General features: G+C 41.2%; 5 protein-coding genes across 16 annotated transcripts; 2 read left to right on the top strand and 3 right to left on the bottom strand.

Moving 5' to 3' along the window:
* Positions 1 to 3,312: 3,312 nt before the first annotated feature.
* Pomk (protein O-mannose kinase) lies at positions 3,313 to 15,504 on the bottom strand. Of its 2 annotated transcripts, none has more exons than XM_013110844.3 (6): positions 15,415 to 15,504; positions 12,998 to 13,068; positions 10,835 to 10,912; positions 8,841 to 9,111; positions 7,839 to 8,119; positions 3,313 to 5,179 (listed from the first exon to the last, which is right to left on the bottom strand). In XM_013110844.3, exons 5-6 carry the CDS (start codon positions 8,109 to 8,111, stop codon positions 4,409 to 4,411), a joined length of 1,044 nt encoding a protein of 347 aa, XP_012966298.1. In that variant the 5' UTR covers positions 8,112 to 8,119; positions 8,841 to 9,111; positions 10,835 to 10,912; positions 12,998 to 13,068; positions 15,415 to 15,504; the 3' UTR covers positions 3,313 to 4,408. The 2 variants fall into 2 exon arrangements, with proteins under 2 accessions (XP_012966298.1, XP_005066633.1); XM_005066576.4 differs by having other exon boundaries at positions 8,841 to 9,100.
* A 2,004-nt stretch (positions 15,505 to 17,508) lies between these two features.
* Fnta (farnesyltransferase, CAAX box, alpha) lies at positions 17,509 to 35,602 on the bottom strand. Its single transcript, XM_040731803.1, has 9 exons — positions 35,363 to 35,602; positions 33,267 to 33,352; positions 29,767 to 29,881; positions 27,767 to 27,871; positions 26,150 to 26,276; positions 23,477 to 23,625; positions 19,709 to 19,771; positions 18,329 to 18,500; positions 17,509 to 18,128 (listed from the first exon to the last, which is right to left on the bottom strand). The coding sequence occupies exons 1-9, from the start codon at positions 35,563 to 35,565 to the stop codon at positions 18,012 to 18,014; spliced, it is 1,137 nt and encodes a 378-aa protein (XP_040587737.1). The 5' UTR covers positions 35,566 to 35,602; the 3' UTR covers positions 17,509 to 18,011.
* A 21,242-nt stretch (positions 35,603 to 56,844) lies between these two features.
* On the bottom strand, positions 56,845 to 140,924 carry Hook3 (hook microtubule tethering protein 3). Of its 5 annotated transcripts, none has more exons than XM_013110839.3 (23): positions 140,656 to 140,924; positions 130,436 to 130,521; positions 118,072 to 118,144; positions 114,506 to 114,556; positions 108,533 to 108,665; positions 102,882 to 102,949; positions 99,453 to 99,515; positions 98,163 to 98,246; positions 96,751 to 96,914; positions 93,105 to 93,245; positions 91,840 to 92,041; positions 88,656 to 88,766; positions 87,971 to 88,058; positions 85,121 to 85,190; positions 83,205 to 83,345; positions 78,950 to 79,037; positions 76,458 to 76,463; positions 74,447 to 74,481; positions 69,621 to 69,703; positions 67,238 to 67,338; positions 63,140 to 63,244; positions 62,913 to 62,984; positions 56,845 to 59,693 (listed from the first exon to the last, which is right to left on the bottom strand). In XM_013110839.3, the coding sequence occupies exons 1-23, from the start codon at positions 140,710 to 140,712 to the stop codon at positions 59,553 to 59,555; spliced, it is 2,163 nt and encodes a 720-aa protein (XP_012966293.1). In that variant the 5' UTR covers positions 140,713 to 140,924; the 3' UTR covers positions 56,845 to 59,552. The 5 variants fall into 5 exon arrangements, with proteins under 5 accessions (XP_012966293.1, XP_040587731.1, XP_005066634.1 ...); XM_040731797.1 differs by lacking the exon at positions 140,656 to 140,924 and adding an exon at positions 140,140 to 140,337; XM_005066577.4 differs by lacking the exon at positions 76,458 to 76,463.
* Positions 140,925 to 141,089: 165 nt separating this feature from the next.
* Positions 141,090 to 166,761, top strand: Rnf170 (ring finger protein 170). 7 transcript variants are annotated; one of them, XM_040731825.1, is made up of 9 exons: positions 141,090 to 141,302; positions 142,098 to 142,223; positions 142,307 to 142,739; positions 146,765 to 146,905; positions 149,021 to 149,096; positions 149,858 to 149,966; positions 155,942 to 156,015; positions 163,922 to 164,032; positions 165,803 to 166,761. In XM_040731825.1, exons 4-9 carry the CDS (start codon positions 146,772 to 146,774, stop codon positions 166,070 to 166,072), a joined length of 774 nt encoding a protein of 257 aa, XP_040587759.1. In that variant the 5' UTR covers positions 141,090 to 141,302; positions 142,098 to 142,223; positions 142,307 to 142,739; positions 146,765 to 146,771; the 3' UTR covers positions 166,073 to 166,761. The 7 variants fall into 7 exon arrangements, with proteins under 7 accessions (XP_040587759.1, XP_005066635.1, XP_012966334.1 ...); XM_013110880.3 differs by lacking the exon at positions 142,307 to 142,739 and having other exon boundaries at positions 141,091 to 141,302; positions 142,103 to 142,223; XM_013110878.3 differs by lacking the exon at positions 142,307 to 142,739 and having other exon boundaries at positions 141,091 to 141,302.
* A 10,525-nt stretch (positions 166,762 to 177,286) lies between these two features.
* Thap1 (THAP domain containing 1) lies at positions 177,287 to 183,578 on the top strand. Its single transcript, XM_005066579.4, has 3 exons — positions 177,287 to 177,696; positions 179,859 to 180,054; positions 181,834 to 183,578. The coding sequence occupies exons 1-3, from the start codon at positions 177,626 to 177,628 to the stop codon at positions 182,200 to 182,202; spliced, it is 636 nt and encodes a 211-aa protein (XP_005066636.1). The 5' UTR covers positions 177,287 to 177,625; the 3' UTR covers positions 182,203 to 183,578.
* The last annotated feature ends 100,514 nt before the right edge of the window (positions 183,579 to 284,092 follow it).

Here is a 284,092-nt window from a genome sequence, read left to right as displayed (position 1 = left end):
AGGGCCAAGAGCTCCAGGACTGCAGATAGGGTTAAGGGTGCTGCTACCAGAGGCTGTAACAGGAGGATGACACTACTGCTTCTGGCTGCCCCCCTGCTCTCCTTGATATGCCAACCACTGAGGAGAATTAAAGGTGAGGTGATAACTTCTGCAGAGCTCCCCTTGTGTACACTCCAGCTCTGCCCAGATAGAGCAGAACCCTCAACCTCAGGTGTCAAAGGGAGGGATGAGTTACACAGAGTTCAGTTGGCGGTTCCCCAGTTAGGGACTGTAGGAAGCCTTCACATGGCAGCTTAGAACTGCTGAACTCCAGTCCAGGGATCAGATTCCCTTTTCTGACCTTCCTGGTCATTATCTACATGCACACTCCTGGTCACTGTGTGCATTGTACACTTCTGGTCAGTGCATGCATGTACACACTTAAATGTAGTTAAGCACTCATAGATCCAAAAAATTAAAATATTGAAAAGAAAAAAAACACCAAAATCTCTAAAGAATCTTGGCAAATCCATGGAATTAGTGATTACTATCTTAGTAGGAATGGCTAGACGTCTTCAATAAAATTTATGTGGAAAAATAGTATCAGAGAGAAATAAAAACTTACCTTAGACAACTTGCAATTATGATAAAGTATATGCACACAATGTAGGGAAAGGGGTCAGCCAAAGAAACACACTTTGGCCCTGCAACCAGAACCAAAGAAATGTACCCTGACCCTGAAACCAGTGCTCATTCAGATTTTTATTATACCAATCACAGCGACACAGCTTCACGGTGTACACATACTCTGCAGCAGAAAACAGACATACTTACTGGTTTTTACATAGAGATTCAATGAAATGACTAGGATCTAGCCTCCACCCTGAGTCTCTGGAGCCTTAACTGGGCACATGAAAAACATAGGGTAAGGTTGGATTGTTTTATAAAACATTGGAATGCTCTCCTTCAGAGTCTCTCTCCACAGTCCTTAGACCTCCTATGCTTCGCATAATATTGCTATTAAAGTTTATTATTTAATGTTTCAAACATAATGATGCATACAACAAGTTAAGTGGCAATGAAAAAAGATGTGGGTCTTTGGACAAACAGTGAATAGGAGGAAACTGACAGATGTCATAAGACTGACCATGAAAATGTGTATCTCCTGAGAGAAAAATTACCAGATGTAGTTGGGGTTCCCAAATCTTAACAAGACCAGATGGGATACAGACCTGCAGGTTCCATAGGTCCGAGCAGTTTATTCACATGTTTACTAAAGCGATCACTGATTGGACACCCAAGAGAGCCCTGAGCATCACATTCATCAAGACATTGAAGATGGTCTCAAGGGTCTGAAGGTTGTCTCTGACATCAACCCAGAAAAGACAGGAACTGACATAATGTGCTTTTGGAGTTCTGCAGCAAAGTGACTCAAAGGGCTGCCATATAACCTACACACACTTCTGAATCACTGTGGCAGACCACACAGCTCCATGGGGCTCCACGGACCTCTTAAGAGCATTAGTCATGGGGGCTGGAGGGATGGCTCAGCGGTTAAAAGCACTGGCTACTCTTACAGAGGACATGAGTTTCAATCCCAGGACCTACATGGCAGCTCGCAACACCCTCCTCTTGCCTCCATAGGTACCGTATACAAGTGGTACACAGACATACATGCAGGCAAAATATTCATATGCATAAAATAAATAAAAAACAAAAAGAACATAACTCATGATGCTACAAGAATGCTTACCACTCGTGCGGAAGATCCAGGTTCAGTTCCCAGTACCCGCATCAGGTGGCTCACAACCATTTGTAACTCCAGTTTTGGGGAATCCTACAAATGTCACCTACACAGTCATGTGTGTTTAGTTATTTATTTTTAAGATTTTTGGCTTCTCCCTTCTATACCTGAAACAATTATAAAAATAGATTTTTTGTGGGGATTTTAAAAAATCATGCCAAGACTTTTGGAGTATTTAAAGCCCATCCACAGAAGTATACACAGGCACACAGCAGAACACACACCTCACCAGTTAGAGCAACACTGTCAGTCACATTTCACTTCTCTCCAGAAGTTTCTTTTTCGAATTTGTGGGAAGCAACAGCTCCCTCGCTAGGGTGCAGAGAGGACTGTAAGTGAGCACGGTGCCTCTGATGAAGGACAAAGTGTTAGGGTTTTGTGTTTCACAGCCTCATTTGTATTCAGGGTCCTCTCTGGACTTTGCAGTTCTGGATCATTCCGTCGTGAATGCCCCTGAGGTTGACTACAATTGCCCTCGGGGAGGGAAAGGGCAAGAAACACTCAGGTTTGTGGTCTAAGTTTTTCCCTCTGAATACAGCTGAGCGGTGAGAGCCGCTGGAGTTGTGTGAACATCTCCCACTGTGTGATCTCGATACGGTCCATCACTTCCTGTCCTTCAGTCCTGCCTGCTACTGCCCATCCTTCACACACACCCATCTTCCTGTTGCTATGGTATTAGACCTGGATGATCCAGATACAATTGTGTAACATGTCATCTTCTCTGAGCAGCTTCTTCCATGCAGTATGTTTTCAAGAATTACTCACTGCAGCATGCAGAAGAATGTTATTCTTTAATGCTGAATGATATTCCACTATATGGACGTGTGTGTGTGTGTGTGTGTGTGTGTGTGTGTGTGTGTGTATACACTTTATTAATGACATCATTTGAGTCATTTTTCCCCCTTTGGCTTATTATCAATAATTGCACCATCAACGCTCATGGATAATGTAAACATGCTGTCATTATTTCAACCCTTCTGTGTGCATACTTGGAAGAACTGCTGGGTCATGTGATAATTCTATTTAAACTTTCGGAGAAACTAACTGCCTGAATGTTTTCCCAACATGCTTCTGCATTGTTAGGCTCCCACTAGCAGCACAGGATTCCAATTACTCTACCTCCTGGCCAGTGGGTTAAATGGAGTCTTTATAAGACAACAAACCCAAAGTAAATGGAATACTCGATACGCTTCACAGTGATAGTTCAGATACCCTGGGCAAGCTCACTCCCCAGTCAGCCACAGGTTACAGAAGACAACACAGTACTGATGCTGCCTGCTTCTGTCTGTGGAGGAACTCATCTCTAACGGTGGTCCCTGGAGGAGGGAAACATCGGCGGCGGCAGCATGGGAACCAGCCACAAATGAAAACTCTTCAACTTCACTCTAGACTTGAGAGGCCAGATTCTGAGGTAGGCCCCCGTCTGTGACTCTGTCCCCAGCTCACGTTCAGGGAAAGACAGGCACCTCCTAAGTGACCATGAACACACACCAAATCTCTCATGTCACCCAAGATAAGGATGCTAGCACCACAGGAGAGATCTTTTTTTATTGGGGGGTGGTGGTATGGATGGACAGGGTTGTGGTACATAGCCCAGGATAGCCCTGAACTCCTAGTGCCTCCAGTCTGCCTCCCAAGTGCTAGAATTACAGGTGTGCACCATCATTCCTGGCTCCACAGTTTTTTTTTTAAGTGTTCAGGTGTGCGCAAACCCAGGGGAGGCTCAGCACTTTCTGGTAAAGAGGGACATGGGATATGAAATGCTCACATAGAAACACCGGGTCAGCACCATCCACGCAGGTAAAGTCTTCTCCTCTTGCTGCTCCCAACATTCCTAGCCATTCACAATCTCAAGAGCATGCTGCCACGGCACACCTGCCTCAGTGAGGTCACAGCATGGAAGCTTCACAGACAGTCATCTCCAACACGGACAATGACCTCACTGACAAGGGCAGCACTTTGGACAGCCAAGATGTGTGCACTCGTCACGGGTCAAATCCAGGGCTCTGCACAGAACCAAGCAAGTGCCTGACCACTGAGTTTTGTAGCCCCAGCTTCCAACAGGGCTTCTTAAATTAGGGGAAAATGTTCTCTGAAGAACTAGTGTGTTTATTCACAGGTGGTCATTTAAAGATTTCCATTTCCATGGGGGTGTGATGCACACCTTTAATCCCAGCACTCAGGAGGCAGAGACAGGCGGATCTCTGAGTTCAAGGCCAGCTATTTCCAGGACAGGCTCCGAAGTTACAGAGAAACTCTGTCTCAAAAAAAAAAAAAAACAATTAAAAAAAAATTATACATCCTACCAGTCTATGAACAGTTACCGGAGTAGGCAATGTGTCCTCATGATTACCGTTTTATTCCTTCCTTTAAGCACTGTACATATCCACAAACAGTCTGCGTCTTCACTAGCAAGCCCATCAAAGCAAGGTTTTCCCTCTTGGAAACTTCTATCCAGGTTGCCAGGAGAGCAGAGCACACTCAAACAAACGTGCAGGCAGATGCTGAGGAGAGCCCGCGTGGCTGAACAGCCAAAGTCAACAAAGCACAAGGTTCATGAAAGCACTTCCATCGCCAAGAGTAGAACAGCGGGGATGCCGTTCAGCATCACGCAGAGGCCTGTCTTCACAGCATCTCTTTTGTCTGAGACATCACAGTGTCTCTGAGTGAATGGAAAACCCTCCGGTAAGTGTCTAGAACATGCTGAGCCGTGGGTCTTTCTGTGGGGATCTGGCTCTTACACGCCTTATGGATATCAAACAAATGGAATCGAACCATGTCACTCCCTTCCACGTGCCCCAAAAGGAAACTGGAGACATCCGGAATCTTCCAGATGTCAATCTTCTCATCATAGGAGGGCATGAGGTCATCTTGGAAGGGCCTGTCTCCACCATAAGGCCACAGCTGCTCAGGGGCCACAAAATCCCCTTGGAGCTCCCTGTGGCCACACTTCACAAGTACCCCAGAGTCGTGGTCCACCAGGGGCAGGGCGTCCAGGTCGTTTGCCACAATGCTGAAGTTACTTGTCAGCAGATACTGGGACAACGTTTTGGGCAGGTCATTGGAGTCGCACATGACCCTCGTGCCCAGCGGGCTGTGGTGGAGGTAGTTAATGACGCTCACATACTCGGCGGCCAGCTGCAGCCTACGCTGCCAAGTGTTCACACCCTGGTACTTTGAAAGGTTTAGTGTTGCTTCCAGGTTGCTCAAGGAACCTAAGGGGTGATATTCGGTGAGAATGGTGCCATCTTCCTCGCAGTAGCCAACCAGCGTGACCACGTGCTCGCTCTGGAGGGACCTGAGCATCTGCAGCCCGTGGAGGAAGTCATCCTTCATCTCCAGCCTGGTGAGCCGGGAGAGAGCGACTTTGTGTTCATTCCACTCAGACAGAAAGACCTGAAACAGGGCCACAGAGAATGTCAGACCGGGCTCCCACCGAGGCAAGCCGAGAAACAAACACCTCCTAGGAGGCAGGCGTGGAGATGAACCAGATACCGTCCAGTCCCTGCCATCCCAGACCTGTGAGGATGAACACACACACCCAGCAAGGTTAGCAGCTACCTGAGACGGGGAAGGGGAAGAGCAGGCTCAAGGAGGACTCCACAGGCTCTTCTAAAGTCTACACAGAGACTCGGAGCCGTCAGTACCGCAGTGTGGAAGAGCACAGCCGGCTCTCGGCTGACAGGAGAGGTAGGAGGACTCAATGACGATTCCCAGGTATATGGCTCAAGAAACTGGGTAGAAAGTGATGCAATCTACTAAGAGGGCAAAGAGCAGGCCCCATGGAGGAGATTACCAAGCACTGCACACCAGGCCAGCTATAGTGACACATACATATCTGGAGACCATACAGTTAAGACTCTTCTTCAAAAGGAAAGACAAACAAACAAGAGTTCCACAGAGGACATACTGACGTGTTCAGAGAACTCCAAGTAGACGTGTCAAGTAAGCAGTTGATTGTACAGCTCTAGGACGTGAGGAGAGACGGGACTAGAGAGAATCACCTGGGAGTTTATTAAATATATATAAAAGCAATAGAATTAGACAAGGTCTAGAAACTAGGTTACATCTAGAGGCGTTTTCTCAGCCTCAGCACTGCTACATTCAGTCCAGACAGCGGTCCACTGGGGGACAGGCCTGTCCTGTATGGCACAGGACGTCTGGCAGTGTCCGCAGCCTCCACCCCATCGAGTGCCAGAGACAGCTCCCCCTCCATTATCAACAACCACAAGCGTCTGGACGCACCACTGTCTATTTCCAAACTGCAGTCATCACCCAGTGGGACGAGGAAAGAGAAGGCAGTGAAGGGTTAAGCTCGAGTGAGGGCCGAGGAAGACATGCTATCCTAGAAAGCCAGACTAAGGGCAAGAAGCACCATGTCCGCGGTTGATGAAGGGACTAAGAGGAAAGCAATATTCAACTTGCAGTAAGCTGGACATTGGAAAAACAAAAGGTGGTTTCCTGGTGTCTGGAGGTCGCACTGGGAGAGGATGAAGACGCGGGAGGTGTGGGTTGTGAATGAGCTTTCTCATCAGAGAAGCAGAGTGGCAGCTACAGAGGACCTGGCAATCGAGAAACCGGAGTTTCTTTCTGTAAAGCGCGCTTGTTTTTATAGGACGGGAATGAAGGATGGATGGGAAAGGCTGGTGATCCTGGGAGGGGATCGTTCTGTAAGCAAAGTCGTGGGAGTTAGGGTGATGCGCGTGGGGAGGTACACGGACCTCACAAGGAAGAGGACGCTGTGTGCCGAGCCTTCTGTCTTCTTAACTCAGAATAAGACCATTAGCTCAGACCACGGGTGAGTATTTGAAGAAATGTTTGTCTCAGAGCAGGAATGGCACACTAAGGCCTGCAGTGCCGGTGCTGGGCTGAAAGCATAGAGCGCTCTTTAACTCTGTAACTGTCTCTCATTTCTTTTGTAACTATGTAACTTTGCAATTGAAAACAGTGTGCTCTACAACTAGGAACACTTTTCTTTCTTACTTTTACTTTTTTTCCTGATACTAATTGGAGTTCCTATCTACATGTAATGGCTACAAGGTTAACTAAGCTTCCAAAAATGTGTGTGTGTGTGTGTGTGTGTGTGTATTTTGTTGTTGTTGTTGTTGTTTTTGAGACAAGGCCTCATATAGCACAGGCTGGCTTTGAAGTCCTTGAAGCAAGCACTCTTCTAACTAAGCTACATCCCCAGCCTGTCTCCTGAAAGTGTTCCCATCTCCTATCTCCTATCCTATAGTACTCTTGCGGACACCTGTCTCCCTTCCTCCAGATGGTTTCACTATAGCACAGTTCCAGATCTGAGACTCCTGGGCTCAAGGACAGAAACACAGGTGTTAGCATTCAGGCATCTGTGCTGGCCTGTCCTTGGGGTTCTAACAGGATATGCCCTCAGCTGCAGCCACTAAGAGCATCACCTATGCACATTCACTATGTTCCCTTTTAAAAGGGCCCTGCCCACCTCCCATCCTTCTCTCTCCCTCTCTATCTGTTCCTGCCCCCCTTTCTTCCTCTCTCCTCTCTCCTGCTGATCCTGTCTCCAGAGGCTAGTCTCCCCGCTTCCCTTTCCCCTTCTTACAGCCCCTTTCCTTAATAACAACCCCCCCAAAACAAACAAACAAAAACCCCTTTGCTTGAACCCTGTCACATGGCGTCTTTCTCTCTAACACTGCTTTTCTTAAATTACAACAGGGGTTTTGTGGCTCTTTTTTCTTTTGTTTGATTTTAAGCCAGTATTCCACAATGTTGCCCAGATTGGCCTCAAAGTCCCTACCCCAAGCAATCTTCTTCTTTTGTTTGGTTTTTCAAGACAGGGTTTCTGTGTATAGTCCTGGCTGCCCTGGAACTCAATCTGTAGACCAGGCTGCACTCAAACTCAGAGATTCACCTTCCTCTGCCTCCCAAGTGCTGGAATTAGAGACATGCGTCACCACCACCCAGCCTCAAGCAATCTTCTTGCCTTAGACTCCCAGCTACAGCAAGCACCATGGCAGCTGGTGCCAAACAAATTGCTCTCCCCCGAGATGGCAGTGAGGACAGCAGAGACACGGACACTCACTCTCTTCACGGCTCCTTCCCCAATGCGCCTCAGCTGCCTCACTTCTGTCCTCAGCTCCTCACAGGACAGCCAGCGTGAGCAGTTTCTCATCCGCCCCATTCTGAAGTAGCCATGAGGGCAGCGCCTAGCATCCTCGGTCGATCGAGGAGAAATGAAAACCTGGTCCACGCAGAGGTAAAGAAGCAGATTCATAAGGGCCACGGCGAGCAGCAGCCCAACGCCCCGGGGGACTTCTCTGTGGCTGGGACCTTTCCTGTTTCCATGTTGTCCCATGTCAGTGCCTAGAACAGAACACGAGACAGGGAGAAGCACCATTGTCTGTCAGTTTCCATGAGGTGCCACTAGTGGGCTGAGGGCGGTCACCCCCACTCAGTCAGCATCAGTGTCACTTGAAGGCTTCCACAAACTGCAGTGTGAGCTGCTCTGACAAACATTCCTCATTACAAGCTCAAATGTCTGAGACTTTTCGCCCACAGGAGCTTACCCTAAGTGTAAATGTGTATACGTGGATCGGGATAGAAGATGGACAAAGAGGCTTAGTTGGTGTAGTAAACAGACAGGGGTCTCCTGGAGCTGAGAAGCTAGGGTGCTCCTTGGAAGGGACCCAAGAGCCCCAGAACAAGCTGGTGACTCAGCTCAGGGAGCTTCCAGCATGGTCAAGACCCCAGGCTTGAACCCCAAACACAGCAGCAACAAAACATTTAGGCTTTCTTTCTTTGTGGTTAGGAAGACTGAACGCAGGGCCTCGGTTAAGCTAGCTGAGCACCCTAGCCTCGAGTGATGGCCCAATGAAGAGGCGAAGGTAACTCTTCAGTGGGTGCACAGGAGGCTTGGTGCAGATATTAGCTAGGAGGCCCTGGAGATAATCTGGAGTAAGAGTTGACAAACTTGTGAGTGAGAATAATGGTGGCATGATGTTCCAGAGAGATGACTTAGGAGACACTGGCAGTAGGGACCCAAACAATCCAGGGCCACGGCGGAAGGACCCAGAAGGGGACAGACCTGGGATGGACTCTGGAGCAAAGGATGCTTGCCCCTCAAAGTGCAGGACAGAGATGTTCCAAGGTGACCGTTAGACTGGAAACCATGGTGACCGAATCAGCACTGACAATGCTCCCTGCAGGGGTCTCTTCCTTCTCCCAGCCTTCTCCCAGCCGGGTGTCCATCCACAAGCGTGGGTCCCTCAGTGTCGTGCTTGTTCCCACATGGAAGCTCACAACCTCTGTAACTCCATCCCAGGAGATCTGATGGCGTCTTCTGGCCTGTGGAGGTACTGCATTCACGCAGTGCACAGACATACATGCAGGCAAAATCCCCACAGGAGCAAAATAAAATAGAACTGTAGCCGGGCGTTGGTGGCGCATGCCTTTAATCCCAGCACTCGGGAGGCCAAGACGGTGGATCTTTGTGAGTTCAAGGCCAGCCTGGTCTACAGAGGCAGTTCCAGGACAGCCTCCAAAGCCACAGAGAAACCTTATCTCGAAAACCCAAACAAACAAACAAAAACAACAAACTAACTGTAAAAACATCTCCCAAAGTCAGCTTCAAGTCTTGTCCTCCAAATCTATTCCTTTTACACAGTTCCTGTCAGTGAATAAGGAACCTCCCCTTCCTGTTTCTAAGCCAATGAGGACAAGGGTGAAGTGTTGTCCACAGCAACACGGCTGTTAGCACTGACAGTTCAGTTTATTCCTGCTGTCACCAGGACGTGCTCAGGAAACTTTGGTTTCATTCAGAGGCCACGTAGAGGCCATCTTGCCCGTTCACCCCATTGTCTGGGGTCTCCCCAGCTGGCTCCAGCAGGACGCAGATTCAGGTCACTTGTCCCTCTCTCCACAGGGACTTGAAGCCCTCGGATCAGCTTCAGAGGCTCAACAAAAGCTATGGCAACTGTTCCTGCCCAGGCCATTGTCCCTTCCCTTTCACGCTGCGTCTTAAAGAACTCTATGTCAACAATTGTTGTGGACAACGTGTGGGCGCGGGCGAGCACTGTTTTTTTTTTTTTTTTTTTTTTTGGTTTTTCGAGACAGGGTTTCTCTGTGGCTTTGGAGGCTGTCCTGGAACTAGCTCTTGTAGACCAGGCTGGCCTCGAACTCACAGAGATCCGCCTGCCTCTGCCTCCCGAGTGCTGGGATTAAAGGCGTGCGCCACCAACGCCCGGCCGGCGGGCGAGCACTGTTACAGTGTGCGTGTGGAGTTGATTCTTCTCTAAGTGGGCTCTGGGGATGCAACAGGCTTGCGTGACAAGCACCCACTGAGCCATCTCTCCAGCAAACCTAGCATAACCTTTAGAGGGACCAGGTGTCTCAACTTAGACTTTAGGTCAGAGGGTTGCAACTGTTTTGGGTTTTTTTCCCTCTAGGACTCAATGTGAGAATCAAGTGATAACCTCATCACTGACGTGAGGTACAGAGTGTGATACGATACCAAGCATTGTCTCTGTCTCTGTCACTCAACTCTGTTGCCAGAGTCTGTAAGAGCAGCCGCCCCTGCAGAGTACAAAAAGAAACCCCGTGCTTTCTTACAAACTATCTCTTACCCAACATCTACAAGGATAAAAGTGGCCGGGAATATAGCTCACTGATAAAAGGCTTGCTTAGTTCAGGGTTATTTAAAACAAACAAACAAAAAAAACAGGCAGTGGATTGTAGTTGGCCAAACCTGGTATCATGATAATATTCCTTCTAGGGTGTTGCAGGCCAAGGTAACCTCACCTCATGTGGTGTCTCTGGAAGCCCTCTAAATGCTCACAATCCTTAAATCTATACTGCAGCCTGGATCTTTCTCCCAATATTCAGTGGGCTCAATGTCTGACTTCGGTGACTCCCTTCTTCCCCAGCATATCCCTTCTCTGGGGCTCCTACTCCACCACGGGGACACAACCTACTCCTCATTCATATCACAAACCCGGGTCACACACGTCCTCCCTCCCCGGACCAGTCCTACACACTACCATTTCCTGACTCTGCCCCGGTACAGGCCACCAGCCCTCTTACCTGAGCTTCTACAGCCGATTCCTGCATGGTCTCTCTTTGTTCCAATCCATCCTCCACACGGTAGACAGGATCTCCCTTCTTTAGCGAAATGTTCCGAAGGAAAAAATAAATAAAACTATGACCACCCATTTATTTTTGTCAATTTACACTTGTCCTGGATCTATTTCAATTTAAAAAAAAAAAAAGAGGGTTTCTCTGTGGCTTTGGGAGCTGTCCTGGAACTAGCTCTTGTAGACCAGGATGGGCTCGAACTCACATCGATCCGCCTGCCTCTGCCTCCTGAGTGGCGGGATTAAAGGCGTGCGCCACCACTGCCTGACAAATGTTTTTTTAATGGGGTTGTGGTACCCTGGGGATCCAACCCAGCGTCTTGCACCACGCCTGACCCTCCACTAAGCTATACTGCACCCGCAGCCTGACCTTTGTGAAAGAAACGAAATGTTACACGTAGGGTTGAAGCACCTTCGACGCCCTCCCCATCCCCAGCTGTCACCAGCCTCACGATTGTTCTCTGGCATTCTCCAGCTGTAGACCTGGGAACTTGGGAAGAAAAAGCCATTTCCCAGGTGCTCATTTCAGACCTGCTGATCAGAAACAAAACAAGCTTTTACAGTTCTCCAGATGATCTGGACGAATGCTAAACCTGACGCCCTCTGGTGGACACAGTTAAGCTGTGTCCTAATGGTCACAAACCCGGGCCCACAAGTAACTTCTAGGGATTGTGCTAATTCTGGTATACTGTAGATCAGCTCTTCAACTAACAGTTTTTAAGTACAGCATTGATGCTGTTGTTTTAATTTCTTAAATTGTATTTCTTCACTTGAGTACGAGTGAGGACACCTGCCAAGGCACGCATGTGGAGGTCAGAGAATGACTTATAGGGGTCAGTTCTCTCCTTCCACTATGTGGATCATGAGGGTTGAACTCAGGTTGCTGGGTTTGGCAGCAAGCACCCATGGCAACGAAGCCATCTCGCCAGCCCACCACATTGTGCTTGAGATTTATCTACTCAGTTGACTGGAGCATATGAATGAATAACTCCCCGGCCCAGACAGTCTCACTGTGCAGACAGACAAACTATCCCATCCGCTTGCCTAAGTCTCTCCTGTACTCATTACAGACATTCACAGCCACCCTGGTGTGAAACAGATTTTGCACATATTTCCTTGTGTGTATGTGGAAGAATCCCTCTTTGATAAAATCCACAGATAAAATCCTGCCCAGAATACAAACATTCAATATCTCTCTGTGCCCTGAGGAACAAGTCTAGACTCTTAGACGAGTCCTGAGTGGCCAGGGATGTGGGCAGTGGTGGAGCGTCCTGCGTCTGACTCCTACACCAAGGGGAGCGTGAACCCTGGGAAACGGCCACAGTCCGCTGCTCCAGACTCCCCCAGCGTCCTACACCCCAGCCCCCAAACACTCATTGGTGCTCAAGGAAACCCTTTAGGAGATGTGTAGACTGTGCTCCAAGATGTTTACTGTGGGAACACCAGACCTTGAGCAGAGACCCACTTCCCCTTCGGCCTGGGAGTAGGCAGCTGTAAGACAATGTTTACTAAAAACATGTTTACTAAAAACAATACAATGCCCAGGGCAATAAGTTCCTGGAAAAGGCCTGCCCACGGAAACCGCCCTGACCTCAACCTTGTCCAAAGACTAACCGCCTCTTCTGACACGCCCAGATCAGTTTTTGGTGTCAGAGCAGAACCAGCCAGGGTAGAGGAGAGAGCAGAAGCTTTTCTGGAGGGAGCCTTTCTTAGGAAGTTTTCTTGAACCTTTTTGGGGCCTGCTTAAAGTTTTCTTTACATCGTTGAACAAGTCTCTGTGTTGTCAATCCCCGACACCCTCCGCACGTTCTCGGACAGAGGCCGAGCAGCAGATGCGACAGTTTGTCACCTGTTCTGTTTGGTTCCCTACCATCTGCCGTGCCCGGCACAGAACAGGGACCTAAGGGCACTGACTGGCCAGTCACACGGCACTTCTGTGTCCTCATGGTCTCTGGCATGCACCCTGCTGTCCTCCCTGGGTCTCCCCATGCCCATGAATCTGTTCTCAGTTCTAGAGCCTCGAATCCACCCATTTCTTCTCTCATCCAGTCTCACCATAGCAACACCATAGCCACATCTTCTAAGGGCCGAATCTCTTTCACCCCCATCTCACCTGTCTACTGGGTGGATGCAAGCTTCACGGAGTCTTCAGCTTACACAGTTCCAGGAAGGGAAGGGAGCTCCCTAAGAAAAGAGCACACACAGACCGGGCAGAGGGCTCAGTGGGTAAAGTGTGCAGACCCAAGCTGAAATAAACCCCCAGAGCCCGAGAGAGGTCAGATGCACCTGCAACCAATCCCCCTGAGCTATGGCGAGTGGTAGAAACAGAATTCGAGGAAGCTGCTGGGCCAGCTGCCTGACCCACGGTGGCACACCACAGAGTGATCCCGTCTAAACAAGGAAGAAGGCCCAAACCGGCACCCATGTTGTACCCTGACCTCCTAATGTAGGTCGCGACACACGTGGGAAACACACACACACACACACACACACACACAGGCACACACACATTCCATGCATGCTTTGGAATGCGAAGTTGTCAGCCCCTTTCCAGAGTTTTGCGTGGGATTGTGGGAGTGCAGAAGAGGCTTCACCATAAATCCACGCCCACTACTCACTCTTCAGCCACTTCCCAGTCACTTTCACTCTCTTGGTGGGTAAGGTCCCAAAGGCTCAGTCGTTAAAGACTTGGCCTCCAGTCGTTGGGGCTACCGGACAGTGGCAGAACCGTAAAAACGTAGAGGCCACTATAAGGAAGCTTCGGTCAGTAACAGCACAACCTAGAAAGGACCGCGTCTCTCTGCCTCCAGGATGCCATGAAGTGAATCACCTCCTCTGCCACTGTCTCCTATGGTGTCCCCGTCCACCGCCGCCCTCTCCTGCCACGTGCAGATTGACCACAGGCCATAGCAAAAGCCACCAAGCAAAGACCCATTATGGAATGAACTCCCAAGACTGAGCCCAAGTAGACCCTTCCCTTTTAAAAGCTGATGATAGTGGGGCTGGAGAGAGAGCTCAGGGGTTAGGAGCACTGGCTGCTCTTCCAGAGGACCCAGTTTCAACTCCCAGCACCCACATGGCAGCTTAAAACTGTTTCTAACTGCAGTTCCAGGAGACCTGGCCCTCACACAGACATACATGCAGGCAAAAATAAATAGACAAATAAATCATTTTAAAAAGCTGATCATAGCCGGGTGATGGTGGCGCACGCCTTTAATCCCAGCACTCGGGAGGCAGAGGCAGGTGAATCCCTGTGAGTTCGAGACCAGCCTGGTCTACCGAGCGAGTTCCAGGACAGGCTCCAAAACAACACAGAGAAACCCTGACTCGAAAAAACCAAAAAAAAAAAAAAAAAAAAAAAAAAACAACAGCAGGCACAAATTCCGGAATCTGGAATTTGTATTTTCTTTTTATTCATTTTTAAAAATAATTTACTATTTTTTTAATTTTATGTGCATTGGTAAAAGACCTACATGTATGTCTGTTGTGTTCCCTGGAACTGGAGTTACAGACATTTGTGGGCCATGTGAGTGCTGGAAACTGAACCCAGGTCCTCTGGAAGGGTAGTCACTGCTCTAAAACACTGAGCCATGTCTCCAGCCTCTAGAATGCGTATTTTCAAGTCTCTGTTGACCCTTATTACTTGGCAAGCCATTAATGCATTGTTTCTTATGGACTGTATCTTAAGCCTTGTTGCTAAATCCTCACATTCTGACTCTCCTCAGCAAAAAGCAATCACCCCGAAACCCAACTGTCCACACAGTATCATACAACATCAAATGGAAAACAATCCCAGAGAAGGGAGCCGGCTCAAAGGTGAAGGCGCCCGCCCAAGAGCTACACCGTGTATGTGCAAGGGCTGCCTCAAATCCAGTTCTTCCAGTATCTTGCAAAGCTCAGGAGCTAGGCGGACTTGAACCCAGTGGTCACTGGAGGGGGCGGGCACCGAGACTGGCTGCCTGGAGCTTTAAGGAATACGCTCTGGCACTGTTTAAACACCGCGGCTGTTTGATAATGGTGAAAAAGGGCCAACTGCTGTATGCTCACTGCTTAGACAAAGAAAATCAAGCAACGAAATGAGCTGCCAATATGCAGAATGTTTTACACCAGTACAACTCAGACTAAATCTCACTTTCCGATAATTATTTTAAATATTCTGGATGTTATTTAGTTTGCACAGGCAAAGGGTGGGGGCGTCAGAATTCCTAAACGTCTAAATGTTGCTTTTTAACAAAGGAGGGGAGGGAGAGGGTGAGAAAGGAGAGCACCGCGGACAGTCTCAGCTCACACAGTTCAGTGGCGGCTCCCGGAGGGGGTGCACGGAGAGACCCGGAGGGGGAAATGCACGTTGATCACCCGGAGGGGTGCACAGTAAGCATCTGGAGGGGCCGCGGCCACCACCTGCTCCAAGGCAAGGCCCAGCTGAGCCTCGTGAGAGCCGCGTCATCCCACCCTAGGGCTGGGTCGGAGGTCCAAGCTGGAAAAGGCCCCGTAACTCGCGGCCCGTCTACACCACTCCCGGGAACCTACCTGGCGACCACCAAACCCGGCTTGCAGCCCACGACGCCTGCGCGGCCGGAAGCGGGCCGAGGCGAGCGCGAGACTGCCCCTGGTGGCTGCTTCCCGCCGCGCAATGGACGCCCGCGACCGCGCAGGCGCTCTCACCTAGCATCTGGTTCTAGCTTCTCCTCTCCCAGCTGGTGAATGTCAGGATGCAGCAAACAGGTTGAACGTGGGGCTGGAAACCTCAAGGGTTGTTTCGTGATCTACACTCTCTGTAAAGCCGTGGTCCTCAGAACAGCAGCATAGGCAAATGAAATGAAATTCTCAGCACCACCGCAGATCGAGCTCCCAGTGGTACTGATGCCTCTGGATTTGAAAACTGCATGTAAAGGTGACTTTGGGGCTTCGACCTGAGTCACAAAGCTGAACTTCACAGATTTCAGGTTCACACCTCAAGATGGACATTTAAGTAACGTGAAGGTTGGGCGATCTCAACAGGTCACACAAGTATCTGTACCTGATGTGAAACGAGGGGGGTGGGGTTGTGAAATGGTAATCAGAGGTGACACTACATAATTTGTTGTTTGTTTAAAATATACGTACCATCTACTTCTAAACTGATCTACTACTTTCCAGGTTTGGAATCAAGACAGTGCAGCATGTGGATTTAAAAACAACATTTTGCCTCTCAGACTGTGTGTGTGTGTGTGTGTGTGTGTGTGTGTGTGTGTGTGTGTGTAGGACTCAGGCCAGGGATAATGGATACAGCCTTGGATCCCGTTCATTTTGCCTCTCAGACTGTGTGCGTGTGTGTGTGTGTGTGTGTGTGTGTGTGTGTGTGTGTGTGTGTAGGACTCAGGCCAGGGATGATGGATACAGCCTTGGATCCGGTCTTCTGTCCCTGGTACCATCCCTCCCCTGCCTGCTGCTACATCTTCCTTGAAATGAAGGCTTGTATCCCACTGTTAGAGCAAACCTAAGTAACAAACCCCTCCCCCTTAAGCTTCTTGTGTCAGTGCTTTTTATCACGGTGATAGGAAAGTGACTAATGGCTAAGGGTGGAGAAACAATCCCGTGCTTTAGATATGTGTTTAGTGTTGTAGTGCTGCTGTCTAGGATGTTTTGTTGTTTTCACTATGACGCTGCTGAAAAGTGCAGAGAAGTTATTTTAGATGAATTTCAAACATAAAACTAGAGATTTGGAGATCTACAGGTGACACACACTGATAGAAGATGTAAGAAAAAAGTTAGTGTTAGTGACACTGTGATGTAGTTTCTGTATTTGAAGTTCCCTCCCACATTTACGTGGAGAAAATGCTTCCCAGTAATCCATTAGCTGAAAGCCCCTGACGGACTGCTGCTGGGCTACAAACCCGGGCTGAGCCACTCTATGGATTTCCAGCAGGAGCAGTCAGTCAGCGGCAGAGACGGAAATCGAGGAAGCTCATTTCCACCTATAGTGCAGCTTCTTCCCACTCAAGAGTTAACCGAGTCTTTGATTTGCTGCCACATAGCAGGCGTGCTTTCGTAGATGCTGGCATAGACCTGGAGACGGCAGCCAGGACCATGGTTCCTCCTACAGCAGTTTCCCAGTCCAGTTCAGGCAGCACAACTGTTGTTACTATATAGGATGGGTTTGGGATATGCTTCTAGAAGATGAGGCAACAACTCTGTGAGCTATCTTTTTTTTTTTTAATTTTATTTTCCAGTTTAAATTTAGATAAGAAACAAGGTTGCTTCACAAGTCAGTTCCAGGTCCCTCTCCCATTCCCTCCCTTCCTCCCGTGCCCTCCCCCCCCCCTGTGAGCTATCTTTGTTGAATAAATCCACTGTGTAAATTATCTTGAGTAGATTTTGTTGCTTATAGTAAAAATGGACCAAGTTCCATTTTAACAAGCTCACATTCCCTCACCACAATCACAAGTTTTAGAGCAATATTTTCTTGCTCAGTTTTTTTTTTTTTTTGGTTGTTGTTGTTTTAAAGATCACACTCTGAACTGAAACTCTCTATGTAGTCCAGGCTAGCCTCAAACTTGCAGCCTCCCAAGCACTAGGTTCCTTGTTTTTTCTAAGCTGTGACACGATGTCCCTCGTACAGAGTTAAAAACCAAACAACTGCGGTACTGTTTATAGATACATGTGATTTTATTATAAAACTTTTCTTTTGGCATTAGTTGGTTACGGTGATAGCAAGATACCGTGAGTGTGGCAGAGCAGCTCTCTTCAACAGTTGCAGTCCTGTTTAATGCACCAAGATTGAAGTCACTGCAAATCAATAGCACAGTGACCTTCAGTCACTACCAGCACAAAGCCTTGCACGTACACCTTTCCAGAGGAGTAGACTCTACGGGACGGGATTAAATGTTGGTAAGACTACAAAAGCAGCGGTTCCGTTATGGCAAGTTCTTCACCCTCCCTCCAATGACCTCGCTTTAGAAGAATCATTTCTTAGAGCTAGTCTGAACAGCATCAGCACACAGGAGTATCATACTTAGTTCTTGTTAAAAACAGCACCTGGGCAACAACTTTAGCGCACAGGCAAGGCATGGTCGCTCAATTTCACACTCCTGCGTTAGAGGCCCGTAGGGAGAAGGCGGCGTCCACTTGTCCAGACGCTCTCTCTGCTATACACTCGTTGGTATGTCACTTTCTCTGCTGTGTTTACTCTGAAGGGATCTTCCAATATATCTCCAATATTCCTTTCTTATAGTGTCCTTTTCTTTAGCTAGGATCTCACATAACTGAAAAGGAAAAATAAAAATGTATTTGAGTAAATGTTGAGTTCAACTTCAAGGGCACAAGGCAATGTAGCATAGGTCACACGCAAATGAGATATCTTACAACAGTTACATTACCGACGCAGTACTGCCCTGAACCAGAAACAGTCTGAGACACTATGTGAAAAGCGGCATCAACAGCAGTGGCGATGGGCACTACTCACCTCTAATGCTTTATTAAGAATGTCCTCCTTGTTGTCACATTGGTTTTCTAGCATATCTTCATAGATATCCACAAGAAAGGCAATTAGGTAGGGGGAACTGTGACTTGGTTGTAAATCGAGCAGTTGATTTAATAGGTTAGGGTATTTGGAAAGACCACGATCCTGCAAAATCCTAAAACAAAACAAAACTCCATTCTTAAAGAGCACACACAAACAGAAGGAGAAAGAAAGTCCCGAGACAAAAGCAAGGGAAGATCTGTTAGGAACAAATGAGGCTGGGGAAAAAAAAAGAATTTTAAATTATGTGGGCCTTATCGACGGTGACTTAAAGTGGAGTGACATTAATTGAAAATAAGCTGTCCTGAGAATGTAGCTCAGTTGGCAGGGTGCTTGCCTAGCATACACAAAGCCCTGAGCTCAGTCCCAGGCACCACATAAAGAGGAATGGTGATGCAAGCCTACAGTCTCCACATTGGAAAGTGGGGTAGAGAATAAGAAGTTCAAGGTCACCTTCAGCTTCATGGCCTGAAAACAGTCTGGTAGAAATGAGATCACTTTAAAAAGCTTTAAACTGCTTGACACACAATTAAAAGAATTCTTTTATTTACTTATTTTTGTTTTATTGGTGTTTTGCCTGTATGTAGGTCCGTGTGAGGGTGTTGGGTCCTGGAGTTACAGACAATTGTGAGCTGCCATGTTGGTGCTGGGAATGGAATCCAGGTCCCCTGGAAGAGCAGTCAGTGCTCTTAACCATGGAGCCATCTCTCCAGCCCCAAGAGCCTTTCTTAAAGCTAGAAAGAAAGAAAGAGCAGGAGAGATGTCCCTGCTGCTTTTTGAGATGGTTCTTCAAACCTTCCACTATTTAGGGGATCATAGGTCCTGGTGTACCTCCAAGTGTGACGGGGCATGTCAAGGGCCAGGCCTAGGAAACCTTTTTATTTTAAGAGTAAGACTTGTCACTGGACGTTGGCAGTAGAAAGGCTGGCCACCCATCTGAGTAACTTGTCAAGTTTACTCTGCCCTGCTGCACTGAGCCCACAGGAGTACACAGAGTACAAACTCTGGAGCCTTCAGCACTTAGAAGGCAAATCACTAGAGGAGCTGTAAATACAATTAAAATGCACCGGCATTTCCTGTGTACTCTTCTAAAAACCACTGCTGTGTCCCTAGAGGTGAGAAGGGGGAAGACAGAGGGCACAAGTGTGCCTGCGGACTGCCATGGCCATGCTCTGCCTCTACTATTAGACATACCAACACAGGGAATCGCTGAGCATTCTTTTAGAACCTGGTTGTGGAGCACATTCCATGATGCTGCTAGCAACAGCCTAGTGGTTCTTTTATGGAAAAAAAAACAAACAAACAGTAAAAATAGCCTCTTACCCTTTCAAGTAGTTCCATGCACTCTCATTATGTGGTACTAATTTGATCATTTCCAGAGTATACCTGTACAGAAAAAAAAGTATTATTTAAAAAGAACAGATAAAGAAGTAGCTACAGTTTTAACACAGGGATGGAACCTAACATGTGTGTTCCCATTTTCCTCCTGTCAGGCATTCGTTTGCATCCTGCCAATGGATACTGGTACCACCGGAGCTCCAACTAGATAAGAGAACTCAAGTATGCATTTGTCAACCTGTCTCGACACTGCCCCTCCCATAAAAAAGGAATGCAGCTGGAGAGACAGCTCAGCCGTTGAGAGTGACTGCTCTTGTGGATCTCTGTGAGTTCGAGACCAAGCCTGGTCTACCCCAGCACCCACATGGCAGACAGATCACAACCACCTGTAACTCCAGTCCTAGGGATCCAAGACTGCCCTTTGTCTGTTCCAAGCACTGTATGTATGTGATACGCAGGCATACTTGCAGACAAAACATGAGTATACATAGAATAAAAGGGTTTTATTTTCTTAATTTTAATTCTGGGAGAGCTGGAGAGATGGCCTGGTAGTTCAGAGTGCTTCCAACACTTCCTAAGAACCCAAGTTTGGTCTCCAGCATCCATATTGGGCAGCTCACAAACATCTGTTAACCCAGTCCCAGGGGATCTAAAGTCTTTGGTCTCTGCAGACACCTGCATATGGTGGCATATACACACACAAATAAAAACCTAAGTCTTAAAAGATTTTACTTTGGATTGGATCCTCAGTACCACTAAGTACATTTTTGAAAAAAAAATATTGAAGATTTTCTTCCTGAAGTAAATATTAGCTAAGAAGGTGACTTGTCTTTTATTGGCACAGCCACCTGGGGAGGTGAATCAAAGGTCAAATTATACCTAAGAAATTTGACATCTTAGGAGCTAAAAGAAATGGCATGGAGCTGGGTGAGGTGGTGCACACTGTTAGTCCCAGCACTGGGGAGGCAGAGGCAGGCAGATCTCTGAGTTCAAGGCCAGCCTGGTCTACAAAGTGAGTTCCAAACAGCCTGGGCTACACAGTGAGACTTGTTATGGATTATAAAACTATGTAAAGAAGTGTTACATTTATTTATGCTGCATTTGTTTCACCTTGTCTGCCTAAAGCACTTGATTGGTCTAATAAAAAGTTGACTGGCCAATAGCTATGCAGAGAGGGACAGGCAGGGCTGGGAGGGAGGGGCAGAGAGAATAAATAGGAGGAGAAATCTAGGCTTCAGAGAACAGGAGAAGAGAACGAGGGAGAAAGACAGAGATACACACAGGGTAAGAAGCCAGGCAGCTGCCAGACAGGAACAACAAGCAGTGGAAGTAAGATATACAGAAGGAAAAAAAGGTAAGAAGCCTGGGGGCAAAATACAGATGAAAAGAAACAGGTTAAGTAATAAGAGCTAACAAGAAACAAGCATAAGATAAGGCCGAGCATTCAAAACTAATAGCAAGTCTCCGTGTCAAGATTGGGAGTTGATCGGTGGCCCCAAAGGAAAAGTCTAGTGCAGAGACTCTATTTCAAAAAAGGAAAAAAAAAGGAAAAAGAGAAAGAAAAAGAAACGCAATAGAAATTTCAGATAAAAAATGGTCACAAGTATGTCTAAGGCATGATTAATAGTAAATTACAACACAATGCAACTATTCAAAAATCTCAGCAAGACTGGCCCCAAGTAATTCAGGTAAAGTATAATTAGCCTACAACAGTAGACTATGCTTGCACAGAAATATGGCTGTTATATAGAAACAAAAAAGAAACCAGGGTGGTGGCATGGGCCTATAATTCTAGCACTCAGAGGTGGAGGCAGAGTCCTAGAAGTTCAAAAATCATATCAGCCCATGTATTGAGTTCTAAGCCAGTCTGTGATAGATGAATCTTTGTCTCATGAACTAAAAACAAACACAAACAAACACCTGCATACATATAAAAAAACAATACCTATAGAAAAATATTGTGCATAAATGTTTGCAAATAGATTTACAGAGCTTGAAGGGATATATATATAATTGTAGCTCATTCTTTTTACAATTTTAATTATTTTTTGAGTAAGGGTTTCAGTTAGCCCAGGTTGGCCTGGAACTAGTTAGACAGAAAAGGCTGACCTTCAACTTCTGCCTGCATCCCCTAAGTCCGCAGTATACAGATGCGTACCACCCCACCACACTTGGTTTTGTGCAGTGCTAGAGATCAAATCCTTCGCTCTGTGATGCTAGGCAGGCAAGGGCTTTACCAACTAACCTATATCCCCTTTAAACTTACCTAACTCTCAGTATAATTTTCTCCAATAAATATGCTATACCACTTTTATAATAAAAGGGGGAAAAGAGTAAACAAACTATAATCAGATCTACTCATCTACCTATATTCTTCAGTTATAATTCTAATTAACACATTATAAATTCTTGATAAATACATCTATTACTAACACTTTAAAAACAATTTTTTTGCATCTTTACGGAATTTGTCTCAATTAGGAAAACTCGATTCTTGCTTATTTCTCTGTCACAGCAGAAGGGCGAGGAGACAGGAGTGTACTTTCCATATGCTTTATATTCAGTATTTTAGTTCTTTTAAAAACTAACCTAATGAACAGACAGGCATTTTCTCTTCATAAGTCCACTATTTATTTGGGTTAAGAACAGACTCGAGTGTGGCACTGCTTGCCTGGAATCCCAGCACTCAGGAAACTGAGAGTTCAAGACTTGGCTACAAAGCAAGACCCCACTTTAACTAAAAAGGGGCTGGGGAGCTGGCTCAGAGGTTAGGAGCACCTGCTACTCTTGCAGAGGACCAGCGCACACAGAGTGGCTCACAACCTTCTGTACTCCAGTTCCAGGGGATCTGATCCCTTTTCTGACCTCCATGGGCACCGGACACACACACCACACAGAGACATATATCCAGGCAAAATACTCATACACATACAACTAAATAAGTAAATATAAAAAAAAACAAATTTAAAGCCAAAACCAAAACAAAAGCCACCTACGCATGCTGAAAGTGTGAAACAGACATGAAACAAAATGAACAAATAAGGTTATAAGGAGAGGGACTATTAATGTTTATCGACATAAAACTCTTTCCAATTTAAAATCTTCTACTTCTTACAGCTTTATATACAGCATCTCTCAGTATGTGCTTCCATGCAAGTGTGATTTTGTCACAAAAGATTCATTTGGAAATGTCTGGAGTCATCCTTGCTTATAACTAGGAGTGTCACTCAACACCTATAGTCAGCCAATGGGCAGTGCTACTTCACACTTGTCCAGCCAAAAGCCTTACACGATATTAACATGGCATTTGGAAACGACTATCTAAAATCCACAGAATTTAGTGAAAACAGATCCAGAACAAAACTTTCTAGCACTAAGAAAATGGTTTTCTTCATAATCTCTAGAAATAACAAGTCAAGAAATTAAGGGACTGCAACACAGAAATGTATTACACGCAAGTTCATGTATAATGTGCAATATCTGGACCTGGGAAAGTCTTGACTTTGCAGTACCGGAGTGGCTGAGACATGACAGGCATGTGCTCTTTTGTTTGTTTTGTTTTTCGAGACAGGGTTTCTCTGTATTGTTTTGGAGGCTGTCCTGGAACTTGCTCTGTAGACCAGGCTGGCCTCGAACTCACAGAGATCCGCCTGCCTCTGCCTCCCGAGTGCTGGGACTAAAGGGTGCGCCACCACCGCCCGGCTGGCCTGCGCATTTTTAATAATGAAGATCTGAGTAAAGCACGATACTAACTGGACTTCTCTCTCCAGCACGGCACGATCACTGTAGCCAGTGGTATTAGAAATGACGAAGTGTCTTTGGTTCCAGACAGAGTTATTTCTTACATCCTCTTTGAGAAGCTGGTCTACGTACTGTAGCTCATTATCCCATAGTCGAAATTCCTAAGTTAAAAAAAAAGTCCAATTAGAAATGTTATACTATTTATAACATCAAAAACAAACAAACAAGCAAAATGTCAGCAAAGCTAAGAAAGCAGGACTGAAGACGGGGGTTATCATATCTGAAGAGCAGTCTATGCTCCCCCCATTCAGGGAGTGGAGGCAGAAGGATCAGAAATCCCAGCTCATTCTCAGCTATGTAAATGCAAGAGCAGCCAGTGCTCTTAACCCCTGAGCCTTCTCTTCAGCTTGGTCTCACAAGATTCTAAGGATGTGACTGTCTCACTTTCAACCTGGGCTATATAAGACACTGCCTCAAAAACAAAACAAAAAAACTGAGCATAGATCCCACAAAGACACAAACTAAACAATCAGAGGTCATCAAAGAAAATTTAGATGGGAAAACAAACAAAAAGCAACAATAACCACTCTTACTAGTAAAAGACTAACTTTATGAGCACGTAAATTAATGTATATATATATATATATATAAAATAAAGAGCAGTATTACAAAATGTGTATGTAGGCAGGAGTGGGAGCACATACTAGTTATCCCAGCATTCAAGAGACCGAGGCAGGAGGATCAGGAGTTCAGGGAAACCTTGGGCTACAATTGAAACCTTGTCTCAAAAACAAAACAAAATATGAGAGAGTAAAGTTTTAAAAGCAAATACATGATAAAATTACATTAAAATACACGTAGAGAAATACACACAATTGTATTGTATTAAAGTTTTACTTTATGGTTTAGGCATTTCAAAACAGGTAATGCATTTTTATCTCTTACTCTACACTAGCAAGAGTAAGAATTTCAGTAAGCTGGCTTCTGATTTTAAAAGTCCCATTGAAAATAAGAAACTAGGAGAGCATTTTGGTGAAAAACTCTGTGCTGATGAATAGAGGTGAGTGCTGTTCATGTGGGCCATAACAGTAGGCACTCCCAAATACTGCCGACTATGCCCAAGCCGCACTGCTTGAGAAACACTGCTACATCATTTATTTGTGATTATTTTTCCTTCATTTTTAATCTTACGTGTATGGATGTTTTGCCTGCATGCGTGTCTGTGTACCCCATGCATGGATGCCAGAAGACGGCATCAGATCCCCTGGGACTGGAGTTACAGACAGTTGTGAGCTGCTGTGTGGGAGCTGGGAACCAAATTTAGTCTTTGCAAGAGCAGCCAGTGCTCTTAACCCCTGAGCCTTCTCTTCAGCTTGTTCTCTCACAAGATTCCAAGGATGTGACTGTCTCACTTTCAAACTGAAGATAACAATCTTCTTTCTTTTTCCCATTTTTTGTTTGAGACAGGGTCTTATGCAGCCCAGGCTGGCCTTGAGCTCCTGATCCTCCTGCTCCTGTTTCCCATGTGCTGTGCCGGGCATGTGTCACCACACCCGAGAGGACACAGCATCTCTTCCCATTTTATTCTGCATGAAAACAACATTTTCTTCAGCTTTCAGAATTCACTTGTCTCCTATTATAGTTGAAAATAATCTTGCCTCCTAAAAATTGGGTTGGAAACATAAAACCATACATTTTGAATGTAGAAATAGAAAAAACATAAAACCATACATATGGAATGCTAAAATAGAAGAAACTTTAGTTATAGGAACTTAAAAGCTACAATATAAACTAAATGTCTCTTGGACTCCTGTCATTTGGGACCTCTGACAATTCAGTAAAATCATACTACACGAGGTAGTTTTCAGTGATACTGGTAATACTGTATGTATTAAGTTGTTGTGGTAGGTAGGCAGACATGGGTGTCTGTTTGTGTGTGACACAGTTTTATGTAACCACAATTTTCTCTTCACTCTGTCTGGCTTACAATTTGCTATGCAGACCAGGGTAGCCTCAAACAAAGAGATCCGCCTGCCTCTTCCTCCCTGAGTGCTGGGATTACAAGTATGAAATTACTATACCCACCTTACAAAACCAGATCACATCTTTCAATAAAGATGAAACTACTAGGACTCGGGGTGTAGCTCAGCTGGTAGACTGCGCAGCATGCACACAGCGCTGGGCTCAGTCCCTAGCAGCACATAAAACTGATGTAGTGGTCATTCCTGGAATCCCAGACTTGAAGCAAAGGCAGGAAGGCCGAAAGTCAAGATCACCTTGAGCTACACAGCAAGTTCAAGGCCAGCTTGATCAACATGACACTCTGTTTACCTACAAATGACTTTTAAAAGATGCAAATACTGAATAGTTGTATCCCCCCAAGTAAATATGAAGAAATTTAAAATAAATTTTTAAAAACCGTGATGGCATGGAACACACATCTTTAATCTCAACACTCAGGAGACGGAGGCAGGTGGACCTCTGAGTTTGAGGCTAGCCTGGTCTAGTGAGTTCCAGACAGCCAGAGCTACATAATGAGACCAGTCTCACATCCATAGAGAGTATAAAGGTGACTGACATGAAGGATGGCAGGGTCCAAGCATCTTATCAGGTGTCTAATTATATGTGCATTTACCCACGTGTGTTCTGTTCCTTTGCACACTTAAACGCTAAGAAAGGTAATACCTGAATGACCCACTGTCGATGCTGCCAGGCATGGTAATTCTTTGCATCCTGATTAAGAATGTCGGCAATGAACTCAAGCTCTTGAGAGGGATCTTTAAGCCATTCCACTAATACTCTCCTATGGTGCCTGTCCAAAGAAAAAAGGGGAAAGCGTGGGTCAACTCAGAACTGACACATCGGCTACAGGTGCTGCACCAGGTGATGCAAGAGGGCATTAAAGACGTACACATTCTCAAAACTGCTCGCAAGACAAGCCCAGCACACTGGGAGTTGAGAGGGACAGACAGTGACAGACGTATACAAGGATGACTTCTCTCAAACCAGACTTGCAAGTACACTAATCTTTTCACAGCCTAGGACTTTCGTTCAGGAATTCTGAAGCATTGCATATAGATGAATGAGAGATGTAATACTAGTCCACCCAGTCTAAAGATTCTCTACTTAAAACTAGTCAGATATCACTATGTTCAAAATGTTACCATACAAGTGACTTTTCATTCTACTAGTTTTTAGCAGAATTTACTTACTTCTGACCTAGAAAATATATAACTAGGACAAGCTACACTTTGTCACAAGGCCAATTTCTGTGTTAGAAAAAGACTTGTATTTTATACTGGGTTCCATTTTCAGTCTTCCTTACTCTAAAAAGTTTAAACACACCTAAGATTCTAAAATGCACCATGAGGCTTAGTAGTTAGCTCAATGCTAGAGCATTTGCCTAGTATGTGTGACACTCTGGTACCATCCCCACATGACTAGGAAAAACCAGAATCACTGTGGTAACACATACCTGTCAATAGTCTAGAAAGGCCTCTGATTTACACGCTATGTACATATACATATGCATGTGTGTGAAATGTACTGAATACTGATCTTTAAAAAAATCCGCATGGCTTTTTTTTCACAACCCCCCCCACACACACACACAGCACGCAGTTAAGAGTGGCAATGGTGTCTGCTTCTCAGGTACAGTCTCTTTGATGAGTATTACCCAAACTCTAGTCCTTTCTTTCTGTTGTCAGTGCCCTGCTCCCTGGTGAAAGTTAGGTCACTGTGAATGTGCCCTTGCAGGGGATGTCTGGACACGAGTTCCCTTTTCCCTTTCTGCTTTGTTCTCTGCTCTCCCCACCATAAAAATTCCTACCTTACAAACCATGCTGCCTCATGGAATGAACTGCTACAAAAGCATCCTATGGAAATTCCTATCATCTTGTTGTTCACAATGCTCCTAAAATAAACTGGTTCTGTTATTCACTCTCAACTGTAGACTACTGTTAGTTTCTCTGTATCCTCAAGACTAATAAGCATCTCTAGTTAAATGAATACAGTATCAAATATAAAAAAGTTATTTTATACTGACTAGACAACGATTTTCAGATTTCTCCCACTCTAGCAGTGCTGGCTGCTCCTGAGGCCAACTTACAACGCTGCCAGGACAGGCTTGCAAGCTACACAGAAAACCCTATCTTGAAAATACAAAACAAAAACCCGAAAACACTTTATAATCCTACGAGGCAGGTAATAGTTTGAACGTAAAGTACAAACTTGATAAAGAAATCTCAGCTCCCAGTGTCAAATCTATTCAAAGTGACAACATTCTTCCTGTTTTCCTCTTACCAAACTTGATAGTTTTTGGGCTGTTCCTCAATTATTGCAGTGATGTAATTCATTTCCTCTTGCAGATCCTTTTGAAGCGACCTTAAGAGAACCCTCCGAAAATGCCTATAGCAAAACACAAGCATTCAGACTCTGTTACTCCAAACAAGCTGCCTAGCAAAAAGTATCGAATAAAGCTACAAGACAATAATACAATACATAGACAATAGTCTGGTACTTATTTTACACAGTCAATAATTTAGCAAGCTAAGAGCTTACAATTGTCCAAACTCATACATCTAGAACTGAAAGAATCAAGCATTTCATGTATAAACAGAGAAGCACACAACAAATGAAAAGTTTTGAGCTTTAACGAATGGGAAGAAAAGTAACTAAAATGTTATTTTCAGGTAATACTATGGTCCTGGCATTCCATACTTTTTTTTTTTTTTTTGGTTTTACGAGACAGGGTTTCTCTGTATTGTTTTGGAGGCTGTCCTGGAATTCACTCTGTAGACCAGGCTGGTCTCGAACTCACAGAGATCCGCCTGCCCCTGCCTCCCAAGTGCTGGGATTAAAGGCGTGCAACACCACTGCCCGGCCCGGCATTCTATAATTCTAAGGAATAGTTTGTATACATGCATTATATAATAATTAATTATATTACAAACATTTTCAAGATATTGCAGTTATAGGACTACCACAAAAATGCTACTTACAAATAAAGTAAGTCTTTCTACAGGGCATGCTGGCACATGCTTTTAATCCCAGCACCTGGAAAGCACAGGCAGGTAGAGTCCCAAGTTTCAGCCAGCCTGGTATACAGATAAAGTTCCAGGACAGCCAGGCTACACAGACAAACCCTGTTTTCAAGACCCCAAAACCAAAACCAACCAAACAAACAAACAAATAAAAAAGTGCTCTGAACCATCTTTCCAGCCCCATGTCAAACATTTTTATCCACACAATCTTTTCTAAGTGTTCTTCTACTCAAGGATATACTCTATAAAATAAGAAACTAATTCAAGAAAAACAGTTGGGTGTGGTGGTTAATCCTAATACTGGGGACAGGGTGCATGTGTGCACAGACAGGCAGATTGCTGTGTTTATGACCTGCTTGGTCTACATTATGACACCTTCAGATCTTTTAGTCTTTTGTTTTTCATTAAAAAGCAAAAAATAGTAAAAGACAAGATTTATACAGCCCGAATAGATACCAGAGTATAACATATTCAATAGTAAAGAAATATTTACATGTCACGGAGTCTAGGAGAAGAATTACTTATTGGCACATAGGAAACTAAACCAAATAAAAACAGAAATCTCAGTTGGATATGCACCTCAATAGGTAGGATGTTTGTCTGGCATGCATGGAACTGGGCATGGGGGCACATAGCTGGAATCTCAGCACCCAAGAGGTGGATACAGTAGCATCAAAGTCATCCTCAGTGACCTGCTGAGTTCAAGGTCAACCTGGGCTATTATAGACCTTGTCTTGAACAACAAGAACAGGGCTGGTGTCACCAAGCCTGAAGACCTGAGTTCAATCCCCAAAACCACACGGCAGGAAGAAGTGACTCCCAAAGGGTGCTGTGATGTGTGTGTGCGTTGTACATACATGGACACAAATAAATACAAGTTAAACACGTTAAAACAAAACACCACTTCAGCAACCCACTGAAGGACTATACTACAAAACATGGATAGCATGAAGCATAACTCATCTGTTATAGAAAGAAGTGCAGTGAACTCTGCAGCTTTCACAGAAAGAATTATGTTGACAATGCAAAAAGAACCAAACAGTAACACAGTGTTTTCTGGTACAGAGAAGTTAATTGAAGAAAATGGAACTCTGGTGGCACAAAAGAATGGGTCAGAGATTGTTATTTTTCATTCAACAGACTTTAAGACAAATATGTGAATTGTTTTGATGGAAATTAAAATTCAGTTAAAAAAAGGCGTCACTTGGACTCAAATACGAGCCCTGCTAGCAGTGGCTATTAATGGATTCTATTACTTACCACACTGTATAGTTGGCTGCATTTAACTCAATAGCATCCTGGGTGAGCTTAAAGGCTCGTTCGCTTCTCTCATCACGCTGCAGAACAGCTCGGAAGTAATCATAAACATCTCTAACTGGAGGCAGAACACACACATACATAAGGGCCACTTCTGTTTAACACTGGCACCACAGCTCAAAACCCCGTTACACCCACATGTATTTATTAGTTGCAGGAACTAAAATAGTTGGGTGGTTGGGCCATTTTATTATTATTATATTAATTTTTTTGAGATAGTATCTCATATATACCACACTGGATTCAAACTTGTTATATAACTGTGGCTCACTTTGAACTCCTAATCTTCCTGCTTCCCAACAGCTAGGGTTACAGTCATGTGCCATGTCAGCAGAGGCAAATGACCCTGAGTGCCACTCAGACAATACTCAATGTCACAGACCCAATGCATGAGCTATACAAGTCTAATCATGCTCACCACATGTATTATAGGTTAATGCCAAACTAAATCTCCCGAAGTACCTTATGTAAAATTCATGTTATAACAGATCTAATTTTCTTAATGGTTACATAGCTCTTACATTTTATTTTTAATCTACTTCTGAGATATACAGGTGGTTTCCTTGATCTTGCTTTAAAAATGGCTGCATATTTTAACAACTGATATTCCTGGTGCTGACTATGAGCCAAACACTGTACTAGCGTGTATGCAAAAACTTCACTCACTCTCTAAAATAGTTGCTTTCACTGTCCTCACTTACATTTTCCATGGGTGCTGACTACAAAGAGGTTAAGTATGTACTCTTGAATAGAAGTCCAGTAAGAACATGCCAGAATTTCAGCCAGGTGGTCAGACTCCAAAGCCCATGCGCTTTAACCCTTGGCACACAGCTTTTTAAAAACAGAGTTATTTTTATTTTTATTTAGTGCGATTGTGTGTACTCAGGTACCCATGGAGGCCAGAAGAGGGTGCCAGAGCCCCTAGAGCTGGAGTGAGGTGGTTATGAGCTGCCTCATGTGGTCCTTCCTTCGTCTACACTCCGTCTCTGTGGCACCTCCCTTATACCATGTGACAGCACGTATTAGACATGGCTCAGCAGGTAAGGGCACTTGCTGCTCCCACAGAGGACCTGGGCTTGGTTCCCAGCATCCACATAGCAGCTCACAACCCTCTATAACTCCAGTTCCAGAGTTTCTATGCCATCTTCTGGCCTCCTTGGACAATGCATGCCTGTGGTACACAAGCACACATACAAATAAAAACAGTCATCTATATAAAAGTAAATCTTAAAAAAAAATCTTTAGCATCCAGTTATAAGGCCTGAGTACTTTCTAATTTTTACAGCTGCGTTGCACTGTTCTCCAAAAATGCTAGCCATTTGAAAACTATGTGCCATTATCAGGCAGTGGTGCACATGTCTTTAATCCCAGCACTTGGGAGGCAGAGGCAGGAGGATCTCTGTGAGTTTGAGACCAGCCTGGTCTACAGAGTGAGTTCCAGGACAGCCTCCAAAGCTATGGAGAAACCCTGTCTCAAAAACTAAAAACCAACCAACCAACAAAAAAACCTATGTGCCATTATCATGGATGGAGCTTAAGGCAATTTCAACTTTAGACATCACTTTATTTATAGGTCTAAGTAAGTTCTTATTTCATTTATATCTTTTATCCTTAATAATAATACATTTATTTAATAATGGTCAATTGACTTTCATTTTCTGTGGCTTTTCAGTTTTTTTTTTTGTTTTTTTGAAGCCAGTAAACAGGCTGGCCTTGAACTCACAGAGATCCGCCTGCCTCTGCCTTCCAAGCACTGGGATTAAAGGCGCGCACCACCAACACCCATCTTTAGTTCATTTTTTTTAACGTTTTCTCCTTATTCTTGTCTAATAGTTCCAAATTTTGATTATCAGTCCTGCTTTTTATCTTTTCTCACAATGTTGTTTGCTTTTCAATTTATAGTTCTGCAACTGTGTAAGTTTTAAACTTTGGTATATTTATCTTTCAATTTTGATAGGTTTAATTTATTGTGTTGGTTGCTTTTTTGTCAACTTGACACAGCTAGGGATATCTAGGAAGCAGGAAACTTCAACTGAGGAAATACCTCCACCCAGTTCTTAGGATGCAGAGGCAGGTGGATCTGTGTGAGTTCAAGGCCAGATCTTCACAGCTGAGTTCTAGGCCAGCCAGGGCTAAAGTGAGACTCTGTCTCCTCCTGCCCCCAAGAAACGTTACAAATCTGAAAAAGTTGTGGTTTACATGTTTTTTAATACTAGTGAGGTAAACATTTCTGTGTAAATATTTCTATTTCTTCTAAAAATAAAATATATGGAGATATTTCAGAAAACATTCTCATATAGTTGTACTCTGAAATTTTCCTTAAGAGTATTTTTATATCTAATCTCACTAATGCCTTCATTACAATAAACTAAGTATTATTTTCTTTGCTTATCCTGTTTACAGATGGCTGACAATGTCTCTTGACCAGAGGCAATCTGCTTGTTGTTTTGCTAGGGATCAAATCCAGGGGTCTTGCACATACCAGAGCTACATTGTTACCCAAAGAGTACTCTCTTAGACTTGTGTATAGCTTCTTTTTATTTCAGACCACTAATTCATCTTTAATTCATTTTCATGCTCATTAAGATAGAAGATAGTGATATGATTATGTTTTTGACTAACTGCAGAGCCAACAGAATGAAGCCATTGATAAAAGCATGGAACATGGCTTCCCATCACATAGCAAGGCCTGCCTCATAGACACTGTGACTCGCCTTCAGTGCTTACCCCTTTCCTCTATACCAGTATGACATGCTGTTTGGTGCTACATTTTCATACTTGACATATGGCAATCTCCATACCATTGTTTTTCCTTTTCAAACCTATCTTACCATAATTTAGTAATCCAAATGAACAAATAAATGTTTTTTGCAAAAAGGAATGACCTTAGAAAACAAAGAATAAACTGAGGGAAAAATATATATACATATGTGAACATAAAAACATGTAAAATTCCAAAAACAGCATTTCATTTCATCTATGGACTCTTTCCTAGAAGAACAATCAACATTTGTATGATCTCCTATTTACAAAAAAGTTCACTTTCATGGTAAGAAAGGGCTACTTTGTCAAAGAAAATATCAGTGCACACATTTCAACTGAGGCTAACAGTACAGAGCTAAAATACATTTTAAATGCTGGTACTTGAGCAACTAAAGCTTATCCTAAATAAAACAGTAACTCATTTGTTATACTATAAATGTAAATTAAGAGCAAACCATATAAGAGCTGTTATGTATTATAATGTAACGTTCATTACTTAGGATATCTACATTCCTTGAACAAAATATTAAGACAAATAACAAAGAAAATAACATTAACTCACCAAAAGTAACTCAGATTCTCATTAAAGAAAAATCTCCAACTTTTCTTGCTGTATGGTTGCTAAGTTTCACCTTGTTAGAAGTTAAACTTACAGAATTTCCTAGTAAACATGAACTTACACTTTTCACTGTAGATGATCTGCACCACTGGATTAGGGCCATCATTCTGTGGTACTGGGTCTATATCAGCCCATTCTGCCCTGTCCCTGAAAGCAGACACATTCCCCATCGTTACACTCAAACACTTTAGAAGAAGAGCACTTCTAGTGCTGTTGATTTAAATGGCGACGGTCACGCATTCACACGTAACTTAGAGATTTTCATGTAATTATTGGATTCTTTCAGGCCAACCTCTGCCACTTTGTTTCACATATCAAACTTTTAAAAGTAAAACGGGAGCCGGGCATTGGTGGCACACACCTTTAATCCCAGCACTCTAGAGGCACAGGCAAGCGGATCTCTGTGAGTTTGAGGCCAGCCTGGTATACAAGAGCTAGTTCCAGGACACACTCCAAAGCCACAGAGAAACCCTGTCTCAAAACAAACAAACAAAAGTAAAATGAAATCATCTTTGAATTAAGAAAAATAAGGGTCAGGAGAAATGGCTCAGCAGTTAAAAGCACTGGTTGTTTTGCAGAGTGGGCCAGAGTTCAGTTTGAAGCACCCACATGAAGACTTGAAATTGTAACTCTAGTTCCAGGAAATATATGCCCTTTTTTGACCTCCAAGGGCTCTTGAAGGCACATGAGCACAGGCATATGCCCAGGAACACAGACATACACAAAAAGTACATATTTTTTAAAAAGTTAATAAATCAACAATTTCAAATGTATGGTGTGGTAAAACGTGGTCTTCCAGAAAGCATGCAAGTTTTAACTCAAAAACCAGTCTCACTCATTCATTTAGTAATGATCAGGAGTTAGTATTTTTAAAAACCTGAATTTTACTAGCAAGTAACATTTTAAACTCAAAGGGCTGGGGATATATCTCAAGAGGTGAAACGCATGTACAAAGTCCTAGGGGTGATGTCCCAAGACTCCTCTCTCCCCCTCTCTCTCCATCTCTCTCCCTCTCTCTCTCCCTCCCTCCCTCTCTCTCTCTCTCTCATTTATTGTATACCAGAGGGTGACTCCAGTGGTCCTTGGCAGAGTGAGGGTCTGAGGTGTGGTGAGAGGCTTGCCTAACAGGCATGAGGTGTGAGAAGGCTATGGACTCTGACAACTGCCTAAACTGCAATACTAGCTTTATAACCTTCTGTGTGACATTAAAAACTAATCTCCCCGATGTCCGTTTCTTCGTATATAAAATGAAGGCACTATCACCGGTCAAGTTTAGAAGGCTATTTTGAGGATGAGTAACAGATAAACGAGTACTTAAAATATGTCTAGCATACTGTAAGCATTTAAACAACCCAGGGAGCAGCCTCAAAACAACAGTATGAAGGAAACGTCAGACACTTCGAATTTCCAGGAACTGCCCGGTGTGACCATCCTTTACCTCTATTCTCTTCTTTATACTAAACAGCTACTGACGGCAGAGATTTGTGGCATACAGTTAACCTTGAAGTTGCATTCCTTATGTAAGAATACAGGAGAAAGAATGATCTCCTATCTAAGACCTATAACCTGCAGAGGGCATGGAAAACACCGCCATCCGGTCCTTCGGAAACCAGACCCAGCTGTCTAAAGTCACAAATCACAGAAAAGTTCTGAAAGTTATGGAACCCCACAACCAAACTGCAGAAGCCTCTGCATAACGCCTTTCCCTACTCATTCATGAAAGCACGGCAAACGAGCCATCTAAAGGGTCTAGGTAGGACTGCAGGAGGCAGCAAGTTCTTTCTGACAAGGAGCGGGGAACGCGGGCAGGGAAAGAACGGAAGGGATGAGCACAGGCGGTGGCAAAGACGAGGCAGAGGCGAGAAAGTTCTCTCCGGTCGCTGCAGCCACGGCATGCGAGCGCTGGTAGCGCGTCTCCAGAGCCGGCGTGGTCCTTTCAACTCGAATCACCCCGCAGCCAGCATTCAAACGCGCTCCCTTCTGAGGCCGGGCGGCTACGGCCTCAGGACAGCGCTGCGGGATCGCGGAAGTGTCACCGCAGCCTGCCCGCACCCGGGGCGCTGAGCCCACCCGGAGGGCGCCCCCGTCCGCCCGGCTGCGGCGTCGCGCGCACCTCAGCCCCGGCCTCCGGCGCCGCGGCCCGCGGGAGGGCGTTACCTGTACAAGACATAGGTGGGCGAGTCCAGGCTCAGAAACCCGTCGTCCATAGGGGACGCCGCCGCCTCCCCGGCCTCCGCCGCCATCTCTTCTTCCTGCGGCTGCTGCGCTGGCGGCGGAGGAGGCGGGGGCGGCGGCGGCTGCTCTGCCTGTCCGGCCTCGCCTCCCGGCGCAGATTCCCCGACCCCCTCTGTGGCCGCCATCTCGCCTCCGTCCGCAGCCGAGGTGGTGGTGGAGGCCCCGCCCCCTCCGCGGCCCGCCCCGCTCCCGGCGTGGCCTACTTCCGGTTCCTAGGGACCTACCATAGAGGCGTGGTGTAGAGGGCCCGGCCTGGAGGCCAGTCCTGGCCAGTCTATCTACTGTACTCGCTGCCCCGGCTCTAGGGTCCCTTCCCACACTGTAGGTCTTCGTAGAGGCTTTCACATGCCTCTTAAGAATTAGCTGTTATTTCCTTCTTCCGGTAACTTTTCTTTATTGATTTGCTTTTGTTTCCTTTTCAACACTCGGGATGGAACCTAAGAGTTACACATGCTAGGCATGTGTTATTGGACGGATTGGGATGGGGAGTCTGACTGTCACATAGCTCAGATGGAAAGGTATCCTGGAGCTCAGGAGCCACAGAATACTGAGTGTCACACAGCTCAGACGGAAAGGTATCCTGGAGCTCGGGAGCCAAGGACTACCACAGGTTGCAGTAAGCTTAGCTACAACTCCGCCCTGCCAGGGGATGGTTTCCCCAGTAGAAGTGTTACAGCGCTGCTCGCTCTGCCCTACCCAGGGTGGCCTCTGCTCTGGCGCAAAAGAAGGTCTTCACCCAAAGCTCACCGAATTGGGAGGGAAGAATCCAGGAGAGTGGCTGCACAGCCCGGTAGCACCAACAGCCACAAGCTGAACAAGCACAGGGTTTATATAGGGCTTTCAGGGTGGGGATTGGTCAGATTTTAATGCTGATCTCAGATTGGCTAGAGCTCCTGCTTGAGGATTGGTTGCACAGGATTTGGCTCTGGTTGCAGGACCAGGGTGTGTTTCTTTGACTGGTCCCATTTCCCCACATGTGCTCTACTACCCAGCTACTTTTCCAGCCCCCAGCAGCTCCCTTCCTTTGGACTGTCTGAGGAGTGTTAGGAACTACTCAAAGCACACAACCAGCACCCCCCCCTCAGGGTTCCGCTTTAACCCTGAAAGGGCCTTTATATTCTTTCACACATTACACCTTTTTTTTTTCTATGTAGGAGTTTATAAAACCCACAGTTTTATGAATCCAGGGGTTTTGCCTTTAGAAATTAAGTTTGCATTCTGAGCAAGTAATACTCAACTACGTTAGTATGTTACAGGAAAGGGAAGCACCTTTGTAAATGTCAGAGAATAGCTGCATTCAATTAATAAATATGCACTACCAATTAGGCATCATATTCACTTGCAGCAGTGCAAAAATCAAAGTTCCGGGTCACAGTATGTTCTAGGGAGGATTCTTCAATCAGGATTGATGGAGGCAAAGTGGAAATAAAAGAAGGAGACTGATGTCTTTAGAAGCAGATTGTCCTTTAATTAGAAAAATGGAGGGTGACAGTGGATCCTTGGAGGTCTTTATAGAGCAGAAAATGGAGCTTTGGGGATTGAAGATCCCATCTCCAATCTGCAGGTCTGTTCCCCTGCGGTCTCACAGTGGTAGATCCCAACAGAGGTTGGTATGGGACTCTAGCAGAGGTTTTCTGGATCTCAACAGCCTCAGGTGTTAAAAGTCAAATCAACTTCCCTGTCCTGGGTTTCTCAGCCCACCTGAAGTATCATAAGGCCTTCACTCTATACACTGAGGATAGATTTTAAAAGGGGGATGTAGGTTACTCTCTCATTGGCTGCTTCCTATGTGTCCCCAGAATCTAAGAGGTCATTAATTCGTTTGATTTTATGTAGCAGTAGAGTTTTCATTTCATCTACTGTGGTGAATCAATTGCAGTCATGCGCTCCTAGAGGAACCCTTGAAAACAATTCATTGGAAGGATCCAAGATTAGGGGACCCCGTAGGGAACCTAGCCAGGATAGCCATTGTCCTAAAGTGGACCCAATGATGGCAGTGACCTGATCCAGGAGGAATTTCTGTACAACGTTTAAGAAACAGGGTAAAAACGTGTGAGTTTGATACAAAAGGAGTGATGGGGGGAGCCCAAGTGGGAGAGAACCAAAAATCCCATCCACAGGAGGAGGTTTATCATTGAACTTTTTTTATCTGGTCTCCATCCTGACTGTTCGCCATCTTGAATCAGTTTGGCTTTTTCGGTGATTTGTTAGTGTGGAAGCATCATTGTTCCCAGAGGAGAGCACACATCCCACCCTTAGCAGTAGTCAGGAGACTAGGCCTCTTTAATTTTGGAGCACTGTTGCAGCCAAAGAATAGGGTTGTCCTGAAGGACTTTAAGCTGATCTGAAATCATTTAAGGTTTTCTGAGAGCTAGTGAGACAGGCTAGCTGATGCAAAAATGCCCTCAGTCTAGCTGGTTCGGCTCTGAGTCCCAACACTCCTCCTCCTCTTCTTGAGTTCTCCTTTTGTCTGCCAGTCCCACCGGACCTCTACCTGTTCAGCTATTGGTCAGTCAGTAGGGCTACACTATGGTGGCACACGCCTTTTTAATCCCAGCGCTTGAGAGGCAGAGGCAGGTGGATCCCTGTGAGTTCTAGGCCAGCCTGGTCTACACAGCAAGCTCCAGGATAGTCAGGGCTACACAGAGAACTCCTGTCTCGAAACAACAACAGAAAACCCTGAAGCAAAAAGGACACGGTGGGATTATCCAGGATAAAACAGAGAAAAGACTGAAAAGGGATGAGCAGAGCATCTGTGATCTGATTAGAGCTAGTCTTATAAGAGGAGAGAAACAGGTATGGAAGAAAAAAAAAGGAAGCAACAATGGCTTCGTTGTTCTAAAATGGAAGAAAACTTTGAATCTCAATGAACTCAAAGGTGTTAAATGGGAATCTGTCGCTACAAACCAGTGACAAAGAGGAACTCTGTGTCAATGAGACTAGAATGAGACACATGGCACAGGACAGGCACAGAGGTGTCAGCGGGTTTGCTCTCCAGGCTGCAGTAGACAGCCTCAAAGAGGGCTCCTAAGAGTCCTGCCTTTTAGTCTTCAGACCCTCACACGCACTGTGTGACAGGAACGTGGGTTGGACCATGTGACTGGTTAGATCCAGCATGAGGGCATGGGACCTCACATCTGAGACTACAACTCTGTGTTTCATCACGTCTTCCGTCGTGTTTTCCCCTCCTGCCCTGGCTGATTATATCTCCTACAGCCTCATTATGAGGGAAATAAACTCATTTTGTGGGTTGCACGGTGGAAAGGCTACGCAGCAAGGACTTGATGTATCCAGTAATTCTAAAGGCCCGAAGCCATGTGAGTAGGTCTGGAAATAGATCTCCAGGCCAGCTCTGAAAGGCAGCCATGAGAAATGCCCCAGCCAGAGAACTGTGAGCTAAGAAACATGTTTGTGTTATGTGTGGCCGAGCTTGGCAGTAACATTATGCAACAATAGATAGCCAATATTTTCATCTTGTACTCCTTCATACACTGAAAGCTAGACAGTGCCACAGACATGGAAGAATAAATAAAGCACACAATACTAAGATATTCTAAAACGGGAATTCTCCATGAAAGATGTATAGATTCAGTCAGTCCCAACCGGAATCCCACACTTGCTCTCAGCAAGTGTGAGGATCAGAGTGCTCATCCCTGATACTGTCCATTTATAGGAGGCACAGTGGCCTGCCTATGGTTCCTGTGCTTGGAAGATGGAGATGGGCAATCCCCAGAGCAAGCTGGAGAGTCAGACCAACCAAACCCATTGACTCTGGGCTCCACTGAGAGGCCTACCTCACAGAGAGATAGAATATGTTTAGGTGGTCTCTCCCGCTGGCCCCATTCCTTCCATTCCAGATCCAACTCCTGAGAAAGCCCACCAAGGGGTGGCCCCTCCTCTCATCCCCAGATGATCAAGACCTGGCACACAGATCTGCCACGAGATTTCTCTCCTGCCTTTTCAAGAGTCATGAGGGTGTTGCTTTATTATATCTGGATTTATTAATTCAGTTTGTTTTGGCTTATTGCATCAGCAGAGGGTACCCAATAAGTGGTATCCAATATTTATCATAAAGGAAGATTCCCAAAGTCAACATTGGTCCTTTTATACACTTGTTCATATGCATGTACATATGAACATTAACACACATCACACACACATACTCATGAGAGAAGAAACGGCATGTGCTGTTTCTACTATTCATATGACAAAAGAATGAGTTATAAAAAAAGAACTTTCTTTTTTATTTTCTGTGCTAATGATCAAATACAGGACTTAGAAATGCTAGTATCTACCACTGCCATTCTATTACTAATTTACACACCCAACTTTGTCAAGATAACCAAACAAAAAAGTGGAAAATTGACACTATACAATTATTTTTTTCTTTTTAGAAACACTCTTATTTACATATCCGTCCCTTCATTCTCTCGCCCTCCCATCCTCCCTTGCCCGACCCTCCTACCCACCCACCACCCACTCCCCAGGGATAGTGAGACCCTCCACTGGGAATCATCAAAGACCATCACATCATTTGGAGGAGGATCCAGACCCTCCATTCTTATCTGGGCTACAATAGTATCCCTCCATTGGGAATGGGTTCCCCAAGTCCATTTGTGACCTAGGAATAAACCCTGGCTCCACTGTTAGAAGTTCCATGGACTGCTTTGACCTCCTAGCTGCACCCAAATTCAGAAGGCTTGGTTTGGTCCAATGCTGCTTCCCCTACTTTATGACTAGGGTCTGTGTGCTCTCATTAGGTCAGGTGAACTGTTTCTGCAGGTATCTCCAGTTCTGTCTTGGTTCATTTGGCCATCTCTCCTTCCTCTCTGCAACTGGATTCTGGGAGTATGGATCAGTGTTCAGCTTTGGGTCTATCAGCTACTGGGTCAAGACTCTAGGAATGGTAACCAAGATAGCCTCACTATGGGGGAAGGGCATCAAAGACAACCTCTCCACCACTGCCTAGATTCTTAGTTGGGGTCATCCCTGGATCCCCTACCATTTCCTCTGAGGCAGACCTCTCTCCAAACCTATAGTGGTTCCCTTTATGAAGGCATCTCCTTTCTTGCCCTCCTCTATTCCTCCTGTCTCAGTTCTCCTGTTCTCCTCCCCCTTCTCCCCTTTTCTTTTTTCCATCTCCCTCCTCTCCCCCCTTCTCCCAATTTGCTCGGAGGGTTCTTGTCCCTCTTCCCTTCTTCGGGGGACCATGAGTTTTTCTCTTGGGGTCCTCCTTTTTTTCTAGCTCTTCTGGTGGTATGGATTGTAGACTGGTAATCCTTTATGCCTAAAAAAGCATAGATGAGTGAGTACATACCATGTTTGTCTTTTTGTGACTGAGTTACCTCACTCAGGATGGTTTCTTCTAGTTCCATCTATTTGACTCAAATTTCAAGATTCCATTGTTTTTTTCTGCTGAGTAGTACTCCATTGTGTAAATGTACCACATTTTCTCTATCCACTATTCAGTTGAGGGGCATCTAGGTTGCTTCCAAGTTCTGGCTATTAAAATTCTTTTTTTTTTTTTTTTTTTGGTTTTTCGAGACAGGGTTTCTCTGTACTGTTTTGGAGGTTGTCCTGGAACTAGCTCTGTAGACCAGGCTGGTCTCGAAGTCACAGAGATCCACCTGCCTCTGCCTCCCGAGTGCTGGGATTAAAGGCGTGCGCCACCAACGCCCGGCTAAAATTCTTAACATTAAAAATAATTCATTATTTACTCCTTATTTTATGTGCATGTGATTGAGTCATGTGTACCACTTGTGTGCAGGAGCCCTCCAAGGCCAGAAAAGAGCACCCACCCTTGAGGAAACTTGTAAGAAATTCCCCTAGTTCTTTGGATTCTCCCTCAAGACCCTCCATAGTTTGGGATCTAGGATTGAGTTCCCATCATGGTTTCCACTATAAATAGAAGTTCTGTTCATCTGAAATGTAATTCAGTATGTGTCTATATCAAAGGAGCTCACCTCTCACCCATACCCTTGTCTAACAGTACCCAGGAGTCATGTAGGATTCCAAGGGAGAGTTGTGTTGTTTTTATGTCTGTTATACTTAGCCCCATTGCTGCCTCAGCTGCCGCCTAGCTGAAGCTGCAGCCTGGAGAGCCTTCACATCCCACAGCTGCCACCTCAGCTGCCTCTGTGTAGGGAGAGTTGTTTTAACTAAGTATCTTATTTTACTAATAAAGACTCAGAAGCAGATGCTGGGGTGAAAACTTGCTAGCTCAGAGAGGCAGAGAAAGCAGTCAGTTGACCTTCCTCCTTCACAGACATCCCAGAAAAAGAGCTCTTTCACTGTCCCAAACCAAAAAGGATGCCCTAACTCAAATCCCTTCCTACTTATTCCTGTGTGTCTCTCCATCTATCTTCCTGACTCCCTGTTACTCTCTATGGATACTTTCTGTCAACTAGTTGCTTGCTCTGCCTCTTGATCTATGATTAATTTTATTTAATCCTGTATACAATAAGCAGAAAGTTCTTAGATTAAGGGTATGTGTAAAGGGAAACCTTTTCCTTGCTAGCCACTTTGGTTTATCACCTGCCGGTCGCCTGGGCTCTGCCACGTTGTAGTCCCCAAATAACACACAAGACACTGTATTAATTATGAAGCTGTTGGCCTTGTTTGTTTCTTACTGGCTAGGTCTTACTTAAGTAATTACCCCATAACTGTTAATCTAAGTATTTCTCTTACCGGAGAATAGTTCCAGGCTTCCTACCCCATGGCGTTACATGTCGACTCTCTTGTGTTTCTCCTTCCCAGAATCCTCCTGGACTCCTAGTCCCACCTATCTAGATTCCTATTGGCTCAACAGTGCTTTATTGACAAAGGACTTCCCCAACAGGTATGTACTAGGGCTGGGCCACACCACAGATTTTTCCAATAATGAAATCTTTGGGTTCATAGTGTAATCAAATATCCTGCAATAGAGTTGCACTTAAGTATATCAGCTGTGATGATTTCAAAATGACTAAGGCAATGCTGTTCTTTTCTGATGGATATATGTAGTGATTTTGAAATCACTAAGGTAACAGTATTTTGTTTTGACTCGATTTTGTGTTATCAGGCATCTACCCTCCTCCCTCCAATGGTCATGTCTGCCTTGGCAACACGTTTGAGATTTCTATGGCCTTACTATGTTGTGCCCAAGTTGCCAAGATCCCCAGAGAGCACCAGGAAGACAGACCCACCAACCTGCAAAAGCAAGGTTTTAATGATTGTTCATCCAACTGTGACAGGGACCCAGTCTAATAAATGGATGAAGCAGCCTCCAGAGGGAGTGAAGGTCCATGTCTACTACTAGGTTTTGTAGACAAAAGCTACACGATTGCATCAGAAGGTACGGGTTGGTTTCTGATTTGTTGACATTTGGAAACATTTAGGAGAATTTCTCAAAGTCCTATTTTGGCATGAAATACCTGTGTACCAATTATTTTTGTTAGTCAGTGCTGAGGGAACATTCTGTGGTTTCTATGGCATTGTCTTGTTACTTGCAGGTGGCCTGTTCATAGATACCAATAGTTTTCAGAACTATATCCTGGAGACTACAGGGGAGGTTTTGGTCTCCCCTAGAGTCTCTTTTGTGGCCAAACAGTACCCAGGAACCAAGTATCTAGGGGAAATCTTGAGTTTCTTTGTGTTCAGTTTTGGCCCTAGGCTCTGGAAGGCCAGAGGACCTGGAGTTTCCTTGTGTCAGAGGCCCACGTGTCTTTTCTGTAGCCTGTCATGGCTGCTAAAGAGTGAGGGTCTGGTTCCTTCATTTCTAAATTATTAGAAGTGAAGCCTTTGAGTTTAGTTTACCCCTTTCAACTATGGTCCAAATATATTAACCAAAATAATTAGTAAACTAAAACAACTAGGAAAGATATGTCAAAAACACTGATGTTATATCTAAAATACTATGCTCTGTGAGGAATAATTGTTTCAAGGTTACTCTGACTCTCATCTAACATTGATGTAAATTATGGTCTTTATGGTTTTGCCTTTAGAAAACTCTGTATCCCTGAGACTATGCATCAAGAGACTTTGCAGAGGCACATCCTGCTCTTGTCTGACCATCAACAAAAAAGGATGTAAAACTTCAAATTGGCTTAATCAGCACAGTTGTCAGTGACTATCTTGCACAGATCATTATTGTGTGGATGAGACTGGCCCCCACAGGATCATATGTTTGAATGTTTGGTCCCCACTTAGTGAGAGGGGCTGTTTGAGAAGGAATTAGGAGGATCTGGCCTTGTTGGAGTAGGTGTGGCCTTGTTGGTGTTGTGTCACTGGGGATGGACTTTGAGGTTTCAAAAAAACCCACACCAGGTCCAGTGTGGTGGTTTAAATGAAAATGGCCCCCATAGGGTGGTACTATTAGGAGGAAGTGTGTCATTGTGAGTGGGCTTTGAAGTTTCAAGTGTTCAAGCCAGGCCCAGTGTCTCTCTCTTCCTGCTGCCTGCTGATCTAGATGTAGAACTCTCAGCTATCTGTCCAGCACCTTGTCTGTCTGCTGTGCGGCCATGTTTCCCGCCATGACAATAATGGCCTGTGCCTCTGAGTGTAAGCTAGCCCCAATTACCTGCTTTCCTTTACAGGACTTGTCATGGGCATGGTGTCCCTTCATAGCAATAGGACATTAACTAAGCCAGCTAGTCTTGAGCGTTGTCTGTCTGCCAGCAATGTGAGGATCAGATGAGAGCTTTCAACTACCAGTCTAGCACCATGCCTGCCAGCCACTGTGCTTCCTGCCGTGATGGTCATGGACTCACTCTCTGAAACTGTAAGCAAGCTCCAGTTCAATGCTAACCTTTATAAGTTGCCTTGGTCATGGTGTTTCATCACATCACTGTAAGTAAGACAACATGTTTACCATTTTGGTGGCTCTCCAGGTACATTTCAAAGAGTTGCTAAGGACGATTTTCTCATCTTTGAATAAGCGAGATTAGAGGGTGGCTCCAAAGGTGACTTTAAAGGGGCTATAATATGTTAAAATCAGGAAAAAACTTAATTTGCAAAAGGCAGTTAAGACATGTCTTTATGCAGTAAATGGGGTTTCAGGTTAGATGTTGTGGAAATCACAGGTTTAAAAGGAGAAAAACCATGTACATTTAGGTCTGAAAAATGCCTTGCTACTACTTCAACATTCTTTTTTTTTCTGCAGTGACTTTGATGTAATCCCAATGAAGTGGGAAAACCAATTAATTGTAAACTTGTATCACACTCACCAAGTCTACTCAAAGTGGGGACTACTACATATCTTCTAATTGTTCTTGAAGAGAGGCATGTTGCTTCTTTCCATATCTCTGTGCTCACATGGATTGTATTCAGAGTGACATAGGATATACCTTCCATATATCTTCTAGAGCTTTGACAATGTTCTCTAATATTATGGTCTTCCCAACTGTAGCCTATAGCATGAGGTTCCTGTAGGTCTCTTGATGTGGGAAGTCCTGTGATTATGTCAATAAAGCACTGTTGGGCCAATAGGAATCTAGATAGGTGGGACTAGGAGTCCAGGAGGACTCTGGGAAGGAGAAACACAGAGAGTCAAGATGTAACGCCATGGGGTAGGAAGCCCGGAAACCTCTCCAGTAAGAGAAATACATAGATTAACAATTATGGGGTAATTACTTAAGTCAGAGCTAGCCAGTAAGAAACAAGCAAGGCCAACAGCTTCATAATTAATATAGCCTCCTGTGTGTTTATTTGGGACTGATGCGGCACTAGAACCAGGCTGGCGGGGGAAGGCTCCTCTCTAGGAAAAAACTTCTTTTTTACGGTCTCTGGTATCACATCTTTGTAGAGACTCTTCTGGGAAGGTTCCATCAAAGCCCACTCTTCCCGAGTGAAAATGATATGCACATCATCACAGGTCACTGCATTCTGGACCTGAGCAGTCTTGCCCATGCTACATCCTGATCCTCCAGAAAAATCTGCCCTGCTCCTCTTTCAACATTTTCATAGGCACTCTTCCCATTTTAATATTCTTATTGGGAATCTTTCTATATAAAATGTTCTCTTTTTGTTGGCAACCTTTACCACAAATATTGTTTGTGTTGGGATTCTTTATTATGTATATGGGTATTTTGCCTGCATATGTCTGTGGATAACACATATACCCTGGAACTTGAGTTACAGGGTTGTGAGCTGCCAAGTGGATGCTGGGAATCAAACTTAGGCTCTCTGCAAGAGCAGCTAGTGCTCTTAACTATGGAGTCATCTCTTCAGCCCACACTGGAACTCTTGATACACACATGTCAAGATTTAAACAAGACTCTTTTTCCTTCCTATATCCCCATAATTTTTTCTGTCTTTCAATTCTGCTTCAGTGTTAACTCTAAGAAGGAAGAAGCCATATTTAGTTTTTACTTTTAAAAACTCTGACCAGGGGCTGGATATATACCTCTGTGGTTAAAATTACATATTTGCCTTTCCAGAGGACCTCAGTTTGGTTCCTAGTGCCTATAGGGGCAGGGTAGCTCATAATCCCTTCTAACTCCATGCCTTCTGGACTCTGCAGATGTGGGCACATGGGCACACACACACACACACACACACACACACACACACACACAATTTAAAAAATGTCACAAATAATGAACCAAGGATAAAGAGTAAAGGACTCAAGAGTGAGACACTGAGACAGGGCATCCTTCAGGTGAGTGGTTTATTAAGGGGTATTGAACTCCAGACAGTATGATATTAATTCAAAGTAAGAGAGAGGTTCACACACACAGTAACAGCTTAAGTCACAAACTATCACAGTGGGAAAACTGAATGGATATTGAATTACAGTAAACAACTGACAGAATTATATAGTTACTCAGACATTAATAGGCTTGACGTTTATTGAGGATGGATTCCTCCCCTGCCCAATCAGGTTCCCTCCAGTGCCCCATACCATATAAATTACGAGGGGGAAAATACAGTTCCACCCCCCTCAGAACTGGGAGTGTCATGTGATACAGATGCCTATCCTTAATTTAAGATGTTATATGTATGGAAGAGAGGATGCCTGCCTGCCCAAGGCCTATTAGAATAGAAGGCTGTTTTCCTGGTAAGGTATCCCTGCTTTTCCAGATTTTAGCATTTAATCTGATCTGTTACGTGACTTTCTTTCACGTGAGCTCATGTGTAGGGCCAAGGACGACTTTGGTTGCTGTTCCTCACGAGCATTCATTTTGGTTTTTTGAACGGGTCTCTGGTTGGCTTGGAACCCAGTGATTAGAGTGAAGTGGGCTATCTCTACCACCCATCATTAGTATTATACTGGCATTATAAGTATGTCACCACACTGGGATTTTTATTTTATTTTATTTTTTGGTTTTTTCGAGACAGGGTTTCTCTGTGGCTTTGGAGGCTGTCCTGGCACTCGCTCTGTAGACCAGGCTGGCCTCGAACTCACAGAGATCCGCCTGCCTCTGCCTCCCAAGTGCTGGGATTAAAGGCGTGCGCCACCAACGCCCGGCCCACACTGGGATTTTTAAATTCAAAACTTCATGCTTATGTGGCAAGAATTTTACTAACTGATGTATTGCCCCAGAACTGTTGTATTATTTTCAACCTAATAAGTAAATATCTGAGTCCTGTCTCTGGTCCTGGGTTGAGAATCAATGATCTAAACTGCCTAAATGATTAGACATATGCCTTCCCTTAAGAGTTAATGTTCATGAGAAGCTGTTACAGGCTCCAGAAACTACTATACACTTAAATATGTAGGTTGGTACAATTGTCTATATTCTATCGCCTTTGGCCATTGCTCCTATCCCTCTGTAGTAAGATCTGTCTTCTACACTGTGCTCTGTGTGTCTCATCTGCATTAAAGAAGATTTATTTTAATTATCTGTGTACTCGTGTAGGTATGTGCATGTGAGTGCAGGTGCAGGTGCCTGCAGAGGCAACAGGCATGGGATTTCCAGGCAGCTGGGGTTATAATCGGTTATTACCTGCTTGACATGGGTGGTGGGAACTGAACTCAGGTCCTCTGCAAAAGCATTCCATGCTCTTTGCCGCTGGGCCACTGCTCCAGCTTCCTCAGCTGTATTCTTTTGACAGACAGCAAAAGTTAAATTGTATTAGGGAACCTGTGTTCCCTCTTGCCAGTTCTTAGTTTTGTTGATAAAAGAATTAAGACTCAGAAGGTTGAGGAGTATTGTGTAAGTTTGAGAGAAAATCAACAGGGCAGGCAAGTTGTGAATCTTGGCAGCTACTGGGTGGGAGTGGAGCGGCAGGCGATGGTTAAGAGGAAGGAAGTCATGCCCTCTGGGCTGGGTCCAGAAGGCAGCAGGCTCAGCAGTGGACAGCTGCAAGCAGACACGGGGAGGGTGAAAGGAGTCTTCAGAGACAGGGAGTGGATAGTGTCAGGGCAAATGTACTGGGAAGAGGGAAACTTCTGAGTTTGCACAGAACAGAGGACAGGCCTAGCAGTGAAGATCTGCAAGAAACTGTTCTGAGGACAGTGCTCTGGGGTGAAATATATTGGTGTTTTGCCACAGGTGTTGGGTCTCCTGGATCTGGAGTTACATAGTTGTGAGCTGCCATGTGGGTGCTGGGAATTGAACCTGGGTCCTCTGGAAAACCAGTCAGTGCTCTTAACCATTGAGCCATATCAGCCCCCTGGGGTGAAATTAAAGTATACTATTTCATTAAGGATATGCTAGTTTTTCCATTGCTTTAATATGTTTTCAAGTGTATCAGCTTACCTAGGCTGAGTGGTCTCTTGGTCAAATGATTGTTGGGCCCACTAGGATTAACTTTTTGCTTATTTTTTGAGCAGGAACTCACTATATAGCTCTTGTTGTCCTGGAACTTACTCTGTAGACCAGCTGGCCTTAAACTCACAGAGATTTGCCTGCCTCTGCCTCCAGAGTTCTGGAATTAAAGGCATGCACCACCACACTAGGCTTGGATTAACCCTTAGGGAGAGGAAATTTATCTCAACTTTAGGGGCAAGTCAGAATGCCCTGCATCTATCCAGGGCAGGGGCAGAACTCAGAGCTCATTCTTTTGAGTAGGAGGAAACAGTTTTCCCTTAAGTCCTGATACCTCCTCCATACCCCCTTATTTTAAAATCTTAACAAAGGTGTTAATTGTAATGCTTCCCTTTTCTTCAGTGTTGCCTGGAAACAGGAGGTGGGCTAAGACTAATTTTGAGGGAGGCCCATCCTCAATGCTTTCCAAGACTACTAATGTCTGCCTAATCTACCTAACAACACCAAATATAAAATCAAGTGTAAAAATCATACAACTGTTAACTGTCACAGAAAAGAGCAGGAAAAACAAGATCTAAGCTGGATTTTTATACAAGTCTTTATTTACAACTTGTTTAACAACTGTACACTTTTTGCAGCCTTGAAAACATTTTTTGTACTTGAATGGGAAAATATAGTTTGACCAAATCTTAACTTTTTCATATACATATATTATATGCATATATAAACACTCATATATAACAAGTTGGCAGTCATAAAATCAAAATAAACCAAAAGGAAATGTAAGATTAAAAATCAAACAAACAAAAAAACCCTACCTTCTGATGGTTTCTTAGAACTTTGTTGTGATGTTAGTTAAAAATTTTAACTGAAGGAAACATCTCTAACAAGTCATTTACCTCAGCAAAACAGTGGGAAAATTTGCCAGTTTTAAGACAACATAACTGGCAAACCTGGTAAACAGGAAGAAAAATGCTTGAACACCATTATGTATAATGTTGTTAAAAATGAGTTGAAGTGAGAAATGTAGTGCCTACAGTTGACATCATTTCTGGGTTACGATGACAAAGAATAAAACTACCATAAAATTCAATAGTCATCCAGAGTGGGAATATAACTAATAATGTTCTTTAGAAGGCTAGAATGCAAGGTGGATATTAGCCTACTGTGTCAAATATGAAACTGGAAACAACACAAAGGGCAGTGAGTAATACTTAAGACTTGAGAACAAGGCTTTCTACATGGGACTACAGTCAGTACAACTCCAACTTCAATATACTTGGATGTTTTCCAGCTTATCTGAAAAAGTAAAAGACAACCAAAAAAAAAAAAAAAACTACAACAACAACAACAAAAAATCCACAAAAGACCTTAGGGGAAAAAATGTCTTCCTATCATTATATTTTTGGTACTTTGAATTTCTTAATCTAAATAAGGCAAATTATTAAGCATGTTTGAATTTTGCTACCCATTACATAATAAAAGATGGGTGTCATAAACAGTAGGCAGTTCTCAAAATGAGAGAACTGCAACAAATCTGGGGATTATTTTTCAGAGTACAAAGCATTATGAATTACAGAATCTATAAATGCCAAAATTAGGGATGACAATATCTCAGTGTGTTTGAATTGTAACTAAAGCTGTTAAAAACAAAGTAAAGTGTTATGAAAATTAAGTGCCAGGTTACTGGTTAGCATCTGTGTACAGTCATTTCCTACATCTGTACTAAAATGTTACTTACTTAGGGCAAACTGAAAATTATCCTTAACCAATGAGTATCTGTAGAATACAGATTCAGTTAGGCTCCCAAGAAAACAATAAAGCAAATGCACACATATCATTTGCTCATCTGTTCCTGAGTCACAGCAATAATTTCATAACTTGTTTGGAAACTGACAATACTGTTCTGATTCTGCTGCCTGATTGTGGAAGTTTAAAAAAGGAGAGCACTGTGACCTCTTAGCAGGAAAAGGTGTCAGCAAGTGTTAGTCTGCCTCCAAAGAATTACAACTGATGTCAGGAGTGGTGGCACACACTGGTCCCAGACCAGCCAAGGCTAAATAAAAAGTGAGACCCTATCTCAAGAAAGAAAGAAAAAAAGTGAGATTACTGAAGTAATCTACTATGCAAGGCCTTAGGTTGGATCTCCAATACTAACTCCAGAAAAATGAAAAACAAATAAAAACACACCAACACAAACACATACATTTAAAAGAAGGCCCTTAGTTTGATTTGAAAAATTCAGATATATCAACACAATCCTTTAAGTTACATTAGGTACTTTAGTATAGTGAAGGAAAACCAGCACGTATTTCAAACTAGATCTCCATCACCTAGTCACATTCTGTAAAAGCAAATGTTTGGCTCATACAGAAAAAACTGATTGTTTACTAATTTTATTTGAGAATAAGTTAAACATTATCAGTTTCTGCTTGATGACAACTAATATAACCAATTTAAAAAAAGTATAAAAGGAGAAATGTGTGAAGATATTAAGAAATGATTCATAAAATGACTTAATTATATCAGCTGATAAAGCATTGACAATTTGTGCTGGAAAGAATATATTAAAAAACTCACAATATGAGGTTTCGATTTTTTTCGAGGCCCAAAAGGATGGTACAAAATTTTTCTAAGAAAGAAACCCTTTTCAATTGTTAAACCCTTTAGCAACAACTCCTTAGTAGGTTGACCAACTGCCTGTTTTCTTCCCTGTGCTGTCCATTGCACACACATGACTACTGAACAACTGAAACATTACTAGAGTACTAAAGTTGACACAGAATCTCACTGTGTACCCATGAATAGTCCTAACCTTGTGGAAATCCTCTTAGCCCAGCCTTTCAAGTGCTAGAATTACAACTATAAGCTACTTGTGAATTAAAATAGTCACACATGGCAGGTGGTATTGCCTTGGTCTATAATCTACTCTTGTGTACATTAGGAAGCTAGTAGATGTTAGGACACTTAGAAACTTAATTCACTAAACGCTTACATAGAATATATTTAAAACACTACATTGTTTTGTTTTTTGAGACAGACTGTTTTTGAATTTTCTGTTGCTTCATCTGACATCAAACTTGTGATCCTGCTGCCTTAGCCTGGTGTTGGGATTATGGGTGTGTGCCACCATCCTGACTTTCTAAGTTTTTACTCTGGAAAGGAAAAAGAAAAGGTACCTATTTCCTTAAAACTGAATATAGATGTCTCTTTTTCAGAGTTACTTTCTTCTAGGTGATAAACTTAAGCACACTTAATCAAAACTACTACAGCAACGTTGTGTGTGTGTGTGAGAGAGAGGGGGAGAGAGAGAGAGAGAGAGAGAGAGAGAGAGAGAGAGAGAGAGAGAGAGAGAGAGAGAGAGAGAGAGAGAGAGAGAGAGAGAGAGAGAGAGAAAGTCCTTCTCTTTTGGGTATTTGCAATGGTGGGAAAAATTAGAAACTGTCTACAGGTTTTAAGAGACAACCCCTCAAAAGGTGAGGAAATCTCACTAAACAGAAAGTTGTTGTTGTTTTAAGAATGAGAACATGAGAACACAGTTTCAAATATGTTTGCTGGGCATGGAGTTCAGTGGTAGAGCACTGGCCCTGGAATACATTGGGCCCAGCACTAAAACCAAAAGCCAGCTTCACAGCGTTCTTATCAAATAGTGTGACCACCAGTTGCCTAACCCAGGTATAGGTGAATTTCCAGATTTTGATTCATGACACTGAGGTGTCAACAGGAAATGCCAAAGTAAAGCAGAAGAGGAAAGGAAGAATTATTTACCATTAGTAAAGTGTTAGAGATTATGTAGTAAAGTATAAACAACCTAGACTGATGAGGATGAGAGCTAACAGTAAGATGCTGATCTCTAATAAAATGGACTATAGAAAGGACACAGTAATCATTGTCTACAGGCATCAAGAACAGACGTGGTTCTTTCCCTGCTCTGACAACACAGCTGCTAAACTCATCACGGTCAGGTGCGTTTGATCAGACAGCCCCGTCAGTGTGCTCGCTGTACTCAGCATCGGTTAGGATTTGCTTCTTACTCACTCCTTGTTCTTCTCACAGTACTTAATTCTTTTAAGCTCCAAGTTGATATAATTCAGGTTTTAACAGCCCTACGACTGAGAAGTTTTGAGATAATAGGCACCTACAATTTTATATTTTACATAAACACCTGCCTGTGAGTCCGTGGTAAACACATCAGATTCATAAAGGCTTACTTTGAATAAATTTTTAAAAATTCATTTTGTCTTCATTTACATTTTGTGGCACTACAATGTAAAATTAAGGGGACATAAAATTAAGAAAATGGTTTGTAAACTATATAAAGTATGATATGGATGCCTATTGGGAAGGTGGTGAAAATTTTAGCTATCATAGATTTTTTTTCTCATCTCATCAAAGTGTCTTTAACATCCTAAATTCACTGTGTCAGACTTAATAATAACTTAATAGTTATCAAAATCCCTCCCACTAACATATAGATTATGAACTTAGTTAATACTCACCAAAGACAATTAGAAATTAGTTTTGGTCTACTCTTTTATCAGATAAATGAGTAATAATGATAGAATATTTTGTTGACTATAACTTAAGTGACATCTAATAAGATACTGTTTGAGTATGTATCTTTCCCTAAATATTTGTTAATTAGGCTACTTCTTATCCCAATATTCACCCTACTCTTTATAATGGATTTGTCTTAATAGCCATCTGTTACTTTCTTTAATTTCTATTTTTACATACACACTACAGACTTAACCTTACAGTACATTACTAAAACTGTAAGAAAACAGAATACTGAAAAGAGACATGTAAAGCAAACCTTGGTATATCTAGTTTTAAATATGCATGTATATATATAAATATATACACAGAGAAATATATACATATATCAGATTTATATACACATATATAAATCATATGTATTTAAGGATCCCCACAATTTCCAAACTTCATATATAAGCTTCTCATTTCTCAAACCAATGTCTCTGTTTTATTACTTTAGTGTAATTGGAAGAATCCACATATATTCATGTTTTAAAATATTAGAGAATTTATGGTTCCTTACTCATGATAAATCAGACTGATGAAAAGCTGTCTTTCTCTCTCTCTCTCTCTTTTTTTGTTTTTTTTTTTTTGAGACAGGGTTTCTCTGTGTAGTTCTGGCTGTCCTGGAACTCACTATGTAGACCAAGCTGGCCTCAAATTCAGAGAGCCTCCTGCCTCTGCCTCCCAAGTGCTGGGATTAAAGGCATGTGCCACTACACCTGACTTGAAAAGCTGTTTTAAAATAATCAGTACACACTTTCCATGACATGATTAATGACTTAAAAGCAAGAAATGCCATTACATTTGGGTTGTCTTTCGTTTTATAAACATGACACTAAACATACGACTGATAAACTGGGCGTTGGTGGCACATGCCTTTAATCCCAGCACTCGGGAAGCAGAGGCAGGTGGATCTCTGTGAGTTCGAGTCCAGCCTGGTCTACAGAGTGAGTTCCAGGACAGCCTCCAAAACAATATAGAAAAACCCTGTCTCCTGTCTCGAAAAACCAAACCAAACAAACAAACAAACAAAAAACCCAAAACAACAACAAAAAAACCCATAGGACTGATAATTCTAAGGGACAGAAAGGGTAAGTTAGCAGTGTTATCAACAATCGAGTTACTTATTAACAAATTACTTTGTTTTGTATGCTTCTGAGAGCTGTATAGTATTAAAAAGCTTAGAACATTATCATGCTAAAGTTGGACAATATTCACTGAAAAGCATACACTAATCACTTACATACTCATTACAAAAAGTTGTGTGAGATGCATTGAGACTAGCCTTCCTCTTACAAAAAAAAAGGAAAGAAATACATAGAATACTCAAATAAGTTCTGAAACCTCTTTCTAGATAAGCACAGTAAAATTAGATTGACAACCCTCCCCCCCCCAAAAGTCAGACATGATGGTGCACACCTTTCATCTCAGCATTCAGGAGGCTGATCTGTGAGTTCAAGGCCAGCCTGGTCTACAATAGTGAGTCCCAGGACAGCCAGGGCTATGGGGTTGGATCACTTTTAATTCTGACAGCACTATAGTTAAGAAAGTTACCTTTATTGGCTAGAAAAACCCCTTTAAATTATGAAAAGGAAAACAGAGCATGATAAAATAATTTTTATAGATTCAGATATCCCATTTATTTACGCATTTATGTATTTATTCATTCATTGAGGGACTGAATGTAGGATCTCAAGTGTGATAGGTAACAGGCCTGTATTCCCATTCTATTTTGTTAGGCACACTCTTTGTTTTGTGAAACAAGGTCTCATTGTGTATTCCAGGCTAGCTTCCAACTTGCTTTTTTTTCCCCTAGCCTCAGGTTCCCAAGTTCTGGTATGACCCTAGATAGCACACAGGTTTCACTGCTAAGTACAAAGTTGAGTCAGATTGATGGTTATCTAAATGGAAAACATCTCTTCATAATATGAGGATTAAAAGTCCAAACAATTGGGGCTGGAGAGATGACTAAGAATGTTGGCTGTTCTTTCAGAGGACCCAAGTTCCACACAGGGCAGCTCACAACCACCTATAACTCCAGTCCCAGAGGATCTGATGTTCTCTTCTAGCCTCCATGGGCACTTACTTGCACATATCCTGCCCAAATCCCCTTCCCCCAATTAAAAAAGATTAAATTTAAAAACAAAGGTTCAACTATTTATTCTTCCATGGTTTAATGGACAGAAAACTAGTGTGATTCCACCTTAGCAAAAAAGATGCTACATATGTCTCTCTCACTGTGGGGTCAAATTATGTTCTTAACTCAAGTTGATGGAAATTAGTTAGGTTTCTATGAGATATGGACTGTGGATGTTCAGGTACCACACTTCCCAAATGGACGTAATTATAACATTTGTGTACTACGATGAGATCTGAACAAATGAAGATTAAATGTGTAGAGTAAAAAAGATACTTTAACATTTATGTTTTTGATTAAAGATAACTCATACTGAAAGTTTTTAAAGCTTAAAATATGGTTATTATTAGAATAGATCAATGCTTATATGAGAGCAAGAGATTCTATAAAAGAACTACATACATTTTTTTCTCTTTCTTTTTTGAAGATAGAACCTCGTGTAGCCCAAACTGGCCTTATACTCTCTACAGGTATAAACACCCAGCTTCTATGATGCTAGAGATTGAATCCAGTACTTAAAACATATTAAGTAAGTACTATACCAACTAAACTATCTTAGCCCTCAAAAACCAGTTCCCCTTTAATTAATAAGACTAAAAGAACTGCTGTTGAAAAGGTGGGCAAAATTGCTCACTGCACACACCTTTCTTTTCATTAAGACCTAACTTGTATTGGACTTAATCCCTCACTTTCATATGTTTGTATAGCATGAGTCTGTAACTAATGAAATTAGATTGGTAGTTCTCACTGATAACATTTTTTAGCTTGACTTGCTAGGCAGTGGTGGTGCACTCCTGTAATGCCAGCACTCAGGAGGCAGAGGTTGGTGGATCTCTAAGTTTGAAGGCCAACCTGGTCTACAGAGTGAGTTCCAGGACAGCCAGAACTACACAGAGAAACCCTGTCTCAAAAAACAAAACAAAACAACAACATTTATCTTGATTTGTACAACTGGGCTCTAATTATATTAACCAAACAAATTCAAGAAAATTGGACAATAATATCCATATTATAATTTAATCATTACATTAAGTTAATTTTACATGGATAACAGAAATCAATCCTGATTAAGTTTGAATATGGATTATTTAGGGACTTATTTTTATTATTGTTAGGTAATTAAACAAAAGAAAACTATAACCCAATTTAAATTTTTCTTTTATAGCTAGGTGGTGGTGGCACACACCTTTAATCCCAACAATCAGGAGGCAGAGGCAGGTGAGTCTCTGTGAGTTCGAGGCCAGCCTGGTCTACAGAGTGGGTTCCAGGACAACTAAGGCTACATAGAGAAACCCTGTCTTGAAAAGCCAAAAAAATTTTTTTTCATAGATTTGCTTTATGTGTATGAGGTTTTGCCTGCATGCATGTGTGCCTGTGGAGGTCAGAAGATGGTGTAAGATTCTGGAGGTAGAGATGGCTGGTTATGAGATTCCGTGCCAGTTTTGGGAACTGAACTAGTGTTCTCTGTATGCTGAGCCAATCTTCAGCGCAAGCTTTAAAAAATTATTTTAAGGTATGTGCAAGTGTATTAGTTATTTTCATTTCGGATGCAATAAAATTATTATATTTATTTACTGGATTGTGTTCCTATTCTAATCTTAAATGTATAATGTGGAACATAAATGGTCATTGTTTTTAGTAGTTTGCTTTGCCTTTTTTTTTGTAAACCCTAGTTAGACTGCATAGAAAATAAGCTGGTCAGATGCTGGTGACAGCATCTCTCAACTGACACAATGACACTGTCCCACTGTCCTCATTCTCTTGCTAATGCCAGACGAGCCACAGCCACACTGAAGAAGCCTAGGAGGCTTCAGGAAAGTATCATAAAAGAGTGTGAAGACACAGCCCAGCATCACTGATCTCTTAACTTCCAGGGAGACCACACATCATCATCAGAGTATGAAACATTCCTGATCACTACCAGAGAAACTGTAATCCCCGAAATCCTTACTAAACCACACAATGGAAAAGCTGCCACTGCTACATTTAGGTTCATTCCTGGCTTTATGATGCCTAAAGTATATGTTCTGATGCTGTTTCTTGTGAAAGCATGCTTTATTTTATCTTGAAATATCATGAGCTATTTCCTCCATTTACTGAATGAATCCACCAAACATTAAAGATACAGCAAACAACAGTGACGGTTATAAACCCTGAAATTCAAACACAGCAGATGCTGAAGAAATCAGAGGCTAACCTTCCTTCTGAAAGTTTGAAGCATTTCCACAACATCTAGACAGTGTTTGGCTAGGTGGGTGTGCACACACACAGGGCAGATAAGTAGAAAATGAAAATCAAAACATTGACATGTTTACCTCATAGGCAAAATCTAGTTGAAGAGTAGCTTCCAGAGTGCTTTGTTTTTACAATCATTTTATTCTACAACTATAACTTCTCAATAGTCAATATTTTATTACGAGCAGAGATCATAGACTAATTTGTTTTAAAAAAAATGCTTGAACCTTAAATATTCTGTGAACTAAAGGTGAAGTTAGAACTACTGTAGGCTATTTTTTAATCTTTTAAAACATACTTATTTGTGTGTGTGCTTACAGCTGTGTTGAGACTGGAGGTCAGAGGACAGTCTTTGGGAGTAGCTTGTTCCCTCATCATCTGGGCCCCAGGAATCTCATGAGCTGAGGTTGTCAGGCTTGGCAGCAAGTACTCTTCCAGATGGGTCATTTTACTGGCCCCAATTTTAATCTTTTATTTTCAAACTTGATATCATGTAGGCATGGTGGTATATACCATAATCTCAACCTCTTGGAAGGCAGAGGCAGGAGGATGGTTTTGAGTCAAAGGATCTGAGACAACTCTGGGTAACATAGCTAGATTGTCTTGAAATAAAAACAAAAGCAGAACTGAAAGATCAGGTCTGTTTGCCCTGAAACCCCACAGTGCATTGTTCTCACACAGGTCTCCATTATTTCTAACTCTTGCTGCTTTATGGTCTTCCTAGGCCGATGCCTCATACTGTGCTTAGACATTTTGCAAGAATAGCTTGTAAAGAAATGCTGCACAATGCGTGGTATCATCTCTCTATGTTCTAATACCTTTCTTCAAGAATGGCTTCTCAGGAAAAAAAACATTCTAAAAGCTGAGTATGGTAGTTCATGCCTATAATTCAAGAGGATCATGTGTTCAAGGCAGTTTGAGTTACATAAAGATTGACAAAAACAAAACAAAACATACAGAATAGATTTCTAGGTCAACTTTCTTATAAAAGAGGAGGGATTTAAAATGAAGCGTTTGTATATAGTTTCTGAAAATTCTTAATCACATCAAACTTGAATTAAAGTTATTTGTTTTTTATACAGAACTAAATAATAAAAGCATTCCCCAATAGCAAGTATATAAAATAACATCTTCCACTTAGATGACTTACCTAAAAACAAAATAACCTTCTGACCTAATTTCAGATTTCATTTTTCTTATGAAAAATGTGGTTTGGAACAAGAAAAAGGCTGGAGGAAACCTTAAATATAACTTGGGGTCAAACACATAAATCAATATGGAAAAAGACAAAAGGTATGTCATTTTCAAATAAATGATAGTTCAAAATTATATATATAATACCTTATACAGACAAAGTGCTTTACAGTGATTGCTTAACAGGCATTCATCTATGTAAATAAATGTGGCATACAATGTAAGCAATTTCAACAATCAAATATCCAAGAAAAATCTCTCCAGTTACCAATTCTTGGACTTGTAGGTAAGTTAAGAAACACTGTAAATAGATCTGTCATAATATTACACACAGAAAGGATGTGCTGATCTTAACAAATCGTATTAAGACATTAGCTATAAATATTAATTGGGAAAAGGAAAGGCTCACAGAATATATAAAACATATGAGGCATAAATTCAAGAACTGCCCCAAAGATAAGGCTACCTATATGAAAAATAAATCTTTTACATGTGGAGAGCAATTAAAAGTGCGTGGCTAGAGTCTGATTCTTTTAACTAAGATATTCCAAAGGAAGAAAAAAAAATCCTGCCAAGTTTTATCTTCTGTAATGTCTACCCAAACATCTCCACCAATTTCACTTCTGCCATCAAACATGGCAGCAGGAAACAGTGACATTCCACATACTTATGCTTTGAAAATGAACTCCAAATCCTAGACTAAGCTTAATTTCTAGTAAAATAACATGAAAACTCCTTTCTTCCCTCCGAGCCATCCTGCTAGGTGCCAAATGATCTGACTAGTGCCTCTGCCTACATACCTGTCTTTGTGATGAAAGTGCACTAGATACCACTTTGTATAGTACAGTAAATATTTAAGTTATCTGAAGTGCATTTGAAAAACAATTGAAAACACAGATTAATACACCATAAAAAGATTAATTCCCTTTAAACAAAGACATTCTTATAAAGTATGGTAACACAGTAGGCACGATAAAGAATATAAATTGTGTATCAATTATTGGCAGAAAATCCGATTCTTTACAAAGCCCACACAAATGGGGAAGAAGACATTTTCATACAAAGAAAAGTATTACACTATTATACAACACTTTTAATTGTACATTTACAAATTTTTGGCACATTAAAAGAAACTGAAAAGACTATAAAGTAAAGGACAAAGAAACTGAAAGATACAAGAGAGGGAAAAATCCTCACGTGAGAAACACTAAGTATTAACACAGGAGAGAAATAAAATAAGCTGGCTGAATTTCCTGAAATGTTGTTATATGTAACAGAAGTATGTTTTTTAGAAATCCCTAATGGTGAGACCTCTCTACCTTGCTGTGGCTGGTTGGACATGGCCTGGATAGGGTCTTCTTGTGCTGGTTGCTTGCCTTTGCCTTGCTAGAAATGACTGCCCTGAACCTGTGCTAGCTAGTCTATCTTCAGCCGCCTTTTTATGCAGAGTCATTCCCTGTAACATTAAAAGAGAAACAGAAGTAGTCAGTGAAAACATGGGATATTCTTACAAAATAAATGTGACCATGCAGAATTTACTACATTGAATAGCAAAGTACAATTTATTAGGAAGATTAATTCTACTCATTATGGCTAAAATTTTATGAAATCCTTTTCATTCCAATAATTAAGTACAGATCTTCCTTTGGAAAAATTAAGGATTAATCTTATGAATTTACAAGAATCAAAATAAGAGATAATGGAGAACAATTTTTAGAATATGTCACCCATACTTTCCTTTCAAATCAAACAATGATTTTTCCAAGAAAAGTGCAAATGATTAGTAGCAGTCAATTCACACAAATTGTGGAAATCACAGAACTAATCAGAAAGGAAAAACTCAGATGCACTTGTTTCTTACGACAGAAAGCCATTCTACGTATAATACATACCACAACGTTGTTTTTCTTTACTTCAAGGCAGACTTGTATCCTCAAACAAACTAATAAAAAAGTTTCTGACAACCCACAACAGAGGACACAACTAAGAAGGGGGTTTCCCCTTATTACCTCTGAAGAGGGACAAAAGTCACCAGGCTACACCTAGACAGGGAGGAAACCTGTAGGGTACTTTCAGAATTTGGAAAGATAGTTAGTGACAGATTACACAAGGAGACTGGGATGGGCCAGTTTTAGTATTCTTTTAATAAGACAATGACCTAACCTAGCAAGAGGAACTGAGATTGCTGGTTAATCATACCAGGAACAGGGCAATCTGATGTGGAGAGGTGGAGGCTGACAAAGAAGAAATAAGGAACAGAAGGTAGGAGACTGGAAAGTCAATCTTCCTATTACCAATAAGCATCTAGAAAAACACTGGCTACAGCTTTGCATTCTGAATATAACCTTTGTCTTTCATAGGCACCTAAGAACACAACCCATTTTCCTCAAAAAGAAATGCTAGAATATGTTTCTTTTCTGTGTGTTTGTTTGTTTAGACAGGATTTCTCTGTGTAACAGCCCTGGATGTCCTAAAACTCCAGGCTAGCCTCAAACTCACAGAGATCCACCTGCCTTTCTCCTGAGTGCTGGGATAAAAGGCCTGTGCCATTACCACCCAGCTGTTTTATTTTCTTTAAGGCAGAGTCTTATTATGTAGCCCTGCTAGCCTAGGACTAGGCCATCCCAGCAGACCTTGAACTGGGATTACTTACTTTCTTGTGTTACTATGCCTGATCTCAGGGGTATGTCCTCAGGGTGTGGGTGGTTGTGAGTGTGTGTCTGTACAGTTATTAACAATTATTATGTGTGTTTATACATGATATATACAGATGGGAAGCCTGTACCACAGTTTATGTGGAGGTCAGAGGCTAACTTCATGAAGTTGGTTCTCCTTCCATTTCACATAGGTTCTAAGGATTTAACTAGGGTGCCAGGTTTGAGCAGCAAGCACAATTACCTGCTAAGTCATCTTGCCAATCCCTAGAGCATTTTTAACTCAATTATAACTTAAGATACATCTGAAGGTTTGAATAAAACTAGCAAATAACCAGAAAAAGTTTAATATATATAATGAAATTACATTTTATTTAAACAACTCTAACTTTTCAAGCAGTTGACTGTGCTGTGTTCTAAGGCTCTACCACTGAGCTACACTTTTCACTTACTTTTAAGATGTCAGTGGCCAGCACAAAACTATTTGTTGACTCCCTTTTAAGTTGTCTGAGATGCTAAACTTTCTGGATAGAAGCATGATGCTCCTATTGGTTACCTTTTGAGTGTAGAACTTGCATATGTCTATTTGGAATGATCCCTTCACTCTGAAAAGTCAAAAATTATCACTGTCTTTTAGTTCCATGTCACAGAATAAACAAATCTGGTTCCGTAAGAAGCAATATGTGAAATTCTAACAGGGACCAAAGTACAGGGCTGTGAGACTGGGAACATTGAGCTTCCAGGAAGACAGAACAGTGGGGGTAGGGTTAATGCCCAGAGAAATCCCTCAGTGGAATTTGTTTTCTCTACTTTTAATTTGTTAATAATATTCTCATTCTAGAGTCCATGAGCTCCTACAAATTCGGGTCAATTGTCTCTGTGGATTTCCCCATCATGATCTTGACATCCCCTTGCTCATTTAATCCCTTTTCCTTCTCTTCAACTGGACTCCCGTAGCTGGTGCTTGGATGTGGGTCTGTGCATCTGTTTTTTATGATGACAGTTAGGGTAGTCACCAATCTGATTACAGAGGAAGGCCATTTTAGGCACCCTCTTTATTATTGCTAGGGGTGTTAGTTAGGGTCATGCTTGTGGATTCCTGGCAATTTCCTTAGTATCAGGTTTCTCCCTAGTCTTGTAATAGTTCCCTCTCTTGAGGAGTGGATGGGGGTGGGTTGTGGGAGGGGGTGGATTAGAGGAGGGGAGGGAGAACTGTGGTTAATATGTAACATGAATAAAAATTTTTCATTCAAAATCACTTTCCTTTTAAAAAAATCACAGTAAGAACTTATACTTGAGCCAATACACTGGTGTGCTGTAGGCACAAACATCAGGAAACACATATTTTTAGTAAAGATCAAATCACATTTTAAGGTTGGAGAACTAACCTTTAAGAGATAGTACCAGCTGTAACACTAAAACAAGAACAATAGTGTTATGCCAACAGGAGAGCTATAAGACAAGAGGGAAACGGAAAGAACAGCCCAATTGCCTATATCAACAACTAACGCCTGGGCTGGTGAGAGAACTCTTTGAGTAAAGCAAGGCTAGTGACCTGTGCTCAACCCCTGGAATCCACACAGCTTCCCATCATGCATACACAATATTCTATTTCCAAACCTTCATTGGTCAAAGCCTGAAACCCAACATTTCCAAATCTCATCTCATGAGACAAACTACCTGCAAAGAAAAACCCATCTTGCAAAGGTACCAAAACAGCCCACAAAGCAAGAGCTACTCGTGTTTAGGTATTAACAAATCTGTTTACCCTACAACAAATGACTCCAAGGAATAAGACTAAACTGTGGTTTTCCTATCTTCTGAGGGTGAATGTTTCACAATGCTTTAGCTTTGTATATGGTGCTTTTCAGTTTTAAGATCAACACAGAGGCATGGTTAGTATATGTTAGGACAGAAATTACTTCAGATTCTTTTGGTAGAATTACTTCTACAGTAAAGGCAAAATAATGACATATAACTTTGTATTATATCTTGGATATTCTGGAAGACTTTTTTCTTACCATATTGTACCAGGCACTAACAATGTATTTCTCCTCCATGTCTCTTTGACTCTTCGTTTTCTCATATTCTTTCTGAAGCAAAACCACATGTAAAGATTCAGTGAATTCAATGTAAGGAAAATATTTACAATTAACTGTCTAACCCAAGGTTATAATTTTGTAACATAACAAAGTTTTCTGAAAAAGCTAAAAACCTCAGTATTTTATTGCACAGTGTACTAACTGACCTCTAATGAGTGGAACAGTCGATCTCGTTCCTGCAGTTGGTTTTTAAGAGCTTGTATTTCTGGTGCAGCTCCTTGATTCTGTTTAGGGTCTAATGTACGAATAACCTGCAAAAATCAAAGAAAAATTTAGCATGCATATAAGTTCACACACATAATAACAAAATTCCAAAAAGCTAAAACCTCAATCCCTCAAACTTAAAGACTCTAGCATCTAAGAAAGCAGTCTTATAAATGAAAATCAGGTTGAGAATACAACCCAGTGGTATAGTACATACCTGACATGTATATGGCCCTAGGTTCAGTCCCCAGTACTGCAGGAAAGGGTCAGGAAATCCAATGGCTGCAGCACATACAGCTATAGCTATTGCTATCTCAGCATGCATGAAGTTGTGTTTGATTCCTAGCGACACCTACCCCAATCAAACAAACCAGAAAGCGGAAGTAACACTCAAAAGCTATTAAAGACATTTACAAAAGGTAAATGTATGAAGTAAAATCGCCTAACTTTTCAATGATATAGACAGAAGAATCAATTCTGGATTAGTGAGCATTGCTAAAGAGATGCTAGTCACAGCTCTTTTCTGTTTTATTTCCGTTAGCCCTGGACATGTAACCAGAAAGGCACACAGGGTGAATCCTAATAGGCTGTCTCTTCTTCTGTCAGTAGCATGGGTGAGACATGCGCATGGGACGCATTTCTACGTGACTTATTGGAGTTCTGGGAAAGAGGTTATTTTGCTCTCCAATAGTTTTACTATCAGAATGTTCAAACACATAGATCTCCAAACAGTTCAAATCCATTTATTATTTTTAACATAGCAGTTGCTACTTTGTCATATCTAATATTCCTAACACTCTTATGTGTTAGAAATAATTCACACTCCCAGTGACACACAACCTTTAAGTATTTTAGTGTGCACATCCCTAAGTTTTTAATTTCATAATCACAATGCTACCACCACCTGTAAGAAATTAATAATTCTAGCTGGGTGGGAATGGTGCACGCCTTTAGTCCCAGCACTCGGAAGGCAGAGGCAGGCAGATCTCTCTGAGTTTGAGGCCAGCCTGGTCTACAGAATGAGTTCCAGGACAGCCAGAGCTGTTACAGAAAAATCCTGCCCTGCTTAAAAAAAAAAAAACCAAACCAAAACAAAAAAGTAACAGTTATGTAAAATGGCAGAATTTAGTCTATGTCTATGTCTCCCACCTTTACAGTCAGGAGGGATTGGGGACTTAACCTGGTGCCTTGTGCATGTGAGGAAAGTACTCTACCTATGAGGCATATATTCCTAGATCTTGTTATACCTTTTTATTTTGAGACAAGGGTCTCAGTAAATTGTTCAGGTTGGCTTTGAACTTTCATCCCTTCTGCTTTGGCTTTATGAAGTAGCTGGGATTACTTGGCCAAAGTCAATCAGTCAGCCTGTCTGTCTCTCTCTCTCATTTTGTTTTTTGAGACAGGGTTTCTCTGTAGCTTTGGAGTCTGTCCTGGAACTCACTCTGTAGACCAGGCTGGCCTTGAACTCACAGAGATCCTCCTGCCTCTGTATGTGTGTGTGTGTGTATGCATATACCTATATAAGTACATATACATATATATATGTAAGTACATATAAATATATATATGTATATGTATATGTATATATTGAACTCAGAGACCAATTGGCCTAACTGTACTGTCCACATGGGTTAGGTGGAAGAGGAACAGAAAAGCTTTCCTAGAGGGTGTCCAAGTATGAGTGTGTATAAATGACTGATCAGTGTGTGCAAAGACTAGCAACTGTGGCTCCCTCCTTCCAGATATTTACAACCTGAGACTGCTCACCTACAGAGATCTTCTACTAAGACTAGCTAGCCCCTTCTGGGCTGACATAAAAGTGATGAAGTTCTCGGTTGCAGTAGTTACACATTCCCACCTAATCTCAACTTCACTATGTGTGTCTGTGGTTCTCTTGCTAAACCAGGGTTCCAGGACCCAAGCAGCACATGATGCGATGGTGCAATCAGGGTTCACTCTTGGGGGGGGGGGGGTCTTTGATCACTCTCCACCTTATTTTTTGAGACAGTGTCTCTTACTGAACCTGGAATTTACCATGTTGGCTAGACTGACTGGCTAGTAAGCCTGAGATTGTCCTGTTTCTCACCTCGCATAGCTGGGTTATAGAGGTGTGCAACCATGGCCAGTTTTTTGTGATTGCTGGGGATATGAAATAAGATAGATCCTCATGCTTGTACATCAAGCACTTTATCCACCCAGCTATCTGCTCAGCTCTCATAACACTGACTTTTATTCCTAATTCTGCATTACCCAACAGTTTCCTAAAGGTGTAATATATTTACTTTTTAAAAAAAGTTTATTTTATGTATATAGGTGTTTTGTTTATATGTATTTAGATACATCAGGAAAGGGAATTGGACACAATGAGACTATGGATCCGATGGGACTCCAGTTATAGATAGTTGCTGCTGTGCCATCTTTCCAGCCCCCTCCAGTCCTAATGTGAGAGGGCAGGTCCTTCTGCATGCTGTGAATATATGCTTCTCTTACTGATTGATGAGTAAATGCTGCCTGGCCAGTAGCCAGGCAGGGCTATCAGACTAGGAGAATGCTAGGAAGAGGAAGGCAGAGAGGAGCCACCAGAGGGACACCATTAGCTGCTGAGGGAACAAGAGGATCAGGCATCACAGGTAAGCCAAGACAAAGTGGAGATGACACAGTTCAATAGAAATTGGTTAATAATTAAGAGAGAGCTAGCCAATAAGAAGCCTGAGGCATCAGCCAAACAGTTTATAAGTAATATAAGCCTCAGTGTGTTTATTTGGGACTGAAGGGCGGCAGGACCAGGCAGGGAGAAACTCCATCATCATCAATGCATTATTTAACTTGTTCAAACAGCCTCATGTTATTTCCCATGAAGCGTGAGGAAAGATCTAGAGGACATTTTGATTCAGGTTAATATTGATAACAGTGATATTCCATCAGGAGGCATCAAATCTTGGCTGTAACACTACACATTGCCAATATCTTTTTTTATTATAGTTATTTTTTTAAAGATTTACTTATTTTGGCCAGGCGTGATGGAGCATGCTTTTAATTGCAGCACCTGGAAGACTCAGGCAGGCCCATCTCTGTGAGTTCTGAGGCCAGCCTGGTCTCCACAATGAGTTCCAGGAGAGTCAGACCTATTACAGAGAAATGCTGTCTTGAAAACCAAAACCAAAGACAAAAGATTTATTTATTTTGAGTGGCCTGATTCCCAGCAGACTGTGTACCATGTGACTATGTATCATATGACCATGGAGATGAGAAGATGCCTGGGAACTGGAGTTACAGACAATTGAGAGTCACCATGTGGGCTCTTTGCAATAACATGTGCTCTGAGCCACTCAGCCATCTCTCTAGCCCCTTAACTTTTTGTAAAAATAAAGATTTATTCAGTTATATGAGTATGCGGGTTTCTCCAGCACATATACATGTGTATCACCTGCATGCCATTAGAGTTAGAACTGCCTTTAGAGCTCCTGAAACTGGAGTTACTGATGGCTGTAATCTGCTATGTGGGCGCCGAGAACTGAACCTGGGTCCCCTGCACAAGTACTAAATGTGTTCAATTGCTGAGACATCTCTCTAACCACTTAAAAACTTTTAAAATCATTCTGTAATTTAGTAGGTTTTATCATGACATTTTCATACATTTATGTCAGTCATCATACTCTGTTCTTGGCCAAATGAGATTGCTAAATGCGTGTTGCCAGGTCTGACGAGTGCCACCCTGGGGACCCTAGTGGGTCCTTACTTGTTCCTGTCTGCACATACAGATACCTCATTACACCTTTTCTTCTTCGTGTGTTGTTAACTCTAATTACTGCCTACAGTGGTGGTTGTCACTTATTTCTTACATAAGGTATATTTTCTTCTTGCTAATCAATTTCTGGAGTGACCTATTTTGATTATTACTTGCTTGAGATCTCTCTCTGCTTAGAAGATTTTTTTTTGCTAATTCTCTGTGTGAGAACATAATTTTATGAGGACATTCGACTATCAGGCTAGAGAACATCTCTGGAAGTGCAATGAGATGGTTCCAAGCTCACACTCACACTTTTGGCCTTCTCTAAGTACTTCTTATAGCGCTCTTCCATTTGCTTCATGTCTTCTTCTTTCTTCCGTAAAGCTTCTTGCAATTCTTCAATCCTTAAGGCTGCAAAAAAATGTCATAAAAAATTAGGTTTTTGGGGGTAGGGGGTGAGGGGAGAGAGGGGGGGCAGAAGGGAGAACTGTGGTTGGAATGTAGAAGATTTTAATAATATTATATTTAAATTATGAAATAATAAATGGTAGTCCTGAGATATTGCTTGGTCTATTTTCTCTTTAAAAATAATTTGTGTTTTTATTCTCTCTGTCTCTCTCTCTGTCTCTCTCTGTCTCTGTCTCTCTCTCTGTCTCTCTCTCTCTCTCCCCCCCCTTGGTTTTTTGAGACAGGGTTTCTCTGTGGCTTTGGAGGCTGTCCTGGAACTCGCTCTGTAGACCAGGCTGGTCTTGAACTCACAGAGATCCACCTGCCTCTGCCTCCTGAGTACTGGGAGTAAAGGCGTGCGCTGCCACCGCTGCTGCTGCTGCTACCACTGCTACCACCACCACCTGGCAAGCTTCTCTTAATAAGCAAACAAAGATGCTGCTATTAAACCACATAAAATAAAGAGCATATATCGATGGGTGAAACAAACATACTCATACCATGTGCTCTTTTAAAGTCTAAATTCTGATATATGCCATAATATTGAGACTTAATGTTAAGGGAAAAGAAATGCTTAGTGAAATAAACTAGACAGGAAAGTGCAAATATGATTCTACTTGTATGAGTTTCCTAGCACAGGGAAGCTCAGAGACAGAGGGTAAAGTAGATTAGCAGAGGGGGGGATTAGCAGTTGAGAGGCATGAGAAGATTTTACAGGTGAGCAGTGGTGAGGTTGCACAACAATGTATTTAATTCTATTGTACTTAAAATGGTTACCCACTGCTGTATTTTGCTATGACTTAAAATCTTACTTCCATAAAAACAAAGTTAAGATAACAGCATGTTCAAATAGATACAGAGGTATTCGTCTAGAACTAACTTATGAGCAATTATATTGAAAGTATCTAGCGTGACATAATGTCTATTACAATCCACAGTTAAAGATTTCATAAATAAAATCAGTACTTTAAGGAAAAAGGCAAACGCTTTAAAAATTATTATTTCAAAATATGTGTGTGTATCTGTGTGTCTCTGTGTATGTGCACTTGAGTGCAGGTCCCATAGGGCCTGAGGCATGGTGATTTCCTAAAGCTAGAATTATAGGCAGTTCTGAACCAAACTTTGGTCCCCTGCAGGAGCAGCAAAAGCTTTTAGTTGTAGAGCCATCTCTCCAACACCTGACAAATTCTTAAAAAAAAAAAACAAAAAACCGAAATACAAAAACATTTTTTTTTGTTTTTTTCAGACAGTGTTTCTCTGTATCTTTTTTGAAGGTTGTCCTCGAACTTGCTCTGTAGACCAGGCTGGCCTTGAACACTCAGAGATCCGCCTGCCTCTGGCTCCCGAGTGCTGGGATTAAAGGTGTGTGCCACCACCTCCTGGCAACAAGTTATTTTTATGTATTTTTAGTTAGGCACATGTGTATGTGCCTGTGTAAGTATATGTTAAATGTGTGTAAGTGCCCAGGGAGGCCAGAAGAGGGTGTTGGATCCCTGAAGGTTGAGTTATAGGGATTGTGAATAAGAATGTAGGTTCTGGGAATCAAACTTATCTTCGAGACAAGCAGCAAGTGCTCTTAACCACTAAGTCATCTTCTCCAGCCCCTTAAAGGAAATTCTTTGTTTTTTTTTTTAGCTTTTTTAAATTACTTTAATTTTAAATAACTTGCTTCACATGTCAATCCCAGTTCCCTCTCCCTCCCCATCTCCTGCCCCCCCCACACTATCCTCCCCAGCCTCCCACATAGGGGATATTCAAAGTCTGTCATTTCACTCAGGGCAGGGTCCAGGCACTCCCCTAAGAGTCCAGGCTGAGAGAGCATCCCTGGGAGGCCAGCATGGGACTGATCCAGACCACCTGAGTGTGAGAGTCAGTGAGGAGGCCTGGGCAACCTATGGGGCCTTGGGCAGTAGATCAGTGTTTACCCTTGGAATTAAGGGAAATTCTTAATTGCTAGAATAGCTAAAAGACCTATTTAAAAAAGAAACAAGTTAGCTGGGCAGTGGTGGTGCATGCCTTTAATCCCAGCAGTCGGGAGGCAGAGGCAGGCAGATTTCTGTGAGTTCAAGACCAGCTGGTCTACAGAGAGGGTTCCAGGACAGCCAAGGCTGTTTCATAGAGAAACCCTGTCTTGAAAGACTGACCAACTAACCAACCAACCAACTAACCAGCCAAAATAACAAGTTACAAAAATTAATTATCTATAGAACAGTGTACAGCTAATGATGCTATTAGGAAAAACTCACAGCTGTTGTTAAATCTTGGCTCAAGATCTTCAATAATGGCTCTCTTTTTCTGTAATTCATTGTTGGCTTCATGCAGCTTCTCTCTGCAACAAAATATATGACTCTATCATCACTTCTGCTTTTCTTTCCTGTGCTGGATATCCAATTTAGTGCCTCATACATGCTACACGAGTTCTCCACCTCTGAGTACAAGCTCAGCCCTTGTTTCTGTATCCTTTTTTTTATTTTGAACTAAAAATTCATTATATTTGGAATGCACTTGCACTGTACACAAGAACTATGAAACAAAGGTAAACGGATTAAAGTTTTAAAAAGGCAAAAAACATTTGTATTGGTTTGAAACAAGAATTTCTTTTACATAAAAACATATATGAGGATCTTCATGTTTTAAAGAATAAGCTTCAATCTTTGAAAAGCTTTTTCGATGCAAAATCTTGTCACCAAAGGCAAATTGATAAAAATAAAGACTAACAGAAAGAGCATTACAGAACATACAGACACATAAAACCATATGAACAGACCTCAGAAGATAATGCAGAACAAAGGAAGTCAGGAGTTTATGATTTTGTTTATGACAAATACAGCATTGAAACTAACAAAAGGTGATGAAGATTGCACTGAGGCTAATACAGAAATGTACTCAACCAATTGGGAGGAAGAAGGATGAATTCTATTAAATGTTGACTTAGATTATCTACATATGGAGGTAAATATTCAAATCTATATTTAGGAACTTAGGATATACATTACTATATGAAAGTTCCAAAATAAAAAAAGAATAAATAGAATCAAGTTTTTCTCTTGTGAAAATTTTATAATAATGTGATGTATAATTCTTCCTTTATTCAGTGTGGCATTATGTAATATGTGTAAGACAAATGGCCAAAGCATGCCAATAATAACTGAGAATTTTGTTATCTACTGATTTTTTTCAAAGCATTATGTTGTAATAAATTCCTCCTTGCCGTTTTTTGGACACAGGATCTTACTGTGTAATTCTGGTTGACCTGGATATCATTCTGTAGACTAAGCTGGACTTGAACTCAGAGACCCACCTACCTCTGCCTCTGGGAATAAAGGTGTGTACTACCAGTCCTAGATATTTTTCTTTTTCAGTAAATTATTTTTGAAGGTCTATCATGTATATAGTAAACAAAATAGCTAGGCATAGTGACATGTCAAAGGTTAAAAAACAAAAATCATTCCAAAACTGTGGCTCCAAATGACACTGTAACGATAAGCGACACACACTTACTGAAAGTAAAACTAAGTATTTATTGTAGAAATTACTCACAAGATACCAAACAAGTAACCCAGATGAGCCAAGTAGTTTTCCGCTGCCGAACCGGAAGCCGAACTCCGGGAAAAGAGACTGAGACTTCCTGTGTGCTGTCTTTTATACCTTCCCCCGTAACGCCCCCTAGCCATGCCCAAAAGTGGGCCTGGCTAGTGTCGTAGTTCACCGCCTATGTACGTATACGTCTTTACGTCTGGCCGTATACGTCTTTAGTCATGCCTAAAGTGGGTGTGGTTAGCGGTGTGGTAAACCGCCCTTTTATTACCTCATCTGTATGCACCTCTAGTAAGTCACATGGTTAATGGCAGCATACAGACGTCCTCCTACAATTCCCCTTTTAGTCTAAAAAAGGACAACTAACTTGTGTCCATGAACAAAATGTATCAAACATCTATCTAAACCTAAACTTATCTGAAAGAAATACCCAAATCTGAACACCTCCTTCCAATCCCAACTGCTTTTTCTTTGAGAAAAGCCTTCCCGCCCGCCTGGTTCTAGATCGGCATCAGTCCCAAATAAACACACAGGAGGCTATATTAATTATGAAGCTGTTGGCCTTGCTTGTTTCTTACTGGCTAGCTCTGACTTAAGTAATTACCCCATAATTGTTAATCTAAGTATGTGTCTTAACGGAGAATAGTTCCGGGCTCCTACCCCATGGCGTTACATCTCGAACTCTCCTGTGTTTCTCCTTCCCAGAATCCTCCTGGACTCCTAGCCCCACCTATCTAGATTCCTATTGGCCAGCAGTAATTTATTGACATATACACAGGACTTCCCCAACACAAAACCTTAGAAACCACACATCTTTCCAGGGGTAATCAATGTTCAAATTTTAAGTGTTCTCCTGATTCATATGATGGTTGCTGCCTTTGTCTTATTCCTAAGCAATACATTACTATGTCTAGCATTTTACTTACTACATTAATCATTAAATACAGGTCTCCTAAAGGTTTCTCATTATACATGGCCGGTATTATCTCTGGAAATTTCAGGTATACACAGTAAAATTAATATATTACAGAGTATATATTTGTACTTTTTTCAATGTGAAGAGGTTACTGAGAAATACTATCAGCAGTCAATGAGAATTACTATTGCTTAACAACTTAAGCAAGAATTGTCGTTACTGTTTTAATTTTTAAACCTAATTGATATGTTTAAAAATGGTCTCTAGTGTAGTTTTAAATCTGTATGTGAGGCTGAGTAAGAGGTCTTGTGGTGAGTTGGGCTGTCTTCCAAAAGGAAAGTTTTAACCTCTAGTACTATGATTGTGACAATATTTAGAAACTGGATCTTTGTAGATACGGTTAACAGGAGATTGTACTGGACCAGGGTACATGCTGAGCCCATTACTGTTGTCCTCAAACGGAGGCCCACATTCCTCCTTATTTGCGGTTTTGCTTCTCATGGCTTCAGTTGCTTATGCTCAATTGGAGTCAACCATTACATGAAAACCGCAGACAGAATTAAGTTTTAAGTCATACAATGTACCAAGTTATGTGATAAAACTTCTATGTGGTCCTGTTGGGTCCTGCCTGACATGTGAATTACCCTCTGTCCTGCATATCCATACTGTGTAGGTTATCAACCACTTGTCACTTAGTAATCAGTTAGTTATTAGAACAACTGCTTCAGGATAGTGTTATAATTATTCTATTTTATTATTAAACTATTACCAGAGAAACCTATCTATAGAAAAAACCCATAAAATGTAGAGTTCAGAACTATTAGTGATTTCAGGCTTTTACTAAGCAACTTGGAAGAAATCCCTTGAAGATGACGGAAGCACTATACAGAAATAATGTCAAGTGGAAACAAGCTACCAAAGGAACACCAAGGATTGCTAACAGCTGGAACAGGCTGCTACTCATCCTCTAGGAAACCAATTTGTGAAGAACTGGATCTCAAATTTGTTGGCTCTAAACTATGAGAGAATAAGTTTTCTCTTCTCTTACCCCCTTTATTTTGTGCTAAATTTCTTATAACAGACACAAGAAACAGACACTAAAAAAATCCTATCTAATGAAGATTTTTAGCATGTAAACAACTAAACACTCAACAATGGTTAAAGACTAGCGTATTATTTATAAATCTAAAATATTCAGGTTTTGTCAGAGAGGAAAATACAAAAGTACAGATTTGGTACTATGGTCTCATTCTGGGTAACCTTACAAGGTCGGAAAGTAGCAGTGTTCTAGAACATTAAGAATCCATCTTTGGGGCTGGAGAGATGACTTAGAGGTTAAGAGCACTGACTGCTCTTCCAGAGGTCCTGAGTTCAATTCCCAGCAACAACATGGTGGCTCACAACCATCTACGATTCAATCTGGTGCCCTCTTCTGGCAGAACACTGTATGGCAGAACACTGTATGTGTAATAAATAAATAAATAAATTTAAAAAATCTGTCTTAACAGACTTTCTAGAAATCTCAGTGGCTGGGATTCTATTACATCCAACATATTGGAAAAATCCAATAACACATGTCAAACTTTCAGAAACTTGAGTATCTTTTGGAAGAAAGTCAAATTTTTGTCTCTATGCTGAGAATGCTTATTTTAACGTGACATTTCAGCAGCTACTAATTCATAGCTACTCCACATTTAAAGCCTGCAAGTGAGAAAAATCACTAAATATCCCAACACAGTTAACTTCAGCTAAAGATGAAGATTTCTTCAGGGGAAATCAAAGTTAATGTTTAAGGTTTTTATTTCATCTTTTAAGTTAAAAAGTCTTACTAAGAGATGACTGTAATTCAAAGGCTTATTTGAAAATATGCTATGGACAAGCACTCTGCTTTAAAACATTTACTTGTTGATATAGCTATAACATATACACCTAAGGCTCAGGGAACATGGAGAAATGAGGGTGCAAAGATTGTAAGAGCCAGAGGACCAGGACATCTGCTTCAAGATAGTGTTGTCTTAAAAACAAACAAATAAACAATAACAACAAAAAAGACATGATGTATTGGGGTAGGGAGAAGGTGTTAGGGGAAAGAGTAGGGCTGTGAATATGATTAAAATACATCGTATATAATTCTCAAAAGAACTAATAAAACTGTATTTTTAAAAAGTTTACTTATAGAAGAATGGGTGCCTGGCAAACTGCAGCCTGTCAGGGGCAGGCAGTGGAGTTGAGTGGCTGCAACAGAGCCAGGAGACTCACACAGCCTAAAATAATTACTATCTGGCTTCTTGCAGAAATAAGCTGTGGTTTTTGATCCAGCATCTCACACCCCTTTCTAAAAAGGAGTCTCACGCTGTTGCCCAAATTGGTCTGAGTCGAAGAATAATTCTCCTGCCTCAGTCAGTCTCTGGGTTGCAGGTGTGAGTCACCATGCCCGACTCACAATCACTGAATTGATGTGTGGGATTTGGGTAGGAATGGTCCTAAAGACAGAACTAACAAGTGGCACTTTGTTGTACCTTCAAGGACCACTTATGCCACTGCCTGCACCCTATGTACCCACAACACAAAGTGCTTTTGTTTTGTAATGTGAAGAGCCTCAATAAGTTGTCTACTTACAGATGTTCTTCAAGCTTCTTTTTTAGAAGAACTGACTGAAAATGGAAAATAAAAAATTAGCTCATTCAACATTTTAACTAACAGATTAATTTGTAAAAACGAAAGAATATATAGTAAATAACTTGTAGTATTAATTTGTAAAAACAAAAGAATATATAGTAAATAACTTGTAGTAAGCTCTCAGTAATTTATTTGGTCAAAGAACTCAAAACCTCAGTTTATTCCTCTTCAATAAAAGAGGAGAGCAGCCCAGAAGTGAGAGCAGTAAGAAACACAAAGAAACTAGATAAATTCTCAATTTATACACAGGGAAGTGAATTTCAAAACTCCTTATATAGAGAACCAAATATTCTTAAAGTTAGTATCCAATCAGTACCCTAATAACAACAGGTTTTTCTTACACTGTTTTCTTTGCATTATGATAAAGTCCCAGGTTCATTGCCATATTTAGCTGATGACAAGTAATATATTTGATGGCATGGGAAATATAAAGGGTAAGATGTTAAGAATGAAGTTTGACTGGGTAATTTTTTTAAAGGTTTTAACATTCTGAAAAGTAGGAAGTTGAAACTTATGTAAAATAAGTAAGAAAGACACTTAAAAAGCACCACCAAGTTTCAGTTTAACACTTATATGGGTAAAAACTAATAATGGATTTTGAATTATGTGATAAATGACACTCAAAAGCAATTAATGTAGGGTTATAAAACAAATTGCTTGATAGATTAACAATAACAATGAGGAGATCTTCACTTTTTAGCCTCAATGTTTAATCATCACTCATGTCCTCCTACTTTGTGCCATTTAGAAATGGCCTGGAACACACCATGTATGGAGCCCAGTCTGCCCTTGAACTCATGACCCTCCTCTTAACTGCAGGAAGTCTGGGATCTCATGTGTGTATCATCAGGCTTGAGTTTATTCAAACAATTGTAATACAGCCTTGGAGTATTTCAAATTCACATCTTTCTCAGTATGGTAATTGTAATTAGACCAACATCCTCTACCACTATTTTCCCCAAACCTAAAGAAAGATAGTATCCTTACTTTCAATAAGTTATCTTATTAAATTATTATTTATATCTGATAACAGAAGTTAAAGATACGTGATTCCCACCCCCCCCGGAATTGTACATTTCTCTTTCTTCTATGGCCTCCTCATCCTGTCTCGTTCTCTGAAGTTTTATGTACTGTGGCTAGCTCAAATTATTCATATGACTGTATATAACAATGCATTTCTGCTTCCATGCTAAAAACAAATGGCATAAAAATAATAAATGTGTAAACTATCAATGCTCTGACTTAAGGTTATAAGAAAAGACTGTTTCGACAACAGAAAAGACAGCAATTAAGTGTTCTTATAAGATATACAATACCTTTAATAAGACATCTTATTTAAAATCTTAACGTTTTGATTAGATCTTAACCAAGTATTTTGAATTCTTACATACTATATAGTAAAGTAACTAAATGCAAGGCAAATGTACCAGACACTGCACTGAAGCCTGTTATACACACTGTGTGGCCCTCACAATAGTAATATTACCCCTACTGCACAACTGAGGAAGCTGAAGCCCACACATTTGGTGCCTTAAGAAACACACTAAAAATTAAAGTCCAGTACACAGAGACCCCAACCTCTGAACAGCCTCCCTTTCCATACGTTCTGTGTTGCAGTGCCTCTCCAAATAGAAGACTATAACTATCAAAATGTGTGGCTGGAGAATACTAGTTTATAAAAGGAAGCTTGTATTAAAGTCAGTTATAATCAATGAGTTAATTATAAGGGACAGCGAAGAAGTGAGACAAAGGGAGAGGACATCTCCATTAGGATTTGGATATACTTTAAGAATTTTAACTGTAAAGAGCATATACTTATAAAGCAAGTATTAGCATATTCAGTTTTCATGTGAGTTCTACTTTAAAATTTCAGTATCACTGACTATAGTATCAGATAAAGTATACAATTTTAAAACTAAGTATATGGAAATGAATAGGAAGCCATACTTACAATAGCCTTGAGCAGAAACCATGCCAAGAGACAGAGAGGACATATTAGTATGAAGCAAACACAGCAGCCAAGAGAAGGAACGATTTAGTAATTCATGAACAGAAGTAAAAGATATGCATTTTTTCAGAATTTGTACATTTTTTCTTTCTTCTATGGCCTCCTCATCCTGTCTTGTTCTCTGAAGTTTTATATACTGTGGCTAGCTCAAATTATCCATATGACTGGATATAACAATGCATTTCTGCTTCCATGCTAAAAACAAATGACATAAAAATAATAATAAAAATGTGCAAACCATCATGCTCTGACTTAAGGTTATAAGAAAAGACTGTTTTGACAACAGAAAAGACAGCAATTAAGTGTTCTTCTGTAGAGGGGATGAATCCAATTTAGAGGTTGCTCTATGCATCACATTCCTCAGATACAAATTATAGATTATTGAGGAGAAAAATAAAGGAAAAACACCAAAAATATGATGGGGTAAAAGAACTATATACCCTAAACCAATTATTTCTCTAGGGAATCTGGAGTCTTTCAAACAGAAAATTCCCACCTGAATCTTGTCTGTAGAGAAGAGCACGGAAAAAGGAAATTTTGCTTAGATTAGAGCTAGACATCTTACTCCCACTTAGGCAGCTAAAAGGTGCCCAGTTTATGCAAGTATTTGATACTGCTGGCTTTTTTTGTTTGTTTGTTTTTTGAGACGGGGTTTCTCTGTGACTTTGGAGGCTGTCCTGGAACTATCTCTTATAGACCAGGCTGGTCCCAAACTCACAGAGATCTGCCTGCTTCTGCCTCCTGAGTGCTGGGATTAAAGGCGTGTGCCATTAACTAAATAGGCTGTCCAGGTCACTTAAGAAAAACGACTCCTTAATGTTTTAATTAAGCAAGAGAACCACACACAATGGTCCTTACTGCATTACTACATTTAGTTAGTCGGACCACTCACCACGCTTAGCTGTTGTGTATCACCCCTCTTTTTCCCTTTCTACCAAAACAATCCACAAAAGTCACCAAAGTTTTCAAGACCCAAATGAACTTTATATTTATTTTGGCTAAAGGGATCTAGAGTTGTCAATGAATTAAGAAATACTACATCCTATGGCTCATCTCTAAGACACTGTTAAATAGACTATTATCTCAGTGTGCTAACTTCATCTCTTTGAGATTTACCATTTAACATGTTTCATTTGATTGTCTTTAAATCATGGCATTGGTCTAAGGGTAAGGCTCAGTGGTAGAACACTTAATTTGAAACCCAGAGCCACAAAAATTTTAAAAAGTAAAAAAGAAAAAGAACAAAAGAAAGACTTGGCATTTTAACTACCTCCATCTTAATAAAGGTGGATGGTTGTTAAAAATGACAGTAGTTATGAACTGAGCTGGGAAGCTAAAAGAATTACCAACTCATTAAGAAATAAAATAAATCATGAATTAGAAGATCACACTGGCAACCTAAACAAGATATATGTGGAGAGAAATTTACAAAATTAAGCTTGAGGCCTCAAGTGCTTTTATATTTAATATTCCCAAGCTTTAAAAATAATTTACTTAACTCTCTGTCTTTTCCACCTTTCCTATGTTAATAAGGCGGGAGGAGATTTTTCCAACTGACTGCATCAATGAAAGCAATCCAGAAAGTTTACCCCAAATGTCTGAGATTATAGAAAACTGCAGTGGTGACAGACAACAAAAGATTGATTTATTAACATTTAATTTCCCTATTCTTTACACTGTTCTTAAGCATTTTTGTGCTTTAGTTTTATTGTGTATGCTTTATTCAATATAAAGGAGTTGCCAATTATAACTTGTTTACTGTTGCTAGAGATGTCCACTAGGACATGATGTAAATCATTATCCTAAGGTCAGCATAGGCACCATCTTCCAGCAAAAATGTGCTAATAGCAGAGGAGAGCTGTGACAGAGATATGCAGAATGCTAAAAGAATATACAAAAGTCAGTGTGGATTCAGAAACTCAGAGATGATAGGATACTAGAGATGGCACTATTTTCTTAAATACCAACTTTATATTAAAGTTTTCTCCTTGGGAATGTTTTTACATGTTTTGTTTTAGCCTAAGGGGGAAACCTTTTACTCACTATGACTTGAATACATTTAAGATGTAGAGCTTCTGTAATATCTTGCTTGATAAACATAAGTAAACTCAGCACAGTCAATTAAAACAGGGCTTTTAAATAAGGATTGCCAGTGAAAAGGAAAACAGTACTTCTTCTCTATGACCAATATAATGCTAAACTACTAGATATTCTCAAATAAAAAAATAGAAGATGTGCCTGAGTGATGGTTGACATTTATCACCAGGTCTAATAAATCCAGTCCTCTGACCTATACAGGTGAGCTGTGGAGTACATATGCACACGAGCATGAGTCTCCACAACTCACACATACATTTGTTTTAGAAAGTATCAAAAGTATAGGTTTTCTTAATTATGAACCTTTCAGAGCATGATTGATATATATCAAAACTTACATCTTCCGCTTTTGAGCCTTGATCCTGCAAAGATTTCTGAAGTTCTTCTACTTGTGACTGTACTTCTAGAAGCCTTTGATTCACCAGCCTGCAAAGTAAACACACATTAACTCTCCACATCTACCTCTCCCCCTTGGGCTGTCATACTGATTTCACCAAAAGCATTAGTGGCAAACTCAGAACTCAGGTTGTAGTAGGATTGCATAATTGCAATAGCACATTCACAGTTTCATAAGTAAAGATTATTTTGCATATTATTTTTTATATTTAAATTTTCACTTTTGGACTGGACATGTAGCTTAGTTGGTAGAATGCATGCCTAGATGCATGAAGCACTAGGCTCCATCCCCAGTACTGCATAAACCAGGCATAGTGGCATATGCCTGCTATCCCAACACTTGGGGGTGGAGGCAGGAAAGTCAGAAGCTTAAGATCATCCTTAGCCACACAGCTTGAGATCAGCATGGTATACATTATGAGCCTGTGTCAAAACAAAACAATACAACACAACCTCACTTTTGCTTTCCCCCTCTCCTTAGCTGCTTTTTAAAAATGTACAATGCTACTGTAAACTTTGAGAGCTAAAAGACCTGGGGTTTAATTTTTAAATATGCTAACTGAAAACTATGAAATATTATTTGGCTTCAGCTCCCTCATTATTAAGATGGAGCTAATATTACTGTTGTAAGGGTTACAAAAGGTAATTTTAATAGACTGACTGGCAGATTAACATACTTATTATTTGCTATATAACACCTCAGAGTATTTTTGTAGATGACAAGATACTATACAAAGAAAGTTCTAAAGATTCTATTAAAAAAAACTTTTAAAACTGATTTAAAAAATCAGTTAGCTAACAGGATACAAAATCAATATACAAAAAAAAAGTAGCTTTTTTTCTTTTCTAGACAGGGGCTCACTATGCAGCCCTTGCTGGCATGGAACTCTTCATGTATATCAAGCTGGTTTAAACTGAGAGATCTGCCAGCCTCTGCCTCCCAAGGAATGGGATTAAAACAGTAAACCATAGAGCCCTGCCAGTAGTAGCTACACTATACACCAATAGTGAACTTTTTCTCAGAAAGAACCCAGATAAATAATTACAACAACAACTGCCACAAAAATCCCACAAACCAAAAACCAAACAACAACAACAATAAACTCAAACCAAAACATTTCTAGGAATAAACCTTACCAAAAATGTGGCAGACCTCTAGTGTGAAAATTACTAGAAGTGAAGAGGATTGACAGAGGGCAGAAAGAGCTTCCATTTGATGGACTGGGGGAATTAAGGTTGCTAAAGTTTCCAAACTATCCATAGCAACTGCAGATTCAATGCAATTCCCATCAAAATTCCAATGACATTATCCATACCAAAAAAAAAAAAAAAAAAAGACTAATGCTGGTCATCATTAGGACCATCAGAGTCCTAACAACAAAAATATAGCATTGAGGTAAAACCAGACCTAGCCAACAATGTGTAAGAGGTTTCAGAAATGCATTTTCAGTCAATCAATTCTTCACAAAACTTCAAAATACCTAGGAACAAAGGCAACTTTTTAAACTAATGGTTCCAGAAAAATAAGTGTCTGCATGTGGCAGAATGAAACTAGATTTATACCTCTCACTTTGTGTGTGCACACATCATTCAAAAAGACCTTAAGATTTAAAACTTTGAAGCTATTATAGGAAAACACGATAAGATCATTAGCACAGGCAATAATTTCCTCAACAGCAGTTCAACAATTCAGGAAGCAAAAATAAAGAACTGACAAGTTCAAGTGTATGAAATAAAAAAATAGTGAATAGAGAGCATACAAAATGAGAGAGATACTGTCAGCTATCATATAGCAAGAATTAATGTGCAGTGATTATAAAGAAATAAAAAAAACTTAACCAAAATCAAGTAACCAAATTGTTTAAAAACAGAAAGTCCCCAAATAAAATGTTGGCAAACAGTTTATTTTAAAAGTTAATTATTTATTAATTTTATTTTTATGGGTGTTCTGCCTGAATGTATGTCTGTGTATCAAATGTATACAGTGCCTGCAGAAGTCCAAAGAGGGTATGAGATTGTAGACCATTGTGAGCCACCATGTGGGTTCTGAAATCAAACCCAGATCCTCTGGAAGGACAGTCAGTGCTCTTAAGCACTCAGTCATCTTTCCAGCCCAAATACTGGCAGATATATATAAAAAAACAAACAAACAAAAAAAAACCCCTAAGGGATGTAAACTAGCAAAACAGCTATGCAAATCAGTAAACTAAAAATAAAAAAGTTTTTTATTTGATCCTTCTATGCCATTCCTGTGTACACACACAAGAGTCAAAGTCAGTATACAACTGAGTACTATGTTTATCATAGCACTATTCACAAAGCTAAGTAATGCTAACAGCATAGGTGTCCACCAATAGATGAATGGATAAAGAAAATGTTGAGTAAATACACATTTTAGTCAACCATGAAAAAAAGTGAAATTTTGTCATTTGTTGGATGGAATTGGTGAACATCATGCTAAATTTTTAAAAAAAAAAGGTATTCATAGAAATATTTGGAAACTAAGGAAGCCCCCCCGCAACACCCCCCCCAAAAAAAACCAAACAGAAAGTAGAATAGAGACTTCTGTTAAGTACTGGGGAAGTCCAAGGGACACGCATGTGTGTGGCAGTGATGGAGTGGGGTGGGTAGTAGAGAATCTGAAAACAGGCATGGTAAAAGCATGACATATCTAAGTATGAAAATGCTACAGTGAAACCCACAAATGTGTGCTTAACATGTGTTAATAATTCTAAGAATAAACAGAAAACTAACTCATTTGTAAGAAAGAAAAAGGGAAACACCTCTTGACTGCTCTTTCAGAGGACATGGATTAAAGTCCTAGCACCTACATGGCAGCTTGAAACTGTAACCCCAGTTCCCGGGGACCTGACAGCCTTACAGAGAGAGATACATTCCAGCAAAGAAACCAATGCACATAAAATAAAAATAAGTTATTAAAAAATAAAATGAAGAGAAAACACTGTTACATTTGTCAGTTAAGAAACATTTCTCAAGCCAGGCACTGTGGCATGTACCTTTAATCCCACCATTCAGGAGACAGAGGCAGGAAGATCTCTGAGTTCGTGGCCAGCCTGGTCTACAGTGTAAGTTCCAGGACAGCCAGAGCTACACAGAGAAACCCTGTCTTGAAAAATAGACAAACAAAAAGCAACAATAATATGCAAATTTTATAATAATTGGCTCTGAATAATTCTAACATTAAGATATGGAAAACTTAAAAGCAGAAATGCATTTTTTTGGTTAAAATATTCAAAATAACTGGACTGCCCTTGAGAGGAAAAATTTCCTTTTAAGGTCATGACGAATAATAAACAAGGGAAGAAATACTTTACCATTTCAAATCCACACAAGCAGATCCTTTCAAATATTAGCTTGTGAAAGTTCATCAACTATGAACTGCAATTGCTGTGAAAAAGTGCGAATGCACCAGATATTTAAATGACTTATTTACTTTTATTTTATATGCATTGGTGTTTGACCTTCATGTATGTCTGTCCTCCTACAGACAGTTGTGAGCTGCCATGTGGGTGCTGAGAACTGAACCCAGTCCTCTGTAAGAGCCGCCAGTGTTCTTCGCCACTGAGCCATCTCTCCAACCGCACATCAGCTGTTTTTTAATCCTTTACATGTTTTCTTTTGCGACAGTACTAGTACAGGCAGGAGATCTCTTTGAGTTCCAGGCCAGCCAGAACTATATAATTGGACACTGTGCCAAACAAACAGATTAAGTAATCTTAAAAAAAGAAATACAATAGCTGCACAAAGACAACATCAATAGACATGCCGAAGAGGATGGGGAAAAGCCCACAGCGCCTCAACCTTACACAAAAACTATAGGCAACTAAGTAAAGCTGGGAATGGGGAGGTGGCCATTCAGGGAAGAGCATGCCAATTGGTTGTACAGTGACAAATGTTCACTGGAAACATACACACAAGTAACATACATACTGAGCAGGTTATATTTAGGAATATGTATATGTAAACATACACATGTATGCAATCAGTAATATTTAGTGAAAGAAGAGGCCATGAATGTGAAGGAGAGTGGGGAAGAGAGGAAGAAAAATGTTGTAATTATAATAAAAAAAAGTAGCATATAATCATTTTTAAACAAATCCCAAGTCTTTCTTTAGAAATACCAAGATCAAAGCAGAGGGAGAAGCTGTGGCTGGCCACTCCACCTGTTTACACTACCTGTTCTCTGTCTCCAGCTCATTCTTGCGTAGGTTTGCATCATCTAGAAGGCTCTGCAATAAGGCAATTTTCTCATTGTCTGAACCCTCTTGATTGATTTTTAACATCTTATTCTCATGCTGGAGACGAATAAGTTTCTCCCTGAATGAGAAAAATAAAAGTTGATTATCTAGTTAAGACACTACATGAATCATGGTCCCGCTATATAAAGTTGGAGTATCAATACACAGGATACAAATGAAAAACAATGCGTCTGTAACTAGTTCAATGCCTTTATAAGTGTAAAAGGTATCACCCTTAGGAACTAAACTCCTTCTAGAATGTACAGTCTGAAGAAAGTTTCTGTGTTTCATGACAAAGGATGAAGAAAATTCCAAATCTTATTTCCCTTCATATTCAAATGATGAACATGATTCTGTAACTGTATAGTGAAAAGTGACTGTTGCTCAAACACAACCTTCTAATTATGTGTATATATACATATGGACAAATATTTGTTTTTCAAAAGGGGTCAAACAGTACATTTTGTATTGCTACCTGCAAGCTACACTTAGAATTAATTCCACAATCTTTTAATATTATAGATCAAAAATTTGAATGTACAGTACTAGAAGACATAAATCAATCATTACTTATTTAGATGATACATTTCAAGCTTTTAATATTTTAACAATGAGTGGCTTTATAAAATAACTTTATGTATGTTGTTGGCTATTTCCTTAAGATCATTTATCAGAAACACAAATTTTCAGTTAAAAGATGGGCACATTTCTACACAGAAGACGTATTTTTCAATTTGTTCTAAAGATATTTTCTCCCCACTTTTTACCTTGTTTGAGGCTTCTAGTTCCTCTAAAACCCTAATATGAGTGAAAAATATCAAATATTAACTCACTGTCTCTGATTTAGGTTATAAAGTTTTCATAACTGTTTATAACTTCATTTTCTTATTAGTTCTTTTGGATATAGAGCAGATTTAAGTTGTATCTAATCACATGCAGAAAAACCACAGGTGTGGGTTATTCTTGCTCTCTTTCAGCTTAAAAAGCCTTCCCCGTAGGCTTCCTTAACTGCTTTTGAGGTAAAGGTTATAGCCATTTATAAATACTTAAAAAGAGTAAGTATGAATTCATTTGTTCCTAGATGGCGAAAAGTAAAAGTACAGAAGGATGTGGGGAGATGGCTGACAGCCCAAGTTTGATTCCAGGATTCCAAAATGGAAAGAGAGAACCAACTCCCAAGTTGTTCATTAACCTCTACATATGAGCTGTGGCTGGAGTGAACACACACACACACACACACACACACACACACACACACACACACACACACACACAGATGAGATGGGACACGATGGACAACGTAAAGACAATGACAAATAGCTCAAAAGGTAAACGAAATGTAATGATTAATCATTACCTTCTGTAACATGGTTCCCCTCCTCTCATTTGTCACTCATATACATAGTGTAAGAAGGAAATGAAATCTCTACCATGCTGTCTAGATAAACAGGTGAGGAATACTGAGGGAAGAGCAGTTACAGACAAGAAGAGTTCCTCTATTTGCAGCACTGTTCCTTTATCAGACCACTCTAAATGGTTATAGATAAATCTTAGTAATTAACTATTTATTGGGTTGATACAACCTTTGTCTTGGGTAATTTCATGGTGTCCGTTGAGCCTCCAAAGTGGGATGTATGAGTTTGCTTTTGTAGTGTGAAAAACTGTCTCACTCAAGTGAAAATAATTAGTTCTCTGGACAATTTAAAAAGCTTCTAAATGCTGAAAACATGGAAATGTAATACCAAGTTCAGAATGAAATGTTCATCAAAAAGAGGAGCTAGTTCTCTTTTACAGGGAGAGTAAGTTCTCTATAAGGACATTATGTGGAGTGACTGTCACTATCACCCTCCTTACCTTATTTCGGGTGTAATAATCTCTGCTGCGAGGCTATCTGAAGACTCCTGGCTTCCCAGAGGCATTAACCCTACAAGTACACAGACAAGTATACAAAGTTAAGGAAGGCCAACTACCTCCTTTACTTTCTGCAGGAAAGCACTGCCTTGAGTATGAATTGTAACAGCTAAAGAATTCACTGGTTCTTTTTATTTTATTTTGGTGGTTGTTGTTTGCTTTGTGGTATTGGTACTTGAACCCGGCTGTGTGGATGCTAGGTAAAAATCACCAATTTTCTCAAGTAAAAGTTATAGTAGCCTTACAAAATTAATTTATCATTCAAACAATTGCAAGGGTCTGACTACATACTATTAATTACATTTCAATGTTGTCTAACCATTACCACTATCTGTTTTCAACTATTAAATACCTAGTCAAATTCCATAACCATCAGACTATTCCACTCTTCCTGCCCCTAACTTCCTGGTAACCTCAGCTCTATTTTTCAACTCTGTGTCAATGAGTTATCTGTCTAGACATGTAAGCAGAATCATGCATTGGTCTTTCTTACTTAGTTAACACAATAATTTGATGATTTGTCCACATTACAGCACTCTGCAGAACTTTCTTCCTTTTACTGCTAAATAATACTCCATTTTGTGAATTTATTGAATCTAATCTGTAGATGGATGTGCATTATCTCTACTTTGTGGTGACTGAATAATGCTATGTACACATAATGTGTGTACATAGTAATGTTATGCAGCTATCTTGTTGTAACCACTTGCAGTTCTTTTAGTGATGAATCAAATTCTTCAGATAGCCTGATTGTGTGTATATCATGTATTCACGTACATGTGTGTGATTATATGCAGAAGACAGAAACTAACTTGGATTGTTTTCCTCAAACATCCTGCACCTTGGATATGGTATGTTTGTGTACCATGTATGTTCCTAGCACCAAAGTGACTATAAGAAGGCACTGGATCCTCTGGAACTGGAGTTACAGATGGTTATGAGCAGCCTTGTGGTTGATGGAAACTGAACCCAAGTCCTCTGGACTAGCAGCCAGTGCTCTTACCCACTGAGTCATCTTTCCAGCCCACGACTTTATATTTTGAGACAAGATTTCTCACTGAGTGGCAAGACAACTCAGGTACTCATACTTCCACAGCAAGCACTTTTACCACCGAGTCATCTCCCTAGCCCCTGGATATTAATTCATTTCATGTATTTGCAAATACTTTCTTCCATTTTGTAGATTAACTCTACTTCTACTCTAGTGTTTCTGGTACATTAACATTTTCAATATTGATAAGGCCCTCTTCATTCATCTTTTATTTTGTTGCCTGTGCCTTTGGTACTAATTGCAGGGGATCACTGTCAAATTCAATGTCATCAAAAAGTAAAATTTAAGATTAGCTCTTATATTTAGGTCTTCGGGTCAGTTTCATTCTACTGCATTTGGGTGCAAAATATGCAATCTGTTCCCACCTCCCACACCTCCCCCTTTTCCTAATTGCTGTAGCTAGAAATTTTAACACTATCCTGAAGGAAAGTGGTGATAGCAAGTACCTTTGTTTTCTTCCTGGTCTTGGAGGGAAAACTTTTAGTCTTTCACCACTGAGGTTTTTCCAAATGTTTCTTTATCATGTTGAGGAAATCTTCTATTTCTGGCATACTGAGTTTTCAAAATTATGAGTAGGTGTTGGAATTTGTCAAATGCTTTATTCTGTACAACGGAAATGATGCTATTTTCCCTTCATTTTGTTCATGTGGCTGACACTGAGCTCTGTGTCTATCCCTGAAGAAGTCCCATAGTAGAGTTCTTAACAGGAAAGGTGGACAACTACCCCTCTCTTGGTCAATACACTATAGCAAGTCTTAGCTAGAGCAGTAAGATTCACAAGGAAATAAAAGGGATACACATAGGAAGGGAACAAGTCTAAGTGACTGAAAAGTCACTGTTTGGTTAACTGTAAGACTTGTATCAGCCATTATCAGTCACCTAATGTGATTAAAGAATGGAAAAGGGCAAATCTTGAGCTAAGCATTAATCCCTTCATGTGAGAAAGAAGCCATATCTGTGTCATTTTTTCCCCTTAAAGTTTTTCTTCTAAGAATTCCTAAATCTTTTTTAAAGATTTATTTTTCTATTATGTATATGGCTGTTTTGCTTTCACATAAGTGCACCTTGTGCTTGCAGTGCAGAAGCCAGAAGAGGATGGTGGATTCCCTTGGACAGGAGTTGCATGAACTGCCATATGGGTGCTGGGAACTGAACCCAGGTCCTCTGCAACAGTAGCCAGTGCTTAACCAAGGAGTCTCTCCAGTCCCAGATATAAGTTTGTTTGTTTCTTTTTGGTTTGACTTTTTGAGACAGGGTTTCTCTGTGTAGCTTTGACTCTTGTCCTGGAATTAACTTTGTAGACCAAGCTGGCTTCAAACTCACAGAGATCCTCCTGCCTCTGCCTCCCGAGTGCTGGGATTAAAGGTTTGCTCCACTACAGCCCAGCTATAAGTTTCTTAATGATTTAAAATCCATTCCACCTTTTGCAGAAATCGTCAATGTGGAAAGTTTGATATACTTTTAAAGAATTCATGAGAGATTTTTCAGAATAAAAGTGTCCAGGTTAACAGATTTTTGACTTATAAAACTCAAGAGATTACAACATTGCTTTAAAGTTGCTAAGTAAACCCAATTCCCCAACCATAGCCTGTTAAAATCTTGGTTAACAGTTCAAAAATTGCATTCAACTTATTTTGTATGACCTATTTTTCACTTCCATCTGTTGGTGCAATCATCTTAAAGTGAAGCCAACACCTTTGCTGGTATCTGAGCTAGACTCCTGGGGTTACAGAGACTTTTACCTTGAGTGGTGAGCTGCCCCTCCTGAGCCTGGACACAACGAAGCTCTTCAATGGTTTCCTTCAGAGAATCCCTTTCTGTTCTTAACCTCTACAATAACAGAAAAACAAAGGTCAGTTCCACAGATTTACAAAGCAGTAGTCGAGGCCTTATCCAGGAAGAAGATAAACAATAAACTTAGCTTATTTTCAGTTTTGATCTTTTATGAAACAGAAACAGATGAAGATGATTGTCTTTTTTACTTTCTAGTTTTACAATACCAAGTATTTGTTATTATATGGCAATTCATGCTTAAGCATGAGACACAAAGCCATTTAGTCCATCCTTAACTATTTTCTTAACATTGTTTACACTAAACAAAGATTCAGGATGAAGACTGAAAAAACTGTGAAAAGCAAAAATATGCTAAACAACAATGCAGCAATATCCTCCATACTAGTCACACAGAAAACAGCAGGGCTACACATATAAGAAGTAAAAAGGGACTAATGACAACAAATATATGTATATTAAAGAAATGAGAACTGAAGTAAAACTAGTCCTATCTTTTATTTATGAGAAAAAAGTGAAAAAAAGTGACTGAAAAATAGATCAGTTAAAAAAAATGAATTAATGTAGTCAAAACGAATTAAATTCCAATCTTACTGTTAACACATCTAGAAAACAAAATGCTCAATACATACTCACATCTTTTTCTTTCTGAAGACCATCAACTTTTTCTTTTAGCCGCTTATATTCAAAATCTAACTTATCTGCTTTCTTTGATTCATCAGATAATCTATTTTGCAGTTCTACAACCTGAAGCAAAATACAAAAATGATACAGAAATCTCAGTTTTTATAATTTGAAAACATTAGAACTGATCGTGAAGGTGGTGGAATATAACTCAATGGTAGAACACATGCTTATTAGCATGTACAAAGCCCTAAATTCAGTCCCCAGCATGCCCCCCAAACTAAACAAAACTGAAAACACCATTTTCTTCTACGGGTTTATGAAAACTCTATTCCCATCACACTTAACTAAATGTTATACAACCCATCAGTCTAGTAGAAGGGAAATAACTAGGAATTAAAATCTGTAGAGGTAACATGAACTCCTAACCTGGAGTCATCTAGAACAGTGATATCAATTATTAGAGAATCTATAGGGGCTTTCATTTCTAGCAAAAATATAGAGGGAAAGAAGCAGGAAGGAAAGATAGGAAGAAATGCTAGTGAGGGTAAAATTCAATTATATAGCTAATCGTATAAGAGGCTAAAACCCCAGGGAGAACTTCATGCAAAATCTGTGGGTAATGAGAGGTGCCAACTGCCAATAACAGGAGCCTAAAGCTTTGTGCTTAACAGGAATCAAGTGCTTATTAAATAGTCCTGGCTGTAAAGAGCAAGAAGGAAAACCAATCCGCCTGGGAATGGAGGTGCACACTTTTTTGTTGTTGTTTTTTTTTTTTTTTTCCGAGGCAGGGTTTCTCTGTGGCTTTGGAGGCTATCCTGGAGCCCTAGCTCTTGTAGACCAAGCTGGTCTGGAACTCACAGAGAGCCCCCTGCCTCTGCCTCCTGAGTGATGGGATCAAAGGCGTGCAGTGGAGGTGCACATTTTTAATCCCAGCACTCAAGAGGCAGCATTAGGCAGATCTCTGTGAGTTCCAGACACCAGGGCTACATAGTGAAACTCTGTCTCAGGAGAAAGGAAGGGAGAGAGGTAGGGAAGAAGGAAGAAAGATCTGTGCTCTGGGTTTAAAAAGAAATGCCTTGGAAATGTGCAAACATGGCCAGATGATATATAGATGTGTGCTTTAATTTTCACTACTTGTTTAGTCTGGGGAATGCAAACACAGGCAACAGAAATGGTTCTGCTTGCTAATGCTGGAAAACATGGTTTGAGGAAATATATATATTGACTGGAAAAAAAAGTCCTCCAATTCAGGACCACCACAATTCCCAAATGAACTAATGAATAAACAAGACTGAAATTATGCAGACAATGAGAAAAAGCTGCACTTAATTAGGCGATATTACTAGTAATTATAGTCTCATAAATTCATCAAGAATTTCAGATTGACACTGTCAAATATAACACATACTAGATTAAAAAAAAAAAAGCAGGGCATGCTGATCCCAAAATTCATTAGGCACTGTCAGAATGACTGCAAGTTCAAGTACAGGCTATGTTGCATGGCAAGGCTAGTCAAGGTACACAGTAAGACCTTGTCTCAAAAATACCGAAGGTGAAAAAAAAAAAAATACCGAAGGTGAGGGATACAGTTCAGTAGGAGAATGCTTGCCCAGCATACACATGGTTCTGAGGTTCTTCCTTAGCACAGGAGAGGCAGGGGAAGAAGTACACATTTTATGAACATGAGACCATGACCAGAGCACACAGAGAACTTGCAGAAAGAAAAATGTCGGCCGGGTGGTGGTGGTGCACGCCTTTAATCCCAGCACTCGGGAGGCAGAGGCAGGCGGATCTCTGTGAGTTCGAGGCCGGGCTGGACCGATAGCCTCCGAAATACAGAGAAACCCTGTCTCGTAAAAACCAAAAAAAAAAAAAAAAAAAAAAAAAGAAAGAAAGAAAAATGTCATAAAAAAAAGAGCATTACGAAATTGATCATGAGCCTGACAGTGGTGGCACACTCATTTAATCCTAGCATTCGGGAGGAAAAGGCAGGTGGACCTCTGTGAGTTTGAGGCCAGTCTGGTCTACAGAGTGAGTCCCAGGACAGCCAAGGGCTGTTACACAGAGAAACCTGTCTTGAAAAACAAAAACAATAACAACAACAAAAACAAACAACAAAATAATCTGATCATAAATAGTTACAGAGAATGGGTATTCTATGGAGTATTTTTTATGATATTTCCAAGTATAAATTTTTTCTTAATTCTAAATTAGATATGCTAATAATGTTCAGTGATTTTTTTCCTTCAAATAATATTCTCCACTTCTTTCTACTTTTCCCTCTAAATATATTACTGATCATTTCATATTGCATATCTTTTAAGAATACGTTTTTGGCTATACTTATTTTGAGTAACTTCAATCCATGGTAAGTTCAATATTTCAGAAAGTTCCTTAAGTGTGCCATATAATTGAAACTTCTATAAGAGATTACTGAGAAGAGAATATATCCACCAAAGAGACTTGTAAGTCACTCATGATGTACAGGATTAAGACATTTGCTGAAGAGCCTGATGATCTGAGTTCACTACCCAGAGCCCACATGGTGAAAAGAGAGAGCAGATTCTTGCAGGCTGTCCTAGAACCTCCACATCATATTGAGGCATACCTATATCCCAGACAACCAAATAAATAAAATGTAATAAAAATAAGTATAGAAACAGCTAAGAGTCATGTGGACGTTAAATAAGAATGAACTCTACAGGCTCATATATTTGAATGCTTAATCACCAAGGAATGGAAATTTGGAAAGGATTAGAAGGATTCAGAGGTGGTCTTATAGGAGAAAGTGTGTCACTGGGGGTGGGTTTTGGGGTTTCAGAAGCTCAAGCCAGGCCCAATGGCTCACTATCTCTTCATGCTGCCTGCAGATCAGAATGTAGAACTCTCAGCTACTTCTCCAGCACCATGTCTGCATGTATGCCACCATGCTTCCCGCCATGATGATAATAATTGACTAAACCTCTGAAACAGCAAGCAAGACCCCAATTAAATGCTTTCTTTTACAAGAGTTGCCTTGGTAATGATGTTTCTTCACAGTGACTAAGACAAATCACAAAAACAAAAGTTGGTAGAGTATTAACTTGATTTTGGCCAAAAAGCTTAGAAGTTATTGACAGTTTAAAAAAGCTGTGTATTGTGGTATGGCCCTTGCAGAGCAGCACCAAGAAGAATTCTGCTTGTGTTCTCTTACCTGTCTCTTGTATGTCTCAAGCTGACCTCGGGCTGCATTAGCCTTTCTTAATTCTTCCTCTAGACTGACAGTGTTCTGCATGTACATAGTATTTTTTTCTTCTAAGAGTTTAACCTGTCGTCTCAAATCCCCAAGGTCTTCCAGCTTCTTTTTATAAGATTCAACTTGACCTTCTAGTTTAGATACTTTATCAGAAGAGTGTCTAAAATGAGATGGGAAATTAGTCATAAACAATCCACATATGTAAGCTGTTTCAGACAATGTTAAAATAGGAGACAGATCAGGACTTAGCATGCATTCAATTATAAAACCTAAAGTGAATCTAGGTTTTGTTACATTAAGAAAAAAAACATAACCTAAATTACAGAAGAACATGTCATTAATAATGTCTAAAACATTAAGGAGGGTCAAAAGGAGGGTAACCAGCAAAATCACACTTAGCAGAAAAGTAAAATAAATTGTGAAATGTCCAAATGATTTGGCAACTACTATGTTATCAGTGAATCCCAGTTAAGATTTCAGTAGAGAAATGGAGACAGAGACTGACAAATTTTAGAGGGTTGAGAAAAGCATACGTAGTGTAGGATTCAAGAGAAATGAATACTTGGTACAACACGGTCCCTCTGTAGACAAGAATGCTTGAGAACGTCAGAGTGAAGGCCTTAGTACAGGAGAACACAGAAGAAAACAATGCAAGGGGCCATCGAAAGTTAACAGTGTACGGTTGCTTCCTCTCGGTAGGGATGGGGTGTGGTGGGTAGCAGACAGATGAGAAGAGTTATAAAAACATTTAACAGCCATTAGAGAAAGGGGAGACAGGACTATGTACTAGTAGTGAGTAGCAGGCCAGGGGTATCCTTAAAAACAAAAGGGGGATCCCAAAGAGGATGAGACTGCGAAAGAAACAGAATGGTGAGCAGTGAGGCACCTACACAGAGAATACTTGACAGGAAGGAGAAAATAGCCAGCAAAGAAATGAAGCCAGTATTTAGGACAAAGACCAAGGGCACAGAGGGCGCAGAATTAAATAAGAGCAGTAAGAAAAAAGAAAAAAGCCAGTGCTGGATAAGTGTGAAGGGATGGCCATGGGTATTTAACATTTAACTGACAAGTATTTGCCTTATTAATTTAAGTGCTTATAAAGCCACTTAGTTACTCACTGAAGCTTTAAACACTGTGCTCAGAGATGCCAGAGTCTGTGACATCTCAGATGGAGCTGTTCTGAGTAGCAGTGAGTCTGATACTCCAGAAGGGAAGCCGTTTACCTGAGAACGTCTATTTCATCCTTTAAAGACTGGGCTTCATCTGCCAAAGTGGTTAGTTCATCATTCTGCTGCCGAAGCTCAGAGATTTCCTTTTCTAACTCCTCACAGCGTATTCGATAATCATCTTTCGCTGCTTCTAGTCTGTAACCAAAACAAAATAGAAGCACTATTCAGTGTGTCGTAATTCTACTTAAAAGAATAAAAAAAAAAAAAAAAAAAAAGACAAAGCATGTGAATGCACTCTTCTTGGCATGTCCCTCACCTCTGGAGCCACAAACTACCCTGTCACATCTGTCATGAAGACAGGTGTGATTGTGTAAAGTACTCACATCAGGGGACAAGAGGAGAGGTTCCCAAATTTTTAACTGAGAATATATATCAAGTAAAGAAAAGCCATACTTAGGTCATTATAAACTAATGTTAACATTTTTGGTGCCTATCACCCAGTCTTACTTCTGTCCAGACTATTTTCCCCAAACATGATTTAATACTATCCCCATATAATTAAACAGATTTGTTTTGTTGGCATATAACCTTCCTTTGATTGCAAGGTCCTTCCTGTCTCCTGTCCAAAGTATTTCATGAAGTTGACTACTTACTTTTAATTTGTAAATTTTATATAGTTCAACTGAATCTCAAACGTTGTAGTTAATTGCTTTTAGTGAACATTTTGGTATTTCTTTCTTTTAATCTTACATTTTCTTCCTTAAAGATTTATTTACTTATTTATTCATTTACTCATCCATCCATCCATCCATTTATTTATTTATTTATTTATTTATTATGTGTATAGTATTCTGCCTCCATTATGTCTGCATGCCAGAAGAGGGCACCAAATCTCATTATAGATGGTTGTGAGCCATCATGTGGTTGGGAATTGAACTCAAGATCTCTGGAAGAGTAGTCAGTGCTCTTAATCTTTAAGTCATCTCTCCAGCCCCTAATCTTACATTTTCTTATTGCTGATTGGGGGGAGGCAGCCTCCAAGCACAGGGCAGCATAGGACTCAAAGGGAAATCCACAGTGTAGGCAGGGACTACTTTTCTATCTGAGGGAGTTAGGGAAAGACACACTCTGTCTTGATGGTTTCCTTCTTTATTTTCTACTCGTTAGTGTTCCTACTGTATTCTTTCTTTGGTGGTTGATGAAAAAAAAGGCACTTTAAGATGAAATTTTAAGGCCTATGTGACAAAAAGAAGGTCCAGCCTCTTCTGACAGACTGAACTGGACTGGACTGGACCCTGAACAGCCATACAAAGGCTTATTTATTGATTGTTACACTTGCGCGTCTTACTGAAGAAGAGCACCGCATGCCTCTATGACTCTAGTCCCTTTTACGCATCACATACAATACGCAATATCGCAAGAACCTCAGGTGTGCCTGAGCATCTTGTGACCAAAGCCATGAGATGGCTGCAAAGCCCCTTCAGCAAAACAATTCTTCAAAATCAGAGTACTTCTAAAACACAGCTGTTCATTCTAATATCCACCCCATACAGTGATCCTGCTATATTCCTACAGAGTACAGGTAAAAACATGTTTTTCATCTCCCTTACATGATTAAAAACAAAAACACCCCAATAACACATATACATTTACATCTAAGTAATTTGTTAAAGAGTAACAGAATATGAACAAGCAGAAAGTATTTTTTTTTTACCATCAACTCTTTTGTTGACATGCTGCATATAGTAGTTACAAAGATCAATCATTTTACTACTTATCTTGAAAGTTAATCTTATAAGGAATCACAAACCTAAACTTTTATCCATAAAAAACAATCAGTTAGCCGGGCGGTGGTGGCTCACGCCTTTAATCCCAGCACTCGGGAGGCAGAGGCAGGCGGATCTCGAGGCCGGGCTGGACCGATAGCTTCCAAAACAATACAGAGAAACCCTGTCTCGTAAAAACCAAAAAAACAAAAACAAAACCAAAAAAATGAGTCAGCTGTACTTTAGATATTTTGGGTGCATACCCATTCATCAACAGTTTCTTCTATCAGAAGACAAGGGAAGAAATGGGTACAAGGAATTAAACATCACCTTTGATGATCAAACAATCATAGCAAGAAAATACTTCAGCTAGTAACAGTTGGGCTGCTTTGTATTTTTGACCTCAGCTATGTGTCCTTGTGAACTTTAGATTGTTTTCTGGGGTTTTTCATCTTAAAACCTTAAAGCTATTATCAAAACATCTGAAGTTATTATAAGGGTTTGTTTCAGTTAATGATGCACACTGAAACCTGTGATTTCATCTTTCAGCATTAAGATTAAAGGAATTTGAGCCAGCCTGGCTCCTGGGACTCAATTGTTTCTCTTAATCATTAACTTGAGCTATGATCTATGTAGCTCCTTAAGCCCTAACTGTGCAACAATTCTTCATATTTACTTTTATTCATCAAAACTCTGTATAGCTAACATTATTATTATGAATTAGACAGTACATCTTAGGGAGGAATCATTTTTATAACCCACAGATGAAAATACCCAGTAAAATGAGATGTTTCCATGAGATAAACACATTCATTACATTACAGGCAGTGGGAAATCTGCCCCACACCCATTCAACCATGCCAGATCAGAGAAAGATAACAGCAGCAAACATGTAATGGCACAAGAGAAACAAAAGGCATTCTGGACCCATGGTCTTGGGGCCTTGCCTAACTGAGGCTGAACCATCAGAGTCTCCCCCTGGTAGGCTGACACCTTGAACTTCAATTGCCACCTGCTGCTCCTCAGAAATGGCCACTGAACACCTTTTAGTATGTGACAAAATGTTGAAACTTAAACCCAATTTTATCTGCTACAGTAATTCGTTTTACTAAGGATGATTTTAGATTTGGGAGCCAATTTCACTATTTTCTTTTTTTAAAGTATAAAATTAAAAAATAATTTTATGTGTATGGCTGCTTTGCTCGCATGCATGTCTGTGTACCACTTTTGTGGCTGGTGCCTGTGGAGGCAAGAAGAGGGCATTGGACCCTGAAGGTCTGAAGTTACAGATGGTTGTGGAGCAACATGTGGGTGCTGGGAATCAAACACAGGTCCTCTGTTAAAAACGGAAAGTGTTCTGGAGTGCTAAGCCATCTCTCCAGACCATTCATTTCATATTTTCTGATTATTTCAACTTACCTTCTGTACTTTACTAGCATTCTTCCTGCCTTTCTCTCAATGTTTTGCTTGCCTTTGCTTCCCATAGTGTTCCTAGGCAGGCACTGATAGGGCAGCTTTGGGAATGCAAGCTTGTGCTTGGTTTCTTCCCTTCACTCACTGTTATTTTGCAGTTGAAACATCTGTGCCTTCAGAGTATATAGCTTTGATGGAATTTTCCTAGATGTGAAGGAAATTTTATGATGTGTGTGAAGAATCTGAGAAGCGGTTTCATTATACAGTCACCTGGGTCTGCAGTTATCCACAAGTCCTAAAACTCTGATTTTTAACTGTGTGTGTGCATGTATGTGTGATAAAGGATAACTCTTGGTTAGGGTTGGCTCCCTTCTTTCACCATGTAGGTTCTGTGGAGTGAACTCAGGCAGTAAGGCTTTGGAAACAAGCACCTTTACTAGCTGAGCCATCCAGACTCCCCCTATTTGCTTTAAAAGACTGTTTAAAATCTAAAACATAGAGTGTAATGAGTGGTCTTTTACCTGAATGTTTCCTCTTGAAGCTGCTCTAACTGAGTCTGAAGTTGCAAATGTCTTCTTCCTGCTGGACTATTGGGATCTTCTATAGAATCAGACTGATTGAGTCGTTCCATTAATATCTGATTTTCTGCCAATAAACTACTTTTTTCCTCTTGCAGTGCTGCAACCTGTTGGAATTGGAAGGGCAATGGTTACTCAGCTCAAACTCTTGTGAATTACCATTATTAATTAAAGATGCTTTATTTTTGAGATAGGCTCTTACTATGTATCCCTGGCTGACCTAGAACTCACTATGTAGACCAGGCTGGCCTCTGTCTGCTGTAGATCTGTCTGCTGAGTGCCACCTCATTCAGACAAACAATCTCTATTGAAAACATCTACATTATTTTGAATGTCATGCATACAAAGCAGCTTTAAGAGTAAGAATTTTAAAAATTAATTTCTATTTCTTGTGAGATAGGATCTTGCTACATTTCTCAGGTACTTCAAATTCTTGGGGTCAAGTGATCCTACTGCATCAGCCTCCCAAGAAGCTGGGATTTTAGGTCTAGGCCATCATACCTGGCTTTGTCATATTTGAAATCAGACCTCATCAAAGACATACAGATGGTAAATAAGCATAAAGTTACTAGTCAGCAGTTGTCAAGTAAATGCAAACCACAAAATTATCAATTCAACTCTCATGACAATGGATACAGTTTAAAAAGAATGAACCAACTGTTGGCAAACATGAACCCAAGGTCTCAGACCCTTGTGATCAGAATATAAACTATGAAGGCAGCCTGGTATATAGAGTGAGTTCTAGGACAGCCAGGGCTACACAAAGAATACAAAATACTTCAAACACTTTGAAAGAAATCGACCTCCTGAACCCACAGAAAAAGCCAGATGTTGCCATGAATGCTTACAGTTCCAGTGTTGAGGGGCTGTGACAGGTAGATCCTGGAGCTTGTTGGCCTGTCACCTTAGCCAAAACTTTGTTGAGAGACCCTGTCTCAAATGAATATGGTGGGCAGTGAGAGAACAGAGCAGCAGGACACTCAGAATTTTCCCCTAGCTTCTGCAGGCACAGGTAAAGTACCCCAGTGCCCTGTAACACACCCAAAGAAAAAGACACCCACCCCCACTGAAAGTATGGAAGTGAGTTTAATGACACATGTACAGTCAAGCACCGATAAGAATTCTCTTTTTTTTTCCTTCTGGAATTTTAATATTCATGTGTAATGAGTTTAATTAAATTACAAAAAAGGCAGGTAACATCTTTATACGTCACTCTTCTAAATCAGAACCCTATTTGCTTGTTTTTCTTTTTTTTTTTTTGTCTTATTAGGTTATATTATAGTGAAACTGTACCATGTGACAATCCCCAGTATATTTGATGGTATTTGTGGTAGTATACACATAGAACCTCTTACCTGCATATCCAATTCGTGGCATCTTTGAGCAATTTCTTCCTTTGCTGACAAAGCTTCATTTAGTTCTTCTGTAGTTTTCTTCAACTAGTTAGAAACAACAACAAGGCATAAGAAAGTTTCAATATGAAATGAAGACATTACATAGAGGTAACACAGAATTAAAACATTTTTACTTCTTGGGAGGTAGTGTTGGGGAAATCAAGACTCTCCCTAATAAAGAATAAAGTAAACCACTTTTATTTTTCTTTTGTTTTGGGCTTTTTGCTGAGAGTCTCATTATGTAGCTCTGGCTGGCCTGAAATTTCCTACATATACTAGAAAGAATGGCCTCAAACTTGGAGAGATCTGTCTGGCTCTGCCTCATGAGTACAGGGATTAAAAAGTATGCCACCACACCTGGATGATTTTGATTCTTAACAAACATTTCCATGTCTATTTACTTATTACTATAAATTCTATGTTAGCAAATTATAAAAACACTGACGAAAATTAAATTTGTCTATTTCATATATATATAAGCCTCTGTCTAATAGAGATACAAAACCAAAAATATAACCACAACAGCAAGGAAACAATACCACAAAGAGAAAGGCAAATTATAGCTTGGGTTAAAATTATATCATGTCCAAAGATTTTCTTATATAACATTTAGAAACCCTGAGCCAAAAATAAGAGAAAGGAAAAGATACAAAGTTCTGCTCATGCAGAATACTGTAAACCAAAAACTGACTATAACAGCATTTCATGCTTAAAAATACATTGCCAAGTTCTTTTTCAAATACAGTAGTAACTCCCAGCCAAGTGTGGCAATACACTCCTTTAATCCCAACACTAGGAGTCAGAGGCAGGTTGATCTCTGTGAGTTTGACGCCAGCCTGCTCTATACAGCAAATTATGAAATAAGAAGAAAATAATGACTAGAAAACAAATTATTACAAATTAAGGGAATTTGTTTTAAAGTAGGCTATGCAACACTACCATATTTTTTCTGTACCACATTAATTCATTTCTCTATGTGTGAGCATGTGAGCACACACATGCTCACCAGGGTGTGCATACCAAAATCAGGACAATCTCATGTATTGTGTTCTCTCCTGGGGGTAGAACTTAATCACACTTGCCAGCAAGTGTCCTTCCCTGATGAGATACCTCACTGGCCCATGCAGTAATACTTTTAATACAAAGTCTAAGCTTAATTATAATTTGTAATATCAATTAGCAAAATAGCTTTAAGTTCTTAAACTTAGGCAAAACATGAACTTTTTTATCAATGTATTCCATAAGCAATACCTGGCGATCCAGATCAACATAGGCGTCGTTCCCAGCAGAGACAGGAGATTCTTTACTCATTAGCTGAAATTAAGATTTAAACGATTATGAGGCAAAAGGCATTCTAAGTAATACAACAAAAAGAGCGCCCAGAAACTACTAAAACAACAACAAATTAAAACACCAAGCAAGTAATTGTTTTCTGTAACTAATTCTTCTAACTGTTTTTCACTCCAAGTAATGTCTACACTTAAAATTAAACATGTGAAATCTGGTGCTCATTTTCTCTGAGAGCGCCAGCTGTAAGAATCAAGCATAACTCATTCTTAACACTATGTTAGGAGCAAGGCTAGACATTTAAAAACAGTGACTTTTCAGTAAGAAGAGCAACAGCAAGTACGTCTTTCATTCTAAATAATAAATGTGGAAAGGGGGAGTCATGTTCTTCAGTGGTGTGCCCACTGTTAAGCTGGCCATGCTCCACCCACACTCCTGCAAGCAATCCTAATTAACACAGTGGATCAGCAGTGGCAACAATACCCTTGCCCCCAAACGAGTTTTGAAAACAGGAAAAGGATTTATTGGGAAGGAGTTCAGTAAGAGGAGAATGAGAGAGTGTAATGGGGGGCAGGGTGTCAAAAGGACCAAAATGTATTCATGTATAAAACTAACAAAGGATAAGATTCAGAGAGACCGTGAAGTTAGACATGTCTCTCAGTGGCACAGTGCTTGCTTAGCCTGTGCAAGGCCTGGGGCCACATACACAGAATTCTAGCAACAGCAGCACAACAAAACTGGAAAATGAAATGTCCTTTTATGAAAATGCCATAATGAAACTCATTACTTTGTATGTCAACTTTTAAAAAGGAATAAATATGGGCATCACTGTTACCCCAAATTAATGACAGTACACGTACCCCTCCCTGGGTATCTTAGGGAGTATTAGAGTACTCAATACTCAAAGAGTATTAGAGAGGCTTAGAGGCAAGAGCACAGAATTCTCATCATGACACTGTCAGAGCAGCCTCACATGCCTCGGGTCCTCATGTTCTGTGTGGAGGACAGAGTGGGAGGACAGTTAGAAATATGCAGCTATTATATTGCGAGATATTTTGGTTTCAGACTTTACCTTTGCTCTTTTGAAAATACTAAAATTTACAGAAGATTTTCTGAATTAAAAAAAACCTAGTATCCATGTAGAAGAAAAAAAAAACAAAGAAAATAATAAATGTTATTTTACCACCAAGAAAGAAACACTTTGAAAAATTTGAGATATGTGGGAATTGGCTGCCTGTATTAACCACAGCCCAAGCAGAGTTAAAAAAAAAAGGCAAATGCAGTAATATATGATAAAATCTGTAACAGAGGATGGGAGAGAAGGGAATGCCTCGGTTTTTCCCCCTTCTTCTTTTTCTCCTATTTTCATCCTTATCCCCACACAGCAGCTATTGCTCTCGGGAAAGCTAAACATCCCATTCTAAACGTATCCTTCTCTCACTGCAGTATTTTATCTGATTTTATGTAGATCTGTACCTCAGCTTCCCCGAACTCCTGGTACTATCTTGCTTATTATTCTTAGATGTCATAGTTTACAGTTCAATTCTCCTTCTTGTGCTAACATTGTCATCTTTGGGGACTTTCCCTCCTTATATCAGGACTCATAGCTCTTGTTTTGTGAACGTGTTTGTTTCCCCCTTTTTGTGAAGACATGATTCCTTATGAACCAGACTGGCCTTGAATTCCATATATAACTGAGGACGACTTTAGCTCTTTTTAAAAGAATTATTTTATTTATTTAAAACACTATATTATTTATGGTATGTAGCATATTTTGGTATACATATTGTGGAATGAATAGCACACCTTTAATTCTAGCACTTGGGAGGCAGAGGCAGGTGGATCTCTGTGAGTTCAAGAACAGCCTGGTCTACAAGAGCTAATTCCAGGACAGCTGGTGCTACACAAAGACATCCTGTGTCATAACACACACACACACACACACACACACACACACACACACACACACACACACACAGAGAGAAACATACTGCGTTATAAAACACACACACACACACACACACACACACACACACACACAAAAACATTAACCTTGATCTCCTTTTCCTGTGTGTTCTTCCTACTAACATCTAAATAGTTAAAAAAGCCTCTTTGAATAGATATCTCTTGGGGCTGAGATATAGCTCACTGGCAGAGCATACTTGGGGACCTGGGTTTGATCTCTGCCACCATCTGCCACCACCACCCCCAGCCCCCTAAATCACTAAATTTCAAGAGATGCTTCTCTAAAAGATACAAGAGAAGTGGCCAACAAAGGCATAAAAGGATGCTCATTATCACTAGTCACTATAGAAATAAACAAACAAATAGAGTAACTATAAAGTACTACTTTATACTTACCAAGAAAGTTACTCCAGAATTCCGTTTCTGGATACTGATACTCAACTCACAATGGGGCCATATGCCCAACCCCCAGTTTCATATGTTAAAAATGTACTGAACACACCTAACGTACTGAATAAACAGATCTGTAACATGGCACACTCTAGAATATTGTTAGCCTTTATGATCATGTAGTTGGATTCCGGAAAATGCAGCATACTGCTGCTGCTACAAAACAACATTCAGGTCCTTTTTCTCTCCCTGGGCTTCCTTCCCTCTCTGCAGGGTCTCATTTAGGCTGACCTTGAATTCCTGACCCTTTTATCTCTATCTCCTGAGTGCTACAATTATAGACTTTCACCGCCATGACCAGCAGGTTGTTGGGTCCCAGCCCCCACGGATCTCTGCATTGCTTGTCAACTGATAACCATAGGTGCATCTTGTTTTCTAGTCCTGGCTTACAGCCTGAGGAAAACATGGACTCTTACACCTGGGGTTTTTCCACTGTGCTGTAAGTCTGTATATAAGACTGCTATACACGCACGCACACATGCAGTCAGATGTCTTGTCTTTTATTTAAATCTGCAGGCTTTCATCTGATACTTGCTGGTGGTGAGGTTCCACTGAGATCGGGAGCCACAGCAGGTCTTGCTTTCCATTTGCTTGTTGGACTCTATAACATTTTATACCTCCCTTAACTCTCTACTTTCCGCTCACCTCACCTCATCCCTCCAAGTTCGGTCTCACTCCTGAGTGACTTTATTTAATGTCCTCATCAAAGTGGTTCCCTTCAGATGGTTCTGATTTTTGCCCTTATAGTACTTTTAAATGAGTTCTTTTTATCTCTCTGAAAACACACACTATATCAGAGAGTATCTTTTCACAACTGTATCCTTAGTAGCTGCTACAGTCTCTGATGTACACTGGGTTTGAACTAAGTGTTTGCTAAATGAATAAAATCAATATGCACACAATAGACACAAGGTACTTAAAAGCTTAATTAGGATATAGGGTTTGTCACAAACAAGTGAAAAGCTCTAATCAACGTACCTCTTGAATGGCTGTCATGACAACGTGCTGGACAGACTCCTCCATCATCATAATGGCTTGAATGTATTCTGAAAACAAGAATAACCTGGAATGTCACTGTTCAAGTTAAGAGATGGCTGATAGGTTGAAGGCAAATACTCTATAAACCCTTATAAGCAGTTTTCTGTGGTTTGATTCTTCCTCAGAATCCCCTATTCATGGCTACTCTACTCCAAATATGTGCCACAAGTAAGCAAAGGCTGAATACCAAAATGTTAACTTTTTTCTAGAGATATTCTGTTTTTGCTTCACATGCATTTGGTTGAGACTAGGTCTTGTGATATCTCACCTTACTCTAAAAGAGTACTGGGATTATTGGGATAGACTACTGTACTTGGCTCCTTTTACCATTTCCTCTAAAGCTGATGCTGTAGGTAAAGGTCAAGGAATGCAGTTTCAGCATGAGTGCACGTTGTAATACATCAGTGAAATAGTGAGACCCTAAGTCAGGGCAAAAAGAACCACATCACTTTTTCTACATACACTATGAAAGTTATCTTTATTATTATTCTTTGTTATATGGTAATGGTAAAAATACTCTGGTTCCATTCTTATGTGACATCAAAGCACTACTTATATAAATTCTTACCTTAATTTTGTTTAGTATACAAAGAAATAACTAAAATGAATTTAAGATAGACACTACTACATAATCGTGGGCTTTAAAATATTATCCTGTACCTTTATATGTAAAGCAGAAATGACACCATTCTCATTTTTACCGGGCCCACACCAGGAGGGTCTCAGTAAAGTCACTCTAGAAGTAATATCCCTTTCCTTTGACAAAGCCCTGCTAACAGTTTCCATTACTTCCAGATCCAACAACGGATGACAGAAGAGGCTTAAGCATTAGAATAAATGAACACGATAGTTACCCTTAGAGTTATAGTACAGAGGCTCTTATGAAATGTACAAACACTGTCCTTAGACATGTCTACTGGAATGCTGCACATAATCCTCTCCCCAGCAGGTTAACTTGGTTTTTGTTTTAACAACACCATGTGATATTATGGCATCAAACACAAGAACTAGCACATCTAGGATGACTATCAGGTCCTCAAAATTAAAGACTATGAATGAACATGGAAGACAAGATACAGTGGCATTGGTATGGGGAAGGGAGGTTTAATGGCAACTACTGGAGATGAAGGAAGTAACAGTAAAAAGAGGTCAGGACATTAGTAGGTATGAGAGGGGAAGCGTTAGTTAAGAAGCGGTGTTGCCACGTCAAGGCCCTTCCCCGCGAACACCGTAAAGTACTAAGTGATAAAATGATGATGACAGTTAAATTAATATGCACTGCTTTAAAACCTTAAAATTAAAAACACAATTATGTATGATTATTTGGTACATACCCATGAGGCAATGCTGGCGAATAAGGCATAAGGGAGCTTACCCTCAATTTTATCTGCTCAAAAATTTTTAGTATGATTTAATACAAAGAATAGAAAGTTTGGAAGAAATAGGTGTAGGTGTGTAGGGGTGTGTGTGTGTGTGTGTGTGTGTTTCTTCTACATCTAGCACATTCAATACAAGTAAGAAATTTGGGGAATCTTATAATATTTATAAGTCCCAACCTCTAATCTATAAAAAGCATTTTGTTTTGCTTTGTTATTGCTTAGTAGAGTAGCAGAATGAAGGCAGATACCATGGGGTGGCGAGATAGTTCAATAAGTAAAGATGCTTGCCAACCAAGTCTGGTGAGTGGATTCTGATCCTAGGGCCCAGAGTGGAAAGAAAGAACTGACTTTCACAACATATTCACCGATCTCCACATGCACTTTGTGGCAAATACTGTGCTCCCCATAAATACATGTTAAAAAATCCTACCACCCCCCAACAAATCCCAAATACAAGGTCGATGTTATTATCAATGTACCTTCTACTATTAACCTGTCTTTTAAATGTATTATTTTATTTGCCCCCAACTAGAGGTCAGCAAAGACAAATACAGTCATACTCTCACCAACTACTTTTAGCTTTTTCAATCAGAAACAATGGCTAAACACAAAGCAAATGCAGACACAGTTTCATTCAGTCTTCATAGCTAAGAAATTCTGTGGACAAGGACAAAGGCAGAGAATATCTCCTCCATGGTAGGTAGTCAGTTGCTGGAGCACTTCTGAGAGCTTCCTATTCTATCTTCCCATATTATATATTCAGTGACAACTAATGATTAACAATGAAAAACTCACTTAGCTCTCTACTGTATTCCTGAAACCAAGTCTGGGTAGGTGAGAGATTAAAAATCCTGTTCAACTGGAACCTTCCTTCTTTCTGACTGGCTAGCTTTTATATAATGCTGGAATGTGCTGTACAGAAATTTAAGGGATATAAGTCACCAACTGTTTTAACCAGTTGTGAACTCTGCTAATAACAACACCTTGCCAGACATATGTGACCACTAGTGCAATAGTAGCCTGAGTGTTATGGGAGTAATCAATCACGTTCTACCTGGATTTGGGGCCCGCGCCACAGGAGGAAATTATATTTGGTATTGTAATTCTGGTCAAAAGCTCATGGCTGGGGAGGTCCATGGTCCCTGGATGGGGTGAACTTACTACTGTTGTTTTGCTATATGAAACTGATGTCAGACAGTCGTCTAAATATCTATGCTTATACACACAGATTAGTGCTGTTCTCTTGGTCAGAAAAGCTTCTGTTTTCAGTGGGCAATGATTAACACAGAGAGATTCATAACTGAGTAAGGGCTGATGTGTGCTCAGTCCTAGAATGAGACATCTGTCTCATCCCTCCAAGGCTCCAGGGACACTGTGGGGAGGGGGGGGGTCAAAGAAGAATGTAAGCACTAGAGGACAGGGAAGAATACTGTGAACTGCTGGTACACCCATGAACCCATACCAATAATGGCTACCTGGACTAGATTGGGGCTATCAATGTGCCATCATTTAAAAAAGACTTTTAAAAGAAATACAGTTTAAGAAAAGAAGAGCAATCCTAAGAATGGGAGGGAGTTAGTGAGCTGAGAGAAAAAAACCCCCAATTCTATGATGACTATTACACTTATTCATTACTAGAATACGAAAAAAGTACAAAAAACAAGTACAAACTTGATTTACATTATCAGATGTGGAGGAAATAAAAGTGAATGAGACATGGCTGCTTCGAACAAAAAACCAAAAACTCAGTTTCAATCTAAAATAATTACAAAATACTACTTATTATTCTGAAAAGCCCCTGACCCCCTGTTCTCCAGCAACATTTCTCTCAATTCCTTCTTTACTATACAATTATAGTTTTGTGGGATTTTGAAGGTTCTGAAAGATGACTTGAGTTATTTATTATTTTGAGTTTTCTTAACCAGCTATCCTTCAGAGATTTACTTAAAAAAAAACTTCCTTAACACCATATCTAGACTCTCCCACTACATCTTACCTTCAGAGCATTTATCGTTACTCTGTAAATACTTGTACTATGATTTTTTCAAGCTCCATGAAGGCAAACTTTGTGTCTATTTTGTTTGGTATTGTAGTCCTCTTCCGTAACATCAGTTCAAGAAATATTTGTGATCTGGGAAGATGACCCAGTGAGTAGAAGTGCTGTGCCAGCATTAGGACCCAAGGTAGAATCTCTAGCACCCAAATAATGCCTGCAACCCCACAACTGGGAGCATACAGGCAGAGTTTAAGAACTCTCTAGCCAGCCAGCCTATCCAAAATGGCGTGTGTGTGTGTGTGCGCTCGCGCACGCACGCACATGTGCGCTTAAGTTTGCATGACATCCTGTCATAAAGAATAAAGTGGACAATAGAAGATGAAATCCAATATTCTCGTCTAGCCTCTGTATGCAAATGCATGAGAGGCACATGTATGTGCATGCACTACACACACACACATACACACACACACAGAAACACCCTCCCAAAGCATAAGTGATCTTCATACAAATAAGTCACATTTTACAAAGGGATTAAAAAAACCCTACAAACAAAAAAAATCACATTATTACTTATGTATCAAAGCTGGCCTTACAAACTTGAGTTGTTCTACACATAAAAATAGTGTACTTTTTCTAAGATTTGCAATCTGAATTTAACTATTAAAAACTTGCTAACTTCTCTAAGTCTATTAGTGGTTTTACTAATTTACAGTCCATATATTTATAGAATGAGTATGACTCATCCTATAAATGCCACCTAATAAATGGCATTTAAAAATTCACTTGCAATGGAAAATTAGTTTTCTCCAATGGCTCTCACTGGGTATATTAAACCACATTGAAGGACAGGCTCCATGCCCAGCACTATATGATCAACATAAAATTAACTTAATGGTTCATTTTTGCCTCTCATTCCTTTGATTGGACAAAATATTTTTTCTCACCCATCTTTTGTCTGTATATTATGGTTGATCATCTTGTGTTTATATGGATTTCAGTTGTGTGTGTTTTTTTGTTTGTTTTTTTCTTTAAAGAAAGAAAGAAAGGAGGAGTTGTATGAATGGGGAAATAGCAAAGATATAGGAGGAGTTGGGGAGGAGAAATCATGATCAGAATATAAGGTATGAAAAAGTTTTTCAATAAAATACATGGTGGCTATGGCAGGTGTGGTGACACATGCCTATAATTCCAGCACTCGGCTGGAGGCAGGCAGATCTCTACGGGTATGAGGCCAACATGGCTTACATAGCAAGTTCCAGGCCAGCCAGGGCTACACAGTGAAGATACTGTCTCAAAAAATTTTGGCTATAAGAACTTATAATATACAAATGAAGTAGAATTATTGTTTCAAAACAATATACATAAATATATAATGTATTTCAAAAAATCACATTTCCAAGAAATTAACATTGTTTGAAACATTACTATGTGAAAGATATTGTTTTATTTTACATATTTTGTTACTTAGATCCCTTAATAATCTTGTGAGGTACTAAATATTCATTTACTAAGAAAATGAAATAAAGATTAGATTTGCCCAGTGTCTTTCCATAAACTGTATGAATTCAACTATATTTAAACACAGGGTGACTGAACATGCCTGTGCTCTTATTCTGAAGCACAAAAATATTTCCTAAGCTATCATTTTGCAAACTAAATTAATATTTTAATAATAATAAATACTACTATATCCAATGTAGTTAAAATACATTAAAAGAATGTATTCAGCCAAGTGGTGCTTGTGCACGCCTTTAATTCCAGCACTCAGGAGGCAGAGGCAGGTGGATCTCTGTGAGTTTGAGGCCGGCCTGGTCTACAGAGCAAGTTCCAGAACAGGTGCCAAAGCTACAGAGAAACACTGTCTCGAAAAACAAAACAACAAAAAATAAATAAACAAGCAGAATATATTCAGGCTGGCGATCTGGGGATGTAACTCAATAGTATAGTACATGCTTAGTATGAACAAAGCACTGGTTACACAACCAGCATAAAAAAATAAACATAACAACAATATAAAAACTATTTAATTAGATAGTCTTACAGAAAGGGAAGGAGTATGACCATAATCAAAGTTAGACTACCTTTTAGAACTCATTTAAACTTGAAGGCAAATTACCAGCAAAGCTGTAGAAGATGGGTAGCCATGGAAAGATGCCATTGATCTTGGTGCTCTATATATGAAATATACAATATATACTATTTTCATTAGTTACCTTGCTTCTGTTCACAGTTCACAGCACAGCCTAGAATGAGCTGGAGCATCCTTCCGAGCTCTGCTGCATCAGAATGTTCCCCAATAAGGTTCACATCAGGAAGGGTAAAATCATTAATCTGCTGTCCTAAAATCTGAATGGAGACAGAGAGATTATAATTACATTCATATTTATAGCACCAAATAAAATATTTAATAGAGATCAATTTGCCATCACTTGAAATTCACTGTCAAGGCCAGAGTTGTTTTGCCAACCTCACCCCAACCCCTATTTCTCACACCTAAATTACAACTTAGTCCCTAACCTGATATGTATGTACGCCGAACAAAAATTCATATACTATTGATCTGTTTGTTGTTCTAAGAAAGCTTGGATGTTTGCTCTCTGATGAATCATAACCAGAATGTTCTAAACTAAAGGACATCCAAAACAGTTGGGATTAAAGAGGAATTCACATTACCACAAGTGAGATTCCCCCTTATTACCTTTACTTTGTCTTTGAAAATGTTGGTAGTGAGATATCCTTAACAGGAATGGGAATGGAAAATCCCTTTAATGGAGAATATGTAAAGAAATGGGACTCTTTCTGCCAGTGGAAGCCCTTAGAGGCGAGGGAGATAGACCAGTTGATAGACAGCCAGCCTACTTCCATCCTTAGCACCACATAAACCAGGCATGGTGGTGCATGGCTGTAATCCCAGCATTCAGAAGAGTCAGAGAATCAGAAGTTCAAGGTTACCCTTGGCTATATAGGAATATACCATCAACTCAATTAAATTTAATTCCTCCCATGCATAGGTAAATCACTCTCCAGCAGTAATTAAAAACAAGGGAAAGAAACTGTTCTGCAGCTCATGGAAACCTCAAAAACCAGAAGTTGTTTCTTGTCCTTGAGCCAGGGATGTACTTGTTCCCATCACAAGTCTGTCCTGACTGGAGGCCCAAAATGCCAAAAACGTTCAGAGGCACTGGTTTTTGTTCTGGTTCCTTGTTATCATTCTTCTAGGTTTATAAAGCAAACTAATGAGCACAGCTGCCTGGAAGCTCTGCAGCGATCAGGTGCTTCTCTGATCCTTGAAGGTGTGCCAAAATTCCAGTCTAGTCACCAGGATGTGAAGGTGTTAATGAATACCTTGTGTGTGGGTCAACTGGCCTGACAAGCTCACCTCCCATGCCTCAACCCAGTAAAGTCTTATTAATTCCTAAACAGGGACTGTCAGTTGTAATCCTTTCTTGCTTCCTTTCTCTTAAGCTATCTCCTGTAATAAAACTCCTTTCAAAACTTAACCTTCTGTAGTTTATGACATTCATCTGTGAGTTCACAACACAAAGGACACAGAAGCCACTTACCCGGGGTAGCTTTAGTGACCAGGCACAAAGATGTGCTTATGGGAATAAGAAATATAATAGAAGTTTCAATGGGCAAGCAAGAAAGGTATGCAGTTGTCTCAGGAGTAGATAAAATACATATGCAGTAAAAAGAAAATTTGATTAAGTAATTAAAGAAATCTGAGTAATTAAAGGATCAATCCAGGAGGCTCAAAGGTTCACTGGGAGTTCTACAGAATAAACAGAAAAAATAAATTGGAAAAAAATTTCCTAAAACTAAAACTCGTAGGTGTTCAGTTTTTAAGGACTTGCTAAGTGTTGGTCAGGCAAAAAAACAGAAACAAAAACAAAAAACAAAACGCAAAACCCATGCTAAAAATGCTCCTCACATTTAAGTGCATTTTCATGAACCTTTAGAGATAAATAAAAGCAAATCAACCCCAAATAAAGAGGTTGACAAAAGGGAATGGGAATCCACATGAGAGACTTCAACAGCAAATCTAGAGGAAGCTGGTGAACAATGCTGCAATGGCTTCCAGACACAGCCAAACTAACTCTCAATGAAGAAATAAATGTCAAGGCCTGAACTTCAGCACGTACTTTTCTGAAGTTGAGTGATGGCAGTGTTAGAACATGCTCATCAATATAAAAATAAACCAGGAGCTGGACACTGTGGGCACACGCCTTTAACACCAGCACTCAGAAGGCAGAGGAGGTGATCTCTGTAAGTTTGATGCCAGCCTGGTCTACATATTGTGCGCATGACACCTTGTCTCAAAGTAAACCAGAAAAGAGAAATGCAGGTACACAAGAGTCAGTAAAGGAAATGTGATAGAACACAGGAAGAGGAATTCCCAGACTGAGTACGAAAGGCAATGACAGAACATAAGCTTATTTACTGTTCTTGTTGATTCTAGTTAAGAATGAAAACCCTTATGCTTTATTGCAGGAATCTTAATACGACAGGTACTAAGCCAGAACCCTCTGGAAGCATTCACAAAATAGAGGATATAGGTAACATGTTACTCTTCTAGAGTTGGAAAATACCCTGAATTTTAAAATGGACCTCATCTAAAGGATCTCAGTCAGATTATAGGCCTTCATAAATGTTTCTGTAGGTACATATATGTAGATGTCTACAAAAGTGCTACCATATTGCATATACAGTCCTAATAAAAACATTTTTATGATTGAATACTATTTGTCTAAAAATATTTCATAATTTCCTTGTTGCAAGACATGCGGCTTATTTTCAATTTTGCATTCTATAAAATAACATGGAGGTAGATAGCTCTAAGTAGTTTTATTTTATTCCACTTTTTTTTTGGAAGCCATGAGTCACTATGTTGCCCAGGATGGTTTCAAGCTCCTGAGTAGCTAAGTTTAAAAAAATTCTGAATATAAAGTTACTGTGTTAGGGTTGGAGTGGCTCAGCCTCAGGAAGTTCAATGTCGTCCTTGACTATATAAAAAGGTAGAAGCCAGCCTGTCTATAGGAGATCCTGCTTTTGTTCTTTTTTTAAATACTGTTTCAAAAGATGTATATTTTACAAACCTTTTAAAATAAACAAATATTTTACCTTTATGAAGTATATGAAGCAAAGAAAAGACATATAAGGCAAATAAAGTAAATGCATAAAAAATACAAAATTACAAATACAGCCAGTGATAAAAAAAAAAGGAAGAACACTGACTGATTGGGTTAAAAAAGAGAGCTTGGCAGTGAATCATGTAGTAGGGACTCACTATGTGTAGTTGCAAAACAACTAGCAATGCTGAACGCTTCAGCCCTTGGTATATAACTAGACTTTTAAAAGCAGGTAAGGAAAGCATCAAGCACACTTGTCACCTGCAGGGACTAGACTTATCTCCTCTAAGCACAATGAAGCAGTTAGGTCATACTGACTGGGGTACAGAATGATGCACAGACTGAAAGTCCAAAGCATCCCAAGAAAGGTTTAGTGGAGTATAGTGGGGCACCAGGGTAAGAAAAACAAAAAGATAACAGAAAGAGAAGAGGCATGTACTGAGAAGTATATGAGCCCGGACTTCTCACTGTGAAATACTGATGGCAAACACTCCATCTGAACAGAGTGCAGCACCAAACTACCGTGACATGCAGCAAAGCAGTTCCTAAAATATTGCCATGATCTTGTCTGACAGTTTTTTTTTAATTTCCTTTCCACTGTGATACTTTTCTGAGAAAATTATAATCTTTAATTTTCAAAATAAGCAAATATGATATTCAGGGCAAAAACAATTACTTCTCATAATCCCCAAAGAGGTACTAAATATTGCTTCTTAGTACCCTTATAAATAACTTCTGGCAAAAGAAACAAACGAAAGCCACCCCCAACAGTTAGTGGTCTTTTGTTCAAGATGTCTAATACTTACTCCAAGTGCTCATTTACATACTAAAATATCACAATTTTCTTGAATTTTAATACTGATTTTTAAGTTATTTGATATGATTACAAAAAATTAACTGCCCACTACAAAATAGCACTGCTGATGGCTAGACTTGAACAATGACTATGTCAGGTCTGGCCCCAACCTTGTTTCTTGACTAATAATTTAAGGGGTAAGACAACCAAGTATATCTGCATAAGACAAGAATGTAGATTGACCCTCAATGTAAGAATAAACCGTGCAAGTGGGTCTGGTGGCACAGCCTTTAATGCCAGCTGCTTCAGAGACTGATGCAAAAGTATATCAAGTTCAAAACCTGCCTGGGCTAAAGTTCAAATCAACCAGGGGCAAATTAATGAAACCCTTCTCATCTGAAAAGAAGCAGAGGGCTAGGCCCACTATGAGAACATCTGCCTAGCAGGACTGCATAAACAACACAAAGAAACATGGAAGACTTAAAATGGAAATTAATATAATTTCGGCTTTACTTCTTTACAATTGTCCTGGCTTGACAGAACCACAGAACAGTGAAAAGTAAAAATGCTCACCAGTTACTACCCTAGCAGTCCAAATGCAAACTAAGGACAACTTAGTTATGAGTAGTAGCAGCAGAGCTGGAGAAAGCTCCACTTTGAAGGTCTAATAGAGTTTGCTGATTATATTCAAAGACATCCCAGTACTCAGAAGGTTGAGGCAGAAAGATCAGAAGTTCAAGGTCACCCTCAGCTACATACTGAGCTTGGAGATAACCTGACCTACATGAAACTCTATCTCAAAAAATAATAAACGAATAGGAAAACAAACAAACAAATCACAAATCACCAGGCAGGACATGATGGCTCACACCTAGTATACTGGAGGGGACTGTCCATGAGTTGGAGGTCAGCCTGGGTGCAGTGAGTGATTGTCCCGAGCCAAGAAGAGCCATCTAAGATCATGGAGCTGCACCTCCAAGCAAAGCATCATCCAGCTGATCTGATGATTTATACCCCGGAATAGAGGATCGAGAAGGCACAAGATTCTCACCTGAGTATCCAGCTGTTTTCTACTCTACATTAACTGTACATGACCTGGGAAGGGGTAGTTTATACAGGCCAAGGAAGACTGTATCTATGTGGATATGAGGGAGCCCTCATCCTTGCTGGGTAAAGGCTTTTCAGGTGTGGCCTTTTTTATCAGTGGGAAGAGAAGCAACCATATCCCTTCAATAATCCCTTACCTATGCTCTGAAAGGAAACCCAATAAACTCATTGGTTTCTAAAGAGTGAACTTTGGTAGGATTGTGCTTCCATTTGCCATTGGGACTTTAAGAGAAGGAGTAAATGTTACTTACATCTCTTCCCGGGAAGGAATTTTAGTAACACTAGGTTATAAAGTGAGTTTCTGGACAACCTGTATCACAGAGCAAGCCTGAAAACCCATGGAAAGGACTATAAAATGACACCAAAGTTTGAGACTGAATTCTAGGTTGGATGTGGTTCTCAACTTTCCTGATGCTGTGGCCCTTTAATATAATTCTTCATGTTGTAGTGACCCCCCAACCATAAAATTATTTTGTTGACACTTCATATTTGCAATTTTTTATTGTTGTGAATTGTAATGTAAATAGCTGATATGCAGGGTATCTGATATGTGACCTTTGTGGGGGTCTCGATCCAAAAGTTGAGATCACTGTGATAAGGTCACTTAGTAGGAGAAGATAGATGTTATACATACAAATGTGGGTATCTTGCTTTCAGGGAAAAAGAAGTGCCAAGAAAATGATACATGTTTCTAGGCAATGTTACGTCCTACTGGCATCTGTGATCATAAAAGGAATTAGTTCTGCTGTGTGAGTATCTTCCCAGCAATGCCTGTGTTCTGAAATATCTAACAACGAGGTAAGTTCACCTAGGGTCCAGGAGCTTGCTGATGAATAAAACACAAGCAGGAGGGCCAATCACTATAGTCCAAAAGAGATCTGAACTATCTTTACAAGCACAGAAAGAGAAGAGAGTACAGTATAAAACAAAACTTAACATATTGTAATAACCATGCAAAAGTTACTCCTCACAATGAGGGTTACTGATGTGTTCACACCTAAAAGATGACTGGTTATTTGAACTGACATCTTCAAAGCTACACAGAGGAAGATAGGAACTATTAATTTTGAAATGTTTTTTTCTTAACATTGAAACTATAAAATATTTAAACTATTCTGCAATATTTCCAAGTAGGATGATAAAAAAGATCTTACCTCATGATTGTAATCCAAGATTCCTTTTAAAATTTTCTTTAAATTACTAATCTGTTTAGAGAGAAAACACTGGGTGAAAGGCAAGCACAGACCACAGTACAGAGTGACAATAAAAACTCAAGTGAATCATCTGCCGTGGACCCTCCTCAGACAGTTAAGTTTGCATTGGATTAAATGTGCCATATTCTGCCAGTCATCCTTGTGATCTGGCTGAATTTGTTCAATGTAAGTATTCAGTATGTTAGTTGTGATTCTTCCTTATATGAAATGCTTGGGATCAGATACGTTTTGGATTTAGGGTTGGCGATGCTCAACCCCTAGCTAAAACAATATACCCGAGAAAATACAGCCCGAGGTTATTGAATAAAAGAGGCTGAATTTTTCAGTTACAACCTTCTGCTTTAAAACATTTTAAAAAATATTTACTTTATGTGTATGAGTGTTTTGCTTGCACGTATGTATGTATGTATGTATGTATGTATGTATGTATGTATGTATGTGCACCATGTGCGTGCCTGGTGTTCTCCAAAGTCAGAAAAGGATATTGGATCTTGGAATGGGAGTTCAGATGGTTCTGAGCCACCATGAGGATTGCTGGTTCCCTAACCTAGGTCCTTGCAAAGTAACAATGTAATGAGTGCTCTTAACTGCTGAGCAATCTCTCCATCCCCTGAAAATATCTATTTTTAAGAGAGAAATAAACTGAAAAGTTGCTTACTTATTAAAAACAACAAAAAAAGCAATGTGTGCTTGCTTATGCCTGTTAATCCAAGAGATAAGGGCAGGAAACTGAGTTCAAGGCAGATTTTGGCTATACGGTAATCTAAAAATAAACAAAACCAAGCAAAACAAACAAACAAAACACAAGTATCATAAATAAAATTAACATTTTCTATTTCTGGAGAAATTGTATTTGGAAAATACATTATATATTTCCCTTTTTGCTCTTCTAAGCTGTTTGTCATACAACACCTGAAAGTGGAATACTTTAAAACTGATACAGTATTTAAAATAGTGGTTTTCCCCATGGCAAAATGCTACATTATCTAATTTTAACCAATGGTATCATACAGTTTAATAATCAATCCATAGCAAGGTTAAAGTAATTGCCATAAAGAATAAATGGTAGAGCTACAGTGTGAGCACAGGTTTCTGATTCCAAAATCCAGCCTTTAATAGGTTTTACTGACTTACAGTACAGCATATCCTGGCAAGCAGTATGTCAAGTTACTACTAATCTTCAATTCCAGATTATTTTACTATAGGCTTCCTAAATAACCCTTAAACTCACTGGAAATAGCAGATGAAAAAACAAAACAAAACAAAAACATTACATATCTGGTGGTTTGAAAGAAAATGGCCCTGATAGGGAGTGGTACTATTAGGAAGTATGGTTTTGTTGAAGTGTGTCATTGTGGGGGCGGGCTTTGAGGTCTCCTTTGCTCAAGCTATGGGTAGTACACAGTTGCTGTTAGTATTCAGTACTGGCTTGTCCTTTGAGGTCCTGGATACAGGATACATTCTCAGCTGCAGCCACTAAGAGCACCATCTGTGCATATTCATTATGTTCCCTTTCAAAAGGGCCCTGCTCACCTCCCATTCCTCTCCCTCCCTCTCTCTCCCTCCCTCCCTCCCTCCCTCTCTCCCTCCCTCTCTCCCTCCTCTCCTGCTGCTCCTGTCTTTGGAGGTCAGGCTCCCTGTTTCCCTTTTCCCTTTTTATGATCCCTTTCCCTAATAAAAAAAAACCCTCTGCTTGAACCCTGTTGCAAGGCTTCTTTAGGCTCTCCTGGCATCTCCTGTCCCTGCCAGTTTGAGGCACACCAGGACTCTGAAACCCAGTTCACATAGGAGAGCCCCACTTCTATGGATCGCTGGGTCCTTCCATCTAAATCTTCATGATTGATCAGCCACTCTACCTTAGACTATTCCCGTACCTAAGGTATTCCCACAAGTGAGAACTCATCTTGTTTCTTGACTTTTGGCCTCCTAAAGTCCTGGCATCAGGCAACCACAGCTCTCTCGGGCTCTGAGCCCGTGGCCCTCACCCTTTGCATGATGACCCACTGGGTGGCCTATGCCAGTCTCTTTCTCGGATCCTCTGGCCCTTCAGTCTCAGCCCCTTAATTGACCAATCACCGAGGCAGCTTGTACCTTTCTCAATCAATCGATCGATCCTTGCTCGATAAAAGCCACTGGCTCTTGTTCTGCCTCACTCATGTGGAATAAGCCTACCAAAAATCTGCTTCCCATCACTTGTAATCACTTCATGCTGGGACCCTACCCATCTGCTTCACCTTCAATAGATCTGTTTTCTTCCACCTGCAACAAATCTGCTTTTCATTTACTGATGGCTTTGCCTTCCATGCCTAGCCAACAATTGGGTCTCTGGTGGGGTTATCCACCTCTGACCATTCCCCTGGATGTGAGGCTTCCTTTCTCTAGCAGTTCTTGCCTTGCCTTCTGGCTCTTCTCAAAGTCCTGGTACCGGGCAACTGTGTCTCTCTTGGGCTCAGAGTCTTTGGCCCCCACCCTTTGACTGATGACTCACTGGATGGTCTGTGCCTGAATTCCTGGGACAATAGGAATTGCAGACCCATGGGAGCTGTGTCACCTGGATGTTTTTTGGAGACCCACTGACCATTCCTAATCAGCTACTGTTGCAGCTGTTGGCCACAGAGCTGGTGGCTCAAGGCTACCAAACATGTCTGGGTGATGTTGTGATAATGGGAAAAGATCAGGTGCTTTAAGCCCTAAGGAGTGGATCCACCAAGAACGACATTTTGCCAGGGCCATACCTGATGGTTCAGAAGAGCCTGGACAGTGAAGTGAAACAGCCAGCTAGCTCCTCTAGGATGTGGCTGGCACCCCAGCTTTCCCAGGTACCCCAAAGATAAAGCAATGCCCCCCAGGAAGTAGTCTTGAGAACATGGTGTCTTCATCCCTGCCTCACCAGGTACCCCTTTCTAACTTACCTTTTTATAATAAAAGGGAGGAATGTTAATATTCAGGCATTTGTACTGGCCTGTCCTTGGGGTTCTAATAGGATACACCCTCAGCTGCAACCACTAAGTGCACCACCTGTGCACATTCACTGTGCTCCCTTTTAAAAGGGCCCTGCCCACCTCCCATCCTCTCTTTCTTTCTCTCTCTCTCTCTGTTCCCCCCTCCCTCCTCTCTCCTGCTGATCCTGTCTCCAGAGGCTGGTCTCCCCCTTCCCTTTCCCTTTCTATGATCTCTTTCCCAAAAAACAAAACAAAACCCCTCTGCTTGAACTCTGTCAAATGCTTCATTCTCTTGAGGGCAACTTTTCTTAAATTACAACAGTTGCTTCCCTGTTGCCTATGGATCAAGATGAAGAACTGTCAGCCACCTATCTAGCACCATGTCTGCCTGCTTCCCAACATGGACTAAGCCTCTGAAACTGTAAGCCAACCCCAATTCATTGTTTTCTTTATATGAATTGCTGTGATCATGGTGTCTCTTCACAGCAATAGAAACCCTAAGTAAGACAATATACAATACAAACATTTAAAAGATTTAACAGGTATAAATACAAAAAGAAATACCTTTAACCTCCAATTGTCTCCCACTTCAGTTTTGATTCTGTTTAGCCAATTATCATCAAAATATACAGGATCTCTGCAAGTAAAGGAAAACTGGATTAAGATCATATAGTCACAGCCAGAGTTGTTACAGAGAAACTTTGTTTTGAAAAACCAAAAAAGATCATGCTTACAAAAATACCCAATTCCATTACATGTCATCATCTAAGAAAGTCATAAAAATATGTATACGCCACATATTAGTCATTAAATAATTCATGAACCCAGATGTAACAGCACATTTTCTAAAATCAATTTGATTAGTTTTGGTAATAAATTAGTTATATAAGACATATTACAACATGGATATTTTATTTTAAATCAAAATGTACAATGTTAATATATTCTAAAAGTGATTTATAGTTGAGTAAACAAAACTAGAATTGTTGATAGCATAAAAACATTAAAAAACAAGACATCATTTTAAAAAGACACACTATCTCAAAAAAGTCAAATGAGTCAAACAGGGTAGACCCCAAATACACACATCCTTATTTTTCCTAGGAAATCCTTCTATACTTATATTTTAAGAAAATATAAGCAAAAAACCAAAAACCTATCCAAACTTCTTAAAACTTACAAGTTTTTTCAAATAGAAGCTATAAGAAATGATTTGTCCTAGACCAATGGAACATCTGTTTGTCTGATCTAGCAAGTAGTAAGCCCAAGATCTTTCCCTATCACAACTGTATCTATTCAACCAAAATACAGATGTTAGTGGGAGAGGGGAGTAATCTACATTTCAATTTTTACTGTAATTGAAATTCAATCAGTAATTTTATCCCAGTTAATTTTAAAACAAGTAACTGGCTACTTAGGATTAAAATTTTGTTACAGAACTAAATGCACTTATTTAGGTAATAAGTATGTTTTAAAAAGTTGTAAATTCTATATCAAAATCATTTTGAACCTATATTTAATCACTATATAACAACTTATCTATCTATCTTTATAAAATTCATTTTTATTATTTTAATAATGGGTATGTGTATGAATGAGTGTGCACATAGAGGTAAGAAGAGAGCAGTAGATCCCTGGAATTATAGGCAATTGTGAACCATCTGATAGGGTGCTGGGAACTGTACTTGGTCCTCCGGAGGAGTAGGAAGCACACTTAACAGCTGAGCCATCTCTCCAGACTCCTAATTCATCTACTTTTTTTTCCTTTAAACAGGGTTTCACTATGTAGCCTGGCTGGCCTGGAACTCAGTATGTAGACTAGGCTGTCCTCTACCTTAGAGAGATCCATCTGCCTCTGCCTCCCGAGTGCTGAGATTAAAGCCATGTACCACTACACCCAGTCATTTATCTACTTCAAAAAACAAGATTAAGATATAGTTCACATATCATATTATTCATTGATAATATACAAATCACTTCAGAATACAATACTGACAGAGTTGCACAACCATCGCCATCATGTTAAAGTTTCTGTCTTCACAGGTGACGGAGATGGCTCAGTGGGTAAAAGTGTATATTGGATAGCTGTGATGGCTGGAGCTTGAATCCCCAGTACCCATATAAAAGCCAGGAGCAGACGCATGTGTCTAAACCAAGCATCAAGGGAGGAGGGTCCATGGGGGAAGAGGTTTGGGGGAGTGGAGACAGGTGGATCACATGGTTGACACAGTGAGATCAAACAATACAAAATTATGAGAGTCCCTGTCTCAACCAAAGTGTGAAAGTTATCAAGGTTTGGATGACATCTACATATTCATTCATGGAACATGAGCACCCTTGCACACAAGAGAAAGGGGGAGGGAGGGGAGAATAAGATAAACATGGCAGGACAGCCTCCAAAGCCACAGAGAAATCCTGTCTCGAAACAAAACAAACAAAAACATTGTATCTACTAGCACCTTTCTCATTTTAAAAAATTTCCCACCTCTGGAAACTACTAATCTCTTTGTTCTTTGCCCTGAACATTTTAATGAACAAAACAGTAAATCATATGATCACTGATGTCCTATTCTCTCAGTATGGTTCTAAGGTTTTCCTGTAATGTCCATGTATCAGGATTTGACTTTGTTTTGGATATAAGGCCAAGCACCACATAACATGTCCATCCATGATCAGCTACAGTGAACCCACAACACTGTATGGTCTACTTTGTTTGCACAAGATGCCTTTCTCACCAACTATCTATGGTAAGTGACTACTACATTATGTTTATCCACTCATCAGCTGACAGATATTTGGGTAGTTTTACTTTTCAGTCATGTACTGGTTTTTATATGGACATGGTTCATTTGGGATGGAAATGCTGAGTCACATAATTCTGTTTAACATAAAACTTCCTTTTTGAAGTTTTAGCTCTTATATTTGGGTCTCTGATCCATTTGTATGCAATAGGAGAGAGCTAACTTCATTAACTGGCATATGGACAGCCATACTCATCTATTTTTGTTTTAAATTTAATTTGGTGTTTCTATGAAAGGTTTTCTACACCAAGAGAAAACACTTTAGGTACTCTGATAACAAAGAAGAGGAGGTGTACATTAGTACTTAAAAGATGGATGGGCCTCATAAATACTGGAAGAAGAATCTAGACTTCTTTCTTCTACCCATCTACACCATTTTGTCTCTGTGGACCAACCTCTTCCCGTTTCTCCCAATACAAAACTGGAAATGGCTATAGATATGCTCTAAGTCTTTACACTTTCTAATTAAGACTGGCTGTTATTGACTCACTATAAATGCCCAGCAAGCTTCAGTCAAAGTCTATTTTCATCCTCGATCCTATTACATGTGGTTAAAAAGAGGGACGGCTGCAAGTAGGACAAATACATCCATCATTGGGGAAAGAAGCACTGCACCTGTCAGAGAGGCGAGCTCTCGGAGAAGTGGGCTTCCAAGAATTGTGTAGACATGTCCTGCTGCAAGCATTCTCTTTGTTTAAAATCTCTTATAAAATAGACAACGCAAAGAAAAAGGGGATTCTACTACTATAGCAAAAAATACAAAGATCAATTCACACATTAGAAAAATTTAAAAGTTATTTTTGACAGTTAAGTCATCTGAAAGGTACAATTACTGGCAGTAAAGTATTAATCTTTCATAGTCTGGTGTATGTGGTTGATTGCTACAAGCCATAGGCACTGAACAAGAAAGTCCCTTTAAAAATACTTTACCTACTGGATTTGCAAAAAAAGAAAAAATGCTTTAAAACACTTTTGGTTTAGATAAAGTAGGTTTGTGGTACTATAAATAGGTAATTATATCTTCAGGGTGCTGAGTTCATCAATGAATTATGGGGTATTAGGAGGACTGAATAAAGAATGAAGATCACTGGAGGCAAATCTTTGAAGGGTATTATTTCCTCTCTAGGCATTTCTGGCTTTTCTGCTTCCTGTGACATCAGCAACTTTGATCACCCATATCCTCCTTCAGCCACAATATTTTTCCTTACCACAGGTTTATAGCAGAACAAGCAGACCATGAACTAAAACCTCTGGAAATGTGAACCAAAATAAGTCTTCTTTTATTTATTCATTCATTCATTGGTTCAAGTTTTCTTTTTGAGACAGGATCTCATGTAGCCCAAGATGGCTTCAAACTCATTTATTTTGGAGCTTGATGCCAGCCTTGAACTTCTGATCCTCCCATTTCTGCCTCCTGAATACTGCAACCATGCTGGGACAAATGACCTAACCGGACGTATGCTGGTCAAACCCAGTGCCTTGTGCAGGCTGGGCAAGTGCTTTACCACTGAACTGTATTATATCTCAATCCCTCCTCCATTAAAATTGTTTCTTTCAGGTATCTGTCACAGCAACCAACGGAAAGCTAACTTAAAAACATTACAGGTAAGAACTATCAGACTCAGAAAAGAAGCAATTTCCCCAAGTTCAATTAAGTTAAGTAGCAGAATTGAGAACACATTTTTTGTTAAAACAAATAAGCAGAATTCACACAAATGATTCTAGCAAACACTAACATCCAGTGGCCTCATCTTAGTAAACTGTTACAAGTTGAAAAAAAAACATCATTCATGGTGCCCTCTATTTAGTTATTCCATCCAATACCTCATGCCTGCCACAAGGAGTTTCCCAATACATTTTAGCAAAGTAGTTAGCACATATTTAGTAAGTTTCTAATCTACTACCTCAGCAAAACATAGCAAGAATAGCAGTCTGTACATCAGGCATGGTAGCACAAAGCTATAATCCTAGCATTGTGAGGCAGATGCTGGGACAGAAGGAAGGTGAGTTTGAGGCCAATCTGGGCTACATAGTAAATTCCAGGTAAATCTGAGCCATGTAGCAAGACTCTCTCAAAACAGAATACTCACCTGCAACTTTGTTTTCTACTCTTTTTCCCTAAAGGGGCTTACAAATAGCAATAAACTTTGACTCTATATGCAGGCCTCTGGTGAGAGTCAGAGTTACATTTTAACTATAATTACTATGCTATAGAGATCCATGAAAGAAATATGCCTCTGATCTGCAAGCTACATGCCCAAGGACAGATAGTTCCTGAAATGCTGAAGGTTCTTGTTTATTGGGGATAACAGGCCACATGTTTCTCATTCCCCTAAGCAAGCTTGTTTGACCCATCTGCACTGGATGTGTTTGATCACATAGGGGCAGGAGGCACACAGGAAGGAGGAAATACGTCAGAATGTCCACTTGCCCCTGACTGGATGTAGGCTGGAGCTTGCCCCAACTGAACCTGATGGGAAATACTTAAAACTGCTGTAAACCCTTATTCGGGGACATTTCCTGGGAACCTGGGTATGAACCTGACCAGAGTCCATCCACCTGGCCAGTATTTAACTAAAGCTTACTTTAAACTGTGGTAATGGTCTTAACTCTCTATCAGTAGGATTAACACCTCTAGCTGTGACTTTTGCTTAAGCAGTTTGTAATTCCATAAAATTTCTAAATATCCCCTAATTAATGGTTTTGGGCTAGGATCAAACGGCATAAAGGCAATTTCTCATAACTCTTTAAAGATTATGGCTTTATATGGATACGTAAACAACTAAATAATCTCATTGAGAATGTTTTTCACAAGTAAACTATTTGCCTATGCCCTGACACCTGTTAAAAACCATCTCAATAACCAACAGTGCATTTATCTGCCTGTAATTACACTTGTAACAGCTCAGATGAAGATCCTTAGTGTTAGACAAAATTTTTATCAGATTATTGGTCTGGACTGAGCTTATACTAGGCCCAGCAGAACAAACCAACATCTAGTCACACATCAGCTAGCCAAAAGTAAGATATTAAACTATCTAAGAATTCATAAGAATGTAAGACAATCTAGTTCTAGCTGGTATGATAAGGTAGTGACCCTCTGCTTTAACCTTCAGAAAAAAATGTAACCAAAATGATATGTTCTTTATCCAGCTTCTACACTCTCTGGCCTTCTGTTTATGAAACCAATCTCTATTGCCAGAAACACTGGAGCACTTATTATATAATGAGGTATTGCCAATTGTGGCATCAGCTTTAAAGTCAAGCTAGATCTTTAACTAAACCTATTGTGATTTTATCCTAGGTATGACTATTTTCCTAATGCCTTTCTGAAGTTTTGTGTTTGGTTTTTGAGATAGTGTCTTGCTATGTTCCTAGTGGCTTTTCGAATGCCCAAGATGTATGATAATTATGATAATACACTATCATAATTAAATTTCATAGCCATAATGACAAGAGAAACAGAGAATTTCTTAGTCTCCACTGTGTCAAAATATTGAAGTAAGCAATACAGGCATGTGTAGGATAGTTTTTAAACCACAGGTGAACAACTTAGGCTACTGTAACATGCCTGAGGATCAAGGAAGACACCGCAAAAGAGTACTAGTGAATAAGGTCACAAGGGCTACAAAGAGCCAAAATCATATACTGCTGCTAAGTGCTGTAGCTCTTACTACAAATGAAATGGAGAAAAGCAAGTAATAGAACTACAAGTCAAATTTAAAGTATTGCAAGCAGAAAAGCACTAAAGGTGAAGAAAAATAAAGAATGGGAGAAAAATCTTTGCCAACTACTCACCAGACAGGGGATTAATATCTACAGTCTTTAAAAACTAAGGGCAGGAGCTCAGCTTTGCTTATGAGCTATGGAACAGCAGCCACCTCAGTAGCATGGCAGCTGACCCACAGCTCATGAAGCTAGTTGACAAAAAGACAAGGGCCAATTTTTTCATAAGATAAAATGGTAAAAGAAATCTTACTGTTGAATAATCTGTCCCCACCAGAGTACTTTGTTCATGGTACTAAGGGTAAATAATCTCCACAAAAGCTCTAAATTGTGGGATGATAAATGCAAAAAAGGTTTTTTTTTGTGGTTGGAACAGTTCTGATTTCTTCAGATATGCTGAAATGGCAACATGTGATACAACTTTGGATGTATTTGCTACATTCAAAAAATGTACTTAAGCAGACAAATTCTTGGTAGTTTTGGGACCACATTATGATAGTTTTCAGTGAATATGAGAAATGATTTCATTTATAAAATTAAGTGTCAAAGTAAGAGTCACTGAAGCTTCTTGGTTGGCACAAGACACAACTTCATAACTGGGTGACATTTAGTAGTAAATCTGAGAATCTCAAATCAATGACAAACCTATAACACAAAAGTTGTGACATCTAGTTTGAGGCATTTTATATTTTCAAAGCTTTTATGGCCAACCTCAAAAAGATGCAGTCCATCTTGGACATCCTCAACACTCAAGCCTCTCACCTAGTTCTTGGCAAATTTTTCTACAGATCCATGGACAAGCAGTTCAATAGAGGTGAGGTGAGGTAGGGGTGGGGGTGGGGGTATTGGATATGGGATTTGAAAAAACCAGTACAGCAAAATGCCCCATATACAATAAACATCTACCAAGTCTCAATCCAAACCAGAGGCACTGTTTCCTGGGGGACAGAGATGCTCATCAGCTGAGCCAGGTCAGACTGCAGGTGCTGCTGCTTACACACTAGAGCACTGGTGGGCTTTCCCTCCTCTTTACATCATTTCATAATTCAAGGACTCCATTAGCTACAGGAATTCTGAACATAGCTGGGCTCGTGAGGTCAAAGGGATGGATGGGAGAAATGTAGAGAAAAGGACACTGATCACAGCAGGCAGCACATGCGCACACATGGTCCTCTTTGGTAAAGACACCACACAGTAGGGCATGCAGGAAACACCTAACATCTTAAAGGAACAGGGCCTGTCTTAGAGAAAGGAAAATGGTGTGTACAGAGCTCTGTCCAGAGTGTGAGCTTTTAGAGCAGATAAAACTGATGTGAAAATTACTTGATACTGAAACTTCACAACTTCCTCAAAATGTGGTTTCACAAGGCGCTAAATGTATTTCTTTTTTACAGCTTTCTAGAACTTTTTGACATATGATTTTCTTGGTATTTGTGAACCTGGATAGGTTGAAGGGTATTTGTTAACTTTATTTGATTTTTTAAAAGTTTTTTGAGACAGGGTTTCTCTATGTAGTCCTACACTGTACGTCAGGCTGGCCTTGAACTCAGAGATCTGCCTGCCTCTGACTCTGTCTCTCAAGTGCAAGGATTAAAGGTATGTGCCACCATTGCCTACTGAAAAACAGTAGAGCTAGCTAGCAGTGATACTTTACATTTTATTTTAACTGTTTACAGGTTTTCTTTTCTAAATCTCAGAATATCCATTTCTTTAAAACGGTTTAATGTATACAAAAGAGGAACGTTACAGTAATAGGTCATAACTATTACCTAATGATGAGGTTTTGAAAAAACAAAAAACTAGAATGCTTGCATGTACTTAAGATGCTTCAGATTACATGAAAATGCTGGGCTTAACATTTAAGGATCACAGAATTAAAAGAAAAAGTAAACCACTCCTTTGTATTCAATTACCTAATTGGGTACCACTGGGAGATGAAGTACTGGAGCTTCATGTTTCTTTCATTATGATGATCATAGTCACTAAAAATGACTCATGTTTGGCCAACCTATGAAATCCACGTTGATTATTTGGAAAGGGCTTTATAGGGGTTCTTAAGTAATCCAGCACAACAGGCATGGAATGGAATAATTAAGAGTTTGGCCTTTCTTAGGGAGAATTCCTAATCATAAGTCTCCAATGTGGAAATTTAAAAAAATAGTCCTTGTGGTGGTTTGAACGTGAATGGACCCCATAAGGCTCATTTGTTTGAGTGCTTGATACCAGTTGGTGAATGATTTGGGAAGGATTAAGAAGTGTGGCTTTGTTGGAGGAGAGTGTCACTGAGGGTGAGCTTTGAGGTTTCAAAAGCCTACATCAGGCCCAGTCTCTGTCTCTAACTAGCAGATAAACTCTCAGTTACTTCTCCAGAGCCATGTCTGCCTACCTGCTGCCATGTTCCCGATCATGATGGTCATGGATTCACCCTCTGAAACTGTTGCAAGCTCCCAATTAAGTGTTTTCTTTTATAAATTGCTTTGGCAATAACTAAGGGAGCTCTATGCAAATTATTAGTATTCAAAAGTTACTGGGCTTGTGGAATGGCTCATAGGGTAAAGATGACTGCTGTGAAAATCTGATGACCTAAACTTGATCCTAAGAACTCACTGTATTTTCTTTTCTTTTTTTAAAGATTTATTTATTTGTTATGTATATAGTGTTCTGCCTGCATGTATCCCTGCAGGCCAGAAGAGGGCACCAGACTACATTACAGATGGTTGTGAGCCCCCATGTGATTGCTGGGAATTGAACTCAGGACCTCTGGAAGAACAGGCAGTGCTCTTAACCCCTGAACCATCTCTCCAACCCATTGAGAACTCACTGTAGAAGGAAAAAAAACTGACTTCTAAAATTGCCCCGACTTCACATGCACATTGTGGTATGTATGCACCCCTACAAACACACAAGCAAACAAATAGTAATAAAGTAATTTTAAAGTATTTTTAAAAGGTAACCAATTTTTACCACTTTTTTTCCTGGTGATCTCAACAAGCAACATCTCCAAGACTTTATATAAAGTTGTTAGAATGGTATCTGTCTATTTTGGTGACATACAGATCACAAACAACTCATCAGAGTATGCCAGTGCCAAATCAACATAGCAATTAAGATATCTATATAATTATTCTTTGCTATCATGTCTAACTAAATACTCATCAGCCAGTAAAACAAACCTTCTAACAGATGTTTTGGCAAGACTTGAGGACTCCTTCAAGGAGTACAAGAAAATCAGAAAACCTACACTAGAAAATACAGACATATTTCATTTTGTTTAAGTCTACAAATTTTTTGAGGCTGCCTTTACTGGAATCTCTAAAATAACTCATGATTCTAATAGAAACTGAAAAACTATAGGCTGGGCAGAGCTAAGCATTCTGGACTTTGTGGTCTAGTGCTGTATGTCTGGATTTGGTGTGAAAACAGTTATTACAACGAGATGGAAAGAATGTCTCCTTGCCAAGCTAGTTCTTATAATGTCAAACAACAAACAGTTTCCACTTTGGCAATCATAGGGTAGCATTAAAGACATTCATAAGGAAGATGTGGGTGTGTGATGTGCCAAAGAAAACACAGCAGGTTACTAATGTAGGAGAGGCCAAAGACAGGTAAGATTTTCTTGTTTTGTCTTTAAACAAACCAATGTAAACATAAAGTTCAAAAGTTGCATTTACAATTTGATCATTTAATATACTCATACTTAAATTATTACACTAGAAGTAGTTTCTTCTTGTGTTGTAAAGGTTAAATTTTACCAAAGAAGGGTATTTGATTATTTTTAACCCTTTAATAAAAGGTGGGAGGGCCAGAGAGTTGGCTCAATGAGTAAAAGTATTTGCTATAAAAGCCTGACAACCATAGTTCAATCTCCAGGCCCCAAGGTGGAAGGAGAGAACAGACCTCCTAAAATTGCCCTTTGACCTCCACATGTGTGCTTTGCCATATATGATTCTCTCTCTCTCTCTCTCTCTCTCTCTCTCTCTCTCTCTCTCTCTCTCTCTCTCTCTCTACCTTAAAAAAAAGAAAAGTAACAAATACTGGCAAAGATATGGACAAACAGGAACCTTTACACATTGCTGGTGGGTTAAACTAGTATAGTTACTATTAAAATCAGCACACAGCAGGTCATTGGTGGCGCACACCTGTAATCCCAGCACTCGGGAGGCAGAGGCAGGCGGATCTCTGTGAGTTCCCAGGCCAGCTTGGCCTACAGAATGAGTCCTGGGACAGGCTCCAAAGCTACACAGAGAAACCCTCTCAAAAAAACAAGACAAAAAAAAAAAAAACAAAACAAACAAGAAAACAAAAAAACAAGTCAGCACATGGATTTCTCAAAAACCTAAAATAGATCTCCTATATGACTCATCTGTACTAACCTAGGGATTTACCCAAAGAACTCGTATCAAAGCATCACAGAGCTAGTTCTACATCAGTGCTTATTACAGCACTATTCATAATAGCTAAATTATAGAACCAACCATGGAAAAAGAAAAAGTGCTATACATAAACTGATTATCCAGTTCAAATAGTCAGCCCTGAAAACATATATACAAATAACATTACACAGACTGGACAAGTTGTATTAATACAGATATGTGTGTGAACGTAACATTAATGAAAAAGAGCAAGGAGACACATATGGGAAGATTTGGAGGGAGGAAATGGAAGGAAAAAAATGATGCAATTACATTATGACCTCCAATAAAAAAGAAAAAAATTATACTCATAACATCTGAAAAAAAGAAAGTGTGATATATATACACAGGGGAATTGTTTTTCAAAATAAAGAATAATGAAGCCATATAATTTACAGCAAAACAGATGCAACTACAGAAAATAAGTCAACATCAGAAAGGCAAATATGTTTCCTTTGCTTGGTTCCTAAACTTTGTACTTTTACATAAAATCATGTACATAGAGACATGAAAGAAAAGTAAAACTGTGTAGATATTAATGGAAGGGTGAGCAGGAACAGATTATAGGTCAGGAAGGTATTAGGGGAGAAATATGCTCAATATGTATGTAACACAGTACTACATTCAAGGAATATGCACAGTGAAAAATAAAAAAAATAGATAAATGGCAAATTTAGATCAGCAATTTATTAACTATTCCTAAGTATTTGTACAAAGTCACATCCAGAATCATAGATTTTGCCAGATATGGTGAAATAATTTTTAATTCCAGCACCCAGGAGGCACAGGCAGGTGGATCTCTGGAGTTCAAGGCCAGCCTGGTCTACAGAGCCAGTTCCAGGATAGCCAGGGCTATACAGAGAAATCCTGTCTTGAAAGGCAAAACAAAACAAACATAAAAAGAAACTGCAAGGAATGGTAATTTCATACAGTTCAATAAAAATTTATGTATTTTATTATTCACTAAAATGCAAGAAAGAAAACAAGCTTCCTGGCTCCTCATAAGCAGTCAAACACACACAAGATATTACATAGTTCAGAGAATACTACAAAAATTAAAGGGAACAGAATATACTACAATTGCTATATCACACTGGTGATCAGGGAAGATCTCAGTGCTAAGACTGGAGTGGTATTCTAAAAGAGACCGCATTCTCAATAGTCCTATAATGACAAATCTGGTTATCAACCAAAGTTGGAATAATAACCTCTTCCCAGACTAAACTTGTAAGCAGTCTATACCTAAGTGCATGCCATCAAAATCTCATTGCTGCTTACTGTTCTCATTCCACATGCAACCCAAGTTTACATAAACATTTTGCTATAGTTTAGATCTCAAATGATCCCCAAAGGTGCATGTAAAGATTTGGTCCCCGGCTTGTGACTGCTGAGATGGTGGATGGACCCTTTATGAAGTAAGGCCTACTTAAGAGGAAGCTAGATTACTGAGGAGTCACCCTTGAAGGAATTTTGTAGGGCCTCTACAACACCCTTTTAAAGTATACTTTACTTCATCATATGAATGTTTCATTGAATTTATGTATGTGTACCATATGCATGCCTGGTGCTGGGAGGCCAGAAGAAGGCACTGGATCCCCTGGAACTGGAGTTACCAATGGCTGTGAGGCACCACTCGGGAGTCAGGAACCAAAGCTGAGTCCAAGGCAAGAGCAAAAAGTGCTCTTAACCACTAAGCCATCTCTCCAGCCCCAGATTTGCTTCTTGACTGTTGTGAGGGAAGTTGCTTCTTCTGCCAATGGTCCCACAATAGTGCTGCCTTGTCAGAGGCTCAAGAGCAAAGGGACAACTGATCCAGGGCTGAAATACCCCACTGTAAACCAAAAATAAAACTTTCATATGAATTGGTTATCTTAGGCATTTTGTCAGTGATAGAAAACCAACTCTCACACTTGAGTTTTTTTAATCCTTTTCTATCTAAGAAAGGATTATACATAAGACCATACATAAAGACAAGTAGTTTATTCTTACATCTTTTGAAGAACCTGGGACATCACAACCCCATTCGTTAAATCTTCCACGGTCTGGCACGGTGTATCCACATTAAAGGTCTGGATCTGAAGGGAAAAAAGATCCAAAGGTTAACTATATTGAGATTTCTTAGGGTTTTTTGTTTGTTTGTTTTGGTGTGTGTGTGTGTGCATGTTTATCTAATCTTGGGGACTGAAATAAAAATTTTAACAGATAACCATCGATTTCTTCCCACATAGGTAAAAGAGGAATTGTAGTAAATACTTGCTGACTTCTCATCATGCTACTCACAGATTGACAGTCTAAGAAGATGATGATTGACTCAAGAATAGTAAGGGCAAAACCAGTATGGACCAAAGAGATACTTGTTGGAGAGCAGAGTCAATTTCTTATTATGTTGCATCAATTACTGTGGCAATCATAACTACTTAAGGGAATAATTTTGTTTTTATTATTATGCATGTATGAGCACAGGTGTATGTGCTATAATATACATGTGGCGTTCAGAGGACAACTTGTGGAAGCTAGTTCTTTCCTACCACATGGGTTCAAGGAACTGAATGCAGATCATTATGGCTTGATGACAGACACCTTTATCAACTGAACTATATCATCACTCAGAAATAAGTCTTAAGGGCTATGTAATGGACAATAGAAGACAGACAGGAAGGATACAAAGAACTAAGTCTTTGAGATAAACTTTAACTACTGAATTTAAAAATGTGGGACATCCTATTATGTAGAAAAAATTTATTATTTAAGACTAGCCAGCTGGGCAGTGGTGGCTCACGTTTTAATCCCAGCACTGGGGAGGCAGAGGCAGGTGAATCTCTGTGAGTTCAAGACCAGCTTGGTCTTCAAGAGCTAGTTCCAGGACAGCCTCCAAAGCCACAGAGAAACCCTGTCTCGAACCCCCACCTCAAAAAAAAAAAAAAAAAAAAGACCAGTCAGGTTGAGATTTCTGGTACTCAACTGCAATTTTTTAAAAATATAGATAATATAATTTATGTTTATCATCATTAGGCTGGATACTCAATTCATTTCAATTTCAAATATATACTGGATCACAACTAACTTTGTATTGGTTACGAGAAATTTAAGAAACGAACCCAAGAAGGGTCTAAGGGCACTCAACTGTAATCCCAGGACTTGGAAAGTAGAGGCAGAAATTCAGGGATTCAAGGTTATCTGAGACCAAAAAAGTACAGCCAAGAGTTACCAGCCAACTGATAACCAGCAGGCCAATCCAGATTTAAAAGGAAATAAATCACTGATAACAAACAAATGAAGAGCATCCTGATACAGGCCTTTTAATTTGGTGGAAATATTGTGGGATGTATGGTATGTTGTAGGAATGAAAAGAAGCCTAATATGAATAGGTGGAAATTATGGGAAGAAATGGAACAGAGGAATATAAAACAGTGAAAGAACTAAAGCATCACTAGACAAGCAATCACTGGGAATTTACCTTAAGAGTAATGGTAGCTCGTAAGTAAGGGATTTCAAGCAAGAAAGTGAGATCTGAAGGGAATATTGGGAGAAAGGAGGCAGGAAAGCCTGCTGTGGCAGTCTGTAACACTGCCGAGGCTAAACTAGATAACAATGGAAATACTTTGATAACACTCAGGTGACCACCTTTCTTTTTGATTTACTGGGTTAGGAAAAAAAAATGCCAGATTAAATGTATGTTCATTTTTAAGTTTTTAAAATATACATTGCCAAATAAACCATGAAGCAATGAACTGCTACTAAAAAAAGGTGAGTATCTGCTTCTTTGTACCATACTATCTATAAAAGTCAGAGTCTCATGTAGCCCAGGCTGCCCTCCAACTCATTATGTATCAGGGGTCATGGTGACCTTGACCTCCTTTCTTCTGCCTCTACTCTCAAGTGCTGAGACAACTATTAACAGTATTGTTACAACTTCCTATGTTATGTAGGGCAGGAGTCTTCCAGGTAATGATGGCTATGGTAGCAAAAGTTGAGGGATTTATGTCACAGGATCTCACAGAAAGTAGTTTTTAGTCAGACAAGAATTTGGGAGATAAGGTCCCTAACTTAAATACATACAGAGTTTTGATTTTTAAAAAGTTAGCAAATAAGCCTGGCATAGTCACATATACTTTTAGTTCTGGTTACTGGGGAGGCTAAGGCAAGAGGACTGATTCTAAGTTTAATGCCAGCCCTTAGATACAGTGAGACTTTATGGGGTAGGAGTAGGAACCAGAAACTGATTAAAAGGTATAAATAGAACAAGTAAATATGTCTCAGGTCTGATTTTAAACTTTATCCTATTTGCAACTGTAAGTTTTTAAAAGAAACTGTTTCCATTTTAGAGGTGCTAAATTAATGGCCAGTTTAAAAGCTATCTCTTTTTGTACATTTATACATGAAAAAAGAGATGAAACAGTGACAGTCACATATTACACTTTAATCACATGGTACAATATCTTAAAATAAGGGGCTTACCAATTAAACTCAGTGAGCACTGCTTGGAATGTAATGAATCAATTTTAATCCTTAGTTTTACTACTAATTCATCATATAACCTGGATATTTTACTTCATCTCTTTTAATATTACTTTTTTCCATATAAATATTGGGGGGTATTATTAACAGTTTGCAAAACTAGGTGTGCATGATAGTCATCTGGAAGTTTCCATTTTGTAAACATTTCTTAGCTCCACCAAATGAATCATAATTCCTGTACAATGTGTTTAGAAACCTAGAATCCCCCCAAAAGAATGTGTGTGCACATGTTGCTGGAGGACTGAACCCAAAGCCCTGCACATGCTAGGTAAACAATCTACTACTCCTCTCTTAAAATTCTTAGTGCGCTCTCTCTCTCTCTTTCCCTCCCTCCCTCCTCCTTCCTTCCCTCCCTTCTCCCCTCTCTCCTGCCTTTCTCTCTCTCAGTGTGTGGGAGTGTTTTGCACACATGTATGTCTGTGCACTATGTGCATGCAGTACCCTCAGAAGCTATCATATCTCCTTAGAACTGGAGTTGCAGACAGCTGTAAGCTGCTATGTAGGTGATGGAAATTGAAGCTGGGTCCTCTGGAAGCACAGCCAGTACTCTTAAATGCTGAGCCATCTCCCCTGCCCTCTTTTAACTTTCCAAAATAGAATCTTGCTAATAGCCTTGAACTCACTTAGTAGTTTCTACAAACTTTCAACTTGCAATCCTCCTGCCTCAGCCTCCTGAGTAGCTAAGATAATAGATCTCTGCAAATAAGCTAATCTATGTTAATCTATTTTAACAAATGCATCAAATAATCCTTATGTACCTGGGCACTAGTTTTAGTATCTGGAAGCCTCTAAGTACTACCAAGGTTAAGGAATGCAAGCTCTTCTCCCTTCTACCTCAAGCTGGGGATGGAACTCATTCTTGTCAATACAAGGCAAGTGTTCTAGTACTGAGTTGCATTCCTAATCAGGGTTACAAAATTGTTCCCAGTCAATCAGAAGAAACAATTCAATAAAACAAGTGGTTTCCTGTCAGAAGTGGGATTGAATTTCCACACAGAATGACAAAAGCTTTAAAAGAATTTTAGAAACAAAAGAACGGAGAAAAGCATGGGTTCTTGGTAGCAGCATTTTTCTCAGGTGGGCTGTTTTGCTAGCGACAAGCAGAGACTCATGCGACTTGCTTAAGGGAGTCTTCCTGACTCAGCATAAGCAAACAACAACTACAACAACAACAAAAAACCCAGCAAGGTTCTGTCCCGACTCACAGGACACTCAACGTGGGTCTGGTGGGGGCAGCGGACACAAGGATGGACGCCAAGACAAGAGTCTGATAAAGGCAACAACCTTATTCATCCCAAAGGGATTTATATAGGGAAAGGAAAGAGGGAAAGGAATGGGGGGCATGCTGTAGCTGCAATGAGCCTGGTGGAGAGGTCAATGGGATGGGTCGGTCATCCTGTGTCCTCTGGTAACCTAACTTTCTCTTTCACATTCCACCTTCTATTGTTTAAGCCTACGCCCTAGATGAGCCACAGGTCTGTTTCTGGAATTTGGCAGGTAGCAGGGTGGTCCATAGTCACATATTTTCTGCAGCCGTTTCTGGTTGATGGCCGGAGGACCCTGACAAGGTTCTTTTAAGAGGCTCTGCTAATGATTGAAAGGTGTGCACAAGCATCTGAAAGTGGCAATGACCACAGCTCCAAGCCAGTAGCTTTTGCTGGATGTCAGCATAGACTGAGGCGATGGGCTGAAGTCAAACTTATGCCGACCATCTTGGAAAAACTGCAGTTTAAACAGCCATGGTTTTTAGCAGATACGACACATGGCCAGAAAAACATAAAGATTTACAGTAAAGTCAGATTCAGATGAAGAAAAACCTCTAAAGGTTTACAGTGTGTTTAAAAGTATACATAGGATTGAGAGAGAAAAAGAAATGGCATAGTGGTAAATAAATAGAGAAGCCGTCTGTGGTGGCGCATGCCAGTAGGATTTGCTCCAGAGGCAGAGGCAGGCAGATTTCCAGAGAAACCCTGTCTCAGAGAAATAAATAAATAAAAGTAAAGAAACAGAGTAATAATAATAGATAAATAAGTCATGTAAAGATGGAGTTAAGGACAGTTATAATTATAGTTTTCCTTAGTTATGATAAAAGATAAGCTACATATAGGACTTTGGACTCACAAGGATGGGATAGATGATATTTTCTTTAAATCTTGCTGAATGTTGATGGACAAAATATTGTAACTGTGTTCTTGCTTGATAGCTGTTCTGTTATATATAATTTGACTATGTTAAAGTTAAGACTTTTCTTTTTGTTTAGACAGAAAAGAGGAAATGATGGGAAAGTCCTGTATATATGTCAATAAAGCACTGTTGGCCAATAGGGAAGCAAGATAGGTGGGACTAGGAGTCAAGGAGGATTCTGGGAAAGAGAGGCAAAGTCAGCCACGATGTAGCTGCCACAGGGGTAAGAAGTCCAGACCCCTTTCGGTAAGAGAAACACTTAGATTAACAATTATGGTGTAAATACTTAAGTCAGAGATAGCCCGTAAGAAACCAAGCAAACGGCCAACAGCTTCATAACTAATATAGCCTCCTGTGTGTTCATTTGGGACTGATGCGGCTCTGGAACCAGACTTCATTCTACAGTTTCCTTTCCTTTTTTGGGGGGAGTCAGAGTTTCATGTCTGGTTTGGAACTCACCATGAAAGACAAGGATGACCTCCTGCCTCCACCTCCTGATTGAGAGAATTAGGAATGGACTTCTGAGATTATGGGTGTGCATTACTACATCTGGTTACATACTGCTAATTCAGGTTTTGTGCAAGTACTCTACAAACCGGGCTACATGCTGAGTCCAAAGGAAGGAATTTTAAAGAAGGAGTAATTTAACACAGTATGTTCCCCCGCCCTAGGACTCACAGCTAAATTTTCACTTTTTTAAGATGGAGCTTCTTAACAACTGTTTTCTGTTTCAGCCCTTCGGTGCATAGGTACTTAGGAGAGCTTGAGAATATTCATCTCTGCTTTCAGAACTGACAGGGATCTCAATTAAGAAACAAACTTATCTTATCAGGTCTGAGCTGTGACATTTCAGGATAGTAATACAGTAAAATGGAAAGATAATTGCACTTAATTGTATTAAAGCACAAATTCTACCCGAAGGGTCACAATCTTTCTTGTAGTTTCAAGATGCTTAGAACAAATTCCAAGCCCCACACCCACCCCTGCAAAATCACCAGAAGAATAAAGTATGAGATCATATGGAATCAGCAACGTTAGGGCAGTGGTTCGCCACCAGGAGTGATTTTTTTTTCTCCCTAGGAGAGTCTGGAATAGCAAGGTAAGTACTATTATTTTGTAAACAGTAATGTTTCTATTAAATATCCTAAAATGCACACAACAGTGCCCCTAACAATTACTCAGTACAAAATATCAAATAGCAGTGAGCTTAAAACTTGCTCTAGAGCAACTGTTCTCAAATGTTATCTTGTGGTTACTAACTACACATCCCCTGGGAATATGACAGAAATACAAATCTCAGATCCTCAGGCCTAGAAATTCTAGTCCCACAGCCTAGCAAACTGGTACGATAAAGGTTACAGGTGATGCTGATCAATGATAATGTATGAGAGCCACAGCTGGAGCCAGCAACCATCATGCTACTTAAGACTCCCCCTCCCCCCCCAAGGGCTTTAAACCTTTGTACATCAGAAATGTCTTTATTCTAGAATCAGAGGATCAAATTTGTTCGTAGGTTAGAGTTAAGCAAAGGAGAGAAAACAGACTGGGAGATTCTAAATATTAGTTGCATTTCATAGGCTCCCAAATAAGTAATATGAAAATAAGGACACATAAAGATTGAGGAATTTCATAGAAGTGAACCACAACTATAATTCTTTTCTCATTAGTTTCATATCTGACAGCATTCTAGATTCTTTTTAAGTATGTTTTAAGACTGTAAGTGTATGATTGTTTTGCCTGAATGCATGTATGTGTGCCACATGCACACCTGGTGCCTGTGAAGGTCTGAGGTCATGGATGGTTGTGAACCACCGTGTGGATTCTAGGAACCAAATCAGGTCCTCTGCAAGGGCAACAAATGCTCTTAACTGTGGAGTATATCTCCAGCCCCTCTTGATTGTTTCTTGTGTTCCAATTTCTTGAGTAACTGGCTGGAATTATATAACTCAGTTGTACAGTACAAAAACAAGGCCCCAGGTTTAATTCTCAGCATCATAGAACAAACTAAGACTGAGGAAAGTGCAATCTTTTTATCATGATTCATGCAGAGTTCAAGAAGCTGGGCTTGGGCAGTGCCAGATTTGGTTGCCCCTCTTTAAATCATGGGGATCCTATGAATCTGTAAAACAATTCAGGTTGTGGTCACTGCTCTTGGTAACCCACCAAAACTTGGAAGGAAGATCCTATTGCTAAAGACATTACATTCTTGAGCCATAGGACATGGAGAAATAAGCTGGTATTGACCTTGAAGCTTAATCCCTACTGGCTAGCTTTCATAGTGCTGGATGGTGCTATGCAGGCCGCTGGAAGAGAAAAATGATTAGCAGTCTTACTCAGCTGTGAACTCTGCAAGCTCCAATGACAAATGGACTGGCAAACATATGCCCATTGGTGCAACAGTGGCATCAGTGTTATGGGAGTAAGCAATTGCTTTCTGGTTGGATATAAGGCCCACTTCACAAACCAGGATCCATGCTTTATGTTGTTAACTGGGCCAAGAACACATGGCTGGGTAGGTCATGGACTCTAGGAAAGAGCTTGCTATTATTTTGCTAAATTGACATAGTATCAAACTGCCCTCAAATACTTATCTTTATAATCATTGGATAGTGCAGTTCCCAACCCTCATCAGAGAGCTTATTTCTGTAGTAGAGGACAATTAATATGGAGACTCACAACTGATCAGAGTACAGAGAATAAGAAACTGTGGAGTGCTCAACCCTAAATGGGACGTCCATATCACAGCCCCTCCTAAGACTCAAGAGATCACTGCAGAAGAGGGAGCAGAAAGACTCTAAGGCCAGAAATTTTGGAGAACTGCTGCAAAAAGGTGTTTTCTGGATATGAAAGGGACAGCGCACATAAGAATCCCCAATGGCTGGCTGCGGCAATATGCCAAAGACCTGCATAGGATCAAGTTAGCCAAAATTCTAAAATGAATGGAGACGAGGTCAAGTTGCTGAGAAGCTACTGGAAGTTGACAGCTTCTAGAGAAAGAGTCGGTGGCCTGTTTTCTTCATGGTGCAGTCCCTAGGTTATCCATGCTCCAGCAGATGGTCATCTATACCCACGTGTATACTGGCCCCTCTAAATGGATTCAATACGTTAAAAAAAGAAGGAGTATACGAACTTGGGAAGGACAAGTAGTGGTGCAATACAGAGTTGGAGGGAAGGAATAAACCTGATCAAAGCACAGTAATACATATATAAAATTCTCAAACAAAAGAGGAGTCCAAATAATAGGAGAAATGATGTCTCTAAATTATTCAATGCCTTCCACAAAAGGGCTGTGATATGTGTGTGCACACACCCACACACATAAATACATAGTAAAAATTAAAAAAATGTTAAAGAAAAAACCAAACAAGCTACTGAAATGACTCAGTGAGTAGGTGAGTGTGCTTACCACAGCAGTCTGGTAACTTGCAACCCCAGTTTGTTGCTTGGAAAAACACGGAAGGGCACCAACTCCAAAAAGTTGATTCCTGACCTCCACATGCATGTGGTAGCAACAAGCCTATATGTACACATCACAATCATACACATGATAATAACTTTTTAAAAGAGACTGACAGACACACATTTTTTCCCTATCAGGTAGGAATACATTTTGCTCTGGGGGTAGGAAGAGGAGATAAAGGGTAATTTTTAAGCACACTCTGCTTGCTATATACAGATTGGTTTAAAACATTTTCCATCTTTTTTGTGCTGGGTGGTGTGGTGATGCACACCTTTATTTCCAGCATTCGGGAGGCAGAGGCAGGCAGATCTTTGTGAGTTCTAGGTCAGTCTGGTCTACAACGCAAGTTCTTGGACAGCCAGGGCTACAAACAGAAATCCTGTCTCAAACCCAACCAAACCAAAACCAAAACTTTTCCATCTTTTAGAATCTTCCTGGTTTAAATAATAATTTGAAAGGTGGCTGAGGCTTAGCTACATTATACAACCTATCACCATCCTCTACTTGAAGCACAGCAGTGTTTATCTTTTCTGCTTGAATTAGAACTTATAGCATATTTTAACTATGTATTATTTCAAACAACCTGAAATTACAAGAATGATCTAACACAAAACAAAAACCATAGAGCTCTGCATTATATAAATTCTACATTTCAAAAGACAAAATCAGATTCATGACATGCCAAGATTATAAAAAAATTCAAGCTGGGTGTAGTGATGCACGTTTATAGTCCTAGTACTCAGGAAGCTGAGGCAGGAAGATTGCTACAAATTCAAGATTATATAGTTTAAGGCAATTTGGGCTACATAGTAAGATCCTACCTCAAACGCACACACATCTTTAGAGTCTACCTTTATTACATTTATTACAACCAACTTAACAGTTCTCAAACTTCTCAGTGATGACTAGCTTCCACAGATTGGAACCTCTAACCCAAGACACTGTTCAAAAGAATTTCTTTTGGTATTTGCATTTTACCTTGGAAGTGATTAATAGAAGTGAAGAGCTTAGTGGTAGAGCTTTCACTTAGCATGCAGGAGGTCCAATCACCACTTTCTCCCCCCAGTAAGCAAAACAAATTAACACTGGCCATAGTAATACATGTTCTTCTAAAAGGATGGTTAACAATTTTTAGCCATAAGTAAAACGAATGTTCTCAGTGAGATACTTGATTTATCCCATGGCTCTGTACCACACTTCCAACCAGCGTATGGAGAAAGAAACACAGGTTAACTGCCCAGCTAGCTATTGGAAATGGGCTCCTTAAGCCGTGACCCTTGACATTAAAATCCAACGTACTCTAAAATTCAGTAACCTTCACCCTTATCGATTCCAAATTAGAATCTCCCATTGCTTTAAAAAAATGTTTCAGTTCCATTACTAATTATTCCCTACATCCTCCCAGCTTAACTTTTGTTTTAATCCTTGATTCCTTTTATAAGTACCATCAGATCGTTTACAACAGTCAAAAACGCATCTCGCATTTCAAATGGTCTGCCTCTGGGTGATTCTTCATGGTTTGTCTACCCACCCTGCAAAGCACTATTTTCCAATGGGCAGGGCTTCATCCCTCAAGGGGCTGCGCTCCATCCTGGCTGAGCGCTACAACAAAGGCGAGCAGCATCGTAACCAGGGGTCCCGAGTGCCTCTACCGGGCGCCCAGGCAGAACCGACGCTTTGGCTCGCTGGGAGCTCGGGAGCGAAGCGCGAGCGCCTCATCACTGCAAACAGTCCTAATTACAGTGTCGCCGGCACCCCATCATTAGCCCCCACCGGGCAGGTTTCCTCTCGGACCGCAGCCAACATCTCAGGCCGGACAAGTTCCTCCTGGACCCTGGGCCCAGCCTGTCTGAGCCCGGCCGCTCCCTGCTGACCCTGACCCGGCCACGGGTGGAGACGCGGCCCGCACCGGCTCATCAGCTCCGCCCGTCCCAAGGCCCGGATGTGACGGCAGGTCCGCCCCGGGCGCTCGCCCCTCGGGACGAGCACCGGTGTCCGGGGAAAGGTTGAGGAGTTTTCCCCAGCGGCCCGCTGCCCCACCACGTACCCAAGTGAGCAGGCTCTCGCACAGCTCCACCCGCTCCACAGACTCCACGTTAAACATCTTCCTGAGGTGGCCGCAGCGCCTCCGCGACCAACCAGAAGCCGTGGCCGCTCCGCTCGGGGTTGAGTCCGAAGGCTCGCTCGGGCAGCCGACCGGCGTCTGGCGAACCTTCTCTTCCGTCCGGCCGCTCCCGAGGCGCGGACGCTGGCAGTGGCTCCGCACTGTCACCAGCCCCTCCTTCCCGTGCTCGGGGCCGCGCGCCTCCTGCGCGCCCCCGGCGCCGCCCGCCCACGCCCTCCTGCGCGAGCGCAGCCCAGCCTGGCGCGAGCCGAGGCCCAGGCGCCACTGCGCACGCTCGCGCTCGCTCCGCCCCGCCCCTGGAGGCGCGCTCCCGACGCCCGTCTCCTACCCACCCCCACGCCCTGCGCGTGCGCGCGCGCGCCTCGGCCCGGCCCTGCAGCGGCGGCGGCGGCTGGTTTCTCTCCAGTCGGCTCGCTCTCCCCGGAGCGCCACACTGCGCGTGCGCCGACGCCGGCGCTCTCGCTCCAGAAGCCGCTGGTGGCTGCCCGAGAGAAGTAGCTAGGCAGTCCCCGGAAATGAACTCTGTTCTGTCACCGGGACTGGCGCGGTAGTTCCTCGGCCGCCGAGAGGTACGCGCGCCCCCCTCCCCGGGGCAGCGAGCCTGTGCTAGGCCACGCCCCCGCGGGGGACGCGCGCGGCAGGACCCGGCGCGGTGGGGCTGCGGGGCCGCGCTCCTCGGCGCGAGGGTGGGCTCCGCGCGCCGCCTTCCCCCGGAAGCCTGCGCTCAGCCCCGCATCGCCCGAGCCGGCCCCGAGGCGCAGGGCGAAGGTGGGGCGGCTGACGTGGGCGCGTCTCGATGGCTGGGGGCGGGTTTGGCCGGGGCTGAGGAGGGCCAGCCGTTCCTCCTCGGAACCCCCTCTCCCCCAAAACTTCACTGGAAGTGAGAGGGGGTGGACGCCAGTTCACCAGCGCGTAAGGACCCCCACTGTTCCTAGGGCCTGTGTCTTGTCGCGTTGGAAATTGGCACCATTGTCCAGGTTTCGTCTTTTTTAGACAGACATTGTAGGGTTTTCATACACGTTTTTAAGTGGTGTGCAGAACAATGCGTAGGACCGAACATGTTTGAGGGATGTTAATAAAATGAGTTGCCGGGTTCTCAAGAGTTCCTCCGCCTGTACCATTTCTAGCCTGGTTTTTGGGACAGGCACTTTATTGCTTTCCCCTTTAACTTTTCCAGATGAGTGTGAGTGTAGTATAGTTTTCCTTTGTCTAGAGTTTGAACTTTTATGAGTGGAACCATATTGTGGGTTTTGGCTTTTAATTAATAATATTATATTATCTGTAAATTCCCATGATTGTCTAGTATTCCATTGTGTGAGTATAGCCTTATAGCCATTCTACTGTTGATGTGCACTTTGTTCCAGTTTAGGGCGTCTCAGAACAATGCTATAATAAGCATTCTTCTACCTGGACCTTAATGCAAAGCTGTAGGCGTTTTCAAGACACACGATACATGCTTTGGAGTCGTAGGAGAATTGTGGATTCAAAAGGTATGCCTAACTACCAGGTCATGGGCATTTAGATTCAGAGTGCTTCAGAACGTAACTTCCCAGGACACACCTTCACTTTGCAGGTCCTGGAGCCTTCCCATGGCCCATTAGACGTCGGTTTTTCTCGCGGAGGGCTTGAAACTTCCAAACAACATTGAATTTATTTAATGCTACTTTGTCGACCTCTGCTTAAGGATCGCCTGGAATCGATCATTTTATAGATGGGAAAAATCTTGGGCTGAGGATGTGGCTAGTTCGTTACACCAGCAAACATCAGGGCTATAGTTCAGTCCTTGGTACCAACAATAAACAAAATCGTAAATCTTAGCTGAAGCCTTCTCAAAGGTTTTCCTTGCAAGCATTCTTCCTGCAGGAGCAGAAATACCTTCAGAAATCCTAACTTTGAGTCTCCTCTGCTTATGGCTCTATGTGGGTGCCCCTGGATCTTTGTCAGACTAGAGTTCCCACATTCCATACTAAACTGTTTCTGTAGAACCTGTGTCTACATCTTGTTGGGTAAGTAAATAGTAAGTATGTGTTACATTGGCTTGGAACTTGTCTTTGGCTTGGAGACCGCAGGTGTTAGCCTTATGGTATCTATAAAGTAACCACAGGGGTTAGCCTTACTTTAGGGACTGTGGTTATTCTAGCTGCTCAGGCTGTCAAGGCTTTGATGAGACTGATTTAGAATATGACTTTTCAAGTCTTTGAGTCCAAGGTGTTTTTATGCCTGATGTATTGTTACTGCTTTATTATGTGCTTTTCAGGACAGAAATTACATTAAAAATTCCTTGAAAGTAATTACAGAAGCCATGTGACCATCAAGTTGCTACATGAACCTGGGGGTTGGGAAATAACCAAATATCCTTTGTTATGGGAAATTCTAGAATTTCTCACCCCCCCTTTCTGTTATCCTATCACCCCTACCGCTTCCCCTGACAATGTTAGGAAAAGACCCAAGATAGGTGTGTTGACTTTTCTGAGCTGTCTTTGTAGGCCTTTCTCAACCACAGCAGTCTATGGACTCAGGAAGGTGGTGTCATTCCATATGACAAATTCTAGATGTGGTGGTGAGCACACATGTCAGAAACAGGTGAATGTGTTTGTGACTTTCCACAGTTAGACTGTGGAATCACAATAGGTATACGAGGTTCGGTGACATCAGTTTGTCTATAATCCCACCTACCTTGATAATCTGGCAGAGGCAAAAGTAGGCTCTTTTTTTCCAGTCTTAATTAGTAACATTATCTCTCACATCACATATCACAAGGTACAAGTAGCTATATATGTCTATGTGTGTGTGTATATATATATATGTACATACATACATACATATATGGTTTACAGTTAAAGAGGCTGCATCAGAGATCAGAGTTCAAAAGATTTCAAAACAGGGCTGAGAAAAACTGCCCTAGTAGGTAATGAACCAGACTAGTGCCAGGAGGGAGCTGCTGGAGTCAGACTTGGAGAGTGACGCTAAGAGTCCAGCTGCAAGGTAAAGAGCCAAACCGGGAGCTCAGGAAATGGCAGGTTCCTGCTTAGGTTCGGGTGGGTGAAACCCCAGGGGCCAGTAGGAAGCCCTGTGCTTGTTGGTCTTAATGCTCCTGTCAAGTCTCAGACCATAGGTAGTTGTAGAACCGTGTCATCCCAATGTTAGTTATTGTGCCAGCCAGCTTGTTCTTGTGTGTCAACCTGATGCAAGCCAGGGGAAGGAGCCTCAGCCGAGGAAATGCCTCTGTGAGATAGAGCTGTAGGGCATTTTCTTTAGTGATCAGTGGGGGAGGGCCCGGCCCCTGGTAGGTGTTGCCATCCCTGGGCTGATGGTCCTGGGTTCTGTATGAAGGTGGGTTGAGCAAGCCATGGGAAGCAAGCCAGTAAACAGCACCTCACTTGGTCTCTGCATCAGCTCCTGCCCTGTTAGAGTTCCTGTCCTGACTTCACTCTGTGATGAACAGCAATGTTGAAATGTAAGCCAAATAAACCCTTCCTCCCCAAATTGCTTTTGGGTCATGGTGTTTTGTCTCAGCAATAGAAACCCTAACTAAGATAGGTATCTATTTATTGGGTCCAGGTGAGAGAGTTACACTTCCGTAGTCTACCATGTTGGATAAGTTCTTGTTCCCTGATATGATTTTAATATGCCCTTGTGCCTTTACACTATAAATTTATTCCAATATACTAATAGTATGTCTCCCTTTCTACTTTCAGGAATAAGTGATTTGCTAGTCTGTGCTGGGTGGGAGGTACTTGACAGATGGTGCTGCTTATGGCCCACCCAATGGCTTTAGTTATCAAATTTTCTCAGAATGAACTGCTTAAGGTATAGCATAGGAGAAGTGTGAATAATGATAATAACTTTAATGCCTCAACTGATGTGCCTGGCTTGCAAAGCACTGCTTTCTCTGATTTTTTTTTTTTTTTTGGTTTTTCGAGACAGGGTTTCTCTGTATTGTTTTTTGGACCATGTCCTGGAACTTGCTCGGTAGACCAGGCTGGTCTCGAACTCACAGAGATCCGCCTGCCTCTGCCTCCCGAGTGCTGGGATTAAAGGCAAGCGCCACCACCGCCTGGCTGATTTTTTTTTTTAAACAGGGTTTTTCTACATAACCATGCCTGTCCTGGCACTCACTGTTTAAACCAGGGCTGGCTTCCAAATCACAGAGTTCTACCTGCCTCTACCTCCTGAGTGTTAGGATTAAAAGCATGTGCCACCACACCTGACCTAAAATGCATGCTTTTTGAGACAGGTCTCATGTATTACAGCCCAAACTGGCCTCCAACTTGCTACAAAGCTAAGGATAACGTTGAACTTCTGAACCTCCTGTCTGTCCCTCCCCGGTGTGTTTATGTGGTACATGCAGAGCAAGCACTCTACCAACTAACTGCATTCCCAGTCTTCAGGACCTTTAACCACAGCCATAGCATGTCTAATTTAAAAAAGAGAATACCTGGAAAAAGTCTTAGCTGGCTACGTGACATGCCCTTAGATTATTTCAAATGCCCTCCTTCCCCAACTTCAGCCAGCAGTTCATTTGGCTGTTTTTAAATGAAAACACTAAAAGTAGAGCACACATTCTCCTCTCCTCCCCCTTCCCTCCCCCTCTCTTCCCCTCCCTCTTCCCCCCCTCCCATCTCGTAGCTTCACAATGGGAATTTGAAACCTGTTCTTTAAAAGTTCCTGGTATATGGAACTGGTACGCTATGTAAAGCTGATGAAGCCTATCCTTGATGCATTTCTTTGCTTAGGTTTCTTTCCCAAGAGGTATTTTACTGGCAGCTAATTTGTATGCATTTCAAGGATATGGGTTTTTTCACACTTAGTATTTTCTTCTTAAGAGAGATTCACCAGATTAATGATTTTGGATAAAAGTATTTTTTGAGACGGGCTTATGTGTCCTAAGCTGATAACAGTCGTGTATGCTATGTTGTCAAGTAAGACTTTGAACTTTTTGATCTTCCCGCCTGTGTGCTGGGGATCCTCACCAGGTGCTGGATTTCAGATGGGGGTCAGTTTATTTTGAGGTAGGGATTGAAACTGGGTTTATGAATGCTAGGCAAGCACTCCATCCTCAGCCATGGCTAAAACTTCAGTGCAATATTTTCTGTAATGCAGAACTTTATTTATACTATTACATATCTAACTGAATATTCCATTGTTTCCCTTTAGTTATCATGTAAGGCTTTGAGCATTACGGTTTTGTTCACTGGGGTGCAGGGGAGAATTACCTGTGATTGACCTACAGTGTAGTTGCGTTGCTTCCCATCGTGCTTGTAGTGTTGGGTGCTTTCATTTTCCTCCACAATTTGGGAAGGAGTTTGATGACCTTCCCTCTTTACTGCATGTACACTGGTCAGTCCCTTTTACTAAGTTTTGTGTGCTGAGCATGTGTTGGATAATACAGTACTGTAGAGGACTGTGTTTCCTCTTCATGTGATACGACACAGGGATAAAATCTACTTGAAGACTTTGTTTGATACTCAGGAGTTAGAAATGAGAAACTGGGGTAGGAGAATATCTTTTCCTTTAAGGAACTAAACCTAAACAGAGAAAGTGTTTTAATTTAATTTTTTTTCTCAATTTTTTTCTGCCTCTGAGACTGGGGCTTTACCTTGTGGGTCAGGCTGGCCTGGAACTCATCATGTAATCCAAACCAGCTTTGAACTTGCAGTGATCCTCCTGCCTCAGACTATTACACTCAAAAGTTCTGGCGCTCAAACCCAGAACTTTGTGAATGGTAGGTGTGTATTCTACCAACTGAACTACCTCTCCAGCCCTCCAGGAAAGGCATTTTAAAAAGTTTTACTTTAAAAATAAATATGGTTGGTAAAAAAGTAGTTTCCTTAAAATAGCATTTTTGTCTCCCCCAAATACTGATTCTGTAAAGTTAAAAAAACAATCATTAGCAGGGGAACTTTAACTGGAGTTGTACTAAACAGAACCTATATTAAAGAGCATGCTGTAAGTATTAGATGTGTTAGAAGTAAGCCATACTTATGTTGCTTTTATTGATGTATGTCACTGTCACTTCTTCGTATTTTAGACCTGTAATGGCCAAATACTACAGTGAAGTTCCAAGTCTACAACAGGATGATTCAGTTATAGAAGGAGTAAGTGACCAAGTGCTTGTGGCAGTGGTGGTCAGTTTTGCTTTGATTGCTACTCTCCTATATGCACTTTTCAGGTGAGACTAAAGGATAAATGATTTGAGGTACTATTGGGTATCTCTAAGGTGGACCGCTCTCATTCTTCCAAGTAATAGCTGGTTTTGGTGACTGTGTACGTGTACTAAAGTATTTTTATTTTCCACTAAGCTGTGAATGCTGCCATGTTTTTTTTTTCCTGACTTACCTAGAAATATTTAAATTCATAGTTTCCATTTTGATTAAAATATTAATATTGCAGCCAGGCAGTGATGGCACATGTTTTAATCCCAGCACTTGGGAGGTAGAGGCAGGCGAATCTCTGTGAATATGAGACCAGCCTGGTCTGCAAGAGCTAGTCCAGGACAGCCTCAAAAGTAATACAGAGAAACCCTGTCTCGAAAAACAAAACAAACAAACAAAAAAGGAAGTTAGTGGTATATGCCTGTCCTGTCTTAGTTTGCTTTCTGTTGCTGTGATAAAGACCATTGCTAAAAGCAAGTTGGGGAGGAAAGGGTCTCCTCTTTTTTTTTTTTTTTTTTTTGGTTTTTATGAGACAGGGTCTCTCTGTATTGTTTTGGAGGCTGTCAGACTAGCCCAGCCTCGAATTCACAGAGATTCGCCTGCCTCTGCCTCCTGAGTGCTGGGATTAAAGGCGTGCACCACCAATGCCCAGATAGGGTCTCCTCTTCTTGGAGTTCTCAGGTCACACTCCATTACTAAGAGAAATCGGGATAGGATCTTGGCAGGAACTGAAGCAGAGTCCATGAAGGAGTACTGCTTACTGATTTGATCCTCATGGCTTGCATAGCTGGCTTTCTTATTCCATCCAGGACCATCTACCCAGGGATGGCCCGACCTCCAGTGAGTCGAACATCGATCACTTATTTTCTCAGTTAAGATTCTCTCTTCCCAAATATATCTAGGTTTGTGTCAAGTTGACAAAACCAACCAGCACCGTTAGTTTTGGCATTTTTGCATTATATAATTTTAATTTTTGTTGTCTTCTCTTCTCCTTAAACATGAAAAATTAGGAGAAAGACCTAGTTAGATGTGGAAAAGTGTTCAGCTGTATGATATGTAGAACTATCTAACTTCTTTTTTTTTTTTTTTGGTTTTTACGAGACAGAGTTTCTCTGTATTGTTTTGGAGGCTATCGGTCCAGCCTGGCCTCGAACTCACAGAGATCCACCTGCCTCTGCCTCCCGAGTGCTGGGATTAAAGGCGTGCGCCACCACCGCCCGGCCTAACTTCTTATTTCAAAGAATCTTCACAAAAGAAATGTGTCAATTGTTCTATACATTATTAGGTTGCAAAGAATTCCCAAGATACTGGGCATCTGGATTTTATTACTTAGCATTTAAACCTGAAATCAGCTGATGATCATAGATTTGGGAGGAATCTATAAGTCACAGAGTAGCCTAGAATTCATAATCCCGGAATCGAAGTGTAGTTGTATATCATCAGTTACACTTGTTACATCAAGTTACCAGTAGTTCTTTTTCTATTTAAACAAAAAATTATGTATTATATGTATATGAGTGCTCTATCTGTATGTATGGCTGCAGGCCAGAAGAGGACATCAGGTTCATTATAGATGGTTGTGAACCACCATGTGATTGCTGGGAATTGAACTCGGGACCTCTGGAAGAGCATCCAGTGCTCTTAACCACTAAACCATCTCTTCAGCCCTCATGTAGTTCTTTTTCTAAAATTAAAAGAAAAATATTTATTGGGCCAGGATGATAGGTCAGTGGGCAAACACATTTGCCATGACTTGAGTTTAGTCCCAGAACTCACATGGTAAAAGAGATGCAACTCCTGTAAGTTACACTCTGGTCTGCACATATGTGTCATAGCACACATGCACACACATAGACACACGTGTACACCATACACAAAGAAATTTGTTTTAAAGTGATAATTATTATTTATGGGTTGGAGTGCTTGCCGTGGTGTGCATGTGGAAGTCAGAGGGCAGCTCTGTAGCGTTAGTTCTCTGCGTTCGCCTTGACGTGGGCTCTGGAGCTCTAACTCAAGGCATTAGGCCTTCACAGCAAGTGCCTGGATCTACTTGTGATCAAAAATTAAGACTAATAACACAGAGGGGGATAATCTGAGGCTTTTTTCAGAATTTACTGCATTCTGTCCAACAGAAATGTACAGCAGAACATTCATCCAGAAAACCAAGAACTAGTCAGGGTGCTTCGAGAACAACTTCAAACGGAACAGGTATGGTTATGTAGTATATGTATTTGTGTAAGGAAATGTTATAACTTCCTTTTATGTGTAATGGTGGTGAGACATTAGAAAATATCTTTTGAGAAATATCATCTTTTTGTTTGTTAGTTTTTTCGAGACAGGGTTTCTCTGTGTAGCTTTGGAGCCTACCCTGGCACTTGCTCTGTAGAGCAGGCTGGCCTCAAACTTACAGAGATCCTTCTGCCTCTGCCTCCTGAGTGCTGGGATTAACGGTGTGCGCCACCACTGCCTGGCTCTGAGAAACATCAACTTCTTCACTCCTTATGTTACATTAGTTGTTCTTCAGATTATATATTTTCAGATTAAGCACATTCTCGTTTTATCTCCCTCCCCCCCAAACAGGGTTTCTCTGTGTAGCAGAGCCCTGTCCTGGAACTCACTCTGTAGACCAGGTTGGCCTCGAACTCACAGAGATCCACCTGCCTCTGCCTCCCAAGTGCTGGGATTACAGGCATGTGCCACCAACACCCGCCAAAGTCTGGTGTTTCCTATTCTCTAGTTTATATATTAGCTTGTGGAGCTCAAAATAATATATGCATTGTAATAAAGTAAAAGACAAACTTTGAATTAATCTGTATTTTGTTTTCAAATTGTGTTTAAGAAGGAAGGTGGAGGTCAAGTAGCTTAAATAAAACAATATAAGTTTTTAAGCGTCTCCGTCTTGCAAGACCTTAAACTAGTGTGTATGTGTAATTTCTGTTCTGAGAGGTGTGTCTGTGTCCTCCCACCAGGATGTCCCTGCTCCTGCTCGACAGCAGTTCTACACTGAAATGTACTGTCCAATTTGCTTACATCAAGCCTCCTTTCCTGTTGAAACGAACTGTGGACATCTTTTTTGTGGTAAGCAAGCAATATCATACTTGGTTAAAGTGACTAGCTTAAGATCTATGTGTGTACATAGGCTGGATTGATAATTTTCTTTTTTTATCTTCTGTTTCCTGAGAAAAGTAGATTGCTTCTGATGTCCTGCTCTAATGCCATTCAAATAATAATATGTTATTTAGATGGTAAACATACTAAGGTCTGAGGATGCAGATCATTCAGTAGAGTGTCTCCTACCATGCACATGATCCCCAAGGACTGTATAAACCAGACATGGTGGTGCATGCCTAAATCCTTGTACTCAGTGGAGGAAGGAGGATCAGAAGTTCAAAGTCATCCTCAAAGAGCGTGGGTTACTCCAGACCCAGTCTCAAAAAAAGTATGTACCCATGCATGTGTGATAGTGTACACACACAGACAGACAGACAGACAGTCCCAAATCATAACTTATTTCCCATTTAGTGTGTTTGCTTTTGTGGGTTCCAAGCAATCTGTTTCTTGGAAGAATAGTTCAAGTTTACTAGTAGCATTATGGGTCCACTGAATCCTTCAACTTTAGTCAGTTTTATGTGTTCAAATATTCAAACTTCCTGTGGCAAGATTGTATCTCAAGACCTAAGCCACAAACCTCTACTACCTGTCTTTATTCTTTCTGTGTGACCTTAAGGAGTTGGAAACAGAGAATGGGAAACCTGAAATACATTCCAGCATAGAGGGAGTATTTTCAAATTCAGCATCAATGAGAGGTGTCTTCTATTGGTTTTCCTGGCTCCCAGAAAGACTTCATAGAGAGTACCAAGATCCCATTATTTCTTACAGTGTCCATACAAGATTGGGATGTGCCTACTGCACTGGAAGTATAACACACTGAATCTCATCCCAACCCCACAAATCAGAAACTGAGGCTCAGGGAAGGCAAGAAGTCTTATAATGGGTAACCCAGCTGTCAAACAACCCAGATCTGTCTTTAAGCTCTGTGCTTAGTTCTGCTTTGATTGGTGGCTCACAGGAAGATGAACACTCTAAGAACTGCTCTTAAGTTAGATATGTCCAATCATTAGGCCTATTTTTCAGTAATAGTATTCCTTTCTGTTAGTTGCAAGTTGAATAACGGTGTTTTTCTTTTTCTCTTGAACCTACAGATACTACATAAAAATGGCTAATGAGTAGAATTAGAAACAGTCTACCCATTAGTATATACAATTAAGATGGGTCTTAATTATTCCCAATAATCTTCTGAAGTTTTACGTAAAGACTAATTTAAAATATAGTATATCATGATCCTTCATTAGTGTCCTCCCTTTTGTGTCTTTTGTTTGACTTCATAATAGAATTTTTAAAGTTTTACTATTAATAATACTGTGTTTGATAGGAATATTTGAAATCCCTACCTTGAAGTGCAGTTTTCCATACATTGTGATTATTATACTTAGTCTAGTTCTGTGTTCCTTCAGCCATTAATTTCAAACTCCCCAAGATTTTGTTCTTAAATACTGGGTCTCACCTTGTAGCCCTGGCTGGCCTAGAACTTGGCTTGCTTCAAACCCAGAGATTCAACTCCCTCTGCCTTCCAAATGCTGAGACTAAAAGCATGCGCCATCAGACCTAACTATGGTTTGAATTTTTTGGGGGGGGACAGTAAGTTGCTTTGTACACCAGCCAGACACTGAGCTAACTGGCAGTTCTCCTACCTTATTTTCCAAAATATTGGGATACAGGTGTGCACCACCATGTCCAACTTCACTAAGGTTTTTGCTCAAGTCCCTAACATATATAGATAGAACACTGAATTTTCTGTGGAATTTATTATTCACCTTTGCCAAGGGAGGCCAGTTCTCCCAGGAACTTTGCCCAGCCCTTCTCTTCGGCTTTTCTTTGTTTTGGTTTAAGACTTTCTGTGTTTGTGCGCGTCAGTTCCGGTACCATGGTGTGTGTAGAGACGTTAAATGACAAATCCAGGTGACTCCTTGCCTTCCATGGTGAGATAGGGTTTCTTGTTCATGTCTGCATATGCCAACCTAGCTGGCCCACAAGCTTCTGCATCTTCTCCTGTCTCCACATCCCATCTCTAGAGCACCAAGATTACAGACATGGACTACTGCATCCAGCTGTCCATGGGTTCTAGGAGTCTGAACTCAGGTCCTCAAACTTGAATAGCAAGCACTTTGTTTACTGAGGCATCTGCCCAGCCATGTTTCAGTCTTTTAATTGTCTTTTGGAAATGCTGAAGAATAGCAGGATAATGAGGATCAAATGAAGGAGGGAAGCTAATGGCCATTAGGAGAGACAGACATCTTGCTGCTCTCAGGCCTGTGGTAGGTATTCGTGATCCATCTGACCTGCCTTCTGAATCTACACAGGGCCTTGATCATCCTCCCTGAAGGTGTTAGCAATCTGTGAGGCTTGGCAGGCAAAATGAACTTATTTGCCAACTCAGGCATAGCTGTTCACTGAGTGGATAATCCTGTCAATTGAAAGATGGCTGTATTGTGTTCTTCCTTTTACCACTGGGTCTGAGGTAATAGGGTAGATTGCTTCTGATACCCTGCTCTACTTGTTAGGTACGCTTTTCTTTTGAGATGGGTCTCATGTATCCTAGATTGGCCTCAAATGTGCTATGTAACCCAGGATGACCTTGAACTTGTGAACCACATTACTCTCAGGTGCTGAGATTCAGGCATACGCTACCATGCCTAGTGTATTTGCCTTGTGCATGCTAAGTTAACACTCTAACAACTGAGCCATGTTGCACACATTTATTTATTTAGTAAATTCAAAAGTAAAAATCTTGTTATGCAATTTCTCAAAAAATTATCTGGACAGTAATTCAAGTATATTAATTCTTCATGTGTCAAGAGCTCTTAGTTCAGTAAGTTTTTTATGTAGCATAACACCTTTGCTCCATGACAGTAAATTAGAATAATAGCAGCAGCAGAATCATCTTATTTGCATCTGTAATCTACATTATTTAACTCTGTCAGGCCTGTGGAATTTTGTTCTCGTTTTTTTGCAATTAAATAGATTCAGAGAGATTGTGATCCAGATGAAAGTTCAGTCATCTCTTGAACCAGATGATGCCTTAGTATCTTTTTCTGTGGAGAGAGAAAATTGAATAAAAAAAAATCAAGCATCTAGTAGCAAATGAACTGAAGCATTTAATCTACTGAGTCATAGTTTTTCAGTGAAGCCAAGTGATGTTACATAATTGGCAAAATAAGGACACCCACATCCTAGTTTGAGGAAAAGATACTTGAGATTAAATAAGTGTAATGTCTGTCAAAGTAGGCTGACTTTTTGGGTGAAAAGGTCATAGATAAAGCTAAGTCATAGTATCAGATGAAAATAATATCACTAATAGACTAATCTGTTTTCTTATTGTGTCTATATACATGTGTATATATGCACTGTATGCATATTTCTGTGTGTATAGGTTTATGTATTTGTGTGGGCATGCATACACATTCTCACACGCATATGTGTTGAAGTCAGAGTTGGTGCTGGTATTGTCAGCAGTCTTAGTTTTTTGTTGGTGGTAGTGAGTTTTTTGTTTGCTTTTTGAGATAGGGTCTCTCTATTAATGTAGCTCTGACTCTCCTGGAACTCACTGTGTAGACCAAGCTGGCCTCAAACTCAGAGAGATCCACCTGCCTCAACTACCCTAGTGCTAAGATTAAAGGTGTGTGCCACCACACTTGGCTAATGTTGGTTTGGTCCCCATCCCCCTGCTCCCTTCCCAACCTGGAGCTCAGTGATTAGGTTAGACTAGCTGACCAACAAGCTACCCCCATGCTGGAGTTACAGACACATGCCACTGGCTTTTACACTGATGCCGCAGATCCAAACTGGGGTACTAATGTAGTTCCCTAACCTCCTGGCCTTCGTTTCACTTGGGCTCTGGGGACAAGCACTTCAATAACTGAGCTATCTCTACAGCCCCAAGTTTTGCTTCAGGTTTTGTGTGAAATTAGAATGCCCAAAGTACTTAATAAATTTTGTAATTAACCCAGAGCCCCAATAAGGTATAGGCATGAGATGCCACTTTAGCTTTTAAATTTATCTTGAAGTTGGTGAATTGGCTGTTCCCCAATTTGATCAATGCAAGTGGTTGCTAACCAGTATTCTCACAAACCATTCCTTTCTGCTTTAACTCTTGTGTATAAAGAATGCAAGTGTCTTGTCACCTGTTTTCTACCTCTAAGCCTTAGCTATCCTACAAAGTTCACTTCCAGTGCTGTGCTAGGTTGCCATCTGTTTACTCCTTTTTGTTTAGTATTGCAGTTTAAGACTTAGCTATCTTCTAACTGCTTTGATTATGCCACTTTATTTTCCACAATTGAATTGCTATTGCTTCTTCTAAATTCTGGTCTACAGAGGTCAGAGTAAGGAACATGAGCTGCAAATATAGCTTAGTAGAGTCATACATGAAGCTGTTTGACCCTTTAAAAGGATCAGACAGTAAAAATGTTCCTTCATGTTATTGGGTTGAAGTTAAAGTGTTTATCTACTGAGTGTATACTTTTGAAGTCTTCTTTCAGGCAGGGTTGCCATCTGTGGTTGTTTTGTTGCCCATGAATCTGTGTGTGTGTGTGTGTGTGTGTGTGTGTGTGTGTGTGTGTGTGTTCCTGTGGTTGTGCATGTGTATGTGGGTGCTTATAGAGACCCATGTCAATCTCAGGTGTTGGTCCTCAGATACCTTCTCTCTTTTCATTTGTGTGTATGGGGTGGGGGTGTGCATGCATTTGGTGGTATCTTCCTCAGTCTCTACCTTATTTTTGAGATCGAGACTCTTCCCTCAACCTAGAGCTTGTTCATTTGGCTAGACTGACTGGCTAGCAAGGCCTAGGAATGTGCATATTGCCATCTTTTCTGCTTTGGCATCACAGGCACAAACTGCAGAACCTGGATTTAAGCAATACCAAAAATGAACATGAGTACTAGGATCAAAGTTCTCATATTTACTCTTACTTTACATACTCAGCTAACTCCCCAGGCCTGACCTTTTCTCTTTTTTTGGAGGGGAGTTTGCTCTCTTACTGTTGTGGAGCTTGCTAGGTAGGCTAGGCTGGTTGGCCAGTGAGCCCCAGGAATCCCCTTGTCTCTGCCTCTCCAGTACTAGGATTCCGTGTGTATGTCACAATATCCAACTATTTTACATTGGTTCTTGGGAACTAACTGAGGTCCTCATATTTGTACAGCAAAGACTTTACTGACTGAGTCATCTCCCCCATCCTCACGAATATCATCTAGTATAGTAAGTACTTCAAATATTAAACTAGAATACAAATTTTATCAAGGAAGCCCAGTATTCCAGTAATTTGGTGTTCAGTTTTTGGAGTGTCAGGGAGGAAGGTCTCATGTAGCCTAGGCTAACCTTGAACTTACTGTGTAGTTGAGGTTGATCTTAAACTCCTGACCCTCTCACCTCAACCTCCTAAATGAAGGGATTATACCCACCATGCCTCATTTAATTTGGCTTTCTAAATCCTTGTTGTTGAGACAGGGTTTTACTGGGTAACCCACTGTAGTCTCTAACTTGAAATCCAGCTCTCTGTGCTTCCCAGGTATGTGTCACCACACCCTGCTGGTTCAGTGAACTAAAAAAAATATTTTTCAAATACATCAAATTTGGAACAAAAAGTATCTGACAGTTTATCATATTTAGCACCATGTTATTTTATATAGGAAACTATTTTCTATGAAACCTTAATAACTGAGGTGGTTAATATTTGCTTTTTATTGTATAAAAATGTCTGTGCTTAATAAGTAGTTTAAATAAAAATGTGTTTTGATGGTTGGAAATGGTTGCCAGATTTTAATTCATCTGAAGAGCTGGTTGGATGAAGTAAACATTTTTAAAGGAATATTTGATAAACAATGTAGATAAACAGTGTGGTAAAAGTGTTTTAAGGAAAGTAATGCTGTTAAATAGTTGAAACTTGACCAGCGTATATGGACTTTAAAGCTTCATTGTTGATATTTTCTTATTCCATTAGGTTCCTGCATAATTGCGTACTGGAGATATGGGTCTTGGCTTGGTGCAATCAGTTGTCCAATCTGTAGACAAACGGTAATATTTTGTGTATATGTGTGTGTGTGTGTGTATAGCATAACTTATGCTATTTTAGCTCATAAATATTAGCAGATTTTCTTGTTTTAAAATGTTTACTTTATGTGTATGTGCCTGAGTGTATGTATTTGCTGCCTGTGTGTGCAAGAGTCCACAGAAGTCATAAGGCGGCATTGGATCCTTGCAGATTGAACTTATGGATAACTTTGGTAATACTGGTGCTGAGAACTGAACCTAGTCATCTGCAAGAGCTAAGCGTTCTTAACCACTGAGCCATCTCTCTTCCCAGTATTACCAGTTTTAAAATTTAAATTCAGCTACTTTTTCAGCCAAACTGCATTTTTACTGTGTCTGTGACTTCACTAAGTTTTTTAAAAATACATTTAAAAAATTATTAAGGCATAATAAAAGATGAATTATATTTGAAATCCTACAGTTGCAGTGAAAAGCAAGTGATAAATGAGTTTGTCTCAATTCCTAAGCCTTTATTGTATGACCAGCACAGGAATAAATGAGATAGATAATCACATGGCAACATGTTATCTCTTTCGTATTGTTGTCTTTTGGGAAAAATATGTTTTTCCTTTTAAAATATATATATATTTAACTTGTGCCATTTTCTTTGAACTTTGATATTGAAAAACAGGTATTCTTTCATTTTTAATTAAATTAGAAATAAGCTTGCTTCACAAGTCAATCCCAACTCCCACTCCCTCCCCTCCCCCCAACCTTACACCCTATCTCTCCCTCCCCTCCCCAGAGAGGGTGAGGCCCTCCATGGGGGATCTCCAAAGTCTGACATATCATCCATGGCAGGGCCTAGGCCCTCCCTCATGTGTCCAGGCTGAGAGAGCATCTCTCCATGTGGAATGGGCTCCCAAAGTCCATTTGTATGTCAGGTATAAATACTGATCTACTACCTGAGGCCCCATAGATTGCTGAGGGCTTCTCACTGACACCCATGTTCAGGGGGTCTGGATCAGTCCCATGCGAACCTCTCAGCCATCAATCTGGGTGAGATTGAGCTCTCCCTTGTTCAGGTTAGCTGTCTCTGTGGGTTTCACCAGCCCAGTCTTGACTCCTTTGCTCATCATTCTTTCCTCTCTGAAACTGGGTTCCAGGAGTTCATTTCAATGTTTTGCTGTGGGTGTCTGCCTCTGCTTCCATCAGCCACTGGATGAAGGCTCTAGGATGGCATATGAGATAGTCATCAATCTCATTATTGGGGAAGGGCATTTAAGGTAGCCTCTTCACTATTGCTTAGATTGCCAGTTGGTGTTATCCTTGTAGATCTCTGGAAATCTCACTAGTGCCAGATCTCTCCTCAAACCTATAATGCCTCCCTCTATTATGGTATCTCTCATCCTGCTCTCCTCTATTCTTCACTCAACTCAACCCTCCTGCTCCCCCATGTCCTGCTCTCCCCTTCTCTTCTCCCCCTCTCTTTCTCCCAGCTCCCTCTCCCCTCCCCCCATGCTCCCAATCTGCTCAGTTCACTCCCCTTCTCCAGGGTACCATACACATCTCTCTTAGGGTCCTGCCTGTTTCCTAGACTCTTTGGCGATGGGATTGTAGGCTGGCAATCCCCTGCTCCATGTCTAAAATCCATATGTGAGTGAGTATATACCATGTTTGTCTTTTTGTGACTGGGTTACCTCACTCAGGATGGTTTATTCTAGCGACATCCATTTGCCTTGGAATTTCAAGATTCCATTGTTTTTTCTGCTGAGTAGTACTCCATTGTATAAATGTACCACATTTTCTCTATACACTCTTCAGTTGAGGGGCATCTAGGTTGCTTCCAAGTTATGGCTATTAAAAATAATGCTGCTGTAAACATAGTGGAATAGATCTCCTTGTTGTATGAATGTGCATCTTTTGGGTATAGGCCTTAAAGACAACACAGGTATTCTTACAGTGTGGGTATCCTTTGTTCTGGCTGTCATTTTTCTGTTACTGTTAGAACAGGAGAACTAGATTTTCTTCTTGTTTCCTTTTTATTTCTGTAGTCTCAAACTCTACCTCAGTCACTTTTTAACCTTTTTGTTTGTTTGTTTTTGTTTTTGGAGACAGGGTTTCTCTATGGCTTTAGAGGCTGTCCTGGAACTAGCTCTTTGTAGACCAGGCTGGTCTCGAACTCACAGAGATCCGCCTGCTTCTACCTCCCGAGTGCTGGGATTAAAGGTGTGCCCTATTACCACCCGGCTCACTTTTTACTTTTTATTACATGGTTAGAAGAAAAGATGATTTTCCCCTTTTCCATTGTTTCTGTGACTAACTTGACGTGTTATTGTCACGTCTGCTGCGCGGCCTGTGTCCGAGAACGTGCGGAGGGTGTCGGGGATTGACAACACAGAGACTCGTTCAACGATATAAAGAAAACTTTAAACAGGCTCCAAAAAGGTTCAAGAAAACCTCCTAAGAAAAGCTCCCACCAGAGAAGCTTTTGCTCTCTCCTCTCCCCTGGCTGGTTCTGCTCTGACCCAGAGGTGGATGTGTGTGGGTTTTTAAGGTGCGATTAGTCTTTGGACAAGGTCGAAGTCAAGGCGGTTTCCGTGGGAAGGCCTTTCCCAGGAACTTATTGTATCGTTTTTAGTAAACATGTTTTTACTAAACATTGTCTTACAGCTGCCTACTCCCAGGCAGAAGGGGAAGTGGGTCTCTGCTCAAGGTCTGGTGTTCCCACAATTCACCCCTTTTTATTTTCAAATGAGGCACTCCTGGCTTAGGTCGAGTAGGGTCACCCTCCCTTTCCAGTCTTTGGGGGACCTTGAACCCCTGTTTTAGGTGGGAGGGGTCTTCCCCACAGGTTGCCCGTCATCGGAGATACCCCAACCTTAAATCATCTGTAACCAACCTTCATGGCTATCGGGATTGCCATGGGCTAAGCTAAGCAATACTTGGTTACGGATCTCTTGTCTCTGGAACAAGGCACGTTTGAGCTCGGCATAAAGCCAGAATGCCTACTGCCACTGCCACCATTTCCAGGACCCCCATCGACATAGCGCCTCTCCATCACCATACCCATCACCAGATCTGGGCCATAACATTCTACCAGCCTTCGTCTGTTACAAGGGTAACCTGCATGTGATTTACATTTACAATTTGATAAAGTTTCCAATCGTTTCAAGATCTGCTCAGGAAAGCATTTAGAAAGTGCACTTGCACAGATACATTAGGTACAATCATTGATGTTACACATGTAGCATTACGAAAAATATGAACAATAGTTGTCGCATTAGGACAAGTTGCATTTCTCCAGAAAAATACACTGGCCTAGTCGTGATTCTAGAAACAGGAACCACTAAGTCTGATATTTCAAGTGACCATGTCCTGTTCAAATCTTGAAAAGAGGCTTTTGCCACTCATAGTCCATACCAATGTCCAAATGCTTTAAATGGGTCCTTTTTTCTCTGTTGGCTTCACGATGAAAACTCATGGGTCTGGAAGGTTGATGCAGCAGGTCTGTTGAGAAACTGGAAATCTCGAACCGACTGTTTTCTTTCTTTCTTGGGCTGTAGATTTGATGACATCAAGGGTCAGGAACACTGATTTAGGAGATCTCACTCAAACTGGCTTAGGTAGGCTCCCATGGTCTCAGGTCCAGTTTTTCTCTGCTCCATGCATCTCACTAAATGGTCTGACAGCTGCCGAAGCTTTATTCTTTTCCTGCAAGAAAACACAAACATGCCCTCGACCCCAAATTAGGGTCTTCTCCACTGTCTAGTGCATGGATGTCTCCATTTGACCTGAGCAATGGTTGCTCAAGTTCCATCATGCCAGAATCTGTCTGAAGCTCACTGGCATTCACATTATAAAATTTTTAAATGAGGAGTGTATTATTTGATGAGTCATGTGGGGACTGGGGGCATTATTCCCCCTTTTTTATTTTCTAAAAAAATTTTTTTTGAACTGTTGAAGCTGGGCCATAACAGTAGAAGGATTTGTCTACCCTCCTTGGTTAACTATCTAGGTAAATTGGGATTACTACTTAGATTATTTGTAGATGCCCATTAAAAAGGACATATCCATTAAATATTTCCCAAAAACTTCTGAAAATCACTCAAAGATTGTAAACTATACTGTGTCCAAATAACTTTTGAAAATTATTTGAAGTCTGTGAGCAGTCTTTCCCAATCTAACCTGTAGAGCTCTCACTAGCTGACAAGGCCTCATTTGCATCTTAAATTTTTTTTGTTAAAACATTAACAGACTGGCTGGATGTTCCTTTTTGGCTATATTTAAAGCAATCTAGGTAGCTTCTTAACTATTTTTGAAGGGATTTAAGTATCCTTTTAATCATATAAGCAGTTCACACTCACACATTCACAATCACATTTCATACATACCGGTGTGGCCACACCATACATTCAGAACATACATGCATCTTTTAGTCATCCTTTTTCCCTAGGTCATGATTAGTCTGTTGCAATGAAGCTCCCTTAATTGAAATCTATGTAAAAGAACAACTCCAGCCAATCCTTGAACTAAAAGGGTTAAAAGTCCTGTATGTTCTTTATCATTCCTCCATTTGAGCTATAGTCATGGGGTACAGCCGTACATACTCCTTGTAATTCTGTAGATGCAAGGTGGAGAGGCCAGGCTTTTAGCCAAAAGTTTTTAGAGATGACTCACAAAATAGAACTTAAATGTAAACAAAATTTTTCATTCCATATACCTTTGTCTTTTTCTTTTCTTTTTTTTTTTTACTTAATACCAGTACCTCTTTACTGTTACCAATTTTTTTTTTGAGTCAGGGTTTCTCTGTATTGTTTGGAGGCTGTCCTGGGACTTGCATAAAGGTGTGTTGTGTTGGGATTAAAGGTGTATGCTGCTGGGAATCTCTTGGATTCCCCTACTTCCTGACCCTGGTATCAGGCTTAGGAGGGGGAAACTCAGAATGTCTAGTTTCTGACTTTTTAATCTCATTGGCAGCAGCCACTTCCAATGTATTATTGGTGTTATAAAAATTGATGAACAGGGAGCTGGAATGACTAACTGGCATTAACATGGGGGGGGGGATCCTCACCAACGCCCATATTTCCCTTACCTGAGTGTTCAGCAATGGTTGGATCATCTTTATCATGGTGAGCATTCCTAGTATCCGGAGTAGTATTGGGGTCGACATGCCTGATGCACCGTTCGGGGACCCAAATGGGCTTCTCACTTCCTGGAGGGAAAACACAAACAGCCCCTCGGACCCTAGCTAGTAGGGGAGTGGGTGGCTGCCATTTTCCTGTAATCAAATCCTTCCATCTGACCCATCCCAAGGACTGGGAGGGTTTGTTCCAATGTCTCTCCATAGCAGACAAATTATTATGGTCTATGGTCAAAAAATTTAAAATGTAAAGTATGGTGGACAACTGAATATTGGGGGAGGTAACATACTGCCCCCTTTTTTATTTTCTTAAAATACTGTTTGAGAGTGGCATGGGTGTGCTCCACAATAGCCTGTCCCGTGGGGTTGTGAGGAATACCAAAAGAATGGACAATGTGTTGTTCCCTGCAAAAGGCAGCATGTTATGTAGGCAGTCAATTTGCTATAAGTTAATCACTACTAGCTCTAACTGTTTGCCAGAAACATAGAGGCCAGGTAGTGTATCCTGAACTGAAAAGTGAGTTCTACCATGTTTTAGTCAGTGTTCTGTTGCTGTGAAGAGACACCATGACCATGGCAACTCTTATAAAGGGAAACATTTAATTGGAACTTGCTTACAGTTTGAGAGGTTTAGTCCATTATCATCATGGCGGGAAGCATGTCAACATGCAGGCAGACATGGTCTGGAGAAGAAGCTGAGAGTTTTACACCCAGATTTAAAGGCAGCAGGAGAGAGAGAGGGAGAGAGACTGAGAGACAGAGACAGAGACAGAGACAGAGAGAGACAGAGAGAGAGAGAGAGAGAGAGAGAGAGAGAGAGAGAGAGAGAGAGAGAGAGAGAGAGAGGGAGGGAGGGAGGGAGGCCTGGCTTGAGCATATAAAACTGCAAAGCCTCCCCACACACACCCTTCTTCCACAAGGTTACACCCCCAATCCCTGTAGTTACACCACTACTCCCCAGTGACCAGGCATGCAATCTGTGTGCCGATGGGGCCATTTCTATCAAAGCCCCACACACTATGCAGCCCCGCTTTTTTACTTACCCATGGCTTTCCTAGAACCTGTGCATGCTGTACTGAAAACTGACTAGGGACTAGTAAGGTGATGACGCTTAGTCCCATAGCCATTGCTTCCGTAACTGTAGTCATTCAACTGGAGGCAAGACAGTAGAAAGTGCTGCTCTACCTCCTGTTTCACTGGACAAAAGGCCATGGAAATAAGGTGCCGGCTGCTGTCTCTGAGGAGAGCAGCACACTTGCCACTGTTCTGTGTACATTGACTTATAAAGTACCAGTATTTCAAGCCTTTCTCATTCTTCAGGGTTACTAGACATCCCAGGGAAAAGTTGACTTTTGTTGTAATGTCACCTGCAATGCCACAGGCAAGCCTCCCTGTTTCTCTTTGAGGTCAATCATGGTGAGGCTGTGACTTCTTTTTTTTCCTGGTGTGCATAGCACTAACACAGTGCCTACCTCACAGTAGATGCTCAGCTGATATTTACTGAAGGACTGTATTCATTCATTCACTTGTTTTTATTGAGACAGGCTCTCATTATGCAGCCCTGGCTGTCGTAGAACTCACTAGGTAAATCAGGATGGACTTAAACTCACAGAGATCTGCCTGCCTCTGCCTCCGTAGTGCTGGGATTTAAAGACATGTGCCACCATTCCTGACAAGATTGCATTAAATAAACAAAACAATTCAAGCTTTTAGAAAAGAACACTTGTAAGAAGGGAAATGCCATGAGGATTAAATCTCTAAAGAGTGATTTGACTGTCCTGACATATAAAGACTAATCTTGCTAGAGACTTAAAAATTATTGCTTTGTTTCAGAGACTACATCTTTATTAACAAGTCTCTGGAGGAATGAATGACTGTGTCTGCTGTTTATACCATTCAGTCAATCCTTCATTTAACTGTTTGGAAAATACCTGATCAGTGGTTTTCTTAACCTGAGGAAGGATAAAAACATCTAGAATGGTTCAAAACTAAACATGTTCTTATTTTTTAAGATTTATTTATGTAATATGTATACGAGTGCTCTGTCTGCATGTACATGAGCCACCATGTAGTTGCTGGGAATTGAACTCCAGCCTGCTAAACCTATTTTGAGGCCCTTCCATTTTATCTCATTATATTTATCAATGATTCATTATTCCTTACACGGTGTTATCTTCTTAGCTATACTTATTTTTCAAGGTCCCTGTATTGTCCTGAGGCAAGTGTGTGCCATCTTTTCAATGGCCATGAAAGTAGCAAAACTAATCTTTGTCAGTAACAGTACTAAGACTTATATCTGCTTATTTCAAAAGGAATTGGTGTTTCAGAGAGTCAGGCCATATGGTATTATAATTTCTGTATTATGATAGCACTGAAAGATATGTTGAATGTGAGTAAAAATGAGTAATTCAGAAATGCTCAATCTTTTCTCTGAAAGTGATAGGTTTATATTTTTAATGTTTTAAAAATATTTTTAACTTTGTTACTGAAGATTTTCCTATCATCCTTTTATTTCCAAGTATATGTTTTTTCCAGAGAACTATGAGTTTTAGCCCCTGATATTTACAGGAAAATATTAGAGTAAGTGCTTAGATGTGGAACCTATTTTATCTTGGAAGAATTAAAAATTGTAATTTGTATTACATTTTACTGTAAGGCAGTAGTTATTTACTTGTTCCCCCATGTTGCCTTTATTCAAAGGAATGGATGACATACACATTCAGAAGCTTTTATCATTCTCTTGAACACACAGTGAAAAAGTAATAATATGGTGCAGAAGGTGTAACAGCTTTTTCCTGTAACACACAGGTAACTCTACTCCTAACAGTATTTGGTGAAGATGATCAGTCTCAGGATGTTGTAAGATTGCGTCAAGATGTTAATGATTATAACCGGAGATTCTCAGGGCAGCCTAGATCTGTAAGTAATGTTATAACAGATGTAAAGTCTGAGACAACCTTTATACTTCTTTTTGTAAATCAGATTTACAACAAGCTCTTGGACTATACAAGGTTTTCTATGTGATTTGGAACAAGTTTTAACCCTCATTTCCAGTCACTGAGTTATAGCTTTCCCAGGGGCCACAGTTTTCTTTTTCTTTTTGAGACAGAATCTCACTATGTAGCCCTGGCTTGTCTGAAACTTGATATATAACTAGTCTGGTCTTGAAATCACACATGTCTACTTGCTTCTGCCTCCCAAGTACTAGGATTAAAGACATGTGCCACCATGCTCAATTCCTGTCCTGTTTTTGACCTAGCATTAAAAAAAGCTTTATTTATGTACTGGTATGTGTGCTTGCATGTGTGTGTGTGCATCACATGCATGGAGGTGTCCATGGAGGCCTAAAGAGGGCATCAGTACCTCTGGAACTGGAATAGTGATTGTAGGCCACCCAATGTGGGTGTTGGAAACCAAACCTACATCCTCTACAATAATAGCAAGTGCTCCTAACCTCTGAGCCATCTCTCCAATGTGATTTTATTTATTTATTTTACATATGTCCTCTAGGGACATCTATAGAGTATGGTAGCCCTCTGTCCCTCATGTGTGTGCACACATCTTAGTGTGTTTTTAATATGTAATACTTACCCAGACCTGGTGGAACAAACATGTAATCCCAGGTATTTGGGAAGCTGAGGCAGGAGGATCACAAAATGAAGTCGAGCCTTAGCAACTTGATGAGATGCTCTCTGAATTAAAAAAAGTAAAAGGAGATCAAAGGATATAGCTCAGAGTAAAACACTTGCCTACCAGGGCCCTAGGTTCAATCCCCAGTGTTATAAAAACTGTACATAATCTGGCCTTTTATCATTTTTTTATTATTAAAAAGGACTTTCTGTGCAATATCTCTTTAGTTCTTAGTAATTCTTCTAGGTAATTAAAAACTCAATTACTGTTAAATTATCTCTAGCAAGTTATAAAGTTGTAACCCAAGGTTACCTCATCTGATAATTTATTACTTTCGAATTCAACTCAGATATATCTTGATAATAATCTGATACTTGGGAGCAAGTCTCAGACTATAAGCCTATATAATCTTTTTTTTTTTTTGAGACAGTGTTTCATTCTGTAGCCTAGGCTGACCTTGAACTATTGTTGATCCTCCTGCCTTCCAGCTCCTGGTGCTGGGAAATACCTGTGTGAGCTACTATTCCTGGCCTATGGTTTCTTGACTTATTTGGTTAAATCAGTTTATTGATAACTTGAGTTTTGATGACTTTAGGCTTAGAACCACTTACCTGAAATGCTTGAGACCTAAGATTTCAGATTTCAGAGTATTCACATGGATTTTACAATAGAACCTCTCAAATCTGAAAGTCATACAATATTCTGAAATCCAAAACATTTTTACTCTAGAGTTTTAGGCTGTAGAGCCTTTTATGTTTCAGAATACTTCAAAATTATATAGCATTTGAAGTTTTAGACTTTCAGATAAGGTGTACTCAATCTATATCCCACATTTAAAGCATTTTGGTACTTTTATTACTTTTTAGTTATCTATAATAAAACCTGTTTTATAAGAATCTACTAATTTTTTAATAAAATGCATAACTGGAAAGTCTGGTATTGAATGTATGAAACACCTTAATTCATCTTAGCTGAATTTGAACATTGTACAAAAATTATATTACTTTTTAATTTGATACATTAGATGTTAAATCGTAGTACTTGTTTTTCCTCCTTCAGATTATGGAAAGAATCATGGATCTCCCTACCTTGCTGAGACATGCATTCAGGGAAGTCTTTTCAGTTGGCGGTCTCTTCTGGATGTTCCGAATTAGGATAATGCTTTGTTTAATGGGAGCTTTTTTCTATCTAATATCACCTCTAGACTTTGTTCCTGAAGCCTTGTTTGGAATTCTGGGCTTTCTAGATGACTTCTTTGTTATCTTTTTGTTGCTTATCTACATCTCTATTATGTATCGAGAAGTGATAACCCAAAGACTAACTAGATGAAAAAATTAGTTTACTAGAATATCTGAATTTATATAAAAAAAAAACCAAACAAAAGGATCCATGGCAGTATCAGTCACCCAAATATTACTTTACAAGCTTAAAACATTTGGTTATTGTTTGACAAATGCCTCACAATATACAACTGGAATTTTTACATACTGCAGGTTCTAATGTTAAGATCAGATTTATAGTGATCTACAGTTTTATCTCAATTTTGTGTTGTCTGTAAAAAAAAGTGTGAAACCAATTGAAAAGGGATAGTTTGTTTTCTTTTTCTCCAAATTACTTAGCTTAATTAGACACATAGTTCGCTATTGCTAAATGTACAAATCATCATCCTAGTGGGTACCCATACAATAATAGAGAACTTTGAAAATATTTTTGTTAAAGTCAAATACTGTATGATGCTGGGGAAAGCCAGTGTCTCTGTGTTAGCCAAGCCTTGTGAACTTGGAGCAGCTCTGCTTTTTATTTTTTGTCCAATTCTTTGTGATCAGCTGAAAAGGAAAGAAACTTGGACGTCATGATTTGACTACATTTTTAGTCTATGGAACAATTTAATCAATAGGAGAGTTAACAAAGTGAAAACCATGCATCTCCTGTAGGTACTTTTGGCATTCAGTTGTGACATTTAACCAAGAGTTTGGCCTTTTTATAGAAACAAATATTAAAGTAAATTGTGGCCAGTTGTGGTGGCTTTATACTTGTAATTTCTGCATTCAGGAAGCTGGGATAGGAGATTGTCACCAGTTCAAGGTCTGTCTAGGCTATGTAAAGAGTTCCAGGTCAGCTTGAGCTTCAGAGCGAGGTCTTCCTCAAACCAAAAGCAGAGCAATGGGTAAAGGTGCTTGCTGCCAACCCTGATAATCCAGGTTTGCACCCTGGGTCTCACACAGTGGAAGGAGAGAACAGATGCTGCAAGTTGTCCTCTGACCTCCCTCCACATGTGCAGTGGCCCATGCACGCACACACACACACTGAATAAAATGCAATTTAAAAAAAACATAAAAACAGCTTGTAGCCAGGCCATGGTGGCGCACACCTTTAATACCAGCACTCGGGAGGCAGAGGCAGGCGGATCCCTGTGAGTTCGAGGCTGGGCTGGACTGACAGCCTCCAAAACAATACAGAGAAACCCTGTCTCATAAAACCAAAAACAAAGAAACAAACAAACAAACAAAAAAACAGCTTGTAAAGGGAAATTTTTTTGAGGACTGACAGCCTCCAAAACAATACAGAGAAACCCTGTCTCATAAAACCAAAAACAAAGAAACAAACAAACAAACAAAAAAACAGCTTGTAAAGGGAAATTTTTTTGTTCTTGTTTTAGGAGCCTAAGTAATATTGAAAACACATAGTTTGACACGTTTTTGAAGAAACAGGATCTTCACTTCTGTTGGTCTTAGTTGGGGCCTTTGGGAAGAACAGTGTTTAGATTTTACAGAGTCACAGTTTACAAAAGTTAATTCTTGCAGCAAAATGAAGACATTTGATTAGTTGTCTGTTGCCCTGAAAATGCAAGTACTATCTTGCAGGTGGCAGTATTTGGTTCAGATTCATCATGCTTTGGACAGAATGAGGAAATGTATATGAGATCACCATATAGTGAATTTCACTTGCTTTTTGATGGTCCCGACACAAGAATATAAGGACTGTGGTTCTCTGTCTGAGTACCATAGCATGAGTCTTCACACCAGCTGCTTACTAGTGAGCAGCTGGACAGGAGTGTGCGGTTATGCCCAGGGATCCTTTGTCATCTGAAATTAAATTACCATTGATGTCTTATTCAGCATTAGCATGTGTATTTAGAGACAGGGCATAAAGCTAAAATCTGTCACATTCCCAAATTAATAAGAATAGCTGCCAAATAATGATATTCTGAATGAAATGTCAGTTTATGTTTCCTAATTTAGACTTAACAGAACTATTGTCTCCCATTAAACACAAAATACCAAAAAAGAGCACTTGGATAACATGATCAGTGCAACTTCTCATAATTTTCCTCTTATCCTTAGGGAATTTTCTAAGGAAGGTAGGGTGTTGTCAGCTTCCTGTTTCAGAGATGAAACCTTCATCCTATGGATGGAAAATTGTTTTATTTCCTAACATAATGGAACTAGTGTAATTTAGGTAGACATGAAAGCTAGTCTGAGGAGAAGCAGGAGAGAAACTGGAATTCTTTGGAAATCAGGTTTTCATAATACATTATTCCTTCACTGGAACAGTTTTGGTGCTTCTGAGCAGGAAGCTCTAGAAGGAAGATTCATCAAAGGCTTCATCAATCTTGAGTGTATACTTCTAAGTCAAGTAAGAGTGGCACACACCATAGAAAAACATGGCCACTCATCACTAGCATGGAAAGCTGTTGAGTAGTAGGAGCTTGTTACCAGACTGGAAGAAATTTCCACCTTTTAAAAATTCAATGTTGTCTACAGACTGTGATTTTCTGAAATGATTTTACGTGTTCCAGATGTCAGTTCTGTAATATTTGGGCTTACTACTAATACCTGGGAAGAGGTGTATTGTACAAAAGTTTGTAACGTACAGAACCACTGTGTGATTGAAGTCTTACTACAAAGGGAACATACTGATATCTCAGAGTCTTACACCTCCTATTCCCTCATCTTTACTGATCATCAATGATAAATGCAAAATCTATTTGAGAAAATATTCAGACAAGTACAGTCAATCAGTGTTTTTAAACGTCACAGTAATACTTCTGTACTCAGAGGTCATGTAAAGCAACAATTTAATTTAAAAACAAAAACAGTAACTGTCACAAAAGAGATGGTGCAAGCCCAGGAACAGACAACAATTTGAGCAGCTCTCTGGGGAATGAAAAGGGAAACTTAGCTTAACAGCTCACTAGAGTAGGGTTCAGCCTCCCAACCTCAGTGTTGTAGAGGACAGCAGACTGCTTCCGAGCCCCGCGGCTGTGCAGATGCCTACCTCAGTCCATGAGAAGACCAGGGGGCTTCTTCCAAATTTTGTGATTTGGAGAGTTTGTTCAGCATTTATTCTTTGGAATAAAAATAATATGTGTAAAATTTAAGGAGTTATGTTTCTCTTCCTTTGTTTACTTTAAAAATTACAACTCATGAAAGTTCACTGACATAACAGTCACAGTAGCTTTTAAAACATTTTGCATATTAATATTTTACTCATTACTATATTCCACACATTGTACACATTTGTTTTTGTACATATTCATTCCTTTATAGGTCTATGTCTAAAATATCCACTTTATTATAATTTATTTACTCAGTGTTAATTTTGGCTACACATTTTTGATTTATGCTTCAGCTCAACTCAGTATTTATAATGAACCACAATAGGGAATTTTCCCTTGTTTTCATAGGGTAGAATGTGATGTTGTAACACATTTGTACATGGTCAACTTAGAATATGAACATTGTCCATCAACTGAATCCAGAAAGTATCGGCCTACTGTGAGCACAGGAGAGACCTGGAGCTGAAGAGATGGATCAGAGGTTAAGAGCACTGACTGCTCTTCTAGAGGTTCCAGGTTGAATTCCCAGCATCCACATGGTAACTCCCACCCCAGGTATTTTGGCCTGTACACAGAAATACATGCAGGGAAAACACCTATACACACAAAAATAATTAAAAGTTAATTCTAAAAAAATACAAGGGGCAAGGGGCCACCTAGAGAAAGAAAGGTGTGTATAAGTTAGAATCTTGTAATGCTTGCTAGACAACAGTAGTATCTGTCTTTTCCTTCCAACATATAGCTACTCCATAGGCATCAAATACATTTTTTTCTCTTTTGGTTTTTCAAGCACACTTTTTCCTTGAGTGGAAAAAAAAGATTATTAATTATCTGAAACATCTTTTTGAGACAAGGTCTCTCTGTCTCAAAACTAGGATAGTTTTGAGCTCACATGCCTCTGCCTCCTCTTCCAAGTGCTGGTATTAAAAGCATATACCACCGCCTGGTGCTGGTAGCACTCAGGAGGCAGAGGCAGGCGGATGTTTGTGAGTTCGAGACCAACCTGGTCTACAAGGCTAGCAGGATAGCCTCCAAAGCCACAGAGAAACCCTGTCTTGAAAAAAAAAAAAGCATATATTACCACATCTAGTTTGAAACATATCTTTTTGATAAAACACTCAATCTTTTTTCCAGATATTTGGTAAAACATGATTTTCCCTTGATACTCCAGCCTCTAGCATCTAGTAACCACTTTATAGTGGTTTTCTTTATCACTAAGTGACCATCCAATAGCCTGTCACATTTCAAATTTTGTTGGGCTATTTTAGCTTTTGTTTGGTTTCTTTTTCTTTAAACAACAATCTTTTTTTTACAATTTATTTATTACATATACAGTGTTTTCTGCCTACATGCTGGAAGAGGGCACCAGATTGAATTGTAGATGGTTGTGAGTCATCATGAGGTTTCTGGGAATTGAACTCAGGACCCCTGGAAGGGCAGTCAGTGCTCTTAACCTCTGAGCCATCTCTCCAGTCCCTTGTTTGGTTTCTTTAAACATTTGTGTATTGTGTGGGGCATGTGTGTGGAGATCATAGGACAATGAGGGAGAGTCAATTCTCCCCTTCACCAGGGGAGTGCCAGGTGTCAGACTCAAGTGTCAAGCTTGGCAGTAAGCACTCTTACCCTTCTGAGCCATCTTACAGGCTCTTTGTTTTGAGACAGTGTCACCCATCACCAGCTGGTCCTAAACTCCTATGTGAACAAGGAAAACCTTAAATACCCTCTTCCTGCCATTACTGTCTGAGTGCTGAGATTACAGGTATGTACACCATGTCTAGTTTATAGTTTGCTGGGGTTTCCTGCATATTAGGTAGGCACACAACTAAGCTGTTATCTCTAGACCTTGTGTGTGTGTGTGTGTGTGTGTGTGTGTGTGTGTGTGTGTGTGTGTGTGTATAGTGCTCCTAGAGGTCAGAGGAAAACTTTCAGGAATTGGTTCTGTTTTATTTATTTCTGTTATTTATTATTTATTTTATTATTTATTTACTGTGTATACAGTGTTGTGCCTGCACACCAGAACTGGGCATTAGGTCTAATTGTAGATGGTTGTGAGCCACCATGTGGTTGCTGGGAATTGGGACCTCTGGAAGAACAGCCAGTGCTGTTAACCTCAGAGCCATTTCTCCAGCCCCATATATATGCCATCTTGCCAACTCCGTTTGGATTTTATTTTTTCCTTTTTAAGGCAGAGTCTCAACCCTGGCTGGCTTTGATTTTACAGATGAAATGCATGCCCCTGACTCCTGAGTACTAGAATCAAAGGCGTGTGTACAATACCTGGCCTCTGTTTAGGTATTCTTAAATTTAAAAGCAACTTCTTTTTTAAGAAAACATTATTTTGGCACTCTGTTAACTTTGGATACAAATGTTTTTTTAAGAAAACATTATTTTGGCAGTCTGTTAACTTTGGATACAAATGTTTGAAGTTACCCCCACTATGGAGCCCTTTTAGCTTAAGTAAACCAGGCTGGTCTCAAACTCGTGGTGACCTTCCTGGTATTGCAGAGTGAACTACTGTGTCCAGTTTTTAAACAGTATCTCTTTAGAATTGGCCTTGACTCACCCTTCAGTCCTCAGGCTACCACATGCTTTGCATGATGTTTTACTGACCCGATTTCAGTTTGTCTTTCTATTCAGAAAGTCTTTCTCCCCTCTCTCCTGGCTAACTCAACCTTGAGAACAGTTTAATCTTCACAATGAAACCTTTAAAGACAATTGTTGATATATATGCATCATCAGACATAATGCAAGATCCTGTGTATAACTTACCCACTTTCATCCAGTGGTAGCATCTAAAACTACAGTACAGTAATATTACCAACCAGTATTAGAACCAAGATATTGATTCTGTTACCGTCAAGATTTCTATAAGAGTTTTATCACCACAAGGATTCTTCATACTCCTCTTCACTCACACTCCCCCTGCACCATAACCTTCTTTTGTTTTCTTGATATTTTTTGAGACGAGGCTTCACTGAGTAGCCCTGGCTGTCCTGGAACTCACTTTTGTAGACCAGGCTGGCCTCAAATAAGATCTGCCTCCCAAGTGCTGGGATTAAAGGCATGAGCCACCATCATCGAGCCCCATAACCTTAACTGCAAGAAACTACTAAATATGCTCTCCTTACTATAATTTTGTCATTTTCAAGACTAGTAATTGGGCATAGTGGTGCACTCCTTTAATCCCGGCATTCAGGAGGCAGGAGCAGGAGGATTTCTGAGTTCAAGGCCAGCCTGGTCTAGTGTGTTCTGAGATAGCCAGAGGTATAGTCTGGGGCTAGAGGCAGTTGTAACAAAAATACATAATTTGAGTATTTTAGGCTTGCTTTTTTCCTTTTATTTGCATCATGATTTGAGGAATTTATCTAGATTGTGTGGGTACCAATAGTTCATTCTTTTATTAGTAGTATTTTGTGGGATAGAATAACTAATGGTTACTTAACCATTAGTTCACTAAAGTAGCCTGGATTGTTTAGGCTAAGTGGCAAGTTCCTTTAACTTGATGACATCTTACTAACTCCAACAGATGTTTTAAGGTCACTGACATCTAATAATTTGGATGTTAATTGGCTTGTTTATTGAGCTTGGAGTCAAATCTAAGGCCTTGACTGTAGTAGGTAAGCATTGAACCAACCCATTTAGTTTGCTTTGCTTGAGATAGAGTCTCACTATGTATCCCTGGCTGGCCAGGAACATGCTGTGTGTACCCAGAAGGTTTCAAATTCAGAGATCTGCTTGCTTTTCTTTGCCACCTGAGTGCTGGGGTTCATGGCATGTGTCACCACATCTGGCAACATTCTTAAAGTTACTCTAAACAAATATATATATAAAAAAGGTAAGAGTGTAGATTTAGATAAGTTTGTACTTTGTTATTTATTGCCTGGCTTTCTTTTGTGTATTTAAATGTATGTTGGATAACACATTTTGATTTTGCATCTCCTTGTCTGCAGTAGCATCCTTTGCCCTACCCCAGTTCCAATGTACAACAAATGAACTCTATACCCCCTCCATTTTGTTATACTATAGTCCACAAACCTGGGGTTCAGCTATGGAGAAACAAGAGGTACTAAGGCTCTTAGACCAGTGGGTCAAGACCCCTGACTGTTAACCCTTCCACAGGTCACCTAAGACCATCAGAAAACACAACTATTTATATTAAAATTCATAACAGTAGCAAAATTACAAAACAACTTTAAGGTTGTGGGTCACCACATGAAGAACTGTATTAAAAGGTTGAAGCATTAGGCAGGTTGAGAACCGCTGTTCTTACACACTAAGACTTTAAGAAATCTTCAGTGTCAAGCCAACAAGCTTTGAGGCCTGCCATCAGGGGCCTAACCCATTTCATGGCATTAATGTTGGCTGTAGGCATTCAGTCCTTGACCTTAAGCAAACTTGGGTCTTACCAGCCACAGTCTGCATCTTCTGATATATCCCATATCCCCAAATGAGAGACTGGGTGCGCCATGAGGAATCATGCCATCTAGTTGAGGTTTAGTGGTACTTACTTATAATCCCGCCACTCTGGAGGTCGCGACCGGAGGATCATTGAGAGTTTGAGGCCAGTCTGGGCTATAGAGTGAGACCTTGCCTCAAAATACAAACTACTTCTCTGCTCAAAGCCCCTTGTAGTGCAGGCTGTATTCTTTGAGACTACTGGGACTGTAATCTTTTTCCCTTTTTGAGAAAGGATCTTGTTTGGTCTTTCTGGCCTCAAGCACACCAGGCAGCATTGGATTGCTTGTCTCCAGCACTTAAGAGGTGGGATTTCAGGTCTGTACCATGTTTGGCTCTCAGAATAGTCCTTTAGAAGCTATATATATACCAGGGTGTAAAGGATTAAGGGACAGAAAAAAAATATCTATTCTGTTGCCCTTGGGATCAAAGAACAAATTACAAGTCATTTCTTTCTCTCCTACAGTGTGGGATCTGGAGATTGAATTAAGGCCATTAGGCTAGGTGGCAAGAGTCTTAACTTACTGACTCTATCAGATTTTTAAGGTCACCGAACCTAATAATTTGGATGTTAATTAGCTTATTTATTATGCTTGCAATCAAACCTAGGGCTTTGTTTACACAGGCACGCACTGGACTACATCCCCAACCCAAGTAGTTTAAAAAAAACAATTTAAATATTCAGAAAAATAGTAACCTTTGGCAGGTGCATCCCAGAAACAATAGGACTTATGCAAAGCTACACAAATGTGACTTTCTTATAAACCACTAACACTATAAACTGTCAGTTAAGAGTCTGAGCATCTCATCAGTGGCCAATATAAAACTCCTGCCTCACCTTTTTCCTTTTCTTCGTTTTTAGTGGTTCAGAATTGGAGATCAAGGCCAAGGCTTGTGCAGTTAGGCAAGTACTCTACCTTGGAGCCTAGGCTGACAGCTGACATTTAGCAACTTTTGTTTCTGTGGTTTGGAACGCAAGCCACGGTCATTTGGTAGGCAAAATGGCCATCACAACCAAAGTCATGCTGGATCCTTAAAATAGAATATTATACGTGTGTGTGTGTGTGTGTGTGTAAAGTGAGCACATGTATGGATTCTGGCAATGGCCGGCTTGTTGCTGTATCCTCACATGGGTCTCTTTCAAGGACCCTAATCTCATTCATGAAGGCTCTCCCCAAGGTCTTACCTTCTGTCTTACCTCTACTTGCCACAGTAGAGGTTGTGCCTCAGTGTGGGGACCTGGGGGAGGCACAGTTCACAGCAGTTTTGTAGAAATACAGATGGCTGTTTTCCTCTTGTAAATGGTAGACATCATCGTATGTCTACAATAACTGACATAGCATGCGTTATTAAAGTATATTTCAAGTGCAATATTTTATGTATTTATATTCTTCCAGCATTCTTTTGTTTAGACAAGGTTTCTCTGTGTAGCCCTGACTCTGCTCTGTAGATCAGGCTGGCTTCAACTCAAGAGATTTCATCTGCCTCTGCCTTCTCAGTGCTGGCATAATTTCATACATGTAATGCCATTTTGAGACAGTGTCTCACTATGTAGACTGGCCTCAACCTCACAGTCCCTTTGTAGGGATGCCATACCACCACTACCATGAATTAAAAACTGGCTTTTAATCTTTCCTTAAACGGTATTTTATCAGTAAATGGAGTTCTTGGCCTCTCAAGATATTAGTTAGAATTAGCACTCTTGTTCCTATTTATTCTCTTTCCCTTAAATGGCCAGATATTACAACCAAAGTTTAACCTTTGATATTTATTAAAAAGTCAATGAAATGACCAAATAAGTTTATATTTATTGTTCCTTTAAGAGCGGAATTGCACTTTTTATATAGCCCTTGTATTTTTTTTTTTTTTTTTTTTTTTGGTTTTTCGAGACAGGGTTTCTCTGTGGCTTTGGAGGCTGTCCTGGAACTCACTTTGTAGAGCCCTTGTATTTTTAGTTTTTGCTTTTTGAGACAGGGTTTCTCTGTAGCCTTAAACCTGTCCTAAATTTGCTCTGTAGATCAGGAATTAAAGGCATGCACCACCACCACCCGGTATATAGTCCTTATTTAATAAACTCTTTAACTGCCAGGTGTTAGCAGAGGCAGGAGGATCTCTGTGTAAGTTCAGGGCCAGCCTAGTCTACAGAGCGAATTCAGGACAGGCTCCAAGGCTACCGAGAACCCTGTCTCAAAAAAAAAAAATTAAACTCTTTTTCTAAATACAATAAGCACCAACAAGTGTATAAACTATGCTATCACTGGGCCTTTGGTCTGGGCTCCCCTCAGCTCCCTATCTCTTTCATCTTTACCTCCCCTCCCCCCAAAGTGGAAAAACAGAGACAAGGCACACAACAGAAGGTTAAAAGATTGGTGCTTTATTGCAGAGCACTTTTTACAGAGTAGAGCAGTTTCAATAGGTTAAGAGTGCACAATGGCCAAAGGGACCATTGTACTGGTCTGTACTTCAGGTAATACTTACTCCATTTCTAAACCAAAACAGTTCTTGGAGGTCTTTGTCTTGTTTAGGTGGTTGACAAGTCTGCTGATCTGACTCTTACATGACAGCAGGGTTACATCTTCATTCTCCATAAGCCAAGTACTATACAGCCATTTACGATTTAAGGCTCCTGGAGCCAGGTTGACTTAATTACATATTACTAACCTACAGGCAGACCAGCATGTCACACCACCTCTCGGGGCTAGAGACGGGACTCAAGTCCTATTCTTCTGGCCAGTAACTGATGTTACAGATCCAGTCTTTTATTATTAAGGGGAGGGTCCAGCTCCAGTTTTATTAAGCCTGTTAGTAGCTAGCCATACAGCACCATCAACGAGTTACAAACAAACTGACCGCCACCTTGTTAATTGCATCTTTCCTCAAAAGTAACCACTCCTGATTATAGTTTCACCTACCCATTTTTAAAACATAAGGCTAGCACTACCAACTGAGCTACATGGCCATCCTATAGCTTCATTTTTATTTTGATTGCTACTGATTGTGGGCTGTGCCACATTTATTCATTGAACTGTTAATGGGCGTGTTTTATTTTCACCAACCTTTACAGAATGTTGGGACCTGGATGTGATGGTGCAGGTCTTTAACTGGGAGGCATTGGTGGATCGCTTCTGAGTTCAAGGCTAGCCTATCTATTTGACAAGTTCCAGATCATCCAGTTAGAATGTCATCTTTTTTCTTAAAGTTTATTATGTATATAATGTTCTGTCTGCATGTACTCCTACATGCCAGAAGAGAGTACCGGGTCTCATTATAGATGGTTGTGAGCTACCATGGGGTTGCTGGGCATTGAACTCAGGACCTCTGGAAAAGCAGCCAATGCTCTTTAACTTCCGAGCCATCTCGTTACAACAGCTCGCAATTTTCAGCACAGCACACGACACGACAGTAACAACATTCATAAGTGCTTCTGCTTTCTCAACTGAGGAGGAATGCCCGTTTGTCCTTGTTATCTACCAGAAGACGGCCACCTGGATTCTGAGTTTGTGCAAATGACACTTCCGCAGCCGCCCCTTTAAAAAATTACGTATTACCAGGAACTAGAGCTTTTCCACGTTTCCTTTAGGTTTCCGGATCCAGCAGGCCGGTCTTTACCAAGCTGTAGCGCGAAAGCGACGGACAAATCGACCACACCGATCACTACAGCCCCGGCTTCTCGAGTGTGGTTCCCAAACGAACGCCCTTTCTTCCGGCCAAAGCGCGGCGGACCCACCCACTTCCGCACTGGTGGCCACGCCCCAGAGCCTCGCCTGGCCTCAGCCAATGGTCGGCTTCCCTGGGAACGTTACCTTCGGCTAATCAGAGACCACGAGCGAACTCCTCGCGAGAGGTGAGGTTGAAGCTGCCTCCGCCATCTTGAAGATGGGAGACGGGCGAAAGCTGTGGTCTTTCTGCTAAAGCAAACAACACAACGGACAGAGTAGTCACCCCCACAGTGAGGTAATCGCCACTGTGTAACTGCTGACCAAAGCCGCCGAAAGCAACGAGCGTGTCAAAGCCGAGCGCAGCGACACCGAGAACCCCCCCCCTTCACCTGCCTCCCGGGCAGAGGGGAAGTGTGGAGGGCCGGAAGGATGGTGCAGTCCTGTTCCGCCTACGGCTGCAAGAACCGATACGATAAGGACAAGCCTGTCTCTTTCCACAAGTAGGTAACCGGCGTGCTCGGCGGTGGGCCGGCCGGGGCGAGGGGCGCGCGGCCGGGTGGAGGCGGAGCCCGGCGCGTGTCCGCGCGAGACCTGGGGAAGGCGGGGCGGCCGGGGGCGGGGACCCGTGGCTGCGCGTCGCCCCCGCGGGCTCGCTCGGCTCGGCTGCGGCTCCGAGCGCGCCTTCTCTGCCGTGGAGGGTTTCCGGCATGCGAGCGACGCCTACAGGTCCCCGCAGCCCTCCCAATCTCGTCCCAAGGGACACCCTTGACAGAGAAACATTTAGTAGGAGGAAGACGGTGTTCCGACCTTGCTGCAGTCCGTAGGAGGAAGGCGCGACTACTAAGTGGCCGGGATGCCAGGGAGGACTTGTAGACCCAGTTTCAAGGCACCGACCTTTAAGGGTGCCTGGGTTGTAGAGGAAGCTCTTGGTGGCTGCCGAAATGAACCCCAGCCTTTGAACACACAGTAATAATAACGTGGACATAACACACTTTATTCAGTGGCAAAAGAGCCAATTCCAGCCTTTCCCTTCGATCAGGGCTGGCTCATGTGTTAAGTACCACACACAAGTTCCCGGCGTGAAAAATACTTTCTTGAAAGTAGAAAGCTGCAGAATTAACGTTACTAATGGTAATCATTAGCACTGATAATGGTCCACAAAATGTGATGTTTTCAAGCAGCCAAATTCATTATTATAAGCTTTACATTAGGTTTTTGAAAGAATTCCTGGCTGTTTGCAGATGATAGCTCAGAGATCAGATTCACTGATAAATTATACAAGTTATCCATAGCAATACAATTACAGAAGCAAATTTCAAAATGTTCTTTCAGGGTTTTGTTTTGTTTGGAAGGGTGGCTACTGTTTGTGTTTAACAAAAAAATGTTTGACAGAAAGTGAGATTAGTATGCTGATGTTTCCTCTCTGGGAAGAGGATAGAATATTTCCTAATTTACTACTTCTTTGTTGATTGGAATTTCTGAAATTTCATACATCTTCATACTATAGGAATAAATAGATCAGAAAATGATGGCGGGAATATCCATTTAACTTGCCACCCTCATTCCCTATGCTTTTACTAGGATGGCAGGGGGAAACCTTAAAATATGGAGAACAGTTAAAGATGACACACATCAAAATTAATATTTCTGCTGGATGTTGAAAAATAAAAGAAGGCTAATCCATTATCTAAAAGAGCATTATCTTATCCATTATCTAAAAGAACAGTAAATGGCATAGATATTGGCAGACCTCGAAGAATTTGGACTCCTAGACTGGGAGACTAGATACTAAGATTTCTAACAAGTCCCCACTGATTTGTACTTCTTTCTAGAAATAGGTTGTTTTCCTGCTTGTATATGCTGGCAGTGCAGAAAGCTTGCTGTGCAAAGAATAAGCACTACCGTGAAGATTGGTTAGGTCTTCATGAAAAAGCATGATGGGGTCCATACCTTATGGGGTGGAATAATTATGAAGCATAAATAGAAACATTCTTCATCTTTTTCCAGTTCTAGTGTACCACCAAGTCTTGGACATGGAAAAGCATAGTGTCAATAAGTATAAAGGGTCCTCATTACCTAGGCTGAGTTACGTGATAAAATATGTCCTTTATTTCTTAACCATTTGCCTATAAATCAGGCAGTCAGGATTTAGTTTGTTTATATTTATTGGGCTGACTCATGAAGAACTAGAAGTCTATCTCAGGATACAGATATATGTATGATTTTTTTTTTTTTTGGTTTTTTGAGACAGGGTTTCTCTGTGGCTTTGGAGGCTGTCCTGGAACTCACTTGGTAGTCCAGGCTGGTCTCGAACTCACAGAGATCCGCCTGCCTCTGCCTCCCGAGTGCTGGGATTAAAGGCGTGCGCCACCAACGCCCGGCCTTATATGTATGATTTTTGTTTTTCTGCAAAACACAAAAGTGGTAGTAAAAATTCGAGTAGGATTGTATTGCATACTGTCTATTTTACTTGAACTGGTAGTGTCTTTGTTATGAAAAGATGAACATTAATCAGTGAGATAGTAACAGGAACCAATCTTCAATCAGATTCTCTTAGCATGATAACAACACAGGAGGTAATAAGCAGGAGAGTGTGAGTGGTTTTTTTTTTCTTAATTTCTTTTTTTAAGTAAAATCAGAGAACTGAATTTTGTCTTCTTAGGTTTCCTCTGACTCGCCCCAGTCTCTGTAAACAGTGGGAGGCAGCTGTGAGAAGGAAAAACTTCAAGCCCACTAAGTACAGCAGTATTTGTTCGGAGCACTTCACCCCAGACTGCTTTAAGAGAGAGTGCAACAACAAGTTGCTGAAGGAGAACGCTGTGCCCACTATATTTCTTTGTATTGAGCCACATGACAAGGTGATTCCGGCTTTAATATTGGGTCGTTGTTTTTCTTCCTTTCCTTGTTTTCTTTTCTCCTCTCCGTTCTCCTCCCCTCATATCCCTTGTGTGAGGTAGGGCTTAACTAGCCCAGGCTGGCTTTGAGCTTTGTATTGCTGAGGCAGAATTGGGGAGTTCCCATCTTCCTACCTCTGCCTTCCAAATTCTAGGATCTTAAGCACTGATTTTGCGCTGTACACTAACCATAAAATCTATGAAACTAATGTGTTCATGGTGGAAATTTTGGAAAAATCAGGAAAGGGTTAAGAAAATAAATGTATTTGAAACCCATCATTTGACAACAATCACTGTTGGTTAAGAGTGTGTCTTACTCTTTCAGAGGACCTGAGTTCGATTCCCAGTGTCCACATCAGGTGGTTCACAATTCCAGGAACTCCAGCTCCAGGGGATCCCATGTCTCTGACCCCCTCATGCACCTCCACCCCCACCCCACAGCAGATACTCACACATGAACACACACACACACACACACACACACACACACACACACACACACATACACACACACACACGATTTTAAAGAAAAAAAAAACCCACTAAATAACATTTGGTTTTTCGAGATAGGGTTTCTCTGTGACTTTGGAGGCTGTCCTGGAATTAGCTCTTGTAGACCAGACTGGTCTTGAACTCACAGAGATCCTCCTGCCTCTGCCTCCAGAGTGCTGGGATTAAAGGCGTGCACCACCAACGCCTGGCTTCATTCTAGTTTTGTAAGTTAGAAACAGTTCTGGGTCTTTACGTGTTGATAAGTTTTGTTTTTCACTATTAATGACAGTTTATTTTCAAATTATTTTTCTCCGGTTTTAGGTGTTTAGTATTTGCTTACCCCTAACTAAGTCACTTCCTCAGTTTCACAAATCCCACTTTGACTGCAAATAGAAAAGTTGAGTTGGGACTGAAAATGGCTTGTGGTGGCACACACCTGCAGTCTAAGCACTGGGGACACACCAAGAGGATTGCTACAAGCATGAAGCTAGCTTGGAATAAACAGTAATTTCCAGGCCAACCTGGCTTATACAGTAAGGATACCCCCCCAAAAAAACCACATTAATGAGTTCGAGGCCAGCCTGGTCTACAAGAGCTAGTTCCAGGACAGCCTCCAAAGCCACAGAGAAACCTTGTCTCGAAAAACCAAAAAAAAAAAAAAAAAAACCACACACACACACACACACACTAAAACAAACAAAACCCACCCTAAACTGATGGCAGGCAGGGTTACATATTACTTGTTACTGTAGTACTTGGGAGGTATAGGCAGGAGGAGCTCAAGTGTGAGGCCAGCCTAGGCTACACAGCAAGACTCTGTTTTTAAAAATCCACATAGGAGCCAAAACTTAATGTTGAAATTTTTAGCCTGGAAGATAGAGTTTTAGTGATAAAAGCATTGCCTTCAGGTCCTGGCAACCTGGATTCCATGCAAGTGCTGTCAAAACCACCTCCAAGATAACCTAGTTTCTCATCGTTGGAGTTCTTCTGTGCCACGCGGTGATAAAAAAAAGTCTAATGCTGCCGGGCGGTGGTGGCGCACGCCTTTAATCCCAGCACTCGGGAGGCAGAGGCAGGCGGATCTCTGTGAGTTCGAGGCTGGACCGGACCGACAGCCTCCAAAACAATACAGAGAAACCCTGTCTCATAAAACCAAAAAAAAAGAAAAAAAAAGTCTAATGCTAAAACTGTGCAGCTATTTTGAGGCCATTAGTTACTAAACTCACGGATGCTTATATGTTGCTATTTTAGAAGGAAGATCTGGAACCCCAAGAACAGCTTCCCTCTCCTCCTTCACCGCCGACTTCCCAGGTCGATGCCGCTATTGGGCTGCTGATGCCTCCTCTGCAGACCCCTGATAACCTCTCGGTGTTCTGCGACCACAACTACACTGTGGAGGACACGATGCACCAACGGAAGCGGATCCACCAGCTGGAGCAGCAGGTGGAAAAGCTCAGGAAGAAGCTCAAGACCGCCCAGCAGCGCTGCCGAAGGCAGGAGAGACAGCTGGAGAAGCTAAAGGAAGTCGTGCACTTCCAGAGGGAGAAAGATGACGCGTCAGAAAGGGGCTATGTGATTCTCCCTAATGACTACTTTGAGATTGTTGAAGTACCAGCCTGAAAAAATGAGATGTGTTAGTGGGACAAGACTACATGCTCTCTTGTAGCCTACACACAGGATTTCATTTGAAAAAAACAGTACTTGATTACTTGTATAAAAAAATCAGAATATTTTTTTAAAATAAATTAGTTATATACTGTAAAATTGTAATTTTTTGTTTGTAATTTCAGAGTTTTTACATTTTAACAAAATATTTAAAAAAATCCTTTGACCACCAATATAATGTTGTATATTGGTTTCAAGATGGTGGATTGTTTTTCATTTGAGTATTTATAGAAATGATGTAAAAATGCAAAGTAGAGAGGATAATGGTGCAGTAAAGATGATCTAAGTTTAAAAGTTAAAATTAACACCCTTTATTGAGAGAACTTATAATTTAAATCAGAAGTATAAATGAGATCATAGGACAGCCTCTCAGAATATAGAGATGTACATACACATTTGTATTTATAGTCAGAGCTTCATTTATTTTTCTCAATCACTTGTCAAAATAAATTGTCAAGTCAATATTTGAGGAAAACAATGTTTTGCTGTCTTCAGAAAAGTCATTCCGTATTTAATCAATAACTTCATAAAGTAGATATTTAAAAGTGGGTCCTTCTTGTCCTAGCTTTACAAAATTGGAAGTGTGTCTTGGGGAATGCAGGCCTTACAGTGAAGTACTGTTACCAGTAGTGAACACCGGGCTGGGGAGGTGGTTCCCCGGGTGAAGGTGCTTGTCAGGCAAGCCTGGACACCTGACACCCTGAGTTTAACCCCTGGGATCCACGTACGGGTGGAAGGAGAGAACCAACTCCACAGAGCTGTCTCCAGACCTCTACATATGTGCTGGTTGTCTCCAGACCTCTTACATATGTGCTGTGGCATGTCTTACAATCAGTAAGATTGGGATCTGGTTCCTGATAACACCCTCATCATCCCCTAGCTAAAGGCATCTAATTCTACAGCTGTAGTTACTCTGCATTCAGATCTCTAACATGATTTTGGTAGAGTTTGGTTTGTATCAGAATGTGGTAATTTTCCCCTTAACTATTTGATTTTGGTCAAGACATTGCATAAAAATTATTTCTTCAATTTACATTATAAATTACATCAAAATTACTTCAAGTGGCTTATGTTCAAAAGTAATGTGCTGTGTTTATGTCCGTAAGTGTTGAAATTTAAATATTGCAGTTTCTGTTCACAATGTGGATTGTGTTCTAACTTTGTGAGAAAGCTTACATACATTTGAAATGAAAATATGTTTTAAATAGACAAATACTGATAAAAGAATTCTCTATTTAGGTTTAGGAGAACCATATTTTATATTCCAGAGTACTCACTGTAGTTGAGTAGCAGACCTTTTAAGACAGTATTAAAGATATGCTATTCAAGTATCTTTTGTGGATCTGCTTATTTCTGATTTACTGCCATGCTGAGAATAGGTAGCACTTTTCATTGATGGAAATTTGATAGTTTTATGAACATCTCTTTTTTTGGTGCTTGCCCTTGAGCAGGCTAAGCAAACACCTTACCCCCAAGCTATATCCCAGTCTCTCCATTTTCTGTTGTTGTTGTTATTATTATTATTTGTTTTGAGACAGGGACTCACTATGTAGCTCTGGTTATCCTGGCTGTCCAGGAACTCATGTAGACCAGGCTGGCCTCAAACTTACAGAAAACTACCTGCCTTTGTTTCGCTAGTGCTCGGGTTTAAGGTATGTACCACCAAGCCTGACCACCTATTACTAATTTTCTAAAGATGTATTTTATGTCACTGGAGAGGTGGCTCATAAAACTTTCTGAAGCCCTAAGTTTGGTTCCCAGCACCGACACAGCAGCTTACAACCTGCTGTAACTGGTTCCTGGCGATCTATGCCCTCTTCTGACCTCCCTGCAGACCAGGTTGATCTCACACTGGCAGAGATCTGCCTACCTCTGTCTCTGCTTCCCAAGTGCTGGGATTAGAGGTATTCTCATCATGCCACTGTGTCTGACCCAAGCCCTTTTGTTTTTCTGTTTTTCAAACAGTTTGACTTTGTATCCTGACTGGATTTGAATTATGTACATGGACTGTCAATCAATGCATAGCAATTCTGTCTGAACTTCCCAAATGCTGGGGTTACAAGTGTATGTCATTATACTCCATGTGGATCAGTAGTTTAAAAAGTGCAAAGTGATTGGATTATTTATAGTATATTAACTTGTTTAGAATCAACTAAGGAATGTGAGCATCTTCACTGTGTACTCATGGAACCCAACTTCGTGTTAGACAAAAGAAACAGCTCTTATGACAAAAAAATAAAAGCTAAATTTGAGTCACTACAGCCCAGGAACATAGATTTAGATCTCTCCAAATACCATGCAACAGTGAGGTAGCAATTTTCATGAACTTTGAAGCAGCAGAAGAAAAAGCCATAAATAAAGATATTTTTCAAATACCTTGGACATATCAGGTAGGTGGGTTAGAGCAAGAACTGAGAATGATGCTTGTGGTGGTTTGAAAGCAAATGACTGTAAAGGGAGGGGCACTTTTAGGAGGTGTGGCCTTGTTGGAGGAAATGTGTCTCTGTAGGGGTAAGCTTTAAAGTCTCCTGTTCAAGCTTCCCACAGTGAGACGATCAGTTAACTTCCTGTTGCCTGTAAGCTGTAGCACTCTGCACTCTGCTCCAACATGTCTGCCTGCATGCCGCCATGCTCCCTGTCATGATGATAATGGACTGAATCTCTGAAATTAATTGAGCCTCGCCAATTAAATGGTTGTTTTTCATGAGTTGCCATGGTCATGGCATTTCTTCACATCAATAAAAAACCAAACTAAAACAGAATTTGGTACCAGGGACTAGGGTATTGCTGTGGTAGGCCTGACTATGCTTTTGTTTGGAGTAATATGGACTTTGGTACTTTGGGTTAGGAAAGCAGTGGAATGATTTAAGCACTGCATAATGGTGTATACTGGCAGGACCATGTTGGACAATGGTGCTGATAATGATTTGAAATATCGGGAGCTGGTCAAGGGGTTTCAGAGAATTTTAATATGTTGCCTAGAAATTGTTCTTGTAGTATTTTAGTGAAGAGAGTGGCTGCCTTTTGCCCTTACCCAAAGAGTCTACCTGAGGCTAAATTGAAGAGTTTTAGGTTAATTCTGTTGGCAGAGGAAATCTCAATACAGCCTAGTTTAGGTTCTGTCATATTGTTAATTAGTGTTAACTCTAATGAAGATTTAAAATGAAAAGGAGACAGCTGAACAAAGAAAAATAACAAAATGTAAAATTTGAAGAGCAATGGGGCACCAGGAAGTGAAATGGAACTGAATCCATATTCAAGGAGATAAACAGATTAAGAAATGGAGTAAAGGGAGTGGTGACCTCAGGGCAGATCCCACCCAGCTAAGTTTCTAGTTTGTGAAAAGGAATTAAAGAAAAGTTTAGAGACAGGTGTGGTGGTGCACACCTTTAATTCCAGCCCTGGGAAGGCAGAGGTTTGTGGATCTCTGAGTTTGAGGCCAGCCTGGTCTACAGAACAAGTTCCAGCACAGCCATGCTTAGGCAGTGAAGGAAATCATTGAAAACAGAACACTGGTGAAGATGCAGTTGAAAGATCTGATTCAAGGCCAGACTGGTCTACAGATCCAATTTCAGAACAGCCAAGCTTAGTGAAGGAAACCATCAAAAACAGAAAGTTGAAGATGCAACTCAATGAGGGAGCCATGTTCCAGCTCAAGCAGGCAGTATAACTTGATAGCTTTGGCCATGTGGATCTGGCTTTAGAGTTAAGGACAGAAGAAAGGGGCTACGGAATTTGCCTCTGAAACTAAGGAACATTGGTGAAGCCAGGTGTGTGTCAGGGGTGTCCCTGAATGAAGGCCTAGAGAGGCCATTATGTGTAGCTGTGAAGTTAAATCCAGGATTGCCTTGGAGACCTCAAGATATTGGAGATGCCAGAGCCATGAGATACCTGTCGAGAAAAGCTGACAATAGGGAGTGGAAGCAGCCCAAGAGAAAGAAGTGTGTTGCAATCAACAAAGCTGAAGAAGTTGGAGATCTGAAGAGTGCTTTGACATCAGATGTGGAGATGAGATTTTGGAGTTTGTCCAGTTGGTTTGGTTTTCAGTCTTGCTTTGGTCCACTATTTCCTCACTATGCTCCTTTCCCTATGTTTTAGAATGGCAATGTATATCTTGTGCCATTTTATATTGGAAGTATGTCATCTGCTTTTTATTTTAACTTTACAGGGGAATTACAGTTGAAAGATTGCACGAATCTAAGAAGAGACTTTGAACTTTGGAGTTTTAAACATTGCTGAGAGTGATAGACTATGGGAACTTTAGAGGTTGTATTTTGCATTATGATATTGTTACAAGCTTTTTGGTGCCAGGGAATGGAATATTGTAGTTTGAACCTAACTGGGCCCTATAAGCCTATTGGGAGTGGTACTATTAGGAGGTATGGCTTTGTTGAAGTAGGTATAGCCTTGTTGGAGGAAGTGTGTCACTGTGGGGGCAGGCTTTGAGATCTCCTTTGCTCAAGCTTCACCCAGTGTGATGCTCAGACCACTTCCTGTTGCCTGCATGATGTAGGACCCTCAGCTACTTCTCCAGCACCATGCCTGCACACCACCATGGCCCACCATGATGATGATGATGATGGATTGAACTTCTGAAGTGTAAGTGAGCCACCCCAATTAAATGTTTGTAGTAGGAGTTTGTAAGACAGTAGTGTTGAGAGCTATGCATACTGAGGAGGCCCAACTTAAGAGATTGTTACCTTAGTAACTGGGCCTAACCCGTTCAGCATAACCATATTCTAAGAAGTTTCCCAAGGCTATATTTAAAAGTAATGGATTTCCTTTGGCTGAGGAGACTTTAAGGCAGCCTAATAATGACACTGCATGTGGTTGGTAGTAGTAACCATTGTGCAGATTTACAGTCAAAAAGCACAAGTGGGGGAAGAGAAATACAAAATGTGCCATTGTACAGTCTGGGGAGAAAAAGGACACCAGCAAGCTTAATGTTACTATGAAGTATTGGAAGAGAGCCTGGTTGTCAAGGAGATTAGTGTCATTGAGGAGAGGTCAGATCTGCACTGGAACAGATGGAAGGGGTACCCTCAGGGCAAGGCCCCACCCAGATAAGCTTCCAACCTGTAAAAGAGAGTATAAGTTTGTTTAGCTCCTGGAGGGCAACTTTAAGGGGGCCAGGGTCTATCCCAACTTGGAAGTATTCTTTACATGGTGCTGGCTTTAAAGTAATGAAAGATAAGGAGTTGTGTGCCAGTATCAGTCCTAGGCTGCAAGAGTCATCTATTCTGGACTGATGTCTTTAGGGCTGTGTTCGGAACCAGCCAAACAGCCCCGGGTCTGACCCTGAGTGGAGGAGTGTGGATCAGGGAAGTCCTAGCTACCCAGCGGCATTAAGAACCAGGCAGAGACATCTTGTCATTTCAGGAGGTCTCTCAGTCTGTATTGGACTCCATGGTTTACTCAAGCATCCTCTTAAATAGCTTTCCAAAAGCAGGGGTACTGGCAGAAGACATCTATTATCATGTATATAAGGCTGACTAGGAAACACTTCCTTTAACCCTAGAGATGGTCTTAGAATGCAGGTACACAAGCCCTCAGACTCTCTGTAGTGGCACTGGAGCAGTTACCTTTGCCGTCTCCTCTGTGAGCCCTAATTTCTTTTTGCAATGGCACCAGTCCTTTTGGACCCATGCTACAGGTGGCATTTTAACTTAATCGTAGGTCTGCACCATTAGAGGCTGGGGTTTGTACTATGAATGTGGAGTGGGCACACAATCAGGCTCCGATTCAGCCTGTCATGGGAGAGAAAGAAGGGAAGATTTATAGAAACCCAACAACTTGGCAAGTTCACATACCTAGCCTCAGAATGCTTGAAAAATAACCAGTCCGCCAGTAAATACAGTCCAGCGACTAGAAGAGTCCAGGAGGACAGAAACGGTCACTTAAAAAGTTAAAAGGAAAACAAGATGCAGACAGAGTGAAGAATGTTGCTTTCAGACTTTCCTGTGCAGCTGCCTCCTGAAAGAGTGAAATGGGATCCGCACCATTGGCTCCAACAGTGTCTGATGATCATCTTTTTCTTTGTGGCACTGTCTGCACCTACTGAGTGTTAATTAGTGAACGTGTAAGTGGCCTAGCTCTGATCCCCGATTTTGGAAGTGCTGGATGTTAAGGTTTGGGCAAAGGAAGGATCACGGTCACTCGGCTCAGTAAAGCAGACAAGACACGGATGTTTTCATTCATGATCCCCTGCTGTCCCCTGCTGGCTGGAAGTGGGAACACTCAGGATTCCTCGGGGTTCTAGAAACCACAGCTCTGCTGGGGGAGTGTGTGTGGGGGAGGGGGGGGAGGAGAATTTGCTGGAACCCTACTGCATTCACAATCCCACCTTCTCCACACGTGTGAACACAGTTTTGATTAGTGACACAAGATTTTACACTGGGGCATATTGTGACTACACTGAAACTTGCTTACTGTACTAAAAAAATAAAATATAGATAAAAGAGAAACATACTTGTTTACAGATATCACATTTTTCAGAAGTGACATTTCCTATGACCTAAGAATGAATTAAAATGCAAGTCTTGATGGCTTAAAACATAGTGGTTTATTTATAATTCCATGCTTCCAAAAACTTTAAACCTTTTGTATGTTTGGTAAGAATTGTGTTCAGCGTGTGTGTGTGTGTGTGTGTGTGTGTGTGTGTGTGTGTGTTCAGCTTTTAAAAACTATGATTTCCTATGCGACAACCTAGGGACCCTCCCATTTGGTTACACTACTTTTGAAAAAATAATAATCTTCATCTGCATAAAAAATTACTTGTTTATGTCTTCAGAAATTTCATTTTGCTAGAGACATTTGGGGAGGAAATGATCAAAAGTAAGCCTGGAATTCCCTTGTCTGGAGAAGTGATCAGTGAGCCCCAGAAGAACCCATCATTTCCACAAAGAAGTCCTAGAAACCCTGGCTCATTTGTCACGTAGGATGCTCATGTTGTGGACTTCTGCATCCTTCCGTGAGGGCCTTACTCCCTGACCATGTGGGGAGCACCCAGACCCCCTGATGCTGTCCTGGAGCAAACATGAAATGCACACATGGTGGTGTCTGTTTGGTAGAGGCCAGATGTCTCCCCTTGACCTTAGGGTGCAATATTGACTCCCTTCCAGCTTTACTGGCTCAGCGGATGGGACCCAAGCCATGTGCCCTGGGTCATCTTTCCTTCTTGAAACCACACTGTATTTCTTTGGGAATCTTTCTGTGGCCAGGTTGTAACATTGCTCTTTTCAGAGGGATTCTTGCAGTCTGTAGTGGCTGTGTGTATCTATCTGTTCCCTTTATTTCCCTCACTGTTAAGTGTCATCCGTATTTGATGAGTCCATCTTGTTCTTTGACATGTTTTCAGTACTTCATGAGGATTACTTAGTGAATTAGTGAGCACCCACTAATCAGACTGCGAGGAGGAAGTGTAAGGAGCAATGGCACCAAAGTACTTGAACAGGGGGTCATTGTATGGAGTTTGAACCTAAAATAGAGGGGAATACAGTCTGCGATTATGGTATGGGAACAGACAGGGCTGAGGTGGCATCAGATGCACTCTGAGATGCGCGTTCCTCTTGGACTCACAGTAGCTGTCAGCATCTCTTCTCAGCTACTGTCTGCCTGCCTGCGGCCGTGCTCCCACTGTGATGATACCCGACTAAACCTCTGAAACTGTAAGCCATACCAGTTAAATGCTTTCCTTTGTGAGAGTTGCCGTGGTCATGGTGTCTTTTCATAGCGATAGAACCTCTAACAAAGACAGCCTAGTTACATATTATATAGAATAACTTGGTTTTTAAACTTTTTAAGAGTGTAAGTAGAATATAAACTTATACTCTTCATGATTATGTTTTAAGATCATGCTCTTGGTTGTGGCCGTAGTTTCCTTCATTGCTCTATGTTACAATATTCCATTCTAGGAATATACCTCAATTTCCTCAATACTTCTAATGCTTGTGTCAATTGTCATCATATTTCAGCTATTTAAAAAAGAAACTGGTGTTGTAGAAAGGCTTGCATAAGTATCTTAGTATGTAGCAATACAATTCCAAGGTGATAAGGGTTAAGTATCTCTCTGTAGCACAGCTTTCAGTTGTTCTGGATGGTTCTACCAGTCTGCCTTCCCATCAGACCCAGAACTACTGTTGTCTTGTGTCTCTACTAACACTTTGAAATATAACTTCAAAATATCAGCCTTTGTAATTTCAGTTATTCTTAAGGGTAGTAGCTTATGCAATAGTGGTATGTTATTATGATTTTAATACAATTTTAAGCCTTACTACTAAGCATCTTTTCATGTTCATAATTCATTTAGATTCCCCAATACAAAGTGGTTATTAAATTATCTTGTCCATTATTTCCCTGAATTGTTTGTCGTTTGCTTATTCACAGGAGGCAATATGTAATATGAAACTTTGCCAGCTGTGTAAATGGTCTGATTGCTTAACACAGAGGAATCAATTCAAAATTTCATGCTAGTTTCCATTAAATTTACCTACTGACTTAATCCTTTATTTTTTGTCTTGCACCTTTGATTAATCTTTCCAATGAGTGAAAAAAAAAGTAAAAACTTTTCTTTAAATGCAGGTCTGCCAGTAAACAAACTGTTAATTATTATTTAATGTATTTTTTAACATTCTTTTAATTCGTGAAAAAGTTTCATGAGTATAGAGTATAGGCTGATTGATGATAGTAGTATCTAAGAACCAGCAAGGTATTAATTACTCCATTACTTTCTGATTTTGTTTTTGTTATTAAGAATGCAATAGCATTATTTTCTTAAAGAGCTGTCTTAAAGAGAAATCAATGACAAGCCAACCATGAAAATCATTTCCTAACGACTAGTTTTCATACAGGCCCATGGGATAGAACAGACTTCAGTGGTCTTACCCAGTGCTAGACCTTGTATGTTACACAGACTTGCTAGGCAAGATTTTCCCAGTAGTGTGATAGCGGCGTGACTGTTACGGAGTAACTAACTGATTTCTGATTGGATTTGAGGCCTGCACCACAGGAAAGAGTTCCATGCCTGGTCCTGTAATCCCTGTCAAAAGCACATTGCTGGGAAGTCATAGCTCTAGGGTAGAACTTGCTATTGTTATTTTATTCATTTATCATGTTGTCAAATTGCCTTCTATATTTTTTATTTGTGGCCATAGATCTGGGCTACTCTCAACCTTGGCCTGAGAAGTTTCTTTTTGCAGTGAGCAGCAAGCAATGCAGAGATGTATAAATGTTCAAAATGCTGTGAATGAGAGACCAAATGCCCAGTCCCAAATGGGGTATTTTTATCAACACCTTCTACTCCCAACCAAGACTCAGGGGACATCAAGGAAGACGAGGTGGAAAGGATATAAGAGCTGGAGGATGGTGTTAAGTGTGGTAAAATTCCATCTTACAGACATGACATGGCCATTACACTCAGGAATTCATAGCAGGTGTGGTGACCTACACAAGAACAAGCCAGCCAAAATTCTGGCACAGGCTGGGGAGTTGCTCTTCTGGAATCACTCCTCATTTAGATACTATTGGCAGTTGGTAGCTGTTAGGGGAGGATCATTCTTTTCTGAGGGTGTGGTTTTGAGGTATGACAGTTTTCCCATGCTCCAGGGGATGGCCCCACACCCATGTACATATTGGTAGTACTAATTATACCTGACAAATTTTTTTTTTGGTTTTATGAGAAAGGGTTTCTCTGTACTGTTTTGGAGCCTGTCCTGGAACTCTCTCTGTAGACCAGGCTGGCCTCGAACTCACAGAGATCCACCTACCTCTGCCTCCCTAGCGCTGGGATTAAAGGTGTGCGCCACCAATACCCGGCTCAGATTATTTCTACAAAAAAATAAAAGAAAACTATGGGAGGACATGGTGGGGGACATACGGAAGAATTGGAGGGAGAAAATAGGGGTTGGATATAGTTATATTTGACTTTATAAGTGTACAAAATTCTTTTTTTTTTTTTTTTTTTTTTTTTTGGTTTTTCGAGACAGGGTTTCTCTGTGGCTATGGAGGCTGTCCTGGAACTAACTTTGTAGACCAGGCTGGCCTCGAACTCACAGAGATCCACCTGCCTCTACCTCCCAAGTGCTGGGATTAAAGGCGTGTGCCACCATGCCCGGCAGTGTACAAAATTCTTTAAAAAACTGTCTTCTTAGTAGGGCATTTGATTTAGGATGCTATATTTTTACAATGATATGTATGTGTTTGAATTGCATTAATTAATTATATTTAGGATTTAGGAATCTTCCCTAGTGTCTAGATTTTGATGTCTTTTACTATTCTTAGAAGATTGTTATTTTTTTCAAATATTGACAATGCACAGACTTGATCTATGGGTATGATAGTTACTTGTATTTCTGTTCCAATATTTCTGATTATTTACTTTAGAATGACTTCTTTTAGTTATTTGTTTTTAATCTCTGCATTGCATTCAGGATAATTTGTTTTGACCTAGGTCCTAGATTACCAATTCTCACTTTAATCCTGTACTTGACCAACACCCCCAAGACCATCAATTGTGTTTTTAACTTCGGTTATTGCATAATTCTAGAATATATTTTTGTTCTTTGCCATATCTTGTGTTTTTATAACACCTTGCACCTTGCATGACTGGTTTTCATTGTACATTCCTTCTGCTGGATATGACATATCTTATTTTCCTTTTATGACTTCTTATCTTAGATTTTGTTTTGATTCTTATATTATAAAGTTATTTGTAGAAATGATTAGTAACCTAGAAAGATGTTACCTCCATCCATATTCTCACCTTGCATGTTTCCATATATCTGTGAAGTATTTACTAATACAATAAGACATTCAATTTCAGTTCAAGACTTGAAGTTCTCTGTACTGTCAGTTCACAAACTCTGGGTGACAGATGAAAGTCAATTCAATTTTACCCTTCTATGGTGCTTGCAAAACTTCGTTATGCTAGCTCATGGTTTGCAGCAGTTATCACCTTCCTCATAGGCTTAGCAGAAAACTATACTATTAAGTTCCCCTTACCATGTGGGATAATCACCCTTTATCTCTGTTTAGGTGATTTTTTTTGAGTTACCAAATGACTTGGGGGGGGGGTCAACTTAACTCTTGAGATATTGATTTCTACTAGATTTTGACCTGACAGTTCTTTGTTGGTTATACCCCTGATAATTTATCCTTGTGAAAAGAGGCTAAAGTTACTTAGTTATTATTTCCCCCCCTCAAATCAAAGCCTTCTGCACTGCTCATACTTCATGTATGCAATTATGTGCAGAGGTCCCACTTGCCCACCTGTGTAGGTAATCATGTGCCGTAATGAATTCGAGAGATGAGGGAGGGTTTCACCCAAGAGTTCTAAGTAATTCAAAATATTGCAATTGTTTGTTTTTTAAAGGGAGAAAGGAAGGGCGTGGAAGTTGGGAGGGTAGGATCTGGGAGAAATTGGAGGATGAAAGTGTAGGAACAGCTTTGGCTTCTGGTTAGGGCCTCTTGGCAGGTGGCATCTCAATGCAGGGATCTGGAGATTGGACGCTAAGGCAGGCATCCGGGATCAGAGCCAATCTTTAATTTCTTACTTTTCTGGTACTGAGGTAGGCCCATGCATGTTTTGGGAGAACTCAAACTCGTGGAACTGACTAGAGTTGCATGAGGACTGTGGTTATCCCTTCGAGGGTGGTGCCATCAGTAGCTTAATCACACCCCACTGGACCCCACCTCTAATGTCCTTCTCTGGAGCAATATGCCTCTCCGTATTACAATCTGGTTAAATCTGGTGTTTCCTGTAGTGGTTTTTGAGATGGTGAGTTTTCTCATATTGTTACAACGAGGACCAAGATTTCAGCACACAAATATTTGGGGTATAAGTTTAACAGTGTTCAAAATGCTGTACTTATTTTCATTTTCTCTTAAAGTCTAAGAAAATTTCAGCATGGAAAGAATCTACTCCTCTGTAATTTTCTGAGATCACTACTGCCTGTAGGACTTGTCAACTGGGTGTTTGAGTCTAAAATGTATCGTTGTTAACACAGCTTCAAGCCGTTTTCTCATCCTATAAAAATGTGAGTTTCTCTTGAGGCATCAGATGAGGCTGACTAAATAGGAGAAATGTATTACAGGAGGTGTCAATAAGAAAAAAATAAGATATACTAAAAAACAAAATCACTGCATACATCATTATACAATATGACATTTAGCATGGCTTCATGTCTTCTACATACACCCATGAAACACCACTAACTAACTTTTTGTTTGTTTTCTTGAGATAACATCTCACTATGTAGCTCTGGCTGTGTTTGATCTTTCTGTGTAGATAAGACTGGCCTCAACTCACAGAGATCCACCTGCTTCTGCCTCCTGAATGCTGGGATTAAAAGTGTGCACCACTATACTGGGCTTCCACAAACTAACCTTTTCTATCAGCCACTTTGCAAAATATAATTTTTAAAAAAGATTTATTTATTATGTATACAGTGTTCTGTCTGCATATATCCTTGCAGATCAGAAGAGGACCCCAGATCTTAATACAGATGGTTGCGAGCCATCATTGGTTGCTGGGAATTGAATTCAGGACCTCTGGAAGAGCAGCCAGTGCTCTTAACCTCTGAGCCATCTCTCCAGCCCAAAAATATAAATGTTTTATCAAATGAATACATCTTGTTTTCAGTTGACTTCTAAGTGTGATTTTATTATAAATAAATAAACTTATTAAAGGAAGAATGTAGCTTAACATAGATATGGATTGATTTTTGTATTAAAATAGTTTTTCCTTCATATTTGTAGACATGGCAAACATTACCCACTTTGGTGATATGTACTTTTATAGTATCTATGCAATGTATCAGGACTTTCAATATGTACACTGATCTCTAAGCTTCAATGTAGTCACAACACTCCTTAGAAATTCTCGTGCCTGTCTTAAAACTACTTCTTCTTGTCACATACTGACCCCTCAGTATCCACCAACCCTGTCATCCTCATCTAGGAGAACCTTAATATGGCAGTGGGTCTTAAATAGCAGGCAGTTTCTCCTTTTGCTGGTTTCACAGTGGAGTTCAGCACACACAAGGCTCCAGCCTACCCCTTTGGTTATGCTATCTGTGAGTGCAGAGCCCACGCAAGCCTCTACCCAAACAGACCCATCACTCTGAGTTCAGAGCCCACTACACAAGGCTCAGCACCCATATGACAGGAACCCAGCCCAACCAGCCTGTCACGTGGTGAGTCCAGTTCTTTCCCCAAGGCTTCACCTCTGTCCCTGAATCTGCATGAGTCATATCTACAGTTGAACTTCATGAAGATTTGGCTCTGGAAATTTCTCCCTTGACTACTGAAAAAACAAAAACAAACAGACCAGAACAAGATTAGCACACTTCATATTTTACTTTATTTACTGGTTTACTTTTGGTTACTGTTAATTGGTTTGTTTGGATGTATGTAGATGTGTTTTCATTATACACTCACTGCTTTAAACATGTTCTGTGGTGTCTATTTTTTTTTTTTTTTTTTGGTTTTTCGAGACAGGGTTTCTCTGTGGCTTTGGAGGCTGTCCTGGAACTCGCTTGGTAGTCCAGGCTGGTCTCGAACTCACAGAGATCTGCCTGCCTCTGTCTCCTGAGTGCTGGGATTAAAGGCGTGCACCACCAACGCCTGGCGGTGTCTATCTTTTTTTTTTCTAACATTTTGTTTTTAAATTTTTCTTTCTGATTTTTAAGAAAATCACTTTTAACTGTATAGATTGTTACCCACTGTGTTTTAACCTCTAACACAGAATTATGCCTCCAGGATGACGTGCCATTTTTCAACATCTACAAAACTTCTTTCCTACACTTCCACATTGCTACCTACCTCTCGTGCCTTCAGACCACACCCCAGCTCATTCTGCACCCTCTCTTTCCTCATACCTTCTTCATTTTATGATTTAAATACTGACATCCTTTGTTCTAAACAACCTATGAGTCATAGCTTCTCCAAGCAGCACCTCAGTGTCACGTCCGAGACACAAGTGTAATGTAAAAAGTGTCTCCTACAGCAAGGCGAAACCTGGACTGATGAGACACACGGGAGGAGCAGCAACACGCTTGTTCTCCAAGTAGCTGTGGGCAACACGATTCCTTCAGGAAGACCCACAGAAAATGAGACAGACAACCAACTAAAGTCGGAAGAAGGGGGCGGGGTTTACAATGGAAAGACGCATCCCCTCTAATGAAGGCACAAAGCATAATTGAAACCAAAGAATAAGAGACAACAACCTATCGCAATCCCATTCCCAACCCCGCAACCCCCCTATGGGCAGATGATACAGAAGATCCGAGAAAGCAGAGCAGTGAACTACAAAGTCTGTTTAAGACCTGGACAAGATAGTCTCCAAAGTGAATAAAACAGCACAGCCGAGGAGAAAGTCCAAAGTATGGAGGATAAATTCAGTAGGGAATCTGAAACACTGAAAAAGAACTCCGAAGGAACAGAAATGCAATAACCAATCAAATAAAAAATCATAGAAGGCCATGAAAAATAGCATATTTCAGGGTTCAAGGTCAAGGTGGAGACAATAACATACTCGGGTACATAAAAAGAAAAAGAAATCGAGGATCATGACCAATACCTCCAGGAAGTCTGGGGTACATTCAAGAGAGGTAAACATAAGAAGGTCCTGAGACAAAATCAAAAGGAAAAGAAAGATTATTTAATGAAATTACAGCAGAAAATTTCCCAAATCTGGAGAAAGAGCAAGAGTTACCCAGAATCCCAAACAAACATGGCAAGAGGAGAATCTGCCTCTTACACTATAAACTAACGATGTCAAAAATAAAAATAGCTGGGTGTTGGTGGCGCACGCCTTTAATCCCAGCACTCGGGAGGCAGAGGCAGGCGGATCTCTGTGAGTTCGAGGCCAGCCTGGTCTACAAAGTGAGTTCCAGGACAGCCTCCAAAGCTACAGAGAAACCCTGTCTCGAAAAACCAAAAAAAAAAAAAAAAAAAAAAAAAAAAAAAGAAAGAAAAGAAATAGTGTTAACAGCTCTAAGTGGCTTGGGATGAATAGATGGCTCAGCATTACATAAGCAAGCTTGCTGCTCCTGCAGGGGGCCGGGGTTTGATTCCCAGCACCTATGTCAGGTGGTTTCTAACCACCTGTAAGTCCAGTTCCGGGGATCTGATGCTCTCTTCTAGCTTTCGTAGTCGCTGCATTCGCATGCATTCCTTATATACACATAATTTAAAAGGCAGCTCTATTTCTTCATGTAAAGAAGAGCTAAGGGAAAATATCATCAACTCACATCAAAAGGCAGGGATGTCAGAATAACTCTGGATCTTTCACCAGCAGCTCTAAAAAGCCAGAAAATTGTAGACTACCAGAAAACTTAGATTTAATAAACACCCGAAGTCAAGTTGTAGGAAAAGCGAAAAGTAAATCCCATTCTCAAGAGTTAAAAAAACTCAACCAAACCACAAACAAGTAAATAAAACTATCTAGAAATAAATCTTACAAAGAATGTGAAAGACTTCTACAAGAAAACTTTAACACACACACATAAAGAAGATACCAGATGAGAGAGACTTTCCACGCTCTTGCACTGGAATAATTAATATTGTGAAAAGATTATATTACCAGAAGTAATCTTCAGATTCAGTAAAATTTCTATAAAAATTCTAACGACATTTTCCCAGAACTAGAAAAAAACAAAACAAAACAAAAAAAGATGCAACGATCCAAAAATTCACGTGGAAGTAAGAAGGATCACACACAGTTAAATTATTCTTACACAGAAGGAACACTGCTGGAGGTATCACAAGACCTGACCTCAAATTAGACTATGGGGTTATAGATGACAGCATCCAGACCATACGGGGAAGTCCAGAGGCGGTGATGCACGCCTTTAATCCCAGCACTCAGGAGGCACAGGCAGGCAGATCTCTGTGAGTCCGAGGGCATCATGGTCTACAGAGCTAGTTCCAGATCGGCTAGGGATGTTACACAGAAAAACCCTGTGTCAGGGAAAAAAAAATCTCACCGGGAAAAGACTATTAAAAATGATGTTGAAAAAAATTGGATATCCACCATCAGAAGAATTAAATGAGATTAATACCTTTTTCTGCATAAAAAACAATTAAAAGTGGATCTAAGACCTTATTAAGTTAAAACCTGAAACCACTAGCAGAAAACATAGGGAATACACTTTAAGTCACAGGTATAAAAAAGAACTTTCCTAATAGGATTCCATTAGGATGAGGAAAAAGTCCCAAAAATCAACAAATGGGATTGCATGAAGCTAAAAGCTTCTGCATAGCAAAGGAGCTTAATGGGCGAGGGAACAGACAGCACGCAGAATGGGAGAAAAATCTTTGTTAGCTATACTTCAAGAAGAGGATTTTATCTAGAATATATTTGGAACTGCAATAATTAAACACCAAAAATGCAAATTGCCAGCTGGTAAATGGGCTAATCAACAGACAGGAGAGAGTCCCCCCTTCTCATTCCCAAGGTCTTACTGTGTACCCTGACCTAGAACTCACTTATGTAGGACCAGGCTGACCTTGAACTCACAGAAATCTGCCTGCCTCTGCCTCCTGAGTTCTGGGACAAAAGGGCAGTGTTCTTCAAAGAAGAAACACAAATGGCCAGAAAAAGTGGTGGGAGGGAGAGACGAGAGAGTTTTAGACAGAGTAAACAGAATGCATTATATACATGAATAAAATTGTCAAAGAAACATTTAATAAAAACTGTAATAAGAATTAAAGGTTAGAATTTGCAAGAAACAGGCTTATTACTTATCATTATTAGATACTAAATTAGGAAAAAATTAGGTAACTATTTGACTATGATAATAGTAATGGTTTTTTAAAAACCTAGGTCTGATATTATGACCATTTTCAGAAGATAATAAAAGTGATAAAAACATGTTGAATAATTTATAAAAACAGAACAAGTGTTTTAAGGGCTATTAAAAGGACCCTTATAACTTCAAACTAGTATAAACTTGTGGCCTATTCATACTTTGATTGGAAATATACATATATGTAACATATTGATATGCAATTATTACTTTGGCAAAAATAGCAATGATGCATTACAAGTAAATATTGTTATTTTAATTTAACGTGATAAATCTAGTTCATTCTAAAAGGGGCCTATTATGCTTGAATAAGAGTACACAGTCTATATAATTAAACAATACAGATAGAAATCTTTTAAAAATAAATGCTATAATAAGTAAGAATGAATGTGACACTTCTCCTTTTTAGTTTTTCAAGACAGGGTTTCTTTGTAGCATTGGAGCTTGTCCTGGAACTTACTCTGTAGAGTGGGTTGGCCTTGAACTCACAGAGATCTACCTGCCTCTCCCTCCCTAATGCTGGGATTAAAGGCCTGAGTCACCAATGCCTGCCTGGATGAGAAACTTTAATGAACTTTCTGATCTGATTGTTTTCTTAAAATAAATTCCTATGCATATTAGGAAAGGTTCAACATCTTTAGCCATCAGGGAAATGCAAATTTAGACCATGTTGAGGTTGAACTTATCCCAGCGAGAGTGACTGTTATCACGTAAATCAACGATAACGAATCAAGTGAGGGTGGGAGGAGACAGGGCCTTTACTCGCTGCTGGGTCAACTATAAACTAAGTCCGGTCATGAAAGAATTCAGTATGAAGCATCTTCAGAAAATAAAATAGATAGAACTTTGCAATCCAACTATACTACTCCTGGCACCACAGAGACATTTGTACACCCATGTTTATTGCTGCTCTGTTCACAATAGCAAGAAAACGCAATCGGCCTAGATGTCCTGCAGAAGACCAGACAATGGAAAAGTGGCTTATGTCTGGAATCTTACTCAGCTGCGAGGAAAAGGAAAATTATGAACTTTGGAGAATGATGAATGGATTTGTAAAATATCTTATTTGTTTTTATATTACTATTAAATTATCAGGAAATATTTGTTATTCTGAGACTGAGGTGACAGAGGCAGGAAGACAAAAATTGCATGCTTTCTTTCATATGCAGATCCTCATTTTTAGCATTTGTATGCACACGGGTGCGTGGGAGCGGGTATGGGCTTTAAAAGTATGGGTGAGGGCATGAGAGGAGAACAGGAATGCTGACAAGGGGGAGGGCGTGACACATATGACACGACAGTGGAGAGAAGGCTCCTGTGATTGGGGGCTCACCACATGAGAACTGAGAAGGGGGTTGCGGGGCATAGAAACAACAGACAAATCTTGTTTGAAAAAGTTGCACAATGAAACTCGATTCTTTGTGTGCTAATAAAAAACTAAAAAAAAAAAAACAACAACAACTACCAATCCTCCTAAAAATGAAAGTTCAGAAAAATAGTTAACAATGAAAATTGCATGAATATTATTTTCTAATAAAGTAATCCATAATTCAGCGCTAAACAAAAGCTTAATAGTTAAATATCAAGGATAGTAAGATATCTGCAAGGCGTCAGCGTGAGCTAATTTCGACTTGCCAGACGATGGCAGCACAGTTCCATGATGTCCCCAGCTCCCCACCTTCCTGAGGGAGACTGGTTTGTGAATTTGACTTTGGAGAGCTAGTCATAGGCTATTAATGACCCAAAGAAACATCTTTTTGAAAGAACTGCTTAGCCTTGTAGATTTAAAGGGAATGTGTGTAGGAATGCTTCAGCTAATGACAAAATAAGACCCCGACGCCTTTGGATCAGCAAAGGTCTCTGATAAAATACTCCACAGTTTTGGAACCAGGTGAATAGTACCCTCCCACCCCTACTCCCTTTAGATAATTATCTCTTTATTGAGCTCATTAAAATTTCTTGTTTCTGCCAATTTCTCCTTCCTTAATATACTCCCTGTGAGTTTTGAAGACTTGCTTTCTGCCATGGTTAGCTATGGCTTAAGAAAGATGTGTGTCACCTGTGAGGTCACAGTGGAATCATCTTCAAGACAGGAAGTCATTATTTCTATGGCACGTCCCAATTCTGGGTCCCCCTTCTCTGGTTGTTTCCACTTTCTAACGTAGACCCACCCGGATGGCTTTCTACAAAGTTCACGGTGTTTTACAGGGACAGACGATTACGAGGTGAACATTTTCTACACTGCCCAGTCCCTTAGATATGTGACTTCAGTCCACTAACTTTTCCCAGCACAGTTCATGTTTCTCTGGAATGCTCGTAAGATTACGGATCTTAAAGGGCTAGATGAAAATATTAGTTCAAAAGAGTATGAGAGTAGATCATAACAATGAAAAAAGCACTGTAAGTTTCCCTGGCCAGTAATAATATATATTTTTATGTATGTGTTAATTATATTATTCAGTGAAATATGAATACACAAAGAATCTCATCAAATAGAGATAAAATAGGAATGGAAAGAGAAATGCTGTGGGTTATATTACTCTTAACTCCTCTCAGATGAACAGCAAGCCAAAGGCTAATACTCAAAGTAGGAAGAACAATTTTCTTTCTGGCCTTCTTCTGGATGAAATTAGATAAATTATCAGGCAGTCAACTGCCTGCTATTTCACCATTGACGTTTCTAGTGTCTAAGATTTTAGAATAGTGGTCCATAAATACACATGTATGCAATAGGTAGGTGAATATTGATTCTACTTAAATTATTTTTATTAATTAATTTTTTCCCAATCCAATCACAGTTTCTCTTCCCTTCCTACTCTCCTTCCAGTCCCTCCTCCAACCTCCTCTCTCCCCATCCACTCCTCCTCCTTTCTCTTCAGAAAAGGGCAGGCCTCCTATGTATTTCAGTCAATCATGGCATACCAAATTGCAGTAAGACTAAGCACATCCTCCTATTAAGGCTGGACAAGGCAGCCCAGTAGGAGGAAAGGGTCCCCAAAGCAGACAAACAGAATCAGAGATAGCCCTTGCTCCCACCATTAGGAGTTTTACCAGAAGACAAAACCACACAACTGTAACACATATACATGGAGGGTCTAGGTGAATTCCATACGAGCTCTCTGGTTGGTGGTTCAGTCTGTGAGCCCCGCTGACCGCAGGTTAGTAGATTATGTGGGTTTTCTTGTGGTGTCCTTGACCCCTCTGCCTTCTACAATCTTCCCCCTCTTCCACAGGATTCCCCAAGCTCGGTCTAGTATTTGACATTGGGTCTCTGCATCTGTTTCCATCAGTTGCTGGGTGAAGCCTCTCTGATGACAATTGGGTTAGGCGATAACATGACAGCTTCCTAATTAAGTAAGTTATCATGTTTTAGTAGGTGTTTTATTAAATATGGCAGAAGGTCATCAAAGCTTTAACAAACCATCAGGTTCCTTGCCTATCCGTCCTCCAACCCTGCCCCTTTCTTTCTTGCTGGGCAGAGAGCAAGGTGTAGAGAAGAGCAAAGTCTTCCCCAAAATTCTGTTGTACTGGTTTGGGCATGTAACTTTCACATTCCAGAACTTGGATTTTTATCACGTGTACTAAACTGGCTAGACTTTAAAGAAACTGACAGTTGGTAACATTAATAGACAACTCTCAGATTTTACTTCAGATATCCCTTTCCTAACCCCACTCCTCCCCCACCCCCAGGGCAAGAGGTAACTGTGAAATAAGGACACATAAGTCATCTGAAAATCTGGATGCAAGTGAAGTCTCCTGGGGATTATAGGCAGGGAGCAATCTTCCTTCAAATATGGCTCTCAGAGCACCTGCTGATACAATTACCACGGAGTAAGCCAATAAGTAAGTCACCTACCCAAAGGGTGTCCTTCCAGAAATGTGTTTTGGCTCAGTTGGTATTTTTCATGGATTAAAATGGTTCAGAAAGAATTACATCAAAAGAATGAGTTTTTAAGATGCTGTGTTGGCTCCTGCTGTGTGCTCCTGCTCCAAACTCAGTGATAGGTACATTTAAAGGCTCACCACACACAGACCCATCACTCCATTCTAAATGGTCTGTGTACATAAAGAATGCTTGGAGAAAAAAGGGATGTCTCCTGTCTCTAGCTGAGTAGGCAGGGGGAGAGCCGTATCAGTGACAATTATACTTTGACCATCTCCATTTTCTTGGTAACTTCCGTGTAGCCAATCTCCCTACCTTTGATTATCCACTAATCAGGTTCAGGAAAGCAGAAAATGCAAGTAAGGTCTTTGGATTGAATGAGAAGCATGTTACTTCTAAAACATCATCCAAAATGTGACTTTAAACATCAAAATACCAACGGGCAGTGGTAGTCCATGCTTTTAATCCCAGCACTCAGGAGGCAGAGGCAGGTGAATCTCTGAGTTTGAGGCCATCCTGGTCTACAAAGCAAGTGCCAGGACAGGCCCCAAAGTTACACAGAGAAATCCTGTCTCAAAAAACCAAAATAAATAAGTATTAAAAAAATACCTTGCTTCCTGCGTTGAAGTGAGAGTCCTGGGTTAGACTGAGTTTCCGGAAGAGACTGGTGTGACTGAGTAGGGGCGCATGGTGCAGAAAGACATAATGGCTCACATTGTCTCTTTTGTCCATGTTACAGCGGCTTCATCTGATCATTTAACTTACTAATTTTAAACACATTTGCATTTATCCTGATAATTCTCCTTTAAAGCCATTGTATGATCTTCCCCATTTTGCAGAAGACAAGCTACTTTGCATACTACTGCAATATTTGGAAGTCTCCAAAATGTTTATGACGTATCCCATGAGAGAGCAAGATTATCCAAGCCAAGATTAGTCATAAAAGAAACTTGGGAGAGAAGATAAAGTATACACCAATGATGGGGATCCTGGATTTCAGTATGACCAGTGTTTGCACAAGGGATTCTAGGCTTGTGCAGTCATGCTTAGAATCCAAAAGCTGCTCCAAATCTTACCCAAAATAGGGAGAATCCTCAGAGGCTGCCCTCTGGATGATATGAGAAATGTGATGAATTTACAAGGTACAGAAGTAACTCAGAGACAGTTCTTGTTACATGCCAGGTGAATTTGAAACACTGGCATTTTACTTCTGCAGCAGGAAATCAAAGGATTTGCTATTATTCACCCTCTTAGAATTGGTCTATAGCTAAGGATCTCCAGTTTCTCTCTAGATAATAGGAACAAAATCTCTTGTAAAGACACAAGGTGCTAACCACCAAGGCTGCCATGCTCATGCATGGAAATGAAAAGCAGTTGAAGGATGCTCCTTCAGTTCAGGAGTGTAAGACTCCATCTCTAGAGCATGTGCAAAATCCTTCACCCTGGGAGTTTCATCACCAGGTCTGAACCTCAGAACCACAAAAATGCATGGTTCCCTGAAAATTAATTACTTAGCAACAACATTTTTACTAAAATGTTTACTTTTAATTCTATTTACCTATGGGATTAAACAAATCCATTATGTCTTTCTTCCCATATCAGCAAGCTAAGAAAGCATACCTCTTTGCACCATTGCTTAGATCATTTATACTACTGATCAAGGTACTCCATGGCAATGTTAGTTCAGGTCACCTTTCATGTGACAATTGCCAGCTTGACAGAATTTAGAATTACTAGGAGATGTGCTTCTGGGCATGCCAGTGGGGGATTATCTTGATTAGGTCAATTGAGGAGAGCATGTCCATTCATTGTGGGTGACACCATTCCATGACAATATAGGCCAGTAGTTCTCAGCCAGTGGATCTTGACCCCACTGGGAGTTGTATATCAGATATCCTGAGTATCAGATATTTATATTATGATTTGTAACTGTAGCAAAGCTACAGTTATGAAGTAGCAATGAACATAATTTTATGGTGGGGGTCACCACAACACGAGGGACTGTACTGAAGCTCTGAAGCATTAGGAAGGTTGAGAACCACTGGTATAAATGGAAAAAGCAGCGCGCATTTCTTTCTCCTCATGAGGATGTACTGTGACCAGCTGCTTAAGCTAATGAGCCTTTGGCTTCCCCACCATGATGGACTGTATCCTTGAGCTGTGAGCTAAAGTAAACCTTTCTCCCTTAAAGTGCATTTGTCACAATGTTTTACCACTGCAACAGGAAAAGAAGCCAAGACACATACGTATTAGAAATGAAACTTGGGGATACATTTTAGTTATCTAGTCTATTCTCTGTTTCCAATATATTGGTTTTGCAATTGTCTAAATTGTTGCTGTCTGCAAAATGAGGCTGATTCATTATTTCTCTTCTCTTCTTTTTTCCCTATAGCTGTTTTGTATAGTAAAACTTGTATTAACCAGACAGCCAGTTGGGAGGGTGACCTGCTTAGTTGATTTTAAGTTACAGGCCATTCTAAACATTTTATTACCCTATACTTAACAAAAACAACTCTAATAAATTGTAACATTTCAGGGTACTAAGTATGACATACTAAGAATGATTGAGATGTGATTGAACATAAACCACGGTGCTGACATTATATAATGTAATGAATACTTTGCAGATTTTAAAAAATGGTCCAATGACATTAAATATTCAAAGCACTTTGCTAGTGTAGCCATTATGCAAACACAGTATGAAAGTTTTCTAAACATAGATTACACTGGTGCCTAGCTCAATCGTCATCAGAGAGACTTCCTCTGGCAGCTGATGGGAGAAGATACAGAGACCCACAGCCAAACATTAAGTAGAGCTTGGGAGACGACTCAAAGAAGAGGGGGAATGGGGACTGTGGGAGCCAGAGGGGTCAAGGACACCAGGGGAACAGGCCAAATCAACTACACGGGGCTCATAGGGACTCACAGAGACTGAAGCAGCAACCACTAAATCTGAATGTGTCTGTGCTAGGTCCTCTGTATATATGCTGTAGTTGTTTAGCTTGGGGTTTTTGTGGGACTCTTAACAGTGGGAGACGGTTATCACAGACTCCTTTGCCTGCTCTTGGGACTCTTTTCCTCCTACTGGGTTGCTTTGTCCAGCCTTGATATGAAGGTTTGTGCCTGGTCTTACTGTAATTTGTTATGCCATGTTCAGTTGACATCCTGAAAGGAAATGGAGGAACAGTGGGTCTCAGGGAGAAGGGAGGTGGTAGGGAACTGGGAGAAGTGGCAGGGGGGGGCAGAGGGGGGGAGAGGCTGTGGCCTCGATGTAATGCATGAGAGAAGAATAAATAAAAGGTAAAATAAAAAAATAAATCACACATGATCTAGTGATCCCACTTTTGACTATTTATTCAAAAGCAATGAAATTAGCATCTCAAAAAAGACTTCTAAATTCCCTGTTCACTGAACTAAGTAGACTGTCAGTCAGAGGATGGAGCTGGAGAGATGGCTCAGTGGTTAAGAGCACTTAACTTCTCTTCCAGAGGACATGAGCTTGGTTCCCAGTACTGGTGGCAGGCAGCTCACTACTGCCTATAACTCCAGTTCCAAGGGATATGGTATTCACTCATACATACACACAAGTAAAATGATTTTTTAAAAAGACGAGGAGGTAAGGAAAATATGTGTCTAAATATATGCACAGTAGAACATAATTTACTCTTTAAAAAGGAGGCAATCTTGCCATTTGTGGGAAAAGAGTGAATCTGGAGAACATATGTTAAATGAAGAAGCCAGACACAGAGTAAGAAGTGCTGCATGTTTGATTTCACATACATGTGACATCAAAACAGAACTCATAGAAACACATAGAAGATGTTTGCAAGAGGCTGGATTGTGGCAGAAATAGGAAGAGTATTGGTCAAAGGGTACAGAACCATAAACAAATACTTTGATTCTTACATGGTACTAACTATCCAATAATATAATAAAATTATTATTCTTATTATAACAATTGTTTTTTATTTATATACTGGGGATGGAACAGGACATGCTAGACAGAGACCTTACTGTGGACACATCCCTAACCCTATTTAATGTTTTAAATATTAAATTTAAATTATTTTTTGAGGGCAGGGTCTCATGTCATCCAAGTTGGCCTCAAAGTCATTGTGTAGCCTGAGAATGACTTTGAACTCCTGATCCCCCTGCTTCCTCCTCCAGAGTGCTGGGGATTTCACGTGTGAACTCTCACACCTAGTTTGTGCAGTACTAGGATTGAACCCAGGCCTTCATGCATGCTAGACAAGTACCCTATCACCTAAGCTGTACCCATGGCCTCGATAATTCTCCCCTTAAAAGGGGAGGCTTTATTTTGAGGCAAGGTTTCACCAGATTTCTCATGCTGGCTCTGGTGGTTTGAATGGGTATGGCCCCCATAGACTCGTGTTTGAACACTTGCTCCCCAGCTGGCGGAACGGTTTGGGAAGAATTAGGAAGTGTGACCTTGCTGGAGTCACTGGGGTTGGATTTTGATCAAAAGAGTCCCAGTGCTCTCTCTTTGCCTCATGGTTGTGGATGAAGATGTGAGTTCTTGACCGTTCTTTTGTTCGGCCATCATGTTCTAATCATCTGAAAACTGTAAGCCAAATAAGCATTTTCTCTTATAATTTTCCTTGGTCATGGAATTTTGACACAGCAGTAGAAAAGTAATTAAGACACCAGCCTTCAAATTTTGATCCTTCTGCCCCAGCCTCCCAAATACCTGGGATTATAGGACTGTATGACCAGGCCTGAGGCAATAGTCAGATTTCATGCTCAGGAAAAGCATATTATTAGGCTAGATTTATAATAAATGTACAGTCTTCCAAAGACCTTTAATTCATCATGTTTCTGGTATGATCTCACTATTTCTTTTATTGCATGAAGAAGCATACCGTTTAACGGAAGATCGTGTGGATTTACAGGATTTTTTAAACAAGTACCTTCTGCCTAGGTGGGGCCAGTGTCACATGTCATAGGCAACAAAAGTAGTGTCTTCTAAGAACAAAGAAAAATCCTGCCCTTCCTCAGCTTCCACTGTAGGACTTCTGAGAAGGTGGGAGAGAGTGGCAACCTCAATTCCTGGCAACAGTGTGCAAACAGGGTTGGGCTGAGTCCTGTGTTCACACACTCAAAGCAACCATGCTACTTATTACAGTTTTGCTGACAGTGAGCTCAACACTCTAAAGAGGTAATCTTCAGGCAGCCATTGGGTTTCCAGTAAGTTCAGAGTCTCCCTTCTCCTATTCTTAGTGCCGGCAGCTCTGCAGACAGCCCTGGCTCACACATGTTCAAGTTCAGTGGTTCATTGTATCCTTGGTGTCTTTCTTTTATCATAGAATAAGCAACATTATAAATAGCAGTTAGGCTCTCAGGTGTGCATGCAGACGACTTGGTAGATGCTACTTAGATATATATTTGTTTATAAATGGATAAATGAGCACAAGCTCTTCTCAACCGATGCTGATATCTTTAAATCGAGGTAAGCATGTTCTCTTTTTGGGGAGTTAAAGTTAGTCTTATGCCAAAATTTTACGGTAAGTGAAGATGCATCTGCTGTGTTTCTGGCTCTGCTTCTTTAGTTTCGTTTCTTTATTGTGGCCTTCTTAAGTGAGCTTGAGAGAATTCTATTTTCTAAAATCTGTTTATGAATCCTTTGTTGTTCTCTGCCTCTTTGCTATCAAAATTCATTTCCTCGGTGAAAGATGATTTTATTAGACAATGGGAAGTAAATATTTAGAGGCAACTAGTTAATACTATATATTGTAATGGATTGGGGAAATCATGGCCACACTACTGTCTAGTTAGTGAAACAAGGAGTGATGGAAATTTTTAAACAGCATCTTTAAATAGACCTGGGCTTGAGATGAAACCATTGTGTGTGTGTGTGTGTGTGTGTGTGTGTGTGTGTGTAGATGGAATTAAAGTAGGATCTTGCTATGTATTTTAGGCTGACATCAAAACTGATGTTCCTCCTGCCTCAGCCTCTCAAGGGCTGCAATTACAGATGTGTGTCACCTATGCCCAGCAAGAAACCATTGAAAAAAAAAACAGGAACCTGTGTTTTCTTTGGTCATCACCAGTCTTTCCCTGAAAATAATCTGCTCCTGCACAAGTCACTCTTGTAGACCACGTTGAATCCAAACTCTTTCTTACATAGCGTCTCTTCCCACCGTGTCTTACAATTGAGATTACATTTATAACACTGACTTCATTTTCATATTCTCTATGTTCTTTTAGAGTCTACAGACCACACATGCCTTTCCCTTCTTCCCCCTCTCCCCCTTTCCAGTGTCCAACCTAGTCACAGTCTCTCAAAGTCTATGTGGCCCATGAGATTCAAGCCACAGGTCTTAAAGCAGTTGCAAGCCCCAAAGTCCTGGACTCTCTAACCTTTAAGGTTTATTTTCCTCAACTGTGAAATGGAGAGAATATCAGAACCCAGGTAATTGAAATGTGAGGATTGCATGACCTGAGAGAGCCCCATTGGACGGGCTGTGTGGAAAGATAAAGACACATTTTTTTGGGATGCTACAACAAAAGTTACACCAGACTGACAAACCACCCATCTAGAGAACATCTATTTGTGGGAAGTGATTAGTTTTTGTATGATATTCCTTCTCACCTCACTCACAGTCAAAGTGGCAGGATGGGACCCTGTCTGCCCAGGGCTCTGTAGGGATAACTAACTGGATTAGTCCAGGTGGAGACCACAGGAAACCTAGTCACTGGTTCAAGGATAGGGACAGGACTTGGGAAGCTATAGAAGGGAAATAAAGCCTGATAGGTAAATGTTGTGGACTTTTCATCCCTAGTCCTGGTCTGTGTGGTACCCCACCATCATCTTCCTGAGGGGATCACGCTCCCTGGGGTCTTACCATATCTGTCAGAATCTGCTATGTGAACTTTTGTTTGAAAAAGGAAATATAAAACATTAACTCTCCTCTGGACAGGTGTTCTTTCATCATGGATGAAGGAGGGATTTTTCTCTAAGGAACAAAAAACCCCAGTGATGGAGTCTGAGTGCTCAACCAGAAAAGGAATCATGATTTTAAGCAATAAACAATAAATCTCTCTTGAGATCCGGCGGTGGTGGCGCACACCTTTAATCCCAGCACTTGGGAGGCAGAGGCAGGTGGATCTCTTTGAGTTCAAGGCCAGCCTAGTCTACAGAGGGAGTTCCAGTTTAGCCAGGACTGTTGTACAGAGAAACCTTGTCTTGAAAAACAAAACAAAACAAACAAAATCCCTCTTGAGTATATCTAAAATAACCCCTCCGAGGTGTAGCTTGGTTGTCAGGTTGGAGAGTGTGAAAGGAGGAACCAACGAAGCCCTGTGGCTTTGCTGGGGTTCTAGATGTGGGCTACCTAGATGTGGTTTCCAGGCTGTGACTATTAGAAAGCTACTTCCTGTCCTGTGTGAGTCAGATTCCTCACCTGTAAAGTAAGCAGTCCTAATCCTGGGGCTGTGGCTCAGGGGATGGATTGCAAGGCTTCTAGATTTTCTAGTGTACGGTGAGCACACAAATGGCTCCAGTGATGGATATCCAGAAAATAATTGCAGTGATGTGTCTGGGGAGTTAGGCTTCTGCTGAAATTGCAAATAGCATTCTACACTTCCTCAGACACCAACAGCATGATTAGGGAAGGCAGCTTGGAGCTAGATGTCATTTAATTTAAAATGGGGTAGTTGTGTGTGTGTGTGTGTGTGTGTGTGTGTGTGTGTGTGTAAGCTATAGCACAACTTCCCAGCAGTAACAGGAGGGGTAAGATCCAGTCCCCACCCAAGAAGCAAAGTCTTAGCCACTGGGAGTGGTCATGAGAACTTAAGAATTCCCATTCCATGTTCAACTTATATAAATGACTCCTGAAAACCACTCTCTCTTTGGCAGTAGAGGCTGATTTCAGAGTCATAACCTTTTTTTCCTGAGCATCAAGTACAAAAGATGTCTACCCAATACATTATTGACGTCTATGCAATTTTTTCATATTTCATAAACTTAATGAGAGCAAATGAGTTTTGAGTCTATAACCATGCCTAGATAATTGTGAAAATCTGTCTTGACAGGTGTCTTAGTTAGAGTTACTATTGATATGACAAAAACACCATGACCAAAAAGTGAGTTGGAAGGGAAAGGGGTTATTTGGCTTACACTTCTACATTGTAGTCCATCATTGAAGGAAGTCAGGACAGGAACTCAAACAGGACAGGAACCTGGAGACAGGAGCTGATGCAGATGCCATGGAGGGATGCTGCTTACTGCCTTGTTTTTCATGACTTGCTCAGCCTGCTTTCTTGTAGAACCCAGGGCCATCAGTCTGGGTATGGCACCACCCACAATGGGCTGGTCCCTACCCTATCAATCACTAATTAAAAAAATGTCTTGCAGCCTTGCCTACAAGCAGATCGTATGGAGGCATTTTCTTAATTGAGATTCCTTCCTCTCAGATGACTTTAGCTTGTACAAATAGACATAAAACTAGCCAAAAGGTTAGGGTCTAGGAAAAGAAACCCTTAGCAACCATTTCCCATTTTCCTTCCTTCTCTGGGCCTCTAGCCTGTTGCAGAACTGGCTGATGGGTAAACATGACACAAGGAAAGCTTCAGGGTTGCTGGGTAGCACCACAGCCCAGCAGCTGTCTCCAATACATGCACAGTTATCAGGACAATAAAATATTATTCATTGCTTCTACTCCACAGCCAATTAGGTCAGCAGTAAATATTGGAATTGCTTGGTAAACATGTTGGAAGATTGTGCTGACTTGTTAATATAAGTGAAAATGTAATTAGATTTATAACACTTTCTTTTCAAGCCATAATTTACAACAACAACAACAACAACAACAGAGAAACATCTCTCTCAACCTGCTGAAAAACCATTATTAAAATGCACATGAAAAGTCAATTAGGCCAGAGGGACGTATTTAAGAGAAGGGAGCTTTCGTGTCCCCGGGATTACACCACAGGGATTACATATTTCTTATTTATTTTTTCTTTCAGATCTTTGCCACTGCCAATGAAAAGGAACATTTATTATTTTATTTTTTACTTATTTCACTATGAAATACTGCTTCAAATAGTCATAAGAAGTAAACTAAAAACCTGGCTCCCTGGCAACCTACTTCGTTCTCCTCCAAGCCCCAGGTAAAAGCAAATCTTTCTATATTTACAAACTCATTTCTTTTAAAGCAACAGTCAATAATCCTTCAGACACGAAGACCAAGGTTTTAAAAGTGAATACTGTCCTGTCTTTTGCTTTGAGGGAGTAGATTTGTGTGAGAAACTCTCCAGGGACTTTCCAACAGTGAGAAGTAACCCCTCACTTTCCTTTTAAGCCCTGGAGCTTTTTTTTTTTTTAACCTCAAGGACCTTAGGTGGGACAGAGTTCTACTTTCAGATGGGGCATCGGGTGACATGATAGTCATGTACCACAACCCTGTACCCTCCTTGGGTCTTGGTGGGAGCCTTGATGTTTGATGAGGCTCTGCCCTCTACTGGAGAGGGACTCTAATCTTACTTCTCTTAACGCAGCCAACCCCTGCCTTTGCTTCAGCCTCCCTTTTAGAGAATCCACGCAGGATTATTATGCCTGATTTGTGTTTAAGGTGCCAGCAAGTGGGGGAAGGCAGGGGAAAATAAATCATGAAGTAGTATATATGTGTGACAGAAACTGTCATTTTCCACCCCAAACTTCTCTTAGAATATTCAGTTAAGATAAAGAGAATTTTTAACGTGTTTTTTGTTTTTAAAGGAAGCGCTGGTGCACAAACTACAGATAAATTTCTCTGGAGAAAGACTGTGGGATTTCCATATAAAAAGCAATGAGCAAAGTAAATCGTGTGTGTGTGTGATTTACTTTATAGGTTTATACTTCATGCATTCCAGTATATAATATATTACATATAATAAGTACATACAGAAATTTTATGAGAAGCAAAAATGGGGAAAGACAAATCTTACAGACATGGATTCCAGGAATTGCCTTAGCTCAGAGGACAGACTGCCTTTGTAATCGAGAGCAATTTCAAGCTGTTTTTGAAGAGGAGAATGTCCAGTTTTAATGTATTTATTAGGTGTCATTGTTATGATCAGTACATCTGTGCTTGCATTTTATTATGCATAAAGAGCAAATGAAAAATTCCAGTTCCTCAGCAAGGGGTGTGGCTCAGTGGCAGCACTTGCATAGACATTAGGAGGCCCTCAGTCCAATCCCCAGGATTGCAGAAAGAAAGTAATGTCCTGCTTTATAAGAAAGTGTTTCATGAAGCATATTTTCATACACATTAGCTAGATTTGCTTCAACGGAAACATTCTGTTTAATTTTACAGCCAGGCAAGTCTGTTGCCTGGTGTTCACACTGTTTGGGTATAAATCTGAATTCTCTGTGACATTCCTAAATACCCACAGCTTCAGTTCCCCCCTCACCCCACAGCCTAGTTGTAGCTGCCAGGCCATGGATAAATTCTTCTATTCTTTTTTCTCACTTGACTTCTATTTTAGTCTGCTAACAAATGCTTTTATGGACCATCATTAAAAACTACTTTTTAGACACACACACACACACACACACACACGAGAGAGAGAGAGAGAGAGAGAGAGAGAGAGAGAGAGAGAGAGAGAGAGAGAGAGAGAGAGAGAGAGAGAGAAAGCTTGAAGGTAAAAAAAAATGTGGGAAGTCTCTGCAGGTCAGGTCAAACACTTTCCTGGGAACCCAGTCTTCCTGGAAGTAGTCTTCACCTCGCTTTACCAGCCTTTAGATATTTGGTAGATCTTAGGGCCAGAATACCCAGTATACTAGCATAAGCAACCCAAGGGAGTGGGATTATTTTAGTTTGTTCTGAAGCATCGTTCTATGGTCCTTGGATCTGTGAATCCCAGGACCACTGAGAGGCAGGACTACAGCAGTGGGAGCATGCAGCAAGTTACTCAGCTCGTGGTGTACAGGAAATAGAGGCAGAAAGATAAAGAGAGTCCTTGGGAGAAGAAATTCAGCCTCCAAGGACATGCCTCCCATGACCTATTTTTTTCAACTTCAGTTCCCAGAATCTCCAGAAAGAGTTTTACGAGCTGCGCACCAAGCCTTCAATACATGAGCTGTTAAATCCATACCATGTTGTTACCCAAAGTAGTCATTTTCTATCCCCATCCCTAACTCACCAGGACAGAATCTGAGGAGGAAGGTAAAAACAAATATACATACATACATACATACATACATACATACATACATACATAAATACATATGAGGATGGGGATTTGGAAGAGAGGGATGGCTAATGACTGGGTTAAACTAAGGATATGAAAAAGTCTTGTGGAAACTCACTAGTTAGTAAGCTAATTTCAAAATTCAGCTTTAAAGAATTAAAAATAAGAGTTTGAATTGAAATACTCTGCATAGATTAACAATGTTGCTCCCAGAAGACATGGTTATTTAATGAAAATCCCAGTGTAAAAGGCGTAAGACACCTTCTTACAAGTTCTTATTCAGAGAGACCCAGAAGTTTCTGGAACAGTGGTTCTCAATCTAATGCTGTGACCCTTTAATACAGTTCTTTATGCTATTGTGACTCCCCCTGTAAAATTGATATTTTCATTGCTACTTCATAACTGAAATTTTGCAATCATTATGAATCATAATGTAAATATTTTTGAGGACAGAGGTTTGTTAACCTACAGGCTGAGAACAGCTGCTCTAGAACAACATAGGCTGTTGGCATTTCCTTTGGTGACCTTCAATAACTACATGGTAAGACCATATTGAAGTGTGAAGATACCATGTACTTTGGCTTCAGGATAGAGAGACATCAGTCTCAAATGGATGGGGAAATGCTCCTCCTGTGGGCTAGCTTTTACAGTGCTTCAATATCAGCCTCATAGGCAAGCTATGACTACTGGTGCAACAGTGGTATGACTGTTTTGGGGGTAACTAACCACTTTCTGAATGGATTTTAAGCCTGTTCCACGGAAAGGAATTTCACGCCTGATACTGTTACCATGATCAAAATCACATGGCTGCGGAGGTCCTAGGTCCTAGGGTAGAACCTGCTACTGTTATTTTACCAAATGGTTATGCTGTCAAACTGACTTCTAAATATTTATTTTGATAGCCATAGATCTGGGCTGCTGTCAACCTTGGTTTCTTTTGCAGTGGAGTAGCAGCCAGCAGAAAGATTTATAATAGGTCAAAGTGCTGAGAAAAACATTGAATGCTCACTCCCAAGTGGAACACCTTTATCAGCACCCTATCCCCACCTCAAGGCTCAGGGAACGCTGTGGAAGAGGAGGTGGAAGGAATGTAAGAGCTGGAGGAAAGGACGGAGTGCTGTGAAGTGCTGTCTTCTGGACACGGCAAAGCTGCTGCACTCAGGCACTCACAACAACTGTGATTATCTGCACACGGCTGCCACATGATCAAGCCAGTCAACATTCCAGCATAAATGTGGTAGATGATCTCCAGGCCCGTCCTGCACCGAGCAGCTATTGGCAGTGGATAGTTTCTAGGGGCGGGATGCTCATTCTTCATTGAGGGTATGACAGCTGGTAGGTTTCTCATGTTCCAGTGGATGATATCATACCCGGTCAACTATGGGCATCACTAACTGGATTTGGCGGGTTATAAAATAAAAAGAAATGAAGTCGGAAGAAGAGTGTGGGAAGAAGAGTGTGATGGAGGGATGTGTCGGGAACTGAAGGGCAGATAAGATCATGTTACATTGTAGCTCGTGTGAGTCCCAAAATTCATGGGACAGAGGGTGGTCTTCAAGTTGTATTGTGACTCCTAATCTAGCAGTCCTCTTGGCTGTCTTGTTTTCACCCTGAGAGCCACAGCACCATGGCTAGCTGTGGATGACAGGGGAAGTGACATGGGGAGAAGTGAGGAGAGGAAGAAATGGAGAAGTAGGAACCTTATGTGAGGACTTCCTGGACCCCAAAGGGGGTACAATAATGAACTACTTTCCTATCTCCTTGTGATGGTTAAACTTCCAATGTCAACTTGCCAGTTTAGGATCACCTGAGCAAGGAGTTTACATCAGATTGATCTGAGGGCCCATCTGAGGGGAATTGTCTTGTCTTGACTCCCTTAATTGATGTGGAAAGACCCAAATGTGGGTGGTGACTTCTGGTAATAGCCTAGATAAAAAAGGACATGGAAGAAGGAAGATTATTCACCATCAGCTTTCCCTCTCACTGCTGTGTTAAATTACCTTGTTGCTGCTGCCTTTAATCCAAACTCCATGAGTTTGAGGCCAGCCTGGTCTACAAGGTGAGTTTCAGGACAGCCAGGGCTATACAGAGAAACCTTGTGTTGAAAAGCAATACAAAACAAAACAAAAATAGAATCAGGTTTTCTAGGCTTCCAACATGGGCTGAGTACCAGTGGCCCTCCAGGAATCTTCCAGTTTCTTGGTGCCAGATGGACTGAACAGCTACTGGTTTCTGGGTCTTTCAGTTGTTGCTGGACTATTTCCACCATATTGTGCAAGATGATTTAATGGGTCATTTTTAATTAATGCATCTATCTACCTATCTATAATTGCTTTATCAATTCTCTTCCTCTAGAGAATGTGACTGATACATCAACCTAGCTGTACTAACTGTACTCAGAAACACTCTAACACAGGAAGAAAAAAGGTAAAACTAGACAGTAAAAACACAATAGGCACAAACCATGGTCTATGACCTGTTAAAGGCTGGGGTAGGAGCCTGAGTGACTATTTGATCCTATCTCAAAAAATGAAGAAGACTACCTGAGGTGTTTTTTTTTTTTTTTGGTTTTTCGAGACAGGGTTTCTCTGTAGCTTTGGAGGCTGTCCTGGAACTCACTCTGTAGACCAGGCTGGCCTCGAACTCACAGAGATCTGCCTGCCTCTGCCTCCCAAGTGCTGGGATTAAAGGCGTGCGCCACCAACGCCCGGCTAACCTGAGTTTTTTAGTAACATCCAGAAACACTTATAAAACATTAACTCCTTTTTAACAAGACATGCCTTTCATGTGATCTTTTAGAGCACTGAGTTAGTCATGGAATATAAACACTTATTAATACCCAATTAGTTCCATATAAGAACAAAGCCTTCACTGTAAAGACCAGAGGTCTTCTGATAAGAAATTACAGGCCAGAAAATCTGGTAGGGAGAAAGCCATGCTGGTCTTCAAGTGATACCAGAACAGTCATTGGAATCTGTATACATGAGCCTATGGCTCTCTTAGCTCTCCACTGCCCGGGATCCAGTGAGCTTTAATGTTCATCTAATTGTTTTTTTTAAACCCCAATGTTGCTTTACCTCTGTGCATCATATCTTAGTTCATCATGTGTAGCTGGCTTCCCAGCATCCCTGTTTCCCATTGCAAGGAAGGAGTATTTGATTGGCTCTAGCTTGCATCAGATTTCCCCGAATTGCCCAATCCAGTTGTCTCCAGGAAGTGGAGTTACTAGGACCACCTTTGACCACCGAGTGGGGGGATGGGCAGATTGCAAAGAAATGAGAAGTTCTGACACCGGCTTAGTGGGCACCCCAAAGGATTTATGACCCAGATGCCAGGACTATAACCAAAACAAACAGTACCATTAACCATCAGCATATGAATTAGGAGAAACACACACAAGTATATATATATCACATCCTACAGGGTATGCACCGTGGCACAGGGAATGAGCATGGTGCCCACGAAACAGTTGTCTAAGCTGAAGAGGTTTGTATATGACATGCAAGAGGAGCGAGTCATCAGTTAACTGTACAACGGATCAAATAAATTAGTACATGATGTATTTTCATGTGATGTTTGAGAAGAGCCTTGATCGCATTGTACTTGCATGTATTTGTTAATGAGAAAGCTGCACAAGGATTGAGTCTGGTGTTGTGATAGAGATCATCAAGGTGGTAAAATTAGCAAGGGAGGTTTTTCTGCACGTGGCAGAGCTCGAGTTCCATTTGGAAAATCAGAAATTAAAGCAAGCCCGATTGAAGGAAAACACATATTGGCTTCCTCTCAGCTGAAATTTATCTGGCAATTGGTAAATCATCAAGGCTCTACCCGAGCCACTCTCTCAGGTCTTCTGGAAGGCCCGGACAGAGTGGGCAACTGTAAAGGCTGGTTTATGGCTCAAATGTTTGTTGCAGTTTAATATGTCTTGGAAAATGAGATGTTGTTCAGTGTGGCCCTCAATCAAATACATGTGTAAAAGCAAGGCAAAGCGAGCAGTAGGTGCTCACATTCCAGTGTTCAGTGACTCCGGCAGGATGCACCACAGGCTTGGTGAACGAATGAGAGTGAATATACAGAAGCCTGGGGAAAGGTCATTGGTATTTTTGGAGCAATAAATCAAGTATGGAAAGATTTGCATTTTGGCTGTAAAACATGCAGCCCTGGATTAGAGGGAGAGAATACTTTGAAGCAATATTTCTCTGCTGACTTGTTTTATTAGCTTCCTTTAAACATGTTACATTATTGCTTATAGAATTTCATTTACTCGGATTGGCAGCTTGATAAATATGTCTATTGGCGATGATTTGGATTGCTCTGGGCATTAATATTATTAAATCCTGTCACAAGGAAATGTCTGAAAGATGACTTACTGTAAAGACTGCAGCACGGAATAAATCATCCAGTGGTATTTGTTACCATTTATGGCCTCTTGGAGCTGAGTCAATCCCTTTTTATGTTGCATTATTTTTCAAGTTTTTATAGCTTTACATTATATATTGCTGTCAGAAATGAACAGATGGGGTGTCGAACACAAGCTCTCTGCATAATTCCCACTCTCCAGTTATTGGTATGAAGGGCAAGAACAAGGCCGTGTGCTCTGGAGCTAGAAGGAGAGATGATAAGATGGGAAGCTGCTCTGAGGGGAGGGGTCCCTTTTGTCGGTGTTTAGGCCAATTTCATCAGCTGGTTGGAATCCTTGACTAGTGGTTTCCCTGCTTGGGTTTCAAGTATGGCATGGGGTGGTATCAGAGCAAAGTATAGAGAATGAGTGTCTGTGGAGTGCTCGGTCACAAACGGGACATCTAATGGTACCCTACTCCAAAGGCTCAGGGGCCGTCAAGAAAGAGGGGGCAGAAAGCTCACAAGAGCCAAAGGTCAGGGAGGACTGGGGTGACATCGTGTCTCCTGGACACGGCAGCACCCCTGCAAGGATTAGCTCGTAGCAGCTGTGGTTGCCTGCACAAGACCAGCACATGATCAGACCAGTCAACACTCCAGCCTGGAGCTCTGTGTTGGAATGAGGCATTATTGGCTCCTAACAGAGGCGTTATTGACAGTTGATGGCTTCTAGGGGAAGTAGAATCAGTTTTCTTTAAGGGTGTGGCTCTTAGTTTGATTAAGCTCCAGTGGATGGTTCCACACCCATGAATATATACAAGTTGGACTCAATAGGGCAGTGATCATGTTAATAATGATAATAAACAATAAAATAATAATAAACACAAAGTTTAGAGGCTTGGGGAGGTCAGAATGGATGGGGAGGAGTTGGAGAACTAGCGGGGAGTGAATATGAGTAAAACACATCATATGGAACTCTCAAAGAATTCATAAACATATTTTCTTAAATAAATTAATTAATAAAAATTCTCTGAGCCAACAGATGCTTAATGCAATTTAAATGCTACTTGCTGCCCTGATATTAGGAACTGAATGTGCCATATTATGCTCTCAAAAAAACAAAGCCAAACCTGAGGAATTTGAAGAATTAAAAAACAAACACGAATAAAGGAAGACCCAGAGACAAAAGTAACGTTTTTTGAGTGAGCAATAAGTCTGCTGGCATCCTGTGGGGACAGGACACAAAGGACAGCATGCCTAGGAATTGTTTGCTGTGGCTCTTGCCATCAATCTTAAAGGAACAAAATGAACCCACATAGGTAACTGGTACCTATCTGAAAAGGAACCGAGTGCCTACAAAGCCTGTATCCTCCACAGACCCCTGCCCTGGAGAGGTTTAAGCTGTCCTTGCGTGTGAGGCAGCTGCCTAATGTCTCATTAGGCCCTTTTGAGACTCTTGAGGTTTTGTGACCACTGAAGAATTAACACAGCAGAAAGCTAGCCAATGTTTTAGAGAAGGGGGCATGTGAATTTACCTTCTTTTGTTACTACGGCACCCAATGTGAGTAGTGTTGCAAAAAACCCACCTTACTTCGGGAACAGATCCAAATTTGTTGCGTGCTACCTTGGGATTTTGACTGAGTTACTTAATGATTTCCTATCATTATAAAATATGAAGTAAAGTGTTTTTTTTTCTTTTCCTCTTGTGTACCTCATGATGTTGCTGTAACAAGTTAAAACACGTAACGCATATTCAAACGCACTAACACACTTACAGTTCAGTGATTCCCTACGTTCATTAAAGATGAGTGTTTGGTTCATCATATCACCACCAGAATCTCTCCTTCAGCTCTGTGTTTGCATGAGATTTTCAGTTGCTGGTACCCATCTCCTCAACCCCTGACCCTCAAGTGTTGAATGCTGACCCTACCATCTCAGAACATTGTTACTAGTGAAAGTGTGGATAATCAGCCTTCTGTAGAGCCTCTCCCAAACCAGATCTCTTCTGACCCACTGCACCCCTGAGCCCTTCGTCCCCACTGTTTCCTCTCTGTCACCCAGTGAAGGCCGTCCATGGAAGTTTTGTCTTTTGGTTCGTCACATGTGTGTGGGTGAAGATGCCATCTGGATTTGCTCGTGGTTGGAAGTCTCAATATTTTCTAGTCACACCTGAATTGTGGGTCAGATGTTGTGTTGGAGTGGTTCCCAGAATGCCTTCCCTTTGTGATCCCTTTGTCTAGAAGCTCAGAAGGTTTTCTGTCCCTAAGTCAGAGAGGGCACACCTACAGACAGGCGAGTTACAGATCACTGACGAGTTGATAAAGGTCATAGGTCAAGAAGACGTATCTGCGGAGCTAGGATGTCTACACTCCAGTGAGAAACATTTGCCCCCTTTTCTTTCTCATTCATGTTTTGTTTCTGGAGGAACCTTTTCCTAAGCCCCAACTCAACCAAACTGACAATACCAAGCCTGGTAAACTGATGCTGAAACCACTAAGTCTCAGGTGTCACATCTATTACAAAATATGCATTTTCCCTTTCTTTTCCTCCTGTCTCTCCCACACCTCTCTTCTTCTTTTCTTCCATAATCTCTTACATTGTATATACCCTTGCTTTCTCAGAGATAGACTGGGTGAGTCAAAGTCTTAGCCTATTTTTGCATAATAATCACAACTTCTGCATTTGTGGCCAGCAGTTCCATATTTCATCTGTGGCACTGATTCGGCAAGCCCAACAACAGGTGAAATTCCTTTTTTTGTCCTTTGGGCACTTAGTGAAGACCTGTCTTCAGTGTTGTTCTGTCACTCAGGCTTTCTGACATCCTCATTTGTGACCTACCACATTTTAAGTAAGAGAAACATAGCCCTAAGCTTGAACTGGCTGTCTTATTATCAGGCAGCCAGCTACATATTCCCCCAGAGGCTGAACCCCGTTTGTGAAACTAGAGAGCAGATGAGTCGTAATCATCCACTGTGCATTTGAACTTGAGGTTATCACCTGCTTCTGTTCCAGCTGCCGTATCCCAAGACATCTTCAGAGCAACTGGATTCTCTTTGCGCCACTTCACTTTTTCTAGGAGAATTCCTTGCTGATTTCATCGCTAAATATTTTCCTCAGGCCAACTGCAGCAGAACACTGTAAGCAGAGTGGATAAATCCCTTCCTCATTTTATCTCTCATTTGAAAAGTTATCATGTGTTTCCTCAAACAATTCAACCTTTAATCTTAAAAACAGGGCTGTGCACGGGTGGGGGGTGTTGCATGTGGGGAGCAAGAAGAGAAGTCTCTTTGATGCAGAGCAACCTGACATTATAATAAAGTCCCCCAGTGATGTCCAATTACAGTCGCTCACCTCTTTATTAGTAATTCCACAATTCTGATACATAAAATAACTTGACCATTTTTTTTGGAATTTATGTGACTAATGGACTGAAAGCTGATAGAATAAGGATAAGTTTAATAATTAGGTTTTGGCAAGAAATTGTGCAAACTGTCTGTAATGTGGTCAGCTCCTGATTTTTAATGAGGACGTTGCGAGGGACTGAAGCCTCTGGCAGCATTCACTTCATATTTTAATTACCTATGGTAAATTTGACAATTACACACATGTCATAAATCACATCATAATGACCCAGGAAGAAAGCAGATTTAATTACTGTAAGGGGAGTTCTACAGTTAAGCAGGTAAGTGGCAAGTATCCAGCAAGATGGGCACCACATTTGAAACTAGAGCTGCCAAATTCTGCCTTATAGAATAGCCAGCCTCTGCAGCCCATGCTAGAGGGCTTCACCAGGGAGTACCACTGTCAACGTCTGCTTTAACATGGAAGAGCTCTGACATCATCAGTCCTGTCATTACAAGAGATAATTGAACAAGCATAAAATGATAGAACTTGCTTTTTGGTGCATCAGAGAACCAAATGCTTACTTTGAAATAATGGGTCACAACTGAGGTCTACTTGCTGGAGGAGCCATTGACACTATATCCTGTTAGGGCTAGATAGATGGGGATTTTAATGAATTACTGGTGGTTGAATGAAGATGAGAAACTTCTGGGCTGCAACATTTGAGAAGTCCCCAGAAGATTTTATCAGGATCTGAATTTATTGTCTAAATGGACATGCAGACAAACTGCCTTCTAAATATGTATATTTATAAGAACAGACTAGTGGTGCTTGTGAGTGATCGCAGTAAAGAAACTGCCGACATGACTGCTCTGTGGTATGGTTGAGGGGAAGGTTTTATTGTGAATAGGAGAGACAAAATATCCAGAGGCATCTGGAAGAGTCCAGAACAGAGAGAAAAGAAAGCAGACTGGACATGGTCCTGGGGTTTCTGCAAGAGAAGAGAGAATAGTGTAAGACACACACACACACACACACACACAGAGAGAGAGAGAGAGGAAGAGAGAGAGAGTCAGAGACAGACACTCAGACAGACAGACAGACAGAGTCTAGGTGGACAAATCATGTGAATTATTGCTGGAGGAATGAAGGGCCTGTAGTCTAAAGTGGACTGTGAAATGTTCAAGTGCTTGTGAATGGGATGGTCTTTGATATGCAACCACAGGTAGCCATATGTGCTTTCTGCCAGAGGTACGTGAAAAGACTCCTTTTGACAGATGGAAACCTGTTTCACAAGTTCCCGAGAGGAAAGCTGGCTTTTATCTACCTGTCAGAGAGCCTTCTGAATATACGGACTGCCTGAGAACTAATAGCTTTCAGCCTTGATCAGCGAGCCTTCTGGTTGTACAGCATGGTGTCTCATTCAGAGAGTCCTCTCTGGTCAAAGTGCTGTCAATGGGTGAGTCTTCAGTCCTAAACTGGATACCTATCACATCCTCTCCATCCCTGCCACAAGGTCCAGGGACATCATAGAGGAGGGGCGGAAACATTGTGAGAGCTGGAAGATGGGGAGGAGAGCTGTGGAACAGTGTCTTTTGGATTTGACATAGTTGTTGTAATCACGAACACATCACAGTTATAGCCATCCACATAAAACCCGCAGGAGTGTGTGTGTGTGTGCACACACGCACGATGTGAAAAGTAGGAGAGGAATTAGTTGGAAGGAGGAAGAGGTTGGTGGGAGCAGGAAGGGGACAAGAGTGGGTAGCGAGGGATGTGAACATCACAATACATTGAACACATGTGTGAAAACCAACAAAACACAATAACAATGAAAGCAAAAAGCCAAGAAAACCTTCAACATCCCCTGTCATGCCAGGAGCACAGCTATGGTGAAATATAGCCAGAGGATGTTCACTGTGGCGTCTCATTCTCTAGGAGCACGGTCTTGGCAGGAGGGATGCATGGCTCCTGCTCTAGTCTCGTCTACCCCTCTATCTCACCTGAGATCTTGGGAAGGGAGCCATGGAAGTAATTAAAACACTCTTTGAAGGTCACAGCCTCAAGACGCACAGCCACCAAAAGTCACAAGACTTAAGAGAAAACCGTAATCTCTTTCCCACATCTGGCTGCCACACCTCTAGGACTTCAGCGTACAACACTGAATTGGGGGTGGGGGTGGGGAATAGCTGCAAGGTACAGACTAAGAAGGAACTCCTGAAAAAAGCCCAATGAGATTAGAGGAGACAGAAACAGTGATGCTAGAAATTCAGCGCCTCCTGAAGCTCCAGCTCCAACAAACAATGGTGAAGTAACTACTCATCGGAGCAACCGAAGCCCTCGCAATAAAGACCCATTACTTCGGCTTGTCATAAGAAGAAACTGGGAAAGCAGTTCCTAGCTACCAAAGCACACACAGGTCAGTGTTGTTCTCTTTCAAGGCGGTGAGCTAAAAACACATTTTGAGGACTGAAGGGCAACTCCTAAATCTTAAAAAAGAGTGTGTGGGAGCTGAAGTTAAAGTGATATCTATCTATCTATCTATCTATCTATCTATCTATCTATCTATCTATCTATCTATCTATCTATCTATCCATCCATCTATCATCTATCTATCTACCCATCCATCTATCATCTATCTATCTATCTATCTATCTATCTATCTATCTATCTATCTATCATCTATCTATCTATCTATCCATCTAATGCTGAATTAAAACTGGAGAAAGTAAGAAAAAGAGGTTGGGAAGAGAAAGAAGTAGAAAACTGGTTTATAAACATGGAAGACATCATTGTAGCTATACCAACAGTCATTTTGAATGGTGTATACACAACGATGAAAGTAGTTATCTTTATAGTAGACACGAAGCAGGATACAGCTCAATGTCCTCTACAAGAAAGTCACTTTAAAAACAATTTTATTATTTTATTATATATATACACGTGTGTGTGTGTGTGTGCATGCGCACGTGTGTGTTTTGCTTATACATATTCCCATCCCTGGAAATGGAGTTACAAATTTTAAGTGACTACTACATGGGTGCCTTCCAACCTTGGTCTTCTAGAATGCTCTTAACCTCTGAACCATCTCTCCAGCCCTAAAAAAATGTAAAGATTCAGACAGATAAAAAAAAAAACTCAAAACTGCAGGAAAGATATGCCAGGGTAATATTAATAGAAAAGAAGGCTTTGGTGGTTCTGTTCATTTCTACATAAGGAATTTCAAACTCATAAAATTGTCTCAGAAAAAAGAACAATAAAGAAAAGATTTTCAGGAACACATAAACATCTTAAAATCAGAGCATCAAGTATGCAGATTAAAATGAAGAAAGCCATGAGGAAATGAAAATTTCACTGTTAATATGGAGGCTTCTGGCCTCTTTATTTGCTCAAGCTACAGGACGTCAGGAAGGACAAGGTTTAGCTGGACACGGTGTTTGTCAACTTGACCTCATTGCCATTTGTAGGGGACTCTGTCCAGCAGCAGAGGAATACAAGTTATTCTCATACATAAAACGGACCACCTTCTCAGGCATTAAAATCTGCATTAACAAATTTAAAAGGAATGTGAGTCTGACAAACCGTGTTTTCAGAACATAATGGAGTTAAAATACAAATCAATAACAAAGTAAAGTGGTACAAGTCTCTGCATGTGTGGGAATTAAGTAACATACTTCTAAATAACACATGTATGGAAAAGTCTAAAAAGAAATAATTAAAAAAAAATGCTTGCTACTGTTAAGTGATTACAGTTAAGTCCCAGGATATGGGATTGCTCCCCAAAGTCAGCTGTTTTCCTACATAGGAGCTATAAATATAAAACATTAAAATTCACAATTTCAAAAATATTTTTTACAATAGTAATGAGTGATGTGCGACATGATAGGCTTTGTCCCCAGATTCCAGACAGCTGCCTGATCACTGGGACACCCGACAGACACTAAACCAAATACTATGACACTCAGTTGGTTACTAACTCATTTTTGACCTAATGACATCTTCACTTTATGAGTTTACCGGAATGCAATCCCATTATAAGAAGCAACTGTCCTTATACTAATTATAAACTATTTCGGAATTCTAGAAATGAATTATTCTTAAAGCTTTGCCTGAAGCCTACATATGTATGTCTGTAAACATCATTATTATTTTCATATATTTAGGAGAAAATAATCCTAGAAACGCAATAGGCAATTCTTGCTTATTTGTAGATGAATATATTGCTTGTAATTTAACCTCTTCTAGATTACTCAATTACCGTCTATGAATGCCAGTAATTACATGGTGTTATACTACTTTAGCTAATTGGATTACAGAGAGGAATTTAACCTTACATGAAATAAATAGTTCAATACTATGATTCCCCCTTCCCGTTGCCATTTTTTTAATATAAAAGCTTTATTGTACAGCACAACATAACATTCTTCTTCTAAAGCTTCCAGCTCAAGGAGTTTTAGTGTGTTCCCAGAGGCATGCACCATCATGACCACCTAAGTTCAGAATAAGTTCACCAACTACAAAAGAAAATTTGACAACCAAAAACAGTCGCTTCCTGGTTCTTTTCCCCAGAACTCCTGGCCACCACCAAGTTTTCTGTTTCTATGGGCATGGCTATTCTAATTTTATAAAACTGGAATCACATAATATGTGGTCTTTGTGCCTGGCTTCTTTTACTTGGGTGTATTACGGCTTAAATGCAAATCGGCATCCACAGCCTCATGGGTTTGAACAGTAGGTCCCCAGTGCTGTTGCTGTGTCCTGGCTAGCAGAAGCAGGTTTCTAGGAGTGGGCCTGAAGGGGACACTTGCTTCTGTCATTCACACCGGTCCCCTGCTTCCTTATCTGATGTTCAGAGTTCTGCCTCAACAAACTCCTGCTGCCATGGAGTTGCACTATAGTGCCTTTCCTACCAGGACAGATTAACCCGGAACTGTCAGTCAAAACACATCATTCTTCCCTTAATTGCTTCAGTTTGGCATTCTGTTACAGCAAAGATACAAAAATACACCATGTATGTTGTACTGTAACAATTCTTCATTCCTTTTTGTGACTAAATAGTATTCATTGTATTGATCCACTCTTTCTTAACCATCTATCAACTGGTAAACACTTTGTGCATGTTTTTGTGCAGATAGATTCTCAGATCTCTTGGGAATATAAGTAAAGGATAGGACTGATGTTTCTTATGATAACTCTATTCACACCATCTTTTTTGAGATTATAGTATAATTGCAGAATTTCTTCCTTCCCTTTTCTCCCTCCAAACCCTCCCATATACACCTCTGCTCTCCTTTAAGTTCCTCGCCTCTTTTTTCATTAGTTGTTACTTCATGTGTATATGTATGTGTATATTCCTAAATAGAACCTCCTCAGTTGGTATAATGTTACTTGTATGTATGTTTTCAGGGCTGACCATTTGCAATGGACAACCAACTGGCTTGCTCCTACTTGGGGAAGACACCTCTCCAGTCACAGCTTTCCTTAGTTGCACAGTGATGTCAGCAGACTCTGGATTGCTTGGACTGCTGGGGGCGAGTCCATCAGCCCACAGTCCCCAGGCTAGGAGGTCCCAAGTGTGTGTGTGCGTGCGTGCGTGCGTGCATGTGTATTCTTAAATATAACCTGTTCAGTCTGTCAGTATGTATGTATATATATATATATATATATATATGTAAACAATATATATATTTACATTTAGGACTGACCATTTGTTATTGGAGATTCAATTGGTATGCTCTTCCCATGGGAAGACCATTTCCCCTGCTTTCAGCATTTCTTAGTTGCCTGTAGTTGTTTGTGTAGGGTTGGAGCTGCCTGAGCTTTCCTCAGTCCAGTTTTGAGATAGGATCCTTTTTGAAACAGGGTCTCTTACTGAACCTGAGGCTTACTAGGCTAGCTGCCTAGCATGGCAAATACATGGATCCTTTTATATCTGCCTCCTAGCTCTGTGATTATAGTTATTTGCTGCCATTCCTAGTTTTTTACGTTAAGTGCTGGGAATCCGAATTTAGGTTCTCTGCCTGATGTGGCGAGGACTTTACTAATGAGTTATCTCCATAGCCCCATCACAGCACCTAAAAGTCCTTTATTGATTCTTTGAGCCTTTCATACATGTATATAATGTATCTTGGTCCTATTTACCTCCATCCTGTCCCCCAACTCCTCCCAAACTCCTACCCCCACTTTTTCCTCCCATGCTTTCTTTTATTTTCCTTTATAACCTACTGGCTCCCATTGTAACTATCTGTATGTACATCATACGTGCGGGTCCACGGAATGGCAACCCACCAGAGTCCATACTCCTTAAGAAAACAGACTGTTCCTTTCTCAGGAGTCATCAGCTGCCCAAAGCTCTCGACTCTGTGAGGGCTTCATGGACCCTTTCCCATCCATGCTGGGATTTTGACTGACTTGGTCTTGTAAAAGCAGCTACAGATGTGCATTCATGAGTACAGTTGTCTCGTCATTTCCTTAACACACTGTTTCATAGAAGTTCTGGATAGCCTTTCTATCCATACTTTCTTTCACAATGTCCCTGAGCCTTGGGGAGGGAGGGTGACAGAGATGTTCCCCTTGAGGCTGAGCACTTTGACTTGTTATGAGTGTCTGTGACAACTGCTGTCCACAGCAATTAAAAGCTTCTCTGATGACGGGTGAGAACTGTACTAATCTATGTTGTATAAAGACAAGTGTTAGGAGGCAGTTTGATGCTCTGTCCATTTAGGGAAAACAACAACAGTAGTAGTAAGTTGTCCTTCGAAGCATTTGATTTCCCCAGCCATGACTTCTTGCCCAGGTGCCAATGCCACACATGAGTCCCTTTCTGTGAATGAGCTGCAAATCTGGTCAGAAGGCAGTTGGCTATGCCCATAGCATTCACGCCACTTTTATTTTTATGCCATTTGGTTTTGGTCACCCAAGTGTATGTGAAGTGATATTGCACTGGGATTTTGATTTTTCTCATAGCCAATTATGTAAGATTCTTTTATGTACTCATTACTAATTTGTATGTTTTCTTTGGAAACATACCTATCCAATATTGTATTTTATCCCTCTTCAACTTGGGTATCCTTTTCTGTTCCTGAGTTGTAGTTTACACATGTCTCCCCACATTCGTTATGGGGCATACTATTGGCAAATATCTTCTCCTACTTCATGAATTGTCTTTTCATCTTACAGAGTCCTTTGAACCACAACTTTAATTTTTTTTATTGAAAATAAAGTTGTTTTTTGGCCAGGTGGTGGTGGTGCATACCTTCAATCTCAGCACTCGGGAGGCAGAGGCAGGCAGATGTCTGTGAGTTCAAGGCCAGCCTGGTCTACAGAGCGAGTTCCAGGACAAGTTCTGAAAACTCAAAAATAAATAAATAAATGAATAAATAAATAAAAAGAAAAAATAAAAAGAAAAGAAAAAGGATAAAAAGCTATTCTTATACAATGTATTCTTATCATGGTTTCCCCTTCCTCATCTCCCAGATCTTCCCCTACCTTCCTACCCTTCCAACTCCATGCTTTCTCTCTCTCAGGAAAATAAATAGGCAAATAAAAAGGACAAAAAGTAAGAATGAAACAAAATGAACACATTAACAAAAAGAAAAGATAGAAGCCAAGAACAATAGATACACACACACACACCATATTAACTCAAAGTTGGAAAGCACAAAATACAAGGTAGAAAAAAATCCTAATCAAAGCAATAGGGAACAAAAAAACCCTCCAAATATAATTCTAAGTTTGTCTTTTGTTGGCCATCTACTAATGCATCTACTAATGGGTGTGGGGTCTGCCCTTCAGTGTGGTTTGTTATCCAGTGAGACTCCCTTGGAGAAACTAACTGTTCCTTTGTAAGTGACTGCTAATTGGAGATAGAGTCTTGGTTGGGGATGGGTGGGCTCTCTTGTCTACTTCCCCATCTCAGCCCTGTGACGCTGTCTAGTTTGGATCTGTACAGGCCCTGTGCATGATGCCAGTCTCTGGGACCACAGATCTTTTCATTTTGGTGACATCTAACCATTTTTTTAATTGACCATGATTTTAGTGTTCTACCAAAACAGCATAAATGAACTATATTAACTCATGCTATTACTTTTTTTGACAATCTTTTTTGATTTATGTGGTTGCAATTTTGTGCTCCAGGTCCTTTAGTCTCAACATGTTTAGAGCACTCTGTAGCAGACATCTGTGTTTTTGGTCTGAGTCTGATCAGCCACCTCTGCTCATGTGTTTGAACACCTGTTCCCTGCCCAGGCATGCTGCTTTGAGAGTGTGGAGGGTGGGAAAGCTGAGATGTGCCACTGGGGAGGGTCTGTGAGGATGAATGGACCTGCTCTGCTCGTTGGTTTGCTTACTATGTGAGGAACGACAGTCACACGCTTGCACTGCCACAGTCACCCCGCTCCTTTCCCCTCAAGAAGAACACACTGAACCCATTCACATTTACTTCCGTTCTGTCAGAGAAAGGTTAAAGAGCCGGTCTACCAGCTTTTTCAAGCCTAAGCTTGATATTGCATATTGAAACAATTGTCCGACTTTGGAAGATTGCCAGTATCTGTGAGAATGAGGAAACATTCTTACTTTATACTAAAACTAGGCATGTACTGCCATTAATGCAGTGATATGTTTAATTAATAATACTGAAAATCATTTTCTGTGCAAGATCCATTGGCAATCTTAGCTTCCTAGTAGGCTGGTATTACTCTGCTCATACTTTGGACAAATAACAAGAAGATCTGCCTTAGGCTCAGAGTCTGATCTTGTCCTAGCACCACTCAGGAGTCACAGATGCACCTTGGATTATGTTTAATGAAAACAAGCAAAGTGACAGTTCTGTGGCTTGGGCAATCTGTGGGGCCACCGACAGTGGGACCTAGATTTATCCCCAGTGCTAGCTTTTGGGAGCCCATTCCCTATGCAGGGATACTTTTCTCAGCCTAGAGACAGAGGGGAGGGCCTTGGTCCTGCCTCAACTTGGTATTCCAGACGTTGTTGAATCCACAAAGAAGGCTTTACCCATTCTGAAGAGTTGAAGGGGGTTAGGTTGGGGGGAAGGTGGGGGGAGCAGAGGGAGGGGAGGAAGAAGGAACTATGGTTGTTATGTAAAATGAAAGAACTCTTTTAAATAAAAAATAAAATGTATACTATAATTTTTTTTAAAAAAAAGTGAGTGTTGGGTTTGGTGGTCACCATCTTTAATCCTAGAATTTGGGAGGCAGAGGAAGGCAGATAGAAGTCTATGAACTTGAGGCTAGCCTGGTCTGCCTAGAGTTCCAGGCCAGCCAGGGCTATATAGTGCATAGTGAGACACTGCCTCAAAAAGGGAAAAGAAAAAGAAATCGAAAAATCAAAGTGTATACAGAGACTACAATTTTAAAGACTAAAAATCAAAATGGCCTTACTTATGGCTCTAACAACAAACTCAAAAGGCTATGACTATAGGGGCACTGATGAGCTGTTTGTCAGGTTACATTGAGTTGCACTAAAAGTTGAGGTGATTCAAAATCTTAAAAATATTTCCATTAGGTTGCAAATGATGCTTATTATTGTTTAGGGTTTTTGCTAAGTGTGTGCATTGGATTTCTTTCTTTTTTTTGCGGAGTTATAGTTTTAATAGTAAGTTAAATCACAGGAAGACCTTTTGACTTTTTAGGTTTCCTCAGTCATCCCAGTTAGCTCAGCTGCACAGTGGGATTAGGTGGGGCCAGAAATGTGATGTTAACTTGTTTAACCATGGAAACCTCTCCTTGCCTCTATCATTGAAGAGTTTTACCCTCAACTTCTCCTCTTTCCTGACTGTCCTTCGAAATGCTCTTTGCAGTGGTTTTGTGTAGCTGTTTCAGTAGAGGTTGATATCAACTTGAAATTTCCCATCCTACTGCCAATGAAACGGCACGAAAGAACAAAAGGAGACCCATGACCTGTAGGCCTGAATGGAGTCCTGAATCAAATGAAGAAAATCCACTCCTAAGAGATGAAAACCCACCCAAAGCAAAGAAAACTAAGCCCACAGCTCAGCTTCTGCTTCCTCAGGGACCCTTTGGCTTCCCCCTGAAAGCCATCAAATAGATCTTAACAAACACCTAATAGGTAACAAATTACCATAGGGATGTCATCTGGGGTTTGGAATGTGAAGCCAAAGTCAGATGGACTGTCAAGTGACAGGCTTCCTGCCTCTTCTTCTGTTCAGTCACTTTTGACGTCCTTGCCCATTTCCCATCGTCCTATGCCTGACTTTCATATTTGCACCCCCCCGCGGACGTTTTAGTCTTAGGACTTTTATGCGTGCCACTTCAGTGTGGACTCCAACAGGTCTTTGTGACACCCTCAGACGAGTCAAATGTCTGCATACCTAGAGCTGCACGGGAATTCCTCAGGTTTCACAGACCGTTGGAACAAGCCCACGGGTGCAGGGACCAGCACAGGAAGGTGGCTGGCTCAGGTGGGTCCTCATGGGACTCTGGTTTGGCTGTGCCGCTGGCTACTTCTCATGCTTTTTCCTTTTCCAAATTCTGGACAGTGTTGTTATTGTTCTCAGAGTCTTTAACATGTCTTTGAATTGCTTTCTGGCGATTGGGCTGTCTTTTAGAGTTTTTGTTGCTGTGATAAGCACCATGAGAAAAAGTAACTTGGGGAGGGAAGGGTTCATTTCAGCTTACAGCTTGCAGTTCATCATTCGGGGAAGTCAGGACAGGAACAAGGAAGCAGGAGCTGATGCAGCGGCCCTGGAGAAGCGCTGCTTACTGTCATCCTCATCTTGTCTTGCTCAGCCTAAGTGTGGCATTGCCCAAAGTGGGCCTACAGCATTTTACTTGCAAAAGAACGTACAACAGAATTAAACACCAGGAAAGCAAATCTTACTTATTTCTATATTAAGATCATTCTTTACAGATGCTAGCTCATGCTAGTCTACAAAGGAGTTGATGTCTGAAAACATGGGCAAGGCACTGGTTAGACTATCTGTTTGCCTCACCAGGCCAGTAAACAAGATGAATGCATAGTTCTGCCCATGGATTGACTGGTGATACAGTGTGGGAGTGATTTTGTTCCTGCTATGAGATTTAGTAAGAAAGGTCCAAGTCAAAGACTTACTATTCAACGTTATTAATGTTCCCATAGTATAGTCACTTAGGTTAGACACAAGAAGAAATCTCGTTGTCAAAAGTAAAATGTGTGTCTGAATGCTTGGTGGTGAAGAATGTTCTCATTGAATTACATACAGCCTCATTTTCTCTCTACCCTTCCAGGCTGTCACAACTAAGTAAACATCATTGGAAAAGAAATAAATAACTTCCCAATTTCCCCTTCACCTCTTTAAGACAGGAAATGATGCATACAGAGGGCTCTTGATAACGACAAGCCCAAGTTTCAAGAAATTGAGGTCTGAACCCGGGTGTGGCGGGGGGGGGGGTGTCAGTAATACCAGCACTAGGAAGAACAAAGTTGAAGCAAGGTGAGTTTGAGGTCAGCCTGTGCTACATAGACAGCTTGTTTTCAAGCAAACAGACAAAGCAAAACAAAAAACAAAGAACAAACAAAACCCCACGAAAACAAAGCAAAATCAAACAAAAATAAGAACAAGGTGGGTGTGATGGTACACATCTATATAAATGTCTTAGCTCTTAGGCAGGAAGAGTCATAGTTTTAGTCTAGCCTGGGCTATATACTGAGACAGGTGCAAAACATATACCAAACCAACCAAGCAAACAAAAACTTGGCGTATGCATGCGTGACTCTTAGAGAACCACACGAAGGAAGCCGGGACTCCAGGGTTGGAAATAGAATCCCAAGAGAGAAGTGCAGAGCAGGGCGCACTTCTGACTTCTGGCCCCTTCCCCCTTTCCCTCATCTATCCTTTAAAGAACAAAAAAACATAGGAACAAAACCTAAGCAGGAGACCTCTCCCCGATTATTACGGCTATCTCCTTCTGGAACTCCCTTTCTGTCCCTGGTAAAGATCCACAGCTCTCAACTTTCATCCCTAATAACACCCTAACTTCAGCCACATCTTGTTACAGAGTACCAACGTCAACCTTTCCCTGCCCCCACCTCTAAGTCTAACTTTTCATCTTCAATCAGGGCATGCGGGCAACATATGGAGCAGAAGGAGGCCTTCCCGTCATGAAGGATCCCAAGTGGCCTCTGCGCCCATTATCCCCATTGCTCCCTGACAGGTCACAGTGCTAAGTAAAATGCTGCTACGTTGGGGAGGCCTGCATTCAACTGCTTCCCTCCAGCGATGGCTTCCAGATGTGAGGAAACCTTTAAAACCAGTGGCCCTCAGTACATCATTACGTCCATCCCGGGTTTTCAAAAAATCCATAATCACTAGCGTAGCGATTTGTTTCCAGCCACAGGGAGTTCCCAGGAACTAAGCATTATGGATAAAAAGACTCATGCATCGCCTCTTATTGTAAGAAAACTCGTCCGTAGCACTCACACAGAGTCGGTCAGGTTCCTCTGCACCGTTTATACCTTTTGGTTTGGTAATCCCCATTCTCACGGGCACAAGTGCACACTCACACCAGGAATATTTAATGTATGCCACGGTTTCCAGTCTGATTTTTGGGGGGGGTTATAGGTTATTGATGGTAATTTTCCTGGGCCACTCTCTCACTGCGTTCCATAAGGAACACATTTGTGTCAAATTAATCTCTGACCCGGGCTTGAACCCAGAACACCTTGGGAAATGTACCAACTGGATGAAAAGTGAGGTACATTCCAGATAGTGCGTGGTTTTGTTCCCCACCTCCATACCTCACAAGACAAAGTAAAGTAGTAACAGAAGTCCTGTGCCCCTCATTTTCACTCCTGTCAATGATTTATGACAGGGTTGAAGCATCAAGAGCAGTGACTGAATTGTTCTGCCTTTGAGTCCTCCGAACAAAGAAAACTTTGTGTCCTAAAAATTGTCCCGTGGAGAAGAAGTATTTTTCGCTTAGATCAGCCTGTCTGTTTACTACGTCATTCGATGTTTAGGAAGTGTTAGGGAATGTGCAAAGAACACCTGAAATATTACCTCATGCTGAAAAGGGAGGGTTGTTGACAGAGATTTCAGGCTTGCCCCGAGCCAAGCTCTCCTGCTTCGGGCACAGACCCTGGCCCTTGTCCAAGTACCTGATGCTTTGGGTCATGCGTCATTTGTCTTTACAGTCCCAAATCCCAAATGCAAAACCCATAAGACATACAGGGGTGGAAATGAGACTCCATCTGGAGAATGGGTAAGGAAGAGGGAAATCACTTTTTTATCTCTCTCCTTGATCTTCCTTCTGGTAACCATTTAAGCAGAGACGTCTGCATGCGGGTTTATACAGAAAACACTTTTTAAAGGAAGCTGTCGATTTTTGCTCACCAGAAACAAAGCGAGACTTTACAGAGATGTTTCAGCGTGAGCGCAGACATGTGGCCGTCTGATAAAGACATCATCTTATTCTTGTTCTCACCCCGGTTGGACTACTCTGACCTTGGGTATAACATCTAAGCAAGAGGGTAGAAAATATGTCTTTGTGGCCATTTTTATTTTTGGTTGTGAGCGTAGCCTTTAACGGCTGAGCCATCTCTCCAGCCCTGGCCATTTTTAAATAGTGAATACTGGGGACCAGAAGTGGCGTGTTTGGTGGGTTCCATCTGTAAAGTGTCACTTACACAGAACACGGCTCCAGGCTGCTTCGCTTTACCATAGAACAGTTTTGTTCTCCTATGAAGACTGAAATAAGGTTATACTGAATACATGGCCCCTTGAATTCTTCTATACTTCTTTTCTCAAATACCATTTACAGGTGGGTTTTAAAACCACATGCGATGGCTAATTTTATGTCAACTTGACACAAACTAGAGTTATCTGAAAGGAAGGAATCTCAATTGAGAAAATGCCTCCATGAGATTCTGCTGTAGGTCATTTTCTTCATGATGGGGAAGGACACAGTTCATTGTGGGTGGGGCCATACCAGGGTTGGTGGTCCTGGATTCTATAAGAAAGCAGGCTGAGCAAGCTGTTATGAACAAGCCAGTGAGCAGCACTTCTCCACGACCTCTGCATCAGCTCCAGGTTCTTTTCCTGTTTCGGTTCATGTCCTGACTTCTTTCAGTACTGGACTATGATGTGGAAGTGTAAGCCAAATAAACCCTTTCCTCCCCAACTTATCGGTCATGGTGTTTTATAATGGCAATAGTGACTCTAACTAAGACACCAAATCAACATTATTTTACTTTTGTGTTTTTGAGGCAAGGTGCTACATAGTTCCAGGATGGCCTCAAAATGCTGTGTTCTGGAGGATGACCTGATGCTCTTGCCTCTACCTCCTGAATGCTAGGACCACAGGCATGTGCTACTATATTCAGTGTATGTGCTGCTAGGGATCAAATCCAGGGCTTTGTGCATGCTTGGAAAGCATACTCCCAAATAAGCTACATCCCCAACTCCACACCAGTCATCTTAACTATGAGAGTTTACCATTCTTCCATAAGTCCATGAAGGGTTTGCATATACAAGGAATCTGGGAATCTAGGAAGCACAATTAACCATAATCTGATGGTACCCAAACATCCAGGGTTCTGGTCACTTTCCTGTGCTCCCTTCCACTGAACATCAGCAAAGCTCATCCGTAGTTGAAGGAGCTGAAGCTTTTCTGGGTTTGATGTTTCATCTCCCCCCAAAGTTTACAAGTTAACAGGAAGATATACCAATATTTTGGCAACCAAATATCAATTTTAACACTGAAAATCCCATCTCCTGGGAAACCCCAGTGGCAAGCAAATCAGACTCCAAACAGCTGGTCACTCCTAGTTGGCACACAGGATTTTTTATTTCCTTCCTTTCAGAGGTTAGTCTCAGGACACGAGTCAAGAAGGCTTGATGCATTGGTGGTAACTAGGCTACTGTCAATCTAAGTCAGGCCCCCTCAGAATGTTTTGGCAAGTTTTCTCCCATTTTACCACTGAAGGAGGTTTAGTGGGGACAATGGTCAAGGTCCAAGGGAGGTACAGAGTGTGGTTCATGCTGTGCTTTGTCTCGTAACAAACAAGGTGGTAATTATAACTGACAGAGATAAGCATTTCAAGTCAAATGTTGACTGAATAGTCATAGTGAAGACATCGCACTCGGAGACACACAATTCTCCAGCAGCATCAAACACATCCTTGGGACTGAAGATTTTCCTTCCACTTTTGGTGGGAACTTGACCGTTACTTTCAAGGGACACTTACAGTTTCCAAAGACCAAACCACCAAGAAACACATACTTTCCCCTCTTCTAAACACTTGGTCAAGGGGCTTGTCCTCCATATGCTAAGCTTTTTATGGAATGATATTTTTGCATAGTTCAAGTCTTGGACAACAAAACAAAACATGTTGCTGTGTTCAGATCCGAAGTCCCTGCTGAGAACTTTACAGGCTGCCTGAGGAGTTTAATGAAGTCAGTGAAATGACCTTAAGTCAGTATTTCATGATACAAGTGAAAATGAAGGCTGCAGAAGAAGGAGGAGCCAGAGGTCCTTCTGCAGCTTTCCATCAGGGATGATGAACAGCACAGGGTTTCATCTTCATCTTCGAGAAGATTCTGAGTCAAGACTAAATTGCGGGAGACAATGGTGGACACGCACTGTTGAACACCATGCTGTTTGCCTGGGTAAACTAACTGAAGGCATATCAAGGCCAAGCGCCTCAGAGATGCTCCCAGACAGAAGCACTCTTGATGTTTCTTGGGCAACAAAAAGCACATTTGTGCTCAGGGTACCACTCCTATCTTCAAACCAAGCATGTCCTGCTGGATCACCGTCATCACACTGTTTCCTCAGCCTTTCCTAAGGATATCTCACTCTTCAACCCAGACACTTTTACCTGTTGACATGAGGTAGATTTTAAAACCTTGGTGGTGACCCCATAGTGCCTTTACCTTCAGTTGGTCAGTCTTGTGTTCCATTCCTTGTTTCCAAGTTCTAACACTGTTCATGCTGAGTGCTCTCACAGGTGATTGTCTATCTGGTCGCCGGGAGGCACATCTACACAACAGTTGCATCATTTGCAAAGCATATAGCAGAAATGAGCTCTCATTGAGGACACTACGTTAAGCCGTGTTAGGGTTTGCTTTGGCAAGGGCACCAGATGGATGCCTTTATGATGAAGTGACTCTCACCAGACCTTCCTTTCATGCAGGTCTCCAACAGGTGTTTCCTCTAAGGCATATCTGCTTCCCATAACATCAGAATGAAGAGAGATGTAGCTGGTGACAGCTTGTATACATAGATCATATTCATTACGACCGGAGAATGTGCAGGGATTGATTTACTATTCCAAGTCCAGTTAAAGAGTACGTTGGAAAGGATCATCTCCATTTTCCAGGAGGGCATTTCATTTCCAGACCAAGGGTTCTTTGTTCAATGTAGGGAAGGACAGAGTGCAGAAGGAGAGGAAGCGGGTAAAAGATGAACAAGGGATCAGAATGAAAGTTGTGGCCATCACTGGAGACTTGAGTACTGAGGCAGAGAGTGAGCAGCTCCCTCCCTGGGTGTAAAATAGTTTCTAAAGTGTTTTCAAAGTGGTGAATTTTGTAAATATATATTTTGAAAACCCTGAGGGCAATCTCTAACAAGATCCTTCTTGAGAGAAAGGATTCTATGAACAAGACAGCTATTTCTGGGGCTGGTAGTATGGATCAGTGATTAAAATCAGTTGCTATCTAAAACTGATGACTTAAATTTGATCCCCACAGAATCCATGTGGAAAATACGTGGAAGTGGGGACTTGATCTGCAATCCCAGCATTCCTATAAACAGATTAGAGGGAGAGATGGGAAACCTTCCCAGATGCTCACAGGCCAGCTAGCCTCGGCTATGAAGCATCACAGAAAAAAATAAGAGAGACCCTGCCTCACAGACAGGATGGAAAGAGAGAATCAGTTTTTGAAATGCATTCTCTGACATCCATGCACACTGTGGCACACATACGTATGAAGTTCACTCTCTCACAGGATTTCTAGATTAAATTTTAGAGTGATGTGTTCAAAATACCAAGCGACGGCAGTGTTACGATGGAAGCAGAAGTAAGTACATGTAATCTAAAGTAAAAAGGAGGCCTATCTCTTCCCACCCAAATGTCTTCCTTCATCTGTGATGTGTGTGTTTGGCTGTGATGTAGTTTAGGAATTTTAGTTCCTAGCACCATTCAGACTTCAACCTCTAACCTGGTACCTAAGACATATGATCATTGTCTCCAATTAATCTCCATTTTGACTCATGGCTCTAGTGAGTCTTATAGCTTGGGTTTGTTGTGTCAGGTCCCCAGATCTTCTTGGACAGACTCTTCATTTGACTCCCATTTCTTATGACTCCCTGGACAGCAGTGGCATGTTTCACTGGTGCAAGTTAACCGTCTGTAGAAGGTGGTTCTGGTCATGCCCCAACACTCTAGTGGTATAAATCATCTTCCAGGGTCAAGAATGCGCTTCTTTTTTCTAGCTGCTAGTTCTATTTGGAAGGGAAAATGTCATCTACCCAAATGACATGTAATGAACACCCTGACATTTGACAAAGACTGTGAGGGCAATGAGCTGGGATTTCAAACACTTCATGACAGTTGTTTCAAATGATATAGTCCCGAAACTCTTGAGTTTTTTAGTGAGTCTAACAAACTTGAATGTACTAGCTAAATCATCTTCAAAGACTCTGAAATCTTCTTTTTTTTTTAAAATAAATCCTTCTCTATTTTGTGTGGGCCAACTACTCCAGAGCAGAAGGCCTGCCCTGGAGTGGTTGATGTCCCTATTTCATTCTATTGAAGAAAACGATTTTCCCTCTCACAGTAGCTAGCAATTGGTAGTGACTTCTTGATCAAGGGTGGGACTTTGTGCCCACTTACTCTTCTCTGTATTGGTGTTTTCTTTGGCTTGAATCTGCGTAGGTCTTGTATGTGCTGTCACAGCCTCTGTGAGTTCATATGTGCGTCGGCCCTGTTGTGTCTGGAGACACAGTTTCCTTGGAGTCATCTGTCACCTTGGCTCTTACAATATTTTTTGCCTCCTTTTTCACATAGCTCCCTGAGACTTGAGGAGAGGGGTTTGATAAATACATCCCCATTCTGGGATGAGTGCTCCATGTTTTGGTTTTCTTTTTTGACTGTTGCTTGTCTGTTTTGTTTTCTTCAGAGAGAGAAAGAATATGAGGTTGGATGGATTGGGAGTTGGGGGGAAGGATCTGAAAGGCATTGGGGTAGGGCAAAAAATATGATCAAAACATATCGTATGAAATATTTAAATAAAAGACATGAAAATAAAAATAATCAGCCTTTCTCTATTTTGTTAATTTGAAACATTTTACTCCATAATATTTCTTTTATTAAAGATGGCTATATTTATATTAAGCATATTAACACCAACAAAATAAATACTTCCCATGCCAACACTAAACAATTGGGGTGAATCCTTGTAGATGTTAGAGTTCTGCCCTCTCAAGGAGCCAGAATAACTTACTCATTGAAAAACCAGCAGTCATGCTGTAGAAAGTCTGTCCTGATGCCTTATTTTCCAGAGTTAAAAGTGCAAGTACAACTCCAGTCGTTTTCCCTGTAAATACTTGCTGGCAAATGTAACTAACAAAAATGATTTTTACATGCTGTGTGAACCTACATAACTTTCTCATCTATGACTAATTGAAAACTACAAATATATTCTTGCTTCACACAACCGTTGCACACCTGCATGCACACACACACACACACACACACACACACACACACACACACACTGCACCTTCTCTCCCTTGTGACTTAGTGCCTGTACTGTGACAATGCAGTCTAATTTTTATAAAAGCATTATTAATCATTTGGTCAGAGGCATAAGATTATCAGAGCTGTCACATCAACTGGAAGGCTATTAGGGATGAAAAATGGTTTCACCAGTTGTGTCTTATTCTAAACTCGGCAATGTAAACACCCATTGAGCAGGAAACCAACATGTTTTCATTGGGAAGGTTGAGAAGTCAAGGGCCGACTGAAAAAGAGATCAAGAAAAAAGAACAGGCAATTCATCAGGCCGCATTTGTTAAGCATACAGGCGATTGCCACAGTAGACATCCTTATAATAGTGGGTGTGTAATACAGCAACAACTGATTCTTTTTTTTTTTAAGTTTTGAGGGCCTTGTGGTTCATGTGTTACTGTTTTGGAATTTGTGTCTCCAGGAAAGAAATAGCCGGATCCTTTGAACTTTGTTTCGTTTTGCAGAAGAGTTAAGTAGGAGTATTACAATTAAGTGACTTTGAGCTAATAGCACACCCCTCCCCTGACAGGCCCACGGCATCATCTTGCTATAGTTTATTGGAAAAATGGCTTTTCTAATTGGGTTCATAAATGAAGTCTCCCATGTATCTTATTTCTAGTTGTTTAGTTATCCTCAACAGAGCAATTTTGGGTCTTCAGGTATGTTACCAAAACCAAACCAAACCAAACCAAACCATCAAGGCATCATTATTTAAATTAAAAACAATCAGATTGTGGATGGAGGAATGGCTTACTGGTTAAGAGCACTATTTGTTCTTATAGAAGTTTCCTTTCCAGGACCGACATGGTGTCTCACAAACATCTGTAACTCCAGACCCAGGGGATCCAACACTTTCTTCTGGCCTCTGAGGATATTGCACGTACAGATGTACATACAAGCAAGATGCTAGTATACATAAAATAAAAATAAATACATCTTTGAAAATAGCCAGATTAACTAGAGATAGTTGTTTAATAGATTTTGTTAAGAGTCACATCTCTCCAGGAAAACAAACAACTTTATTAAGGTATTCCCTTAACAGGGATAGTTCTGCTGTCATCAACTCTAGCTATGGAGGGGTCAATATTATTTATTTTCTGTTAGAATTCTGTCAGGCCTTATATGATAGATAGAAGCTTGTCATCAACCTGGCCAAGAGTGGCATAAAAGTGTTATATTCAAACCCTTATATATCTGGAATTTGGAGTTCACTCAAAAATCTAAATGAATGTGCTTTATTCTCTACTGACTTCCAAGTGTTCTTTGAAAAGCCCAGAAGCTCAGTAAGGTTCAGAGTTGATTAACACCCATTGAGCAGCTGTTGGAGTCAAGCATTCTACTTTCAATGTTATTCAATTTCTGGAACAAAATTTATTATTACCAGTTTAAAATTTAAATGTAAAGAAGTTGAAGATCAAAATAAGGTAAGTAATGTGTTCAATCGCACAGCTGAGGACAGAGCCCAAGTACAAGGTCAAGTCTTTGGATACACATTAAACTTCCATTCTATCCATTGCTGAAAGTGATTCCCATTCCCTGAAAGAAACTGGTGATTTGAATAAACATGGCCCCCATAGAACCACAGGGAGTAGCACTATTAGGAGGTGTGACCTTGTTAGAGTAGGTGTGGCCTTGTTGGAAGAAGTGTGCCACTGGGAATGTGAACTGGTTCCACCACTCTGGAAACCAATGTGGAGGCCTCTCAAAACCCCCAAATCGAACCACTACAGGACTCAGCAATACCACTCTTGGTATGGCACTCCCTTTGAACATACATGTTGCTGCTCTGCTCACAATACTAAAGGAAGGAGTAGAATTTAAATCCAGACATTAAGGCTCCTGAGCTTGCGTTCAGACCAGCATGTTTTATGGGCTGTGCACAAATGAGAATTTTTCTCTGTTTCCCAGTCTGCTTCTCCTTTACTGGTTAAACCTAAGCTGGTGCTGGCTGGGCCTTTGGGCTCTGACTTTCTCGTCTTTTCTGATCACATATTCCATGGAACACACAGCCACACGTGGGCCCTCACAGGAAGGATATGGAGAGGAGGGGCTCTGTCTGCCCTGCTGAAATGGACTTGTGGTTGGAATGCCACTTTTCCGTTGTGACTGTGCTGAGAGGTAGGACCTAGAGGCGTGATCAGGCATGGGGACTCTGCTCCCGTGAATGTGTTAATGCTGCTGCCCTGAGAACGGGACTAGCCTCTCTGGGAGTGGGTTCCTGATGGAAGGGAAGTTGGCTTCCTGCTCTATCCAGTGTGTCCCCATCCCCCCGCCGCACTAAGATGCAGCAGGAAGGCCTTCATAAAACATGACCCTTCACTCTTGGATTTCCAAGACTGCAGAATTATGGGAAACGAATTTCTTTTCTCCATAAATTACCCAATCTGTGGCATTCTGTTACAGAAGCAGAAGAACAGGTTAAAACAGAATAAAAAGCCAGACATTGGTGGCACACACCTTTAATCCCAAACCAAACCAAACCAAAAAACAACAAAAAGACAAACACAGTGTGAGTGTGGCATTCTAACTGACATTGTATTTACATTTGACTTTCGTAGGTTTATACTCCATGCTATGCCACCATTTTCCTGGATGAGAAGTCCATTATATGCACTGTGAAATGCGCCAAAGCATTTGAATTTTTATGAAATAATACTGGCAGTGTTGTGTAAGGAATATTTTTCAAACTTCAAAAATTGCATTGCTTTTTAAATATTCACCATAAAGTTCCCTAATCTATATGCCCACACATATACTTCAGCCCATAAAAATGAAGGAAAGAAAATGACCAGAAATTTCTAGAGTTAGCTGGTGTTAAGAATTACTGATCTTAGACTCCAAGCTTTCTGAAAATGAGACCTGCCCTATCCTCTTTCTGCACCAAAGGGAAGAGACTTGTGTCATAATCCTTGTCATCTGGGAGGAGATACGTGGAGTAGGCTTAGTAAGGTTAGTTCAAATCAGGAAAGGGAGGGTAAAAGGTAATAGTTGGTAAAAAGTTCATAGAAAGGAGCTAAAGGCTAATTATGCATATTTGCTATTATATATAAAACACACATATATATGTACACATACATATATATTTATACATACATATATACATACATACATACATATTTCTCTGATTCCCCCTTTCATTTGTCTCATCTGAATTTGTTCTCTGGGAGTGGTCTATGACATCAATTCACAATAAGACACTAATGATTATTCAGGACAAATGTGTCAGACTAAGTTTTAAAGACAAGCCAGTGAGGATGCTTTAGCTGAAACCCTGCGTCACCCACAAAGAGCACCACCATGAACTGTGATCTCAGGCCCGCCCGTGTGAGGATCCCGTCACAACGTGGAACTCTCTCCTCAGGGCTCTGCACTCTACACTGGAGATCTGCATGCAGTCAACATAGAGCAGTGCTCTATGTGCGCCATCTTAGCCTCCCCGTCCAAGGCACTGAGCAGCCAGATTCTGGTGGACACTGAGACTATCATGGCCACCCTCAACATCCAGTCCTTTCGGGTCAGCTACCCTACCCAGGTGTCTTCAGTGCCAGGTCAGAACAACTCCTGAGGGGATGAGCCTCAGGAGGGTGGGGTAAGGGAGTTAATTAAACACCCCCTGAGCAACTTTTCTGTCAAGAGGGAGGAGGAGGAGGAAGAGGAGGAGAGGAAGGGGTCGGGCGAGTTATCTTCTGAGGTTTTCTAAGTTTGTTAATTCCTCTGGAATTTTTTTTAAATCCTGATTTTTGTTAGTTGCATGGTCTTTGGCTCCTGGAGGGAGCATTGTCAACTCAGTTTAGAAATTTATACATATATATATGTATATATAATTATATACATATATATTTAACTTTTTACACATGTCACTTTCAGTTCCCTCTCCCTCTCCTCCTCCCCCACCCCCAATCCTCCCAAGCCCTCACCCCCATTCTATCCCCCTCCGCTCCCCAGGGAGGGCAAAGGACTCCATGAGGGAATTTCAGAGTCTGTCACATCATCCCAGGAAGGGCACAGGTTCTTCCCCATGTGTCCATGCTGAGAGAGCATTCCTCCACGTGGTATGGGTTCCCAGAGTCCTTCTGTATGCCAGGAATAAATACTGCTCCCCTCTCCAAGGACCCACAGATTGCCAAGGCTTTCTCTCTGTCACCCAGGTTTGATGGAAGGGTGTCTGGGTCAGTCCCATGCTGGTCCTTTAGTCTTCAGTCTGGGGTCCATGTGTCCCCCCTTATTTAGGTCAGCTGCCTCTGTGAGTTTTACCAGTTTAGAAAATTTTATTTAAATTACATTCGTATTTTTTTTTTTTTTTGGTTTTTCGAGACAGGATTTCTCTGTGGCTTTGGAGGCTATCCTGGAACTCGCTTGGTAGTCCAGGCTGGTCTCGAACTCACAGAGATCCGCCTGCCTCTGCCTCCCGAGTGCTGGGATTAAAGGCGTGCGCCACCAACGCCTGGCTACATTTGTATTTTTACACACAGATCTACATGTATTATAGTTTTAAGGTAGATATTACTAGTATGATTCCTTATATCTTTTCAGACATCATTACTATTATTTTACCCTCCTTTCTCTCTCCGTTTCCCTAATTAGAACCTCGTTTTCCCCTGTTTTCCCAACCAGATCTTGTATCCCGCTATTCTCTTCTCTATTGCTCGCCCACCCACCTATCCCAGAAATACTGCAGGGTATGTGATCACATCTGAAGATTTGGAGCTAGGAGCCTCTGATGAGAAAGGAAATGCAACATTTATCTTTCTGGGCCAGGTTTGTCTTACTCAACATGACCTTTCTGCTCCATACACTTACCAGACTAATATATATATTCATTCCAAGGTTCCTTCAAACCTACAGACTAATGGTCCCCCACACCCCTTTTGGTTTCAGATTAGAAAAGTATGTTGAGAGAGAAGTAGGTGGGAATTCTCTCTTTTCCTTCTCCATTTCTCCTAGCACTCAATTCAATGACCACCACTCATTAGATGCATAACCAGTAACTACTGAATTGAAGACAAGGAACCCACAGGTTGGACTCCCAAAGATCTTCCACATGTTTGGCCACACTCAAAGTGTATCAGAGAGTAATTCCCACTGCAAAATCGTGGCTTTCCTCCTCTCCATCTAATGGGAAAATGTGTATACATTGGCTTATTCATTGACAATAAGTCTCTCGGTCTCCTATGAAAGTGTTAGTATTGAGTATTCTGTATCAAAAACAGATTTTTAATTCAAGAAATAAAAGCAAACCCTGATTGGATATCACTGGACCTAGCCATCTCCATGGGGGATGGTTGATGTTTTGTATCTGGATCTGGAACTGGGCTATCAGGCGACATGGCTGCTGATCACAGCTCATTGACTGTGAATGGCACTTGAAGGAATCAGATGTTACAGTCATGGCCAAGGTCTCTATGATTGTGCCTGCAAATAAAATGTCGGTGAGTCATGCTGGGAAACCAAAACATATTCTCTTTGACTCCTTGGAGGTTTTGCTAGGGTGGTAAAATGCAAAGTTCTTGGGACCAAGACGTAAAGTAGCTACCTAGGTTTTGGTGACAAGAGCCACCTACTCAACTTACCTTTGCTAAGAGGCTCAACCTAACTCAGCACCCAAGGAGTTGGGGTGTTCTTCAGGGTAGACCTAATACAAGACACTTCATGAGTATCCGAGGGCTGCTAATAGTTTAACTAAGGAAATACCAACTCTGCATCTGTTGAACAAATCTGAAGATCCAAAAAAACTGCTGTTGTGTTTTATAGGTAAGTCCTTAGCTTAGCAGTTAGGGTCTCTCAAGTTCACATATGATTTTTATATGCATTTGTGTATTCTATAATTACTCTATAATTGGACAGAAAAGAGGACTTTAAAGGTAGGATCATCTATATTAGAAAAAATGTGCACACAATCAATCTAGTTAAATATGGGGATAGGCAACCCATTCTATTGTTTTTAAATTTAAATCTCCTTTGTAGCTAGAGAGTCACAAACCTATGATTTAATTGTGGTTTCTTTATAGTTCTCATTCCAGCCTCTCATTTGTTCATTCACTCAATAAAGAAATGTTGACTTTTCAGGTCCTCTGTTACAGGCTAGAAAGATGCCTGTGAAGTAGTCACTGTCAGGTTTATTAGAAGAAGGAGGTGAGAAAGAGGAAAGGGCTAGCAAGAAGACCAGAGAAGGAATGAAGTATTTGAGTGTATGCAGGCACTTTCCCAGAGATAAAGAGAAAAATCATACAAATCAATCTAGGATTTGGTGATAGAAATTTCCAATCTTTGGAGAATTTGGCTTTCTCAGTCATTTTCTTCATCTTACATTGACTATCTTCTTGCACCATACCGAAGAACCCACCCCTGAGAATCAGAAGTACAAAGAATATCTACCAGGCCACTAATACGGGACTATCTGGCAGGCAGTTTTCTTTTCCTTTCTCTAGGTCTGTGTAGTTCAGCTGGGGAAATCCCCCATTACATGTTGTCTATCAGTGTCTGTAGACTGTCACAAATGGGAAGATGCTGTCTATATCTAGTTGGTAAAGGTCAGAAGTGTTGCTAAGCATTGTTTGTGCACAGGGCAGCCCCAGTGATGCAGGTCAATAGTAATGAGATTGAGGAAATATGCCCCTAAAGTCCTCATGTCTAGTGAGCATGTTGTGGGACCAGAAGATGTTCCATGTCTTCACACAAGGATAAACTCAAGAAAGTAGCCAAGTGGTGATGCCCCAAGGCTGTTCCCCAGAAATTCATTCCAGGATGTTGGGTTTGTGGGAACAGAACCATAAGATCCAACGATCCATAAGAGCACCAGTCCTCCTGGACATGTTCATGGGAAGCTTGAAGGGTTTTCAGTAATTCTCTAATTACTACCCTGTCACACGGCAAAGGGAGCAGGTTGGCAAACCTAGGTAGTGAACTAAATAATCTGTGGCATAATCTAAACATATAACGGTAATTAAGTCTGACAACTTAATTTGCTACTGAAATTTAAATGTACAGTAGCAATCTACAATTAAGCAATCTTTTGTAATAGCACCCTGCCACCCTGGAAGATTTCAGGTGTGACACTGTGTACTATTAGGTAGCAAAAATATTGACATTGGTAAAGTACATCCGGGCTATGATCTGACATTTATTCAAATTAACTCTTGCTTTGCAAGTGAAGAGCAGTTGCGTGGAAATTCAGTTGATGTCTTTTATCAGTGTCAACTGCTTCAGACACCTAGAGGTCCCTTCTGTTGATATTAGTATTCCCATGCACAATTAACACTGGACTTTGTAGGTCAGGTACCCGGAGTCCTTCTTCAGTGGGATTAGGATGGAAGGACTGCCCACAGAGAGGTTTCCCCTTTAAGACTCTGACCTCAGTATTTACTGAAATAATACACGTCTCACCCTTTAGTAGAGAGACAAGTGTTACCCTCCAAAAAGGACTTGAGTTTTGAAGAAGGTGCTGGGTAGGATGTGAAGCCTTGTTGTCTTGGTCAAGATATTTAAGGCTTTCTTCATCCTCTGGGATGATTCCAGTGAACTCAGTTCAGAGGTGAGGTGACCATCATGTCTTTTTTCCTGTGTGATAATGTCTGTTGCTCACTGGCACTGAAGGGATAGCTTCCCAAAGTTCTTCAGACAATCTCACTTCCTCACTTTAAACTCTGTAATGTTGACCCACACAATTCTAGGAACATCGCATAGGACATTGAAGGTCATAGGATATTTGATTCCTTAACCCTGTTCATCCTGTATATGCTGGTCATTCCTGCCTTGGCTTTCATACCTAGCTCAGTGGCTTGAATAGTTCTTTCTAATTCCTCCATTTCAATCAGCTGTTACCTTTAAGCTTGTCTTCTCACTTTCTCACATCAGTGACTACACTTTAGGTAAGCCTGAGGCATCCCAGGGAGAGGTTCTAGGTAGTGTGCATGTGCTTGGGTGCATGTGTGTGTTCATGGGTGTTTGTGTGGTTTCTGAGGAGCATAAAGAAGATATAAGTAAGTGCTTTCATCCAGAGAGGATCTTGAGAGCTTTTTGGAGGTTCTAGAAGAGGAGTTCAGCAATTCTTGTTTCCTTGACAAAAAAATGGTCCTCTTCTATCGGAGAAGGCAGAATTCTTTAACCGAACCTGCAGGTTCAGGAAGGATGCACGTGGAGCGGTGAGGGAGGTAGGAGATACCTCCCTAGACAGTTGGATCAGTCAAATCAACTCAAGACAGGACACTGAAGAGGGAGATGGCACCAGAATCCAGAAACCAATTGCCATATCTCAAAGAATACTTATAGGACAGTACCACCAAATTTTTTGACAGTTCCCTCTGCGTTTTATAGGAAAATTAATGTATTTTGAGACCCCAAAAGACTGAGCTATTTATTACTCAAGTACTATACCACTTCATGGAGTAACCTAAGGATGATGTCAATGACAATGAGTAGTAGTTTGCCTTTTTTTTGTAATTCAGTCAAAGTAGCACTTAAAACACGCACATTCATGCACATGTACATGCACACACATGTGTGCATGCTAGCTCAAAAGAAGACACTGAGGAGACCCAAATACAGCTAACCCTCTGTACTGTATGTTCTGCATCTAAGGATCCACCCAACCACCGATGGGAAGTATTCAGGAAAAAAGTGCATTAATGCTAAACATGTACAGACATCTTTCATCATTGTTCTCTAAACTACCATATTATAGTTATTTACATAGCATTTACATTATAGGCAATAGAAGCAATCTAAGATAATATAAAGTGGGAGAATGTGCATCGCTTATACACAAACACTGTGTCATTTTATGACAAGAGGCTTGCTCATTTGAGAATTATAGTATCCATGGGAGTTTCTAGTATCAATTCCTGAAGATATTAAGAAAAAACATCATTTTTTTTCCTAATACAGAAAAGGATTTGGGATGGGACCTTTAAGTACCTATGCTAAGATAAAGTGCCAGGTCACATGTTAGTTCTCATACATCCCGATCAAGCCATTCATTTGCATATATTGTCTTTTATTCTTGCTGTTGTCTGCGACTACAGAAGGCATTTCACCTGACTTTAATGAATATGTTGGGAAAATAAAATATCAATGAGTCTCCAGCCACACTTAACTGAGTAAGTTGTGTTTTAAGGGGGAAAATTCAAGGGAGAGATCTTTATGATGCATAATTGATGTCCCAAGGTTCTTTTTAGAATCCAAAAGCAAAGGCCTGAGGAACCAGAATGGGGCCCAGAGAGCTAAAGTGCTTGGCTAGATGTCACACTGGGCTTTTACCCAACTGGTGACATCATCCAGTGGAGCCTACTCTATCTGGGTGCTGGGGCACAGAAATCACGTCTGCCTTCTCTACCATCCTGGGTTCTAGGAGACGGAGGGAGGCCAGCGACCACCCCATTCTTACTCAAACAAATTAGGCATGGAGTCTAAGGTTGCTATGGACATTACCAGTTCTGATTTATCCATCCATTTCTGGCCTCAGGCTAACCTGTTCCTTTTCCTTGGCCACAGCAGTTTCGGGACAAGGGTGAGGCATGCAGGGCACAGACATGGAGGCTCTAGGATCCCATCTTGGGGTCCTTAAATTTAATGCCCCAGCCATCTCCCTTGCTTTATCTTAATTCCAGCCCTTGGTGACGCACGTCTAAAATGGCAATGCCTTTGGAGGAATGAAGAAGCTACTGCCTTTCACTAACATCTATGGAAAGTGAGCATACATGAGACTTTCACAGGTTTGGTGAGCTCTGGGCACAAGAAACATGGTGGGGAAGACTGATGAGGTATGTGGATTGTGTGGGTGTTGGTGGAGCACCATAGGACACACCAGGATTAACTAGTTAGAAAGGCAGAGGGAAAAAGGGAACATACTACAGGAGAATTTACATAGATTGAGCCAATTCAGTAAAGCTCCCTCATGATATAGTCCCAGGCATGTGGTTTAACCTGATTCAATAATATAGACATTTTATGGTTTTGGATGTCAATGTCCAATGAGACTTACATCAAAACAGACAAACAGGTCTGTTCATGCTAGAAACAAAGTGACTTTCTTCTTTTTTTTCTCTCATTTTTTAAAATCTAAATTAGAAACAAGCTAGCTTCACATGTCAATCCCAGCACCCTCTCTCCCCTCCTCCCCCAACCCCCCAACAGTCCTCCCAACCTCCCACCCCATCCCCCCTCAGATTCCCAGGGAGGGTGAGGCCTTCTATGGGGGATCTTCAAAGTCTGTCATATCATCCTGGGCAGGCCCTAGGCCCTCTCCCATGTATTGAGGCTGAGAGAGCATCCCTCCCTGTTGAATGGGCTCTCAAAATCCATTTGTATGCCAGGGATAAACACTGATCTACTTTCCAAGGCCCATAGATTGCTGAGGCCTTCTCACTGACACCCACATTCAGGAGGTCTGAATCAGTCCCATGCTGGCCTCTCAACCATCAGTCTGGGGTCCATGCGCTCCCCCCCTTGTTCAGATCAGCTGTCTCTGTGGGTTTCACCAGCCACATATTGACTCCTTTGCTCATCACTCCTCTGTCTTTGCAACTGGATTCTAGTTCAGTGTTTAGTTGTGGGTGTCTGCCTCTGCTTATCAGCCACTGGATGAAGATTCTAGGATGACATATAAGGTAGTCATCAATCTCATTATCTGGGAGAGGCATTAAAGGTAGCCTCAATGCCAGTTGGTGTCAATCTTGAATATCTCTGAAAATATCCCTAGTGCCAGATCTCCCCTCAAACCTATAGTAGCTCCCTCTATTACGGTAGCTCTCATCCTGCTCTCCTCTATTCTTTCCCTGACTCAACCTTCCTGATCCCCCATGTCCTCCTCCCCCCCTCCTCTTCTCCTCTTCTCTTTCTCCCAGCTCCCTCCCTCCTCCCCTACTCCCATGCTCCCAATCACCTCAGGAGATCCTGTCTCATTTCCCTTTTCCAGGATACCATGAATATCTCTCTTAGGGTCCTCCCTGTTTCCCAGACTCTCTGGTGGTGGGATTGTAGACTGGAAATCCCCTGATCCATGTCCATTTTGTCTTTTTGTGACTGGGTTACCTTACTCAGGATGGTTTCTTCTAGTACCATCCATTTGCCTTGAAGATTTCAAGATTCCACTGTTTTTTTTTTCACTGAGTAGTATTCCATTGGGTAAATGTACCACATTTTCTCTATCCACTCTTCAGTTGAAGGGCATCTAGGTTGCTTCCAGAAGCTGGCCATTGCAAATCATGCTACTATGAACATAGTGGAACAGATGTCCTTGATGTATGAATGTGCATCTTTTGGGTATATGACTAAGACTGGAATTGCTGGATCTTGTGGTAGACTGATATACATTTTCCTGAGGAATTGCCATACTGATCTCCAAAGTGGCTGTACAAGTTGGCACTACCACCAGCAGTGGAGGAGTGTTCCCCTTTCTCCACATCCTCTCCAGCATAAACTGTCACTGGTGTTTTGGATTTTAGTCATTCTGACAGGAGTGAGATGGTATCTCAGAGTTGTTTTGATTTGCATTTCCTTGATGGCTAAGGATGTGGAGCACTTTCTCAAGTGTCTATCAGCCATTTTAGACTCCTCTATTGAGAATTCTCTATTTAATTCTGTACCCCACTTTTTAATTGAATTATTTGGTGTTTTGGAGACTAGCTTCTTGAGTTCTTTGTAAATTTTGAAGATCAGCCCTCTGTCAGATGAGGGGTTGGTGAATATCTTTTGCAATTCTGTGGGCTGCCGTTTTGTCTTGTTGACTGTGTCCTTTGCCTTACAGAAGCTTCTCAGTTTCAGGAGGTACCATTTATTAATTGCCAATCTCAGTGTCTGTGCTACTGGTGTTTTATTCAGGAAGCGATCTCCTATACCAATTCATTCAAGTGTATTTCCCACTTTCCCTTCTAAGAGGTTCAGTGTGGCTGGATATATGTTGAGGTCTTTGATCCATTTGGACTTAAGTTTTGTGAATGGTTAAAGATACGGATCTATCTACAGTCTTCTGCCTGCCAGCATCCAGTTATGCCAGCACCATTTGTTGAAGATGCCTTCTTTTTTCCATTGTATCATTTTAGCTTCTTGAAACAAAGTGGCTTTCTGAGTAGTCAACCAGCAGGCCCTCACTGCAGGAGCCTTGGGAGCTGGGGAGCAGCAATATAGCATTTAGGAAGGAATGCAGCATTGGATTCTGGGGCCAAGACCCTGCAGATCCGGCTGTGAGCACCTCAGACTCTTATTCCTGACCAGCACCTGTCAATCTACTTGTAACTGTCGGCTCCAAGTTTCATGTGTGTTTAAATTTTTCTCTGTTTTGGAACCATTTGTAACTCCCGATGTGTCAATGCACTTCATATGTGAATTGGAAGAAGGCAGTAAATTAGAAAGCTCCCCAGGGGATGAGCCAACTGCTCGATGGCACTCAGGTGACAACATACTAGATTCCTTAGCACCCCATTTTATGCTTCACACACATTGGAACATGTCCTGGTAGGGAGCTGGTAGGAAGGCCAAAACCCTAGGAAAGCAAGCATTGTAGTTACAGGTCCTGCGCTGTCCTTCGCTCTACCACATCCATATGATGACATCACTGTTGACCACAGTTCTCCAAGATCATTCTGTGACTCTTCCTCAGATGGATTTCTAGGCTTCGTAAGCTCTGTCATTGGGTCACATCACCTGGGAACACCTGCCATAAGGAGAGTAGTGACATCTCTCAGACTCTCATCATTTTGTTTTGTTTTGTTTTTCAGACCAGGTTTCCCTATGTAGTCCTTACTGGTATAGAACTCACTTTGTAGACCAAGAAACCAGGCTGGCCTGGAACTCATGGAATCCTGCATGCTTGTCTTTGCTAGGACAGAAGGCATGTGCTAAAATGTCAGGGACACACCTCTTTCGAGTAACAAGGAGGCTTTCAGCCCCGTACTTAGCTGTTTTCGGAGACAGATCTCACGACCACAATCCACTGCCTTCCTCCTAGTCCCCAGGAACCAGGTACCTTTCCAATTGCCGTGCTTCCTGGCTTTGCTTAGAAGAATCCATCTCTGCGTGTTCAGGGCTTGCTGAGGAGACATGCAGAGAGGAGGCATGACTATGCCCTCCACACCACTCTCCTCCATCAGAGCAACCCTGCTTTCCTCCGTGGCATATCTGAGGCCCTGCATAAGATTACAGCGGGAGAAATATTTCTGTGGTTCAGGGCTTGAAAACGTCCCTAGAAGTTAGAACCCATGAGCTGCAGGCACGCCTAAAGAACATCCCATTTCCCTTAGTTTCAAGGCAGGTTCCCAAATTCCATTCCAGAGCCTGGTGTCGGTAATCACACTGCTCCATTTGTACATTCCTTTCTGTTCCTTAGTGTCCCTCCCTGAAGATGGTCTTTCAAATACTCTTCCAACCTGCGGCCTAGCTAAGGGCACTGAGACCCAGCCTCCTTTGCTGCACAGTCCATGGCTATGATTAGAGTTCCAATATCTATTTCCTGGATGTTCACTGACAGGACAGCAAGGCTAAAAACAGATGCTCTAGACAGCCTCTCTCGGGAAATTGGAGCTCACAGCAGTTTCTGAAAGACATTGAGAATGGCAATCTTGACGTCAGTTTTGGGGAAACACCCCCCCACATACCACTGAAGCAGCCGCTTCATTTTCACATGTACTCAGAGACCTTCGTCATACCTTCTACATCTCTCTTCCACTTGCTCCTAAAAATGAGGAGAATAAACATGCTGGCCCAGAGGAGGCAGCAAAATGCACAACAATGGGCTCGTGAGCTTGTCACCACTTAGAGAGACAGAAAAGTTCTTGTATTTTCAAATACAGTTAAAAAAAACTCTGGCCTCTTGGGCAGTAGATCAGTATTTATCTCGGGTATACAAATGGACTTCGGACTCCCATCCAACAATGAGAGATGCACTCTCACCCTGAACTCTTGGGGGAGGGTCTAGGCCCTGCCCTGGATGAAATGACAGACTATGGACACCCCCAAGGAGGGCCTCACCCTCCCTGGGGAAATGAGGGGATATTGGGGGGGTTGGTGGGAGGGCACGGGAGGAGGGGAGGGAAATGGAGAGGGACCTGGAACTGACATGTGAAGCAACCTTGTTTCTAATTTAAATTTAAATCTAAAAATAATATATCTATATCTATATCTATATCTATATATAAGCTCTGGCCCCTGATAATAAGTGTGATGTAATGAGTTTCCCCTCTAAATATCCAACTGATATAGTTGACACTACGAGGCCTTCAAATATCCCTTGGCATATTGCCTAAACTCCTGCACCAGCTGGAAGAATATGCCACTAGTACAATGTAATTTAGAAACACTTTAAGTCTGCTATCAGTTCAGTACTACAAAGATTAGCACAGGCTTGGTTTCGTGACAAAAGAGCTAGCAGAATAGAACTTTGGGAGCATTTCCTTTTGTTGTGGAGAACCTGAAACTTACAGACATTAAATGATATCCTTCTCTCTCCCCCTCTCTTTCTGTGGGACAGGGCCTCACTATGGAGATTTGCATGGCCTCAAACTTAGAGAGATTCACCTGCCTCTGATTCTGGAGTGTTGGGACCAAAGGTGCATGCCACCATTCCTGCCTCCCTCCCTCCCTCCCTCCTTCCTTCCTTCCTTCCATTTTTTTGAATGATATTTTCAAGGCCCCTAACTCAGCTTGTTGTGTCTTTTCTACCACACGGCTTCATTCTGAATTGGAAGAGTTTCTGGGAGGATACTTGATCTTGAACTTTCTGGGGTTCTCAGAAGTAGTAGTAGTAGCAGCAGCAGCAGCAGGTGGCTGCAATGTCAGTGTCTATACCATTGGGTGACACTCCAGATGGCGAGGCAACCCTCGTGCTTCATTGCAGATTAAATCTACAACACTTCTGGTTGCAACAGTTTCTAACACTGGAATCCAAATTTGAGTAAACATTATGTTTGAAAGTTAGTCCAAGTTTAGGAGTCCCAAAATAGTTCAAGCACATTTCAACTTGCATACTCTCTTGAGATGGAATAAAAAAAAAAGAAAGAAAAGAAGGGAAGATAGGAGGGAAAAATGAAGGAAAATTAAAATGGAAAAGAAAGGAAAGGGGGGCTGAGAATGGCTCAAACTAGAGAACTTTAGATAAGAGATGAACTCACGGAATAAGGGTGATCTCTAAATCCCATTTCCCTCCAATACGGTATCAGCACCCTTTTGATGTCTAAAATGAAATGATCTATTCAGAGGCCATAAGCCCCTTGATTAAATATGTAAAGCGCATGTTTCTAGAGTCTTCATCAGCAGGATAACCCTAGAATTTACACCTTTTCTTTAATCAGTGGAAAATTATTCTAATAGTATTATGTTTGAACACTCTTCACCCAGGCCGTGTGTGCCTGGATAGATTGTAGCTCAATCTGGATTTGCATATTCCATTCCCTCTGGAGTGTCAAGGGACTGAGTCCATAAACATCCTGCTGTGGTAATGGGAAGAACAGAGGAGAAATGCCAGGAGGAGATTCTTCCAGTTGAGGGGGAGTCATCTTTTCATCTGAAAAGTTAATATGACTTTTCTGTTAATCAATATAATCCATTTTATTTCTTAGGTTGATTTGTCCCAATGACCTACATTTTACTAGCAATTTTTGTTTATTTGGTAACCTTTATCTGCCCACCACAGTCAATATTCTTAAACAGCTTCCAATTACCTGCCTCATTCATATATCAATGAGGATGTGAACGTGAAGCAGGCAGAGTCCATCTTCTAAAGGAACATGTGATAAAAAAAAAGCCTTGTTCTATTCGTTTAGATAATCACCAATGTCAGGACTAAGGGTGCTCTTTAAACTCAGGCTCCCACTCCTATCCACAAGTGCAGATCCATGGAATATGGGACTCAGAAATCTCTCTTTAGGATGACTCCTGATGATGCAGAATCTTGGGTACCAACTCCTCATGATGCAGGTGCTTGGGGACCAACTCCTGATAATGCAGGTGCCTGGGGATCAACCTGTAAAGAGATGAGCATTTAATAATGGGTGAGGCGGAGCTCATGGTGCTGTACTAGTGGTGCAAGAAGGTAGCTGCTACAGAGCAGTTTTACAGAGCAGTGGCAGTAAAGGTTGGAGGCAGTGGATGGCAGGATCTGACTTCTGACGAGGGACTTGTTCTGGAAGCATCATGAACAATGCACTGCAAACAAGAAAAGAACCAAGCCAGGAAAAACAAAACAAAAACAAGCAAGAAACCAGGAAAGAGGAATCTGAAACAATCCAGGACTTGCAAGCTGATTCCTTGAACTCAGGAGTAGGGATGGTGATTGGGTCAAAATTCTAGAATAGTAGCATTCTTATTTCTTTGAAAACACAACTATTGATTTTTTTTGTAGGTAGTAAGTATATAAAACATGTAGTTTTTTCACTTCTACTAGAGTAGAATTCCAACTTACATAAGACAAAAGAATAGAAACTTAAAAATACACATCCAATACATTTGAGAAAACCCACCAACTGGACTATTTTAAAGCCGTTTACCCCTGTATTCACACCTACCTGCGCTGATTGTGGAGAAATGCATTTATAAAGGCACCTTGGACTACCTAGACTTACACTTGTTTAAGAAAAGATTGTGCTCGATTTCTTATTTCTCAGAAAATTAGGGATTAATCTACTTCAAAGCCCACAGTACCACTGTTGGGCATATACCCAGAGGAGGCACACTTACACCACAAGGACATTTGTTCAACTATGTTCATAGTAACATTATTTGTAATAGCCAAATCTTGGAAACAACCCAAATGCCCCTCAACTGAAGAATGGACAAAGAAAATGTGGTATATTTACATAATGGAGTACTACTCAGTAGTAAGAAACAATGACATCCTAAAATTTGCAGGCAAATGGACAGGACCAGAAAAAACCATCCTGAGCAAGGTAATTCAAAACCAGAAAGACAAATATATGCACTCACTCATAAGTGGATACCAGACATAAAGTAAAAGATACCCAGCCTACAATCCACAACCCCAGAGAAACTTGAACCCTCTGTCAGAAACAGATGGAAGCAGATGCAGAAACTAAGCAGATCCACAACTAACCAATGGCCAAGCTCCTGGGGTATAGTCAAAGTGAGGGAGGAGGGAAAACATGAACAAAGGAATCACAACCATGATGGGGAAGCCCACAGAATCAGCTGACCCGAGCTAGTGAGAGAGCACTCAGGTCTGACAAATGGGGAACCTGCATAAGACTGAACTAGACTCCCTTAATATATAGGTGACAATAGTGCAGCTGGGACAACATATGAGGCCACTGGCAGTGGGTCTAAGATCTAACACTGATGCACAAACTGACTTAGTGGAGCCCATTCTATATGGAGAGATACTCTACCCAGCCTAGACACAGGGATGTGGGGGGTGGAAAGGTGCCTTGGTCCTGCCTTAATGAGATGATGGGACAGACTTAGTAGACTTCCTATGGCAGGCCTTATCCTCTCGGAGGAGCAGATGGGAGGTGGGGGGAGGGGGAGCATGAGGAGAGGAAGGACGGGGAACTGGGATTGTAATGTAAAAAATAAACTAATAAAATGCTGTAAAAGAAAAGACTTGGCTCTATGATCCACATGTCCTCTTCTGGCTTCATCTGGATGTTGCAGATTCTAAAGCTCCATTCATTTGTTTATTTAGTACCAGAATGATGGGAAACTGAAAAAAAGATATAAGTCACCCCCCATGAGAATAGATGACAATAATATCAATGGTTCTCCAGGGAAAATCGATAGTAAGTTATGTGAAATACACACATATTTCAAAAGTGTACAGTGACAGTATTTAGGGCATTGTGGCCTGACATACTCCTCTGATCACTTGGGGAGGAAAGGGACCCTTGGAGGAGGGGTGTTGTGAAGTGGGAAGGAAATCCTTTACCAAGAGGGAAGGGAGAAACATACAGGTATGGTTCCAGGTGAGACATGTACTGGTGGAGATTTTACTGAGCATCGAAGGGCAACCCAATGCAGAGAGAGGAGATGAGAGGAGTCACCCAGTGCAGAGAGAGGAGATGGAGGAGTCACACAGTGCAGAGAGAGGAGGTGGAGGAGTCACAGTGCAGAGAGGAGGTGGAGGAGTCACACAGTGCAGAGAGAGGAGGTGGAGGAGTCACAGTGCAGAGAGGAGGTGGAGGAGTCACAGTGCAGAGAGGAGGTGGAGGAGTCACAGTGCAGAGAGGAGGTGGAGGAGTCACACAGTGCAGAGAGGAGGTGGAGGAGTCACACAGTGCAGAGAGGAGGTGGAGGAGTCACACAGTGCAGAGAGAGGAGGTGGAGGAGTCACACAGTGCAGAGAGGAGGTGGAGGAGTCACAGTGCAGAGAGAGGACGTGGAGGAGTCACACAGTGCAGAGAGAGGAGGTGGAGGAGTCACACAGTGCAGAGAGGAGGTGGAGGAGTCACACAGTGCAGAGAGGAGGTGGAGGAGTCACACAGTGCAGAGAGGAGGTGGAGGAGTCACACAGTGCAGAGAGGAGGTGGAGGAGTCACACAGTGCAGAGAGAGGAGGTGGAGGAGTCACACAGTGCAGAGAGGACCTGGAGGAGTCACACAGTTCAGAGAGGAGGTGGAGGAGTCACACAGTGCAGAGAGGAGGTGGAGGAGTCACACAGTGCAGAGAGAGGAGGTGGAGGAGTCACACAGTGCAGAGAGGAGGTGGAGGAGTCACAGTGCAGAGAGGAGGTGGAGGAGTCACACAGTGCAGAGAGGAGGTGGAGGAGTCACACAGTGCAGAGAGGAGGTGGAGGAGTCATAGTGCAGAGAGGAGGTGGAGGAGTCACACAGTGCAGAGAGGAGGTGGAGGAGTCACACAGTGCAGAGAGGAGGTGGAGGAGTCACACAGTGCAGAGAGAGGAGGTAGAGGAGTCACACAGTGCAGAGAGGAGGTGGAGGAGTCACACAGTGCAGAGAGAGGAGGTGGAGGAGTCACAGTTCAGAGAGGAGGTGGAGGAGTCACACAGTGCAGAGAGAGGAGGTGGAGGAGTCACACAGTGCAGAGAGGAGGTGGAGGAGTCACACAGTGCAGAGAGGAGGTGGAGGAGTCACACAGTGCAGAGAGGAGGTGGAGGAGTCACACAGTGCAGAGAGGAGGTGGAGGAGTCACACAGTGCAGAGAGAGGACGTGGAGGAGTCACACAGTGCAGAGAGGAGGTGGAGGAGTCACAGTGCAGAGAGAGGACGTGGAGGAGTCACACAGTGCAGAGAGAGGAGGTGGAGGAGTCACACAGTGCAGAGAGGAGGTGGAGGAGTCACACAGTGCAGAGAGGAGGTGGAGGAGTCACAGTGCAGAGAGGAGGTGGAGGAGTCACACAGTGCAGAGAGGACCTGGAGGAGTCACACAGTTCAGAGAGGAGGTGGAGGAGTCATAGTGCAGAGAGGAGGTGGAGGAGTCACACAGTGCAGAGAGGAGGTGGAGGAGTCACACAGTGCAGAGAGGAGGTGGAGGAGTCACAGTGCAGAGAGGAGGTGGAGGAGTCACAGTGCAGAGAGAGGACGTGGAGGAGTCACACAGTGCAGAGAGGAGGTGGAGGAGTCACACAGTGCAGAGAGAGGAGGTAGAGGAGTCACACAGTGCAGAGAGGAGGTGGAGGAGTCACACAGTGCAGAGAGAGGAGGTGGAGGAGTCACAGTTCAGAGAGGAGGTGGAGGAGTCACACAGTGCAGAGAGAGGAGGTGGAGGAGTCACACAGTGCAGAGAGGAGGTGGAGGAGTCACAGTGCAGAGAGAGGACGTGGAGGAGTCACACAGTGCAGAGAGAGGAGGTGGAGGAGTCACACAGTGCAGAGAGGAGGTGGAGGAGTCACACAGTGCAGAGAGGAGGTGGAGGAGTCACAGTGCAGAGAGGAGGTGGAGGAGTCACACAGTGCAGAGAGGAGGTGGAGGAGTCACACAGTGCAGAGAGGAGGTGGAGGAGTCATAGTGCAGAGAGGAGGTGGAGGAGTCACACAGTGCAGAGAGGAGGTGGAGGAGTCACACAGTGCAGAGAGGAGATGGAGGAGTCACAGTGCAGAGAGGAGGTGGAGGAGTCACAGTGCAGAGAGAGGACGTGGAGGAGTCACACAGTGCAGAGAGGAGGTGGAGGAGTCACACAGTGCAGAGAGAGGAGGTAGAGGAGTCACACAGTGCAGAGAGGAGGTGGAGGAGTCACAGTGCAGAGAGAGAGGACGTGGAGGAGTCACACAGTTCAGAGAGGAGGTGGAGGAGTCATAGTGCAGAGAGGAGGTGGAGGAGTCACACAGTGCAGAGAGGAGGTGGAGGAGTCACACAGTGCAGAGAGGAGATGGGAGGAGTCACACAGTGCAGAGAGGAGGTGGAGGAGTCATAGTGCAGAGAGGAGGTGGAGGAGTCACAGTGCAGAGAGGAGGTGGAGGAGTCACAGTGCAGAGAGAGGACGTGGAGGAGTCACACAGTGCAGAGAGGAGGTGGAGGAGCCACACAGTGCAGAGAGGAGGTGGAGGAGTCACAGTGCAGAGAGGAGATGGAGGAGTCACAGTGCAGAGAAGAGGTGGAGGAGTCACATAGTGCAGAGAGGAGGTGGAGGAGTCACACAGTGCAGAGAGGAGGTGGAGGAGTCACACAGTGCAGAGAGGAGATGGGAGGAGTCACACAGTGCAGAGAGGAGGTGGAGGAGTCATAGTGCAGAGAGGAGGTGGAGGAGTCACAGTGCAGAGAGGAGGTGGAGGAGTCACAGTGCAGAGAGAGGACGTGGAGGAGTCACACAGTGCAGAGAGGAGGTGGAGGAGCCACACAGTGCAGAGAGGAGGTGGAGGAGTCACAGTGCAGAGAGGAGATGGAGGAGTCACAGTGCAGAGAAGAGGTGGAGGAGTCACATAGTGCAGAGAGGAGGTGGAGGAGTCAGTGCAGAGAGGAGGTGGAGGAGTTACAGTGCAGAGAGGAGGTGGAGGAGTCACACAGTGCAGAGAGGAGGTGGAGGAGTCACAGTGCAGAGAGGAGGTGGAGGAGTCACAGTGCAGAGAGGAGGTGGAGGAGTCACACAGTGCAGAGAGAGGACGTGGAGGAGTCACACAGTGCAGAGAGGAGGTGGAGGAGTCACACAGTGAAGAGAGGAGGTGGGAGGGTGATGCAGAGTTGAGAAGAGGTAATATTCAGATGGGCTGATGGGTGGTGTGAAAGCAGGGTTGTCATGGATACAGGGAACATTGGTAGACTGTAGGGTCAGGGATGAGGACTGGGAATCCTGATGAACAGAGAGGAGATGCACCCAGAGTAAGAGAGCAGGAGAGAGAGGATGGAGGGAGGTTGTGTGTGGAGACTCATTTGCTGAAGCTTGAGATTTCTGACGTGGGACATAGTCAGGAAGTGGTAACACTCAGGATGTTCCTGGAACGTGGTTTGGAGATGGAGAATCTTTGGGTAGCAGATGTCAGAGAAGTGAGCCTAGTGACACAGCTGTAGAGCACAGAAACACTGTAGCAGTGAACAGTGGTGATGGAGCCTGAGTTAGGAAGAAAATGCTTCCTGAGTGCTGAAGACCTAAATAAACATGGAGGTCTATAGGTGACACTGATGTAATAGAGGTTAAATGTCTCTTAAAAATTCACCCCAACAGCTCTTGGAATGGTTGTGTGGGAAAAGCCACTTGCCACTAATTATGATAACCTGAATTTGATGTCTGGGTCCCATAGCGGAAGGAGAGGATAAGCTCCCATAAGTTGTCCTCTGATTTTCCTGTGTTGGACATTGCACAAGCACATGTATACACACACTAAATAAATAAGGCATAATACAATAGAAACAACAACTCAGCTATGGTGGATGAGGCTCAGTGTTCTGGGTCAGCACTAAGAAACAAATGATTCTGAGATAAAATAGTCTGCAACTTTACCCGTCTGAATTTTAACCTCTCTCCCCAATGCTTCTGGGAGACCTGGAATATTTGTGGGTTTTGGACAAATATGCAGCTTATATTTGGAGGAGTTCAGTGAAGTAAATGGTATTTTTGCTTTTAAGTAGAATTTAGAGTAGAGCATAGGTTCCAGTGGACAGTGGACTAATAATGAGTAGTCTCTGCACAGAGGCTGATCATGTGTGAAGAGCAAAGTTTAGAAGAGAAGGGGACCTTTGGAGACAGTGTTGAAGAGGAGCTGGGTGAAAATGATGGATGGTGACTCACCTCAGTTTTGGTCATGGGTATTGGTTAACTCGCATCTATTGACATTTAGTGTGAACTATTATCTTGTTAAGGCTCCCGGCTTCCCCAGAAAGTCTTTCCATGTAGGCTCAGTCAGTGGGTGACTTTTTTAAAAAAGAGATTTATCAATATTATATGCTTACTGTTGGTTTCAAATTGAATTTGCTTTGTTTATGATGCTGTTGTTCTTTGAGCAGGATATATTCAAGTGTGAAATTTGGCAGCATAAGTATTAGATTAGGGTAGATCTAAAACTGGGTGGAGACATCTGGAGTATTGTATACATATGAGTGCACACTTCATGGTGGCAAATCCACCCTTCAGTTTCTTTGGCTAACAGGAATTTTCCCCCTAAAGATTAATGAGCCTGGATCTTGCACATGTGAGGCAAGGTCTCTATGCCTGAGCATCCCCCCCCCCTTCTTGCAGCACAGTTTGTTAAGCACTCATTATTGTAGGGATTGTAGCCATCAGTGTTGTGCATATTACAAGGAGAAAAACCTGGGGCCAGAAAAGACATTAGAAATACACTTGCTCCAGACCACAGCCTTAGCTCTGTCCCATTAATAGTATGAAAACCAGAAGATCCAGAGAATAGAGATGTCATAGCTAAAGCTAAAAATTGTTACAGGTGCTGGGAGAAAAGTTAGTCTCTTAATTCCCAATCTAGAACCTCTTCTTATATGCCAGAAATCTTTGCCATTAATTAGAAACCAATGAAGCAAAGAAAAACCAAAGCATTCCCCATGCTGACTCAGCCAAACGACAGGTTTCTCTTGGCCATGTGACCTGGAGTCACACCACTCCAGCTATAGAGTCTAGGAATTCATCTTGGCATTTTCTCCTAAGTGGCCAGCCACTGAATTTAGGCCACTGCGCTCTGGAGGCTTGCATTTTATACCATTCCTCTCAACACCATCTTCTACAAATAGGATGATGTTTCTTCACCGTGGATGATGGGTGAAATTACAAATCTAGAACCACCAGGACCAGAGGGGCATCCAGAAACAAACTATCACCACACAATTGGCACAGGGGGAGGTACTGTCTCGGCATTCCTACTCATCAGTCTATCCTTCAGAGTAAACCTCTGAACAAGGAAAAAAATGGAAGCATGCCAAAATTGTTCCCATTGCTTAGTAGCTGACCAGAAAAGTAAGCCATATTGTTTTGGCCAAACCAAACATTTAATCTTGCCCTACTGGATCTGGTGTGGTAAAAGGAAAACCCATTTCTCTGTTTCCTTTGAGTAGAAAATGGGTTAGTTTGAAATGCATTAAAGAAGTATTCCGTATAGACCCAGGCTGCTCTCAACTTTGACCAAGAAACTTATGTGAGCAGCAGAAACTCCTAACTGGTCAAGTGCTGAGACTACCTGACTGTGAGTGCTCAGCCCTAAATAGGACATCTTTATCAATGCCCCTCCCTCCAACAACCACAGTTCAAGGAACATCTAAGAAGAGGAGGTAGAAAGAATGTAAGAGCTGGAGGAGGGGAACGGTGCTATGAAATACTGTCTCTAGACATGACTTGGATACTGCACTCATGAACTGACACCAGAAGTACAAGACTGTGAAAGGAATTCAATAGCTTATAACCAATATTCAACAATTTTTGACTTTTAAACATTTTCAAAATTGGGGGGTAGGAGAGATGGCTCAGCAGTTAAGAGCAATGTCTGGCAGCTCACAACTGTCTGTAACTCTAGCTCCAGGGGATTTGATATCCAGGAGATTTGACACCCTCACACAGACATACTTACAGCCAAAATACCAAGGTGCATAAAATAAAAATAAATCATAAAAAACCCCAAATAGTTCAAAGTTGAACAAAGTGGGATGAAGGTCAGAAGACCTGAGCATCACTTAGGCTGTCTTGTAGAGATGCTTCATCCTGGGCAAGTTTTTAAGTATTCTACTGTTCTCTTTATTTATCCCTGCAGGAGGAGACTACTGAACAAAGAGTTGAAACATGGCTTCCATCTTTGTTTATTCTACTCTAGCCACTGTAGATCAGGCACCATGCTGGACACTGAGGATGGGGCAGCGACCAACACAATGTGCTCGCCCCATCAAACACACACTTGAGTTGGAGAAAGAAGGAAATAAAAGAGGGAACCAGTGTGGTTATGGCTTAATCATAGGGGAGAAGGTCAGGAAGACCGGACCTGATTTTTTTCCCTCAATATATGTTTTTGTTTAAATTAGAAACATGAATGTTTCACATGTCAATCCCAGCTCCCTCTCCCATCCCTCTTCCTTTGTCCCTCCATCACTCCAGCCCTCCACCCAGTGCCCACATCATTCCCCAGGGAGGGTAAGACCCTCCTTGGGGTATCTCCAGAGTTTATCATTTCATCCAGGGCAGGACCTAGGCCCTTACCCATGTGTCCAGGCTGAGAGAGCATCCCTCTATTTGTATTGGCCTCCCAAAGTTCATTCATACACCATGGTAAACACTGATCTACTACCCAAGGTCCCAGTGATTTCTGAGGCCTCCATACAGACACTACATTCATGGAGTCTGGATCAGTCCCCTGTCGGCCTCTCAGCCATCAGTCTGGGGTTCAAGAGCTCCCCCTTGTCTGAAGACCAGACCTGATTAAGGAAGGTGCTATAGCTGGGTGTGATGGAGCACACATTTAATTTTAGCACTTGGAAAACATGATCATCACAAGTTCAAGGTCAGCCTGGGGTACACAGTTGGTTCCAAACTAGCCCGAGCTACATATTGAGATCCTCATGCAAACATATACACAAACAAATGGTGACATGACAGACTCTGAGAATCAGATATCATTTTAGTTTAACTGCAACGAAAAGCTACTTAGTGATCTAAGTAACAGAGTGAGTAATAGGATTTGTGGTCCCAGAGATTGCTCTGGCATGTATGGTTTCAGCATTATGACTAATTGAATTCTTGTGTCTACAAACACTCCAGAATGCTAAGTAAACTATAAAGCAAGACTTTAAAAAGAACAGTAATAAAAATGATGGAAACTCCCTGCTAGAAGCAAAAATGATGTTATGAGCAGAGATGGTGAATGATACTGGTGAGTAGTTTGTAGTAGCTATCACACGTAGATGAGAGCCAAGACTGAAAGTAGCCATTGCGTGCAGGGACCAGCCCATGGGAAAAAGAGTAATGGAATCTTTTCATTAAAAGCAAAAACATTTATCTTAGCTTAAGAATTCAGGTACAATGAGTAGTTGGATCCCCAAGTTTATATCATGTGCAGATGTAATGTCCAAGTGTTCACTGTCTACATTAGTGGTTTAAAACTTAGTTAAATATGCAAGGAAGAAAATGTGATTATAGACCAGTAACATTTAAATTAAAATGATAGCAGTTTTGTCTGTATGTTTGTGTGTGCACATGTGCATGCATGCCACACAGCACATGCAGACATCAGAGGACAAAACGAGTTCCACTTTATATTGGTACTGAAGATTAATCCTGGATCATCAGGCATACTGAGCCGCCTTACCAGCCCTAGACCAATGACACTCCAATGACGCTTTTATGTGACGAATGACCCTTTGCAAGAAAGAGCGCTACAATTTATGGCACACAGGTCTCCATCAGGACTCTAACATATACAAAATCACCACACAGAAATTAATAGTCTTTTTATAAATAAATGATAAAAAAACTGATCACACTGAGAAAGAAACCAGGGCCTAACAAAACCAAGGAAGTGAAAGACTTCTGCAATGAAACATTTCAAGCACCAATGAGAGAAACAGAGGGGGTCCTGCAAAATGGAGAGACTGCTCATGCTCATGGAATAGAAGAACTAATATTGTGAAAATAACCATCCCACCAAAAGCAATCTACAGACTCAATGAGACCCCAATAAAAATATGCATGATATTCTTCAAAGAAATAATACAAAAATGATTGTAAGATTCACAAAAGAAACAGATAGCCAAAGCAACCCTCAGCAAAACGTATACTCCTGGAGGCATGACTATACCTGACTTCAAATCTTGTCCCAGAACCATTGTGATAAAAACAACATGGCTCTGGCACAAAACCAGATAAGTAGATCAATTGAGCAGAATAAATGACTCATATATATATAAAAGTCCTTCCATATGTAATCACCACACTTCTGGCAAAGATGCCAAAAATATACTCAGGATAAAGGGCAGCATTGTCAGCAAATGGTGCTGGGAAAACTGGACATCCTCGTGTAAAATAATGAAACGAAATCATTAATTTCCCCCCAAATCAGCTCTGCTTGGATCAAGAATCCAAAAGCTCTGCAAATGCTAGAGAAAACAGATGAATGGGTGATACATATACACAGAGGGATTTCATTTAACTGTGAAAAGCAAGATGAAATTGTGACATTTATAGGAAAATTAGTGGGACAGAAAAACATATGGAGTAAAGTAACCCGGGTTTAGAAAGACAAACACCATGCTTTCTTTCTCAGATGTTTGTCCTAGTTTTGCAGTTTTAGAACTTTTTTTTTTATTTGATGTGAGAGTCAACAGAATCCAGGAAACAAGAAAGGAGCCCTGGAAGGAGGTGTATGTGGTAAAATGTACGTTATGAATGCAGATGGGACTAGTAGATGCGAGGTTTAAGAGGGGATGGGGGCAGAACGGTGGGGGAGGAAAGAGCAGTGGGGGAGAGAGGTCATCAAAGGCAAAAAGGTATGTGAAAAGCAGATGAAAACCTACTGTTTTATAAGCTAACCAATACGTGATTTATTTTTAAAAAGTCATAAGCTGCTGTCATAACCAAAGGGTTGTCCCATGGAAAATCTCAGTGCCATGTGTGAGTCACCTACCAATGAGCTCTTGGTCAATAAGACCCCAGAGATGCCCCCAAACAATACAGATTATTGTCATTTCTCTTGGATGCCCACCAAGACTAGATGATAAGACCCTATCACTGAAGACACTAGATGCAGGACAGAGAGAACTCAAGCTGGAACTGAATTGAAAACTTCCTTCCTATTGACTAGAATTCATGTTGCTCAAAGGTGCCAGTCAGGGTGCTGGGAGGAAAAAACTCACCAATGTTCTTACTCAGCTATGGATCCTGCATTGTGTGGTACGGACCTGTCAGTCAAGATTTGGCTACTGGTGTAATAGTGACATAGCCATTGTGGGGGCAGCCCAATTGCTTTCTGGTTGGAGTCAAGGTTGGATCTATAGGAGGGAATTCATGCCTGGTACTACAAACCTGGTCAAAAGCCCATGGCTGGGGAGAGCAAGGGCACCAGTAGTGAATCTACTATAATTGTTTTATTAAATGGACATGCTGTCAAAATGTCTTTGAAATATTTACATTTATACCCATAGATTGTGCTGTTCTCTGCCTTTGTCAGAGAAGTGTTCTTTTTTTAAACTACAAACTAGTTTCTAACTTAAATTTTAAAAAAAGGAAAAAAAAAGAAACTTAAAGGAAAATCTTACGTTTGGGGCTTCCCCTTTAGGAATAGGCAGTAGCTTACTGAGGTTGTTGATTGACATGACAGGAGCACTTATCTGGAGTCCATTTAACCTGTGATGAGTGGCTACAAGTTGTGACTCCTGGACCTTATATGAGTCTTTAAGCTTACAAAAAAGAGACAAGTTTTAGATATATTAGTATAACCAATGTTTGTAATCTGTACTTAAAGCCATATTGTAGAAAAATAAGCTAACAGGTGTCTGTGAAACAGCTGGAGTAGACTCATGCCTTCAAGTCATAGCAAAAGTTATGACTTTGGGTTTAAAAGCATGAACATTTTTTCTCTGTCCAGAGGGATGACGATATATATAGACTGGACAGAGATGTTTTACCATGATAAGAACCACATTTAAGTTTATACTTAAAAATCATCAAAGGACATTTGAAATCTTGAGCCTGTGACTGATAATAGTAGCCAGTGCACTACCAGCTTATCAGAACTCCATTGATCAATGTTAAAACTCTGAACTTTTGAAATCTTAGTGTATCAATAGCATAGAGGGGGAAGAAATCTGAAATATTTTTATTTTAAATTATTTTTATACATTTATACTTATTTGAGCTTTTATATCCTCAGATGTTTATAACTTGCATATATACCTTAAATTATTTTTATAACATATATACCTTAACTTTTATTCAGTTATTTACCATTAGACACAAGTAGTTTTTCAAAGCAAGTTCTTTTAAATAAATAGTAAAAAGTTATATCTGAAACCTGTTTATCCTTTAATATGACGCCTGTTAGCAAGGCTGTGGCGTTTGCCCTTCTCACTAGGAGACTTAATGGCTCTAGAAAAGCAAGGCCTGGTTTTTATATGCGAAAGGCACCGACCAGAGAGCTGCTGTTAAATTGATCAAGCTAGAAGTTAGCCATCAACATCATCAGAGATCTGAGAAGGATAAATTACAGCAGGAAGTAGAAACCAGATGGCCCCTGTATTGATTAAAATGACAGGCACTTACCTGCTACTTGGACAATTACCTTAGGCTCTTGTGGTGGTCTCAATGGCTTTGTTGGGGTCAGAGATTTAGGTCTTCAGCTGTCACACAGGACAGCATTATATCTTCAGCTGCAGTGTGGGACAGCACAGGCTTTCAGCTGCCAGGCCCAGATGGCCTCAGAGATTTTCCTGTGAATGAGGAACTTGGGAAAATTGGCCTGCCTTGACTTAGGCAGAGCAGGGCAGTCAACCTAATGGTGTCAGGGTTTGTGCAGGGCCCTGGCAGCTGGCAAGGCATGGGACAGCTTTGCTAAGAGACAGCGCCACCACATCTGTCTTCTTTGTAGCCCTTGGTGTTGCTGCTAGGAACTGGCAATTCTGTTTATGACAGGAAGCTTTTTCCATTAAACATTTCCCCCCATTAAATTTAAATGTCATGTTCAGTGGATCTCTGAAGTTTTGAGGGCCATGTATTAAATATACCCGGTTTTTAAATATGCTTTACTTGTTTTTAGCTAACTGTTTTAGGCTGACCCTTGAAAACATAATCAGGGGGCTAAATAAAGTCTATTTTTGTAAATAAACCCCCTTTGTACTTAGTATGACTACAAGTATAGTTTTGAACACATTAATGGATTTGATCATTTATAGAGTGACTACTAACTTGCATGTCTAAATCATCTTTAACAATCTACGAATTAGTAGCTTTTTTTTTTTTTGGTTTTACGAGACAGGGTTTCTCTGTATTATTTTGGAGGTTGGAGGCTGTTGGTCCAGCCTAAACTCGAACTCACAGAGATCCGCCTGCCTCTGCCTCCTGAGTGCTGGGATTAATGGCGTGTGCCACCACCACCCGGCAGAATTAGTAGCTTTTTTATAAGATGAGGATTTGTAATTTGTTTTTTTTTTTTTTTTGAGACAGGGTTTCCCTGTATGTATTCCTGGCTGTCACTTACTCTGTAGACCAGACTGTTCTCGAACTCACAGAGACCCACCTACCTCTATCTGCTGAGTGCTGGGGTCTCTTTTGCGATTGGGCTGCGTTTTCATCAATAGCCTTTCCTGGGCTCTCTTCAGGAATTCCAGACCTGCCATAGAGTGTTAAGGCTTAGCTGCTTTCCATGATCCGTTCATGCTTTTAAAACTAGCATCATCTAGGTGATTCTTATATTACAAAGTATGACTACCAACATGAGGTACATTTTTGTATATAAACACATGGAAGTACAGCATTAATATTTTATTAAACAAATATAGTTTAGTCTGGACAGACAGAGCTGAACTGGTTAGTTGAACACCATAGGAGCTAGGTGTTGGGCCAGTCCTTGAGGGTTGGTTTGGTCCATACACTTGGGAATCTTTGTTATATAGTCCAACTGTTTCTTTCGATTGGGGACAGGACTTTCAACTAGGAGATATTCTTTTTGACAGAGGGTAACAAGATTAGGTGGCTGCCTGACATAGGATAGAAAAATTTGAACAAACTTGCTTGAGGCAGGGGAAGCAGTATCCAGTTCTAGAGTCTGTTTTTCAATAAAGTAGAACAGCATATAACAGTATTTCAATATTATCCATACGGAGCAACCTGAGAACAGGAATTTGGAGCCCTGGTTACCCAAGTGGCCAATGTGCCCAAAGCAGCCTCCAGTCTTCCCCCAGCCCTCCACAGGGTATGCCCCCCAGCCCCCAAAAAATACCCTCGCTCTACCCCAACATTCTTGGGCCACTTTATTTTCTGTGTTTGAGAGTACTCCTACCCACCCACCCACCCACCCATCCACCTGCCTATTGCATTATTTGTTTGTTTAGATGTGGGCTTTATCCAAGTCAACACCTAGTAGCCATCTTAGGACTGGCTGGAAAGTTTTCAGGCTTTTGGGTGGTTGAGGTAGGGCAGGATGGGGATTTAAAGGGATAGAGACAGAAAAAAAATGAAACCAATAAACACAGAACATTGAATGTTCAAAAAGTCAAAAGGGACAGGTCAAAAATAAAACATGTGGTGGCCACTTTCATTCATACATTTAACTGGGCTTTATTGATTTCTGTGTTGGCTCCTAGTATCCAAGAACCAATCAGGCAGAGTGATTTTTCCACAGTGCCGTGGATAGGAAACAAATAAAACACAGAACAAAACACAAGGGACCAAGAACCAGGCACCAAAACAAAAACCAGAAAACAAACAAACAAAACAACACAACAAAACCCCTAGACCAAACCAAACCAAAACAACAGTTAGGCAATGTAACATCTTACTAGTGCCCTGTACAGAAGTTTGTGGACTTCATCAGGTACTTCTCTGCCTAGAGAAGGGATCTCATCAAAAACAGGTATTACAGAAGGAAACACCTTACTATGACTTACTGATGGAGGCCTCCTCAGACAGGTGCTAGCTGGTTCTTTTTTAGTACTGCAGTTCGCTCCAAGAATCCCAAACAGAAAGCAATACCTTGGAGCCTCGAACCTCTTCAAAGTGAACACCTAGGCAGCATTCAGGTTCCAGAGTCCCATAGTGAAGGTCCAGCTTCAGAATTTGGGTGGGCAGCCTTAATCTTGCTGGGGTCTCCAAATACTAATCCTCCCATATGAGAGTAAAAGACCACTATCCAAATTCTATTAGTCAAATTAAGCAAGCTTTATTTTCTGTCAGACAAGGATAACTCCCTAAAGCGGGGCTTGAATGAACAGCATCGAACACAGGAGAAGGTGGGGGTTTATATTAGCCCCAAACTGCAAAGATATGGGATTTTCAATGGTTTTTGGTTATATGGAAACTTGGCAGAGCATCTCAAAATTATTTGGCAGAACATCTCATCAGGGTGGTTGTAGGTATAAGGTCTGGAACATGTCAAAACAGGAATGAACTTATTTTAATACTGCAATAAGATGGCTTGTAATCTTAAGGTGGAATCAGGCTGGTCCATCATACAACCCTCTCCAAAGCCCAGGAACTATCACAGAGGACAAGGTTGAAAGAGTTTTAAGAGTTAGAAGAAGAAGCACCGTGAAATACTGTGGTCTGGGTAGGACATGTATGTTGCAGTCATGAATCTACAGAAGCTATGATTATCTGCACAAGATCAAACCCATCTACATGGATAGATAGGGGAGGAGCTATTGGCAGTTAATGGGTTCCCTTGATGGGTTCTCAGAAGGGATTGATTTTCCTTTATGATGAAGCCACTGTAAATAGTCTCCTACCCATGCTCATACAAGAACTGGTAAATTTAGTGGATCCTCCCTAAAAAGAATGAATATATGGAAGTAGGAGGGGGGACTAGTTGAAAAAAGGAAGGGGCTCAACAGGAGAGGTGTGTTAGTCAGGGTTTCTATTGCTGTGAAGAGACACATGACCACAGCAACTCTTGCAAAGGGAAACGTCTAATTGGGGCTGGCTTACAGTTTCAGAGGTCTAGTTCATTACCATCATGGTGGGAAGCACGGCAGCATGCAGGAAGACATGACGCTGGAGAAGGAGCTGAGAGCTCTGCATCTTGATCTGCAGGCAACCGGAAAGGAACTGTGTCCCACACTGTGTGTAGCTTGAGTACGTGTCAACTCAAAACCTGCCCACTCAATTGACATACTTCCTCCAACAAAGGTCACACCTCTTAATAGTGCCACTGCCTATAGGCCAAGCATTCAAACACGCGAGTCTATGGGGGCCACACCTATTCAAACCACCCCAAGAGAGATAAAGACAAAAGAGAGCAAAAGGGGTAAGTCTGATCAAAATATACCATATATTTTTATGGAGTTATTAAAAATCTTTCCCATTGCATACATGTATGAAATTGCTAAAACTACAAATAAATATGCTCTAATTAATTATAAACCCAAGGTGTGTACCATCAAACTGTGGAGGAGTTCAGGGAGATGGCTGTGTGCTTTTCTAGGAGAGCACTAACCTATGCTCAGATTATAAGGATGTTTCTTCCAAGCAACATGGACAAAAGACCTGTAAAGGTTACATTCCTTCAGCTTCTGATTTGCATGCCTAAGGAGTACTGGCAAGAGAAGGAAACCAAGGGCTGTTGTGCTGAGAGGGAGGGTAGGAGGGAGAAAAGGCCTTAACGCTAATTAGGTATGAAAGACAGCAGGATGGGCCTAGCCATGGCATGTAGAGAAGACAGGAACCCTCGCAGCTGATGCTAAGTTCAGACTAAACTCACTGCAAGTCCCCGGGGAGAGTCACAAGGTAAACCTGATAGTCCCTGTCATTTACAATCATTATCAGGCAGGCTGCTTCTGTAATTTTCCTGGGGAGCCAATTAACAGCTCCCTGAAGCTTGGGGGGAGGGTTTCCCAGCTCTCTGCTTGTTTTGAAAAGAGAAAATAAGGGCACTCTCAGCTCTCAAATGCAGTCTGCAGACACTGTCTCTTCTAAAGACACAATGACTTCATACTAGGTGGTCACTTCTCAGGTCAGTCAAACGGCTGAAGTCAATTTCTCTGTCTTAATCTACTCATTTCTCTAGGGACCTGAATTAGCTTCCAGATAGGCCTGTGAGTCTTGTTTCCTTCTGTTCTAAGCTGTGGCGATGCTGACTGGCCTTTTATCCTCATATTCAAGAAAATGCCTATGCTGCACATGACCTTGTGAAGATGTTGGGTAGGCCAGTTCATGAACGAAGGAGACAGACAAGGATGAGCACTCGTGTTAATTGCCCAGCTTCATGGTTCCCTGCCAGTATCCTTTCTCCTGCCTTCCTATCACAGTGAAATAAAAAATATTCTATACATTTCATTTTATGTGTTTGGCCTGAATGCATGTCTTATGTCTGTACAACTTGCAGATAAGTGAGTTTATTTCTAGTGATTTTTACCAGCACTTAAGTAGGTGGTTTATATTAGTAAGCACCAGCCATCTTCCTGTCTCTTTTGCCACCAATTGCTGAGGTTAGAGGCATAGGCAGCCATGTCTGATTTACATATTTGTTTATTATTATTATTTTTAATGTGGGCACTAGGGATTTGAACTCAGATACTCCTGCTTGTGCAGCAATTTCTCTCACTCACTGAACCATCTATCTAGCCCTGGAACTTTTTCTTAACCGTATGTTTCTAAGACTAACTAATGGTGGTATATACTTCTGTTTCACTCATGTCAATTGCTCTATGGCATTCCATTAGATAAAGTTAGCACAATAAGACTATTTTTTATGAGAATGGACATTTTGGTTTGCTCATATTTTAAGCAATTATATATTTTTGTATGATAGGATACATGTACGAAATAGTGTAAGGATGTAAATACAGGAATAAAAGAAGTAATTGTGAAGTTATTGACTATGTATTGGCTATCACTATACATTCTCCCCAATCTCCAATGCATGCTTTTAAATTCTCTTTGGGCCACTGATATTTCAATAATTTCATTATTGCATCTCTTTGCTTATTTTTCTTCATATTTTTATAGCTAGTGGTTCACTGGGCTTCTTGAATATGTGGGTTTAGAAAAGTCTTCCAGTTTATAAAACTTCATTTTTGTCAATTTCTTTCCCTCTACCCCACTTCATGGATTCTTATTATATGTGTTTTAAGCTGATGGAGGTTTCATAAGTCTGGTATGTCTTTTTGTTCAAGTGGCGATTACCTACTTCCCTTCATTTTTAAAATGGTTTTCAGTACATCAAATCATTTGGGGCTGGAGAGACACTCAGAAGTGAAGAGTACTGAAGCTCCTCCAGAGGACCAGGGTACACATAGCAGCTCACAACCACCTGATACTCCATTTCCAGGTGATCTGACCCTGTTCTGCTCCGTGGACATGTAAAAAAGTTACAAAAACTAAAAAAAAAAAAAATTCATTCACACACTAATTCTTGTATATTCCATGACTTTTGATGGGATGATAATTAGTACATTTAAAATTTTAATTACTCATTGTCTTCTGCTAGCTCATACCAGTGATTTGCATAACCTTGCAGTGATTTGCATAACCTTGGGAACTTCCAAATTCACCTATTAGTTACATTAATATTTTTGAGATTTCTTGGACTTTTTACATAGGTACTTATGTCATCCATGAAGAAAAGCTATTCTGCTTTCTCCCTACTTTTTGCTATGCCCTTTTTCTCCTGAGGGGAATGGCTAGAGTCTCCAGTCAGCTCACAAAATCAGAGTGCTGTCTGGCTTTCATTACAGTTCTCTGAAGAATTGGTTCATTGTCTTCTGAGTGTCACAGTTTCTGAAGGGGAGCCTGCTGTAATCCTTGAGTTCCATTTGCAGCCTGTGGTGTTTTCCCCTCTGGCTACCTTCATAAAAACAAAAACAAACAAACAAAAACAGAAAACAACAGCAGCAGCAGCAACAACAAAGCAAAACCCTAACCACCACCACCACCAAAAACCACAGCAACTGATTTTCAGCGGTTTTACTATGGGGTGTGAGTGTGTGTGTACAGATGTAGGGGTGTGTGTGTACTCTACTTATTATTCTCCAGAATTCTTTTTTTTTTTTTTTTGGTTTTTATGAGACAGGGTTTCTCTGTATTGTTTTGGAGGCTGTCGGTCCAGCCCGGCCTCGAACTCACAGAGATCCGCCTGCCTCTGCCTCCCGAGTGCTGGGATTAAAGGCGTGTGCCACCACCGCCAGGCCCTGTTCTCCAGAATTCTTGCAAGCTGTCATTCAATAAAAATTTAAACTTCTTATCCATTACTTTGTCAAAATTCCTTCTGTTCTACTTCCTCTTTGTCTTCCATCTTGGGTCCAATAATACATACAGGTTTTAATAATAATTAACATTACAATTACAATACTAATAATATAATCACCCATGATTCCCACGTTCCTTTGACAAAACAGCATTTGTGTATTACCTTCTCACATCCCTCTGTCTACCTCAAATGACCTCTAGATACTTGTAACACCCAGCACAGCAAGTCTGAGTGTGTTCACTACAGATGTGATTAGTATTTTCATCCTGCAGTTAGTTGAATCTTTGGGTATAGAACAGATATGGACCGTCAACTGTTTTCATAAGCCATCAAGCAGCACTGCCATTCAAGTGCATAGTAGCCTATGCCAGATCTGGTCCTTAGGTGCTTACTAGTCATTTAGAACAATTGTTCTTAACCTGTGGATCACGACCCCCACAGGGGTTGTGTATCAGATATTTACACCATAATTCATAACAGTAGCAAAATTATAGTTGTGAAGTAGCAGCAAAATAATTTTGTGGCTGAGGGGTCACCACAACATGAGGAACTGCATTAAAGGGTTGCAGCATTGGGAAGGTTGAGAACCACTGCTTTACAGCAAAGTTACCATTATTTGACAAGACGGATGGAGGTGATTGAAGGGTTTTCTAGCATTCCTACACTTTCCAGATGGTATTTTTGTTCTGTCACTTGGCTAAGATTATTTTCAGACCAAGCATCTTCAAATGAAAATGTTGACTAGTTGAGGGCTTAATTCCTCACGTCTTATGGTCTTTTCACAACTCACACTGATCTTTCTTTTGCATAAAGACACTTCTCTTCCACGCCGTCAGTCAAGGGAGAGGTGAATTTTCTCACCTTGGTTCACTTAACCTCTCAGTAGCATTTCACATAGTCAATCACTGTACTCTCAAACCCATTCTTATGTTCACACTATGGCCCAGTTGCTTGTTTTGTTCCTTTTCATCACGTATAACTCCTGGCTACGTTGGACATATTGTTATCCAGTCTTTGGTTTTTCAATATTCCAGGGCTCAGCTAAAGTTGTTTATTTTACTTCATGCTTATTGTGTTTCCTTGGCCATCTCATCCAAGGCTACCCATTTGGATGTGTTCTGGATATAGATGGCTTCATAATTATTCTCTAGACTGAGTCCCATGTGTCTGATGACTCTCACACTGTGAAACCAAGAAACAACAATGGATTCCACATGTCTTTGTCCCAGCTCCCTTCCCTCCCAGTTCATGTCCCCCTCCCTTTTGTGCCCACTTGTGCCACATTGACAGAAAGTGACTTAAGTGAGCTCCGTATCCAGGTCATTAGTTAGTCTGGTCAGTTGGCCTCTAAAGCTTATCCTTGTATTATATGTCATTTACTTATTGCCCTTTGCTTAATCAACCTCCGTTTGCTCACTCTGGTTCACTACACACAACCAGATTCTTTTCCTGACCTTTTGACAGGTCTCCTTTTAAGTTAGTTTATTATGAGTAAGATTTTGTAACGGGATCCATCCCATATGCCACTATATTCTTTTTGGTTGCTGTTGCTCTGGTATTCTCCATGCACAGAATAGCACAGATATTGAATTTTAAATAGGTACTAGTTGAATAAAGAATAAATGTGAACTTTCATAGGAGAGAAGTCTTTTAATAGTTTTATAAAATCTCTCTTGACTGAGCCACATATAAATTTATAAATTCTTTATCAGAATGTGTCCTGCAGTTTTGAACCACAGACATGAACAAAAGCAGCTCCGAATAACAGCAGCTCATTATTTTATCAAAGACAACTACATTTAAATATCTTCATGAGCGACACACTAATATGAGACTCGGAAGAAATCTCTGTAGCCTCCTGCTGAGGAATTAACACTCTAAGAAGTTTAAAAATATTAATGTTGTCCTTTGAGAAGATTCTTCAGAAAGTAGGTCCCTTCTTAATCCATGCCTGGAGAGCAGGTCATTAGAAGTTGAGTATAGTTAATGGAATTTACTACTTAAAAGTTACTCCAGCATTTCCTAAACTCCATCCTTAATGCATGGTTGCATTGTTATTTATAATTCTGCCTTTTAGTAACCACCCTAACCAAATAACCAAACCCAACCTCATTAGAAAAATGTCCTGGCAAGGCGGTGACACATGCCTATAATCCCAACTCTTAGGAGGCAGAAGCAGGAGAATTGCTGAATTCCAGGCAAACCTGGGCTACATAGGAAAACCTTATCTCAACAAAACAAACAAAACAAAACCACAACAACAAGGGAAGAGAGAAGGGGGAAGGGAGGGAGGGAAGGAGGGAAGGATAGAGGGTGCTGTCTTCTGCCTAGGGCAGGTGAATCTCTGATGACCTCTTAAATTGAAACACAGGGTGGAAACAGAAACTACTTTATAGCAGAGACATCCAGCCTCCAGCTCGCTCTGTGGATTCTTGAGTGTGAACTAAGAAAAGAAGCCTGATTTTTTTTTCTTTCTTCTTGTTTTCTCCACCCCAGAAAGATGGCAAGCAAAGCCTGGCTTTCAGGGTGCTCTTGGCATCTGGTGTGGTGCAGAGGGCGGGTCCCATGCCTTGGTGGATCTTAAAAACTGCACTGGCTCTTCCCTGAAATGTTATGGACCTAAACAATCTGTAAGGAAACTAGGGGACCGTTGCTAGCACTAGGAGGCAAGACAGGAAGGGGTGGGCTGTGAGTTAGGCAGAGATTTGACTCTGAAGAGGAAATTCTTACTGGGTCAGGGCTGCTTTTTGCATAATTCTGTTATCACCAGGAAGAGGAGAAATAATCATATTAGGTGTGTGCTGTCCTGCTGGATGTGGCTTGTCTTACCTTGCGTTTGAAGTCACACAGGCTTTCTGTGAGGGACTTGCTCAGAAGACGCCAATCAATAAGGCAGGTGCTGCCAGAGCAAAGCTGGGGAGTTTTTGATGTTGACAATGACATGCATTTCTGTGCAGAAAGGAGTAATCCATTTAGACACAGTTTGTGTGTGTGTGTGTGTGTGTGTGTGTGTGTGTGTGTGTGTATTGCTTTCACACACAGCATCAGAGAGTCAGAGAAGCCCATTGTGCCTTCCAGTCCTATGTATTGAAAATGGGCACTCACTCATTAGGCTACTAAGAGCATTGACCTCACTCCATCTGCTTACACAGCCCTGGTATTTCATCAGCTTGCACTGGGCTTCTGGCCAGGATGCCTCTTCCTGGGACCCGTGCAGCAGACTTTGTGCTCATCCAGACTGACTCTTCTGGCCTGAGGCAGGTCTTATCAACAGATTCTTTTAAAATGGCCTAGGGGTGGCTAGGGAGTTGTAACATCTCTTGTTTCATTTACATTGGGTATTTACATGATAGAGACCAGGTTAGAGACAGCCTGATGAGTAGAGGACTTCAAGAAAGAGAAAGAAAAGAAAAAAAAAGATGACTGGGTTCTTCATGCTGTTCGTGAGAAACTTTTTTAAGAAAAAAAAAAACAACCCTCAACTCTTTGTAAAGTACTCTTTTAAAATTAGTTTATGTTAATTCTACGTAATTTTGGGTTTGATTTGACATGTTCACACGCATATATGCAACATATTTACCCTTTCCTGCTCCCTCCCACTTTGTTGGTCCTCTTCTTCTTCTTACCACTCTTTATTTATTATTTTTGCTTTTTTCATTTAAAAAATTTAAATTAGAAACAAGCTTCTTTTACATATCAATCCCAGTTCCCTTTCCCTCCCTTCCTCCCCTGCCCCCCACTGACCCCCTACCCCACCCCCTTTCTGCTCCCCAGGGAGGGTGAGGCCTTCCATGGGGGATCTTCAAAGTCTGTCATATCATTTGGAGCAGGGCCTAGGCCCTCCCCCCTTGTGTCTAGACTGAGAGAGCATCCCGCTATGTGGATTGGGCTCCCAAAGTACGTTCATATACTAGGGATAAATACTGATCCCCACCAGAGGCCACATAGATTAACCAGACATCCAAACTGACATCCTTGTTCAGGGGTTCTGGAACAGTCCTATGCTGGTTTCTCAGTTATCAGTCTGGGGTCCCTGAGCTCCTATTTGTTCAGGTCAGCTGTTTCTGTGGGTTTCTCCAGCCTTGTCTTGACCCCTTTGCTCATCACTCCTCCCTCTTTGCAACTGGATTCCAGAGTTCAGATCAGTGTTTAGCTATGGGTGTCTGCTTCTGTTTCCATTAGCAACTGGATGAAGGCTCTAGGATGACATATAAGGTAGTCATCAATCTCATTATAGGGGAAGGGCATTTAAGGTAGCCTCTTGACTATTTCTTAGATTGTTAGTTGGGGTCAACCTTGTAGATCTCTGGATATTTCCCTAGTGCCAGATTTCTCTTTAAACCTATAATGGCTCCCTCTATTGTGGTATCTCTTTTCTTGCTCTCTTCTGTTCTTCCCTTGACTTGTTCTTCCTACTCTCTCCTGTCTTCCTCTCCTCTCCTCTTTCTCCCAACTCCCTTTCCCCTCCCTCCATGCTCCCAATTATCTCAGGAGATCTTGCCTTTTTCCTCTTCCCTAGGGGACCATGTATGTCTGTCTCTCTTAGGGTCCTCCTTGTTTCCTAGCTTTTCTGGCGGTGTTGATTGTAGGCTGGTACTCCTTTGCTCTCTGTAGAAAATCCATAAATGAGTGAGTACATGCTATGTTTGTCTTTTTGTGACTGGGCTACCCCCCTCAGGATGGTTTCTTCTAGTTCCATCCATTTGCCTGAGAATTTCAAGATTCCATTGTTTTTTGTTTTTGTTTTTGCTTTTCCGTTGAGTAGTACTCCATTATGTCTCACCACTCTTTCTTCTGTTTTTAGGCCATCATCTATTTATGTGCTTCTTGATTTAGATGACCAATGGGTCTCATAAGGGTTGCTTATGGCGTCCTGGGTGAGGAGTAGTTTAAAGAAGCATGGGCATTTTAGCAGAGCTGTGTCATTGAGGAAAATGTCTGTCTCTCCCCTAGCAGTCATTACTGCCTAGATACTCAGGGAAGGGTAGGAATTTATGCCCCACCACACTAGCTACTGCTATCTGCTGTAAGTCCTGGGGGTGACCTATGAAGCCTTCTATTCTCATGGCAAGATATCAGTAGGCCTAATAGAGCTCAGTTCTTGATCAAGAGTGAACAGCAATGTCATGTTCTGAAGATGGTACTCTACCTCATGCCATTTCTTCCTTCTTTCTGCTCCATCTTCTTCCATGTTCCCAAGCCTTACGAGGGTGACATAGAAGTTCCATTATGGCCCAGCACTCAGAGGTCTCATAGTCTCAACAGTCTGTCCAGTTACAGCTGCCCAAAGTTCTCTGACCAAAGTTGACAGTAGCAAAAAATGATGTGCATAAACAGAATTGTTTAGACAGAAATCAGATGGGCAAATCATATCCATTTAGCAAAGTAAAGGCAGTAGCCTCCTCCCTATGACCTACAACCTCCCCACCATGGGCTTTTATTGAGAGCAAGTTTATAGCACAAGTGTGGAATCTTATCAGTAGATAGGCATTTAATCTGATCAGAGAGTGGTTACCTCCATTACTGTCTTGCCATTATTGCACCAGTAGGTGATTATTTCAGGACTAGTTGATTGTGTAGCACACTGGGTATATATCTGAGTAAGACTCCATAACAATTCTCCCCCTGCATAGTACTTTCCAGCATGATGACAGCTAGCCAGTAGAGAGGAGGCTTCCATTCAAGGTCTATTGACTTATCTAAGCCCTGTGATTAAAGCTTAAGGTGTCTTTAGCAACAGAGATTTTAATTTTGTTGTTTGTATGTGTGTGTGGGGGGGAGGCAAAGTTTCTCTGTGTAACAAAACCTGGAACTGGCTTTGTAGACCAGACTGGTCTCTAACTCACAGAGCTCCACTTGCCTCTACCTCCTGAATGCTGTGATCGAAGATGTGTGCTAACACGCTCAGCTAGTAACAGAGTTTTATCATCTACTTCTTGGACAACCAGCAGCCATGGCAAATGTCTGCATCATGGACTTTCCTGGCCAACAAGTTGTAGGGAAGTAGCCAAGTCCTGGGCATTTTCATCTAATAACTTTTCCTTTCTGGGAGCAGCTTTATCCAGTCACACAGAGCACTTCTATTAAAATCTTTTTTTAAACTAATATTTTTAAAAGTTTACTATCAGGTTTTCTCCTGGCTTTTAACACATTTGAAGTTTTTGTTGATCCACAACCCTTTTTCCTTTCCATCCAGCTCTCTGCTTAAATCTTCTCCCTTTAGTGGTCTCCCTTCTGTTCTCATATTGCACATGTTCTACAGCTCCCCTCTTTCCTTAAAAGTCTGTCACACGACATCCACAATTTCTTTTAAATCACATGACATTGACAACTAAGCTACTGAAGTATTGCAACATTGCACCTCTACTACACCACAGAACCCACAGGCTTCACTTAGTTTAGGCGAGAGCTTTGCTCAAAAAGGCAGGAAGCCTATTAAAGTAACCTTTGCTTGTAACTTGAGATCTCCCTAGAGATCAAGACACTATTCTATCGATGAAAGAGTAAACCAGAAAGGATACATACAGCTGGGCTGCCCAGGTGAGATAGGCCAGAGGTGTGAGAAAAAAATTACCGTGTTCCTGGCACCTGAGGCTTTCCAATATGAGAAAAACTTGGTGCATTAAAGATTAAAAGATAACGCAACAAATAAACAAACAAACAAACAAATAAATAAATAAGACCTAGGCAGGGAATGGAAGACTTGTATTCTAGAATAATGAGTTTCTTGTTCTAAAAGTTGTAGATGATTTTCTAGTTGCTTAAGGCATCTTGTATTCAAATTAGCGCTTACAGTAGGCATAGTTAAACATGTGTAGGAGACACACCCATTGTAGATTCTCAGGCACAAGGCAGATATCACTCATTGACCACAGCCTCGTATTCTCTGGACAATCTAAAAATCCTTCACCGGACCTTTTCAGACAACTGTTAACAAAAGATCATGGTTTTCACAACTTAAAACCTATTTATTATTGTCAGTTCATGAGGAAAGCTATGCTATAGAAGGAAGGACTTGATGAGACCCTGTGATGGTTGATGAGGTGAGGACTGTTATGTGTTGAAACTAGCCTGCTCAGAGCCACGAGAGCCACTTGCATGCATTTCCTCCCAAACCCACCGTCAACAAGGACTCCGAGTAGGAATTCTACTTCTAACCAGTGGCCATTTGATCAGTCCTGAGGGAGCTGTCAATGGACCACAGAAGGAGTGTCTGTGCCAAGGAAATTAGCAACTTCTATAAATAAGTGTGTGTGTGTGTGTGTGTGTGTTTACTGGGGGATGGGATATTTATTTATTTATTTACTTTTTGAACTGGTTGTTAAACATTTCCTTATGTAACACTGATTGAGGGTGAGGTACCAGAGAGAGGAAAATGGAAGAGGAATTCAAAGTTCTTAATTACACTCTGCATTGGCTAACCATTGTTAGACCAAATATCAGACATAATCCATTTACAAAGAGAAAACTTTTAATTTGGATCCGCTTTTAAAGGTCTAGCTTAGGATACTTGTCTTTGTTGCTTTGGGCCTGTGGTGGTACATCATGGGAAGAAAGTATAGCAGAACAAAGTATTCATCAAAGGCAGAGGACCCAATGCATTATTCTGACCACCTCAGGCACCAGGCCTATATGTAGTATACATACATACATGTAAGCAAAACAGTCATATGTATAAGGCAACAACAACTCATAAGTAAAACAGAAGGAAAAGGGATGGGTGTGATGATTCATTTCATCCCAGCAGGTGGGAGACAGAGGCAGGCAAACATCTGAGTTGAGCCCAGTAGACAGAGAGGAAGAGACCTGGGTCCCACAATTCCCTCAAGGAAATGCCACCAGTCACCTGGAAGCTCACAGTAGGCCCACTTTCTAGGGGCTCTGTGATTTTCCTATAGCACCAAGCTGGAAACCAAACCTGTCATCCACAACTCTTGGAGACATTCTGGATGTAAACTCTCATTTGCTCTCTCTCTGTTCTCCCTCCTCACTGAGGTCCCTCAAAAGGCTTCATCATCTCTCCTCTCTACTGTGATGGTCACCACAAGCCACATCTAGCCACAGAAGAGTAACATGTGTTTTTGCCTTGAGTCAGATTTGTGCTTTAGAAAAGCAACCCGGACTATGGAGTTTCAGATAGAGACACACTGAAGGGGATGATATCAGAGATGATATTATAGGCAAGAAAAGCACATGGTACTGTAACTGCTCTTGTCCAAATAAAAGACGATAAAGCCTAAACTAAGATAGGTGGTAGGAATGGCGAAGGGAGGACAGAGGCATCACTTATTCTAGAAACAGCTGGCAGGACTGTTTGATTGACTAGGTGTCAGG

The sequence above is a fragment of the Mesocricetus auratus genome, unplaced genomic scaffold, assembly GCF_017639785.1.
Source record: "Mesocricetus auratus isolate SY011 unplaced genomic scaffold, BCM_Maur_2.0 Super-Scaffold_100026, whole genome shotgun sequence".
In the NCBI taxonomy this organism is placed as follows: Eukaryota; Metazoa; Chordata; class Mammalia; order Rodentia; family Cricetidae; genus Mesocricetus; species Mesocricetus auratus.
Note: the sequence above shows the minus strand (reverse complement) of the source record. Positions and strands in the feature narration are given on the sequence as shown.

Excerpts from the sequence above, each read along its gene's own strand:
- Pomk (XM_013110844.3), bottom strand. The coding sequence starts at position 8,111 with ATGGGACAACATGGAAACAGGAAAGGTCCCAGCCACAGAGAAGTCCCC. Across the intron at positions 5,180-7,838 it reads GGGAAGGAGCCGTGAAGAGA|GTCTTTCTGTCTGAGTGGAA; the intron begins GTGAGTGTCCGT and ends GCCCTGTTTCAG.
- Fnta (XM_040731803.1), bottom strand. The coding sequence starts at position 35,565 with ATGGCGGCCACAGAGGGGGTCGGGGAATCTGCGCCGGGAGGCGAGGCC. Across the intron at positions 29,882-33,266 it reads GATCATCTACAGTGAAAAGT|TTAGAGATGTTTATGATTAC; the intron begins GTAAGTTCATGT and ends TTCTGCCTCCAG. Across the intron at positions 23,626-26,149 it reads ATCGACAGTGGGTCATTCAG|GAATTTCGACTATGGGATAA; the intron begins GTATTACCTTTC and ends TTTTTAACTTAG.
- Hook3 (XM_013110839.3), bottom strand. The coding sequence starts at position 140,712 with ATGTTTAACGTGGAGTCTGTGGAGCGGGTGGAGCTGTGCGAGAGCCTG. Across the intron at positions 69,704-74,446 it reads AAGAAGCTTGAAGAACATCT|AGAGAAGCTGCATGAAGCCA; the intron begins GTAAGTAGACAA and ends ATTTTGTTGCAG. Across the intron at positions 67,339-69,620 it reads GCCAAGATTTAACAACAGCT|CCTTAAGGATTGAAGAATTG; the intron begins GTGAGTTTTTCC and ends ATTTTTTTGCAG.
- Rnf170 (XM_005066578.4), top strand. The coding sequence starts at position 146,772 with ATGGCCAAATACTACAGTGAAGTTCCAAGTCTACAACAGGATGATTCA. Across the intron at positions 149,097-149,857 it reads AACAACTTCAAACGGAACAG|GATGTCCCTGCTCCTGCTCG; the intron begins GTATGGTTATGT and ends TCCTCCCACCAG. Across the intron at positions 156,016-163,921 it reads GTCCAATCTGTAGACAAACG|GTAACTCTACTCCTAACAGT; the intron begins GTAATATTTTGT and ends TGTAACACACAG.
- Thap1 (XM_005066579.4), top strand. The coding sequence starts at position 177,626 with ATGGTGCAGTCCTGTTCCGCCTACGGCTGCAAGAACCGATACGATAAG. Across the intron at positions 177,697-179,858 it reads AAGCCTGTCTCTTTCCACAA|GTTTCCTCTGACTCGCCCCA; the intron begins GTAGGTAACCGG and ends TTGTCTTCTTAG. Across the intron at positions 180,055-181,833 it reads GTATTGAGCCACATGACAAG|AAGGAAGATCTGGAACCCCA; the intron begins GTGATTCCGGCT and ends TTGCTATTTTAG.